The sequence below is a fragment of the Schistocerca cancellata genome, chromosome 9 (assembly GCF_023864275.1).
Source record: "Schistocerca cancellata isolate TAMUIC-IGC-003103 chromosome 9, iqSchCanc2.1, whole genome shotgun sequence".
NCBI classification, from domain to species: Eukaryota; Metazoa; Arthropoda; class Insecta; order Orthoptera; family Acrididae; genus Schistocerca; species Schistocerca cancellata.
The window spans coordinates 144,159,517-144,447,874 of record NC_064634.1 but is presented as its reverse complement, the minus strand read 5'-3'; the positions used below and the strand labels follow the sequence as shown (position 1 = coordinate 144,447,874).

At 43.2% G+C, this 288,358-nt stretch overlaps 1 protein-coding gene and 1 pseudogene across 1 annotated transcript; both read right to left on the bottom strand.

The window, feature by feature from the left end:
* Positions 1-80,604: 80,604 nt before the first annotated feature.
* On the bottom strand, positions 80,605-183,746 carry LOC126100867 (protein yellow-like). The gene is made up of 6 exons (XM_049911534.1): positions 183,622-183,746; positions 145,294-145,500; positions 128,006-128,277; positions 112,843-113,045; positions 92,514-92,775; positions 80,605-81,548 (listed from the first exon to the last, which is right to left on the bottom strand). The coding sequence occupies exons 1-6, from the start codon at positions 183,689-183,691 to the stop codon at positions 81,180-81,182; spliced, it is 1,383 nt and encodes a 460-aa protein (XP_049767491.1). The 5' UTR covers positions 183,692-183,746; the 3' UTR covers positions 80,605-81,179.
* Positions 183,747-205,340: 21,594 nt separating this feature from the next.
* LOC126102365 (5S ribosomal RNA) lies at positions 205,341-205,458 on the bottom strand (annotated as a pseudogene).
* Positions 205,459-288,358: the final 82,900 nt, after the last annotated feature.

Genomic DNA, 288,358 nt, shown 5'->3' with positions numbered 1-288,358 from the left:
GACAAGCATTGACACAAATGAGACAATATCTTCTGCACCAAAGAAAGATTCTTTATCCGTTGCTGAGAACTGCACTATCTGAGGAGTTCTCTTGTAAAATATAACCGCTTAGCCGTCATCCAAATGATATGTCACCATAGTGATGTAGAGACAGAATGTGGATTTAGTCTTCCCATAGACTTTAACCACAGCAAAGTCCATTGATAATCTCAGCACTTAGCACCCATAAGCTCCACGCACAGGGAAGTCACCACCCTGGAGATCTGTATGTATTTGGTGTCACTTCCTATATCATACTTGAATAGGTTTTCTGGATAGTCAATACTTTTACCAAGTGACAATCTGAAATCTGATTTGCTAGGGGACTCTCCTCTCTTTATTTGGTGTGGATGTGAGGAGAGTAGATTTAAGACTCCTGCCAGTATGTTTACTTTTATCATATGCTGAAAATGCAGCTGTAGATTGTTGAATATCATTTGAAGGCCAAGATGGAGAATGTTCAAACTTATGATTGGAGGGCAAAGAGGCAGGTTCAGAGATTTCTGCAGTTACTCATCCATATTACTTTCTAGATCAGAAGCTCTGGCTGTTTCTTTAAGGAGAGCAACGTTACCATTCATGCTCAGCCTGTCTTAAAACACAATGACTTGTTGTACATCAGGATCATTCATGTCAGCTGCATCTATGTCCTCTTGGTCTGTCACTACAGCTGGCAAGAATTCTTCTTTGATGAAAATACTGGCACCAACAGGGAAAATTTCTGTCACTCTGAACCCTTCAGTGGCCTTTTCCACAGTCACAGACTTCTGAAAAGCTTGATTTACCGTGTTAGCAATATGATACCCATTAAATGCCTGACCAGAGTGTGATACTATCCATTGATCACACAAGGCATCACAATAACTCTTAAAAGATGTGAAGAAGTTCTGGTCAACAGGCTACAGTTTGTGACTTCCATGTGGTGGCAGAATGAGCATTTGAAGTTTGTTGCATTTTTCTCAGGTGTTTGCTTCTAGGGAAATGAGTGAGATATGGTTATCTAATATCAGCAAGACTGGGTTGTCTTGGTGTGCTTCCTGAAGCACTTCACATATGCAAGAAATATGTCTTTGTTCATGTAACCTTAATCAGTTACAGACATCCTAGATCCAATTGGGGCATCTTTAATCAGAATTGGATTCTGTCTTTTCAGAGGAAATATGAAAAATGGTGGAAGATGATTTCCTGTGGCACTCATACTGCATGTAACAGTCACTGTTTTGCCTTGCTCATCTGAAACCTTTTTTGACAACTTTCTTTTGTCTACAGAAGCAATATGTTTACCATATTCTTTGGGATTATCTGAATACCTGTTTAATCCATATTATATATCCAGTTTGGTAGAAAATCATACTTTAAAATGGTTTATATCGAAGTGTGGAAATACGGAGGTATCTGTTATTTACTGAAGGCATTGTCTGAGTGATACAGGTAGACATTTGACTGAATGAATCTCAGTATTCTCCTATATAAATTGAAATTTTATGGTGTTTATGGTATAGCCAACCAGTGAATAATGTTATATGTACAAAAGATTGCATAAGGTTATACTTAGTAAATGAACCACTGCAGTCTGGGGACGTATTATGACTGGGGGGGAAATCACATACAGGGTTCCCCAAGGCTCAATCTTATGTCCACTTAACCAAGCAGTCTAAGGCCCTGCAGTCACGGACTGTGCGGCTGGTTCCGGCGGAGGTTCGAGTCCTCCCTCGGGCATGGGTGTGTGTGTTTGGCCTTAGGATACTTTAGATTAAGTAGTGTGTAAGCTTAGGGACTGATGACCTTAGCAGTTAAGTCCCAAAAGATTTCACACACATTTGAACATTTTATGTCCACTATTCTTCCTCATATATGTAAACAATCTTCCACCTGATATACAACAAGCAGAATTAGTTCTTTTTGCAGATGACACTAATATTGTAATTAATCCAAGCACACATTCGGAACACAAGAAATGGTAAACAATGTTCTTAAATGTATCATTGACTGGTTTTCTGTGAATGGTTTCACCCTCAATTTTAGAAAGACACTACATATTCAGTTTTGCACATCTATGGGTACTACACCAATTATAAGTGTAACACATGCTGAAGAAATCATAAATAGGGCAAGGAAGTTTAGAGACTTTAAAGTCAGGCCATAAAACCTCCAATCTAGGTCTTTGTAGTGTTTGACCATTTCACCTAGGTTTGAAGCGACCTAGAGATTCAACACCTCTTCCACTTTCAATCACTTCTGAATTTTGTATTCATCATAACCAAGTGTGCAGCCAATTTTCCTGAAATACATGCCATTTTCCTTCATCAGTTACTCCTTGATGCCCCTATCAGTAGCTTCAGCCTCAGGTTCTATTGTTTGTAGTTCCTAAAATGGACAGAAAAAAGTGTTAGAGTCATGTCCACAAAGACCTTTGCCCCATTAACTCTGAGGGCTTTTGCCCCAAATGCAACAGTTAATTTTCATTACACATTCCCACAAAACACCAATAGAAATTGACCTAGTGTCATGCCACAACTTTACCTCATAGTCCTACATTTTCCATGAAGTTCTGGGATTATAGACAGATTTCATAGACTTCTTGACATAATATTTCAACTGACAACCATTCAACCATCTTCAGGCGAGTGTTTGGTAATGAAGACTGGTAGTTCAGATCACTAACAGAGACACATGTGCAAAGACAACCACTACATGAGCAACCTCTGTCAAGTTTTGTGCTCTCTTTGACTATTGCTCCATCTATGGTGTGAAAACAAATGTGTAATCGTGATCCCATATGAACACTCTTGTCAGAATGCACAATCACAGAGATGAAATTAATAAAATTGACTGTTGCAAGACATGCCATTATTCATAACATTTTTCCTTTCTGATGACATTAAAGACTTCAGCAGTTCCTATATTTTATCCAGTTGAAAGCCACCATCATGATTAATGTGATCTTCTACCAAATTTATTTCCACTGATTCTTTAATAATTGAGTCCCAGAAGGATCTCAATGAGGCCAAGATTTCTGTGGTAGAATAATCCTTGGAATATGGAATGTTCTGTTGAGCAAGAACAAAGCCAGGATTGTATTAAAGTAATGGGAGGGGGGTGTTGGGTCCAATTTGTGAAAGAGGATCTTAAAAAGACTCACGTTTTTCATTTATTCTGAAAATTTCCAGAAAGATTATATACCATTTTATTTGACAATGAACTTGGAGTTTTCAATAAGTAGTGATATAATCTCATTACTGGGTAGTGCTGTAGTTTGATAAACTGAGAAAAGTCATTTTCCAATCTGCTTTCACCCGCACGAGTAATTTAATGCTTGTCTTCTTTCAATCTGGAATTAAGGTGAGGAACTGATCAGGAGTGGATGAGTGCTAATTTTTTGGGACATTGGGATTATTAACGTTAGGGCTTTAGAGTAAAGAGATCTCTGTTCAACAGAAAAGCTAGAACAATTTCTGGTGGTGAAAATGCAAAGGATCTGCAATTATCCAAGCGTGCACTTTCCCAAATTTCCTCATTTAAATATGCATCTATCACTTTTTGCAATGTAAGAAAGATCATTTTCTGCATTAAATAATGTTTCAACAGACAATAGCATGAGCCTAAAGGAGGAGAATTTGGATTATTATTTATTTATCACATGGCTTTTGTGTTGGCAGTCTCCAAATAGATGCTCAGCTTACCTTTGATGCAGCTCTTTCCAGTTACGCAGAGGGACTGCATCTTTAAAGGAATTGGAATATGCCATGAAAGAAAGGCATTTGGAAGGAATTGGCTGTGGCCTGTAGTAAGAGACCAAGTCTGGCATTTTCCTGAATTGAAAATGAGAAATCGCAGAAAACAATTTTCAAGGTTGCCGACTGATGGATCCAATCCACCTCATCTCCTGAACCCACGTATTGTTAGCTCAGCAATTCAACATTCAGAGCTACCACAAACTGATTGGTTGTTGTACATTGTTTTAAAATAAAATAAGTAGCAACAAAAGACAGAATTTTGACACTGCGTGTTTTTCCTTTACTTGTGCATGTTTAGTCATTTATTTTATGATTTAATTGTGCAGGGAGTTGCTGGCTTCAGTTATTATAGTATTACAAGAGTGTAAACAGATTTTGGACGAAAGGCAGAGGGATGAGCATATAGTTCGCTCTGCCGAATTCAAGCAATCTGCTGAAAAAAATCTTTTAGTAACAAACAAACTATAGAACATGCTGTCCTCACATACTGCTTCCACACTCTACAAACCCCTCCCCATTGTTCCATATCACAGCTGGTTTTCATACCTGAGTACCATCCTGGCGACCAGATTGGTCAATATTTTGCCATTTGGGCTTCTAATAATAGGATATTGAACAAATTTTTAAAGGAAATGCAACCATCACCATTTGGGTGATATTTCTGTTGATTGACACAATTTTTTGGTCACACACACAAATTCACTGATTTTTATTTAATCCTTTTTGTGATGAAATTTACCACTCCACTGCCATGTGAAAAACTGAAATATTCCAACACCAAAGTTCTACCAACCCCCAAATAATGATTCCTGTGCGAACATTGAACTGCTGTAGATAGGCAAATAGGCTATTACAGTAGGGTGAACATATTTTTAACTTGCCATAATACCTGCTGTTGAATAAATATTGGTTTTCCTCTTCTTTCTTGTTACAGACTTATCCATAATTAGAAACTATCCCAACAGCACAAAGCAATAAACTTTAGCATTTACATTAAAGTCAACTACAAGTAAAAACTGAACTGATTAACAAACCAACAACTGAGCTCAAGCAAGGCCAACAACTGGTCTTGGCTAAAAGAAGGATGGGCAATAGCTAATAGTGGTGTGGATGTATAGATAGTTTAAATATATCACTGGCCTTGTTGACTATTGATAGTGTGTATTTCTTTTCCATTGTATGATTGAAAGTCATAATCTCTTTAAATAAAAAAAAAAATGGTTCAAATGGCTCTGAGCACTATGGGACTTAACTGCTGAGGATATCAGTCCCGTAGAACTTAGAACTACTTAAACCTAACTAACCTAAGGACACCACACACTTCCATGCCTGAGGCAGGATTCGAACCTGTGACCGTAGCAGTCGCCGCGACTCCAGACTGTAGCGCCTAGAACCTCTCGGCCCCTCTGGCCGGCCTTTAAATTCACTACATAGCAACTAGGTCATATGTAATTTCATTTATGTGATTTGGGACAGATTGGGGGGGGGGGGGGTTGGAGAGGAGGTATTGAATAGGTATTGTAGGCAGGTGGAAAATGTAAATAATAATAATTGCTTGAATAATTCAAAAAATTGATTTAAAAGAGTAGTTGAAAGAAATTTATAAGTAATTTATGTATCAGTACACAATCCTGGGTAAACTTTAACTGATACTAATGTCGGCAGACCTTCAAAATTAGCAAATTCAAGGTCAATATTCATAATTTGCATTACATGCTAATTCACATTACTTCCATTGTGTTTAGTCTTGATTATGACAATGTCAATGCAGAATCGCTCATCCAGGATATCGCGTAAAATTCTTATTGTCTGCTCTGAAACTCTTGATGCAGGATCTCAGCAGTGAGTGAAATGATGAACAGATAGGAGTGGAAGTCTTAAATGTGCGAATCAATTTTGCTTTTCTAATAAGTTTATATAGCACTTTTAATGTATGGTTAAAATACACATTTTTTAATGATGCTGGTATGACGAATCCAAGCATACCACTTATTGAAAGAAAAGGGTGAAGATACAGGAACTAATGAACTGAAGAGTGTATTTCTTATTCTGTTTCATACAGATCAAATCACTATACTTGTCAGAAAACAACTAGTTAATTTATATTTGGTGGGGTCTATAACCCATTCTGTTTACATGTAGCTCATATATATAAGAAAAGAAAAAAAAACAAAAAAAATAATTTAATTCAATAGACATTTTCAATTTTTCACAGCCTAATGAAGAGTCCATTAAATTTTGGGCATGCAGCTACATAAATAAAATTTCTACCACTGATGTTTCGATCATGTATTGTCTGACAGTCCTTAGTCACAAAAGTGACAAGAAGTTGCCAAGCACAAATTTTATGCTGCAACATGGCAGTATGTGCCTGCGAGTTACAGATGCTGGTAAACAGCAAAGAGATGCACTTACACATATGCTGCATGTGGCGAAGGTGTACATATGTTCGATTTGCTTATCAATGTATATTCAGTGGTGATAACACTATGACAACTTCTCTACAGTTTAATTATCTCAAGAACTGGATTTCATGCTTTGTCCAAATTAAAACCATTATCTACATTTATTAAATTGTTAGTTAATCTAATCTCTTGAAGACAGAATCCCAAAACAAAGAGGTGGATGTTAGAAACTTCACATCACTGAAGTTCATGGAATGCCCTGTATCAGTACTATGTTCGACCATGGCTGACTTGTCTGGCTGTGATAACTGTGTGTATCTTTGATGTTCCACACATCTCTCATGAATGGTGCATGTTGTTTGGCCAATGTATGACTTCTCACAATTTTCACAAGGAATCTGATACACACACACCTTACATAGCAGTAAATCATCCTTTACAGAACCAACCAAAGCTGCAATCTTTGTGAGATGCCAGAAGATCACCTTAACACGGTGTTTCTCGAGAGTAAAGCCTGCCTTTGAGGAAAGAGCACCCACATACGACAAAAATGCACTTGATCTATAGGAAATGCTATTTTCTTCCCCATCACATACCTGCACTCTAGGTTTTACATTGAATGCTCAATGAATTTGTTGTGGAGAAAATCCATTCACTTTAAAAATGCGCTTGAGGTATCTGAGCTCTTCTTGCAAACTATCTCTTTATTGGATAGACAATAGACAGTGTGCCCAAAGCAGTAAGGTCTTAAGGAAGCCTATGGTCTGCGAAGGGTGATGGCCACCACTGGCAAGTAGATAAGGATTTGCATGTATAGGTGTACAATATACGGCATGTCCAAATGTACTGTCAACTTTACAGGGAACTACAACATCCAAAAAGGGGAGGCAGACATCTTTTTCTGTTTCCATAGTAAATTTGATACTAGCATGGATACAATTTATATTCTCAAGAAATTGATGTAATTCATCCATCCCGTGCAGCCATATTACAAATGTGTCATCCGAGTACCTCCAAAAGACCACTGGTTTAAAACCTGCTGAGTCCAATACCTGGTCCTCAAAGTCTTCCATCAATAAATTAGCCAACAGATTGGAGAGTAGGCTTCCCATAGCAGCTCCATCAATCTGCTTGTAAAATTCACCATTACACTGAAAATAAGATGACAAAAACGGATGTTCAAATAAGGCAGTGATGTTCTTATCAAAATGTTGGCCAATAAGTGTTAAAAGAGTCGTTTAAAAGTACCTTGGTATATGATGATATGGGTACATCCGTACTATTTAGCCTGACATTGCTGTCTCTGATTAGAATCCCTAGAATTATGAATGTGGTGACTACATTTTCCTACCAAAGGTTTTAATAAGGAAGCTAAATATTTGGCATAAAAATACATTGGTGAACCAATGGTGCTCATTATAGGCCTCATAGACAGATCCTCTAGACACTCATCCTTACCCATCTTGTGTACTTTAGGAAGACCGTAAAATGTCGGTGGTAACTGCACCTCAGGCTTTTAAACTTATGACTTCCTTTGGTAGTGATGAATCATTCAGGAAGGCAGCATTCCTTATTGACACCTTGTTGGTAGCATCTTTGTTAGTCTTCTGGTATGCACCAGAACTAAGTAAACCACATATCTTTTCCTTAAAGACTTCCTCAGGCAAAAGGATGGTACCATTACCTTCATCAACATGCAGGATGACTGTGTCAGTACCCTCACACAACTTGTGTATCACAAATCTCTCTTCCTTGGAAACATTACTCCTTTGTGGATGATATTTCATAATTGCTTGGTGGCTTTCATGTCTGATTTCTTTAGCTGGATCCTCTAATAGCTATCGGATAGCTTCTTCAATGGCACTGATGAAAGGCAATATCAGCCAAATCTGTGGAGTAGGGGCAAAAGTTAGCCCTTTACTTAAGAAAGATAATGTAGCTTAATCCAGATCCTTACCTGTGAAATTTATGACAGGACGCTGAATAACAGAGACCATGTGAGAAGGCTGGTCTAATCAGCTGTACTTGGCAGTCTGTCATTTTGTAGCCACTTCATGAGCCCAGTCAGCTTAGCTCATGTCGTGCCATCAATCCAGTCCCATGAGTCAGGAGGTAAAGCAGCTGCTATCTTCAAATTAAGATGATACAGGTGTTCAGAAACAATGTCCAACTTCCGATGAGTAAAATGGACTCTTTCTCCGACAATAGCAGAACCAGCCCTATGTAAAGTTCTATTTACTGCAGCGTTCTTGACAAAATGAACCAACCTTGCAAATTTTGGAATAATTCCATGGTCCCGGCACTTCAGCAAGAAACTCAAGGACCGCAATAATATTACTCTCTGGTGTCGTAATTTGTCCAAACTATGGACCCATGAAACCATTTCATCCCTGTAGAGGTACTTGATATGCATTTCCAACTTTTCGCTATGTAATGAAAATGAGATCGACAGGAAATGCAAAATGGCTAAGCAGGGGTGACTAGAGGATAAATGGAAGGACGTAGAGGCACATACCACTAGGGATACGATGATACCACCTACAGGAAAATTAAAGAGATCTTTGGAGGAAGGAGAACCACCTGTGTGAATATCAAGAGCTCAGATGGGAAACCACTACTAAGCAAAGAAGGAGAAGCAGAAAGGTGGAAGGAGTATATGGGAGATCTATTCGAGGGCAGTGTCCTGGAGGGCATTATTATGGAAATGGAAAAAGGCATTGACGAAGATGAAATGGGCAATATTGTACTTCATGAAGAATTTGACAGAGCAGTGAAAGACCTAAGTAGAAACAAAGGCCCAGTAGTAGACAACATTCCATTAGAACTACTGATAGCCTTGGACAAGCCACTCATGACAAAACTCTTCCATCTGGCGAGCAAGATGTATGACACAGGCAAAATACCTTTAGACTTCAAGAACAATATAATAATTCCAATCCAAAAGAATGCAGGTGTTGACAGGTGTAAAAATTACCGAACTATCAGTTTAATAAATCATGGTTGCAAAATACTGACATTAATTCTTCATAAACGAATTGACAAACTGGTAGAAGCTGACATCAGGAAGGATCAGTTTAGATTTCATAGAAATGTCGGAACATGTGAGGCAATACTGACCTTACGACTTAACTTAGTAAGGCAAACCTACATTTCATACATTTGTAGACTTAGAAAAAGCTTTTGGCAATGTTGACTGGAATATTCTCTTTCAAATTCTGAATGTGATGTGTGTAAAATACAGGGGGCAAGAGGCTATTTACAATTTTTACAAAAATCAGACGGCAGTTATAGGAGTTGAGGGGCACTAGAGGCAACCAGTGGTTGAGAAGAGAGTGAGACAAGGTTGTAGCCTGTCCTCAGTGTTATTCAATCAGCGATGTTCAATCTGTACATTGAGCAAGCACTAAAGGAAATGAAAGAAAAATTTGGAGCTGGAATTAAAATCCATGCAGAAGAAATAAAAACTTTGGGGGTTGCCAATGATATTGTAATTCTGTCATGGATAGCAAAGGACCTGGAAGAGCAGCTGAATGGAATGGACAGTGTCCTGAAAGGAGGATATAAGATGAACATCAGCAAAAGCAAAACAAGGGTAATGGAGTATAGTCAAATTAAATCAGGTGACACTGAGGGCATTAGATTAGGAAATGAGACATTTAAAGTAGTAAATGAGTTTTGCTATTTGGGGAGCAAAATATCTGATGATGTTCAAAGTAGAGAGGATATAAAATGTTGACTGGCTATGGCAAGGAAAGTGTTTTAAAAGAAGATAGATTTGTTAACATTGAGTATAGATTTAAGTGTCAGGAAGTCTTTTCTGGAAGTATTTGTACCGAGTGTAGCCATGTTTGGCAGTATAACATGGATGATAACTATGAATCCCTGAACCATTACACCAACAACCTGAAAACAGCTTTCGCATCCCGCAACTACCCTCCCAACCTGGTACAGAAGCAAATAACCAGAGCCACTTCCTCATCCCTTCAAACCCAGAACCTCCCACAGAAGAACCCCAAAAGTGCCCCACTTGTGACAGGATACTTTCCGGGACTGGATCAGACTCTGAATGTGGCTCTCCAGCAGGGATACGACTTCCTCAAATCCTGCTCTGAAATGAGATCCATCCTTCATGAAATCCCCCCTACTCCACCAAGAGTGTCTTTCCGCCATCCACCTAACCTTCGTAACCTCTTAGTTCATCCCTATGAAATCCCCAAACCACCTTCCCTACCCTCTGGCTCCTACCCTTGTAACTGCCCCCGATGTAAAACCTGTCCCATGCACCCTCCCACCACCACCTACTCCAGTCCTGTAACCCAGAAGGTGTACACGATCAAAGGCAGAGCCACGTGTGAAAGCACCCACGTGATTTACCAACTGACCTGCCTACACTGTGAAGCTTTCTATGTGGGAATGACCAGCAACAAACTGTCCATTCACATGAATGGACACAGGCAGACAGTGTTTGTTGGTAATGAGGATCACCCTGTGGCTAAACATGCCTTGGTGCACGGCCAGCACATCTTGGCACAGTGTTACACCGTCCGGGTTATCTGGATACTTCCCACTAACACCAACCTGTCAGAACTCCGGAGATGGGAACTTGCCCTTCAGTATATCCTCTCTTCTCGTTATCCACCAGGCCTCAACCTCCGCTAATTTCAAGTTGCTGCCACTCATACCTCACCTGTCTTTCAACAACATCTTTGCCTCTTTACTTCCGCCTCGACTGACATCTCTGCCCAAGCTCTTTGCCTTTACAAATGTCTGCTTGTGTCTGTGTATGTGTGGTTGGATATGTGTGTGTGCGAGTGTATACCTGTCCTTTTTTCCCCCTAAGGTAAGTCTTTCCGCTCCCGGGATTGGAATGACTCCTTACCCTCTCCCTTAAAACCCACATCCTTTCATCTTTCCCTTTCCTTCACTCTTTCCTGATGAAGCAACCATTTGTTGCGAAAGCTTGAATTTTGTGTGTATGTTTGTGTTTGTTTGTGTGTCTATCGACCTGCCAGCGCTTTTGTTTGGTAAGTCTCATCATCTTTGTTTTTAGATATGTGGATGATAACTAGTTAGACAAGAAGAGAATAGATGCTTTCGAAATATGGTGCTACAAAAGAATGCCGAAGATTGGATGAGTAGATCATGGAAATAATGAAAAGGTACTTAACAGAATTGGGGAAAAGAGGAATTTGTGGCACAACTTGACTAGAAGGAGTGATCGCTTGGTAGGACACATTCTGAGGCATGAAGGGATCACTACTTCAGTACTGGAGGGAAGTGTGGAGGGTAAATCTTGTAGAGGGAGACCAAGAAATGAATACACTAAGCAGATTCAGAAGGATGTAGGTTGCGGTAGTTATTTGGAGATGAAGAGGCTTGCACAGGATAAAGTAGCATGGTGGGCTGCATGAAACCAGTCCCTGGACCAAAGACAACAACAACAGCAACAATGAATAGTCCATTAAATTTCGGGCATGCAACCATGCAAATAAAATATATTCCACTGACATTTTGTCTGAGTACTGCCCAGCCATCCTCATAGTTAGCATAGTTAGCATAGTTAGCAAAGCAGAAAGGTGGAAGGAGTATATAGAGGGTCTATACAAGGACGATGTACTTGAGGACAATATTATGGAAACGGAAAAGGATGTAGATGTAGATGAAATGGGAGATATGATACTGCGAGAAGAGATTGACAGAGCACTGAAGACCTGAGTCGTAACAAGGCCCCGGGAGGAGATAACATTCCATTAGAACTACTAACAGCCTTGGGAGAGCCAGCCCTGACAAAACTCTACCATATGGTGAGCAAGATGTATGAGACAGGTGAAATATCGTCATACTTCAAGAAGAATATAATAATTCCAAGCCCAAAGAAGGCAGGTTTCGGCAGATGTGAAAATTACCAAACTATCAGTTTAATGTCACGGCTGCAAAATACTAACACGAATTCTTTACAGACAAATGGAAAAACTAGTAGAAGCCAACCTCAGGGAAGATCAGTTTGGATTCTGTAGAAATGTTGGAACACGTGAGGCATCACTGACCCTACGACTTATCTTAGAAGCTAGAATAAGGAAAGGCAAACCTACATTTCTAGCATTTGTAGACTTAGAGAAAGCTTTTGACAATGTTGACTGGAATACTCTCTTTCAAATTCTGAAGGTGGCAGGAGTAAAAAACAGGGAGTGAAAGGCTATTTACAATTTTTATAGAAACCAAATGGCATTTATAAGACTTGAGGGGCATGAAAGAAAAGCAGTGGTTGGGAGGGGAGTGAGACAGGGTTGTAGCCTCTCCCCAATGTTATTCAATCTGTACATTGAGCAAGCAGAGAAGGAAACAAAAGAAAAATTCAGAGTAGGTGTTAAAATCCATGGAGATGAAATAAAAACTTTGAGGTTCACCGATGACATTGTAATTCTGTCAGAGACAGCAAAGGACTTGGAAGAGCAGTTGAACGGAATGGATATTGTCTTGAAAGGATGATATAAGATGAACATCAACAAAAACAAAACGAGGATAATGGAATGTAGTCATATTAAGTTGGATGATGCTGAGGGTATTAGATTAGGAAATGAGACACTTAAAGTAGTAAAGGAGTTTTGCTATTTGGGGAGCAAAATAACTGATGATGGTCGAAGTAAAGAGGATATCAAATCTAAACTGGCAATGGCAGGGAAAGCGTTTCTGAAGAAGAGAAATTTGTTAACGTTGAGTATAGGTTTAAGTGTCAGGAAGTCGTTTCTGCAAGTATTTGTATGGAGTGTAGCTACTTATGGAAGTGAAACTTGGACGATAAATAGTTTGGACAAGAAGAGACTAGAGGCTTTCGATATGTGGTCCTACAGAAGAATGCTGAAGATTAGATGGGTAGATCACATAACTAATGAGGAGGTATTGAATAGGATTGGGGAGAAGAGAAGTTTGTGGCACAACTTGACTAGAAGAAGGGATCGATTGGTAGGACATGTTCTGAGGCATCAAGGGATCACCAATTTAGCATTGGAGGGCAACGTGGAGGGTAAAAATCATAGAGGGAGGCCAAGAGATGAATACACCAAGCACATTCAGAAGGATGTAGGTTGCAGTAGGTACTGGGACATGAAGAATCTTGCACAGGATAGAGTAGTATGGAGAGCTGCATCAAACCAGTCTCACGACTGAAGACCACAACAACAACGACAACAGGACTACTTTTCGATCTCATGCTTGAGAAACTGATGCATATGAATGAAATGTGAAACTATTACCTAACATAAAGTTTTTTGCTGTTAGTAGGCCTAATAGGCATTTGATATTGGTACTTCGTGAATTATATTCTGTCTTGTTATAAAAATGGCCATTTGTGCCAAAACAGTCTTGTTTATTTGGTGCATGTTACAAAATGGCTGCAATATCAGAAAGGCCTATTTTGTTTTATCTAGCTGTCAGTGGAAAATAGGCATAATCAGATTGAGAAACCATACCGGTCTTGGGTATTATTTGTGTTAACAGCTTTTACAGTATTACATAACGACATTTCGATTTTTCATGTAGCAAAACGTTTGACGAACTTTGATGAGGTAATAGATTCTTTTGCAGAAAGGAAAGTATGCCATGTAAAGCTGTAGCAAGATTAGAGAGAGAAAAAATGCTAGGAGCTAAGAATTGAAGAAATGTGTAATTTCTTGCTTATCTCTTGTATTTATTGGTTTTATGTACCCTATATTTAATTTTATATCACACAAAACAGCAAGTTATTAGTTAATAGGCAATAAAGAGTGCAAATATTTTGAAGAGTTCTTGTTCTGCCGATTACAAATAATCCTGTTGCTGTTGTTGTGGTCTTCGGTCCTGAGACTGGTTTGATGCTGCTCTCCATGCTACTCTATCCTGTGCACGCTTCTTCATCTTCCAGTACCTACTGCAACCTACATCCTTCTGAATCTGTTTAGTGTATTCATCTCTTGGTCTCCCTCTTCTATTTTTACCCTCCACACTGCCCTCCAATACTAAATTGGTGATCCCTTGATGCCTCAAAACATGTCCTACCAATCGATCCCTTCTTCTAGTCAAGTTGTGCCACAAACTCCTCTTCTCCCCAATCCTGTTCAGTACCTCCTCATTAGTTATATGATCTACCCATCTAATCTTCAGCATTCTTCTGTAGCACCACATTTCGAAAGCTTCTATTCTCTTCTTGTCCAAACTGTTAATCGACCATGTTTCACTTCCATACATGGCTATGCTTCATACAAATACTTTCAGAAACGACTTCCTGACACTTAAATCTATACTCAATGTTAACAAATTTCTCTTCTTCAGAAACGCTTTCCTTGCTATTGCCAGTCTAGATTTGATATCCTCTCTACTTTGACCGTCATCAGTTATTTTGCTCCCCAAATAGCAAAACTCCTTTACTACTTTAAGTGTCTCATTTCCTAATCTAATTCCCTCAGCATCACCTGACTTAATTCAACTACATTCCATTATCCTCGTTTTGCTTTTGTTGATGTTCATATTATATCCTCCTTTCAAGACACTATCCATTCCCTTCAACTGCTCTTCTAAGTCCTTTGCTGTCTCTGACAGAATTGCAATGTCCTCAAGTACATCACCCTTGTATAGACCCTCTATATATTCCTTCCACCCTTCTGCATTCCCTTCTTTGCTTAGAACTGGGTTTCCATCTGAGCTATTGATATTCATACAAGTGGTTCTCTTTTCTCCAAAGGTCCCTTTAATTTTCCTGTAGGCAGTATCTATCTTACCCCTAGTGAGATAAGCCTCTACATCCTTACATTTGTCCTCTAGCCATCCCTGCTTAGCCATTTTGCACTTCTTGTCGATCTCATTTTTGAGACTTTTGTAATCCTGTTTGCCTGCTTCATTTATATTTTCTCCTTTCAAATAATCCCATCCACTATTAATTGTGAGATTTTTTATAAAGAGGGGCAGGCTGTCAAACCGTGTGACTGGGAGCAGGAAAGACACCACAGTACATTTCAATTTCCACTGTCCTGAATATAGTTTAATGGCATCCATTACAAAATATACACGTTTCAATTCCACAGAGCGAAATACAGTGACGTGCGGTACAAGAATGCTTTACAAAGAGGTGTGGCATTGCACTTTGCCACACTTAGGACCAAATAATATGCCTTCATTTCCTCGAACACATGTGTTTTATGTTCCAGACTTTTCAGAAAGATATGCACTACAAGATGAACATATTTTTGAAAATTCGATTTTTTTTTAGTATTGACCTGGTACGCAATTACTGTAGATCAGGGGCTGATGCACAGAGCAGTCTGAGTTATAGTGGGTAGTCTCCACGTTACCCGTGTTTACATTTAGTGGTTTTGCTTTTTCCCCCTCGTTTACTCTCACGTCAAATGAAAACAAAACGGATATCTGTGGCTGGGAGCTATCAAGTGAATTAAAATGCACTCACATAATTATGCAAGGCTAAAATATGTCATTAGTTTCAGATGTTATTTTATTTCCACTTTTCTGACAGTCAAGCATTAATCTCGTTGCGGAACAATGAAGTTATTTTTGTCTGTTTGCCAAAGAAATTTGACTTTTATAAACTTTTTCTGCAGAGGCAGTCAATGTATTTTAAATGAGATGGTTAATTCCACAGTACAGGTTAGTTTCAACTGGTCGCTGCATTTCAAGTGCATGTTTTTATCTTCTAGCACATGTGGCATTTTGCCATAATAAAGAACCAAACATGATATAATACAGTACTGGTGCCCCCAAGAAAATTTACATCCCGAAAACCATACTGAAAAGCTTAATATCAGGTCAAGGTCTACTTCATTGGGAATCTGGACATACGAATGTGCACTTTAAGTATGCACTTTAAATGTGCACATTTTAGTATGGTTCACGAAGTTCTGATGCTCTTGGAGTATCCTCTGATGTCTTGTTTCTTTTGTGACATAATGTATGATCTTTTAATATTTTACACGTACGTACATACAGGCTTTTGACATCATGATAGCTGCGCAAGCACGGTGTCACCTGTTATCTGTGCTCTCTGGCAACTGCTGAAATGAATCCATTTCTAACAGGTCGCAGGAAAATATTGTGAATGGTAGTTTGAAAAGCGTTACTTTCAAAGTAAATATCCTTTCACGTAAGTTGAAGTATGTGCGAGAATGTACCATGAATTTATTAAATCGCAGAGCGTTTGACTCTCATTTAAAAATCAACTCTTTTATGACAAGCCATTTAGAAGAATTTCGAACCCTGAAGATCAGACATTTATGTCATCATTAAAAATTTTACTGGCACATTTGTATGATATATCTTAAGTGTAACATGCACAAAAAAGATCAACATTATATGCAAAAGCTTAGCTACACTTGCAGCTTATTAACCTTAGAGACCAATATTATATGTGAAAGCTTTGCTTTTATTGTAGCAACACTATGTATATTAATTCAAACTATTAAGTTTCCCTGTTTGTGTGTTCATGCTACTTAACAGTGATGTTGCTGTTGGCTTACTAAATCATGAGTCCTATGCTCTGAATATCTGCTGCCATTGGCTGACGAGATCACGTGACATGAGCTATGACTGACTTACAAACGTGCATCACTATCTCGATTTCAATGATTCGGAAAGTAACATGTGGTTTTTGGTGGAATTCCAATGTATACGTTTGTAATACAAAAATACGCAGTGTACATGTTGCTGTACATCAAAGATATTTTCAAAATGTGTCTTTTTTTCCTGAGTTTCGTCCTCTAAAGTGCAGGGAAATTCTACCCGTGTATAAAACCATAACCATTCAAAGGATTGATAAGGGAAAATATACTGTCACTTAAAATGGAAAACGTATGTTTTTACCTAGGAGAAAGTGTATTTTTAATCGGGAAATCCAGAAATTTTTTTTCCTTGTCCACGTGTACACCCTGAACCTACATCCTTCTGAATCTGCTTACTGTATTCATCTCGTGGTCTCACTCTATGACTTTTACCCCTCATGCTTCTGTCCACTAGTAAATTGGCGATCCCTTAATGTTTCAGAATGTGTTCTATGAACTGACCCTTCTTCTAGTCAGGTTGTGCCACAAATTCCTTTTCTTCCCAGTTCTATGTAGTACCTCCTCATTAGTTGTGTGATCTGTCCCTCTAATCTTCAGCATTCTTCCGTAGCACCACATTTCAAAAGCTTCCATTCTTGTCCAAACTGTTTACTGTCCATTTTTCACTTCCATACATGGCTACACTCATTACAAATAGTTTCATAAAAGACTTACTGACACATAAATATATACTCAATGTTAACAAATGTCTCTTCTTCAGAAATACTTGTCTTGCCTTTGCTGCTCCACATTTTATATCCTCTCTACTTCAGCATCATCCATTGTTTTCCTGTCCAAATAGCAAAAATCATCCACTACTTTAGATGTCTCATTTCTTAATGTAATTCCCTCAGAATCACCTGATTTAATTTGACTACATTCCATTATCTTTGTTTTGCTTTTGTTGATGTTCATCGTATATCCTCCTTTCTAACCACTGTCCATTTCATTCAGTTGGTCTTCCAAGTCTTTTGCTGTCACTCACAGAATTAGAATGCCATTAGCAAACCTCAAAGTTTGTATTTCTTTTCTCTGAACATTAATTCGTACTCCAAAATTTTCTCTTGTTTCCTTTACTGTTTGCTCAATACACAGATTGAATAACATCAGGTTGGGCTACAACCCCGTCTCACTCCCTTCTCAACCGTTGCTTCCCTTTCACGCCCCTTGATTTTTATGGCTGCTGTGTGGTTTATATACAAACCATAAATAGCCTTTTGCTCCCTGTATTTTACTCCTGCCACCTTTGGAATTTGAAAGAGAATGACCCAGTTAACACTGTGAAAAGCTTTCTCTAAGCCTACAAATGCTATAAATGTAGGTTTGCCTGTCCTTAACCTGTCTTCTATGAGAAGTTGTAGTGTTTGTATTGCCTTGCACGTACCTACATTTCTCCAGCATCCAAACTGATTTTCCCTGAGGTTGGTTTCTACCAATTTTTCCGTTCTTCTGTGAAGAATTCATGTAGGTATTTTGCAACCCTGACTTATTACACTGATAATTCAGTAATATTCACAACTGTCAGTGCCTGCTTGCTTTGGAATTATTCTTCTTGGAGTTAGTACCTGTCAAATACATCTTGCTCAACAGATTTAAGAGTTTTGTCATGGATGGCTCTCCCAAGGTTATCAGTAGTTCTAATAGAATGTTGCCTACTCCCAGGACTTTGTTTCAACTTAGGGCATTGAGTACTCTGTCAAGTTCTTCATGTAGTATAATATCTCACATCTCCTCTTCAGCTTTTTTTTAAAAAAAAAAAAAAAAAAAAAAAAAAAAAAAAAAAAAAAAAAAAAGGACACTCCATCCGAACATGCCTTGGAAGGCACAATGATATCGACTGGCCGCCGTGTCATCCTCAGCCCACAGGCATCACTGGATGCCAATATGGAGGTCCATGTGGTCAGCAGACCTCTCTCCTGTCCGTATGTCAGTTTACAAGACTGGAGCAACTACTTATCAGTCAAGTAGCTCCCTAGTTTGCATCACAAGGGCTGAGTGCACCCCGCTTGCCAACAGTGCTCAGCAGACCAGATAGTCTCTCATCCAAGTGCTAGCCCAGCCCAACAGCGCGTAACTTTGGTGATCTGACGGGAATCGGTGTTACCACTGCGGCAAGGCCGCTGGTGTATTTTCTCCAAAGGTTTCTTCAATTTTCATGTGGCCAGCATCTATTATTCCCTTTCAACTGTTTCATTTACTGAATTTGTATATTTTCTCCTTTCATCAATTAAATTCAACATCTCTTGTCTTGCCCAAGGATATCTACTAGCCCTCGTCTTTTCACGTACTTGATCCTCTGCTATCCTCACTATTTCATCTCTTAGAGCTACGTATTCTTCTTCTACTGTATTACTTTCCCTTATTCTTGTCAACCATTCCCTAGTGCTCCCTCTGAAACTTTATACAAACACTGGTTCTTTCAGTTTATTTAGCTCCCATCTCCTTAAATTTCTACCTTTTTGCTGTTTCTTCAGATCTAATCTACAGTCCATAACCAGTAAATAGTGGAAAGAATCCATATCTGCCACTAGAAATGTCTTACAATTTGAAATCTGGTTCTGAAATCTCTGTCTTAGGGATCTCCTGGTGTCTCTAGGTCTCTTCCACTTACACAGCCATCTTTTGCAATTCTTAAACCAAGTGTTAGCTATGATGAAATTATGCTTTGTGCAACACTCTATGGTTTATGGTAGAAGGTTCATAAGAGTCAAGAAATGTTGTATTTATACATTTAATGAACACTCAAAACATGGTATATGTAACAAGATCAGAGGTGATAACAGTTTCTAAGTAATGAGAATATAAACAAAGTCAGAGATATAATTTACAAATATTAACAGTTGAGTCCACCACACACTCCCTCTGCAGTGACAGCATCCACGTATTTTCGAGGGCAGGTGACCTGTCAACCTAATCTTGTGATCTATGTTGAAGGCCCTCTGGCTTGATTGCTGTCTGTTGTCTTCTGAAGGCTGACCGTCTTTGGAATGGAATGTGATGGAATATCCAAAGTGCTGTCTTCTGCCATGTCTTTCATGTTGTCCATTGAATAGTCTGTCAGAAGGAATGCCAGTTTCAATTGGACAATGCTAATAGTTTGTTTTCCTGCTGGCATCTCCTCCTGGAAGTGCTTGTCATCACGAGACAGAACTAGATACGGCCCATCATATGTTGGCTGAAGTGCTGTTCTGACAGAATCATGTCAAATGGAAGATGAACTTGCTAGTCATCAGTTGTGGGTGAATAAAGATCTTCTTGGGGTAATGATGTTTTGTTGGAACTGATCTTAGGCTCCTCATTTGTTCCTACAATTTGAAGATGAAGGTTGGGATGTCAGTTACTAATTTCTCTTCATTGAGAAATATTCCTGGTAAGCTAATTGCTGAACCATAAGTCATATCCACTGGTGAGGTATTGACTCTCAGGGTTATGTAGGAGTTAAGCCCTAACATGACCAGAGGAAGCTTTGAAACCCAATCATCAGGCATCTGTGATTTTAAAGCAGATTTTAACTGATGATGCCACTATTCAATTTTTCCATTTGCAGCAGGATGATATGCTGTAGTTTTTACATGGACAATGCCAAGTGTGCTTGAAACATGGGGCTTGGGGAAAGCATGAAAAAGTGTGGATGGGGCCTAATCAGTTACTGTTGGTTGCACAATAAACACATACACTTTATTTAAGGAAATAATTTTGTTGTTGTTGTTGGGGTCTTCAGTGTGAAGACTTGTTTGATGCAGCTCTCCATGCTACTCTATCCTGTGCAAGCTTCTTCATCTCCCAATACCTACTACAACCTACATCCTTCTGAATCTGTTTAGTGTATTCATCTTTGGTCTCCCTCTACAATTTTTACCCTCCACGCTGCCCTTCAATACTAAATTGGTGATCCCTTCATGCCTCAAAATATGTCCTACCAACCAGTCCCTTCTTCTAGTCAAGTTGTGCCACAAATTTCTCTTCTCCCCAATTCTGTTCAATACCTCCTCATTAGTTATGTGATCTACCCATCTAATCTTCAGCATTCTTCTGCAACACCACATTTTGAAAGCTTCTATTCTCTTCTTGTCTAAACTGTGGTGTCAGTCCATGGATCGATAGGCCAGAACATCATATGTGTATTATGTCTTCGAGTGGATCTCTGTTTTGTATACTTCCGCGACACCAGTTCCCGCCTGGTCTTCGACCTGTACGTTTGTCGTGTAATAAAAGTATTGATGATTAGAAGAGAGAACTGTGCTCATTACCTTGCCACCGTGATATCTCCTTCAGTGGTGACCCCGAAGTTCGAATAATCCGTCGAACCGAGTACAAAGTGACCACCGCGCCAGCTTCCGTGTTCCGCGTGGACCTTTGTCCGCTACACAATGGCCTTCTACAACATGCTGCCGCTGCCCGGTTTTCACTAGCAACAGCAACTAAATTCAAGCACACCAGCTGTAGTCAGTGCCCGACATGAATTTCCGCAGTTCTATAGCCCTGAGAACCCAGGGACCTCGTCAGGTGCAGTGGTTTTGAACTCCAGCTTTGTAAGCCCCCAAGTGCTTCAGTTTTCGCCGCACAGCAGTACAAGAAACCACGACACACTGATACCTAACTTTAATTCAAATACTGTAAATAGTGGGGAGCATAGTTTTCATAATGTGTCACAACAGGACGCCTTTTTTGAATGTGCAAGCTCCACGTGTGTATCACTCCATACCGGTTGCACACTACGTGAATGACATTCACCAGGCTGTTACTCCGAGTGTTCAACAGTGCAGTAATTTGAGTGCATCAGGTTCCATCAAGCTCATCAGTAACTCCGTGATGGACAATTTTGCGACAGATGTGGAGGACCAATTGCATAATAGCCTGTCGAGCAACTGCAGTGACCACTTTGACCTTCCGTTGCAACAACCGGTCCTGCTTCGCTCCATGTCGGGCTTCCTGCTAACGGATTTCACTTCCCCTTCAGCTACTATGAACACAGCTGGCACGTCTGCTTCCTCTCTACCGTCCTCACGATGCAGGGTTAGCTTTGACTCACCTACTGCTGTGTCCGCGAGCGGCTGCCCACATTCTTCGACCGCCAGTTCGTCAAACCTACCGAAGCTTCCGGCATTCAAACCTGCTCACCCGGAATTCTGGTTCAACCTGGTTGAGCAAACTTTCAGTGTCTGTGCACTTGATGACAATGCCCGTTTCACATGCCTCATGAACCACCTCCACGACAGTGTCGTCTTAATTTATGACCTGGTTAAGTCACCTCCTCCGAACGAGAAGTACGCTACAGCTAAACAAGCAATACTGGAACGTGTCTCCAAGACAAGAAGAGAAAACGTTTGACAGCTCGTCTATGAAGAATGCCTCGATGACAGATCTCCGTCCCAGCTGTGGCAATGCCTTTGATTTCTCGTTGGTGAATGCGACATGCCAGACACCACGCTCACCGAGATTTGGACGGAAAAGCTGCCTCTGTCAGTCCAAACGGCCATCTCCGCCTATGAAGATAGACCAAATAGCAAATGCTTGCACGCCGCCGACTGAGCTTACTCTGCTCTACTATGTGAACGCCGTGCCCAGCAGTCTGGCAGCTACACCAGTTTCCAACTGCAACCAGGGCCCCAACGTGGACGCCCCACTAAACCTAAGTCTGTCAAGCTCGCCGCACTACTGGCACCTTCACGTCCGCACAACAACAGCACATCTGACTCTGCAGAAGATTCTGGGCCGCCACCACCTGGCCATTCGCAGGAGCAGACGTCCACCCATAAATACTGTTTCTTCCATGCAAAATTCGGAGAACAAGCACGCAATTGTAAACCTTCGTGCTCCTACCCAAACTTCAACTGCAGTTAGACAGTGGCGCCGCCTCCTGCGACGTAAACAACAGGTGCCATCTCACACTCCATTCTGTGTCCGACACTAATGCTTCAAATGGATGAGTCTACGTCCGCGACTTGAACTCTGGCACAAACTTTCTCATTGACATGGGCGCAGATGTTTCCCTACTGCCATCTCGTCTTGCTACCGAAAAAAATCCGACTACACAAAACTGTCCTACGTGCTATAAACTCATCTAGTTTGTCGTGCTTAGGTTCTACTACATATGCAGTGACCCTCTCACCTGAATGCAGCCTGAAGTGGTCCTTCCTGGTGGCTGATATCGACGATCCCATTTTGGGCACCGACTTTCTACAACACCACAAACTGTGGCCAGACCTTGTCAAGAATACAGTGTTCTACCACCCTACGCAGGAACACATCCCATGTGCTTCATCGAGTGTCAATATTACTGCTAAACAAGTCCACCTGTCTGGGAAGTGTAATAACCCCTCCTCCGAGCTCTTGTCATGGACCAATAAGTGGCTCACGGAGCGTGTCGAGTCTAAACGCCTGCGCTTGGAACAACTTGAGCTATGCCGTCACCTCAATGAGTTAAGTAATGAGTTATCTTCAGCACGGCAGCAGCTTGCAGCAGACGACACCTCGGCAACACACAAGGTTAGTCAGTGCCACTACAGTATTCTCACGCCCGAGTGCATTTGTGACCATGTGCCACATAAACTGTATAGTGTCTGCGCTCCCGCCAGCTCTAACTGTGTTAATTCGAATGCACATTCATCCCCCTCCTCGCTTGGGCAGCTAACTTCCCAGGTGCAGTTTAATGTTTTTTGATTTACTGCCATCAGCTGTTCATTTATTGCGCCTGCTACCGCCACCAAACTCGACAGCGGTGCCTTCGGTTACTAATAAACAGTGTACCAATCTTGTTTCATGTAGCTCACTTGTTTGTCACTCCCAGCCACCCAACAGTTGGCACTTATGCAAACTTTTGCCATCCGCGCCACAGCCCAGCCTAGCGGCCGCCGCACACACTATACCACTATAACAAGCTTCATCCTCTGCCCCTTCCAGTCGCACTCTGCCACACACATATGTTCCCAAGGCACTCAACACTTGCGAATTTGTGTTCCTTCATGATGACACTGTAAAAGCCCCGTTACAGCCCCCTTACACAGGCCCGTACAGAGTTTCCAAATGAACCAGTAACACAATTCACATCATAATTAAGGGCTCAGTAACTACTGTCTCCCTCAACAGGGCTAAACCTGCTTGCATCAAGTTTCCCCCTACCTCACCCACCGTTGAAGATACCATGCTCTCTGACCACCCTCGGCCTTCTTCCTCTGCTCATGATTCGAGTAAACTCACACCTACAACGGCCCCATCAACGAGCCCACAATCATTCTGGGGTTTTCCGCCTCCCGGCTCCCATAGCTGAGGCCCCAGCTCCCAGGACTCTAATATAACAGTTCCATCTTCGTGCGACAGCACACCACACCACTCTTCTACCCGGTGCAGCCTGCAGGTTCCTGCCATGCCCACTCAGACACTCACCCCTCTACTCGCAGCACACCGGCCTGACCGTGCTACGGTTTCCCCACCCCACCAGCTCAAAATACCTCTCCATTAGCAGGCGCCACTTATGAGCTCTCTACCGACATTCATCCTAGTGACATTTGTGATTTATCTGTCGTCCTTAGTGGTGATACGGCATTAGTGCTACTTGTTTGTGACGATTCGTGTGACTCGTTAGGTGGTGTGTCACAATGTGTAGTGAAACGTTTCAAAATCTCTTGAAGTGCTATGTGTGGCAACCTACGTGCTTACGTTAGGCCAAGTGGAAAGGTGATCATTAGGTTCACTGTCAACGACACCCTTCCACACCAGCACTCCCACACCGGCCGATGACTACGACCGCCGACGTCGCTTCATGACTCCATACTGCACGGGGAGCTATGTGGTGTCGATCCACAGATCGATAGGCCAGATCATCATATGTGTATTATGTCTTCGAGTTGATCTTTGTTTTGTATACTTCCGTGACACCAGTTCCCGTCTGGTCTTCGACCTGTACATTTGACGTGTAATAAAAGTACTGATGATTAGAAGAGAAAACCGTGGTCATTACCTTACCACCTTGATATCTCCTTAAAAACTATTTATCATCCATGTTTCACTTCCATACATGGCTACACTCCATACAAATACTTTCAGAAACGACTTCCTGACACTTAAATCTATACTCAATATTAACAAATTTCTCTTCTTCAGAAAAGCTTTCCTTGCCATTGCCAGTCTACGTTTTATATCCTCTCTACTTTGACCATCATCAGTTATTTTGCTCCCCAAATAGCAAAACTCCTTTACTACTTAAAGTGTCTCATTTCCTAATCTAATTCCCTCAGCATCACCCGACTTAATGTGACTACGTTCCATTATCGTCGTTTTGCTTTTGTTGATGTTCATCATATATCCTCCTTTCAAGACACTGTCCATTCCGTTCAATTGCTCTTCCAGTTCCTTTGCTGTCTCTGACTGAATTACAATGTCATAGGTGAACCTCAAAGTTTTTATTTCTTCTCCATGGATTTTAATTCCTACTCTGAATTTTTCTTTTGTTTCCTTTACTGCTTGCTCAATATACAGATTGAATAACATCGGGGAGAGGCTACAACCCTGTCTTACTCCCTTCTGAACCACTGCTTCCCTTTCATGTCCCTCGACTCTTATAACTGCCATCTGGTTTCTGTACAAATTGTAAATAGCCTTTTGCAGCCTGTATTTTACCCCTGCCACCTTTAGAATTTGGAAGAGACTATTCCAGTCAACATTGTCAAAAGCTTTCTCTAAGTCTACAAATGCTAGAAATATAGGTTTACCTTTCCTTAATCTTTCTTCTAAGATAAGTCGTAAGGTCAGTATTGTCTCATGTGTTCCAATATTTCTACGGAATCCAAACTGATCTTCCCCGATGTCGGCTTCTACCAGTTTTTCCATTCATCTGTAAAGAATTCGCATTAGTATTTTGCAGCCATGACTTATTAAACTGATAGTTCGGTAATTTTCACATCTATCAACGCCTGCTTTCTTTGGAATAGGAATTATTATCTTCTTCTTGAAGTCTGAGGGTATTTCACCTGTCTCATACATTTTGCTCACCAGATGGTAGAGTTTTGTCAGGACTGGCTCTCCCAAGGCCGTCAGTAGTTCTAATGGAATTTTGTCTACTCCCGGGGCCTTGTCTCGGCTCAGGTCTTTCAGTGCTCTGTCAAACTCTTCACGCAGTATCGTATCTCCCATTTCATCTTCATCTACATTCTCTTCCATTTCTATAATATTGTCCTCAAGTACATCGTCCTTGTATAGACCCTCTATATACTCCTTCCATCTTTCTGCTTTGCCTTCTTTGGTTAGAAATGGGTTTCCATCTAAGCTCTTAATATTCATACAAGTGGTTCTCTTTTCTCCAAAGGTCTCTTTAATTTTCCTGTAGGCAGTATCTATCTTACCCCTAGTGAGATAAGCCTCTACGTCCTTACATTTGTCCTCTAGCCACCCCTGCTTAGCCATTTTGCACTTCCTGTCGATCTCATTTTTGAGATGTTTGTATTCCTTTTTGCCTGCTTCATTTACTGCATTTTTATATTTTCTCCTTTCATCAGTTAAATTCAATATTTCTTCTGTTACCCAAGGATTTCTAGTAGCCCTCGCCTTTTTACCTACTTGATCCTCTGCTGCCTTCACTACTTCATTTCTCAGAGCTACCCATTCTTCTTCTACTGTACTTCTTTCCCCCACTGCTGCTAATTGTTCCCTTATGCTCTCACTGAAACTCTGTACAACCTCTGGTTTAGTCATTTTATCCAGGTCCCATCTCCTTAAATTCCCATCTTTTTGCAGTTTCTTCAATTTTAATCTACAGTTCATAACCAATAGATTGTGGTCAGAGTCCACATCTGCCCCTGAAATGTATTACAATTCAAAACCTGGTTCCTAAATCTCTGTCTTACCATTATATAATTTATCTGATACCTTTTAGTATCTCCGGGATTCTTCTTTGTATACAACCTTCTTTTATGATTCTTAAACCAAGTGTTAGCTATGATTAAGTTATGCTCTGTGCAAAATTATACCAGACGGCTTCCTCTTTTATTTCTTAGCCCCAATCCATATTCACCTACTATGTTTCCTTCTCTCCCTTTTCCTACTGATGAATTCCGGTCACCCGTGACTATTAAATTTTCATCTCCCTTCACTATCTGAATAATTTATTTTATCTTGTCATACATTTCATCAATTTCTTCATCATCAGCAGAGCTAGTTGGCATATAAACTTGTACTACTGTAGTAGGCGTGGGCTGCGTGTCTATCTTGGCCACAATAATGAGTTCACTATGCTGTCTGTAGTAGCTTACCTGCATGCCTATTTTTTTATTCATTATTAAACCTACTCCTGCATTACCCCTATTTGATTTTGTATTTATAACCCCCCATGAACCATAGACCTTGCCGTTGGTGGGGAGGCTTGCGTGCCTCAGCGATCCTTTGCTGCCTTCACTACTTCATCTCAAAGATACCCACTGTTCTTCTACTGTATTTCTTTCCTCCATTCTTGTCAATCACTCCCTAATGCTCTCCCTGAAACTCTCTACAACCTCTGGTTCTTTCAATTTATTCAGGTCCCATCTCCTTAAATTCCCACCTTTTTGTAGTTTCTTCAGTTTTAAAAATGAAGAAGACAATTACACATTAAAAAACCCTAAATAATTTTTAAAACAATCATTAAAAATATTAACTGTAACACAAGCTACACTGATGGCTGAAGGCCTTATTAAGAAAGAATTCAAATTATTTGTTGGCTGATGGCCACAGGCAATAGAAATAATTTGAACAAAATATTATTTTTAAACAATTGACACAATCAGACCAAATTAAAAAAAAGGGAGTAATCCACAGACAGTGCTCCAAGGATCAACCTGAGAAAAGTCCCTACAGCTGTGTAAGTGGTGAGACAGAGTTATGCTCACCTAACAGGATGGCTACTCAAACTAGGGACAGTTTAAACACTGATCAATCCTCTTACGAAATCCACCTAACATGCAATAACCAGTACAACGATGGAATAATTCAAGCGAGGGCGAAGTGACAGACATCCAATGTTTAAAGCATCAAAAGGCAGAAGGAACCACTACAACCAAGGTAGACAAAAGAAACCACAATCCACACCGTAATCGAGGAGGCTGTCAAACTACACCTCATGCTGGACAGCTCGGCAAGACGAGGAAAAGTACACTGCTGCCAAAAATACGCTAACCCCAAGGGCAGATAAATGGGGCGTTAGCGGCCACTAGGCAGTAAAATACCATTGGCTGCACTTCACCAAATAATAACACAAAATTCAAATACTAATAGCAGGCAGTAGAAGTTGGCTAATAGATTCCGCCAACTCGACACTCTCCACTTGCTGCTGTTCGTCTCACAGCGACCCTTGAGCAGCAACACACGAACAAATGGTGTGATCACAAAATAGTAGAGGTTTCATTAATGGATTAATGTTCACCCAACTCAACATGCTGGGTCCAGTGGACAATGAGGTTGTGGCCCTCACAACTACAGCCCCTAGATCCGGCAATGCCTGCGTGCCACCAGCGGCCCCGGCATGTCCTCGCTCTGATGGACCTCTCTGCTGCTCCGTCCCTACCAAACTCCCAACACACCCGACCTGGAAAACACTTCACATCCTTCCAAAGATAGTAAGGGTACTAGATATCGATAAATGCTGCTGCTGCCACTTGTGGACAGACAACACTAGTAAATGTATTGGCACCAGTAAACAGAAGAAGAAAATGAGACACCACTATCCCTATTACACAATGCCAATATACCAACAGCACCAATGCGAGCTGAACATGGCTCAGTGCTTGTGAGACATTTTGAAAAGTTGACATTCAGACTACCTTCTGCGATGAGTAGTTATGATATGAGGCACACCAAAATGAGATATCCATGTTGAGACTATGGAAATGAAACTGCTTCTGCTTTGATGTCAGCTAATGGAACTGCTTCTAGCCATTGGGAAAAATGATAAATAATTGTTAGTAAATAGTGATATCCTTATGTTGGAGATAGGGGCCCAACTAAGTCCACATAAATGTGACTGAATCTTGTTGTCGTTTGAGGATAGAGTACCACTGCGCTGTTGGTGTGTCTCCAGACTTTACTTCGTTGGCAAGGAATACATGCTGTACTCCAGGCCTTCACGTCTTTTTTTAGCGATGGCCAAATGTAGTGCTTTCTCACCAAATTAATGGTTGCTTGAACACCAGGATGAGCTAGATTGTGTAGCAAGTTGAAAATCACTTGTTATAGTTGTTGAGGTACATATGGGTGAATTATATCTCCAGCTATGTCACAAACAAGTTCCTTACAATTTGGCAACATTATTATTTGAAGTGCAAGGGACGTCATGTTCTTGATGTGTGGAAGCTGCATGTCACATCGTTGGCTTTCCACAATTTGTTCCATGGTAACAGTTGGAGGTATAGTGATTGAAGCAATTCGTGAACAAGCATCAGCTGTGAGGTTCTCCTTCCGTATAGCCTAACGTATGTCTGTGATGAACTGTCTGATGAAACTAATATGTCGGATCCGATGTGGAGAAGCTTTGAAAGTTGCTTGAACATGAAGGTGAGTGTCTTGTGGTCGATGTAGATTGGAAAATCGTGTACTTCAAGCATGTACTGAAAGTGCTTCACTGCTGAGTATGCAGCGAGGAGTTCTCTGTCATAGGTTGAGTAATTCCTCTCTGCATTTGTCAGTTCTTGGAGAAGATTGCTAATGGTAGCAGATTATTGTCTTTGATTTGTTGTAAAGATGCACAAATAGCATAATCTGAGGTGTCAACCATTAAAATTAGAGGTAAATTTGGATGAGGCAGAAGTGCTGAATTGGCCAATCTGTTTTTTAGGTCATTAAAGGCTTGTCAAAGATTTTATGTTGAATTAATTTTCCTGTTATCATTTTTCCTAGTCCCATGGAGTAGGTTCAGAAACTCTGCTTGTTTACTAGCTGAATTTGGTAGTGCTCTTCAGCAAAAATTAATGAGGCCAGGAAATCGGCACAGTTCTGTTATTGTTATAGGGAACAGATAGTCAACAATGGTTTGTACTCAACCTGGTAATGGTCTGATTCCCTCTACAGCTACCACATATCCCAGGAAAGGTACTTCTATTGAACCGAAAATGCATTTGTTCAGATTGATTCTGATTTGAATTGAAGATGCTTCTTGTGCTCTACTTCATCTTGTAATGCCACTAGAATGTCATCTATATAACAGTACATGAAATCCAGGTGTCTCAGTATATTGTTGATATACCTTTGAAAAGTTTGTGCTGTGTTTCGAGGTCCAAACAGAAGTTGCAAAAACTCAAACAAACCAAATGGACTTACCACTATGGTCATAGGTCCTCCATCTGGATGTACAGGGATGTGATGATAAGCTATGGCCAGATCTATCTTCGAAAATATTTGTTTTCCATGTAGTTATCTGCTAAAATCTTGAAGGTTAGGCATAGGATACCTGTCAGGCTTGGTGATTTTGTTGAGAGCACGGTAGTCTCCGCAAGGCCTCCAGGATCTGTCTTTCTTGGGAACTAAGTGGAGGGGACTTGCTCACGTGCTCTTTGATGGCTGGCAGATTTTCATATTAATCATCTGTTGAAACTCTGCTTTAAGTTTATCTGGTGGCAGTCGTTGTGCCTTTGCTGCTACAGGATGTCCTTCTGTGACAATTGTATTATAAACAGTTGTATCTGGGATGTCAAAATGGATGTTTTCTTGGAAAATTTCTTGGGAAATTTCTTTAGAATGGCAGCATATTTTTGATCTGGTGGCATTACTTGAACTGTTCCTATGCCTGAGACGTTAATCAATGTGCCAGATGTTGCTGCTGACATTACTGGGTCAATGAGTTGTCTGTTCTTGAAGTCTACTAAAAGATTATAATGGTGAATGAAGTCAGCTTTGATAATTGGTGATTGCTCATCTGCAATTACAAAATTCTATGTGAAGTTGTGCTGTAAACCCAAACTGAGTAATAATAGATGCTCTCTGTAAATATTAATACCAGTGCCATTTGCAGCATAAATTCTATGATCTGTTTTCTTTCAGCAATCACTATTTGAAGGTGGAATTACTGAAATATCAGTTCTGGTGTCAATTAAGAAATGACTTCTGCTATTTCTGTCTGTGAGAAATAGACGGCATGAAAGATGGCTCTGATCACATGCCACTGTTAGTGTGGAGCATTTGAGTTTGACTGTTTGTTAGAATTTTCGGTTGGAGATGGTCAAACAAGCATAGCCTCTGATGTTTCTTTGCCCTGTGGCGATATTTAAAGTCATACCAACACAGTGCTCCATAAGGATTAAAATGCTTGGCTGACTGTGACCTGTCCCGTCATCTACTTGGTGAGGAGCTAGATGAACATGAGATGTCTCTTGAATATGACAATGTTTTCAATTCATTGATTGTCAGCGTTAGTTCAGCAATCTACATTTCTAGTTTTGAGATTCTATCATTACTGGTATCATTTACTTTACTGACTGCAATAGTGGATGATGCCTGCAAGGTTTGAGCACATATATTCAATCCTGTTTGTGAAAATTAGACAATTTTGTCAGCCACAGTGACTAGGGTGTCAAGATTGTCTTTACTTGTAGCTAGTATAGAACATCCAGTGACAAGAAGCCGCTGCATAAATATGGCTTTCAAAAAATCGTCCTTGACTTGTTTACCAGCTAAAGTTCACATCTCACATAAGACCTGAGTTGGCTTCTTATCATCTAATTCCACTTGTGTTAATAATTTTGTTACTTTTCTATTTTATGATTCTTCAAATTCCTGAATTAGTCTTGTTGTAAGCTCTGTGAGCAGAGAGGTAGATAATAGTAGAGTCAAAAAGTCTGAAATTAATTCTACAACATCCACTCCAGTGACGCAACAACATGATTGAATTTTGTGCTTTCTTTAGTGATACCCAATGTGGTAAACCATGCTTGATCTTTAAGGAACCATACCTATATATTTTTCTTCCAGATGGGTGGAATCTTAACTGGAATACGAGCAATATCTGCTTTGTTCCATACTGATGCAGGCCTTGGATTTGTGTCCTTGCTGTCGCCGATCATTTTTACATTTCACTAACCACAAATGTGTTCCGCTTCTTATTAATCATGTTGGGCTCACCAATATGGTTTATGGTTTATGGTAGAAGGTCCATAAAAACAAGAAATGATGTATTTATACGTTTAATGAACACTCAAAACATTATAGATGTGAACGAGATCAGTGATGATAACAGTTTCTTAGTAATAAGAATGTAAACAAAGTTCAGAGATATAATTTGCAAATATTAATACTTGAGTCTGCCACAATTCTACCAGGTAGCTTCCTCTCTCATTCCTTTCCTCCAGTCCATATTCACCTACTATTCTTCATTCTCTATTGAATTCCAGTACTCCTTGACTATTAAATTTTCATGCCCCTTAACTATCTGAATACTTTCTTTGGTCTCATCATGCATTTTTTCAATCTCTTCATCTTCTGTGGAGCTTGTTGGCATATGAACTTGTACTACTGTGCTGGGTGTGGGCTTCATTTTTATCTTGGCTACACTAGTGCATTCACTATGCTGTTCATAGTAACTTATCTGCATTCCTATTTTTTTTATTCATCATTAAACCTACTCCTGCATTACCTCTATTTGATTTTGTCTTTATTGTACTGTGTTCACCTAACAAAAAAAGTCCTGTTCTCCCTGCCACTGAACTTCACTAACTCCCAATATATCTAATTTTAACCTATCCATTTCCTTTTTCAAATTTTCTAATCTACCTTCCTGTCTAAGGGGTCAGACATTCCATGCTTCAATCTGTAGAACACCATTTTTGTTTCACCTGATAATGACATCCTCCTGAGTAGTCCCTACCTGGAGATCTGAATGAGGGCTATTTTATCCGAGAGGATGCCATCATTATTTAATCATGCATTAGAGCTGCACGCCCTCAGGAAAAATTATGGCTATAGTTTCCCGTTGCTTTCAGCCATTCACAGTACCAACACAACAAGGCCCTTGTCATTGATGTTACAGTGCCCCTGCAGCTACTTAAATGACTGCTGCCCCTCTGCAGGAGCGACACATTTGTCTGGCCTCTCAACAGGAAGCCCTCCATTGTGGCTGCACCCGCAGTACGGCTATCTGTATCCCTGAGACATGCAAACTTCCCCATCAATGGCAGGTGCCACGGTTCATGGAGGAGTGGGTGTATTCCCGAGGTTATGTCCAAGTACTTGCGACTCAGAGACAGTTCCATCAATATGTTCCAGTATATTTTATAAATGATCCTCCACAGTGTTCATACTAACTCTCAACTATTTTACTTGACTGAAACCATTTTCCATTGGCCCATTTTCTTATTTGATATTGTCATCCATATAGAATTTCATCCCAGTTATTTTCTTTGTCTCATTTGAGCCATCTGTCCTTGCATCTACTCCAGTGTGGAAAATGATAGCCAGAATTTCATTACCTATTGCAGAGACATATTCAATAAAAAATGTAGTAATTAGCTTTTGCAGACTTCAATATGAATTAGTACCACTTCCAGGGGCTAGTGTAAGGCAAAATCAAATCAGATCCACTATACTAACTACTTCAACAAATACTGATAGCTGCTTGTGTCTGGCTCAGTGACCTCATCATGAAAGAGGGCATTCATGGATGTGAAACAAGCTTATGCATCTATATGATCTCAGAAGAAGAGATACAACACCTGTGTAAAATTCACATGCTACTCACAACTGTTGTGATCACAACTGAGCATCTGTGGGCTCTCTTACAAATTCAAGTACCTAGCAATCTTATCAATGAAGCCAAGGCATTGAAGAATGTGCAAAACATCAATAGTCATTTTTATCTGCGTAAGTTGCATGCCCAAAGTTGATTTCTTATTCTTCTAATTTGTGTGACTTCCAGGTGTTCTGCCTGCTAAAAGGAAAGCTTACTCAGCAGCGGAGTGTGCACTGATTTGATCTACCAGGAAGTTTGAAATCAGTACAAACTCCATTGCAGAGTGAAAATTCATTCCAGAAACTATGCCCTAGCCTATGGTGAAGCCATTTCTCTGCAGTATGATTTTTTCCAGGAGTGGTAGTCCTCTTAGGTATGCAGGAGAACTTTCATGAAGTGTGAAAGTTAGGAGAAGACGTACTGGTGGAAGTAGAGCTGTAAGGGATGACTGTGAGCCGTGCTTGGATAGCTCTGTTGATGGAGCTTCATCTGTCATAAAGCTTCATTGTTCTGGCTGTCTTCACTCATTTTACATTAGACTAATCAAACAATGGAAAATCCAGGATGGAATATAACAATACCAGAGAAGGAAAGTTGCTACTCACCATATAGCAGAGATGCTGAATTGAGATAGGCACAACAAAAAGATTCACACAATTATAGCTTTCAGCCATTAAGGCCTCTGTCAGCAGTACACAGACACAGGCACACACACTCACACACACACACACACACACACACACACACACACACACACACACACACACACACACAGACATACATGCACATGCACACACTCACACAAACGCAACTTGCACACACGTCTACAGTCTCAAAGTGCTGAAACTACACTGCGAGCAGCAGCACCAGTGCATGATGGAAGTGGTGACTGGGTGGGGGTAAGGAGGAGGCTGGGGTGGGGAGGGGAAGGGAGAACATGGTGGGAGTGGCAGACAGTGAAGTGTTGCAGTTTAGACAGAGGGCAGGAGAAAAGGTGCGGAAGGGGGAGGGGGAAAGTAGCAGAAAGGAGAGAAATAAAAAGAAATTAAAAGACTGGGTGTGGCGGTGAAATGACAGCTGTGTAGTACTGGAATGGGAACAGGGAGGGGGCTGGATGGGTGAGGGCAGTGACTAACAAAGGTTGAGACCAGGAGGGTTATGGGAAAGTAGGATGTATTGCAGGGAAAGTTCCTACCTACACAATTCAGAAAAGCTGGTGCTGGTGGGAAGGATCCATATGGCACAGGCTGTGAAGCAGTCATTGAGATGAGGGATATTATGTTTGGCAGCGTGTTCAGCAACAGGGTGGTCCACTTGTTTTTTGGCCAGACAGCTTGTTGGTTGTCATGCCTACATAGAATGGTGCACAATGGTCATAGGAGGATGTATGGGACAGGTCTTTCATCTAGGTCTATTACAGGGATATGAGCTATGAGGTAAGGGAGTGGGAGCAGGGGTTGTGTAAGGACGGACGGGTATATTGTGTAGGTTTGGCGGTTGGCAGAATACCACAGTAGGAGGGGTGGGAATGATAGTGGGCAGGACATTTCTCATTTCAGGGCACGATGAGAGGTAATCAAAACCCTGGCAGAGAATGTAATTCAGTTGCTCCAGTCCCGGACGGTACTGAGTTATGAGGGGAATGCTCCTCTGTGGCCAGACTGTGGAAATTTGGGAGGTGGTGGGAGACTGGATAGGATGGGACTGGATAGGATGGGAGGATAATAACGGTCAGTGAAGGCTTCAGTGAGACCCTCAGTATATTTTGAGAGGGACTGCTCATCACTGCAAATACGACAACCACGGGTGGCTAGGCTGTACGGAAGGGACTTCTTGGTATGGAATGGATGGCAGCTGTCAAAGCGGAGGTATTGCTGGTGGTTAGTAGGTTTGATATGGACAGAGGTACTGATGTAGCCATCTTGGAGGTGAAGGTCAACATCTAGGAAGGTGGCTTGTTGGATTGAGTAGGACCAGGTGAAGCAAATGGGGGAAAAGTTGTTGAGGTTCTGGAGGAACGTGAATAAGGTGTTCTCACCTTCAATCCAGATAGCAAAGATGTCATCAATGAATCTGAACCAGGTGAGGGGTTTAAGATTCTGGGTTTTTAGGAAGGATGCCTCTAGATGGCCCATGAATAGGTTAGTATAGGATGGTTCCATGCGGGTGCCCATAGCCATACCATGGATTTGTTTGTAGGAAATGCCTTCAAAGGAGAAGTAATCATGGGTGAGGATGTAGTTGGTCATGGAGACTAGGAAGGAGGTTGTTGGTTTGGAATCCATGGGGCGTCTGGAAAGGTATTGTTCGATAGCAGTAAGGCCATGGGCGTTAGGAATGTTAGTGTACAAGGAGGTGGCATCAGTAGTGATGAGCAGGGCACCATGTGGTAAAGGGACAGGAATTGTGGAGAGTCGGTCGAGAAAATGGTTGGTATCTTTTATATAGGAGTCTAGGTTCCCGGTAATAGGTCGAAGGTGTTGGTCTACGAGAGCAGAGATTCTCTCAGTGGGGGCACAGTAACCGGCCACAATGGGGCATCCTGGGCGCTTGGGCTTATGGACTTTAGGAAACGTGTAGAAGGTGGGAATGTGGGGAGTGGTAGGGGTAAGTAGAGAGATTGTGACATTATTGTTCTTTTTTTTTTTTTTTAGATTTGTAAATATTTTATTGAAATTGTTAAAGCAGAAGTAGAGACATCTTGTTTGAAGTGAAATTGATAAGATTTAAATGAATGTACATATTAAGAAAAAGGGTGTAATATTTACTTTTAAATATTGTAAAGATATCTATTTCTTATAATTATTAAATGTAAAAGGGTGCTATAATGTAATTATGCATGTAATAGTTACTGGCACTCTCTTAGGGCTGTATGAGCTATGTGTAGTATAAAAGATGGAGTAGTTCCATCAGGAACAGAAAGCTGTGTAAGCCTAGCAAAAGGTGGGAGCAGAAACCTTTGACACACTTTGGCGGGCGTGAACAGTCAGTCAGTGGCCAGTGATCTTAGAGGCAGCATGCACAGCACCAGCAAAGTGTGGAGTGCGCCATATTGTTGCATCTTGCCTTGGTTGGAAACTGCAGTTTATCACGGCCTGGTATGGGGAGAAAAAATGGGTTATTGATCATAAGATGGATCATCGCTATGAAGAGGAAATAAGTCCAACATGGATAACTGCTCTTGGCTGTTCTGATATTAATGCAGTTGTTGCCATCAACGCCACCATCGCTGATCGCAGCTTACAGGGTACAACATTTTAGCTATGTATTATAGTGTGTGCCAGGAAGTTGAAATGTGCTTTAAGAATAATAACCATCATCCAAATTAACAATTGTGTCCACCTGGTAATTTATCCCACTCATGAACCAAGCAGGATCCTAACCTGCTAAATGAAAATTCCGAGTGACCTGTATTCAGCCAAGACTGTGAAATCTTTAATATATTGATGGCAAATCAGTGATCAATCAGTGAAATAAATCGATGGAAAGAATAACTGAGAATTTCATAATTAACATTGCTATTATTTTCTGTGTTAAAATAATTATGTAAGGTTATGCCAGATTCAGAGACCACAGTAGATAAATTGTTTGCTGCTTTCACATTGCGTATTAATGTTATGAAATACTAAGTTGATGATTAATGGTGATAAATAGTAATGTTAAACAGTTTATAGTGAATCAATGAAATGTTGAGTACCAAATATGTTAATGTAGAACCCCCCACCCCCATCCAAATTTACTTTTGTTTTCATGAAATCAGTCTGTTTGATTAAGCAATTGGGTGCTGTAGTTTTGTTTCAAGCAGCTAAACTTTTCTTGTATTGCTGAACTGTCTTTCATCTAAATCTAAAGTGAAGTCTGTTAGGTAAGAAGGGAGTTGCAATCTCTTCTGCTGTCCTACTCCGCTTCATTAAGTGTGCCTAATTAAACTGGCAAATAATAATGTACCACCAACCACTAATATAGTTATCAATGCAGAATAGTAGTCTAACTACTGTTATTTGCCATACCTCTGAACTAATGACTTATTTGAAGAAACGAGTTAAAGTCATCGCTTATTCCTTAGGTTAACACACATGGTTATTACACTTGTTTTTGTGGTTTTGCTGTCCGGATAGCTAACTGTATTTCTGTTTGTTACATTGCTTATTATTAACAGTATAGTATAAGAATATTACAGTTGTCTTTGCATGGCAGTATGTTTTGTAAACCAATTCAGAGTATACAAAATACACGCAAGTATTACATCTGGTTTCACATATCAGGATAGTAAATAACACACACAAGTCACATAAGGAGGAATATTACAAGATGGACTCTGGGAAGAGGTTCTGGGATGGGCCTAAGGATTTGAGTAATGACTGGAGCTCCTGCTGGATTACTGGAATGGGATCACTGTGGCATGGTTTGTAGGTGGAAGTATCTGACAGCTGATGGAGTCCTTCTGCCACATAATCCTTGCGGTTCTAAACAATGGTGGTGGGGCCTTTATCAGCAGGTAGAATTATAAAGTCAGGATCAGTTTTTAGATGGTGGACTGCAGTTCTTTCTGTGGATGTAAGGTTAGTTTGTATGTTGAGGGATTTGGGGAATGATGTTGAAGCAAGGTTCAAGGTTAAGAAATTCTGGAAAGTTAACAGTGGGTGGTTTGGAGGCAGTGGGGCTGGATCACGGTTGGATGGAGGAGTGAACTGATTTAGGCAAGGTTAAATAATGGTCTGAGTTTGAGTCTGATTGGTTGGGTTGGTGGCAAAGAAGTGTTTTCACTGTAGGGACTGGGAGGAGGAGAGAAAGTCTTTAACTAGTCCTGCAAGGTTGAATTTAGGAGTGGGGCAAAAGGTGAGGCCTTTGGAAAGGACTGATATTTCTGTGGAACTAAGGCTTCTGGAGGAAAGGTTCATAACTGTGTTGTGGTTCTGTTTAGGTTCTGGGTGTGTGGTGGTGGGGGGGAGTTTTGGAGGATGGGGTAAGTGTAATAGGTCTGTGAGACAGGGTTTGTAAGCTAAGAGGGGGCATGGGGGAGGTTTGGAGGTTGTTGTAGAAGTGGTGGACAGTGGTACTCCGAGGAGGGAGTAGGAAGTGAGTTGGATGGAGAGCTTTTTGAGGTGGTGTTGTGCATGTTGCTCAAGTTCCTGCAGGGCAAGAGTTTCAATTTGTGTTATGGGTTCCATTAATTTGGGATTACATAGCAGGAGAATTTTGTGGATGGAGAGAATCTACTGTAAGGAGGATTGGGCTTGGTTGATATGGTTTTGCAGGAATATGTTGGTGAGGGCTAAGGATTGACAGAATCTGAACAGGTGGAGGTCATTGTGGAAGGAGGGGTGGCAGCCAGAGATGGATAATTTGATGGAAAGGCCATTAGGGGGGATTTCATGAGCCAAGTAACAATGCAGGAACAGTATGTGGGACTGTGATCTGGCTAGGGATAAAGAAACTTTTCTGTATTGACACAGATGGAAGGAGCAAGCATCCATGATGGTGCAGAAAATGCGAAAAATGGCGTAAGAAAGTAGAATTACGTCCAAAAATTATGCAAAAATACACCCAAATACGTGTGGAAAGGACGAAATGGATGAACATTGGGGGGGGGGGGGGGGGGGGGGGGGGGGGGGGGGCGAGATGAAATCTGAGGAAGACGATGATAGTGGAAGGCGAAAACTCACTAAAATTGGCGAGAAGTCAGAAAGTCAGAAGGGTCGTCAAAGTAGGGAGAGCAGTGACGAGCAATCCCTCTCAAAATATACCGAGGGTCTCACTGAAGCCTTCACTGACCATTATTATCCTCCCATTCTTATACAAAAAACAAATCTCCCATCCCTTATCTTTCCAGTCTCCCACCACCTCCCAGTGTCCCATAGTTTGGCCACAGAGGAGCATTCCCCTCGTAACTCAGTACCATCTGGGACTGGAGCAACTGAATTACATTCTCTGCCAGGGTTTCAATTACCTCTCGTCATGCCCTGAAATGAGAAATGTCCTGCCCACTATCCTTCCCACCCCTCCTACCGTGGTATTCTGCCGTCCACCAATCCTACACAATATACTGTACTCGTCTATCCTTACACAACCCCTGCTCCCAATCGCTTACCTCATGGCTCATACCCCTGTAATAGACCTAGATGCAAGACCTGCCCCATACATCCTCCTATGACCACCTACTCCAGTCTGACACTAACATCACCTATCCCATCAAAGGCAGGGCGATTTGTGAAACCAGTCATGTGATTTACAAGCTAAGCTGCAGCCATTGTGTGCCATTCTATGTAGGCATGACAACCAATAAGCTGTCTGGCCAAAAAACAAGTGGACCACCCTGTTGCTGAACATGCTGCCAAACATAATATCCCTCATCTCAATGACTGCTTCACAGCCTGTGCCATATGGATCCTTCCCACCAGCACCAGCTTTTCTGAATTGTGCAGGTGGGAACTTTCCCTGCAATAAATCCTACTTTCCCATAACCCTCCTGGCCTCAAACTTTGTTAGTCACTGCCCTCACCCATCCAGCCCCCTCCCTGTTCCCATTCCAGCACTACACAGCAGTCATTTCACCGTCACACCCAGTCTTTTAATTTCTGTTTATTTCTCTCCTTTCCACTACTTCCCCCCCCCCCCCCCCCTTCGACACCTTCTCTCCTGCCCTCTGTCTAAACTGCAACACTTCATTGTTCCCCACTCCCACCATACTATCCCTCCCCCTCCCCATCCCAGCCTCCTCCTCATCCCCACCCAGTCACCACTTCCATCATGCACTGGTGCTGCTGCTCGCAGAGTAGTTTCAGCTCTCTGAGACTGCAGGCATGTGTACAAGTTGCGCGCACACTGCAACACTTCATTGTCCACCATTCCCACCATACTATCCCTCCCCCTCCCCATCCCAGCCTCCTCCTCATCCCCACCCAGTCACCACTTCCATCATGCACTGGTGCTGCTGCTCGCAGAGTAGTTTCAGCTCTCTGAGACTGCAGGCATGTGTACAAGTTGCGCGCACACTGCAACACTTCATTGTCCACCATTCCCACCATACTATCCCTCCCCCTCCCCATCCCAGCCTCCTCCTCATCCCCACCCAGTCACCACTTCCATCATGCACTGGTGCTGCTGCTCGCAGAGTAGTTTCAGCTCTCTGAGACTGCAGGCATGTGTACAAGTTGCGCGCACACGCAACTTGTGTGTGTGTGTGTGTGTGTGTGTGTGTGTGTGTGTGTGTGTGTGTGTGTGTATGTCTACTGCTGACAAAGGCCTTAACGGCGAAAGCTATAATTATGTGAATCTTTTTGTTGTGCCTATCGTGACTCAGCATCTCCGCTATATGGTGATTTACGTTAGATTAGGTAGACTATTTACATCATAGAACCATGGATGGATATCTAAGAGGATGAACGTATGTTAAAAAAGTAAAAATCGATAATACATATTTATAAATGAACTTTGCTGATGTTTCTTCCGCAGATTCTAAGTGAAACAATCCTGAAGGATGTGGAACAAGACAAAAATATTTAACACATTTCCATTTCCAAGTTAAAGCTAACCTTATCACTAACCTTAAACCTGTAGATAGGTACTAAAGTTTATATTTCATAGGAGAAAAAAATTACACATTTGCCATGTTTGATCAGCTGATACATTATTATGAAAAGGGAAGCTGCTACTCACCTTATAGTGGAGATAATGGGTTGTCACAATTAGAGCTTTCGGCCATTAAGGCCTCCATCAACAATAGATGAAAGACAACAGACACTCACTGAAACAAATGCAACTCACACAGGAGTGCCGACTTATAAAAAGTATTGGGAGGGGGGGCCATACTGAGGGTCTTGCCACAGAAATTTTCTAAATTATCAATGAAAAATAGTTAGCTTTAAAGTCTGTTAAGTGTATTCTTGTCATCTGATCAACATTACAACCCCAAGAACTGGACTCTTGATAATTCAACACTCCAGGAAATTCAACAAGCCTGACACATTTTTTGGCTTTGAGGAAAGAAATAAAACATAAACATGCACAATATTTTCGTGAAAAGCTAATTTAATTTACAGTAATAATCATGCTTATAGTCTATTAAAGAGCAGTGAATACATAGCTCTGAAAAGACTGAAATTATATTTAAATAAATCCTAAAGTATCATTAAAATAATAAAACATAAAATACTTCTGTCGCACAGTAATAGCACTTCGATTAATAAGTGAAACAACTAAATTAAGTTTACTTTGAATAAGGCTCAGGGTTCATTAAATAAAAAGAACATCTCAAAGTTAATGCTTTAATACAGTTAATAAAGTTAGTACAATATGCCTAATACTTTCAGTCAAAAGGTATGTAAATCGTGGATTTTAATTGGGACTTACACTCTAAAAATATTTAAGTATTTGAAAATAACTAATACAATAATATAGTAATACAATACTAAACTAGTACTAATATTTCAAAACTGAAAATTTAACATTATGTATGTATTTAATTCTCTATTTTATAAAGATTTTTAATATTGCTCTAAATGCCATTATTAGGGATATGTGTTTTTAGAAAGGTGCAAATGTTGACCATCTGACTGGATTACTGAATATGAAGTCTTTGATGACTGGTGGGATATCCAATTCATCTAAAACATCTCAGTGGGCATGAAGAACAGCCAAGTTGTTCATTCGCTTGTGTCACATTTTTGGTTGGAGGTATGACTTCAGACATCAAATGGTGCTAAATGAGCATTCTGCTGTTGCTGTCATGATTGGAACTACTTGTAGAAGCTTAATGCACTTCACTACTTCACATAACATTTCTTCAACTGCAGGCTCTTGTGTAATGTACTTTCTTACATCACGCATGTTTTTTAAGACCAGTTCTTTTTTTATTAGTGATATTGGCTAACACACTCAAGTGTATGTGCAGTCTCTCAATGTCTAGGTCATTTTTGATTTTTCCAAATGTGTTTCACCTCTTTTCACCAAAAGCAAGCACTCCTGTTCAACTGCAATGACCTGTATGAGTCCAATTGAAGCAAACTGCTCAGTAATGAAAGATTACACAATTTCACTACTCAAGAGGACATCGTTATCAGGAGAAAGAAAACTGGCATTCTACGGATCGGAGCGTGGAATGTCAGATCCCTTAATCGGGCAGGTAGATTAGAAATTTTAAAAAGGGAAGTGGATAGGTTAAAGTTAGATATAGTGGGAATTAGCGAAGTTCGGTGGCAGGAGGAACAAGACTTTTGGTCAGGTGAATACAGGGTTATAAATACAAAATCAAATAGGGGTAATGCAGGAGTAGGTTTAATAATGAATAAAAAAAATAGGAGTGCGGGTAAGCTACTACAAACAACATAGTGAACGCATTATTGTGGCCAAGATAGACACAAAGCCCACATCTACGACAGTAGTACAAGTCTATATGCCAACTAGCTCTGCAGATGATGAAGAAATTGAAGAAATGTATAATGAGATAAAAGAAATTATTCAGATAGTGAAGGGAGACGAAAATTTAATAGTCATGGGTGACTGGAATTCGATAGTAGGCAAAGGAAGAGAAGGAAAAGTAGTAGGTGAATATGGATTGGGGGTAAGAAATGAAAGAGGAAGCCACCTGGTAGAATTTTGCGCAGAGCATAACTTAATCATAGCTAACACTTGGTTCAAGAATCATAAAAGAAGGTTGTATACATGGAAGAATCCCGGAGATACTAAAAGGTATCAGATAGATTATATAATGGTAAGACAGAGATTTAGGAACCAGGTTTTAAATTGTAAGACATTTCCAGGGGCAGATGTGGACTCTGATAACAATCTATTGGTTATGAACTGAAGAAACTGCAAAAAGGTGTGAATTTTATGAGATGGGACCTGGATAAACTAAAAGAACCACATGCTGTACAGGGTTTCAGGGACAGCATAAGGGAACAATTGACAGGAATGGGGGAAGGAAATACTGGGTAGTTTTGAGGGATGAAATAGTAAAGGCAGCAGAAGATCAAATAGGTAAAAAGACGAGGGCTAGTAGAAATCCTTGGGTGACAGAAGATTTACTGAATTTAATTGAGGAAAGGAGAAAATATAAAAATGCAGTAAATGAAGCAGGCAAAAAGGAATACAAACGTCTCAAAAATGAGATCAACAGGAAGTGCAAAATGGCTAAGAAGGGATGGCTAGAGGACAAATGTAAGGATGTAGAGGCTTATCTCACTAGGGGTAAGATAGATACTGCCTACAGGAAAATTAAAGAGACCTTTGGAGAAAAGAGAACCACTTGTATGCATATCAAGAGCTCAGATGGAAACCCAGTTCTAAGCAAAGAAGGGAAAGCAGAAAGGTGGAAGGAGTATATAGATGGTCTATACAAGGGCAATGTACTTGAGGACAATATTATGGAAATGGAAGAGGATGTAGATGAAGATGAAATGGGAGATACGATACTGCGTGAAGAGTTTGACAGAGCACTGAAAGACCTCAGCCAAAACAAGGCCCCGGGAGTAGACAACATTCCATTAGAACTACTGACAGCCTTGGGAGGGCCAGTCCTGACAAAACTCTACCATCTGGTGAGCAAAATGTATGAGGCAGGGGAAATACCCTCAGACTTCAAGAAGAATATAGTAATTCCAATTCCAAAGAAAGCAGGCCTTGACAGATGTGAAAATTACCGAACTATCGGTTTAATAAGTCACGGCTGCAAAATACTAATGCGAATTCTTTACAGACGAATGGAAAAACTGATAGAAGCTGACCTCAGGGAAGATCAGTTTGGATTCAGTAGAAATGTTGGAACACGTGATGCAATACTGACCCTATGACTTATCTTAGAAGCTAGATTAAGGAAGGGCAAACCTACATTTTTAGCATTTGTAGACTTAGAGAAAGCTTTTGACAATGTTGACTGGAATACACTCTTTCAAATTCTGAAGGTGGCAGGGGTAAAATACAGGGAGCGAAAGGCCATTTACAATTTGTACAGAAACCAGATGACAGTTATAAGAGTCGAGGGGTACAAAAGGGAAGCAGTGGTTGGGAAGGGAGTGAGACAGGGTTGTAGCCTCTCCCCGATGTTATTCAATCTGTATATTGAGCAAGCAGTGAAGGAAACAAAAGAAAAATTCGGAGTAGGTATTAAAATCCATGGAGAAGAAATAAAAACTTTGAGGTTCACCTATGACATTGTAATTCTGTCAGAGACAGCAAAGGACCTGGAAGAGCAGTTGAACAGAATGGACAGTGTCTTGAAAGGAGGGTATAAGATGAACATCAACAAAAGCAAAACGAGGATAATGGATTTTAGTCAAATAAAGTTGGGTGATGCTGAGGGAATTAGATTAGGAATTGAGACACTTAAAGTAGTAAAGAAGTTTTGCTATTTGGGGAGCAAAATAACTGATGATGGTCGAAGTAGAGAGGATACAAAATGTAGACTGGCAATGGCAAGGAAAGCGTATCTGAAGAAGAGAAATTTGTTAACCTCGAGTATAGACTTAAGTGTCAGGAAGTGGTTTCTGAAAGTATTCGTATGGAGTGTAGCCATGTATGGAAGTGAAACATGGTCGATTAACAGTTTGGACAAGAAGAGAATAGAAGCTTTTGAAATGTGGTGCTACAGAAGAATGCTGAAGAGTAGATGGGTAGATCACATAAATAATGAGAAGGTATTGAATAATATTGGGGAGAAGAGGAGTTCGTGGCACAACTTGACTAGAAGAAGGGATTGGTTGGTAGACACGTTCTGAGGCATCAATGGATCATCAATTTAGTATTGGAGGGCAGCGTGGAGTGTAAAATTGTAGAGGGAGACCAAGAGATGAATACACTAAACATATTCAGAACGATGTAGGCTGCAGTACGTACTGGGAGATGAAGGAGCTTGCACAGGATAGAGTAGCATGGAGAGCTGCATCAAACCAGTCTCAGGACTGAAGACCACAACAACAACTACTCTTGTTGTGTCTGCTCCCTGAATCAGATGCCCCAACAAAGTGATTAAATGGATATGCCCAGGCCACCCACAGGAGAGATCGCATGTTGATTTTGTCAGGTCGTTTCATCTACATCTACATTTATACTCCGCAAGTCACCCAACGGTGTGTGGTGGATGGTACTTTACGTGCCACTGTCATTACCTCCCTTTCCTGTTCCAGTTGTGTATGGTTCGCGGGAAGAACGACTGCCGGACAGCCTCCGTGCACGCTCAAATCTCTCTAATTTTACAATCGTGATCTCCTCGGGAGGTACAAGTAGGGGGAAGCAATACATTCGATACCTCATCCAGAATCACACCCTCTCGAAACCTGGACAGCAAGCTACACTGCTATGCAGAGCGCCTCTCTTGCAGAGTCTGCCACTTGAGTTTGCTAAACATCTCTGTAACGCTATCACGCTTACCAAATAACCCTGTGACGAAACGCGCCACTCTTCTTTGGATCTTCTCTATCTCCTCTGTCAACCCGGCCTGGTATGGATCCCGCACTGATGAGCAATACTCAAGTATAGGTCGAACAAGTGTTTTGTAAGCCACCTCCTTTGTTGATGGACTACATTTTCTAAGGACTCTCCCAATGAGTCTCAACCTGGCACCTGCCTTACCAACAATGAATTTTATATGATCATTCCACTTCAAATCGTTCCGCACGCATACTCCCAGATATTTTACAGAAGTAACTGCTACCAGTGTTTGTTCCGCTATCATATAATCATACAATAAAGGGTCGTTTCTATGTATTCGCAATACATTACATTTGTCTGTATGAAGGGTCAGTTGCCACACCCTGCACCAAGTGTCCATCCGCTGCAGATCTTCCTGCATTTCGCCGCAATTTTCTAATGCTGCAACGTTCTGTATACTACAGCATCATCCGCGAAAAGCCGCATGGAACTTCCGACACTATCAACTAGGTCATTTATATCTATTGTGAAAAGCAGTGGTCCTATAACACTCCCCTGTGGCACGCCAGAGGTTACTTTAACGTCTGTAGACGTCTTTCCTTTGAGAACAACATGCTGTGTTCTCTTTGCTAAAAATTCTTCAATCCAGCCACACAGCTGATCTGATATTGCATAGGCTCTTACTTTGTTTATCAGGCGACAGTGCGAAACTGTATCGAACGCCTTCCGTAAGTCAAGGAAAATGGCATCTACCTGGGAGCCTGTATCTAATATTTTCTGGGTCTCATGAACAAATAAAGCGAGTTGGGTCTCACACGATCGCTGTTTCCGGAATCCATGTTGATTCCTACAGAGTAGATTCTGGGTTTCCAGAAATGACATGATACGCGAGCAAAAAACATGTTCTAAAATTCTACAACAGATCGACGCCAGAGATATAGGTCTATAGTTTTGCGCATCTGCTCGACGACCCTTCTTGAAGACTCGGACTACCTGTGGTCTTTTCCAATCATTTGGAACCTTCCGTTCTTCTAGAGACTTGCGGTACACGGCTGTTAGAAGGGGGGCAAGTTCTTTCGCCGTACTCTGTGTAGAATCGAATTGGTATCCCGTCAGGTCCAGTGGACTTTCCTCTGTTGTGTGATTTCAGTTGTTTTTCTATTCCTTGGACACTTATTTTCGATGTCAGCCAATTTTTTCATTTGTGCGAGGATTTAGAGAAGGAACTGCAGTGCGGTCTTCCTCTGTGAAACAGCTTTGGGAAAAGGTGTTTAGTATTTCAGCTTTACGCGTGTCATCCTCTGTTTCATTGCCATCATCGTCCCAGAGTGTCTGGATATGCTGTTTCGAGCCACTTATTGATTTAACGTAAGACCAGAACTTTCTAGGATTTTCTATCAAGTCGGTACATAGAATTTTACTTTCGAATTCACTGAACGCTTCACGCATAGCCCTCCTTACGCTAACTTTGACATCATTTAGCTTCTGTTTGAGTGGTTTTGGCTGCGTTTAAACTCGCAGTGAAGCTCTCTTTGCTTTCGCAGTAGTTTCCTAACTTTGTTGTTGAACCACGGTGGGTTTTTCCCGTCCCTCACAATTTTACTCGGCACGTATCTGTCTAAAATGCATTTACGATTGCCTTGAACTTTTTCCATGAACACTCAACATTGTCAGTGTCGGAACAGAAATTTTCGTTTTGATCTGTTAGGTACTCTGAAATCTGCCTTCTATTAATCCTGCTAAACACATAAACCTTCCTCCCTTTTTTATATTCATATTAACTTCTATATTCAGGGATGCTGCAACGGCCTTATGATCACTGATTCCCTGTTCTGCGCTTACAGAGTCTAAAAGTTAGGGTCTGTTTGTTGTCAGTAGGTCCAAGATGTTATCTCCACGAGTCGGTTCTCTGTTTAATTGCACGAGGCAATTTTCGGATAGTGCACTCAGTATAATGTCACTCGATGCTCTGTCCCTACCACCCGTCCTAAACATCTGAGTGTCCCAGTCTATATCTGGTAAATTGAAATCTCCACCTAAGACTATAACATGCTAAGAAAATTTATGTGAAATGTATTCCAGATTTTCTCTCAGTTGTTCTGCCACTAATGCTGCTGAGTCGGGAGGTCGGTAAAAGGAGCCAATTATTAACCTACCTCGGTTGTTGAGTAGAACCTCCACCCATAATAGTTCACAAGAACTATCCACTTCTACTTCACTACAGGATAAACTACTACTAACAGCGACAAACACGCCACCACCGGTTGCATGCAATCTATCCTTTCAAAACACCGTCTGTGCCTTTGTAAAAATTTCAGCAAAATTTATCTCTGGCTTCAGCCAGCTATCCATACCTATAATGATTTCAGTTTCGGTGCTTTCTATCAGCGCTTGAAGTTCCGGTACCTTACCAACGCAGCTTCTACAGTTTACATTTACAATACCGATTGCTGTTTCGTCCCTGCATGTCCTGACTTTGCCCCACACCCTTTAAGGCTGTTGCCCTTTCTGTACTTGCCCGAGGCCATCTAACCTAAAAAACCGCCCAGTCCACGCCACACAACCCCTGCTGCCCATGCAGCCGCCTGCTGCGTGTAGTGGACTCCTGACCTCTCCAGCAGAACCTGAAACCCCACCACCCTATGGCGCAAGTCGAGGAATCTGCAGCCCACACGGTCGCAGAACCGTCTCAGCCTCTGATTCAGACCCTACACTCGGCTCTGTACCAAAGGTTCGCAGTCAGTCCTGTCAACGATGCTGCAGATGGTGAGCTGTGCTTTCATCCCACTAGCGAGACTGGCAGTCTTCACCAAATCAGATAGCCGATGGATTTCATAGAGACATGGAGCTATGTGGCTGCTTGTGGCGTGAATCCTGTCAATAACCACCCTCTCTACCTTCTGTGTGCCATCTACAATTTTTAAAATCAGTTGAGTGCCACACACACTGATGTCTGATGATGGTCCGCAGTTTATGCCATTACAGTTCAAGACTGTCTGTTGCCGTAATGGCATCGAATACTTGACCAGCATTCCCTCCCATTTGACCTTCAGCCAAAGGCAAACTTGGTGGTCAGGAAGCTCAAAACACAATGTGTAAGGACTTGCTAATGATGCTGACTTAGGATGGAATACACAGTTTCCTTGCAACACACAAGTTCACCTCCATTTATGGGACCAGTCTGGCTGAAATATTGCACATGCATATGTATGGAACCTTGCTAACTTGGACACAAGTCTGACTGGTGGAGAGTTTTGGGTCTTTTCCGTGATACATGAAGTGTACAGTCAATCATCTTATTGCTACACCAGCAATTACTCTGCTTTGTATTTAGATTGTCTGGTTTTCGCTATCAGTATACGTTTAGTGTGAGGCTGACAACAACTCTTGCTCTGTTTACAGGTTATGTTCTTTGTACTTGGAATAAATAAAAGAGACATCAGTAACTACTACAGTATGATAAAATTATTTAATATGTGGTATTGACTCCCTAGTGAATTCTAAAATTCCTCTCTCATGACTACTCTATTGCAATAGGACCTCACTGGCTTTCAAAGCCTCTGACTACCACCTTTAGCTTACAATGTCTTATGTGTACTGCCTGACTGGTCTTAAACTGACTTTTGTCCATGTCTAAGCTGATGGTAATACATAGGGACAAAATTGAAAGTATTATAAGTATGTGAAGCATCCTAAGTATTTTATAGCAATGAAAACAATCCATTTCTGACAAAATAAATTAATTGTATCTACAAACAAAGTTGATTTAACTTACCAAACGAAAGCGTTGGTATGTTGATAGAGACACTAACAAACACAAACACACACACACAAAATTCAAGCTTTCACAACCCACGGTTGCTTCATCAGGAAAGAGGGAAGGAGAGGGAAAGACGAAAGGATGTGGGTTTTAAGGGAGAGGGTAAGGAGTCATTCCAATCCCGGGAGTGGAAAGACTTACCTTAGGGGGAAAAAGGGACAGGTATACACTCGCACACACACACACACATATCCATCTGCATATATACAGACACAAGCAGATATGTCTTCATCTTCACTGAACCTTTCCTCTAACCTTGTCACATCATCCAAATCTCCCTATAAATCCAATATTGTACACATAATTTACTCTCCATGGCCTCAGGCAGAGTTTCTGTTGGCCACTGGAAGAACATCCCTGTTTGACCACAACCCTATAAAATAGCTCTACTGAACATCTTACTCTCACTCTCTTTTATAAAATCTCAATCATAAACCTGTTCCATGATATATATTCTAATGTAACCATCCTATTCGTCATGACTTCTCATCCATATCTACAGTACCTTCTCTAACTGACCTCAACATCCAAAGCTGTTTCCAAGCTGAACTTCAGCTGCGGCGTTGATTTGCTTATATCCTCCAAGGTGAAACAGTCCTCAATCCCCATCATACTTGTCCCGAAAAGAATTCCACACATGATGTCATCCTAGCATAAGCTAATCACCTTGGGCATATTCCTGCTGAAGTTCTTGATACTACTGGAAATGACCACTTTCTTATCCTTCTCACAACCCCCTGCACACTACCCCAACCCTGCATGCCCAGTCACCGCCTCCATCCTACAGTTACTCTGAACTACTCCCACACCAACTAACATGCACTAGCCTGCTACTCAAGCCAAAAAGGTGTGTGTGGGGGAAGGAGGGTCGGTGGGAATTCATCAATACCCATATTGAAATCTTCACAATAATCTTCCAGCTCCCTGATAATGTCTCCCTTTATGTTTTCTTTCTATAGCAGACTATGTTAGGTTCTACATCCTCCAATATTCTAATCAAGTGTTTGTATCTCATTCGCCATATTTCAGCTACTCGCTATTTCTCCCTACAGTCCACAAAAATAAAGATTCCGCTGTTCCATATCTTATTTCCAGTTTCGAATACTTGGACAACAGAACACAGAACACACCAATCACAATACATGACATAAACATTTTCACCCAAAAAATACACCCTGCTCCCAGTCATGGCATCACTACTTAAAAGAATAACTTCTTTCTGTACTAGCAACTCTTATGTGCACCTTATTCCACACTTCTTATGCAGTCGCCCATCCTTTGTCACTATTAACAATATCGATTACCATATTGTCTATAGTGCTGTAGGTGTGCCCCAAGGCTCTGTTCTCTCTCGATTCCTATATACACTTTATTCTGCTGCCATGCCTAGATCACTTCCTCTTGTCCATCATTTTCGCTGTTTTGATGACACCACCTCCTTTGCTCTCTATCCTCATAGGTACCTTCCACAAATTCTAACATTCCCTGCATATCTGTCTCACCCAGTCGCATCTTGATCCATCTAGTGTCCCCTCAAGATCAATACCTCAAAATCCAGGCAATATTTATAGGGAAAACTACCTGCAGTTTACACTTATGTGAGTGTTACCTTACCATGTATGACCACCCTATGCAATTAACCAACACATTAAAATATTTTGGATTAACCCTTTGCCATAAACTAGCATGGAAACCTTATCTATTAACCATCCAACAGATAGCCCACAATTGACTATAACTACTAAAGCTATGGACTAACTGAACATGGGGATTGTATCTCCACACCTTCCCCTCCACTTACACAGCCTTGGTCCAACCTATCCCCTCCTAAGCAAATGTTGCTTGGATATCTGCCCCACCAACATTCTATCCTTTCCTCCAGTTTCTTGAACGTCATATACTATGCTTGCTTTCTGAATCTGCTTACCTTCTCCTACAAGAATACTTTACCTGCCCATCACTTTTCCCTATCATCTCACCCACAGCGAACATCTCAGCATATCCCATACTTCTTGTGAAATCGATTACAACAACCTCATTGTCTGCCCCCCCCCTCCCCTCAATTGCCAATTGTGGCATCTAGCCGCACATAAATCAACACATCCCACCCATGCTGGACTTACACACTCCATACTCTCTCGCAGCGCAATTTTAGCTGACTCCCACTCCCTGACAACGAAACCTACTCTGACATCTATTCCTCATGTCAGGTTTAACTGCTCCTACCTGCCCTTTCCGATTTCAGGGCTATCCTCCCTTCCCATTCTATCTTTCTTTCCCACCTCTTGACCTTGGCTTGGCCTCAGTCCTAGCTATTCAAACGCCGGATACCATGTTTTCTTACCAACTATATTCATCCCTACATCCCAACCCACCTGAACCACATATCTCCATAAAACTTAAACTACCACAATGGACCAATCCACCTTCCTTCTCCTCATTACTCCTCCTAAATTCATGTCCCTCCCATCAGCTGGTGTTGAAGTGATGTGTGATGCACTGTAGTGTTAGTTTTCCTCCAACTTTCTCATTATCACTATTTTGAATGTCCAATATCGTTTTCCTGTATGTTATTTAAAATATAATCTATGAAAAAGTCTTTTAAAATACTTTAAAAACATTTGTGCGGATGGCTATGAAGTTTTTTGCGATGGAGCCCTTGGATAAAAAGTTCTCAGTTTACTTGTCTCATCAAATCCGAATCACATTTCAAGTTTTCGATGAAGGCTTCCATCAGCATTCTCTGTGGCTAAAAATGGCCGTCGTGCAACTGACGTAGCTTGTACTTTTGTGGTCAGATAATAGCATCTGATTGGCTAGATTATATCATGGAGGTGGAGTGTGGTGAAGTGACACACTCAGTGTCCACTGTCCCTTGCAGCACACCACTTACATCAGGTGGTAAATTATGAGAAATATTTCTTTGTGCTCGCTAAATGCTTTGCCAGTCTCTCAATTGAAGGGGTTTTCACATACTCTAATGCAGGGTGTAATGGTCGCCTAGTCGTAGATATTGCTAATTGCTATAATCGCTCTATTTCACTCCCATTTACGGAGCTTGTTAGCACTTGATGTTAGGTTGGCACCATTAAAATGCATTGTGGTAATCGCTGCTGCTTGCTGGATCGCTGCTGTGTCTCGATGCTGATGCTGGCTCTAAATCTGGTTGTCTAGGGTTAAAAATATGAGGTCCCGTGTTTTTTATGTGCTTTAAATGATAAAGAACGAGCGAAACCAACAAATATGTAAACTTCAAATATTTATTACTTTGGTGGCCATCTTAATTCCACTGTCCACCAAAGACCATGACACAACACAAAGTAGTACTTCCTTTACATGTTCTTTGCATTGTTTATCCACCTCAAACAATAACACACAAACACACTTTACCAAAGTGACATTCCGACTGCGCCCCCGCCCCTTCTTGCTGCTGGTATTTATAACATTGTCAAAGAACTATTAAAAAGAGATATAGTTTATAAGTCACATGTACATCTGTTATCATAATTGGTGCAGAAAAGTTATTAATTTGCATCGAGTGACATAATTTAACATGTTATTAAAATGACAGACTGATTTGTTGACTTGACAGAATAATTCTTTGTTACAAAAAGGCCGTTTTTTAGAAGTTTGTCAATTGACTTCTCTAATTTGCATAAATAAGTAAATAACATGAATTATTAAGAATTACATTGGTTTTCGTCTAAAATAGGATTGATTACATGAATACTGAGTGAAAACGCTCCTTGTGAACAAATAGGTTTCACTGGGTGATTTTTATTTAAGGAGATCCAAAATACCTAAGTTGGCCACTATTTTTCGTACTTCATATTAATTATTTAAGATGAACTTAGTGTTTTTACATGATGACATTTGCTGTATCAGTGATCAAGTGATATTAACTTTTGTGTGGGTCAGTTATTCAGTATAATTTAATGGGTTGACAGTTTATGAAGACATGTTATGCAATCATTGTTAACATATACACTAACTTTTCTATAATCATAAATACTCGTTAAACTGGTTGAATTTGGAGCGTATCGCATACTTCGGTAAAGTAAAGCCTTTAATATGTTCCGTTACAAGGGCTTCCCAACCTGTGGTCCGCGGACCCCTTAGGGGTCCGCCGGCTCTTTCTAGGGGGTCCACGGCCACCTTACACCAAATCGTGAAAGTAATGAGTAAAATTATTGAATAAAAATGTGAAAATCAAATTCATCACTATTGTTTTTTTCGTGTGAAAAACGTGTACTTTTACTTCAGGTCGTATCCCCAAGCAGCCTTTGAGGTTCCTAAGTGAGAATGTATACACAGTTTAGTGCTGGAGAATGTGGCTTCTCTGACCAACTGTTTAGCAACAATACGGGGGTCGTTTGTGCGCTGGTTCACGGCGCTAGACGCCCTGAAACCTTTTACGCATGCGCGGAGCGAGCTTTGTCGAGCAATCACAGCGCTCGCTGGCACGTATGCGGCCCCAGGCATCATTAAATGTTAAACTTGCCTTGTCAGTGCACTACCTGTTTCATAAGTCGATTTTATCACTTCTAACATGGATCGGTGGCTGAAGTCAGGATCATTGAAGAAGGCTGCAGTTTCTCCATCGCCTTCACAACAAGGGAAGTTTCCAGTTGAAATGAATGAGGAGGGAGGACGACCAAAGGAAGACTTTACATACATTTGAACATTTTTCTTCGGATTTCACGAAAAACCACACACACACACACACAGGCACACACACACACACACACACACACACACACACCCGCGCGTGACTGTTACGAAATATGTATGCTCCTTACACAACAGTAGCCAAATAGTGGAAGTGAACAGACCATAAGCGACAGCTTGTCAACAGCGAACAGTTTGGACGTGACGTTGATTGCTCTTGGAGGAAGAAAGCTCCATTGTGTGAAATTTCAATTACCAAGTAATTTTAATCAGGCTATAGTGTGTTGAAAATAGGGAGGAAGTGTCTGGATACAGTGGGAATTCAAATTGGATCGTTAATTTCAAGTTGTTTTCATTCATCTCTAAACCAAAAACTATTGATACTTCGTGGGGGGGGGGGGGGGGTGTCATTGGGAACATGGCACCTGCATTAAGAAGCTTTCAGTTCCTATGGGTTTCGCTCTGAAATTTGAAGTTACTGTGCTCTTGACTGACTAGGGGTCCGCCATGGATTTTAACAAAGACGGCTGCCTAAACACCACTCCTGATTGGCTACTTTCATGTGAATTGTCCAAAACTGACGGGTGGTATCATCATCTGCAGGATTCCCCATCAAACATACGTTCAATTTTAATAAATGAGTTTATTATTTATAGACATAACATACATACATTCCTTAACAATTATTGATACTTTAAGAAAAGAGCAATAGAACGGGACGAATTGTAAATTTAACTGTATTACGCTCAAATTTGCGAAAAAGCCGGACACTGTAAAAATCCGCCCGGACCCCGGACAAAGAGCTAAAAAGGAGGACATGTCCGGATTTATCCGGACGTCTGGTCACCCTATGTATTATCAATTATTTTTCAAACAAGAAAGCAACTATCAAGCTATTGAGACCACAGATGTTTTGTTTGTTTTGACATGGCCCGTTTTTCGTTAAGATGCACTGGTTTTTTTTGGCTAAGTAGTCGGATTTAGTACTCCGCACGTTGAGGTTGCTATTCATATTCAGCGTTTAATGGTGCTAAATTTTTATTCATAAAATGAATACCTATTGATGTAGTTAAATTTTGTCCTTTTTTCTGATTACCGATTAAATGTCTTTCAATGATTTCTCACGCGTGTTTGACTCTGCCTGCTCACGTGCTCATCGGATAAAAATGGAGTGTGCTACAACTTTCTGTTCGGTAATCGAATTCTCTCCTTCTTTGATGCAGAACGAGTACCTGTATATATAGCGGGATTTTACGAATTATTATTTCTCTCGTTTTAAGGAATTTTCGTGGTTTTTGTAGAGGAAAGTGGCCGAAAGCGGACCCCTCTCCTAAAGTGGACCCCCTAGTCTCCTGGCTCTGCAGTCTCCTTAACTCTAGCGGCACCAAGTGTAAACACTAGCTTACGCTTCTACCTGTCTGTAGTGGAGCGCACCAGTCGCCCACTTCACTCATGGTTCATCTGTCCGCCATTACGTATTCTGACAGTGGCCGAAGTTTTCGCATCGGCTACATTTTTCGTTATTTCTCCAAGATATAGGAAGGTAAGCGTTTCGACCTGTATATATTCTTAAATGGTAAGGTTCAAGGTCTTTGTTTATCACTAAACCTGTTCGTTTAGATGTTTGGTTAAAAATTGGTACCGTTAACAAAATGTAGGCTATAGTTGCCAAAACTGTACCCCACGTGGTTGCCTAAACAGGATCCCTTATACTTTCATGTTTGAAGTCAACCTGTATTTGTGCACACTCTTATTCTCTTGGAATTGTGTTTCAGATTCCAAGAGAATAATGGGGAAAGTTGACCAAAGAAAGTGGAGTCCCTCTAAACTGACTAAAGCTATTGACGCAGTTCGGAAAAAGAGGATGGGTTGGAAGAAGGCCAGTAAAGTGTTTAATGTTCTGAAAACAACACTCATGAGGTTGTCCAACAGAAGGTACGGCACATCTGAGGAAGCGGCAAAAGCCACAAGAGGTAGACCTACAGTTTTGGGTTAAAAACTTGAGGATAAACTTTTTCACTATTGTCTTGCTACTAAGCATCTCTCTTCGGGCTTACTCGTAACGATTTATGAAGAATGGCCGTGCAATTGGCAGAGCGAAATGACATTGAACATCCTTTCAAAGTTGAAATTGCTAGGAAAAAGTGGGTTAAGCTATTTCTTAAGCGTCACAAAGATAAACGGTGATAGAGGAAGCCTACTGGAACATCCTATGCTAGCGCTTGTGGATTTAGCAAGGAAAACACAGAGAAATTCCTAAATCTTTATGACAGGTTTAAATGAACTCCTGACAGAATTTACGACGTTGATGAGTGCGGCATTACTGTGGTTCAGTCAAAAGTAGCAAAAGTAATTGGCCTTAAAGGTAAAAAGCAGATAGCCTCCTTAACATCTGGAGAACGTGGAGCTCTTATAACAATCGTCGCTTGCATGAGTGCTAGTGTATCATTCGTGCCTCCTTTAGTGATTTTTCCGAGGAAAAATATGAGTGAACAGTTGAAAAAAGGTGCTCCATCAGGAACAATCTTTGCCGGGCACCCTTCAGGTTGGATTCAAATCAACGTAATTACTCAGTGGTTTTGACACTTCATCGAATTCGCCAAACCGACAGAGGAAAAACCTGTGCTGTTGCTCTTGGATGGCCATTTTAGCCACACGCAGAATATCGACTTGGCAAAATCAAATCACGTCACCATTGTCTCATTGCCACCTCACTGCTCACACAAAATGCAACCTTTGGACAAAACTTTCATGGGTTGTCTCAAAGTTTACTGCAGCGAGGAAATTAGGCAGTGGTTAAGGCGCGATGAACGTGCTGTCAGTGATTATGATGTAACGGAAATCTTTGGGAAAGCCTATAGTAGATGCCAAACAGCCCAAATAGCAATTAATGGATTTAAAGCAACAGGAATGTACCAGTTGTACAAAGATCTGTTCTCAGTTGCTGAATACATTGAAGAAGCCAATAAAAAACGAGATTCATCTTCCTACGAAGCTGCGTCAACCAAACAATTAGCAGGAAATCAGGGGTTTTCAGAGGACAGAGAAGAATGTGATGACATAAATCAACCACCAACTTGGAAAAGCCTGGCTGTTCCTCTATCATCAGTTACACTTGAAGATCCTCAGGGCACCACATCTTCTGAGACCAGTCCATTCGACATCACTCCCATTCCAAAAATTAAAAAGAGCGCCTTGAATAGGGGACAATAGGCCTGCAGTTCTGCAGTCATAACATCTGAACCTTATAAAGCGCAGTTGGTGGAAGCTCAAATAGCTACAGAGGCCAAGGAAGCTGAACACAAGCACGGAGTCATGCTCAAGGACTGAAAAAAAAAATCCAGTTGGGGGCGTCGTTCAGCAGCAAAGCCCTTGCGTAAAGGGAAGAAACTCGTGAAGAAACGTTTAAACTTCGAGAAAAATGAGAAGGAATCTAGCACTGAAGATGAAAACAGCATGTCCCTTGGAACATCTGAATCGGAGTTTCTCCCAGGAGTTACCCCATCAAATAATGATGATGCATGGTGTACGTTCTGTGACAGGAAATTTTCTCAAGACTCTAAAGGGGAACTTTGGGTTATGTGCGTTATGTGCTCGTGTTGGGCACATGTAGGTCGTTCTGGGGCTGAAGAGGACGTGTACATTTACGACTTTAGTCGCTGAACTATCTCATTTTGTCATCTACATTTTATGGTTTAATTGTTGAATATATTTTGTAAATTTTAAAATTAAATACTGACATTGGTATGTAAAACTTATGCTTTGAATCTAGTTTATGTTCTTATTGATATAAAGCGCTTTTCTAATTTTGTTTACGGTTTTTCCTTTTTTTTTACACGGGGTCCACTTTTGGCAACTAGTTTTCCAATTCGCAAAGTGCAATGATCTTAATTCTATTTTTTAAAATACTAATTTTTCATTATATCTTCTGAAAGTAAATTGTAAATGGTACACAACATTACAAAGTATATAATAAATGCTTTTGAAAGATAATTTTCTACAGTTTTCTATCATTTCAAAGTTTAGAACAAAATGGGGGTTCGCTTTTGGGCACTTTCCTCTACCTGTTCATTGTGATGGCTTGCTCCTCTGCCCTGTCTGCAGCAGTTTCGGTAGATACAGTGGTATGGAGGCTTCTGTTTTGCTAAATCTATTGTTGTATTAGCGATCAAGTGTTTTATTCCGTATTTTATCATTTTTCGTATGAAGCCACGTCTTTCCTTCCTTGAACTCACATTACGTTGCAATGATCCCAGTTTCTGTTTAAAATAAATGGGAGTACAAACATTTCCCATAATTGTATATTTATGGTTACTCTATAGTTAGCCCAGTTTATTGTCTTTTGTGAGTACTGATTGCCTCAGGACGATTTTGGTTTCTGTAGAAATTGGAAATAAATTTGGTTTAGGAAGTTTCGAACAAACCCTATGTTATAGCGACACCTTATTGTTAGAGGACCGGCAGAACCGACATGCAAGATGGGTTGCTAACCCCTTTCCAGCAGCATGGAGAGAAACATCGCCAGCGGATAGAATCAGTAACAGACTTTCCAAATAAACATGGAACTACTTCGCCATACAACATGTGACAGTGTTCCACCAAACAGAACTCATATGACTGCTGTAGCACTCCGGCGACCTGGCCTTATAAGCACGCCTAAACCGTCAGACCGTAGTGTTTACCAACCGCTAGGAACAGCTCCGGTCCTAGCCTTGTATTCACTCGCTGTGGTCTTGTAGTAGCACGTTGTATTTTGTAGTTTTGGGCAGTATTTTCTTCCATTGTCTTGTTTTCTTATCTGTTTTGCTACCACAGAGTTGTGGTTTTCTTTGTTTGTTCTGCGTTTAAAAACTTAGTTGAGCTGTGCACTGCTCGTGTTTGTGCCGTTATTGCTTGTTTTGGCAGCACTCCTGTCTCGTTTCTTATTCGATTTACTGGCGTCACTAAGTTGCTGGCTTACCTGCCCGTGAGTGGCAGCAGCAGAGCTTATCGATAAGAGTACTGTCGTACTATCTTTGGACCGATCACTAGTATTTCCAGGTTGTCATGTGTCGGGAGTTCGGTGGGGACGGAGCAGCAGTGAGGTCTGGACAGATATGAATCACCCGACCGTTGCCGGCACACATGACTTCAGTGGGGATGACCTTGGTTGGTCGTTTGGTCGGTCGTCTCATTGGACGACGCGTATTTGGTCGCTGACCACTTCCAGGGTGTCTGTGTGTGTCAACTTGTGATTCCTCCTAGTTGTTCCACAGCGAATGGTTTTAGTATTTTTCGAGTTGTTTGTGGAAGTGTTTCACGGAACCGTGTGTAGATTCTGTGGTTTCGACTGATCAGTTATTTTAATGCTGTCTGCATGCTGGATTGAGTCGTTCAGTTGGGACAGAGCAGCGAAGAAGGCTCTGCGGCGCGAGGTCAGCCCGCGACCGCAGGCGGCGCGCACGCGCGGTCGGATTGTGAGGTGCTAGCTGCGGGAGCTACAAAGTTAGTTGCCCACCCAACCTGATCACTGAAGTTGAGTGATCAGTTAACCTATTATGAAACCTCAACTGCTGTGACATCTCTTCATTCATTGCCAGTTGTTGCTTACTGGGCCATTCCGGCTAGCAGCAACATATGGTGCATTGGAGTCGGTGAAATTTTGCAGCCGTCTTCCTCGACAGCCCTTTAGTTGTTTGTTCATATTTTTTTCTTAAGAGTGGTTATTGTGCCTTGGCTGTTTTCAGACGCTAATTTTGAAGACCTGGTGCGGCTGTTATCGTCGTCCTTGGCTGATATTTTCCATTGTCGTACCGTTGGTCTAGGGTAAAGGAACTGATTATGTTGTTGGTTGGTCCGTCAGCCGTCCCTGGGTCGGGTTGCCATCTGATAATTTAACCTTACTCTTGTCTGGATGTCTCACCTGACCTCACGTTAGAGCTACCTCTTCAGGCCGACCCTTAGAACACTTCTGAGCAGCCCTGTTCTGTTGATCGTGATTTTCATTTTAGTCTGATGTATTGTGAGAGACCTTCAGCTGTCTATTAATTTAGTTTGTTTTAATTTTAAAATAAGGCCTCAGCTCAGTTAAATTAAAATTTGAAGATTGATTTCTTTAAAAACTAAATTTTTTTAAGTTTGTTCTATCTGAAATTCTTGTTATCCAGGCCCTAACACCAGAGTTGTTCAATGTCTAGTGTGTGGCCTTCAGCCGAGCTTTTAGGTGAAATATTTTTAAGATAAGGCCTTCAGTCATCTTAAATTAAAATTTTGGAAACTGATTTGTTTAAAACTATTTTTTTTAAAATTTGCTCTACCTGAAATTCTCATTGTCCAGCCCCTAAGCTGTTGTTCAATGTCTTGCGCGTGGCCTTCAGTGGAGTATTTACGTGAAATATTTTTTTGAAGTAAGGCCTTCGACTGCGTGTATTCTTTAAAGCAATTTTTATAGCTTGTGTTCAGGCCTTCAGCCATTCTTGTTTTTGGTGTGGTTTTGGGCCTTCAGCCCTGGAGCTATCGCAAGTTTTCTTAACTTTGCCTTCAGCCGTATTGTTTTAATGTGATCCTTTTAAGGCAATGTGTAATTAAGTGGTACTTAGGAAAATAAAAGTTTGTGTGTTTTGTGCAACTAACAGTAACTGATTACGGCCCCCTCCACAACCATAACCTGATCCGCTCTGTCCTGCAAAACCAGATTTCATTAGTGTATGCCAAGAAAGTGTTTTTATTCAGTTGCAATAAAGTGTGTTGGAATTGACTGTTAGTTCTTTCCTGCTGACCGCAGGACACTACAGTTATTGGCGACATGGATAAAACTTTCATTTTCGAACGGAATGACTTCCCCTGAAGAGCATCTTCAGTTCTTGGTGGAAACACTATTGCAGATTCAGGCAACGCTCAAGCGTTCAGAAATTCGCTCTCACTCGCCAGCGTTGCAACAAGTAGCCCATAGAGTCGATTCCATCGCAGGTAAATTGAACACGTTGCACGTGTCTCCACCGACGTTTCTGGCTTTCGATAGCTCTGTCTAACCACGGACAAATTATGTCAAACCATTGGAATAACATTTACTGGCACATGGGATCCATGACGAAAATCGAAGTTGGGATTTTTGTTTGCGCCAGACGGTCCACAGGTGTATCGTTTAATTCAACAACTGAACGCTGAGCAGACCCCTCGTGACCTCTCATTTACTCAAATTAAGGGCTGCCTTTTTGTGTACTTTGATGCACAAATATACGTCACCTCCGCCCGTCAGACATTCTTTTCTTGTCGAAAGTCTCCAGGTCACACTTATGGGAAATGGATTATGACACTTCAGGGTCTCTTCCCCTATTGTAAATTCCAGTGCGTTAATGGTCTTATGCCTCTTCATTGATTGGTGATATGATGGTGTTTTATGCACCAGACGAGGGTCTTTGGGCTGATATTTAGAAGTTACAGGGCGCGTCCCTCGACACCTGTCTGCTCATCATTCGTGCGTTTGAACAGTCTCACAGCTTAAACCACCACGTCTTGATCCAGCTGTTTTCGTGGCTCGCCAGTTGCCTAGCGCCTCGTCAATCCGTTGGCCCACTCTGTGACAGGAAGTCTTTCACCACGCTTCCATCCTGTCCAGACTGTTTCCAGGCTCGTCAATGGTTGGATTTCTCCCAGTGTCGAGCAAGATGCACGGCTTGCAGCCGTGCGCGCCATTTCAAGGTGATGTGTCAGACTTCGCAGAAACATCGTGTCGATGCCACGCTTCCTGCAGATGCACAAGCTCATCACAAATCGTCACCTCAGGACCTGAAAGCCTCGCACTCCATTGGCAGCCAAGTATTCTCCAACATTCCCCAGTCAACTGCCTATTTTCGTATTACCTTGGAGGTCACACATATTCCAGTGGTCGTTCAAATTGACACGGCATCATCCATCTCTATTGTGTATGGTGCCACATACCAACATTTGGGCTCACTGGCTTTATCCCTGTACACTCACACCTTGCACAGTTTCAGTAATCACTCTATATCCATCGACGGCGTTTTTTCCACACAAGACTCTTACAGCAGTATTTCCTTCACTGTTCAGTTTTTGGTGGTTGGATCCCATGGACCTACTAATCTTCTGGGTGTGGACATCTTTGGTCGTCTGGGTTTATCAGTGCAGGAGGCGGTACAAGCAGTGTGGATTCCCTCATCGGATACCGTCCTCATCCCGTCGCTCAGAAAATACGACACGTTGTTCTCGTCCTCCACACCAGGGGTGAAGGGTTTCACCATGCATGTTCAGCTTCTTCCCTCTGCTGTTCCTCGTTTTTTTAAGGCCCGCTCGGTCCCCTTTGCTCTCCGAGACAGACTCCAGGTGGAATTTGGCCGCTTACAGGATGAAGGCATTCTTTCTCCTGTGTCGCATAGTCGCTGGGCGATGCCTGTCGTGATAGTCGAGAATCCAAGAGGTGCTTTACGCATCTGTGGCGATTTTAAGGTCAGAGTCAATTCTCAGTCCGTTATCGATGCCTATCCTGTCCCATTGGTGGATGACATACTCACCTGTTTGCGGGCTCGGCCATTTTCACCAAATTGATTTGCTTGATGCTTATTTGCAGCTGCTGTTGGACGAAGAATCGCAGCAGATCCTAGTCATCAATACCCCTTGTGGCCTTTTCCAGTACAACTGCCTCCCGTTTGACATTGTTAGTGCCCTCGCCATTTTCCAACGTTATTTGCAATGCCTCAAAAGCCGGGTGCCCAGGGCGGCCAATTATCTGGACGATGTCATCGTCAGTGGCTCATCCGTGGTGGATCTCGCAGACAAGCTGGACAGGCTGTTTCAGGTTTTTTTTTGAAGCTAACCTGTGTTGCCAGAAAGAAAAGTGTGCCTTTTTTGCAGGAGGGGTCAGCTATCTCGGGTTCACGATTAATACCCATGGCCTACTCGCCTCTAACAAGGGAACCTCCCCATCGCACCCCTCTCAGATTTAGTTATAAGTTGGCACAGTGGATAGACCTTGAGAAACTGAACACAGATCAATCGAGAAAACAGGAAGAAGTTGTGTGGGACTATGAAAAAAATAAGCAAAATATACAAACTGAGTAGTCCTTGCACAACATAGGCAACATCAAGGAGAGTGTGAGCTCAGAAGCGCCGTGGTCCTGTGGTTAGCGTGAGCAGCTGCGGAACGATAGGTACTTAATTCAAGTCTTCCCTCGAGTGAAAAGTTTACTTTCTTTATTTTCGCATAGTTATGATCTGTCCGTTCGTTCATTGACGTCACTGTTCACTGTAATAAGTTTAGTGTCAGTCTTTTGCGACCGCACCGCAAAACCGTGCGATTAGTAGGCACCGCAAAACCGTGCGATTAGTAGACGAAAGGACGTGCCTCTCCAATGGGAACAGAAAACATTTGATCGCAAGGTCATAGGTCAACCGATTCCTCCACAGGAAAACACGTCTGACATATTCTATACGAATCTGGTGACGGCATGTGCGTCACATGACAGGAATAAGTTGTCGACCCACCTAACTTGTACACTTGGCGAATGGGTAAAAAGATTCTTCTACCTTGTCCGATTTAGGTTTTCTTGTGGGTGTGATAATCACTCCCAAAAAAGTGATGAAAACATAAGAGTTTGTCACATAAACTGCAACAAATGAATGCAACAGTTTCACAGTCGCACAGTTTTCCCTGTGCTCTGTCAAAACATAATATGTTTTTAACGTTTTCAATTTTCCCGTGTGTAGACCGTCAAATCCTGCATATGTCCAAGCAAATCTGAATATGTCCTGGAATTTTGGAGAGCGAAGTTGATTATGTGTGAGTGCCTGTACTTTGACAATTGTCTGAAAATAAAAAATTAAAACATTCACTCGAGTGAAGACTTGAATCAAGGATCTCTCGTTCCGCAGCTGCTCACGCTAACCACGGGACCACGGCGCTCCTGAGCTCACATTGTCCTTGATATTACCTATCTTACTCATGGACTACTCAGTTTGTATATTTTGCTTATTTTTTTCATAGTTCCACACAACTTCTTCCTGTTTTCTCGATTGATCTGTGTTCAGTTTTTCAAGGCCTATCCACTGTGCCAACTTATAACTAAATCTGAGGGGGCTGCGATGGGGAGGTTCCCTTGTAAGGAATATGTTGAGGTGATTCAAAACCTGCCTCCTCCCACCAATGTGAAGCAACTACAGTCTGTCCTTGCCCAAATAAACTATTATGGGTGTTTTATACCCCATGCCACCGAGATTTCGGCGCCCCTGACCGTGTTATTGCGCAAGGGCGCGGGTTGGGTTTGGGACACGGCATGTGAGCACGCTTTCACATGCCTCAAGTCAGCTCTCTCCTGCCCTCCTTGCTGCCCACTTACGATCCTTCCCTGCCCCTCATTGTCACCGCCGATGCTTCAGACTATGGCCTGGGTGCAGTCCTCTCACAAGTGGTCGATGGCATTGAAAGGCCGGTGCTTTTCACATCCAAAAAATTGACCAACGCTCAAACCAAATATAGTCGAATTGAAAAGGAAGCTTTGGTGCTGGTTTTTGCGCTGAGAAAGTTCTACAATTTCGTGTATGATCGTCATTTCAAGCTGCAGACCGATCACAAACCTTTGGTTTCTTTGTTTCACCCAGGTGTTGCAGTGCCCATCTGCACAGCGCGCTGCCTCCAATATTGGGAGTCTTCCTGGTGATTTTCGACTTTGATATTGCCTACTGCACCTCTGAACTGCAAGAAAACGCCGATTTTCTGTCCCAGCTTCCTGCCGGGGCGGACTGTGGTTTATTTCCATGTGGTCCTGGATGTGGACGCAGCTCTGTACACGCTTTGGCTGGAAGCTAATGCGGTCTGGCTGGCCACCACTCAGGATCAGATACTGCAAGCTCTCTGCCGCCAAACCTGCTGGTTGGTCGACCACCCATCATAGCACCTTAATGCAGAGGTGCAGCACGTTTGGGATCATCGGTTCAGTCCCTTTTTTCCACAGTGGCATTATCCTTTTGCGTAGTGATTGTGGACGTTCCCCGGGTGGTCATAGCGCATGCGTTGCGCCGCCATGTCCTCGACTCTCCATGCTGGCCATTGGGGCATCATCCTCACCAAACAGGTGACCTGCCAACACCTTTATTGGAGCAGTATGGATAAAGACATTGCCTCCCTCGTGTCAGCCTGCACCACGTGCCAAAAACGTCAGGCAGCAGCCCCACACCAGTATTTTTCGTGGCCGGATGCTACTGCTCCGTGGGAACATCTCCATTTTGGATTTTGCAGGGCTGTTACCCAGTAGCACATACTGATCGACTCCAGGTTGGTATACCCTCACGTCTCCCACATGATGAACACCACTTCTGCTGAGACTATCAAAATTCTCTGGCCCCTCTTTGCTGTCGAGGGACTCCTCAAAACGATTGTTCTGGATAATGGTCCAAGTTTACTTCGACCAACTTTAAGCAATTCTGTACTGCCAATGGAATTTCCCTTGTCCACACTGCACCATTTCACCCTGCAGCCAACGGCCGGGCAGAACATATTGTGCAGACATTCAAGACCCAGCTCAATAAGTTGCTGAGCCATCACCCACTGGAGGAGGTCATTCTTCTTTTCTTGGCTATGTAGCATACTGCCCCCTATGCCAGTAAAAGTCCAGCGGAGATACTTTATGGTCGAGCATTCCACTCCCCCTTATCTGTCCTGGTTCCTGAGGTTTCTCACCCTCCCGCACACATGCCAATGCACTCCTTTCACGTCAGTCAGGAGGTCTGGGTGCGGACCTTCTCTCATCCATAGGTGCGCTGGGTGTCTGCAGTCTTCACTGAGCTCCACAGCTGGATGATGGCATCCCTGGTGGGCCGATGGTTCCGCCGCCCGCCAGCACCTCAACCAGCTCTGCCCCCGTCTGATGGGCCACGATTCCCCAGGGGAGCTGCCAGTGCCTATCGCCAACTGCCCTGTGGTGGAACCTCCGCTTCTGCTTAAACCTCCACCTCATCCGCTGTCTCCGCCACCAGCCGCCCGTGCTGTATCGCCGTCTCCCACCCCTGCTGGCTACGAACCCATGGACGTCGACCAGGACGCCCCTACTCCTATGGTCGTCTGTGGTGCTGTGCATATTTTTTAGCAGGGGGAGAAATGTTGTAGCGGCTCCTTATTGTTAGAGGGCCCACAGAATCGACATGGAAGATGGGTTGCTAACCCCCTTTCATCAGTGTGGAGAGAAATATCGCCAGCGGCCAGAAACAGTAACAGACTTTCCAAATAAACACGGAACTACTTCGCCAGACAACATGTGACAGTGTTCCACTAATCGGAACTCATATAACTGCTGTAGCACTCCGGCGATCTGACCTTATAAGTATACCTAGAGCGTTGTGGTAGCATGTTGTATTTTGTAGAGTAGCTTTGGCAAGTATTTTCTTCCATTGTCTTGTTTCCTTATCTGTTTTTCTACCACAGAGCTGTGGTTTCTTGTTTGTTCTCCATTTAAAAACTTTGTGTATGGCAAGAAGGCGTTTTATTATTATTTTTTTAAATTGTAATAAAGTGTGTTCAAATTGACTGTTACTTGTTTCCTCCCGAGCGCATGACACTACACCCTAGGTCTTCTACATTGCAAGCCATGTCCCAAACTAGATTTGAATTTTGACAAAGACTGATGTATGGTATTTCCAAAGATATTGAATTTGTTCTCTAATAGTCGTATGATATTTTACAAAGTTCAGAAATAAAGGTGAATTAAATCAGAATAAGCAAATGCCATGTTTAAGTAAGCTACAGTTTTGACATTGTGACTCTCCACATTTCGGAAGAAATTTGGGGTTTGATGAAGATAATTTAAACTCACTAATCCACAATGATCTACTCCAGAGTACTTCAGAACTGGCAAATGGTGATAAACTGTGACCATTCCACCATCGTGCGACATTTGCATGCAATGGGGAAGGCTCAAAAATCAAGTTTATGGGTATCGTATGATTTAAGCCAAAATCACAAAAATCAGCGGGTGGCTATGTGCATCTCTGCTTGCTCATCATCAACTGGCTAGTGAACAACGCCGACCATTCCCGTCTTGTGTCGTTACCGATGACGAGAAATGTTGTCTTTAGGTTAACATAAAGCAAAAGAGAGAAATGGTCGAGCATAAAAAAGTGCCCGCTCTCTATACAAAGACCTGTGCGCATCCACAAAAGATAATTTTATGCATCTAGTGCAACATCGACAGTGTGGTGTACGACCAATTACTTCCCGTAGGTTAACCATCACTGCTGACATTGATTGTCAACAACTAAGACCTCTTGCAGACGCAGTCCAAGAACAACGACCAGGAAGACTACGTTAAGTGATGCTACCCCACGTTAACTCCTGCCCGCATTCTGCTAGGCTGACAAAAAACGCTCTACAGGAGGTGGGCTGGAAAGTCATTCCTCACCTACATCTATATCTACATCTACATTTATACTCCGCAAGCCACCCAACGGTGTGTGGCGGAGGGCACTTTACGTGCCACTGTCATTACCTCCCTTTCCTGTTCCAGTCGCGTATGGTTCGCGGGAAGAACGACTGTCTGAAAGCCTCTGTGCGCGCTCTAATCTCTCTAATTTTACATTCGTGATCTCCTCGGGAGGTATAAGTAGGGGGAAGCAATATATTCGATACCTTATTCGCCTCACCTTGCACCCTCAAATTTTCAACTTTTCCCGCTCTCTATCGAACAACTTTCAAGGACCTTCCTTTTCAATTGAAAATGCGCTCCAAACGTGGCTCGACGAGTTCTTTGCCTCAAAACCACGCAATTGCTACGGTCACGGGATCGACAAGCTATCCCAGCGTTGGTAGACCGCTGTAAATAGTGCAGGAGAATATATTATTGATGGCTGAAATCTCTGTTATCTGTATTTTTTGTGTTTATTAAACTTATAGAAAACGCTATGAAGTTACGAACCCAGTAAATTCTAGAACAAGTACCGAGCAGCTATCTTTCACATAAATCAGCGGTAGGCGAGCACTGACTGTCAAATAAACACAATATTTCGTTTGAACAAATGAGAATTCTACCTCACGCATCGAACTATTGGGCCTGTGGACGGAGTATGTGAAAACCGGCAATGCGTGGGAGCGTGCATTGGAAAAAGGAGAACAGAGGAAGTTTTTTCGTAGTTTACGGTGTGATATAAGTTGTGGCATTGCAAGAGACTCTGAACAACAAACACTAACGTAATCTATGGACACCTCACCATGTACCATCTACATGACGTAATCCAACCAAACAGATGACGTCGTCTGGACATAAAAGTGGCACCCTCGTCAATTTCACAGTTCAGTCACGTTGGAGACCTGACAGTGTTTATTTGCGAGTATGTGCCCATCTTTCATTACAGTGACAGAGTTCCGCTCTGCATCGCTACTCGTAGTGCCTGAGTCGACATTGATTTGTCACTTGCCTTCTATGCTGCTATCGTTATTTGTACATGTTCCGGTCTCCTGGGGATTTATAGGCGACAGAAGTTAAGAATTTTTGTCAGCTGGGGATCAGGCTATGTCAGTCGGACCAAGGCAAAACACGAATAGGGCCAAGATCAGGAATCCAGGGCTAGGCTAATCTTCCGCTGTCAAAAAGGGTTCAAATGGCTCTGAGCACTATGTTTCTGAGGTCATCAGTCGCATTGAACTTAGAACTAATTAAACCTAACTAACCTAAGGACATCACACACATCCATGCCCGAGGCAGGATTCGAACCTGCGACCACAGCGGTCGCTCGGTTCCAGACTGTAGCACCTAGAACCTCACGGCCACTCCGGCCGGCTTCTTCCGCTGTCCCTTCATGCAGCAATGTGACTTCTGCCGATTGACGTCCATCCTGGCATGCTGCCAGAGGCGCTGATACTGGCATCACCCAATGGGCTAAAGACCAAACACATTTTACCTGTCAGCACAAGCCACCGGTAATCACTGACAGTGATACCGATTTACAAGAACCTTGTCCAAAGCCTTATGTGTGGGATCAATCTTCTCCCTCATCATCTGACGACTCCTACGGCCACATGGTGATAAACCTCTCACCCAGTGAAGATCACATCACGCCTGCATCAGACGCTGATACAGCTAACCACCATGTGGACGCCCCATCAGGTGCTGTTCCATCTATGCCTGCTTGTCCACTCATCAGGCCTTCTGGTGACTCTGCCCCTGTGGGTCCCCCTGTAGCTGAAAACGGAAATGGTCATTCACTCATGACCTTCACAGTGGCTGTGATTCTGATGCCTCCCTACCAGGGGAAACTCCACCTGTTGATGCCATGGACCAGGAAATGGTCCCCCTCCCCCCAACCCTACTTCTGAGACACTACCACCATCACCACAACAACCATCACCACCACCAAAGATCCCTTCTATCATGGTTTACAATCCCAGGAATTACATTAACTGAACACTGAACTGCAGTGCCCTATTACAGGCCATCTGAGAGCAGTTTACCAGAAAGGCCAAGTTTGGTACATGCTTGACACAAGGGATGACTACCTCGTAGTCCTTAACTTTGTGAAGTCGAGGGTTATGAATTACTACACTCATCATGTTTCTGGTGACAGAAGAACAAAAATCGCATCAAAGTTCATCCCTTTGAAGTAATAGAAACAAATGTCAAGGATGAATTACTCTGTCTCAAGTTCTTGACCCTTTGATCCACCAATACAACAAGAGGGACCCTGAGACTCAGAAGTTAATCCGTATGCCAACCCATGTTGTCTCCCTTTTTAAGAGCGAGGACATCGAAAGTTTGCAAAAACAGACATAATGCCTTATGGGACAACAGCAATCAGTGATTTTATAATGTTACTTAAAATCCGTCTTGATTGCAAAAAAATTTTTTTTATTATTCATATGACCGGTTTCGGTTCATTCAGAACCATCTTCAGATCTGTAAAAATAATTATACTAATTTACTATTTCACGGAAACAAATTTTTTCATCCTATCTAATGAACATCAAATGTACCAGAACGTACCTGATATTTCAGTTACAGGAGTAACCCGTCCAAATCCAGCACCTTTCACATGCTACGTCACATAAGATTGGTTGGCAGAGTGCACGTCATTTATATTAATTATAACACTATAACCGACAGGTGGCGTCTGGTACATTTGTTACATTCCATTTGTACATACTGTATTCAGTAGATCTTTTTATATTAAAAATATTTGGTTAAAATATGTAGATGTCAAAGTTAAAATCTGTACTTGTCAGGATTAAAAAGCAGTAAAATTATAATTTTTATACGATCTAAAAGCATAGGGCGATTTATATATCTATGGTGCTGGTGTGAACTTGTTTTCCTCTACGGTCTGCTTCCGTGGTTCCCGCCATTTTGGTGTTGTGCCGCGGTGCGCTCAGTCGTCTGATGTCCATCGCCGCGGGCAAGAGGGCCGCACAGGAGGGCCCCGTCAACGACGCCAGGCGCTGCACGCGTCTTCCGGCTTCTCCACCGCGCACCATCTCTCATCTCTCGGGCTGGATCTCCACACGCAACATTAGCATTTATGACGACCTACTAAGATGACAACTGTTGCGTGTGGAGATCCAGCCCGAGAGATGAGAGATGGTGCGCGGTGGAGAAGCCGGAAGACGCGTGCAGCGCCTGGCGTCGTTGACGGGGCCCTCCTGTGCGGCCCTCTTGCCCGCGGCGATGGACATCAGACGACTGAGCGCACCGCGGCACAACACCAAAATGGCGGGAACCACGGAAGCAGACCGTAGAGGAAAACAAGTTCACACCAGCACCATAGATATATAAATCGCCCTATGCTTTTAGATCGTATAAAAATTATAATTTTACTGCTTTTTAATCCTGACAAGTACAGATTTTAACTTTGACATCTACATATTTTAACCAAATATTTTTAATATAAAAAGATCTACTGAATATAGTATGTACAAATGGAATGTAACAAATGTACCAGACGCCACCTGTCGGTTATAGTGTTATAATTAATATAAATGACGTGCACTCTGCCAACCAATCTTATGTGACGTAGCATGTGAAAGGTGCTGGATTTGGACGGGTTACTCCTGTAACTGAAATATCAGGTACGTTCTGGTACATTTGATGTTCATTAGATAGGATGAAAAAATTTGTTTCCGTGAAATAGTAAATTAGTATAATTATTTTTACAGATCTGAAGATGGTTCTGAATGAACCGAAACCGGTCATATGAATAATAAAAAAAATTTTTTTTTGCAATCAAGACGGATTTTAAGTAACATTATGACATCGAAAGTATTCACCAAATCAGATGTCTCCTGTATGCCAAGGTGCATATTGAATCATATGAAGGCCACAACATGCTATCCACCTGCCATGGGTGTCAACGCTCGCGACACGCCAGTAATTACTGCTCACTACCTTTTCTGTGTGTCAAATGTGCTGGATCACATGCGACAGAGGGTTGCAAACTCACAGCCTCAGAAAGACCCACCTGCACACGCTGTTTGGACACCTCTCATTACCCCCACCATCTGGCCTCCTAGAACAGTTGTCCTGTGTACCAGAAGGCAATGAAGTCTCCCTGCCCTCCACGAAGAAAACCAAGGACAAATTGGCCACCACCACAGGACTGCATCAATTTTTCCATCTTAAGAGGTAAACCCAATGACCATAAAGTCACAGATGCTTAGGCATCTGACACATATACAATACAGGGGCTCCTATGGCTCTGTCCCCTATGTCTACTTTTGCCACTGCAGCTCAGTCTTCCTCTGCTCATTTGTCTCCTGTGATGAATACCAACACCCACCAAATGGAAATTCCATCTGCAGCCTCCCCACTTGTTGATGTGTGTTGTTCCTTAATTGCAGTACCTTCTCAACCAGTCAGAAAACCGACCCCTGCCTACCACAGGGTCAAGCAGCCCCCAGGATATACCCCCAGTGGTGGACACAGATAATTCATTTCAGGATGACATGCAAGAGATCCTGAGGGTCATCTCTCTGTTCACACAGCCCCACTCGAGGGCTGTCATTCGTGAAACATCTCAGTGGATCCGTCAGTTGGAGGATGGGCTCACTAAGATCATTGTCCTGGTTGTTCCTTAATTGCAGTACCTTCTCAACCAGTCAGAAAACCGACCCCTGCCTACCACAGGGTCAAGCAGCCCCCAGGATATACCCCCAGTGGTGGACACAGATAATTCATTTCAGGATGACATGCAAGAGATCCTGAGGGTCATCTCTCTGTTCACACAGCCCCACACGAGGGCTGTCATTCGTGAAACATCTCAGTGGATCCATCAGTTGGAGGATGGGCTCACTAAGATCATTGTCCTGGTTGTTCCTTAATTGCAGTACCTTCTCAACCAGTCAGAAAACCGACCCCTGCCTACAACAGGGTCAAGCAGCCCCCAGGATATACCCCCAGTGGTGGACACAGATAATTCATTTCAGGATGACATGCAAGAGATCCTGAGGGTCATCTCTCTGTTCACACAGCCCCACACGAGGGCTGTCATTCGTGAAACATCTCAGTGGATCCGTCAGTTGGAGGATGGGCTCACTAAGATCATTGTCCTGGTTGAAGGGCTCACTCAGATTTTGTTATAATGGAAAATCGCCCACCACATGATCACCAGCTCACTCAGTATTTAGTTGTCTGTATTTTTAATGCTAATGCTATTAAACAGATGAAAACTGAACTGAACACCTTCCTCTACGGCCACCATGAGGACATTTTACTTGTCTCATAAACCCATCTCAAACTAGCGGTCAGTTTTCGTCTGCGCAACTTGTTTTGTTCTCACAAAGACTGGCTCCATTGCCGAGGTGGGGGCATGGCAGTGTTCACTCACAAGACACTTATCCACAATCATGAGACTCTCCAATCAGTGGAACATGTAGAGGCCATGGCAGGAGCTGTCTCTAATCTCCTTAGAGCTATCGCATTTGCTGTAGTGCAGTTGAGCCCTAACCTGCCGTTTCTTGTAGCAGACCTCTGCAAGTTGACTTTATTTGGCAGCCTCATGATTGGGGCCGAACTTGATACCAAGCAACCAGCTTGAATTGCTAATCTGAAGTGCAGACTGCTCCTCAAACTGGAAGATACTCTGGCACTGTTGGTTTATGGCTCCCACACTCCAACATTTCCAAGGATGTTGCAGTCCAGTTTTCGTTGGAAACACTCCATGAACTGTCATCTGACCATGATCCAGTGCTCCTGATCCATACTGGTGTAGCTCTGTGTTCACACATCCATTCTGCCCTGACCATCAAGGATTGGGACAAATTTGCCACGTTCCTCAACAACACAACTCAGCAAAACCGCGTCCTGACAATACCTGTCAATCTGGTTAGTGCTATTGATTATCTAACCATGAAAATCCAGAAGGCAATGAAGGTTTCTACTTTCATTGTACCTAGGGCTTTAACCCCACTGGATGACTTGCCCCCCCCCCCCTCCCATACTACACAAACTGAAAACTCAGAAGATCTATTACTGCAGGTGATGGAATCAGTTTTGTTTGTGATATTCAGGATAAGCATTGCATGAGGCATCTCCAAAGTTAATTCCGCCATCACCTCGCTGAGGGAAAACGGGACATGCGGGGTGGACAAGATGTCTGCCTTTCTCCTCCAACGTAAGTCAGATTGGGCTGTTGATTGAGCCCTGAGGTGCTGCACAGTAAGGCCCAACAACCCCCTCTGCATGTTGTATGGCTTAACTTATGATGTCCTCTATGTAATGGAAACTCTGGGCGATGCATTTGAGACCCAGAATCAACTGATTGTTCAGGATCTTATGGCTGATGAACTCCAGGATGGACACGATATTCTGGCGGCTGTTACTGCTTTGAGGCAATAACCACCTCTTACTGCCCCTCACATTATGTCCCCAGCAGAAGTTCAAAGGATCCTCTGGCAGAAGCATGGGCAGCTAGCTCCTGGTTTGGATAGCATGTTAAAGTACCACCTCCATCAGCTCCCACGCAAGCCACTGGTCTTATTCACCAGCTTCGGTAGCTCAGATGGTAGAGCACTTGCCCGCAAAAGGCAAAGGCCCCGAGTTCGAGTCTCGGTTGGGCACACAGTTTTAATCTGCCAGGAAGTTGTAAGGTTCGCAGAAGAGCTTCTGTAAAGTTTGGAAGGTAGGAGACGAGATACTGGCAGAAGTAAAGCTGTGAGTACTGGGCGTGAGTCGTGCTTCGGTAGCTCAGATGGTAGAGCACTTGCCCGTGAAAGGCAAAGGTCCTGGGTTCGAGTCTCGGTCGTGCACACAGTTTTAATCTGCCAGGAAGTTTCATATCAGCGCACACTCCGCTGCAGAGTGAAAATCTCATTCTGGATTCTGACTGCTGTCTCACAACTGGCCTCCCCACATAGTGGAAGGAGACAAAACTGATGGCCATCCTAAAGCCCTCAAGGATCCTAAGGTCCTTACCAATAAGGGCCCATTATCTCTATGAATACTATGGTGAAGGTCCTAGACTCTTTGATCCTGAGCCATCTTTTCCAGCCTCTGGTGGCAGCTGGGATGATCCATCCAAAACAGCTCAGCTTCACTTCCCACCTGTTGGACAAACTAAAAGTTCTTAGGATCACAGAACACGTCAGCAAGAGCCTTAACTCCACCATGTAGACGCCAGTGGTTTCGCCGGGTCTGCAAAATGCTTATAACAGAATTTGGTGGGACAATCTCATGTACAAAATTCTGACACAGACGACCATCCCAGACATCTATATGAAGATTATAGATGAATTCCTCCACGATAGAACCTTCTTGGTCTGTCAGGAAGGAAAATGCTCGAGTATATATCACATTTTGATGGGTACCCGTCAAGGCTCTGGTTTGTCTCTCTTCCTCCTTAACATTTATGTTAATGATTCGCCAGTCTTCTTTCACTGCTAAATGATGCAATACACCTACAATATGATGCTCTATATGACCAGCCCCAACACCGACCAGCTCATTGCTCGTCGCCAGAGAGAGGTGGGTGCAGCAGTCACATGGTATCGTTCAAACAAGATCGCTCTCAATGCCACCAAAACTATGGTGGTCTACTTCACCAGATGGTTCCCTATCCTCAATCACAACATCACTATTGCAGGTGTCTGGGTCCCATGGTCCCCAGATACCAAATATCTAGATGTCCAGATGGACAACAAACTGCTCTTCCATCGGTATGCACAATACGTCACTCAAAAGCTGATAAAAGCATTTCACCCACTCTTCAACAGCAGGAAAATGACATTAAACACCAAGTTCTGACTGTACCGGGTGATTGCCCACCCTCCCCTCACCTATGTTTCTTCTGTGTGGGCCACGATTAGTGCCTCCTGGGTGAAGAGCCTCCAGCGCCTACAGAACAAGGTGCTTTGGTGGCACATGCACGCTCCTCGACCCATGAGTGTTGTTACTCTACACGGGGAGACCAACATAGTCATTCTAAAGACGTCCATCGAGAGAATGGATACCCTGTACAACATCGTCAGTGGATTGGAACATATTATCGTCATGACTCCGTGGCACTGGCCCCACCATTCTGTTCCTTGTACCATAATCGAGGACTCAGATTCAGGCCACGGCTAATGATAAACCAATGGGGCCACTAATACTGTGTGTTTTAGTGTGGCCACTCATTGTGTGCAATCCTTGGTGCGACCACCACTCTAACTGTCTCTATAGTTGTGTCAGCCTGAGTTTACACCATTGGAGGGCGACACAGGATGTAAGGTCCCACCGCCACGATTTCAACGTGCAGTAACATTATGTCATCGTGATGCTGTCGTTGTAAGATACAAAAACATTACTCTGCCACCAAGACAGTTAGATCACTCTACTCTTCGGACGCTGTACCACAACCTACTACAAAAAAATTTTCACGACAGTCACACTTAGCCTCTGACAACTTGAGATTTTATCTGAATTTGACATGGTAAGTAAACCGAGAACTTTTTATCCATTTGTATGTAGTTTATCCTTTAAAAATTTGTAAATTCAATCTTTGAACTGTTTAACCTCTTTCAGCCGAAGGAGGGAGTACTGTTCTACTGCCAGTCCACCCCCATCCGTATGGGACACAGACTGAAATAACAGTAAAAAAAGAGACTAGCATGCTACCTACCTTACACACACATACTCTCCACATGCTATCGCTCCTCCTACAAGAGCATGAAAACCTCCCCCCTCCATGTCAGAGCACTACTTTATCCCATCCTCCCCTTGCAAATTTCCTCCCTTTCCAAACGCTTGGTTCATGGTCCTTCTCTCCAGCCCTCCCACTTCATATCTTTTACAAAATACTCTTCTTCCAACAATTCTCTTCACCTGTTTCCCTGTACCTCCTGTTACGTGAAATACTTAATTTTTATAAAGATTGTTGTCTAGTAAAACTATCTTTAACCCTTTGAGTACCTGTGGATTCTTCTTGAATCCACCGTTTTATTAATTTTTTGAAGTATGCATGCTTTAAACATGAATTCAATGATGCTGCGCCAAGACAGCGACAGCCAGTGGTTTGCTGACGTATACTTCTATGAATGTTGTGCACTGTAGTAGTCACCTACAGCACTCAAAGAAAAAGTTGAAAAAGTTGACACGGAGATAGTGACCTTATCATGATGCTGTAAACAGAACCTGGATTCATCCGAAAAAATGACGTTTTGCCATTCGTGCACCCAGGTTCGTTGTTGAGTACACCATCGCAAGCGCTCCTGTCTGTGATGCTGCGTCAAGGAAAACCGCAGCCATGGTCGCCGAGCTGATAGTCCATGCTGCTGCAAACGTCGTCGAACTGTTCGTGCAGTAGGTTGTTGTCTTGCAAACGTCCCCTTCTGTTGACACTGGGATCGAGACGTGACTGCACGATCCGTTAGAGCCATGGGGATAAGATGCCTGTCATCTCGACTGCTAGTGATATTACGCCATTGCGATCCAGCACGGCGTTCCGTATTACCCTCCTGAATCCACCGATTCCATATTCTGCTAACAGTTATTCGATCTCGACCAACGCGAGCAGCAATGTCGCGATACGATAAACGGCAATCGCGATAGGCTATAATCCGACCTTTATCAAAGTCGGAAACGTGATGGTACGCGTTTCTCCTCCTTACACGAGGCATCACAACAACGTTTCACCAGGCAACGCCGGTCAACTGCTATTTATGTATGAGAAATCGGTTGGAAACTTTCCTCATGTCAGCATGTTGTAGCTGTCGCCACCGGCACCAACCGTGTGTGAATGCTCTGAAAGGCTAATCATTTGCACATCACAGCAGCTTCCTGTCGATTAAATTTCGCGTCTGTAGCACGTCATCTTCGTCGTGTAGCAATTTTAATGGCCAGTAGAGTATTTTATTGTATATTTGCTTCTGTAATATAGCTTTTATATGTGGTTTCCAAATGGAGCCACTGTGGCAGTATGTAGTTTTGGTACAATATTTATTAAATTTAGTCCCATTTTTACACGTTATTTAGAACTATAATTTGTTTTAGGCATTATAGATTCATGGACGCTTCGAGATATAGGATTGTGTCTAGGAAAACTGGAAATTTGCTTTCAGATTTACTGCATGAAATTATGGATTGTTTGAAACTGTATGTTCTAGTGGCGCCAAAGCGAAACCATGTGTTTAAAACAGTTCTTCAGTTTCTTCTTGTATTCGTTGCTTACTATGCCAATAAAGATCAATTTTGTAAAAAAATTTAAATTTGCAATTGTTTTCAAATTATTTGGACTCAAAAGGTTAAAAGAGGCATTTTACTTGAAGTCTTGAACGTACAAAGGTCTTTTTTTAATAATTCTAAAATATGTACGTAATAATTCTAAAACATGTGCGTATTTCATTGTTTTTCGTCTTTTTAGAAACAGTTTGTATATTTTATTTACTGCTGTCATGGAGAGCGGTAATGTACCCCTACCAGCCCACACTCACATCGACTGGCGGAGGAGTGATAAAAGAGAACCTAGTATGGCACGATGTGCCGTCGCTGATTTTTGACAAATGTATTGTCTACAAATGAAGAGTGGCAATGGAAAGCGTTAAAATAGTCAGTTTTTTCAAAAACGTGTTTTCAGTTATGTTGAGTTCTCGGTACTCTGTTACATTTTCCTAGACTTGATACCCATGCTGAAGCATCGAGAAAGTCTCTCAGACATGCGTCAGTAGAAAGTACACGGTCTTTATGCCAATATGTCCTTCCCTCTGGAGTTCCAAACTTGAAAAGATATGAGAAGTGGTTTTTGTTGACTAAAGCTTGATTTGTTACAAACTTAATGTTGTATTTCTGCATTTGTATTATCACTAATGAAATGTAGCGCCTCAGTATTAATAATACTTTGGAAAAAAACTTTTTTACTGCTGCTTTGTCGAATACCGACATGTTTTAGACGGTAGCTACGTAGAAAATACAAGTTGATTTTTGCAAAGAAGAAAACAAAAATAAGCTGCCTTTAATGGTACTATTTATTTACACAAATAGCACCGCTATTGGTTTCGAACCGACGGGTTCATTTACAAACGGATCTTCACGTTTATATTATATTGATTGTGGTTTACATTAGTTCTTGACCCGTTTTTCCTAACGACTAGTAAGTAATTTCCTTAGCGATATACGTAATGTATCACCGGTACAAGGAATTTTTCCAGACAGGTTAAAATATGCAATTGTTAAAACACTCCATAAGAAAAATGACAAGACAGACTTAAACAATTACCTCCCAGCTTTTTTACTGGTGTGGAAACAATGTACTTAGTGTGTCACAGTTTGGGTACCAAAAGGGTTACTTGATTAAGAATGCTGTTTATGCATTCACTTATCAAACAGTACAACTCTTAAATAAAATACATCATCAGTTGGTAATTTTTGTAATCTTTCCAAGGCGTTTGATGATGTAAATCATGTTGCTCTTAGAAAAACTCAAGTTTTATGGAACTGGTGGTCATACGCACAGCTCCTTTGAATAATATTTGAAAAGAATGCAAAAGCTCATGCTGAATAACTCAGACAATGTCGCAAAGGTAGAAAATTTTAGTGACTGGGAAAAATCGCAAAGGGAGTCCCACAGGATTCACTTTTGGGGCCACTCCTATTCGTTAAATATGTGAATGACCTTCGACTTAACATTCAACAAGTAAAATTACTACTTTTTGAGATGATACTAATGTTATAATAAATCCCATCAGAGCGAAAGCAACAGAAGAGTTGGTAAATGATATTTTCCAAAGAATTATTAAACGGTTCTTTGAAAAGAGACCCTCCCTAAATTTTGAAAAAAAAAAAACGCGCGCGCGCACACGCACACACACACACACACACACACACACACACACACACACACACACACACACTACATTCAATTCTGTACAACAAATAGAGTCATGCCAATAATTGATGTAGCACATGAGCAGGAGTCAGTAAGTAGGGTAGAATGCTCCAAATCTTTCGATGTACATAGTGCTGGAAACTTAAAATGGAAGAACCATATTACTGAGTATATCAAGCAACTAAGTTTAGCTACCTTTGTTCTTTGTGTAACTGCTAGTCTTGGAAACAAGCTTACGAAGCTTCTGACATATTTTGCATATTTCCACTCAATAATGTCTTACAGAATAATTTTCTGGGGTAACGCATCACTAAGAAAGAAAGTATGAATTGCACAAAAGCGAGCGGCGTTCCCCCACAGACGTCATGTAGGTACCTCTTCAAGGTGCTGGGCATTTTAAATGCGCAGCCACAATACATATATTCGCTAATGAAAGTCGTCGTAAATAATCTATCACAATTTGAGAAGAACAGTGACGTCCATACTTACACCACTAGAAGAAAAACTAACCTTTGTTACCCATTATTAAAGCTTTCAGATCTCAGCCAGGAGTTGAGGAAAAACGTAAACTGTCTGACAGGTAGCGAAGCAAATTTTAAAACTAATTTAAAATCATTTCTTCTGGAACTCCTGCCATTCTACTGACGAATTTCTACTTAAAAACTCGTAGCCAGTGAAAAAGAAGTTAAGTGTATTTCCGTAAGTGGGACTAAAAATAATAATGTGTTTCATTAAAGGTAACACTAATGATGTTTACTTGAATACATATCTTGTAAACTGACTCGTTCCACATCATTTCGATACAAGAATAGCTCAAATGATCTGTGGGAACATGTAACTAACTAATCAACAACAAATCTAATGTAAATACGAACTGCTGTCTCAAATGAACGTGTCAGTTAGAAACCTGTTACGGCGCCATTTGTGTAAAGAAATGCCATTATTAACATTGGTTGGTGATTATTTCCTTCTTTGTGAGAATCAATATGTAAAGACATTCTTATTAGCCCAGAGAACCAGTCAGTTCCCTGGTATGAAACATAGATCGTTGTTAATAAAGTATTTATTTTATAATTTGTCTCTTTTTTGCGGTGATACGGCGAGCAGCATAATTCTGCGCTATCAGAATACCTTCTCAATTTTTGGATACAAACCTGTTATGTACAAACAGAGACACATTGACTTAGACACATGGACTTTTCGTTCTGACAAATGTCAGGTTTGACACATGGAAAGTTATCCGATTCCATTCTTCAAATGTCCAGTATGTTTTTATTAATCGTGGCATATTTTATGATCTTGTTTGTCACTGTGTTTCAATTTTAAATAATTTTTGAGACACTACATTCTTATCGGTTCTTTTTATCAGGATACTTAAAAATGCTCCAAAGCCGAAACTGTACAATAGCAGAAGTAAAATAAAACTGACAGTTTCAGGCGGGATGCAATCACTTAAAACACTGGGGAAGAGTTTCCGTGCTGAAATATGATTCGGGTTTTGGAAAGACAGTCTTTGCTTCGCGATTAGGAAATTGTTTTTTTTTTTAGCTGACGGCGGAAGCTTCCACTGCGGATTCGACCTCAGCGGCTGCCGGGGCACCGCGACGCCGGCGCCGGCGCTCACGCGGCAGCGGCGGCCGAGGTCGCGAGCAGCGTCGCGACGGCCACCAGCGGCGCCCAGAGTGCGCTGGCGGGCGCGGGGGCGGCGGACGGCGGGGGCGGCGCGGCGGCGGAGCAGGCGGTGCCCGCCACGGCCGTCTCCACCGGCGCCGACAGCACGCGGAAGTTCACCTCGACTGGGTCCAGCTCCGAGTACAGGAAGAGCGGCATACGGTCGGTCAGCACCCACAGCGTGCCGTTCGCGTCCACCTTCATGTCGTTGGGGAACACCATGGTCACGTTGTCCTGGCCCACCATGCCCTGCGTCTCCGGCGTGTAGGTCTTCGGATGCAGCTTCGAGTTCCAACAGCCCACTGCGTTCTTATTCACCTGCGTCACAAGGTTGGCACGTCAATCTTACTGACCCTTGAAGAAGTGTGTCATTTTGTTTCCTACCCTGTACGGCGAACAACTCAAACTCGTACATCAACTGGGGATAAATAAACAAGGTGGAAGTTTATGAGCTGTGTGTCGTGGCCGTCTGCAGAAACTTTCCCAGATGGGGGCAAGACCCAAACTGTCAAGTGAAACTATAGTATTCTAGAGACCTTTCCAAAAGTGAAACATATATGACGCCTGTATGCAGCCTGAAGCGACGAAAGAAAGTTTGTGCTATGGCTGGGTTTCGAACACACTGGCACAGTGGCTTTGCACAATTGCATGGACTACCCTAGTCCTCCTTCCTCAACCCTAATTCCCATTAACACCTCAGCCCACTTGGTATTCCCCCTAAACTTGTACAGCACTGCAAAGGCCCTCCAAATTAACTGAACTAGCACCTCAGCATCTAACGAAACTGGAGATCCTTCCTGAAACCCATGCATAGGCGTTTTGATCAAATGAAACTCCGAGGGTCATTCGGAATGTCTAGTGGATAGCGTTGCTGCCTCTGGATTACGGAGTCCTGAGTTCGATTCCCAGCCGGGTCGGGGATTTTCTCTGCCCGGGGACTGGGTGTTTGTGCTGTCCTCATCAATTCATCATCACCATTCGTGACAGTGGTTAGACTGGACTGTGTACAAAAATTGGACCGAGTAAAAATTGGGACTTGTACAGGTGCTGATGACCACGCTGTTGAGTGCCCCACAAACCAAACATCATCATCGTCATTCGGAAAATAAAGAACGTTTTTTTCCCAGAGATTTTTTTATTTGATATAATTAAACAAACTATATAAAAATGTCGTGTGACTAGGGCCTCCGTCTTTTTTTTTTTTTTTTTAAAATCTCATTTTGTTCGTTATAGTTCGTTGCTGACGTCCCCTGACGCCCGTTGAAGTTCATTATTGAGCCATTCACTCAGTTTTTTTTTTAATACAGAGGGGTGCTAAGCCTCTGACCGAACACGCTGAGCTACCGTGCCGGCTGTCCCGTTGGGCAGACCGTTCGCCGAGTGCAAGTCTTTCGATTTGATGCCACTTCGGCGTCTTGCGCGTCGATGGGGATGAAATGATGATGATTAGGACAACACAACACCCAGTTCCTGAGCGGAGAAAAATCTCCGACCCAGCCGGGAATCGAAGCCGGGCCCTTGACATCCTGTCGCGCTGACCACGCAGCTACCTGGGGCGGAAAACAAATCATATTATACATATAGTATGATTCCCAAACCACTTTTCTACAGTCATCATTCAAATTTAGGCACTTGTCGTGCTTGTTTTACTAGCTTCGCTATGCCTTCTGCATACTCGGTTCTCGCCAAGTTGTTGACCCACTGATTAACGCCTTCTTTAAGTTTATCATCACTTCCGTAGCGTTGTCCACTTAAAAAAATCTTTCAGTTTGGAGAATAAGTGGTAAACTCTTGGGGCTATGTCTGGACTGAATGGTGGATGTTGAAACATTTTCCACTGAAACCGCTAAAGCAAGTCTCGTGTCACTCCCGCTGCATGAGGACGTGCATTATCGTTAACGAAGATGACTCCAGTGAATACCATTCAGTATCGCTTGTTCTAATGGCGTTGAAGAATCTGGCATTAGACGTCAGGAGTGCACGCCTATGTTCTTGGATTTTGGTTTCAGTCCTTGCACTGTGTCTGTCATCACTGAGGGCTGGCTCGAGCGATCTTCGTCCACTATTAAACTTCCGAAATATACATTGCGAAGGGTCGAAATATCTGCGCTTTTAAAAAGCAACTAACACTTCGCACCTTACACTTGACGGGATCGTCAGTTTAGTCACACATTTTCAAGTCACACAGTTGAATCGTACCTACCGCCAAACTGAAGCAGGTGAGTACCAAGGCCAGTGGTCGACCGGCGGTGATTTCCTTTCAGAATAACCCTTTTGTATTGTTGCAGAGACCTTTTTAAGTCTCAAACATTCGCAGCTTCACTCTGCATTTATAGATTACAAATGTTTTAGACTTGAAAAGTTCTCTTAAGCCAAGTAGTTTCATTTGATTAAAGCACGTGTTCTGGGTTTCTGGCAGGATTCCTCGTTGTGTTCGATGCCGAGATGCTGTTCCAATGCAGTTCGAGAGCCTCCGCATTGCTGTTAGCTTCTGGGAGGATTACCAAGTGGTCCGAGGCGTGAACGGGAATTTGGGTTGAAGAGGGAGGCTTGATAGGGTAGAACGTGCAGTTGTGCAAAGCTGTAGTGGTTAGCTCATTCGCCTCGTCAGCAACAGTTCTGGGTTCGAATCCCGAACTTGATACAAATTTTCATTTATCGCTTCAATCTGGGCGTATACAGTGTGTTTGAAAAAGAACTCCCTAATTTTGATTGTCCTAGAATCTGTACAAAGTGACATACACTATTCTAGTATTCTCTCCAAGTTTGGCTCCCCTACAGTTGGCAGGCCTGCTTGACCTTGAGACGTCACCAGTGCTGTTTTTTTTTTCTCTGTTCCCTCAGTTCAGCCCAGACGTGCATGCAGTGCAGTGCAGAGCAACTCAGCAACAATGTGTAAAAAATGTTCAAATGTGTGTGAAATCTTATGGGACTTAACTGCTAAGGTCATCAGTCCCTAAGCTTACACACTACTTAACCTAAATTATCCTAAGGACAAACACACACATCCTTGCCCGAGGGAGGACTCGAACCTCCGCCGGGATCAGCCGCACAGTCCATGACTGCAGCGCCCAGACCGCTCGGCTAATCCCGTGCGGCAACAATGTGTAATGCGTAACAGAAAGTGCAGTGTGTTATTCGGCTTGTGAAAACTGAGTCAGTAATAACAGTGCAACGTAATTTTAGACGTCAGTACGGTGGTGAAACACCTACAGTAATAACTATCCGTTATTGCCTAAAACCGGTAGTGTTTTAAATCAAAATCACCAGGTAGACATAGACCTCCTGAAGATGTTGCTGAACAGATCCGTGTTTCGTGTGTTCGGAGCCCAGAGAAGTCATTGGCCAGACGTAGTCTACAATTAGGAGTGCCTAAAGGTAGTGTGTATGATGCTGTGCGTAAAAGACTTAAAGTTGCGCGTCTACAAATTGCAACTTGGTTCAAATGGCTCTGAGCACTATGGGACTGAACATCTGAGGTCATCAGTCCATTAGAACTTAGAACTACTTAAACCTAACTAACCTGAGGACATCACACACATCCATGAGCGAGGCAGGATTCTAACCTGCGACCGTAGCGGTCGCGCGGTTCCAGACTGAAGCGCCTAGAACCGCTCGGCCACACCGGCCGGCCAAATTGCAGCTGTTACATGAAATAAAACCTACTGTAATTGAAAGGTATGAGTTTGCTGCTGACTTTCTAAACAGAAGTGATGATGATAACATTTTTTTAAAAAAAGATTAAAAAAGAATCGTCGCGACAGTTGGGACAGTTACACCTGAAATGTTGGTGAATACGTGGCGAGAAGTGGAATATTGTCTCAATGTGTGTAGGGGAACAAATGGATTCCACGTTGACGTCTACTAACATTAAACAAAACTTGAAGGAAATCTGTTTCATAATATGTACTCTTTGATGTAATTTTTCATTAATTTCCCCATTAAATTTACACTTAAAACTAAGGAGTCTTTAAAATTGTGATTTTTCTACAAATGATTTGGCCAGTTTAGAGACATATCAAGGCATAAGAACTAATTATATAGGTACCGGTATAGAACTTATTATATAGTAGAGAATTGATAGTTATCCACTTAATATACAAGTAAACCCAGGAGCAATGGACAATATTCACAGATATGACACGGACGATCATTCGAAGGAAAAAAAAACTAGTAAACATGGGCTCTAAATGCAGACCTTAAGAGCTGTGAGCACTTGCTCAATACAGGAGATGTGTTTCACAGTAGCGAAAATGAACAAGTAGTCGTAGCTCTTAAGGTATGCATTTCAGAGCCCAGGTTTGAAAGACCTTTTTGCTTTGAATAATCGCTTCTGTCAGATCTCTGAATACAAACCAATCTTCCTTGGACACCCTGTGTGAATGAAATCTCTGTACTATATATTCGCCGTAGGGGGAGGGAGTGGGGGGGAGAGGCGGCAGGTGGACAAATGACAAATGCTCTTCCTTTCCTGACCCATATGGGTCTATAGGTGTCTTCTGTATGCCGTTCCACTGTCCTGTTCTGGTGATATTCGACCGTCACACTTTGCATCGTAAAATATACTTTAACTAATATTCAAGATGATAATAATAATACTGAATACACATTCCATTTTGTACTGTTGATTGTTGCTTACAAGTTATAGGTACCAATAATTTTTGTCTTCTCATCTCTGAGGTTTCTTTTTTTCTTGCGGACGGCTTAACAGGAACGTGGTTCATACAAAAATCTCTTTGATAATGTTGAAATGCAATTGAATGGTTCAAATGGCTCTGAGCACTATGGGACATAACTTCTGAGGTCATCAGTCCCCTAGAACTTAGAACTGCTTAAACCTAACTAACCTAAGGATATCACACACATCCATGCCCAAGGCAGGATTCGAACCTGCGACCGTAGCGGTCGCGCGGTTCCAGGCCGTAGCGCCTAGAACCGCTCGGCCACTCCGGCTGGCACTGCAATTGACATAAATAAAGTGGTTAGTAGATTTCGCTAGATCCCATCACACTATAAGCCATGGTGTACAAATGACCTCCCTTGTATTCTGCCAGCATCGTTAAGCTTTTACACATTTCTGTCTGCAACATTGGCCGCAGAAAACGTCAGCCATTACTATCCACGAGCACTACACATAATACTGTCCATACTGAGCGAATTGGCGCTGTGGTTGGCATAGTGGACTCGCATTCTGGAGTAAGACGGGTCAAACCCGAGTCCAACCATCCTGATTTAGATGTTCCGTGATTTCTCTTAATCACTTCAGGTAAATGCCAGGAAGGTTCTTGTGACAGGGCACCGCCGAGTTCCTTCCCCACAGTTCCCTAATCCGATGGGACCGATGACCTCGTTGTTTCGTCCCCTCCCCCGAATCAACAAACCAAACAATACTGTTCATTCACGGCTAATGCCAGTCGAGGACCGTTTTCGATACAGACAGCTCGAAGCTCAAACACTGCAACAATGTACCTCTTCTCCCACTTCATATACAGGGTGTTACAAAAAGGTACGACCAAACTTTCAGGAAACATTCCTTTCACACAAATAAAGAAAAGATGTTAAGTGGGCATGTGTCCGGAAACGCTTAATTTCCATGTTAGAGCTCATTTTAGTTTCATCAGTATGTACTGTACTTCCTCGATTCACCGCCAGGTGGCCCAATTGAAGGAAGGTAATGTTGACTTCGGTGCTTGTGTTGACATGCGACTCATTGCTCTACAGTTCTAGCATCAAGCACATCAGTACGTAGCATCAACAGGTTAGTGTTAATCACGAACGTGGTTTTGCAGACAGTGCAATGTTTACAAACGCGGAGTTGGCAGATGCCCATTTGATGTATGTATTAGCACGGGGCAATAGCCGTGGCGCGGTTACGTTTGTATCGAGACAGATTTCCAATACGAAGGTGTCGCGACAGGAAGACGTCAGCGTCAGAGAAGTTGCTGCTGTACAAGGTAACGTTGACCACGTCACTGTATGGAGAGTGCTACAGGAGAACCATTTGTTTCCGTACCATGTACAGCGTGTGCAGGCACTATCAGCGGCTAATTGGCCTCCACGGGTACACTTCCGCGAATGGTTCATCCAACAATGTGTCAATCCTCATTTCAGTGCAAATTTTCTCTTTACGGATGAGGCTTCATTCCAACGTGATCAAATTGTAAATGTTCACAATCAACATATGTGGGCTGACGAGAATCCGCACGCAATTGTGCAATCACGTCATCAACACAGATTTTCTGTGAACGTTTGGGAAGGCATTGTTGGTGATGTCTTGTTTGGGCCCCATGTTCTTCCACCTACGCTCAATGGAGCACGTAATCATGATTTCATACGGGATACTCTACCTGTGCTGCTAGAACATGTGCCTTTACAAGTACGACACAACATGTGGTTCATGCACGATGGAGCTCCTGCACAATTCAGTCGAAGTGTTCGTACGCTTCTCAACAACAGATTCGGTGACCGATGGAGGAGGACCAATTCCATGGCCTCCACGCTCTCCTGACCTCAACCCTCTTGACTTTCATTTATGGGGGCATTTGAAAGCTCTTGTCTACGCAACCCCGGTACCAAATGTAGAGACTCTTCGTGCTCGTAATGTGGACGGCTGTGATACAATACGCCATTCTCCAGGGCTGCATCAGCGCATCAGGGATTCCATGCCACGGAGGGTGGATGCATGTATCCTCGCTAACGGAGGACATTTTGAACATTCCCTGTAACAAAGTGTTTGAAGGCACGCTGGTACGTTCCATGATTAATGTGATTTGAAGAGAAGTAATAAAATGAGCTCTAACATGGAAAGTAAGCGTTTCCGGACACATGTCCACATAACATGTTTTCTTTCTTTGTGTGAGAGGAATGTTTCCTGAAAGTTTGGCCGTACCTTTTTGTAACACCCTGTATATGAGCGTGTATACGCCCCGGGACCATCCGACCGCCGTATCATCCTCAGCTGAGGATGCGGTTAGGAGGAGGGTATGGTCAGTACACCTCTCTCCAAATTCGGGAAAATGGGAATTTTTTTAGAATTCCGTGAATTTTTCATTGTTTTATTTTCCAGTTGCATTTTTGTTATCTTTACTGATAAGAACTGATACTCTGCTTAGAAAAATACTGAAGCTTTAAACATAAACAAGAGAATAACACCAAAATAAAACTTTAGTTGCAAAGAAAATGCACCATTTCCAACAATAAAACGTAGTGCACACGCAAGCATCCGGCGACAACAAAATGTGTCAAACACGTCGTAACATCAAAAAACTTGGGATGCGTCTTTTCTCTTGGGCTTCATTTCGATGAGCGTAACGTTACAACTTTTTACGTTTCTAATAGGTCGCGGGAAAATATTGCGAATGGTGCTTTGAGAAGCGTTGCTTTCAAAGTAAATTTCATTTTATGTGAGATGAATTACACTACAGGCCATTAAAATTGCTACACCACGAAGATGACGTGCTACAGACGCGAAATTTAACCGACAGGAAGAAGATTCTGTGATATGCAAATGATTATCTTTTCAGAGCATTCACACAAGGTTAGCGCCGCTGGTGACACCTACAACATGCTGACATGAGGAAAGTTTCCACCGATTTCTCATACACAAACAGCAGTTGACCGGCGTTGCCTATTGAAACGTTGTTGTGATGCCTCGTGTAAGGAGGACTTTGATAAAAGTCGGATTGTAGCCTATCGCGATTGCGGTTTATCGTATCGCGACATTGCTGCTCGCGTTTGTCGAGATCCAATGACTGTTAGCAGAATATGGAATCGGTGGGTTCAGGAGGGTAATACGGATCGCTGTGCTGGATCCCAACGGCCTCGTATCACTAGCAGTCGACAGGCATCTTATCCGCGTGGCTGTAACGGATCGTGCAGCCACGTCTCGATCTCTGAGTCAACAGATGGGGACGTTTGCAAGACAACAACCATCTGCACGAACAGTTCGACGACGTTTGCAGCAGCATGGACTATCAGCTCTGAGACCATGGCTGCGGTTACCTTTGACGCTGCATCAACGACAGGAGCGCCTGCGATGGTGTACTCAACGACGAACCTGTGTGCACGAATAGCATAACGTCATTTTTTCGGATGACTCCAGGTTCTGTTTACAGCATCATGATGATCGCATCCGTGTTTGGCGACATCGCGGTGAACGCACATTAGAAGCGTGTATTCGTCATCGCCATACTGGCTTATCACCCGGCGTGATGGTATGGGGTGCCATTGGTTACACGTCTCGATCACCTCTTGTTCGCATTGACGGCACTTTGAACAGTGGACGTTACATTTCAGGTGTGTTACGACCAGTGGCTATACCCTTTATTCGATCTCTGCGAAACCCTACATTTCAGCAGGATATTGCACGACCGCATGTTGCAGGTTGCGACCGAACCGCTGAATCTTTCCATCAGTAAATGGGGTATGTTCTCCACTGACTCGGTTGTTTTAACCCCCTCCACTGACGGAATGACCCACTTCCCAATTCTGTATGTATAAAACCAATACGGACTTGTAGCTGTCACGCCTTTGCGCTTACTGCTATGTATTTTAACTGTAAATAGCTCAGTCCCAATGGTAAGAGGCAGTAGTGAATTCACGTAGTTAATATTTGAATCCAGCACAGCTGCCACAAGCTCAGCTCACTTTTACTCCACTCCTACCCTCGCCATTGCACCACATTAACTAGGTGCTACGTGGACCTTGCTAAATTCACTTGCGTATACATTTTTGACCGTTACTCGCCAGTATTTACCTAATGATTAGTACAGTCCTAACCGGACTATTTCCCTAAGAGCTGTGATGATTGAACGGGTTCGATCCACGGCCTACAGTGCCCTACAGTTCACACGGTAACACTGCCTACCTGACCCACTTAACTTGGTAGTGAGCTTATGTATCCAATCACCACTGCTAGCAGCAGTGGATAATCCTATCAGCACGACGAGAGCAGCAGACTTACCGTCGAATCCTCCTGAAAATACTTATAACTACGGTCGCCAGCTCTGAAGGAGCAAAAGAATAAATCAATTTTTTGGGCTCGTTTCAAAGTGAAATGGCTTGAGTTGAATTTAAACTTAATTCTGAATATAACTATTTCTGATCATTCTAGATGATTCTACAAAGCAAATACTCTCTCAATTTCTGTGAGTTGGCTTGGTAATTACTACCAAGACAGTTTATGCAACTTCGGTTAACAAAATTCTATCCTTCAACTTATTTAATGATTTTGGATATTACTCTTTGGACCATTGATACAGAATTAGTTAAGTGACTTTACTTGAAAGGTTGCTCAGAAAAATTTAAGTAACTGTAAATAGGCGACTCATTCTGGTGTGACCATTGCTCTTTTCAACATTCTTATACGCTAAAGTATTCTACAACCAAAAGAATTGTAAATGAAAGAGGCGATGGTGGCCTCAGTCTGATTTCACTATACTATGTTTGAGGTTACTACACTTTACAATGAACAACATGCGTCGTAATTTTACTCATTACTATATTCTGTCCTCTGCACTTGCATAAAAGAAAACTGGTATTCTCCTTTTACATGTATACAAAGTTCGACTTAACAATTGCAAGCAGTCTTGCCTTGGGTAGACGTGTCGGTGCTGGTGGTGAGATGCATGTGGCTAACGCAGCTCTTCACGCGTCATGCCCTTAATGGCGGCTGGAACTATGAGCTGTAGCACTCGTATAAGCTACTGCACGTCCGCCATAAAACCTGGGCACAGGAACTCTTACAATCAGCCCCAGTGGCATAGAGGCGGCTTCAACAACCATTCGTCGTGTTTTACTCCAAAAACGGCGACGATATTCGCCTCTTCGCTGTTGCACAATCACTTTTGCGTGAGCACAGTTACGCACGTCCGATCACGTCAACACTCCCCAGGCCATTCCATTGTTCAGTCCCTGTGTCTCCAGCAACCCCTTCACCAAGAGTGGGGGCGTTCCCCTACCACCTTTTTACCGAAATCATTTAGTATTTAAGAATATTTATATTTACTACCCTGGAGTCCATACCAGTCATAATAATTTACTACTAGCGTTTTACAACATTAAATTATACAGTAATAACTTATAATTACCAAGAAAAAGAATACATTTGACTCTGAGAGCTTAGTGCATTGTCTGACAGGCAGCGCTAATTTCCAGTTTCGCCAATAGATGGCATCAGGGTGCACTCCCTGGCAGTCTCACACAAGCGCGCCCGTTTCCGACGCGCGGGCTCCAAATTACTGTCAGCCCACCATCATTTCAGTTCCGTTACAAGGTCATGTACGGGCCTTTCTGGATACGGAAAATGTTCGACTGCTGCCGTGGCCAGCACATTCTCCACATCTCTCACCAACTGAAAACGTCTGGTCAATGGTGGCCGAGCAATTGGCTTGTCACAATACGCCAGTCACTACTCTTGATGAACTGTGGTATAGTGTTGAAGCTGCATGGGCAGCTGTACCTGTACACGCCATCCAAGCTCTGTTTGACTCAATGCCCAGGCGTATCAAGGCCGTTATTACGGCCAGAGGTAGTTGTTCTGGGTACTGATTTCTCAGGATCTATGCACCCAAATTGCGTGAAAATGTAATCACATGTCACTTCTAGTATAATATATTTGTCCAATGAATACCCGTTTATCATCTGCATTTCTTCTTGATGTAGCAGTTTTAATGGCCAGTAGTGTGTAAATTTCGACACGGAAGTAACGTGAATTGGTTCAAAATGGCTCTGAGCAGTATGGAACTTAACATCTGACGTCATCAGTCTCCTAGAACTTTGAACTACTTAAACCTAACTAACTTAAGAACATCACACACTGCCATGCCCGAGGCAGGTTTCGAAGCTCTCTTAACACAGCGCAAAGACAAGAAGAAAAATGACATTCAAAGTATTTAGTAGGCATTGACGATCGTAACTCGTATTCCATGTTGCAGTTACTGATATTAATCAATTACTACCCCCGTCACATACACAACACGTCGCTTCGTCAGGCAATTACGGTATTACATCTTTGGGGTAGCTGAACGTGGCAGCAATGTGAAAAACCGAGGACAGTCGACACGACATGTCTGAAATGGTGCCGACTTTTAACGATCAAATGTTAAGGGGCTGCGGCCAACTTACCGCGCCCTCGCTACATCCACTCTGTTGGGGGCTCATAAGAGATTAATCTGCGAAAGTTACCAATTAATAAGAAGTCGACACTGGTTCTTGGACGATAAAAAAACAACGAACTCTGACGACCATTTATGTAGAATGTGGAGTGAAGGTGGCAGGGCTCACCAGAGAGTAGAAGAGCACGCCGGATTCCTCGTCCATGAAGGAGGCGCAGGACTGGGTGCTCGGCCCGCGGGAGCCCAGCAGCTTGAAGTCGTGGAAGTGCAGGTGGGCCGCGCCCGGCTCGTGCAGCACGCGCGTCGGCACGCTGAACTCGTTGGTGCTGGAGAAGGGGTGGAAGTAGAGCGTGCGGTGGCCGCGCAGGTCCGGCGCCGACAGCGCCAGCCCGAACAGCCCGTCCGTCCACTGGAACTCCGTGCCCAGCACGCTGCAACCGTGCGGGTAAAAGTAAGAGGAGTTGTCGTGACGTCACAAGCTTGAAGCCGACTCAAGTGAAGATCCGCCATGTTAGCTACCCCAAAACATTCGCTTCTGGTGGTTTGATTCCGTGTAGTTGTCAAGTGTTTTGATAAAAAAATGCCAGCTTGCATCGCTTACGGGTGTACTAATCGTTCTGATTGTAGTCTAAAGTTTAAACAAGTAACATTTCATTCCTAAGTGGACTTAAGAGGTTTGTCCGAAAAATACGTACAAAAGGTGAATAATAATTTTATTTTACAATTATTCAGGTATTACAATATGGTCTCCTTCAAAGTACTCGCCCTGAGACGCGATACACTTCTGCCAACGCCTTTTCCACTGTTGATAACATTGCTGAAAGTATTCAGTTGTGATGTTGTTCAGTTGCCGTGTCGTTTCCACCTTGATGGTTTCTACATCTCCCAGGCGCCGCCCCCGAATCACCATTTTGCATTTCGGGAACATGAAGAAGTCACACGGGGCTAAATCGGGTGAATAAGGCGGGTGGTCTGTCACGGTGATTGAGCTTCGGGCCAAAAACTCGCGCACAACGAGCGACGTGTGAGCGGGCGCATTGTCGTGATGAAGGATCCACCTGCCCCCATTTGCCGACTCCGGTCGAACTCGGGCCACACGAGCTCTGAGACGTGTCAGAATTTCAACGTAAACATTTCCGTTCACTCTCTGGCCGGGAGGGAAAAATTCCTTGTGAACAATGCCCCTAGAATCAAAGAAAAGAATCAACATTCTCTTCACATTAGACCTTGATTTTCGCGACTTTTTTGTTCTCGATTCTCCTGCTAATTTCCATTCCTTGCTTTGAGATTTAATCTCCACATCGAATTCGTAAAACCAGGACTCGTCTCCAGTGATGGCTCGGTTGAGAAAGTCCCCTCGTTCCTCTGCTTCCAACCCGTCCTCACAGCACTCAACCCTCTTTGCTTTATGTTCTGGCGTCAAGAGCTTCGGTACGATTTTCGCACACAATTTCTTCATTTCAAGTTTTTGTGTCAGGATTTTGTGAACGATTTTTTGGGGATTGACAGCTCGCCAGCAATCATTCTGACTGTCAATCTACGGTCTTTAAGAACACAAGCCCGAATTAGTTCAACATTTGAATCGGAACTCGATGTCGACGGGCGTCCTGGGCGAGGGTCATCGTTCACTTCTTCTCGGCCATCCCGGAACCCTTTTAACCACTTGTTCACGGTTGGTTCCTTTCTCAGAATTGTCTCCGTAAACCTGTTTCAAACACCCAAAAATCTCACGGCCATTCTTGTCTAGCTTTGCAAGAAACTTGATGTTGACGCGCTGTTCCTCAATCAGAGAGAGCTCCATGCCGACAGCAGGTGAAAAAGGTAACTGTCAACAAGCTGCCGCACACTCCCACCTTCACGCAGAGTGCTCTGGCTCGAACTGAGCGTTGATGGGATTGATTACAGCAGTAGTCCCACCTGGCGGTGACTGCAACTTGTAACATAAAGACATTATTCAACTTTTATACGTATTTTCCGGACAAAACTCGTATTTAAGCGCTATTTTCTTATATATACTTGAAATTCTGATGCACTGTAAAGTATTACAGTATGGTTTTATTTCTGTGAGTTGACTTTAGATTTCCTATCAATCCAACGCGAAGAGCTCTCTGGAAGAGAGCAATAGACTTGGTTTTCATTGTTTGGTTATTGCCAAGTAAATGAGAAGTCCTGGCAAGAAATATCCTGGAAATGGGGACTAATGTTTTAAAATGCGATAATTTAATATAAAAGTAATGTGATTACATGTAGTTAATTAAATCTTCAGTAAAATGTGTGGAACACCTGTTACAGTGGTTAAATTATAAGTACTCAAGGGTTTGCATATTTGTTAAAGCAAAGTTCTCTATCTAAGTCCAGGCTGTTTAGACCATCACTGTGTTGTCGTGTTACCCTGTAAATTGCTGTTATTTGCCACACTGTATGTCACTTGGTAGGTTCAATTTAAAAACAAAGCAAATGTGTAAACTACAATGGGCCTGACAACCTTAAATTCTGTTCCTTTCCTTCGTATATTTAACGAATCTTTCACTTTGCTGACATGACAGCTGGCTTGTTTATATCATCCCTGCATACATCTGTGGGGCACCAAAGGAAATAAGGCAAGTTTCCTTCAAACTTCAACATTTAAAATTTGCATTTGACTTGAAAATGAAACGAATACAAATCGGTGCCTCTAAACCATCAATCATTGCTTTTGGAGTTCTGGCTTTATCAATTACCGATACAAACACAATGAAAGTGAATAGAAATGGATTACGAATGCACGCTTTTCATACCACATACTTGTCTTCTTGGTTATTCGAAGTGTATAAACAAAAAGGAATTACAGTACTGAGGCCAGAAGCGTCATATTTTCGTGTCGTATTACTGTATCGAATACGCATTTAACATCAGGAAAAACGTTTGAAGTTGCGTTCCTTACGCTGTGTTGTTCACTAAAACAGTGTAACATTTACTATATAAAACGAATATCGCGTGCACACGACAGAAATAACGAACAAGAAGCAATTGTAAACACTCGTCTGCTAATGTTTTGGGGGATGCAAGATGGCGGCAGGCCCCGCCCACTGGCTTCAAAACAACGTACAGCGTAAGTCTGTAGCGCCATCTCCGCTTATTCTACCTCCATGGGTGCAACAACACCGCCACCTTCAGCTCGCCTCTCCACTCGCGCTTCAGCGTCACACAGCAGCAATATCGCAAACTCTTTTCGGCTCGTACATCAATGATATCCCGCTACTCATTACTAAATATCATTTATGTTGTATCCAAGGTTCTCGGGTGTCCAGCCGGATCCGATCGTCGAAGTTCCACGATATTTCGGCTAATAACCGTTCCGCCATCATCAAGTGGTCCTGATGGAATGATCTGTCTGCGCTGTGACCATGGTATTTATGTCCGCGGGGTCCCGAGTCGTACCCCGGCGCGGACGGCCGGCGGGACGCCGCGTGGTGGGAGGGGTGGGGGTAGCTGCAGCCACGCCCGGTGGTAGGCGCAGTTCATCTCCGTCCGCCGTGGCGGAAGGATCTCGCGTCCTCTCACGCCGTAGCTCCTTGATGGTGTTTAATAATGGTTTCCAGACCTTGCTAACTTGAAACCCGGTGTCCCTGTTGATGAGGTTATCTGTTACCCGAATTTCTATGGCCTCCTTGTAGATACTGTCCCAGTGGGCACTTGTGGCCGTCAGGATTTTTGTCTTTTCGAAATTCGCTGTGTGTCCAGTTTCAATGCACTGTTCTGCTAGGGCCCAATGGCTGGGTTGGCGTAGGAGGGATGTGACGTTCGTGTTCCTTGAATCGGTCCTCGACCGTGCGAACTGTTTGGCCGATGTAGGATTTGCCACAGCCGCTCGGGATTTTGTATACGCCCGCTTTCTTAAGGCCTACGGCATCTTTTGCCGTTCTTAATAGGTCACGAATATTTGCTGGTGGTCGGAAGACTGCGTCAATCTTGTGTCGCCTTAACAGTCTACCGGTTTTTGATGACACGTTGCCAGCAAACGGCAGAAAGGCCGGAGCTTGCTTCTCTTCTTCGGGTTGTTCTTCATCTCGGTTCTCGCTGCACTTCTGTTGTCGGAAGGCCCTTTGGATTTGGTGGTTGCCATACCCATTCTTGCGGAACACGGTCTCCAGGTGTTTGAGTTCGGTTGGCAAGTCCTGTTCATCAGAGATCGAGTGTGCTCTATGTACCAAGGTGTTGAGCATTCCACTAAGCTGCGCCGGACCGATTCAAGGAACACGAACGTCACTCCCGCTCACGCCAACCCAGCCATTCGGCCATAGCAGAACACTGCATTGAAACCGGACACACAGCGAATTTCGAAAAGACAAAAATCGCACTGGGACAGTATCTACGAGGTGCATTCAAGTTCTGAGGCCTCCGATTTTTTTTCTAATTAACTACTCACCCGAAATGGATGAAACTGGCGTTACTTCTCGACGTAATCGTCCTGCAGACGTACACATTTTTCACAACGCTGACGCCATGATTCCATGGCAGCGGCGAAGGCTTCTTTGGGAGTTTGTTTTGACCACTGGAAAATCGCTGAGGCAATAGCAGCACGGCTGGTGAATGTGCGGCCACGGAGAGTGTCTTTCATTGTTGGAAAAAGCCAAAAGTCACTAGGAGCCAGGTCAGGTGAGTAGGGAGCATGAGGAATCACTTCAAAGTTGTTATCACGAAGAAACTGTTGCGTAACGTTAGCTCGATGTGCGGGTGCGTTGTCTTGGTGAAACAGCACACGCACAGCCCTTCCCGGACGTTTTTGTTGCAGTGCAGGAAGGAATTTGTTCTTCAAAACATTTTCGTAGGATGCACCTGTTACCGTAGTGCCCTTTGGAAAGCAATGGGTAAGGATTACGCCCTCGCTGTCCCAGAACATGGACACCATTATTTTTTCAGCACTGGCAGTTACCCGAAATTTTTTTGGTGGCGGTGAATCTGTGTGCTTCCATTGAGCTGACTGGCGCTTTGTTTCTGGATTGAAAAATGGCATCCACGTCTCATCCATTGTCACAACCGACTAAAAGAAAGTCCAATTCATGCTGTCGTTGCGCGTCAACATTGCTTGGCAACATGCCACACGGGCACCCATGTGGTCGTCCGTCAGCATTCGTGGCACCCACCTGGATGACACTTTTCGCATTTTCAGGTCGTCATGCAGGATTGTGTGCACAGAACCCACAGAAATGCCAACTCTGGAGGCGATCAGTTCAACAGTCATTCGGCGATCCCCGAAAACAATTCTCTCCACTTTCTCGATCATGTCGTCAGACCGGCTTGTGCGAGCCCAAGGTTGTTTCGGTTTGTTGTCACACGATGTTCTGCCTTCATTAAACTGTCGCAACCATGAACGCACTTTCGACACATCCATAACTCCATCACCACATATCTCCTTCAACTGTCGATGAATTTCAATTGGTTTCATACCACGCAAATTCAGAAAACGAATGATTGCACGCTGTTCAAGTAAGGAAAACGTCGCCATTTTAAGTATTTAAAACAGTTCTCATTCTCGCCGCAGGCGGTAAAATTCCATCTGCCGTATGGTGCTGCCATCTCTGGGACGTATTGACAATGAATGCGGCCTCATTTTAAAACAATGCGCATGTTTCTAATCTCCTTCCAGTCCAGAGAAAAAAAAATTGGAGGCCTTAGTACTTGAATGCACCTCGTACAAGGAAGCCATAGAAATTCGAGTAACAGATAACCTCATCAACAGGGATACCGGGTTTCAAGTTAGCAAGGCCTGGAAACCATTATTACACACCATCAAGGAGCTACGGCGCGAGCGGACGCGAGATCCTTCCGCCACGGCGGACGGAGATGAACTGCGCCTACCACTGGGCGTGGCTGCAGCTACCCCGGCCGTCCGCGCCGGGGTACGACTCGGGACCCCGCGGACATAAATACCACGGACACAGCGCAGACAGATCATTCAATCAGCACCACCAGATGATGGCGGAACGGTTATTCGCCGAAATATCGTGGAATTTCGACGATATGAGCCGGCTGGACACCCGAGAACCTTGGATACAGTACATTCGCAGGGAAAGCCTCAGATCACATATCATTTATCTTGTATCATTTCAAAAATAAAAATGTTCAAAGAAAATTCTTTTTCAATCTGAAATTCAGTTAGGCACTGATTTTGTTATTCGGGGTGGAAGGTTAGAGAGGAGGTGTACTAACTAATATCTGACTGCAGTCAAGGGGAATGGTCTCATTGTTCTAGCGGCTGTAGAGGGCATTCAGTTAAGTTCTGATGAGAAACCCGTGTCAGGAGAAGTACTGTTCGGATGTAAAATAAGTTTGAAGATCTATTACTATCAAATCTCCTAGTGTATGGTACGCACGCAAATGGAGAGGAGAGCATTGTCGTCACTCCCCGCTGAAATTGTGACATCACATACCACTTTTGTCTCACTACAACAACAGCTGCGAGAAACTGTCACGTTCACAACTGGGAGGTTTGACGGTGGCGCTCCGTGGAACCGCCGTATTCTCGACTGTGAAGAGAACCCGAGAGAGGAGGTGTTGTTGTTGTTGTTGTAGTGGTCTTCAGTCCTCACACTGGTTTGATGCAGCTTTCCATGCTACTCTATCCTGTGCAAGCTTCTTCATCTCCCAGTACCTATTGCAACCGACATCCTTCTGAATGTGCTTTGTGTATTCATCTCTTGGTCTCCCTCTACGATTTTTACTCTCCACGCTGTCCTCCAATACTAAATTGGTGGTCCCTTGATGCCTCAGAACATGTCCTACCAACCGATCCCTACTTCTAGTCAAGTTGTGCCACAAACTCCTCTTATCCCCAATTCTATTCAGTACCTCCTCATTAGTTATGTGATCCACCCATCTAATTTTCAGCATTTTTCTGTAGCACCACATTTCGAAAGCTTCTATTCTCTTCTTGTCCAAACTATTTATCGTCCATTTTTCACTTCTATTCATGGCTACACCCCATACAAATATTTTCAGAAACGACTTCCTGACGCTTAAATCTACACTCGATGTTAACAAATTTATGTTCTTCAGAAACACTTTCCTTGCCATTGCCAGTCTACATTTTATATCCTCTCTACTTCGACCATCATCAGTTATTTTGCTTCCCAAATAGCAAAACTCCTTTACTGCTTTAAGTCTCTCATTACCTAATCTAATTCCCTCAGCATCACTCGATTTAATTCGACTATATTCCATTACCCTTGTTTTGCTTTTGTTGATGTTCGTCTTATATCCTCCTTTCAAGACACTGTCCATTCCGTTCAACTGCTCTTCCAAGTCCTTTGCTGTCTCTGACAGAATTACAATGTCATCGGCGAACCTCAAAGTTTTTATTTCTTCTCCATGGATTTTAATACCTACTCCGAATTTTTCTTTTGTTTCCTTTACTGCTTGCTCAATATACAGATTGAATAACGTCGGGGAGAGGCTACAACCCTGTATCGCTCCCTTCCCAACCACTGCTTCCCTTTCATGTCCCTCGACTCTTATAACTGCCATCTTGTTTCTGTACAAATTGTAAATAGCCTTTCGCTCCCTGTATTTTATCCCTGCCACCTTTACAGTTTGAAAGAGAGTATTCCAGTCAACATTGTCAAAAGCTTTCTAATATCTGACTGCACTCAGGGGGAGTGGTCTCATTGTTCTAGCGGTTGTAGAGGGCATTTAGTAAAGTTGTGATGAGAATACCATGCCGTGGGTTCCTGTAGAGCACACAGGTCGGGGCTTGTTGCCTCGCTGTGTGCATACTGTGAAGCGGGAGATTTGAAACTTGACCTGTCTTCAAACTTACTTTACACCCAAACTGTTTATTTCTGGACAATGGTTCCTTATCAAAACTTCATGTGCTAAGGTCCCTCTACAGCATCTACAAGCCTATAAGAGGAATTGCGAAACACCCTGCGTTATCAAGTAGATACAAGATTAATTCCTCTCATACACTCCATGTTTTTCGACAACTTCGCTAATTATAAAGAGACTGCTAGGCGAAAAAAAATCGCCGAACAGTTTAAAGGCAATTAGTAATATGTACTGACAAGGGAAAGTTCCCATCGCATCCCTCTGATTTGTTGGTAAGATGGCCTAGTGGATAGCCCGCCAGAAACTGAACACAAGTCAAGCCTGAAAACAGGAAGAAGATGTACTGAATTGTGAAAAGAAAGCAAAATAGAAACAGTGAACGGTCCAACCTTCACAAGTGGAATGTAGAGGGAAGGAAATGGCCACGGCGACATGGTTATGTGGTCTCGGTGTAAGACAGCAAAGCTAGAGCTAGAGCTGGGTTCAAAACTTGTTTGTGCTATTTATTTTTATTTTTTTCCCCAACATTATGAACTTCCGTCCGGTCATTGGAATGTTTGTTCTCTTTCTGTAGTCTTGGCAGTTGTCATACTACACATTGGTTATAGAATATGGGTCATGTGGTGAGAATACATTACCGTCGCAAGTAGATGAGATGAATAGTGTGCACAGACAAGATACCACATAGATGTCTCACGGAAATGAAAACAACAAATAGACGTGCTATTGAAATATGTTACAACAAAGAAATTCAAGAACCACCTTCAAATACGTTAAAAACATATGTTTTGACAGAACACGGAGAAACTACGTGATCGTGAAACTGTTGTGTTCATTTGTTGCAGCTCTTGTGACAAACTACACTCCTGGAAATGGAAAAAAGAACACATTGACACCGGTGTGTCAGACCCACCATACTTGCTCCGGACACTGCGAGAGGGCTGTACAAGCAATGATCACACGCACGGCACAGCGGACACACCAGGAACCGCGGTGTTGGCCGTCGAATGGCGCTAGCTGCGCAGCATTTGTGCACCGCCGGCATACGGAGCTCCATCGCAGTCTTTAACACTGGTAGCATGCCGCGACAGCGTGGACGTGAACCGTATGTGCAGTTGACGGACTTCGAGCGAGGGCGTATAGTGGGCATGCGGGAGGCCGGGTGGACGTACCGCCGAATTGCTCAACACGTGGGGCGTGAGGTCTCCACAGTACATCGATGTTGTCGCCAGTGGTCGGCGGAAGGTGCACGTGCCCGTCGACCTGGGACCGGACCGCAGCGACGCACGGATGCACGCCAAGACCGTAGGATCCTACGCAGTGCCGTAGGGGACCGCACCGCCACTTCCCAGCAAATTAGGGACACTGTTGCTCCTGGGGTATCGGCGAGGACCATTCGCAACCGTCTCCATGAAGCTGGGCTACGGTCCCGCACACCGTTAGGCCGTCTTCCGCTCACGCCCCAACATCGTGCAGCCCGCCTCCAGTGGTGTCGCGACAGGCGTGAATGGAGGGACGAATGGAGACGTGTCGTCTTCAGCGATGAGAGTCGCTTCTGCCTTGGTGCCAATGATGGTCGTATGCGTGTTTGGCGCCGTGCAGGTGAGCGCCACAATCAGGACTGCATACGACCGAGGCACACAGGGCCAACACCCGGCATCATGGTGTGGGGAGCGATCTCCACTGGTGACTGGCCGTACACCACTGGTGATCGTCGAGGGGACACTGAATAGTGCACGGTACATCCAAACCGTCATCGAACCCATCGTTCTACCATTCCTAGACCGGCAAGGAAACTTGCTGTTCCAACAGGACAATGCACGTCCGCATGTATCCCGTGCCACCAACGTGCTCTAGAAGGTGTAAGTCAACTACCCTGGCCAGCAAGATCTCCGGATCTGTCCCCCATTGAGCATATTTGGGACTGGATGAAGCGTCGTCTCACGCGGTCTGCACGTCCAGCACGAACGCTGGTCCAACTGAGGCGCCAGGTGGAAATGGCATGGCAAGCCGTTCCACAGGACTACATCCAGCATCTCTACGATCGTCTCCATGGGAGAATAGCAGCCTGCATTGCTGCGAAAGGTGGATATACACTGTACTAGTGCCGACATTGTGCATGCTCTGTTGCCTGTGTCTATGTGCCTGTGGTTCTGTCAGTGTGATCATGTGATGTATCTGACCCCAGGAATGTGTCAATAAAGTTTCCCCTTCCTGGGACAATGAATTCACGGTATTCTTATTTCAATTTCCAGGAGTGTATTATGTTCTCATCATTTCCTTGAGAGTGATCACATTCACATTCGTACGAACATGTAAATCGGGCAAGAACGCATATCTCACTCACTCACCAGGCGTATAACTGAGGAGCGTAGATAAGAGATTCCTATCATATGAGGCACGTACTGTCACTAGTGCCGCGTCGGCCCCCGGTAGCTGAGTGGTCGCACGGTAACTCAGCGTGTTAGGTCAGAGGGTTAACTGCTCTCTGTAATACAAAAAAACTGAGTTCATGGATCAACGACGAACTGAAACGGGTGTATTGCGACGTCCGCCCCGAGCAGATACAACGAACGAAAACGAACAAAATGAGATTTCAAAAAAAGTGGTCAGCGCGACTGACTGTCAATCCTACGGGCCCGTGTTCGATTCCCGGCTGGGTCGGAGATTTTCTCCGCTCAGGGACTGGGTATTGTGTTGTCCTAATCATCATCATTTCAACCCCATCGACGCGCAAGTCGCCGAAGTGGCGTCAAATCGAAATACTTGCACCAGGCGAGCGGTCCACCCGACGGGAGGCCCTCGTCACACGCCATTATTATTATATTAATGCCGAGTATGACACACCAGACGTGTTTTCCGGTGGATGGTTCAGTTGATATGTCGCCTTGTCATCGAACGTTTGCGGTTCCCATTCGAAAGCCACTTCCTATCGGCTGCTAACAGAGTAGTTGTGCAGAATCAACTTTCATTTTAAGTTTATTCCTTACACCTCGCTATTACGGACGGAATTTACAGCACAACACAGACACAAATTTGAATACAGAGAACAGCGGGGGTGGGGAATAAAGCCATGGCTCGCCCCCGCTTTGCAGTCCAATACCGTGACCGCTTCACCGCGACGCCTTGGCTGTTCCAGACTGTTCTGTATTGCAAAAAAATGGTTAAAATGGCTCTGAGCACTATGGGACTCAACTGCTGAGGTCATTAGTCCCCTAGAACTTAGAACTAGTTAAACCTAACTAATCTAAGGACATCACAAACATCCATGCCCGAGGCAGGATTCGAACCTGCGACCGTAGCGGTCTTGCGGTTCCAGACTGCAGCGCCTTTAACCGCACGGCCACTTCGGCCGGCCTCTGTATTGCACTTCTTGTGCTTGGACCGTTCACTGTTTCTACTCATATTTTGCTTTTTTTTTCACAGTTCCTGACTGGGCCACCTTACCACTAGATCTGTGGAGGGAGCGTGGGAAGTGTTCCAGTGTAAAATCAAACGCCGGCACGTTGGCCTGAATGTAACAGCAAAGAAGGCTGTGAAACTATGTCAGCCAATAGTACGCTGACTAGAGCGACACCACGACAGGAGCAGCACGAAAAAAGTGCCGTTCCAGCTAGCTTCGGCCGCACTCGAAGAGCCGCACTAAATGACGAGCTGTGTCTTGTGATCTATATTAATTGTTTGCATGGAAATTGTATACAGGGCGGAGAGAAATTGTGACACGAAATTTTAACCCTGGATGGCTGATGCCAGTAAGAACCAAAATTACCAAGTTGTGTAGGTCGACAACGCACAATTTTGAAACTACAGAAACTTGGCGCCACGCGCATCGATTGGCCGCGGGTTCGCCCTGTTCCCGGATGCTCTGGATAGCGCATGACCGCGAATGCTTTGCCTGCCGGAGATCGCGATGTATCCAAGGCGGCCCGCACGATCGGTGGTAGCGCGCCACCCTCCCATTCTGGCAGCCTGGTGGCGAATCCGTCGGGGTCCCGACACATCCATTTAAGTTTCATGATAAGACGTACCGGGAACAAACCCGTCAACAGCTGTTAGTTCGCGTACAAAAAGTCTTTTACATTTTGTGTCGGCCCTGAAAAGGGCCTTTTTTGTAGCTAGGACACTATTTACTTAAAGCAGGTGCTCGAACTGGCGACCCTCTGACGCGACACAAGCTTGGTAACATAGAACGGTATTTTGCCAAACTCTTTCAAAGATCCCTGGCATTTCCATGACGTCATTGGCGTCATGTTGAATGCGATCCATTAATTCCTCTTCTTTTCTAGGTGGTTCGCGTCCGGGTGGGTGACCTAGAACCTTGAAGAATCCCCGCAGGAAAAAGTCCGGTGGCGTGAGGTCTGGAGATCGCGGAGGCCATGTCCTACGAGCGCCTCTACCAATTACCTGGCCGTCGAAGAGTTCATTTAAACATCCGCCCACAGCACGACTGTTATGTGCGGGCGTCCCATCACGCTGCAACCACATGCATTGTCGTATTTCCAAGGGAACATCTTCCTACAGGCCGGGTAGAGTTTCTTGCAAAAAGTGAAGGTAATTTGCCCCGGTAAGGCGAGGAGGTAGACGGATCGGCCCAATCAGAGGGTCACCCACAATGCCTGCCCAAATGTTGAGCGAAAATCGTTCGTGGTGTCCGTGGACGTACGTGACTTTAAGATTTCCCCTTGCCCAGTAATGGACATTTCGAGGCTTGTAAAAGCCATCCGGATGGAAGATGCACTCGTCGATAAACAATACAATGGAAGGGAAGTCGAGATCTCGTGCAACACGTCGCAGAAACCACCGGCAAAACCCTAGCCTGTGTTCATAGTCCGCTACAGGATTTAGGTCTTGAACAGGGTGGAAACTAAATTGATGCTGGCCATCATCCCTCATTTTTTTTATTTATTCATTCGGCATATACAAGGCAAATATTACAGTGTCATTACAATCCACCAGGAAATTACAACACTACACAATACTACTTATAGTTTTGACCCAATCTATGGCTAGGTCAGGCAGGTAATGTATGTCCTTCAGTTCACCACTATATCCTACCACTTCACACACCAATAGATGGTCCATTGTCTGGATTTCACATTCACACACGGGACTCTCCGCAAGTCCCCACTTATTCATTAGATGTTTGCATCTTCCCACGCTTGTTCTAAGGCGATTTAAGGCAACCCAGAGCTTCCGAGGGAGATCAAAACCATTTATCTTCTTGCTGGGGTCATCGATAAGCTTTTGGTTCTTGTGTGTCCCTTTGCGCCATGATTCCCCCCAAGCTGTAATTCCCTGCCAATCTTCCAAAAGGGGGACCTAGATTTTAGCCTGTTGATGGGTGATAAGTCTTGGTGTATAAGGAGTTCTGGACTGTGTACGATCTTCCTATATATTCTTGAGGTCGCCATGGAGCGCCTTATATCAGGGGGTTCTATGTTGGCAAGGACTGGGAGCCAGTCACATGGGGTAGCCCTAAGTGTGCCTGAGATAATTCTCATTGTCTCTTTCAATTGGGTGTCTACTTTATTTACATGCGCACTTTTCGCCCAGACTGGTGAACAATATTCAGCCACGCTGTACACGAGGGCTAATGCTGACGTCCTTAGTGTATTAGCTCCGCACCCCCATGATGTTCCGGTCAGTTTAGACATAATGGCATTTCGAGATTTTAATTTCTGTTTGGTGTCTTCCAGATGGGAGCTAAACGTTAGTGTGCGGTCTAATTTTACTCCCCGATATTTGGGCTTATCTTCATGTCTGATATGCCGGTCATTCAGGGAAAGCTGTAGTTTCCTGCTTGAAGCTCTATTTTTAAGGTGCATTATGGTACTGGTCGTTTTATTGGGGTTGGGATGCAAATGCCACTTAAGGTAGTAGGTGTTCAGCGCTTCAAGGTCCGCATTCAATGTTTTTTCAAGATCTTCGAAATTTTTGCTTTGGTATGCGATGGCCAGATCATCCGCATACGCAAATTTACGCGACCTAGTGCTCGGAATATCAGGTATGTATAAATTAAAAAGGGTCGGCGCCAGGGCTGACCCCTGCGGCAGGCGATTGTTTATGACCGTGCTTTTGCTGCTCTTTCCATGGAGGTAGACCTTGATCTTCCTGCCTGTCAGCAAATTTTTTTAGTAATGTCTACGTCTGATTGCATTTGATAATTCGAGTAAGCTTGAGCAGTAGTCCTTCGGTCCAGACAGCGTCATAGGCTGATGTAAGATCTATTAATACCAGGCCCGTTTTCAGCTTGTTCAGATAGCCTTTCTCTGTATATGTTGTAAGGGACAAAACTTGTTCACAGCATTTCCTTCTCACACGGAAACCTGCTTGATCGCCCGGGAGGTTCGCCTCAATGTATGGTGCTAGTCTGGCCAGTAATATTCTCTCAAATAGTTTGTAAGAGGTACAAAGCAGTGAGATCGGTGGGGAGCGACGTGTAGACAACCTCCAAGATGGTGCTCCCCGGGCAACGCTGCAGTAAAATGCAACGGCAAAAAGTCTACACAATTCCGGTGACCGGACGCTCAAATGCCTCCCGGTCCACAAGAAGGCAAACGATCACCCCTCAAAACCTCCCAGACTAAACGATGGATGACCCCCATGTCGTGTCCAACCGTTCGAGTACCTGTCATAGGTGCTTCCTCGAAGCGCTCGAGAACAGTCTCTTTAAATGCAGCATCCGTCGTGTTCGAGGTCTTCCAGCATCACCACGATATCCTGCTAACGAGCCTGTTTCGCCAAGTCGCCAGTGATATGCTGTAAGCGTTTGCGGGTGTGGGTGGCGTCTTGCTGGGTACCGTTCCTCATACAACCGTCGAGCTTCATGCGCATTACCGTCGGGTAGTCCATAAACAAAAACCACATCTCATTGTTCTTCAAACGAATACTGTGCCGACATGCTCACTGTATGACTAAAATCGCAGGGGACGTGCGTGTGCTCCGAAGCAAAGATTACGCGTGAACTCCTCTGACGTGAGGTGGAGACAAACAGCAAGACCTATTCGACATGTGTACACATCGCGTTGGGCCAGTGACGGGGCGAAGGACGTTCGTATGTGTGTGAAGCGACAAACGTAGGGCTGCCCGTCGACCAACGAACGGCAACACGGCAATCCCATGTCCAGTCGGAGCGCGTGGGGATAAGTTTCTGTAGTTTACAAATGGTGCGTTGTTGACCTACACAACATTAGTAATTTTCGTTCCTAGTACTATCAGCTATCCAGAGTTATTATTTATTTATTTAGCGTATAGCTCAAAAAATGGCTCTGAGCACTATGGGACTTAACATCTATGGTCATCAGTCCCCTAGAACTTAGAACTACTTAAACCTAACTAACCTAAGGACAGCACACAACACCCAGCCATCACGAGGCAGAGAAAATCCCTGACCCCGCCGGGAATCGAACCCGGGAACCCGGGCTTTAGCGTATAGCAGTGCTCATCATTTTACGCTTCTTACAAATGTTCAAACAAAGATATACCAAAAAAATACAATAAAACATACAGATAATGGGCAATATAATTAAATAGAGACATCAAGATTATATATGGTCAATACAATTAAATACAAACATCAGGATTATATATAAAATCTTTTGCGGCGTCTGTTGCCATCAGAAAATCACTGAACTCGCCACTGTATGCTCTTCTGTCGCACTCTTGGACGATGTGGCAGATGGTCGGTCTGTTGGCCCCGCAGTCACAGTTGGTGTTTTTCCCCATTGTAAAGAGTGTCTGCACATCTTCCGTGATTTGTCCGTATTCTGTTAAGGGATGACCATATTTTACATGGTAGTTCATATCCGAGTGGTCTCTAAGTGACGCGCAGGGAGGGGGGGGGGGGGGGCGCTTGACATTGCTCAGGGCACACCTTTCGCCGTTGTTACCTCAAGCTCTTTATTGCATCAAAGTTCATACTTTGCAATTCCTTGGCTGTTATCATTGTTGGATGTCTAGACGGAAGTCTGTTTCTATCCGGGCCAGTCATGTCGAAGTATGTAGGGAGCTGCGCGTATTCGAGTATCTTCCTATATTCCCAGAGAAGAGCATTCTTCCGACGTAGGTTCTCAGGTGGTATGTGTGTTAGAATTGACAGCCAATGTGTTGGGGTTGATCTCATGGTTCCACTCACAATTCGCACAGTGTTATTCAGCTGCACGTAGAGCTGTTCATCCAGACCGGAGCGCAGTACTCCGCGGCCGAGTAGACCAGTCCGAGTGCCGACGTGTGTAGCGAGCCAGCTGGAGGAGCCCCAAGTAGTGCCACACAGCTTCTGGAGAATATTATTCCTCGTGTTTAGTTTGGCTGCAGTATTTTCCAGATGTCGTTTATAAGTGAGCGCTCTGTCCAAAGTGACTCCAAGGTACTTTGGATGCTCATTACATCGGAGCCGATTTCCCTCGAGACAAACGTCAAGTTGTTTGCTTGCTAATTCATTATTGAGATGGAAACATGTAGTTTCGGTTTTTGTACGATTTGGCTGTAATCTCCATTTACGAAAGTGTGTACACTACTGGCCGTTAAAATTGCTACATCAAGAAGAAATGCAGATGATAAACAGGTATTCATTGGACAAATATATTATTACTAGAACTGACATGTGATTACATTTTCACGCAATTTGGGTGCATAGATCCTGAGAAATCAGTACACAGAACAACCACCTCTGACCGTAATAACGGCCTTCATACGCCTGGGCATTGAGTCAAACAGAGCTTGGATGGCGTGTGCAGGTACAACTGCCCATGCAGCTTCAACACGATACCACAGTTCATCAAGAGTAGTGACTGGCGTATTGTGACGAGCTAGCTGCTCGGCCACCATTGACAAGACGTTTTCAGTTGGTGAGAGATGTGGAGAATGTGCTGGCCACGGCAGCAGTCGAACATTTTCTCTATCCAGAAAGGCCCGTACAGGACCTGCAGGTCGTGCATTATCCTGCTGAAATGTAGGGTTTCGCAGGGATCGAATGAAGGGTAGAGCCACGGGTCGTAACACATCTGAAATGTAACGTCCACTGTTCAAAGTGCCGTCAATGCGAACAAGAGGTGACCGAGACGTGTAACCAATGGCACCCCATACCATCACGCCAGATGATACGCCAACATGGCGATGACGAATATACGCTTGCAATGTGCATTCACCACGATGTCGCCAAGCACGGATGCGACCATCATGATGCTGTAAACAGAACCTGGATTCATCCGAAAAAATGACGTTTTGCCATTCGTGCACCCAGGTTCGTCGTTGAGTACACCATCGCAGGCGCTCCTGTTTGTGAAGCAGCGTCAAGGATAACCGCAGTCATGGTCTCCGAGCTGATAGTCCATGCTGCTGCAAACGTCGTCGAACTGCTCATGCAGATGGCTGTTATCGTGCAAACGTCCCCATCTGTTGACTCAGGGATCGAGACGTGGCTGCACGATCCGTTACAGCCATGCGGATAAGCTGCCTGACATCTCGACTGCTAGTGATACGAGGCCGTTGGGGTCCAGCACGGCGTCCCGCATTACCCTCCTGAACCCACCGATTCCATATTCTGCTAACAGTCATTGGATCTCGACCAACGCGAGCAGCAATGTCGCCATACGATAAACCGCAATCGCGATAGGCTACAATCCGACCTCTATCAAAGTCGGAAACGTGATGGTACGCATTTCTTCTCCTTACACGAGGCATCACAACAACGTTTCACCAGGCAATGCCGATCAACTGCTGTTTGTGTATGAGAAATCGGTTGGAAACGTTCCTCATGTGAGCACGTTGTAGGTGTCGCCACCGGCGCCAACCTTGGGTGAATGCTTTGAAAAGCTAATCATTAGCATATCACAGCATCGTCTTCCCGTCGGTTAAATTTTGCGTCTGTAGCACGTCATCTACGTGGTGTAGCAATTTTAATGGCCAGTAGTGTACTTAATGTCTCCAAGTCACATGTCAAGGTTGTTTCCAGAACTAAAATTTCGTGACACAATTTTTCTCCACCCTGTATATTGAAAGACAGGATTATTTGCATGGCGCCATTTTCTTGCGGCCCATCTTTGTAGAAACGTAAGTTAAGCATTGCCAATTTAACATATTGTAATAAACTCCATTTATAAGATTTGCTTGAATTGTTGTTTGTTTTATCAATAATTCAAAAACAGTCTAATCGCATTTATTATTATTATTGTTATACCGCCAACCGGCTTCAACCCGGCGTAGGGGTCATCTTCTGGTCGACTGCCCGTGGTGTCATTCCTGTCTACATAGTTTCCTGCCGTTAAGTAGATAGGAGTGACATCACCAGCAGTCGACCAATGGTGTAAACGTCCAGAAGATGACCCCTACGTCGGGATGAAACCGGTTGGAAGTATAATAATAATAATAATAAATGCGATTAAGACTGTTTTTGAATTATTGATTAATCATTTTAATCGCTGCTTCTCTCCACAACCACGTTGTCCAAAAATAGGGTGACCAGATGCAATTGTTTATAAAGGAGGACATAAAGCTTCAAAAAGGAGGACAAAGGAAGAAAAAAGAGAACGCATCAAACGGGTCAACTGCAGATGAGGACACCACCCGTCAGATTTGGACAAGTCATGTGACTGCCGGGAATTACAGGTAAAACTAGTAGTTAATTGTTGCTGATGGTCAGGTGGTGGTTAACTGAGCAAAATTAAAAAATTAAAAAACATTGATTGTGCTGACAGTGTGTTTTGCTTTGTCAACAACACGGAATTGTTTACAAAGCGAAATACGTAAGATCATTCACCTCCCTTCATTCGACTGACCGCTACCAACCTCTACAATTCAAGCAGCAGCTGACGACATTTAAACTGCTCTTTAACCTTCCAAATACAAATAAACTGAATGACTATGAAACAATGAAATAAAACGATGACAGTTAATCTGTCGAGTTATTTCTTAGCTTTACTGGCCACTGAAACGTACGTTCCAGATCCACATATCTTACATTCCGATTCAAATTCATTTCTCCCTTTCTTAAAGCCGGATGTTTGCAGGAAAGGACATCAGAAAATGTACAGTTTCGTTTAGGTATAGCCAAATATTTTACGTAACTCACTTGGTTAAAAATTACACTCACAAATCACACGTGCACCACAGGAAGCCAAGCCAATATAAAGCGAAGATACGAAACGAAAATTTTAAATAATCGATATTTTCATTTGCTTATAGGTAGATAGGAAAGGCAAAGCTACGTTTTTAGCATTTGTAGACTTAGAGAAAGCTTTTGACAATGTTGATTGGAATACTCTCTTTCAAATTCTGAAGGTGGCAGGGCTAAAATACAGAGAGCGATAGTCTATTTACAATTTGTACAGAAAGCAGATGGCAGTTATAAGAGTCGAGGGGTATGAAAGGGAAGCAGTGGTTGAGAAGGGAGTGAGACAGGGTTGTAACCTCTCCCCGATGTTATTCAATCTGTATATTGAGCAAGCAGTAAAGGAAACAAAAGAAAAGTTCGGAGTAGGTATTAAAATCCATGGAGAAGAAATAAAAACTTTGAGGTTCGCCGATGATATTGTAATTGTGTCAGTGACAGCAAAGGACTTGGAAGAGCAGTTGAACGGAATGGACCGTGTCTTGAAAGGAGGATATAAGATGAACATCAACAAAAGAAAAACGAGGATAATGGAATGTAGTCGAATTAAGTCGGGTGATCCTGAGGGAATTAGATTAGGAAATGAGACACTTAAAGTACTAAAGGAGTTTTGCTATTTGGGGAGCAAAATAACTGATGATGGTGGAAGTAGAGAGGATATAAAATGTACACTGGCAATGACAAGGAAAGCATTTCTGAAGAAGAGAAATTTGTTAACATCGAGTATAGATTTAAATGTCAGGAAGTCGTTTCTGAAAGTATTTGTATGGAGTGTGGCCATGTATGGAAGTGAAACGTGGACGATAAATAGCTTAGATAAGAAGAGAATAGAAGCTTTCGAAATGTGGTGCTACAGAAGAATGCTGAAGATTAGATGGGTATATCACATAGCTAATGAGGTGGTATTTAATATAATTGGGGAGAAGAGGAGCTTGTGGCACAACTTGACTAGAAGACTGGATCGGTTGGTAGGACATGTTCTGAGACATCGAGGGATCACCAATTTAGTATTGGAAGGCAGCGTGGAGGGTAAAAATCGAAGAGGGAGACCAATAGATTGATACACTAAGCATATTCAGAAGGATGTAGGCTGCAGTAGGTACTGGGAGATGAGGAAACTTGCACAGGATAGAGTAGCATGTAGAACAGCATCAAACCAGTCTCAGGACTGAAGACCACAACAACAACAACAACAACAACAACAACATAGGTAGATCAACGATAGCATCGACGAGCCTGGTGCCATCTACTAACACCGCCTTTGTGCGTGTTTATCACGAAGGCTGTGCCAATAGTTAAAGTATTTAAGAAAAGAGCAATAGAACGGGAAGAATTGTAAATTTAACTGTATTAAGCTCAACTTTGCGAAAAAGCCGGACACTGTAAAAATCCGCCCGGACCCGGACAAAGGGCTAAAAAGGAGGACATGTCCGTATTAATCCGGACGCCTGGTCACCGTATCCAAAAATTAATGTTGTCTGGCTATCCGAGAAAACAGCTTCCTAGGAATCCTAACTGGACGAGTGGGACAGGGAGTAGTAAGAAGGTGAAGTGGTCGGTAAGCGGTAAGAGCCGCGATGCGCACCTGTACTCTCCGGCCAGCGGGTCGGAGTGGAAGTAGTTGTGGGAGACGCGCCAGGTGGTCTGACGCGCCCAGTCGTGCACGACGAGTCCGTAGGCTCCCAGGTCGGCCGCGTAGGCGAAGGTCGCCTCGCAGTCGTAGCCGCCGGAGAGTGCGGGCGCCACCTCCACGGCCACGTTCGCGAACAGCGAGTCCTCCTTCACCACCTGCCGGGGCACACAAAAAAGCCGTCACTCGCGCCGTACCGAAGCCTTCTAATTACAAGGCCTACTCACAGCGGCCATATTGGCACGTGACGTCACAAACTGTTGGCCATCTTATCTTCAGTCGGCAGTCATGTTGGCATATATATGTTGTGTTGAAAGTGTGTGACACGTGAAAGTGACAATATATTTCATACAGTATTCGCCTATAGTTCTTCGAGGTATGGGAAACAAGTGCTGCGTTCCCTTTTGCCAGGGAAATTATAAATCCCAAAAAGGCATGAAAGTGCACATGTTTCGATTTCCCAAATGTGTGAAGTTGAGAAATCGCTGGATTGCAGCTATTCCCAGACAGGAATTTGAGTTGTAAGTAGGCTGTTTAGGATTTCTTATTGGTAACGCCACGTAGCGCTCTGTATGAAAAATCACTGGCTGTGCTGTGTGCAGTCTGTGGCTAGTTTGCATTCTTGTCTGCCATTGTAGTGTTGGGCAGATGGATGTGAACAGCGCGTAGCATTGCGCAGTTGGAGGTGAGCCGCCAGCAGTGGTGGATGTGGGGAGAGAGATGGCGGAGTTTTGAAATTTGTAAGACTGGATGTCATGAACTGCTATATATATTATGAGTTTTGATGATTATTAAGGTAAATACATTGTTTGTCCTCTATTAAAATCTTTCATTTGCTAACTATGCCTATTAGTAGTTAGTGCCTTCAGTAGTTTGAATCTTTTATTTAGCTGGCAGTAGTGGCGCTCACTGTATTGCAGTAGTTCGAGCAACCAAGATATTTGTGAGGTAAGTGAGTTGTGAAATGTATAGGTTACTGTTAGTCAGGGCCATTCTTTTGTAGGGATATTTGAAAGTCAGATTGCGTTGCGCTAAAAATATTGTGTGTCAGTTTAAGCACAGTCATGTATAATTGTTCAAAGGGGACGTTTCATATGGCGACCCTGTCAGGATTCGAACTTGGAATCTTCGCGTCAGTTTAAGCACAGTTATGTATAATTGTTCAAAGGGGACGTTTCAGAGTCCACTTATCATTCAAGGGTAAGTAAATGACAAAAAATTTGTAGCGTGTTATTTGTTTCCATTGCACCACATTTGCCAGTTGTTTTTAAAAGCAGTTGTTCAAATGGCTCTGAGCACTATGGGACTTAACATCTGAGGTCATCAGTCCCCTAGAACGTAGAACTACTTAAACCTAACAAACCTAAGGACACCACACACTATCATGCCCGAGGCAGGATTCGAACCTGCGACCGTAGCGGTCGCGCGGTTCTGGACTGAAGCGCCTAGAACCGCTTGGCCACAAAAGCAGTTATGTATCATGTACCAGTATCATTTGTTTCTTAATTCTGGACCATTGCTGCGCGGTTAATAAGAAACTGGCTGTGAAATGTCTCTCATATTTGCAACTGTTGTTACACAGAATATTTATATTAATTAGTGTGACTCGAAATTGTTTAGTATTCCTTATCATTCCTACCAGATTATTGAGTTTCCAGTACTTTTATTTGGAAGAGCTACAGAATGATTTTGTTCAGTGTTACGTATACAGCTATTCGGAAATAACTTCAATTTGAGTAAAGTACTAGAAAATTGCTTTAATGAATTCAGTGTTCGACAGATTAAACAGTATAGAAAGCAGAATTTCGAGGTAAATGCATTATGATTAAATTAACAGCACTCTGTGACACGAATTTCAATCAAGGATATAGGAGAAACAATCTTTTCATGTTTAAGGTTCTAAAGTTCTGGAGAAACAGGGAAATAAAATATTTTTCGGGATTTTTGATTTATTAAACATTATGTCAAGAGGTGCTCCATTTCGTCGAATGATTTGAGTTTCGTGTGAGATCAGCAAATTTTGAAGTGGAGAGGAAAATTTACGAAAATAACCAGGGAAACAAATTCTTAAATTCTGTAGGAGCTCCAGCTGCCTTATTTAAAACCGAAAACGTCTGCTTGTTCTTGCATATTGCCGATTTTTTACTTCAAGAAAGCGTAGCTCCTCAGATAACAGGCAGGATTTAAAATTACAGTTTGTATTCAAGCCTAGAAACGCGTATTTAAGGCAAATCTTCGAAATAATTTTACGTTTTGAAGTAACATAGGGCAGTTTTGTTCAGTTACTTTACGCAATGATATAAATTTACATAATTTCAGTACAAAGCCATCTAGAAGAGGAAAGCACGAGAATCCCTATGCGGTCCCAGCTCTAAAACTCGCAAAGTTCGTATAGCTGCATAATGCTTAACAGCAGCTTTCCGATACAGACCCGGCCATCAGTATGTGACGTCACAAGTGTGCGCGCAGACCTGTAGTCTAGGTGGTGTTGGCCGTAGCCACTGCCACCAGACAGACTACCGCGTACCGAAGAAAGGCAGAAACGTGATTCAAAATGGTTCAGATGGCTCTGAGCACTATGGGACTTAACATCTGAGCTCATCAGTCCCCTAGAACTTAGAACTACTTAAACCTAACTAACCTAAGGACACCACACACTATCATGCCCGAGGCAGGATTCGAACCTGCGACCGTAGCAGCAGCGCGGTTCCGGACTGAAGCGCCTAGAACCGATCGGCCACAGCGGCCGGCAGAAATGTGATGCTGGAGAGTATCGATGCCCATCCAACATCAGTTACTCTGAACATTGTTTTAAAAATTAATTGTTGGTAAGGCGAGTGCCAGGTTGAGATTCATTGGGAGACTCCTTAGAAAATGTAGTCTATCAACAAAGGAGGTGGCTTACAAAACACTCCTTCGACCTATACTTGAGTATTGCTCATCAGTGTGGGACCCGTGCCAGGTCGGGTTGACAGAGGAGGTAGAGAAGATCCAAAGAAGAGCGGCGCGTTTCGTCACAGGGTTATTTGGTAAGCGTGATAGCGTTACGGAGATGTTTAGCAAACTCAAGTGGCAGACTCTGCGAGAGAGGCGCTCTGAATCGCGGTGTAGCTTACTGTCCAGGTTTCGAGAGGGTGCGTTTCTGGATGAGGTATCGGATATATTTCTTCCCCCTACTTACACCTCCCGAGGAGATCACGAATGTAAAATTAGAGAGATTCGAGCGCGCAAAGAGGCTTTCCGGCAATCGTTCTTCCCACGAACCATATGCTATTCGAACAGGAAAGGGAGGTAATGACAGTGGCACGTAAAGTGCCCTCCGCCATACACCATTGGGTGGCTTGCGCAGTATAAATGTAGATGTAGCTGTAGCTCTAGCTCCATGGGTAGTTCCATTTTTTTTAAATAATTTTGAAAGTGGCGGTCTTCCGAATGCTGCCGTGCAGGCTGTATACATCTAAGATCGCTGTCACATCGCAGGCATATTCGTCAATCGGTGTTCTAGCGGAGTATGCTGAAAAAAATAATATTTCCCCTTTCTTCCACCAGGTGAAAATGTGGCGATGCAGGCCGTCAGAATGTGGTGTTGGTGCAGGTAAAGGGGAGGAACGGTAGGACACATGATAACGGTGGTCCTGCCACGTTTGTTAGGATATAGTCACAATTTACAACATCTTTTCGGTATGGTAACGTGCTGCATTCGTAACATGGCATGGTCGGCAGTTGCTCGCAGAGCATACAGTATAATAAGAAAGATATTTCGGCGTATGCCATCCTTCAGATCAGAAAGATTCTTTGACGAAATAAATCTCGGGTGAACAGCCTGATATGAGTGTGCATAGGACACAATATTTCGGCAATCGACCACGTTGCCATCATCAGGTGGCAACGGGGTCGATTGCCGTAATATTGTGTCCTATGCACACTCATACCAGGCTGTTCACCCGAGATTTATTTCGTCATAAAATAAACCTGGAGAAATTGAAGAATTACAGAAAGAGTCTCTTCCCGACAACTAGAAGTCACGTGGTTTAAATCGGGAGATCTGGATGCCTTCACATCTCGAAATTGTCTAGGATGATGTGGTCGTTACCGAAGCAAATCATTCACCTGGCAAGTAAAATGTGGTGTAGCCCCATCCGACATGAAAATAGTGGTGTGGACACAGTTGAGTTCCAGCAAAGCTGGAATCACATCTAGCTCAAGGAGTTTCTCATAACGTGCAGGTGTAGCTGCACACCTAAGAGGCTCTCTCGAAGAAAAACGAACAGAGAATGAAGGTAATTGTGAAACCACACCACCAGAGGATGTTCCTGCACAACATGTGGCGGAGTTCAACCCAATATGTGACAGTTCTGTGCATTCAGGGCACCGTGCAGAGTAAATTCTGCCTCGTCTGTTTAACGAATATTCCTGGGTCACATGTCATCCATTTCCACGCGTGCCAAAAACCGATGGGCACAGTCACGACGTTGTACCATATTTTGGGGCTTCGTTTGGTGCACAGTCTGAATCTTGTATGGATACCAGTATAAAATGCTCCGCATAATGTTTTGAACTGTTGATCAGGATAAAGACACTTCCCGCGACAGGGCTCCAGCACCGGCTGTAGAATTTGAAGCGTGTGCTACACTATCGGCTACAGCTATTAGCAACGTCATCAAATGGCTCTGAGCACTATGGGACTTAACTGCTGAGGTCATCAGTCCCCTCAACGTCATCAACAACCGCCATGCCTCTGTTGAACCACCAGCGTAACTGTTTCTTCAAATTTCTTGGTCATATTCTTTAGCCCATGTATTAACTTGATGCCCCTTCGCAACTGTTTCTGTCGGCAATATTGCCGCAATGCAGCGCTGCCATTGGTACCTTTCTGATAGAACGACTTCAGCTGCAGTGCACGGTCTTTCTTCTCAACAGCCACTGCGTTTCGTACGGAAAACATCAACCTTCTTAACCTTTTACACCAACAATCACTTCACAAAAGAAATCAACACGCGTCGTCAAGCGACAGACAGCGTACTGACGTCAAAACAGGAAAACGTTTCACGTTTTCCCTACTTACAGCGTCAATTTTCACCTGGTGGCAGAAAGTGGAACGATTTTTTTTCAGCATACTCTGCGAGCGCACCGCTTAGTGAACATACCTACGATGTTTCAGTGTCCTGCGATGTATATAGCCTCTACTGCAGCACTCGGAACACTGTCAGTTTAATAATAACTACCCGGTATTGCTACTTCATTCGTCTCTCTAAAGGAACCTTTATAGTTAGATGCACTTTTCTTATGAATCATTAAATGACAAAAATACTCTTATTTGCGTTCTGTTTCACTTATTATTTTTGCGACCTATGTTTCGAGTCATTAGTCCATTGTCTAGCACTGCTGACAAACATATTGTTCTGCATAATCGTGCAAACGTACAGAGGAAATAATTTACAATCAAAGAAATTATTTGTTAATACTAAATATACAAAAATACTTTCGTAATCATAGAACACAAAAATAAGTAAATAACTGACACATCGACATATAGTGGGGCAAAATTCAACAAAACTAGAATTTGTAATCAGTCATGTGTAACAGTATCAAGAAATGGAGGATGCTTGAAGACAGTTTGCCCATTCAGTAGCTGTTCATACTTGACACTCCTAAAGTAGACTGATCGATCACCAGTACAAATTCTATTACACTGTGCCCAATTATAAATCAACGTGCCACTTATTTAATCATTTCAGTGTTCTATGATTATGAATGTATTATTTTATATATTTGGTTTTAGGATATAATTTCTTTTAGTATTGTAAATTATTTATTGTTTACATTTGTACCCTTACGCACAAGAATATCTGTCATTAATGCTAGGCAGCAGAAACAAATAATTACTGAAAGAAATGCTAAATTAGTATTTTTCTCGACATACTAATGTTTCACCACATATCTACAGTAAAATTAACAGAAATTGTAGTGGAGGATGTTATATCTAGAAGGTTGTGCCTATGAACACATGATGTTTTTAGGTCCGTTAGTAACTGATTTTTAGAATCACATGAATAAATGCGCACTAAGGACCGATGCAAGCAGTTTCTGCTATTTTCTACAGTTTCTGTTATTGTTAGACATGAGATTGTTTTGTACAGCATTCATAAATATTTCGCGTCCTACACATTTATCTGCTGTATAATACATTAAAGCTACGTATTTGAAACACATTGTTAATTCTTCAGGTGCAGAATTTTAGAATTTTATGGTAACTAAAATGCTATATGTCTTTAGAACTACATATACAACATGTCAATAATTAAGACATACTTCGTCGACCGTGCAGCATATTGTACCCTGAAATAGAAAAAGTTCTTTTATCATGGAACATGTGATACTTGCAAACGAACTGAGTTTCTTTAATGTCTTAATAATCGTACACATACAATTGTGTCCCAGTATACTCCTTTCACTAGGAACACTTCCCAGACTTTCGTCTCTAGGCATTCGTATTTAAAGTTTAATATATTTTCTTATTTCATTTTAAAATGGAGGCGTTCACTTTTTATGTGCTGCAGTCTTTTTCAGAAATTACAAAAATTATTACGAAATATTAAGGTTTTCCCAAATGTGAAAACATGCTCCAAGGTACAAAATGATAGTTTATACAGGAACAAATATGCTATTGAAATTTAAAAGCGTTGCAGTCGAGAAAATCTTCTCAATACTGCATTTAATCATTACATTTATTCTACTGCACACCTATACTCAGTAAGTGAAATCAAATTAAGCTGAAGTATTACGAAAAACCAGTTAGAAGTTAAATACATTTCGAAATAGAAGCTATTGGAAACTAAAACTAATTTCCTGTCTTGGAACAGGAAATTAGTTTTAGTTTCCAATTGCTTCTATTTCGAAAATGCGCACTCAATGGAAATGTTACCTACTGAAATTAGTTCACTCCTGTTACCATAGACAGGTTGGTCTTCCCACAGAAATAAAACCAAGGGTGAGGGGAACTATTACCTTTATGGAGATGATTGACTGAAATCATCTTGTTTCTGTGGCTAGCCTTCCCGCTCGGGAAGCAGTGCGTTAGACCGCACGGCTATCCGGGTGGCTAAAATCTGTGTACTCAAAGTTATTTAACGCTGTGCTGTGACAATTAGGCTAACCTTAAAAAAAAGTATAATACAGGTTGTATAAAAAAGAATCATCTGATTGGGCACGCCTACATTTTTCTGAAACTAATAAACATATACTATGAATTTTGTTTTTTGATGAACAGGAAACTAAAAAGTTTCTTGTCATACCTTTTGGAAAATTTGGGAAATTTGTGGTAAGGGTTATGGGACCAAACAGCTGAGGTCATCGGCCCCTAGGCTTACGCACTATTTAATCTACACTACTGGTCATTAAAATTGCTACACCACGAAGACGACGTGGTACAGACGCGGAATTTAACCGACAGGAAGAAGATGCTGTGATATGCAAATGATTAGCTTTTCAGAGCATTCACACAAGGTTGGCGCTGGTGGCGACACCTACAACGTACTGACATGAGGAAAGCTTCCAACCTATTTCTCATACAAAAAATGGTTCAAATGGCTTTGAGCACTATGGGACTTAACTTCTGAGGTCATCAGTCCCCTAGAACTTAGAACTACTTAAGCCTAACTAACCTAAGAACATCACACACGCCCATGCCCGAGGCAGGATTCGAACCTGCGACTGTAGCGGTTGCGCGGTTCCAGACAGTAGCGCCTAGAACCACTCGGCCACCGCGGCCGGATTTCTCATACACAAACAGCAGTTGACCGGCGTTGCCTGGTGAAACATTGTGATGCCTCGTGCAAGAAGGAGAAATGCGTACCATCACGTTTTCAACATTGATAAATGTCGGTTTGTAGCCTATCGCGAATGCGGTTTATCGAATTGCGACATTGCTGCTCGCGTTGGTCGAGATCCAATGACTGTTTGTAAAATATGGAATCGGTGGGTTCAGGAGGGTAATACGGAACGCCGTGCTGGATCCCAACGGCCTCGTATCACTAGCAGTCGAGATGACAGGTATCTTATCCGCATGGCTGTAGCGGATCGTGCAGCCACATCTCGATCCCTGAGTCAAACAGATGGGGACGTTTGCAAGACAGCAACCATCTGCACGAACAGTTCGACGACGTTTGCAGCAACATGGACTATCAGCTCGGAGACCATGGCTGCGGTTACCCTTGACGCTACATCACAGACAGGAGCGCCTATGATGGTGTACTCAGTGACGAACCTAGATGCACAAATGGCAAAATATCATCTTTTCGGATGAATCCAGGTCCTGTTTACAGCATCATGATGTTCGCATCTGTGTTTGGCGACATCGCGGTGAACGCACATTGGAATACAATTGGTCATCGCCATACTGGCATATCACCCGGCGTGATGGTATGCCATTGGTTACACGTCTCAGTCACCTCTTGTTCGCATTGACGGCACTTTGAACAGTGGACGTTACATTTCAGATGTGTTACGTACCCGTGGCTCTACCCTTCATTCCAGCCCTGCGAAACCCTACATTTCAGCAGGATAATGCACGACCCCTTGTGGCAGGTCCTGTACGGGCCTTTCTGGATACAGAAGATGTTCGACTGCTGCCCTGGCCAGCACATTCTTCAGATCTCTCGCCAATTGAAAATGTCTGGTCAATGCTCGTTACAATACGCCAGTCACTTCTCTTGATGAACTGTGGTATCGTGTTGAAGCTGCGTGGGCAGCTGTACCTCTATTCGCCATCCATGCTCTGTTTGACTCAATGCTCTTCCCGGCCTGTGTGACCGTGCGGTTATAGGTGCTTCAGTCTGGAACCGCGTGACCGCTACGGTCGCAGGTTCGAATCCTGCCTCGGGCATGGATGTGTGTGATGTCCTTAGGTTAGTTAGGTTTAAGTAGTTCTAAGTTCTAGGGGACTGATGACCTCAGCAGTTAAGTCCCATAGTGCTCAGAGGTGGTAGTTCTGGGTACCGATTTCTCAGGATCTATGCACCCAAATTGCGTGAAAATGTAATCACATGTCAGTTCTAGTACAATATATTTGTCCAATGAATACCCGTTTATCATCTGCATTTCTTCTTGGTGTAGCAATTTTAATGGCCAGTAGTGTAAATTAAACTGACTTACACGAAGGGCAACACACACACACACACACCCATGCCCGAGGGAGGACTCGACCTCCGACGGGGCGAGCCGCGCGAACCGTGACGAGACGCCCCAAACCGCACGGCTACCCCATGCGGCTTCATATCTTTTCATAGGTATTCAATATGCCCTCTTTGAGATGCATGACATATGGAAACGTGATTTTCAAATTGTTCCCACACTCAGCCGTACACCTTAACTCAAGCAACATAATAGTTATGATTTTTTAAATCGGGTGATTCGTTTTGATACACCCTATACAGGGTGAGTCACCTAACTTTACCGCTGGATATATTTCGTAAACCACATCAAATACTGACGAATCGATTCCACAGACCCAACGTGATGAGAGGGGCTAGTGTAATTGGTTAATACAAACCATAAAAAAATGCACGGAAGTATGTTTTTTAACACAAACCTACGTTTTTTTAAATGGAACCCCGTTAGTTTTGTTAGCATATGTGAACGTATAAACAAATACGTAATCAGCGCCGTTTGTTGAATTGTAAAATGTTAATTACATCCGGAGATATTGTAACCTAAAGTTGACACTTAAGTACCACTCCTCCGCTGTTCGATCGTGTGTATCGGAGAGCACCGAATTACGTAGGGGTCCAAAGGGAACGGTGATGGACCTTAGGTACAGAAGAGACTGGAACAGCACATTACGTTCACATGCTAACACCTTTTTATTGGTCTTTTTCACTGACGCACATGTACTTTACCATGAGGGGTGAGGTACACGTACACACGTGGTTTCGTTTTCTATTACGGAGTGGAATAGAGTGTGTCCCGACATGTCAGGCTAATAGATGTTCAATGTGGTGGCCATCATTTGCTGCACACAATTGCAATCTCTGGCGTAATGAATGTCGTACACGCCGCAGTACATCTGGTGTAATGTCGCCGCAGGCTGCCACAGTACATGGTTTCATATCCTCTGGGGTTGTAGGAACATCACGGTACACATTCTCCTTTAACGTACCCCACAGAAAGAAGTCCAGAGGTGTAAGATCAGGAGAACGGGCTGGCCATATTTATGCGTCCTCCACGTCCTATGAAACGCCCGTCGAACATCCTGTCAAGGGTCAGCCTAGTGTTAATTGCGGAATGTGCAGGTGCACCATCATGCTGACACCACATACGTCGACGCGTTTCCAGTGGGACATTTTCGAGCAACGTTGGCAGATCATTCTGTAGAAACGCGATGTATGTTGCAGCTGTTTGGGCCCCTGCAATGAAGTGAGGACCAATGAGGTGATCGCCAATGATTCCGCACCACACATTTACAGTCCACGGTCGCTGTCGCTCTACCTGTCTGAGCCAGCGAGGATTGTCCACGGACCAGTAATGCATGTTCCGTAGATTCACTGCCCCGTGGTTTGTGAAACCCGCTTCATCGGTAAACAGGTAGAACTGCAACGCATTCTCTGTTAATGCCCATTAACAGAATTGCACTCGATGAGTAAAGTCATCACCATGTAATTGCTGATGTAGCGACACATGAAACGGGTGAAAGCGGTGACGATGCAGTATGCGGATGACACTACTTTGACTCAGTCCACCGACTCCCGCAGTGTCCCGTGTACTCATGTGTGGGTACATGGCAACAGCAGCTACCATACCAACTGCATCCGCTTCTCCTGTGACGGGCCTGTTACGGACCCGTTTGCGTGCTACGACCATACCTGTTGCATACAGTTGGCGGTAGATGTTTTGCAATGTGCGGCACGTTGGATGCTCTCTGTCCGGGTACCGTTCTGCATACACCCTGCAGGCTTCAGCTGCATTTCGTCGACACTCGCCATAGATGAGTATCATCTCCGCTTTTTCAGAGTTCGAATACACCATGGTCACAGTTCCTACAACACTACACATCACAGACGTCTGGTAACACGGTGTACTACAGTTGGTCTGCGTGCGAAGACGAATGCAGAATAACAATAGCAGCAAGCGCTACATGCGGACACTGCGACAGCTAGACCAAACCACAACAGTACACTACAGCCACACTCGTAAACACGGTCGTCATCGTAAATATGTCCCTGCAGATGTTGCTCGCCGACCGTGGCCCGTGTTTGTTACAACACGCAACTGAAAGTCGGAGGTCTCAAGCGTCAACTTTAGGTTACAATATCTCCGGATGTAATTAACATTTTACAATGCAACAAACGGCAATGATTACATATTTGTTTACATGTTCATATGTGCTAACAAAACTAACGTGGTTCCATTTAAAAAAACGTAGGTTTGTGTTAAAAAACATACTTCCGTGCATTTTTGTATGGTTTGCATTAAACAATTACACGAGCCCCTCTCCTCACGTTCGGTCTGTGGAATCGGTTCGTCAGTATTTGATGTGGTTTACGAAATATATCCAGCGGTAACGTTAGGTGACTCACCCTGTATATGCTACCCACGTATTGGTCTCGATTTACTCGGCGTCTCGTTTGAAAACTTAATTTTTATATGTTAAAATGTAGATATGCAACCCTTCGTATTTTTATAACATCTTAAATGCCAGGTGATCATCTACTTTCGAATTATACTAATTTTTAATGCTTGGGTGATGCTACACGTGTAAAGTTGGGATAAAACGTACTATGTGTGCTGGTTGACCTCCTTGTCCTGCGATTGTCACTGACTGTCAGTGTTTCACCGTCCAAAACGTGACTGTTAACAAAACAGTGATAGTGACTTTCACAAAGAGGTCGACCTGCAAAGATGAGCACACCAAACAAATAGCTTCTAACCCTGTTTTACACGTTTCACTCTCGACTAATGTGGCTGTCTGTGAAACGGCGATAGTGACACCCACAGGAGCAGAAGGCCGCTAGCACGCACCAAGCACATACATTCTAACCATGCCCTACCCGAGTTGCGTCATCCGAACATTAGAAACTGCCATTACTTCCAAGAGTGAACTTGGACTGTGGAAAAAGCAGAAAAGAGAAAACTGCATTTGAGCTGTGGTGTTAGACAAGGATACTGAAAATTAAGTGGACTGATAAGGCAAAAATTAGGGGGTTTCCGCATAGTCGACGAGGAAAGAAATATGTGGAAAACACTGACCAGAAGAAGGTACTGGGTGATAGAAAATGTGTTAAAACATGACCGCCGTGGTGCGTCAGAGAGCTATAGAGGGCAAAAACTTTCAGATTAGACAGAGTCAGGAATATGTACGATACTGTAAAAGTAAAGTGATTGGTAAATCCTATAATTAAGTGGTGAAACCTAAGACTTGCCATCACTGTGTGGTAAAAGTCCGAAATTTCTTATTATATGCATAGATTTAGAACTTTTACCATGAGACGTTGGTAAATCTTAGGATGTACCCATACCAACTGTTAAAACCGTATTCATTAAAAAAAAGTCAGCTTAGAAATTTATTGAAATAGTTTGTATTTGTTGTAAATTTATGTATTTTAAACATTTTTGCATTCCAATGTGATTGTAATGAGCAATATTCCATATTAGTGAAAAACGTGAAAATGGTTACCTTGTGAATGTTAATTTTTGTTACAACAAGGCTGACTATTGTGGCATTTCGAATTACAAAATATGGAAGACGATTTACACAAGCATTTTTAGTTGAACACTTTTTTAAGCAATTGAACTTTCTGAACCCTTGTCCTCCAACAAAAAATTATTTGGCAACCACTTCCCGTAGACTAATTTCTTCTCTTGCTACTTCTTCGACGCTGATATATTTTTCCTTGCCCAATGTAAATTGGTTCCTAGTGTACAATGACTTCAGTTTATCAGCTTTGGTACCAAGTTGTTAAAATTAGTCAACCTGAATATTTATCACTACTGCTATTATAAATTCTGCATCAATTTTTGCTCTTTCTACGTCTGGTACATCAATTCTCTCATTCTGTCCAACTGAAAGTTTTGGAATTTTGTTAAATGAGGCTGCTTTCATTTTCTTTGCCTGCAGTTGAAGACCTTCTTTGGCAGCTTCTCGGATCCGCACTTTCTACCTCCATTCCTTCTGTTCCAGTACTTGATTCGCTGGCATAATTCCTTGGCGGTCATTTTCAATTTTCTGTGAGTCAGTGGAAGTGGTGTTTAACATTGTTTCCAAGTCTTATTCAGGATTTACTAACGTCTCATGGTAAAAATTCGAAAACTATGCATTTAATGAGAAATTTCGGACTTTTACCACACCGCGATGGTATATCTTCGGTTTCGCCGGTTAATTCTAGGATTTACCAATTATCTTACTTTTGCAGTAACATATACAAAAAATAAATCAGAAATATTCGGAAAAGTACACTCCGATACAATACAGAAGAGGAAGTCGTAGCGGGCTACATCAAAGCTATTGGAAGACCAATGATTTTTCCCCCTCCCCCAAAAAAAACTGTACAAATATGCATTATGCCACAAAACGAGTAGCTATTCAAGATACAATGGACAGGATACGTATAGGACCTGTAAACTCGATTAAAGCAAAAGTGGTGTGACGGATATAACATCTACACTACTGCCCATTAAAATTGTTGCACCAAGAAGAAATGCAGGTGATAAACGTGTATTGATTGGACAAATGTATTACACTATAACTGACATTACACTTTCACGCAATTTGGGTGCATAGATCCTGAGAAATCAGTACCCAGAACAATCACCTCTGGCAGTAATAAAGACCTTGATACGCCTCGGCATTGAGTCAGAGCATGGATGGCGAGTAGAGGTACAGCTGCCCATGCAGCTTCAACACGATACCACAGTTCATCAAGAATAGTGACTGGCGTATTGTTACGAGCCTGTTGCTCGGCCGCCATTGACCAGACGTTTTCAATTGGTGAGAGATCTAGAGAATGTGCTGGCCAGGGCAGCAGTCGAACATTTTCTGTATCCAGAAAGGCCCGTACAGGACCTGCAACATGCGGTCGTGCATTATCCTGCTGAAATGTACGGTTTCGCAGGGATGGAATGAAGGGTAGAGCCACGGGTCGTAACACATCTGAAATGTAACGTCCACTGTTCAAAGTTCCGTCAATGCGAACAAGAGGTGACCGAGACGTGTAACCAAAGTCACCCCATACCATCACGCCAGGTGACACGCCAGTATGGCGATGACGAATACACGCTTCCAATGTGCGTTCACCGCGATGTCGCCAAACACGGATGCGACCATCATGATGCTGTAAACCTGGAGTCATCCGAAAAAATGATGTTTTGCCATTCATGCACCCTGGTTCGTCTTTGAGTACACCATAGCAGGCGCTCCTGTTTGTGATCAAGGGTAACCGCAGCCATGATCTCCGAGCTGACAGTCCATGCTGCTGCAAACGTCGTCGAACTGTTCGTGCAGATGGTTGCTGTCTTGCAAACGTCCCTATCTGTTGACTCAGGGATCGAGACGTGGCTGCACGATCCGTTACAGCCATGCGGATATAATGCCTGTCATCTCGACTGCTAGTGATACGAGGCCGTTGGGATCCAGCACGGCGTTCCCTATTACCCTCTTGAACCCACAGATTCCATATTCTGCTAAGAGTCATTGGACCTCGACCAATGCGAGCAACAATGTCGCGATACGATAAACCGCAATCGCGATAGGCTACAATCCAAAGTCGGAAACGTGATGGTACGTATTTCTCCTCCTTCACGAGGCATCACAACAATGTTTCAGCAGGCAACGCCGGTCAACTGCTGTTTGAGAAATCGGTTGGAAACCTTCCTCATGTGAGCACGTTGTCGGTGTCGCCACCGGCGCCAACCTTGTGTGAATGCTTTGAAAAGCTAATCATTTGCATATCACAGCATCTTCTTCCTGTCGGTTAAATTTCGCGACTGTAGCACGTCATATTCGTGGTGTTGGAATTTTAATGGCCAGTAGTGTATTTGGTATCAAGGTTCGAACCACCTCCCCGCGAATCTAACGCAACACCAGTTGCAGGTTTCAGCGAGTAGCTGTTTGGAATGGAGTGCTCACCTCTTTTGGGAAGGTGATCTGCCGGATGAAGGTGTCGGTGTTGAGGTCGAAGACGAGCAGCGCGGGCGGCCGCAGCACCCTGGTGGCGGCGCCGCCCAGGATGTCTGCGATGCCGGTGTCCAGCACCCACAGCCGGCCGCACTCGTCGGCGCGCACGCGGAACGGCGACACGATGACCGGCGCCTCGACGGACGCGTTGGCGCCCTCCAGCAGCGACAGGTCGTGCCACGACCAGTCAGGGTACGGCCGCAGCTTCGGGTTGTCCGTCGGGTCTGCAACACCACAGTCGGCGTCACCTGCTAGCTCTTCGGGCCTCGCGGGAAATACGCTATCCACTCCCTCCCCACCCTTTCCACACAACGAACTTGTGACGTCACACTAGTTGCCTTGCCCGATATACATCGCTTGGCTATGTTAAAAGGTAAGTGGGGAATCACTACGTCAGTGAAAAGATAACTACTAAAGCTCTTAACTTTGACATACACTATGTGATCAAATGTACCCAGACACCTGGCTGAAAATGACTTACAAGTTCGTGGCGCCTCCCGTAGGTAACACTGGAATTCAGTGTGGTGTTGGCCCACTCTTAACGTTTTGATTGCTTCCACTCTCGCAGCCATACGTTCAATCAGGTGCTGCAAGGTTTTTTGGAGATTTTCTTTGCGGAGTGCTGTACTGAGCACACGCCCGGGTTCCCGGGTTCGATTCCCGGCGGCGTCAGGGATTTTCTCTGCCTCGTGATGACTGGGTGTTGTGTGATGTCCTTAGGTTAGTTAGGTTTAAGTAGTTCTAAGTTCTAGGGGACTGATGACCATAGATGTTAAGTCCCATAGTGCTCAGAGCCATTTGAACCATTTTGTACTGAGCAGAGGTATCAATGTCGGTCGGTGAGGTCTGGCACGAAGTCGGCGTTCCAAAACATCCCAAAGTTGTTCTACAGGATTCAGGTCAGGACTCTGTGCAGGCCAGTCCATTACAGGGATGCTATTGTCGAGTAACCACTCCGCCACAGGCAGTGCACAATGAACAGGTGCTCGATCGTGTTGAAAGATACAATCGTAATCCTCGAATTGATCTTCAACAGTGGGAAGCAAGCAAGTGTTTAAAACATCAATGTAGGCCTGTGCTGTGATAGTGCCACACAAAACAACAAGGGGTGCAAGACCCCTCCATGAAAAACACGACCACACCTTAACATCACCGCCTCCGAATTTTACTGTTGGCACTACAAACTCTGGCAGATGACGTTTCACCGGGAATGCGCTATACCCAAACCCTGCCATCGGATCGCCACATTGTGTACCGTGATTGGTCACTCCACACAACGTTTTTGGTCTGTTCAATCGTCCAATGTTTACGTTCCTTACACCAAGCAAGGCGTCGTTTGGCATTTACCGGCGGGATGTGTGGCTTATGAGCAGTCACTCGACCATGAACTCCAAGTTTTCTCACCTCACGACTAACTGTCATAGTACGTGCAATGGATGCTGATGCAGTTTGGAATTCCTGTGTGATGGTCTGGATAGATGTCTGCCTAGTACACATTACGACCCTCTTCAACAGTCGGTGGTATCTCTCAGTCAACGGACGAGGTCGGCCTGTACGCTTTTGTCCTGTATGTGTCCCTTCACGTTTTCACTTCACTGTCACATCGGACCTAGGGATGTTTAGGAGTTTGGAAACTCGCATACAGACGTATAACACAAGTGACACAAAAATCACCTGATCATGTTTGAAGTCCGTGAGTTCCGCGAAGCGCCCCATTCTGCTTTCTCGCGATGTCTAATGACTACTGAGGTCGTTGATAGGAGTACCTGGCAGTAGGTGGCAGCAAAATGCACCTAATATGAAAAACGTTTGTTTTGTGGGGTGTCCGGATACTTTTGATCACATAGTGTATGTTATCGAGAACGTGAGCATATTTGAACACGCAGTTATGAAGTATTAAACTGGCCTGAAATATTAGGTTAATTCATACGTTCATAGTATTTCTGTTTTGCATGTTGGTATTCTGGTTGCTACTGGTTTATTTACCAATTGTCATATTTTATTTGTAGTTCACCGTTGAACTTTGAGCTTACATATCGGCGTTTGTCGTTTGGAGATAGTGAGTGGAGCTATAGACGCTATAAAGTGAAGTGCCAATTGGAGAAATCGGAACATTTCCGACTTATCCTTCTGTTTGAATTCAGTAGAGTGATAACAGCAGTGGAGGCTGCCACAGTTATTTTCTCCGTGTATGGGAATAGTGCCATTGGACAGAGCACGGCAATAAAATGGTTTTCTCGTTAAAAGGAGGATCGTTTTAATCTGACTCTCCACTCTGAGGGGTTTGTTGATGATAGTTTAAACGCATTAGCCCACAATGATCCACGTCATTGTACTCGAGAACTAGCAGGTGTGATAAACTGTGATCATTCCACCATCGTGTGACATTTACATGCAATGGAGAAGGTTCAAAAATCATGTTTATGGGTACCGCATGCTCTAAGCCAAAATAATAAAAAACCAGCAGGTGGCTATATGAGCGTCTCTGCGTGGTTGTCATCAACCGGCTAGTGAACAACACCGAACATTCCTGTCTTGTCTCGTTACTGGTGAGGAGAAATGTTGACTTTACGTCAACATAAAGAAAAGAAAGGAATGGCAGAGCACAAACAAAGCAGCAACTCCATATACCTGCTTGCATCCACAAAAGATAGTGTTATGCATCTGGTGGAAGAGCGATGATGTGTTTTACTACGAGCTGCTTCCCTGAGATGTAACCATCACTGCTGACATTTATTGCCAACAAGTGAGACGTCTTGAGGAGAGGAGGAGATTTAGTGTTTAACGTCCCGTCGACAACGAGGTCATTACAGACGAAGCGCAAGCTCGGGTTAGGGAAGTATGGGGAAGGAAATCGGCCGTGCCCTTTCAAAGGATCCATCCCGGCATTTGCCTGAAGCGATTTAGGGAAATCACGGAAAACCTAAATCAGGATGGCCGGAGACGTGATTGAACCGTCGTCCTCCCGAATGCGAGTCCAGTGTGCTAACCACTGCGCCACCTCGCTCGGTGAGACGTCTTGCAGACGCAATCCAAGAACAGTTACCACGATGGCTCCGTGAAGTGAGGCTACGCCACGATGAAGGCCGCCCACATTCTGATAAACTGACAACGAATACCATACAGGAGTTGGGTTGGGAAGTCATTCCGCATCCACGTTATTCGCCAGATCTTGTGCCCTCATATTTTCACCGTTACCGTTCTCTGTCGAAGGCTCTTCAATGAACTTTTTCCCGGGTGAAAATGTGCTCCGAACACGGCTCTACAAGTTCTTCGTCTCAAAACCACATGATTACTACAGTCGCGAAATCGAAAAGTTATCACATCATTGGCAGATCGTTTAAGTATTAGAGGAGAATTTATTATGGGGTGGGAGATTGTCTCCCCTCAGGGATTGGGTGTTGTGCTGTCCTCATCATCGTTTCATCTCCATAGTCGTCGCGCAAGTCGCCCAATGTGGCGCCGCACTCAATAACACTTGCACTTGACGGCTGAGCCGGCCTTGGTGGCCATGCGGTTCTAGGCGCTGTAGTCCTGAACCGCACGACTGCTACGGTCGCAGGTTCGAATCCTACCTCGGGCATGGATGTGTGTGATGTCCTTAGGTTAGTTAGGTTTAAGTAGTTCTAAGTTCTAGGGGACTGATGACCTCACATGTTAAGTCCCATAGTGCTCAGAGCCATTTGAACCATTTTGAACTTGGCGGCTTAACTTCCCGCCTGGGAACCCCCTGCCACTGACGCCATACGCTCATTTCCATTGCCATTACTAAAGTTATGGAAAAATGTTACGAACCCATGCACCATCCCACTAGTAACTAGCTCCCCACAGGAGACGATCGCTGAAACTGTAAGACCTGTAATATCACGTGCTGTTACGCACGCCACAGGGCACCGTAAAGCTTGTTGGTCCCGCTCTCTCTACAAAAACTGGCAGCAACTGTTGCACTCACTCTGACGGTTTATAACCCGTTCCGCTCTGAACTATCTGCTGGATAGGAGTTCTCACATTCGCGCAGTGATGGAGGCGTTGACATAGGGTGTGCGAAAGAAAACTGGCCTAGAACTGTTTGTATGACCGACGCGGAATTGACACTTGTTAATCAATGTGTGTCATCTCCTTAGGTTAGTTAGGTTTAAGTAGTTCTAAGTCTAGGGGCTGATAACCTCAGATGTTAAGTCCCATAGAGTCCCCTTAGAGCCATTTGAACCATTTTTTGAGTAGTTCTTTTAAAAAGTACGAGTATATAGTGAATTGTGACAGATATTATGCTTAAGTGGTATTGTATTTCTTGTCGGCGCAGGTTTCTGGTGAAATTTGAACCCAATTCTACCGGAACTTAATTGAAAAGTTTAAATTTCAAACATTTGTACTAGCCAGGATAATAAGTCATACCTAATTCAGTGGTGGCCAGTAACCTCACATTCGAAGTTGTCTCACAAACGGCTCGTTTGCGGACCCATGTTTGCTTGAGAACTTTAGCTTCTACCATCGTATACTTTCAGCCGTGTCGGTTTTCGCTAGTAATTATGATACAACCTGTACAGGGTTATTACAAATGATTGAAGCGATTTCACAGCTCTACAATAACTTTATTATTTGAGATATTTTCACAATGCTTTGCACACACATACAAAAACTCAAAAAGTTTTTTTAGGCATTCACAAATGTTCGATATGTGCCCCTTTAGTGATTCGGCAGACATCAAGCCGATAATCAAGTTCCTCCCACACTCGGCGCAGCATGTCCCCATCAATGAATTCGTTGATGCGAGCTCGCAGTTCTGGCACGTTTCTTGGTAGAGGAGGTTTATACACTGAATCTTTCACATAACCCCACAGAAAGAAATAGCATGGGGTTAAGTCGGGAGAGCGTGGAGGCCATGACATGAATTGCTGATCATGATCTCCGCCACGACCGATCCATCGGTTTTCCAATCTCCTGTTTAAGAAATGCCGAACATCATGATGCAAGTGCGGTGGAGCACCATCCTGTTGAAAGATGAAGTCGGCGCTGTCGGTCTCCAGTTGTGGCATGAGACAATTTACCAGCATGTCCAGATACACGTGTCCTGTAACGTTTTTTCGCAAAAGAAAAAGGGGCCGTAAACTTTAAACCGTGAGATTGCACAAAACACGTTAACTTTTGGTGAATTGCGAATTTGCTACACGAATGCGTGAGGATTCTCTACCGCCCAGTTTCGCACATTGTGTCTGTTCACTTCACCATTAAGAAAAAAATGTTGCTTCATCACTGAAAACAAGTTTCGCACTGAATGCATCCTCTTCCATGAGCTGTTGCAACCCCGCCGAAAATTCAAAGCATTTGACTTTGTCATCGGGTGTCAGGGCTTGTAGCAATTGTAAGCAATTTCCGTAAGATTTTCCAAACCGTCGGCTGTGGTACGTTTAGCTCCCTGCTTGCTTTATTCGTCGACTTCCGCGGGCTACGCGTGAAACTTGCCCGCACGCGTTCAACCGTTTCTTCGCTCACTACAGGCCGACCCGTTGATACCAGAAGCTTTAAACTGCGCATACCATCGCCGAATGGAGTTAGCAGTTGGTGGATCTTTGTTGAACTTCGTCCTGAAGTGTCGTTGCACTGTTATGACTGACTGATGTGAGTGCATTTCAAGAACGACATACGCTTTCTCGGCTCCTGTCGCCATTTTGTCCACTGCGCTCTCGAGCGCTCTGGCGGCAGAAACCTGAAGTGCGGCTTCAGCGGAACAAAACTTTATGAGTTTTTCTACGTATCTGTAGTGTGTCGTGACCATATGTCAATGAATGGAGCTACAGTGAATTTATGAAATCGCTTCAATCATTTGTAATAGCCCTGTATTTAAATTTTACGCCTGAGTGTCCCTGGCATCCCTCCCAGCTAGGGCCCTAAGCGACGTCTAATGCCGTTTGCGCCTTAATCCAGCTTTGGATGTTTATACAGTGAGGTAACAAAACTCGTGAGATAGCGATATGCACATGTACAGATGGCGGTCGTATAGCGTACACAAGATATGAAAGGGCAGTGCATTGGCGGATCTGTCACTTTTACTCAGGAGGTTTGTGTGAAAAGGTTTACAACGTGATTATGGCCGCACGACAGGAATTAACAGACTATGAACGCGGAATGGTAGCTGGGGCTAGAAGCGTGGGACATACTATTTCCGAAATCGTTAGGGAATTCAGTATTCTGCGATCCACAAAGAGTGTGCCGAAAATATCAGATTTCAAACACTACCTCTCACCAAGGTCAACGCAGTGACCGACGGCCTTCATTTAACGACGGAGAGCAGTAGGCGCATCTATGGTGTGCCAGTCAACTCGTCTGGTTCCCAATGTACCAGTTTCTCGCAGCCGTTATTGCAGTTCTACGAAAATGGTGTGTGATGCCATGAGTACAAGACGGACTGGTAACGGTGCCCTCTTCTTTGTCTGTATGCTTACCGTGAAGCGGGAGATTTGAAAGTGATCCGATTTTAGAAATTGTTTTGCATCTCAACAGTACATTTCCGGCCGTGGGTTCCTTGTCGTCATATTCACTTGTAGGAACGCCTCTTGAAATTAAATTTGTGTGCTTGAAAATGGAAAACAAAGTAGTAAAAATATAGGAAAGACACACACCAATCACTAATCCAGATCAGCAGCATAGTTGTTCCCCTTCTCTGACACTAATTAAAATTTCGGTAGATGATATTATTACCAGAAGGTAAAATACTCGCACAGGACAGGCCATTCAGTCATAAATACGTCAATAATAATCAAATATCAATAATAATGATCAAATTAATATTGTTTGTTCAATATTTTTCTGTAGTGGAACATGAACATGAACAGTGTGCGAAACGTTGCGCAACTTTATCGTAAGAGGGACATTCAATAAGTTATCCTATAAAATTTTTTTCTGAAAGCTTGTTGGTTTTATTCAGCTTTCCAATACACCATTTTACACAGAGTACGCGAAGGAACATGCCCCCATTCTTGCAGCGGTGTACCGTAGGTCTCTAGAAGAGAGTATCGTTCCAAAAGATTGGAAAAAGACACTGGTCATCCCCGTTTTCAAGAAGGGACGTCGAACAGATGTGCAGAACTATAGACCTACATCACTAACATCGATCAGTGGTAGAATTTTGGAACACGTATTATGTTCGAGTATAATGATTTTTCTGGAGACTAGAAATCTACTCTGTAGGAATCAGCATGGGTTTGGAAAAAGACGATCGTGTGAAACCCAGAAGGCGCTATTCGTCCACGAGACTCAGAGGGCCATAGACACGGGTTCCCAGGTAGATGCCGTGTTTCTTGACTCCCACAAGGCGTTAGATACAGTTCTCCACAGACGTTTAATGGACAAAGTAAGAGAATATGGACTATCAGACCAATTGTTTGATTGGATTGAAGAGTTCCTAGATAGCAGAAAGCAGCATGTCATTCTCAATGCAGAGAAGTCTTCCGAAGTAAGAGTGATTTCAGGTGTGCCGCAGGGGAGTGTCGTAGGACCGTTTCTGTTCACAATATCTATAAATGACCTTGTGGATAACATCGGAAGTTCACTGAGGCTTTTTGCGTATGATGCTGTAGTATATCGAGAGGTTGTAACAATGGAAAATTGTACTGAAATGCAGGAGTATCTGCAACGAATTGACGCATGGTGCAGGGAATGGCAATTGAATCTCAATGTAGACAAGTGTAATGTGCTGCGAATACATAGAAAGAAAGATCCTTTATCATTTAGCTACAATATAGCAGGTCAGCAACTGGAAGCAGTTAATTCCATAAACTATCTGGGAGTAGGCATTAGGAGTTATTTAAAATGGAATTACCTTTAAATTAATCGTCGGTAATGCAGATGCCAAACTGAGATTCATTGGAAGAATCCTAAGAAAATGCAGTCCGAAAACAAAGGAAGTAGGTTACAGTACACTTGTTCGCCCACTGCTTGAATACTGCTCACCGGTGTGGGATCCGTACCAGATAGGGTTAATAGAAGAGAGAGAGAAGATCTAACGGAGAGCAGCGCGCTTCGTTACAGGATTATTTAGTAATCGAGAAAGCGTTACCGAGATGATAGATAAACTCCAGTGGAAGACTCCGCAGGAGGGACGCTCAGTAGCTCGGTACGGGCTTTTGTTGAAATTTCGAGAACATACCTTCACCGAGAAGTCAAGCAGTATATTACTCCCTCCTACGTATATCCCGCGAAGAGACCATGAGGATAAAATCAGAGAGATTAGAGCCCACACAGAGGCATATCGACAATCCTTCTTTCCGCGAACATTACGAGACTGGAATAGAAGGGAGAACCGATAGAGGTACTCAAGATACCCTCCGCCACACAGCAGTCAGGTGGCTTGCGGAGTATGGATGTAGATGTAGATAATTCCCCCTCTTTCGGCTTCAAAACATTATCTCCGTTCAACGCGACGACCTTGCTCTACCTTACTGGTAGGGCCTGTACTTCCGCATGGTACCACACTACCGGTCGACATCGGAGCCAACGTTAGGCTGCATCAATAACCTCCGCATCATCCACGTACTGCATCCCGCGGAATACATCCTTCATTCGGTCAAACAGATGGACGTCGGAAGTTGAGAGTTCCGGGTTGTAGCGTGGATGGGAAGAACAGTCCACTGAAGTTTTCTGAGTTCCTCTTCGGTGCGCAGAGTTGCGCGAGATCTTTCACCTTTACGGGAAAGAGAAGTTGGTTTGCATTTTTGTGGCGACGAACACGCTGAAGTCGTTTCTTCAGTATCGTGATGTAAGCACAATACACTTCAGAACTGATCGTTGCACTTTGAGAAAGGACTTCAAACAGAGTAACACCTTCAGAGTTCCAGAAGACCAGAAGATCGTCGCTACGACTTTAATGGGTGAGGGTAAACTTTCTTTTATGGGGGAAAGGTGTGGCGCCATTGCACGGACTGCCGTTTTGTTTCCGGTTCGAAGTGATGAACCTATATTTTATCGCTTGTGACGATGTTCCGCAAAAACATCGGCCTCGTAACGCGCAAGTAATTCCTCACAGATGATCCTCCGTTGCCCTTTATGGTCTTCTGTTAATCGGGGAGGAACCCAAAGTTCTCACACATTTGAGTACCCCAACTGGTCGACGAGTATGTCAGCGCTACCAACAGAGACCTCTAGCTGTGCAACGAGCTGTTTGTTTGTGATCCATCAATCACCTCAAATGAGAGAGTGCCCGCACTTTTCAGCATTGCACCAGTCACAGCTGTGTACTGTCAGCCGGCACGTGGTAGATCGGAGAGGTTTGCAGTATCTTTTTGATACGTCTCGCCCAACAGCTCACCGTGCTTTTGTTCACTGCCAGACCTCCGTAGACGTTCTGCAAGCGCCTATGAGTGTCTACGATGCTGTGGTTTCCCACTAAAGAAACTCAGTGACAGCTCTCTGCCTGGAACGCAACTCCTACACAGAGGCCATTTTAAAGGCTTCGTGTAGCACCGCCACCTGTGGGAACTACACGAAATTGTAAGGGCTATATAGGGTATCTTTCACGATGTCCCACAACAAATGCCGCATTTTTTGAACAGAAACTGTCAGAGAAAAAAACGTGTTGAATTACTTACTGAGCGTCCCTCCTATTTTAACAGATACATTGTTCGACAAGAAGCTCTATTTGCGGTTTGTCGTTTGGTAGTGAAATTTCAAATAACTTTTCTACAAACGGAGACGTTAAAAAATCAAAATAGACAGAGTTTGGTGTGCTAATGTCTGCAGGAGATACTTCTACATTAATCGTACTCTTGTATCTAGAGCAGAGAAATTCCTTTCAGGTTCTTTTCATGTTTACTTTTTTGTTTGACGACAGATTTAGTAAAATCAGTTTTGGAGAGACTCACAAAACATGTTCTGCAGGTTTTGCGTAGACTTTAGAGTCCTCGAATGGAGCTTTGTGAGAATGGTTATATTGTTGCGGGAGCGTGACAGGTAGCACTTTCTGTTGTACTGATGCAGAGAAAAGTTATTTCTATTGATCATATTGGAATGTTTAATTTTTTTAGTTAGACAATACCAAACCCCGCTGTCATGAAGGTTAGACAGAGCCGTTCCCGATGGCTGCACTCATATTATTTAAGCCCTGCAATCAGACGCTCTTCTTCACAACATCATAGCAGCCATTTCAGCTGTCTACAGTCCTTGAGCCCATTCGCACAAACATCTCAGTTAGTACGGTCACACGCGGCGCAAAATCGCACACTTGTGCTAACATCACTGAAGCGAGCTCGTTAGGGAGGCCTGCTTGTGTCGTGTGTAGGACTCCTAAGCGACGTTTCCCAGATGTTGCGCCATTTGTACACGTGCGTCTATAGCCGCCAAGCAATCGTGAAGTGCATAGCGCCACTGGTGTTTCTGCGTTGAATACATCGGTTCTCGTCAGATCACCGAAGTTAAGCAATATGAGGCGTGATCAGTACTTGGATGGATAACTTCTAGTTGCGCCACGTGCCATGGCACCTTTCCATTTGCCTTGACCGCAAACGGGAGAGAGGTGATGGCATATAGTTCCTCACCACTGGACTTTGAGCCAGTGTCTTCTGCTTTTCCTTGTGCCTTTATCTTGCATTATTTCGCAGAGTCGGCATGGTTAAGGTCGGATTTGGCATGGTTAATTTTAAGGGGTGGCCAGATGCCCTTCCTGTCGCCACCTCAACCCACCAGGACGGAATTAGTATACCCCATCTGTCTGCGTCTCGTGTAAACCATGAAATGGTACGAACGTTTTCAAATGCCTGCGAGTCGTGTAACTAAGGCGGAATGTGAGGACCAGCCCAGTATTCAACTAGTGGGATGTGGTAAACCGCCTAAAAACCACATCCAGGCTGGCCAGCACACCGGCCCTCGTCGTTAATCCGCCAGGCGGATTCGATCCGGGGCCGGCGCGTCTACCCGACTCCAGGAAGCAGCGCATTAGCGCCCTCAGGTCTTTGAGCCAGGTCTTTGAGCCAGTGTATTGGATTAAATCCCGAAACTCTCTGATGTGCCTGATGAAGCGATGGTACGTGATGCAGATGATGGTGCTCCGAACGCTAGATGCTAGATGGGAAGTTAAACTCGGCGACCCCTTGATGCTCATCAGGGGGAGGAGCAGACTACGTGCCGGCACCGGGTTTCACCCTCTCCCTTCTCTCATCACTATCATCCAACACAAACACAACAAGACACTACACACAACTATTAAAATTGCCACCACTCATTAGACACACTTAAACCCATAACTCTGAAGTAAAGGTGCCATTGTGTGCGAAGGTCAGGAAAACCTTTCCAATCAGGTGACTGATCTTGCCCTTCCGTGTCTCCCAGCCAACAATGCAACAAGGCTTTACTTTTTTTTTAGTGTATTACCCAAATGCGACTTTCTGCTCTTTTCCACATGCTCCCTAATATGTCTCACCTTATTTTGTCGCTCTTATTTTCAATATTGTGTCGGACATCCTTTTTCCCGGCTTAGCGCAGCGTCTCAACGTGGCATGCTCTCAAGGTGAAATGGTTCAAATGGCTCTGAGCGCTATGGGACTTAACATCTGAGGTCATCAGTCCCCTAGAACTTAGAACTACTTAAACTAACCTAAGGACATCACACACATCCATGCCCAAGGCAGGATTGGAACCTGCGACTGTAGCAGTTGCGTGGTTCCATGCTCTCAACAAGTGGTTGGAAGCCTCCTGCTGAAGTATTAAACCATGCTGCCTCTACAGCCGTCCACGAATGCGAAAGTGTTTCCGAAGCAGGATTTTGTGCACGAACGGACCTCTCGATCATGTCTCACAAATGATCGATGGGATTCACATCGCACGATCTGGGTGGCCAAATCATTCGACCGAATTGTCCAGAAAATTCTTCAAACCGATGACAATGCACTTTGTCATTCATAAAAATTCCTTCATTTTTTGCGAACACGAAGTAGAAAGAATGGATGAAAATGGTCTCCAAGAAGTCGAACGTAACCATTTCCAGTCAATGATCAGTTCAGTTTGAGCAGAGGACCCATTCGATTCCATGTAAACACAGCCCACACCGTTATGGAGCCACCAAGAGCTTGCACACTGGCTTGTTGGCAACTTGGGTCCATGACTTCTTTGGGACTACGCCACAATCGAACCCTACCATCAGCTCTTACCAACCGAAATCGGAACTCATCTGACCAGGCCACGGACTTACAGTCGTTTAGGGTCCAACCGACCTGATCACGAGCCAAGAAGAGGCGCTGCAGGCGATGTCGTGATGGTAACAAAGGCAATCACGCCGGTCGTCTGCTGCCATAGCCCATCGAAGACAAATTTGGCCTAATTGTCCTAATGGATACGTTCGCCGTACATTCCACTTTGATTTCTGCGGTTATTTCGGTTAGTGTGGCTTGTCTGTTAGCACTGACAACTATACGCAAACTCCGCTGCTCTCCGTGGTCAAGTGAGAACCGTCGGCCACTGCGTTGTCCCTGGTGAGAAGTAATACCTTAAATTTGGTATTCTCGGCACATACTTCACACTATGGATCACGAAATATTGAATTCTCTAACGATTTCCGAAATGGTATGCGTCTTGCTCCAACTACCATTCCGCGTTCTAAGTCTGTTAGTTCCTGTCGTGCGGCCACAATCACATCACACGAATCACCTGAGTACGAATGACATCTCCGTCAATGCATTCCCGTTTTATACATTGTGTACACGATACTACCGCCATCTGTACATGTACATACATGCGTTCATACCGCCATCCCACGACTTTTGTCACTTCAGTGTATTACGATTCTTGCCCCCAATCAGGTCATTCGATATCTGCTGTCAGACTTAACTTCATAACGCTTGGCCAGTCTTGTAGAATTGGATGTACTGTTTTTACATTGAAACCTACGTGTTTCTTGTACCCATGGCTATGTGTATAAATAACAATACAATGGAATCAAATAAATATATTACAGCTTGTTACGGATTTTAGATAATACCTACACACTAGTGAAGGCAAATTTTCATATTCACTAAAACATGTGTAGAGTCCGTATACATTGCAGTTCTTCTTGGATAATAACGAGTGTACTGATGTTGACAGCGCACAGTTGAATTTTAGATCTTCTCACGCAATATTTGGATCTCAAAAAGATATGTTTTCTTTTTACCACATGTTTACATCGGTGTGAGGAAACCGATGCAGATGTTCTTGAAGCAGCTGAGACCTAACGTCAGGTGCTTCTTCAGCGCTTTGAACATCTGTATGTACTTTAGCAATGACGCACTGTTAGTGAAGGACATCGGACTTTCGGAAGAGTATCATCCGTACTATTGTAGTATTTCGAAGACAGCAAGAGCTGATAAGTGCGATAAATATCCCACAATGAGCTTAACAGATGATACATTTAAGTCGGTGACCAGAATACAAGGCACAAGAGTCCGCCTGCTTAGCTAGATGGTAACGTGGTCGCCTCCCATGCAAGTGAGCCCGGGTTCGATTCCCGGGCGGGTCGGAGATTTTCTTCGCTCGGGGACTGGGTCTTGTGTTGTCCTCATCAACATCTCATCCTCGTCGCCTGCGTGCAAGTCGTTCAATGTGGTGTCGAGTGAAATAAGACTGGCACTAAGCGGCCGAACTTCCCCGGTTGGCGACTCCCGACCAACGATCTCATACGCTCATTTCCATTTTTCTTATGCAGAAGAATGGTAGAGGCTCTGTTGATGATGAGTCTGGCTTTTGCAAACGAAAAGCCACCAGAGGGGCTGTTCCGATGTTACAATTGGTAATAAAAGGAGCACTTCAGCTCCAATCAAAACTTTCCGAGGGATTTGTCGACCTAGTACAAACGTTCGGCAATTTAAAGTGGCGAAACATGTTTGAAATACTCAGAAAAATAGATACACGCTACAGGGGAAGACGGTTAATATTCATTATGTGCAAGAACCAAGAGGGAGCAATGAGAATGGAAGACCAAAAGCTAAATACTCAGATTAGAAAAAAATGTCTAAGGCAGCAATTCAGTCTTTATAGTCTACTGTACAATGTGAACTTGGAAGAAGCAAAGACGAAAATAAACGAGAGGTTCAGAAGAGAGTTTAAAACTCAAGATTCACTGATGGAATTTCTGTCATCGATGAAACTGTAGTAGAAATACTGTACTATTAAACGAAACCTTAGGTGTGAAACCATTGCTGCACGATGTTTATAGTGCATTCACCACTAGGGTGTAATGAAATGGACAGTATTGAGCAGTAGACGATCAGGTGATCACTATATGTGGATTGTTTGAGTTCTATGTGAATTAGAAAAAAAACTTGCAGAACTGGATGCTATCATTCATGGGTGTTCTTCTTCTCTTCCCCGAGAGTTCACAGGGAGTCCACCATTCCTGTAGAAACTGTCCTCGATATTCACAATTTAAACTGTAAATTTGTATTTCTTAGCGCAGTTTGCAGTGATGTTAAATCGCACTCTTTCCAGGTGAATGGTCTTTCAGAAATGAAAGAGAATATTGTTGATTTGCTGTGTTAACAGGAACTGACAGAGATGGGTCCCTTAATGTAGTATTATAACCCTGGAGAAACAGAAAGTACAATGAAGAACTTTTATCAAAATGTGGAAATCGAGCTTTTAGAAATAACTGATACAACAAATTGGTTATCTGTATTCGAGTCCCGTCCTCCTCTACAATTTTTTACCCTCTACAGTCCCCGCTAGTACCATGGATATCATTACCTCATGTCTTAACTCATTTATTATCATCCAGTTCCCACTTCAAGTTAATTTTGATCAAATTTTTCTGCCCTCACCGGTTCTCTAGATAATTGTCTCATTTCTTACGAGTCCACTTAATTGTCCGCGCGTTTCTGTAAGATCACATCTTACCGATGATGTTACCTACTTTCTCAGACATTTTTTTCTCAACTTAAGATCTATGTAGGATACTAGTAAACTTATTTTATCTATGAATAAGCTCTTTGCCTACGATAGTCTGTTTTTACATCCTCCTTGCTTCCAGAGCAGCAGAATTCTACAATTGCGGCTACTGAGCGGTCCCCAACTTCGATTTTAAGTTAGTAGCCACTCTCATTTCTGCTACTGCCCGTTAGATCCATATTTCTTTGATCTGTTCTGAATCTCCATCGTACGTTGATATGTTTACCATCTATACACCTCTAGTGTCTTACGAAGTAGGGATTTTCCGATACAAGTAAGTATTCGATACTTTTATTTCGATTCGAATAAATCCTTTCGATACTTATTTACTATCGAAAGAAAAGTACTTTCATCAAATTGATTTTACGCACTTATCCCAGTAGTGAGAGAGTGATTGGGTGAATGAGTGAGTGTTTGCTTGGCCTTCGTCACCAGGCCTATTCATCGGCCATATTGTTTGTTGTGTTTTGGAAGTGCATGCTTCTTGTCAAAAGTTTATTAACTTTTATTGTGTCAAGACGCTGCCGACGTCTGAAGTATGGACATATTTTATTACAATGAATGGCAGCATGGCAAAGTGCAAGGAATGTTATAAAACTGAAGTTTTTGTGGCAGTATCCACAAATTTATTTAAACAAACCAGTACCCACGGAACTGCTGTAGACAGAAATTAAACTCAGGTGTGCCTCTGAGACTGATAAAGCGAGTGAAAGGCGTCTGTGAACCTAATAATAATTCTCTTTTGATATCTTCTGATACAGATTTGTTATATCTGCGCAGACTTATTTTTTAGATTATGGGTTGTTATTTGAAAGTTTGTCAGTAATTCATTTTCATTCCCAATGTAGCTATGAGCAACTATCATTTCGAATTTTGAAGTTACGAGAGAAAAACGCTGAGACAGTAACATCGCGAAAATACAATTAAAACATGCAGTGCTGGGAAGTGTCGTCTTTCAACAAATATGTATAGCTTTAATTTTATTGTCTTTAATTATTCTAATTGGTAGTTTTAATATGTTTGATTTTATAAACTAGTGACACTTCAACAATGTCTTGTCGTCACTGCAACTTCTACATCTACATCTCTGCAAACCACCGTGATGTGCACGACAGAGGACACTTCCCATCGTTCTAGGTATCAGGGTGCCTTCCCTTACGAGGAATGAAGAATGATTGGTTAGATGACTCTGTGCTTTCTGCAGTTAATGTAATCTTATCCTCACGATCTCTATGTGAGTGATGTGTAGGGGGTTGAGTTTATTCCTGGAGTCATAAATTAAAGTCTGTTTTCGAAACTTTGTAGGTAGGCTTTCTCAGAGTAGTTTACGTATATCTTCAACAGTCTGCCAGTTCAGTTTCTTCAGCATCTGTGTGACACTCTGCCACAAATCAAACAAACCTGTGACAGTTCATTCCGCTGTTCTCTGTATACGCTCAGGATCCCTGTTAGTTAGTCACCACAGCGTAACTATAATAATGATGCTTCATCTTTATGTAAGTACAGATATATTTTCGACAAATGCTGCCTTGCCACTTACAATTGTCCCACTTGTATCTGTTCAGTCACGAGCGATCTCTAGCAATATAAACATGTACATGAATATATAAACACCTGAGGATGGACGCAAGCCCGAAACCGGTCGTGTGACAAATAAATAACCTTTCATTGTGACTGGTAGCGGAAATTTTTCTACACCGTATAAAGGGACAGTCACGGAGTTCAACAGCATCCACTATGGATAAAATTCAAACTGAAGTGTACTACCTGCTTTATCTACTCTGAGCCTGTGTGATCATTCCGTATTGACTGAACATTTATGCAGACTCTTAAGACAGCACTTCTTTATAGACAACTACATCATCTTCAAAAAGTCTGAGGTTACTATTAATATTGTCCGCATGGGTCACTGTTGTACAACATATGTTCCGAGTGAAAGTTTATTTTTTAAACCAGTGCAGATACGATTCAGAATAGAAATAGACTGATTCCTAAATATTTACAGCAATTGTTCTTTTTGGGAAACATTCCAAAACCTTAGTTTTCTATTTAAGGTCTACTGTTAATAAAAATGAAAGTAATGTGTTTCATTGGACTACATAATATAAACACTCCGATAAAATATCGTATACTCAGCATTACTTCATTTGCATAAAAAATTAAAAAGAGTATCGATATGTGTAGGTATCGATACTTTTGTAGCACACATACGAGGAGTATCGCATGACGAATTGAGAACTTCTTTTCAGTAGGTATCGATACTTTGAAGGTATCGAAGAACCCTAGTTATGAAAGGGCCGGTAGTACGTAGTGAGCGCCCAGGTGGACACACTGACCGTCTCGGCGGACGTAGGCGAGCGAGGCGGGTACGCCGGCCTTCCAGCGCGGCACCGTGACGAAGACGCGCTCTCCCCACACCTCGACGCCCACCGGTACGTTGTCGGACGGCCGGAAGCGCTTGGTCGCCATGGCCGCAGAGCGCTCTGCGTCCGACGGGAAGTCGAAGTCCAGCTGCCGCCATCGGAACGTCTCGTTCAGCTTGCCTGCAACACATCACAGGGACAACAATCACTGGAAGACTCTGATACAGAACAAAACACGGATATTATCGGAGATTATGTTGTGGCGTATCAAGACAGCCACGCCACTCGGAAGTAGCCGAAATGCACGCGTTACACACGCCGGCTAGCGTGAGGTCTGAAACAGGATACGTAATGAATGCTATAAAGAAAAGTACGTAGCTGCTGTAATACTTAACTTTAATCCATCATTTGTATACAGCGTTCTTGATGATACAAGTGAGACTCTCTCTAGAAATGGTTAATGGCGCCTTGCTAGGTCGTAGCCATGGACTTAGCTGAAGGCTATTCTAACTGTCTCTCGGCAAATGAGAGAAAGGCTTCGTCAGTGTAGTCGCTAGCAAAGTCGTCCGTACAACTGGGGCGAGTCCTAGTACGTCTCTCTAGACCTGCCGTGTGGTGGCGCTCGGTCTGCAATTACTGACAGTGGCGACACGCGGGTCCGACATGTACTAACGGACCGCGGCCGATTTAAAGCTACCACCTAGCAAGTGTGATGTCTGGCGGTGACACCACAGATTACAATCGAAGTGATGGACGCTAAATGCGAACGACAGAATGTGTAACTAAACGCACTCAAAGCAGTCCGTCGTCAGGCCACGAGTGCCTACCGGGACCATCCGACCGCCGTGTCATCCTCGGTGGAGGATGCGCCGGCCGCGGTGGTCTAGCGGTTCTAGTCGCGCAGTCCGGAACCGCGCGACTGCTACGGTCGCAGGTTCGAATCCTGCCTCGGGTATGGATGTGTGTGATGTCCTTAGGTTAGTTAGGTTTAAGTAGTTCTAAGTTCTAGGGGACCGATGACCTCAGAAGTTAAGTCCCATAGTGCTCAGAGCCATTTGAACCATTTTTGTGGAGGATGCGGATAGGAGGGGCGTGGGGTCAGCACACCGTTCTCCCGGTCGTAAGATGGCATTCTTGACCGAAGCCGCTACTATTCGGTCGACTAGCTCCTCAATTGGCATCAGGAGGCTGAATGCACCCCGAAAAATGGTAACAGCGCATGGCGGCCTGGATCGTCGCCCATCCAAGCGCCGACCACGTCCGATAGCGCTTAACTTCGGTGATCTCACGGGAACCGGTGTATCCACTGCGGCAAGGCCGTTGCCTAACTAAACGCAAGACACAAAATTATTCACCTCGAAGAGACGTTACGCTACGAACTGCATCACAGTCTCTACCCTGGATAATGAACGGCTGGAGTGGCCGTGCGGTTCTAGGAGCTACAGTCTGGAACCGAGCGACCGCTACGGTTGCAGGTTCGAATCCTGCCTCGGGCATGGATGTGTGTGATGTCCTTAGGTTAGTTAGGTTTAATTAGTTCTAAGTTATAGGCGACTGATGACCTCAGAAGTTAAGTCGCATAGTGCTCAGAGCCATTTGAACCATTTGAACCTGGATAATGGGCTCAAACCACCGAGGAAGAGAGTACACAAGTTTCTCCTGTTATGCCATAGTCACCTGAAGACACTCATTAATGATTAGAATCTATATTCAACAATACAAAATTCCAATTCCAAGGAAAGCAGTTGCTGACAGGTGTGAAAGTTGCCGAACTGTCATTTTAATAAGTCTTGGTTGTAAAATACTGAAACGAATTACTTACAGAAGACTAGAAAAAGTGGTAGACGATCTCGGGGAAGACCATTTTGGATTTCGGAGAAATGTAGGAACACGCGAGGCAATGCTGTCCCTACGAATTCTCATACAAGATAGGTTAAGGAAACGCAAACTAACTTTATAGCATTTGTAGACTTAAAAAAACAATTTGACAATGTTGATTGAAGTACTCTCTTTGACATTCTGAGGATAGCATGGGTAAAATACAGGGAGCAAAAGGCTGTTTGTAACTTGTACAGAAACCAGATGGCAGTTGTAAGAGCCGAGGGGGCATGAAAGGGAAGGAATGGTTGAGAAGGGAGTGAAATACGGTTGTAGCCTATCCCCAATGGTATTCAATCTGTATACTGAGCAAGCAGTAAAGGAAACGAAAGAAAAATTTGGAATGGGAATTAAAGTCCACGGAGAAGAAATAAAAACATTGAGGTTTGCCGATGACCTTGTAATTCTGCCAGAGACAGCAAAGAACTTGGAAGATCAGTTGAACGGGAATGGGCAGCGTGTTTGAAAGGAGAATAGAAGATGAACATTAACAAAAGCAAAACGAGGATAGTGGATTGTAGTCGAGTGAAATCAGGTGATGCTGAGGGAATTAGAAATCAGGTGACGCTGAGGGAATTAGATTAGAAAATGAGACGCTTAAAGTAGCAGATGACTTTGTAAAGACATTGCTTTCCCCTAAATTCGATAGTATTTTTTTTCTTTTGTGCATTACCTTGTCATAGTACGTATGTATCATTTATTTCAACTATTCTTTATTTGTTAATACGCCACACTGTTTCTTCATTCATTTTGCTACTGTTTTATATTGTACGAATATGAATCTTCTGGTTTTATATGCTTTGTAAGTCTTTGGTTAGGAGAAGTACTGCGTCAGAGAGAGAGCGAACGACTATCGACAGAGAGCGTGCGAGTTGTTGTGGTATCGTGGCCGGTTCACGGGTGGAGAAACGTTGAAAAGTTCGGCGAGAAAGACGGTGATACGCAGAGGAACAATTAATTACAGTGCGTCCGCTGTATTAATAGGAGATCGTGCATTATTAAATGAACAGTAAAACCTGAAAAGTATATCGAGTGTTTGCGGTGACGATTTCACATACTGTGTGAACTTGGGACAATTAGCCGTTAACCAGACACCATTGTCGCGTGGAGACACTAACTGTTAGAATTGCGTGAAAGTGGAACAAACCAAAATGTTAAGTAAAAGAACAATGCTGTGATTTGGTCAAGAAACGTTTATTATATCATCCAAACTGTCTTAATGACGACGACGTAAATTGAACTGATGTTTAACGGACTGTTATAGTGATAAAACTCATGTGACTTTTCCTATGGCAACACGGTGAAAGAACTGTGCGCAGTATTGGCACTACCCGGCTATATATCGCAAATTCTAAAGACATTGCATAATTCCGACCTACCCGCACCGCGTGATTAATAAACTTTTAATAATAAAACATCGCGCGCGTAACGACAACGCACACACTGGAACTATTATTACCGCGCCAGTGCTGACAGCTGATTCGACTACAACGAAGACGTGGACCACCGCCGTAACTGGAATATTAATGAAACAGGAAGATCTATCATTATCTTCACGCCACGAACCAGGATTAACTTCACACATCGTCCACGCGGACCACCGCTGACGTCATCGCACTGCCTGCAGCGACAGTTAAAACATTAAAATAAAATTATTACGCTCTCTCTCATTCCAAAATTAAAAACGATTGCAGTTAAATTATCTAATTTAAAAATGCTGTCACAATATCAAGTTTCAATTTTGTTTAGTTCCAATAAATATTCTTTCCATTATTTCGTCTTGTTGACAGTGTTGAAAACCCACCAAATTAAAGTTCAATTAATAATTTTCTTTCAAAATTCTTCTCAGACATTTTACTGCTCATCATAATTTTATTTTAATGTTTATGTGTAACTTCTTTTGGAAGGAGAACATTTTATTTTTTGTGCAGTAAAATTAGCTACCATAAAATTACGTATATTACCAGCTGATGCTGTCCGCCATTACTGCTTGAAAACTGACCAATAGTATTTTTGCACCTATTTTCTCATTGGCTGTCAACTCAAAACAAAATTGCGTATTTCGTGGGCATCTAGCAGATGAGCGACGTCTATGTAGGCCCCTAAAATAATTTTTTTTTTTTTACCTTTGCAGGTTTACTGGAATTATATTGACTTTAATTGTTTACATGGCCCCCATTAAAGTGATTTATCGCATCTATATAATAATTGTACTGAATTACCTAATTAATTTTTTTATTACATAAACATTGGCATACCATATTTAGATTAAAATTGAAGTCATATTGACACCACATAAGATTCTGCACGTTATGACAAAGACTAAGCCACATTTTTTTTTCTTCGTCCATGACTAACAGTGGTAGTCAGATTCCTTGTATAGGTCATGTTTTATTATTTAAAAGGTTTTTTTTTTCAGAATTAGAGAACCAGTTTCTTTACAACATTTGCTATGTCGGCAGCAAAACAGCTGATGATGGTCGAGGTAGAGAAGATATCAAATGTAGACGGGCAATAGCAAGGAAAGCGTTTCTGAAGAACAAAAATTTGTTAACATCTAGTACCTGTGGGACCATCTCGATCGGACTGTTCGCACCACGGATCATCAATCGAGAAACCTAGGCACTGGAGTCGGTACCTTGCAGAACCTTACCGACTCTCTTCCTGCACCTCTGCGCGGCACAAGGTGGCTACTCAGCTTTCCTACAGGTGCTCACATTTATGTGACTGGACCGTACAATCATGCCGCTTGTTTGGTCCTATTCATATTTGTTACTTAAGAGATCGCACATTTTCCTGCAACGGGTGGCTCTCCGAAAATGAACCAACTTAAACCGTATCCGTTATAATTTAGAGATGATCTGCACCTGTTATCATCGCTTTGGTACCCTGTAGTTTAGTGTGGTAATAACCATTACATCACGCGTAAAGGATCACTGTGGCTATTATTGCTGAACGTTTATGTTGAGCATAATATGTGAAGTGCATTTATTTCCTCAAGGAAAGGACAGGTAATTTATTCCAGTTTCTATAGTAATGTGTCATATTATCAACAACTTTAATCTTGGCACAATTCAGTGCACCTTTAACCTATACGGACACAGACTCTGATTCATTTACTTTACGACGATTCCTTGTCCTAAGAACCAACGGTATTGTAGACATATAGTAAGATGAACCATGATCTCTGTTATACACTTCACGTATCTGTAATGTACGATAAGCAATAACTTTTCGGCTGTTAAAAGTCTCCAGCCCTGATACAGTCTCCACTTTACCACCACCAACTAGAGCCACAGTAACCCAACCATTACCATGCGCACTAGGATCAGCATTAGTAAATGTAAAACTCAGTACGCATCCACAAAACACTGAAGGACCATTCAGAATAACTTGCGCACCTACTCCGCTCTTCGTAGTAATAGATATATTATCAATAGCTTTATACACTGTATGGCGCGAACGCCTTCTCCTCCTAAAATAACGCGGCATAACTAGTCTGTGTCGATGCTGGAGCACGTGCGGCTGCTCGACGACTGCTAGATGTCTATAAGTTATTGCTCATCGTACATTTCAGATACCGAGCGAGGTGGCGCAGTGGTTATACACTGGACTCGCATTCGGGAGGACGACGGTTCAATCCCGCGTCCCGCCATCCTGATTTAGGTTTTCCATGATTTCCCTAAATCGCTCCAGGCAAATGCCGGGATGGTCCCTTTCAAAGGGCACGGCCGACTTCCTTCCCGAGACCGATGACCTCGCTGTCTGGTCTCCCTCCCCAAACCAACCAACCAACATTTCAGATATGTGAAGTGTATAACAGAGATCGTGGTTCATCTTACTATATGTCTACAATGCCGTTGGTTCTTAGGACGAGGAATCGTCGTAAAGTAAATGAACTAGAGTCTGTGTTGTAATGCCACTTCCTCGGACGAGAAATGAAAATAAAAAATTAGCTCCAAATTCCCAAAAATTTCCCCAAAACAAGTTCCAAATTCCATGAAAAATGAACAAGCAAACAAATTTCCAATTAACACTATTATTTGGATATTAACCAGTAATTGAATCAGGAATCTAATACTTAGTAATTTATTAACATACGAAAGAAAGATAGGATTCCAGTAAAATCAAACTCAAAATTCATTCTCATAGAAAATCGCAAAATCATTATAATTAAAATTCGCGAAGTAGAACCAACGTTCCCAAAGCATACTGCGTGTGAGTACTCTTTGAGATTCGTGAGTAATGGCTAAGGATAATTCAATCCATTGTCAATACGTTACGAGAGTTAGCCGAAGCAGGTCATACTTTTGAATGCTCGTATATGTAGGCGCAATTAGATTGTTTTTTTTTTCAGAATTGATTATTGCGATCTACTATGACGCAGTGAAACGATACTTTGACTTCAAATATTACGTTATTTAGAATTCAGATAGAGGACTTGCATATATTAGACAGAAGTGACTTTTAATTAGATAACCTGAAGTTAACACTATCAAGGAAGTGAACACAGATAGACAGTTTCATTCGTAATAACTAATGGACCACGAAACTTGACGATAGTTACCAAGCATATAATTTATAATTCCCCCCAACACCTGGGAAAGCTTCTTCCTCACGGCTCTGTTAGGAAGTGACTAATATTGTATAATAAACCAGCATATCGTGTCAATTCACGCATTTATCATTCAAGTTTTACAATATTATTTACAGAGATAACGTGCTGCGATATTATTTGACTGAAGCGCTCGGCGCTTGTATAGAAACTCTTAGACGTTAGGAATTAATAACACTGTTACGACTGATTATAGATTTGAGATTATAACCAGTCTATAGGGAATTTGGTGTCGCTGGAACTAATTTGAACTTATCATTAATATTTAAATAGCAACTGATAAACCATCGATTATAAACGATTTAATTACGACATTTGGTGAAGTAAATATCTCGCACCAATCGCGAGTTCAGTTCATCAATGTTTTGTTTGTAACGTCGATACCGATACATAAAAATAACAATCTCATTGCTCTACTGCTGAGTGTTAGCCGAGACCGAAGATCTTAAAGGACGTTACAGTGTTCCTATGGGTTAAAGGTGCACTGAATTGTGGCAAGATTAAAGTTGGTGATGATGTGACACATTACTATAGAAACTGAAATAAAGTACCTGTCCTTTCCTCGAGAAAATAAAAAAATAAGAAACATTACACGACAGCAAATAGGAAACCTATTGGGTCATGGTAAATAACCCATCCCAAGACATCCAGACACTGATTCACCAACAGAGACTGACATCTCAGAGGGGGGAACCATGGCAGTGGGGGGTGGGGGGTGGGGGGAGCTGTGCTGCCATCTTTGATTTATATACAGGGCGTTTCAAAAAGAAAGAGCAGATTTCAAACATTTATTTCTCAAAAACTACAAATGATAGAAACACAATTCCAACGGTCCTTCACTCAATATGAGTACCAAATGTTACACAACAAATATCAAAACTGTACCTCAATATGAGCACCATTTGTTACACGACAAATATCAAACCGGTATCTCATTTCTTGCCACACACGACGCAACTGGTCTTTAGTTACCGAATTCACGGCCGCAACAATTCGATGTCGTACCTCTTGAAGAGTAGCGGGCATAGGTGGGACATAAACACAGTCCTTTATGTACCCCCACAAATAAAAATCGCAGGGAGTAAGGTCTGGTGACCTGGGAGGCCACAGACGATGACATTGATCTTGTGCTCCTGCTCTTCCAATCCACCGTCCTGGAATGGTGTTATTTAGGTACCGTCGTACAGGTTCAGAGAAGTGTGGTGGGGCGCCATCTTGCATGAAGATGAAGTGATTTGAATCTTCCTGAAGTTGAGGAAATAGCCAGTTTTCTAACATGTCCAGGTAAATGGTTCCTGTGATAGTTTTCTCCATGAAAAAGAAAGGTCCATAAACTTTGTTTACCGAAATTGCACAAAAGACGTTAACCTTTGGTGAGTCTCTTTCATGTTGAATAACGTCCCTCGGAGTTTCACTCGCCCAAATTCGTACGTTATGCCGATTAACTTTACCAGAAATGTGAAACGTTGATTCATCTGAAAAAATTAATCGTTCGGCAAAATTGTCCTCTTCCATGTCCTGTAGAATTGCAGTTGAAAATTCGAACCTTTTGTTGTGGTCGTCAGGACGCAATGCTTGCAATAACTGCAGTTTGTACGGCTTCATGTGCAGACGGTTACTCAGAACGCGCCATACCGTTGTTTTAGACATGTTTAGTTCGTGACTTGCCCGTGTCGTGGATTTTCTAGGGCTCCTTTCGTAAGCTGCACGGACACGCTCGACATTTTCATCCGATGTGCGTGGACGACCCGTGCTTTTTCGCTTGCAGATGCAACCATCTTCTACGAATCTGTGATGCCACTCATAAATTTGCTTATGACGAGGCGGCTGTTTGTTGAATTGACGGCGGAATGCACGTTGCACACCAACAATGGACTCTAACTTTGCAAATTGCAGCACACAAAATGATCGTTCCTGTGGTGTCGTCGCCATTTTCCTACAAACAAACGCCAGCGCCACTGCGGATTTGCATGGAACTTCTGCGCGGACCATTGAAAAACTTTGAACCTTTCTCTGACAAGAAACGTTTGAATTGTGTTTCTATCATTTGTAGTTTTTGAGAAATAAATGTTTGAAATCTGCTCTTTCTTTTTGAAACGCCCTGTATATAAACATTCATTTGCTGCCAGTAGCTATATGTTAGTGCACTATGTGCGGCGTTCTAAGTACTTTGCAATGCCCACCAGGCGTTCTAGCGTGACGCTACTAGTTTTACTTAGCGTCGCGCGCGCTATTGCTCCCCGACCGGAAGCTGCTCTGATAACTGGCAGCTATATAAGTGACGTTTCTGGTAAGACGGCGTCAGTCGTCGAGCAGCCGCAAGTGCAGCAGCATCGACACAGACTAGTTATCGCGCGTTATTTTAGGAACCAACGGCATTGTAGCAGCTGCAGAGACACGACACGTATCCGCATGCCTACTTGTTTGTTTGTTTCCACTGAGCGCCTCAAGAGGCGTCAGCAACAGTTTGAACACGAGTTCGCCACTTTCTTTTTCGTTGCAGCAACCGAGTGTGTGCAACTGTGGCACTGCATAAGCTTTTGGGCGATATCGACCAGAATACATCCGAGGCGTTCAGCATGGTTTCGACAACGGATTCTGAAGCTTGACGGTTGCCCCTATTTTGTTGCGAATGATCAGTGTTCTGGAGGATCTTATGCGAGCCGCATTTGAGAATGTGCGGACACTGATCACTAAACAGGCATTGGCCAGTAATGCTGAGAGTAGTGATAGGCCCGTGGATCATGATTTGGGCGTCTGATAACTGGCAGGCGACCTGCTTTTGTTGGAGCTAACTCGATGTTTAGGACACAGGGTACGTTCTGGTGTGCATCCACAGTGTTACCGAGTATCGGAAGACTGTGTTTGCCGTTGACGGACTAGAAAAATTAACTAAGTGCCACTACTAGGACTCACCCTTTTTCTTTTCACTCTTATAGTTAGCAACGACGCAAGCACGACACTACACCTTCTCTGCCCTCATCACCAACATTTGCAAGGCCGTACAGTAATGTCTAAAACAGAATACTCTTCTGTCGTAACGGAAATATCTTCCCAGTTTAGACGGCTGAACCGCTAGGCCGCTTTTTTTCTCGAATCATCAGCTTCTGACTAGTTTGGTGCGGGCCGCCACGAAATCCTGTCTAGCGCTAGCCTTACATTTCAGAGTGCCTTATGCACTCTACGTCCTCAATTACTTGTTAGACTTATTCCAATTGTTATCTTCCTCTACAGCTTTTACCACCTACAGCTTCCTCTCTTTATATGGAAATTATTCCCTGGTGTCTTAACACACGTGCTATCATACTGTCCCTTCTTGTCAGAGTTTTCCACGTATTCAAAAAATGGTTCAAATGGCTCTGAGCACTATGGGACTTAACATCTATGGTCATCAGTCCCCTAGAACTTAGAACTACTGAAACCTAACTAACCTAAGGACATCACACAACACCCAGTCATCACGAGGCAGAGAAAATCCCTGACCCCGCCGGGAATCGAACACGGGAACCCGGGCGTGGGAAGCGAGAACGCTACCGCACGACCACGAGCTGCGTATTTCACGTATTCCTTTCCTCCCCCGTTCTGAGAAGAACTTCCTTATTCTTTAGCTTACCATACCTCCTAATATTCAACATTCTTCTGTAGCACCACATCTCAAACACTTATATTCTGTACCAGTTGTCCTGCAGTCCACGATCCATTACCGTACAATGCCCATACCCTAAACGTACATTCTGTAAGTAGGCTGTTTATATTTTCTTATTAGCAACGTTACGTAGCGCTCTGTATGAAAATAACTGGCTGTGCTGTGTACAGTCTGTGGCTAGTTTGCATTGTTGTCTGCCATTGTCGTGTTGAGCAGCGGCAGCTGGATGTGAACAGCGCGTAGCGTTGCGCAGTTGGAGGTGAGCCGCCAGCAGTGGTGGATGTGGGAAATGAGATGGCGGATTTTTGAATACAGAATGGATGTCATGAACTGCTATATATATTATGACTATTAAGGTAAATACATTGTTTGTTCTCTATCAAAATCTTTCATTTGCTAATTATGCCTATCAGTAGTTAGTGCCTTCAGTAGTTTGAATCTTTTATTTAGCCGGCAGTAGTGGCGCTCGCTGTATTGCAATAGTTCGAGTAACCAAGATTTTTGTGAGGTAAGTGATGTGTGAAACGTATAGGTCAATGTTAGTCAGGGCCATTCTTTTGTAGGGATTTTTGAAAGTCAGATTGCGTTGCGCTAAAAATATTGTGTGTCAGTTTAAGCACAGTCACGTATAAATTTTTCTAAGGGGACGTTACATATGGCGGTCCCGCCAGGATTCGAACCTGGAATCTTCGTGTCAGTTTAAGCACAGTCATGTATAATTGTTCAAAGGGGACGTTTCAGAGTCTACTTATCATTCAAGGGTAAGTAAATGACAAAAAATTTGTAGTGTGTTATTTGTTTCCATTGCACCACATTTGCCAGTTGTTTTTAAAAGCAGTTGTTCAAATGGTTCAAATGGCTCTGAGCACTATGTGACTTAACATCTGAGGTTATCAGTCCCCTAGAATTTAGAACTACTTAAACATAACTAACCTAAGGACATCACACACATCCATGCCCGAGGCAGGATTCGAACCTGCGAAAGTAGCGGTCGCGCTGTTCCGGACTGAAGCGCCTAGAACCGCTCGGCCACACCGGCCGGGAAGAGCATTTCGTTGCAGGTTCGTTTAGTAAGCGCGAAAGCATCACGGAGACGAGCAGTGAAGTCCAGTCGTAGACACTACAAGATCGGCATTCTTCATCATGGCGCGGTTTGCCGTTAAAATACTGAGTGCGTATTTTTGTGGAAGAGTCAACTAATATATCTTCTTCCTACCATGAAGGTAAAATTGGAGAAATTCGAGATCACAGGGAGGCTTACCGACAACTTTCTTCCCGCGGACCACTTGTGACAGGAGCAGGGAAGTGATAGTGCCCCACACTATAAGGTGTGCAGAGTATGGGTGTCGATGTAAACCACCCGCGATATGAAAGAAAAAAGCGGTTTCTTTTCCCGGTCTGATACGAATTGTTATTTGTCAGGGCTCCCCTCCCCTCCCCCCTCCTCCTACAAGTGAAACCGATTTAATCCGCGAGTTCGAATCCAGAACCGTGTGATTGTGGTAGTGACGGAAGGTTAGAAGGGCGACCACGTGCCAAGGTCACTCTGGGTGAGAGCAGCTTCGAGGCAGCGGGCAACGCGGTCAGGGACCTCTCCACACAGCCACAGAGTTGCAAAACCGGTGCTGCGCCACATCCCAGTCCAGCTCTGCTTCCTGTCCACCTCACGACCCGCGACCGCTTCCCTGTTATCTGAGACAGCTGGTAGGCATCTGGATGCTCTGTGCCGCACGCAGTATAACACAAGAGCCGGCCGGTGTGGCCGTGCGGTTCTAGGCGCTTCAGTCTGGAACCGCGTGACCACTACGGTCGCAGGTTCGAATCCTGCCTCGGGCATGGATGTGTGTGATGTCCTTAGGTTAGTTAGGTGTAAGTAGTTCTAAGTTCTAGGGGACTGATGACCACAGATGTTAAGTCCCATTGTGCTCAGAGCCACTTGAACCATAAGACAAGACTTGGACTGATACGCTTTCTCAGTCCAGTCGTAGCAAAGATGTACCCTTTTACTGTGGTGACTGATTGTTTTTCTAAATCAGCACGCCACAAGACTTGCGTGCCTCAGCGATACAGATAGCCGTACCGTAGGTGCAACCACAACGGAGGAGTATCTGTTGAGAAAGGCCAACCTACGTTTCTAGCATTTGTAGACTTAGAGAAAGCTTTTGACAATGTTGACTGGAATACTCTCTTTCAAATTCTGAAGGTGGCAGGGGTAAAACACAGGGGGCGAAAGGCTATATATAATTTATACAGAAACCAGATGGCAGTTATAAGAGTCGATTGACATGAAAGGGAAGCAGTGGTTGGGAAGGGAGTGGGACAGGGTTGTAGCCTCTACCCGATGCTATTCAATCTGTATATTGAGGAAGCAGTAAAGGAAACAAAAGAAAAATTCGGAGTAGGTATTAAAATCCATGGAGAAGAAATAAAAACTTTGAGGTTCGCCGATGACATTGTAATTCAGAGACAGCAAAGGACTTAGAAGAGCGGCTGAACGGAATGGATAGTGTCTTGAAAGCAGGATATAAGATGAACATCAACAAAAGCAAAACGAGAATAATGGAATATAGTCGAATTAAGTCGGGTGATGTTGAGGGAATTAGATTAGGAAATGAGACACTTAAAGTAGTAAAGGAGTTTTGCTATTTGGGGAGAAAAATAACCGATGATGGTCGAAGTAGAGAGGATATAAAATGTAGACTGGCAATGGCAAGGAAAGCGTTTCTGAAGAAGAGAAATTTGTTAACATCGAGTATAGATTTAAGTGTCAGGAAATCATTTCTGAAAGTATTTGTATGGAGTGTAGCCATGTATGGAAGTGAAACATGGACGATAACTAGTTTGGACAAGAAGAGAATAGAACCTTTCGAAATGTGGTGCTACAGAAGAATGCTGAAGATTAGGTGGGTAGATCATATAACTAATGAGGAGGTACTGAATAGGATTGGGGAGAAGAGAAGTTTGTGGCGCAACTTGACTAGAAGATTGGATCGGTTGGTAGGACATGTTCTGAGGCATGAAGGGATCATCAATTTACTGTTGGAGGGAAGCGTAGAGGGTCAAAATCGTAGAGGGAGACCAAGAGATGAATACACTAAACAGATTCAGAAGGATGTAGGTTGCACAGGATAGAGTAACGTGGAGAGCTGCATCAAACCAGTCTGAGGACTGAAGACCACAACAACAACAAAAACAAGACACCTTGCGATATTTGGCAGAGGGCCCCTTCTGGTACGTCTGTATTTCCCTCATGTACTGTCCAGTGGTGCGGTAGCACCTACTTTTTTGTTGTATCGAAGAGTGCGTAGCAGATGTAATACAGCGTATCATTCTTGACGGAGATAAATCTTCAAACGTCAATGTCAGTTCGGGCGTACAACAAAGGATTGTTATAGGACTATTATTGTTCACAACGCATACAAATTACTTATTGGATAATGTTGGAAACTGCGTAAGGCTGCTTGTGGATCACATTGTGTACAAATACAAAGAAGTAAAAATGCTAGAAGTTTGTACCGAAATGCTTAGTGCAGGAGTTGGTGGTAGTTATACGGAAAGACACTTAATTGTACCGAATGGTTAAAATAAATGTGCAGATACTCACAGACGTCCGCTGTTGCCTATAATTATCGTTTTGCAGCGTAACATGGTAGATGTTCTAATCCGTTGACGCGGAACTGAATTACGCTGAAATAAAATTAGTTCCAATTTTGACCAACAGGTGCAGCTATGGCGCTGTGAATGCGTTCCACAGGTAATGGATTAGGAACGGTATGGGAGCAGATATTGTCCAATAAGTGACAAAGCATAATGTTGACTTTATTATTAGACGCCAAAGTCCCTAATCCGATGGGACCGATGACCCCGCTGATTGAATCGTGTGGCAGCGACGGGAACAGGAAAGTGAAGGAGCGATAGTGGTACAGAAAGTACCCTTTACCACACACCATAACGTGGGTTACGGAGTATCGATGCAGATATAGAATGGACGACTGTCGGCAAGCGAGATCTGTGTGGGAGGAAGTAACATGCATTTTGCCTAATTTCTTTTGGAACGTGCGTGCTCTGAATTTTACACTACTGGCCATTAAAATTGCTACACCATGAAGATGACGTGCTACAGACGCGAAATTTAACCGACAGGAAGAAGATGCTGTGATATGCAAATGATTAGCTTTTCACAGCATTCACACAAGGTTGGCGCCGGTGGCGACACCTACAACGTGCCGACATGAGGAAAGTTTCCAACCGATTTCTCATACACAAATAGCAGTTGACTGGCGTTGCCCGGTGAAACGTTGTTGTGATGCCTCGTGTAAGGAAGAGAAATGCGTACCATCACGTTTCCCACTTTGATAAAGGTCGGATTGTAGCCTATCGCGATTGCGGTTTATGGTATCGCGACATTGCTGCTCGCGTTGGTCGAGATCCAATGACTGTTAGCAGGATATGGAATCGGTGGGTTCAGTAGGGTAATACGGAATTCCTTGCTGGATCCCAACGGCCTCGCATCACTAGCAGTCGAGATGACAGGCATCTTATTCACATGGCTGTAACGGATCGTGCAGCCACGTCTCGATCCCTGAGTCAACAGATGGGGACGTTTACAAGACAACAAACATCTGCACGAACATTTCGACGACGTTTGCAGCAGCATGGACTATCAGCTCGGAGACCATGACTGCGGTTACCCTTGACGCTGCGTCACAGACAGGTGCACCTGCGATGGTGTACTCAACGACGAACCTGGGTGCACGAATGGCAAAACGTCATTTTTTCGGAATAATCCAGGTTCTGTTTACAGTATCATGGTGGTTGCATCAGTGTTTGCCGACATCGCGGTGAACGCACATTGGAAGCATGTATTCGACATTGCCATACTGGCGTATCACCCGGCGTAATGGTATGGGGTGCTATTGGTTACACATCTCTGTCACCTCTTGTTCGCATTGACGGCACTTTGAACAGTGGACGCACATTTCAGGTGTGTTACGACCCGACAGGTACAGCTGCATAGGCAGCTGTACCTGTACACGCCATCCAAGCTCTGTTTGACTCAATGCTCAGGCGTATCAAGGTCGTTATTACGGCCAGAGGTGGTAGTTCTGGGTATTGATTTCTCAGGATCTATGCATCCAAATTGCGTGAAAATGTAATCACAAGTCAGTTCTAGTACAATAGGACTGAAGACCACAACAACAACAACATATGTGTCCAATGAATACCCATTTATCATCTGCATTTCTTCTTGGTGCAGCAATTTTAATGGCCAGTAGTGTAACAGTAAACTTCTCCGTGATGCATAAAGCCTCTGCGTCTGCCGCTGAAGATTTATGAACATCTCCGTAACGCTCTTGTGATTACTAACGAATCTGCGACGAAACGCTCCCCTCTGCTAAGGATTGCAGATTAATAACCACTACTCAAGAACCAACTGCACAAGTGTTTTGTAAGCCACCTCTATTCGTGGATATGTAACATTTGTTTACAATTAGTTCATAGAACTCCAGCCTAGCATCTGCTCGTCCCACGACTGGCTTTATATTGTTATTTCATTCTGTCCGCAGTATGCGCAGTTCGTTTCTTGGTAAACATTTTTTCCAAGAACAGTGTGGTTTCACCAGTTAACAGATTTTGTCGCTAGTGGTGTTGCACTTACTGGGAAATATCCAGATGCCACAGTGCCGAACAATTTAAAAATACCGAGATTAGTCGTCTGTTTCCGCGAATGCGGAGCAGTTGCAGACAAGAAGAGAACCTGGAGGCCGGCCGTTTTGACGGACGCTGTACTGCCTCATGTGATACATCGCTCGCCTTCAAAAAGTTTGGGAGGAGTATCTGCCCAATCCAATCTCAGATTTCGCATGGCAGTGCTGAAAAGCGATGTACAAATTAAAATGTCGCACATATAATGTTCGTAGTGCGCAGGAATTGAAGGCGTCGGATAAATATGGGCGTCTAGCGTACTGTACATCATTTGGTCAATTGCTGATATCCAAGGAATGGCAGAATTTGACCGTGTTTGTTTCATTGATAAGGCGTGGTTTCACCTTAATCGATATATGAATAGTGAATGCGCAAGGATTTGGTCAAATGAAAATGCAATTTTTTTTTCAATGGAAACCCTGCCAGGAAACAGGAGTGTGATGTGCCGTATCATGTCGTCGAATAGTGTGCTCTATGTTCTCTGGCTACAGTGAACAGTGTTGTGTACCAAAACATCATTACACAGTTCGTTCCTTGAGGCAGATAAAAGTTATTTTTGGTTGCAGCAGGGCGATGCTACTTGTCGCCCACCTAACGGAACACTTCATTTCTTAAGCCAATTTTTTGGGTGGTCGAGTCATCTCTTAAGGACTATGGTCCTCACGTTATACCGATTTAATGTCTCCCGTGGTGCTATCTTAATGCAAAGGTATATTAAGAAAGGCTGCACAAACTGGAGGAACGAAAGATCAACGTAAAGCGCACATTAACACAGTGTCAACGTCCTCCGCAAAGTGGCCTTCAATATAGTAAACGAGTTTGTGCATGTATTACAGAACCATTTTGAGCATCTCTTATAAACAATGTGAGATTATCAAATTAAAAGAAAAACATATATATATGGCTAGTTTTTGATGTGCGCGACTTTTCGATCACACTATATATCGTGAACAGTAATGGGTCTATAACATTCCATTGGGGAGCTTCCGTATTGCTTTAGCGTTTGTCAGTAACAATAGACAGCGACTCAGTGACCTACATCGTTCCCCTCAAAGTCGACATCATCCGAGTCATAGTAGGAGCTTTTCCAAGAAACCGTACTGTTATTCAACAGAAATTATTTGGTTTACAACACGGTAAAGATATTTGCTTGTGCGGATGACGATTCAGAACCCACTCCATGCCAATGCAAATCCAATGTCTTGTCCCTGCTCTATCTCGCTTGCTCCTAACAAGGAACCCTTTGAATGTGATGTGTGTTTAGTAATGCTCATTTGAAAGTGTTGTGTTAACAGTCATGACAAGAAAAATATTAACTGCTAATAACCCACAATGTGGATCAGGAAGGCGACAGAAAATGAGTGTTCTGGAGGTGCAGAGATCAACTTTTTATGGGATGTAAGTCATACACGCCATAAAATGGACATCGTAGACGTTCAAGAAATGTTCAAACAGACTATTAACTTGCACCATGGCCACCTAATGAAAAATGGCGCGGTATAATGATCACAAACGTTCGCACCTTCAAGATCGAAGGCGAACTTGCTGCGAGTTACAAACCGTCCAGAACGTTCACCTATGTATCCACTCTTAAAGAATGTATACAGGGTGTTATAAAAAGGTACGGCCAAACTTTCAGGAAACATTCCTCACACACAAATAAAGAAAAGATGTTATGTGGACATGTGTCCGGAAACGCTTAATTTCCATGTTAGAGCTCATTTTAGTTTTGTCAGTATGATCTCCCACCTACGCTCAATGGAGCACGTTATCATGATTACATACGGGATACTCTACCTGTGCTGCTAGAACATGTGCCTTTGCAAGTACGACACAACATGTGGTTCATGCACGATGGAGCTCCTGCACATTTCAGTCGAAGTATTCGTACGCTTCTCAACAACAGATTCGGTGACCGACTGTGATACAATACGCCATTCTCCAGGGCTGCATCAGCGCATCAGGGATTCCATGCGACGGAGGGTGGATGCATGTATCCTCGCTAACGGAGGACATTTTGAACATTTCCTGTAAGAAAGTGTTTGAAGTCACGCTGGTACGTTCTGTTGCTGTGTGTTTCCATTCCATTATTAATGTGATTTGAAGACAAGTAATAAAATGAGCTCTAACATGGAAATTAAGCGTTTCCGGACACATGTCCACATAACATCTTTTCTTTCTTTGTGTGTGAGGAATGTTTCCTGAAAGTTTGGCCGTACCTTTTTGTAACACCCTGTATAGAATCATACTGGTGTTACGGGGCGATGAGAACTAATGGAATGTGACGCCATCCAACCGAATGCGAAACAGCCTGTAGTGGAGCTTATCGTGAAACTGGGTGTCTTTTAAGGCGTAAATGCAGATAGTGCGATAATATGTTTTATAGTCACCGAAGAAACAAAGATGTAGAGGCTGAATTTGTCTGGTGGTTCCAGGTGGTATGAAATGCAATGTCGTACACTTTTCAGGAGTATGATTTTTATATGTATACCAGGAATCAAGTAAAGGCAAGTTATTTTGGCCAGCTATTGGCCAAAAGCAGTGCTCATACCACAGTAGTTGTTCTGTTACGCCCATTTTCCGCATCTTCTTTGCTGTGTCGCAGATATTCCCTACTGCCATTGCAAGATTACACCCACGAGAAAAATTCATAGGAGCAGAGCATTTCCAACTACTCGTAGCACAATAAATAATGTTCCAGCCAATTTATGAGGCAGAATAACAGTCGGAATAATTGAAAGCGGATGTGTTTAAAGGCATTGATGTTAGTTGATCTTGATTCAGCTCTCTTCGTACCTCTAATTTCCAGGGTTTCTTTCGTTCTCATTTCCTCTTCAAATACCGATTTGTCAGAGTTGTAAACAAATTCCTTACTAGACGAAGTGATAACTTTCTTTATCTAATCCACAAATTTTCGGGCTGATTCCGTAGTTTGCTGTGTGTTGACGCTTTGTCTGAAATTTCATAATCTTACATTTTCCAATTCTGCAGCACCGTTTAAAGTTGTGCAACCATCAACTGTTTCCCTTCAAGCCACTGTAATATTTACCGTGTACAATTCGATGTGCGTAACGTAGTAGGTCACTATTATGCGCATGCTTTAAATTATATCGAACATCCCTGAAAGTTGCGCCTTGTCCTCCCTTGAATATCCATAGTTTTTGTTGTGCATTACACGGTCATACTGCTGCGGACTTTTTCGAAATCTATTCATAATTGTTCCTTTATGGTGCTGCGTAATTATATTTAGTACTCGCTACTTGGACAACGACTGTCCTTCACTGCGTTTCACTAGAGACGATATCTGTTATTCCTTATCCGACAAGGATGATGAAGTGCATCGATCGACATCTGTTTTAGTTTTATTTATACTTGCTAAACACGTATTCTCAACATGGCGCTCCTCATGTAGATTGCCCAGACAGTCTACATCTAGATGTAGAATATATGACAGCACATATTCCACTGACTCAACTTGCAGAAAGGCTAATATATCACCTGGCACGTCTTTCTCACTCTGCGAAATTCCTTTGTTCCCTTTCTGACGAAATGTCAACGTCGGCAACTGTTGTAGATACAATGTAATGCTCGCTTTGTTTATCGTTGCATTGCGCTGTTTTGTAGCAATACCACTAGCACCGTAGTACTGTTGTTACTCGTCGACTAGGCTGTTCAACTACGCTCCGTAACCTCATACTGTACCCATCATTGGATACCTGCAATCCTGCCCCCTGTTGCCGCCAGCAGCTAACCTTCTGGCTGTCTCGCTCCTGTTCTAGTCTCTCGTGAAAGTACGGAAGTGCATGTTCCAGAAATCAGTTGCGCGTCGTTGGTGAAACCTTTTGTGCTGTATCACAGTGGTAACAACAGACTCCGCTTTGGTGTCAATTGCTTAACGGTTGGCGGTTCTCCCCTGTTTACGGAATCTAGTTGTTTGTGAAGGAGCACCCCAGTTTACGGAAACTAGTTTGTGAGCGCGCGTGCTCTCTCTCTCTCTAAAAAATGGTTCAAATGGTTCTGAGCACTATGGGACTTAACATCAGTCCCCTAGAACTTAGAACTACTTAAACCTAGCTAACCTAAGGACATCACACACATCCATGCCCGAGGCAGGATTCGAACCTGCGACCGTAGCGGTCGCGCGGTTCCAGACAGAAGCGCCTAGAACCGCTCGGTCACACCGGTCGGCTCTCTCTCTGGCACGCGCGCGCGAGCGTGTGTGTGTGTGTGTGTGTGTGTGTGTGTGTGTGTGTGTGTGTGTGTGTGTGTGGGCGCGCGCGCGTGTGTGATGACGTTGCTGGCCTCTGTAGCGTCACCATGCAGGCGGTGACCCTCGGAAATTCCCCGCCCACACGTCCGAGGTGATGAGTTCCCTCGAGCAGCAAAAGAGTATACGCTATGAGGTGAGATGACGGAGTAAGCGTTGTGTACCGCGAGACCCACCGCTTGCTTCTCTTAGAGCCGCCAAGGTCAACAGGTTTGTCCAGCAATCGCGCCGATAAACAAGCGCGAACGTGCTACACCGCCGTTTCAAGTATCTCTCAAGTTAAGTGCACCGCGTGTGTCCTACTCTGACAGCAGTGGAAGCGCACCGCATAGCGACTTGCACATCAACATTTTTAACCCGTAAAATCAGAGTCGTTTTCAGCGTATTCGGGCATATGTCAGTCTGATGAGACAGACAGTTTGGAGTAGTGCAAGACACACAGATTTACTCACGAGGAAACATCACCAACTTGTCCTGAAATTTTAAGGAGGAAAAAAGCACGCTTGCACGTTATCAGCCCCAGAAAACGACCCTGCTCGAAAATTCGGGTCGTGATCCTGACAGTGCAGAGCTATCGACGATCTAGAAGCACACCTTTTGATATTCCGCGCGCTGGATGTTTGTCAATAGCTCGGCCCTCCTGCAGCAGCCTAATGGTCGAGCGTGCAGTACTGTACCAGGTGTAGAAGTATGAAACCGTAATTTGGTTACAATAATTACACGTCTGTTGTTTGAAACTGAAAAACAGTATTTTATTCAAAATAATCTCCATTGCTATTTATAAATTTCTCTCACCTCTCTGGGAGGCTATGAATGTCACGCCAAAAAAACGGTACTTCTTTTGAAGTGAACCAGTCAGCTTGCCATTTTCGTATATTTTCATACAAGTTGAAGCGTTGTTCAGCGAGAGCGTGTCCTAGTGGTGCAAACAGACGATAATCGGAGAAGTCAAGTCTGGAGAATAAGCCGTTTGCCCTAGTACAGGGTGGCGTACGAAATGTGTTACCATTTTGTTTTTGAATATAAACTTTATTGTCAATACAATCTGAAAGGAACATATACTACAATGAAGAGCCGTCCTTGGGGATTTGTTCTAACTCAGCATATGCTCAGTATGTCCACCATTTCGTTTCCTAACTTCCTTCAAACGAACACTGAAGTTAGTGATTACCCTACGGCACATGTCTTCCGTAATTTCACTGGAAGCTTGAAGAATAAGTCTTCTGAGCTCCATTAAATCACGTGGACGTTTCGGGAAAATTTTTTCCTTTAGGTACCCCCAAAGAAAAAAGTCACGTGTATTGAGGTGTGGACTATTGGGGGGCCAATTTTGTCCGTCATTGAAGCGACTTGGAAACCTAAGTGAAATGATCCGCATGTCGAAATGCTCGTGTAAAAACTTCGTTTGCAGTATGTGGCCTTGCTCCATCTTGCATGAACCACTGGGTGTTGAAGGGCAAGGCAGTAGTAAGAAGCTGTGGAATGAAGCTATTGCGAAGCATGGTCAAATAACGCTCGCTGTTCACAGTTTCTTCAAAGAAAAAGGGTCCAGTAAGTCCGTGACTGGAAATTGCTGCTCACGCTGTAATCCTCAGGGCTTAATGTTGTCGTTCATGAAGCACTTGTGGGTTTTCAGTGGCCCAAAAGCGTACATTTTGTTTGTTAACCACACCGTCTAAATGAAAATGCGCCTCGTCTGAAAACCAAACGTTGTTGAGAGTTTCTTCCTATCCTTCGCCCACTGAGCAAACAGTAGTCTCTGCTGCTTGTGTTCTTCAGTGACCTGTGCACAGGTCATCTTGTATGGGTACATATGGAGGTCACTTTTAAGAATGCGTTGAACGGAGCGTCTGGATATTCCCAGTTGCACTGCTGCCTTTCTACACGATTTCCCGGGACTTCTCTGTACAGCAACTCGTACGGCTTCAGTATTCTCCGGCGAACAAACAGGCTTAGGCCGAGGTCGCTTCGCTTCCAATACTGTTCCTTCCTGTACAAATTTATTGTACAACATGTGGATGGTCTTCTTGGAAGGGACCCATCGTGTGTTAAACTGTTGTCTAAAACGCCTCTGAGTCACAAATGGTTCAAATGGCTCTGAGCACTATGGGACTCAACTGCTGTGGTCATAAGTCCCCTAGAACTTAGAACTACTTAAACCTAACTAACCTAATGACATCACACACATCCATGCCCGAGGCAGGATTCGAACCTGCGACCGTAGCGGTCGTGCGGTTCCAGACTGTAGCGCCTTTAACCGCTCGGCCACTTCGGCCGGCCTCTCTGAGACACAACAAGGATTTTCGTTTCATGAAAAAGTAACACAATTGCCGATCGTTGCTGTGTCGTCAGTCCTCCATTGTCAGTCATTGCTGCTTACTAGTCTCCTAGCGGCGGTATCGTGAATTACACGTCATTTCGTAACTCATTTGTTTTTCCAAGCTCTGCGGGTAGTGCTGTGCAGATACCAGCAGGATATCTAACGTGCGTCGTAAACTGTGAAAGAAACAATTGGTAACACATTTCGTGCGCCACCCTGTATTTCCCAAGTGGACGCCTTTATCGTTTCCCTGATCCGTTTTGCTTTGTGTGATGGGGCGTTATCATGGGGCATTATGATTTTGTCTTGCCTTTTTCCATATTCCGGTCATTTTTCACGTAATGATTTAAATCGATCATTTGCTGTGGGTAATGATCACTGATAACGGTTTCATCAGGTATCAGCAGCTCATAATAAATGACACCCTGCTGATCCCACCAAACAGAGCATTGTCTTCTTTCCAAAATGATGCAGTGGATGTCGATGGTTTGCTTGGATTCACTCATGATTAACGACGCTTCGGATTCTCAAAATATATCCATTTTTCATCACCTGTCACTATTCGGTGGAGAAACGACTTTCTTTTGTATCTAGCAAGCAGCATTTCAAAAGAGGTCTTTCGATTTATTTGCTATCGTTCATTCAGTTCACGCGGAACCCATTTTCCCACTGTCTGCACCTCTTCCATAGCTTTCAACCGAAAACAAACGGCTTTCTGGGTCACATTCAATTGTTCCGCGAGTTCCTGTTGAGTTTGAGTATCCTCTTCATCCAATAACGCCTGCAATTCGTTGTCTTGGAACTTTTTCGGTAGTTTCCCACGCTCGGCGTTTCTCACGTCAAAACCACCACTTTTGCATTTTTTTAACCACGCGGAACACTATGTTTTCCCAAGAGCATGTTTGCCGAAAGCTCCGACAAGCATTCGATGCGATTCTGCAGCAATTTTCTTCAAATGATAACAGAAAATCAATTCTGTCCGCAAATCGTATTTCGTAGGCACAAAACTCAACGTGTTTATGCGTTTGAAACAGATACCGATGTGTGGAACATGGGTTACTGGTTGTTGACATTAGTCGACAGCCGTTACAGGAAGCAGATGGCGCTGCAGACGCGGTCTCACTGCCCTTACACTGACAGCTAGCACCATCTATAGGGAAATTCCGATTTCATACTTCTACATCTGGTACACTAGAGTGACTAGGAGGTTTGTGAAATAATGCTTTGACATTGGTAACATGGACTGTGGGAAACCCGGAGAGACTCTAAGCACTTGAGATACGGTACTACAGAATAATGTTGAAAATTAGGTGGACTGATAAGGAAAGGAATGAGGAGGCTCATGGAAAACATTGACAAGAAGAAGGGGGAGGATGGTAAGACATCAGTTAAGACATCAGGGATGCGGTGTTCTTCATCGTGACTGGCCTGTTTAAATTGTAAAAGGAAAATCATTAACTTCATTACTTAATAATCCTTCAGTTGCTTACGTTTACTCATTTTGACTTTGAAGCGCATACAAAGTGATTCAGTTGCACCTACCTGTGGCTTTTATGCAGCCCCCAACGACTTCAAAACCACCTGACGTGCTTAGTCCTACAGAGAAAAATGAACAGGACCGTCGCGTAGGAAATTTACTGTGGTTAAATTTTGCACTGGGATACGTTTTCGTTAGAAGCCGTAGTTATCGAATTATTCAAGAAAAACGTATAAGAGTCCAGACGCGTTTGTCTTGAATAACTCGTAAACCGTGGCCTCCAGCGAAAACATATCCCAGTACAAAATTTAACAACATTAAATTTCCTTCAAAAAGTTCCTGTTCATTTTTTCTGTAGGGTTAATAGTGTGCGCGTAGTGAGCGAAAGAATATGAAAAACTCGCGCAAGGTTTTGAAGACGTTGCGGGTTGCTCAAAACCCCTAAGTAGGGGCAGCTCTATCATACTGTACATAGCTGGAGTATATCCTGTGAGAATACTACTAAAATAATATTGAACGTACATGTGAAGTCGAACATCTCACATACTCATATTACTTCCTGCTTTTCGGGAAGAACAATATTTCTCGAACAAGATTTCAAAACGCGTTTGGTGGATGTCTCCACTTCCCTCTGCTCTTCTTTCACCTTCAACATCCCGCGAATAGGATAGCTCTGTGCGTCGCTCCCTCTTACCGTCCTTCGGGCTCGACCATTAGGCGGCTGCAGTGCGGCGAAGCGAACGACAATCTATGCGCGCGGAAGTTTAAAACCTGTACTTTAAGAAGTACTGCTTAGTATAAGACTTATGGCCCAAATTTTCGCGCAAGATCGATTGCTTAGACCGATGTCCTGCAAGTGTGCTTCTTTTTCTCCTTAAAATATGAGGTCAAGTTGGTGATTTTTCCTTGTCATTATGTCGATAATCGTACACCCCGATAGCTGAGTGGTCAGCGCGAAGGAATGCCGCGCAAAGGGGCCCGGGCTCGATTGCCGGCTGGGTCGGGGAGTTTTCTCCGCTCAGGAACTGGGTGCTGTGTTGTTCTCATCCTCGTCATCGTATTGTGTTGTCTTCATCATCATCTCATCCACCGGGGTGGCGACAGGAAGGACATCCGGCCACCCCTTAAATTAGCCTCGCCAAATCAAACGATAACCATGCCGACCCTACGAAAGTGCGGGACAGCGGCACAAGGAAAGAGAGTATGTCGATAATCGTAAAGAAGAACCAAAATTGCTGGTTCCCCCCCCCCCCCCCCCACTTGATTAACTTAGTGGAATGTGAGTCATCAACAAATCGTTGATTAAACTAGAAATAAGTAGGCTATTAGAAAATTGTAAATGGCTAACACGCAGTCTCACAAATTTATTGTTTTGAAGAAATGATTTTTACAGTTAACACTTTGCGAACATTAACTGACTTCGTGAATATTATCTATGGAACAAGTAAGTAACTAATTCCTCTTTCGTGTTAATATTTTATTCCCGCATCTCTGTTCGCTCCAGTGTCTTCAATAAGCCAATTCGTATACTACTCGACTATTGAGCGCGGTAAGAACTACTCCTTAAATCCTTTTGTATGCACTGTAATTAGCCTTATATTATCTCCGTGGCATCTACGGGAGGAATGCGCAGGGAGTTTTAGTATATTCCTCGGTTTCTCACATCGTATTGATTCTTGAAACTTTGTAAGAGGTTTTTGTGCGATAGGTTTCGTCTGTATTCAAGGGTGTGCCAGTTCGCGTATTTCGACATTTCCGTGACATTATCCCGCAGGTCAAACAAACCTGCGACCATTCTTGCTGCTCCTCTTTGCATGCATTCAATATCTCTTTATAAGCAACCTTCGAACTGACTCCACTTTCCTACAGTCCTGCCAATGAATCGACGTCTGTAACGTGATTTACCAATGACTGAGCCTATGGGACATTTCATTTCTTTTCATATGCCCACAAAATTGTTTCGCCCATGTAATTTTGTGAGATGACTGAATCCAGATGTGACCTACTCTTGGACATAATGATTTGCATTATGTGAAGTACGCATTTTTAAATTTCTGAATATTTAACCCTTTCAGACGATGTGGTTCCGTTTGAGCCACCTAGATTTTTTTTTCATTTCGCGATATATTCCGAGTAGCCACACCTGTAGCCACTCTCCACGTCTCCAGGAGGTACTACCCTCTAGCAGCTGCAGCTTGAACTTCTTCTTACGTTTCAAGTCTTAGAAGTTAGACGAGCAAACGTAGAAGACATTTTTGTATGCTGTGCACGACTGTCTTTATTTTCAAATTGTGATTGAATTTGTCTCTATATGGCATGTTTTGCCCATGGATAAGGTACATATATACATAATTTTTTTATTTTTGTAATTAATGTGGTGGTTCCTTCTGACATCACTGAGGCTCAAAGGGCAATACGAATAATTGTAACAGGTTGCTGTATTTCCAGTTTCACACGATGTACTCTTGCATAACAGAGGAAGAGAAAATTTTGACGTGCCTTTTTGGAAGGGATTTCTTGTGATACCGACTCAAAGACTGAAAGTAGCAGTGAAAGTGGAGATGATGCGTTAGCTGAAAACAGTGATCTCGGTGCTATAACAAATAGTCTTCTAGACTAACCAGAGAGTCCACGACGTCCAAGTACATCATCAGAACCATTATAAAAAAAAGACGTAAAACTGTTGTTAACGTTGAAAAACAAACTACAGGAGTAAAGTATCTACCAATACATGGGATCTCAAGGCACTTTGTGCACCGTAGGACAAAGAAGGAACCTCCCAGAAGCAGATGAAAGTGTGCTCTCTGTCAAGCAGCCCTGTGCCTATCTGCAGAAAGTAACTGCACTTTACCTGACCACCAAAAGCAACGATATTCCACGCTCAGTGGCTCAATTTGAAACCACCCCATATGTGTTGAGTTAATGTATGTAACACACTGCTCTGTCTCAATTTATGTCTAATAATTTAATTAAAAGAAAAGAAAATTCAAAAATCTGATTTTTAATATTTCGAGTTAAATTAAGTTCCAAAGATCCCAGTTCCCAAGCTCTCCATGGCTTTCAAACCTTATCAAGATCTGACTTTATGCGACGTAGCTTTTTTTTCCCGGTAGAATATCACTACAGATAACTGCGTCATCTGCAAAAAAGTCTGGCGTTTCTGTTGATAGCTTCTACCAGGCCATTAATATATAGCATGGACAGCAATGTTCGCAACACCTTTCCCTGCGGCACAGCTGCAGTTACTTCTACATCGGTTGATGAGTCTTCGTCCAAAACAATTTGTATCCTTCCTACAAAAATCCTCGCTCCAGTTACAAATTTCATTTGATATCCAGTATGACTACACTTTCATTAACAAGCTTTGGTGAGGTTCTGAGTCAAATCCTTTTCGGATTTTATTTTTTTATTCATTAAAGTCCGCCTGCTTGATCACTAAAATGAACCATTATACAGGGTTATTCGTAAAGATATGCAAATATTTTGTTATGTTATTCTACAAGTGAAACTAAAGAAAAAAGCTGTTGTAAACATAGGTCCGCAAATGTTAACTTTCGGAGTTACAGCTAATAAAAGATTTTGCCTGAAATTTAGCAACTTCGCTTATATGAAGCCATCGCAAAACTGTTTGAGGTTAAAGTATAGCACGACTTCCATTTATTCTGTTGTTATTGATCTGGTGAATCCAATAAAATATGTCCCAGACGTGTACCCGCAGTAGTTTTCCAGAACATCCAGAGGAGCAAAGATTGTTACACAAGTAAATTCGTTTACTTTTTCATTAAGAATGTAGAAACGTTTATGTCATTTTTGTCAACCGTTAGTGAGTTGTTTCAGTCGTTTCCTGACCTTGGAACGAATTAGTTTTCTCTATTATTCAGTTTATGAGGACAAAGTCAATACAAGTGAGGCATTATAGCCGGCCGCGGTGGTCTAGCGGTTCTGGCGCTGCAGTCCGGACCCGCGGGTCTGCTACGGTCGCAGGTTCGAATCCTGCCTCGGGCATGGGTGTGTGTGATGTCCTTAGGTTAGTTAGGTTTAAGTAGTTCTAAGTTCTAGGGCACTTATGACCTAAGATGTTGAGTCCCTGCCCGCATCTCGTGGTCGTGCGGTAGCGTTCTCGCTTCCCACGCCCGGGTTCCCGGGTTCGATTCCCGGCGGGGTCAGGGATTTTCTCTGCCTCGTGATGGCTGGGTGTTGTGTGCTGTCCTTAGGTTAGTTAGGTTTAAGTAGTTCTAAGTTCTAGGGGACTTATGACCACAGTAGTTGAGTCCCATAGTGCTCAGAGCCATTTGAACCATTTTTGTTGAGTCCCATAGTGCTCAGAGCCATTTGAACCATTTGATTTGAGGCACTATATGCTCGCATTCTGAATGCAATAGACGAAATCAATAACATCTCTGTGAAACTGAAACGAGTAACAAAATCTGTTCATACGCGTGCAGCTAAATGCATTGAACTCGGTGTAGACATTTTTGAACATTTATTGTGAATATATTTTGAAATTGTATGTGCACTGTGCAATTTCCTTAACACTGAGCTATGTTTTTTCCGGTTTAACATGAATTCACATGTGCTATGGTATTAATAAAAGTAGATTATCTGACACAATGATACAGTTTCAGTTAACGTTATTACTATCATTTTTCCAAAATTAAATTCTCTACAACTTCTGTTGAAAACTTTCTGCAATTGTCTGGAATTTAAAAAATTAAATTGGGCCAAGTAGTTAAATTAATTTTACGAAATTACGTCTTTGCTTCTTTGGATGTTCTGGAAAAAAACTGCAGATGTTTTATTAGATTCACCAGAATAATAACAATAAAATAAATAGAAATCGCGTTTTACTTCAACCTCATACAGTTTTGCGGTGGCTTCATGTTAGTGAAGTTGCTAAATTTCAGCAAAATCTTTTACTAGCCGTAACCCCGTAACTGAAAATTTGCAGACCTATGTTTGTATGAACTTTTTTGTTTAGCTTTACTTGTAGAATAACATATTAAAATATGAGCACATCTTCGTGAATCACTCCGATATTAAATTGTATTTACGTGAATCTTTGTGATAATATATTTTCTTTTACCTTTTTTCTAATCTGAATATCAAGCTAACTTTACAGTGTCCATCATACTACTTTCTCCTTCTCTCTGTTTATTCAGCTATTGATCGAACATTTAGATGGCTACCTGTAAGCTCTACATGTAGTTATCCTATGGCATCTTTTTCCACTCTCAGTCGGAAGTTTCTTCACTGTGACGGAAAAAGAACCATATCTTTCCGTTATTTCTATATTTTTTACTAATTTTACAGTTGTCTGTACCACCTACCGCTATTAGTGTTATTGGAACTGCATGAACTAATTCTACAGTAACAAACGAACGCAGAAGCAAACCTGTGTAACATGTGATTTTCGGTAGACAGGAAATACTGCACCGATCTGATTGCCTTGATCCATTGCTTTCTGGACGTCATGTGAGAAAAGCACGAGTTAGATTTTACATAACGCCGGCCGGAGTGGCCAAGCGGTTCTAGGCGCTACAGTCTGGTACCGCGAGACCGCTACGCTCGCAGGTTCGAATCCTTCCTCGGGATTGATGTGTGTGCTGTCCTTAGGTTAGTTGGGTTTAAGTAGTTGTAAGTTCTAGGGGACTGATGACCTCAGCAGTTAAGTCCCATAGTGCTCAGAGCCATTTGAACCATTTTTTACATGACCGATGGTTTGGGAACTTAGCGTGAAGAGGTCATTCTGTTCAAGATACCTCATTTCACTTGACTACCCAGAATGTAAATTATACGTAATACAACTCGCGTCACGAATAAATTGGTGTGTGTGTGTGTGTGTATGATAAGAGTATGTTCGAGGATTCTAAACAGATGCACGTGAGGAAGACTGAACGGTAGATTTTCGGATCACTTTTGCTCTGAATAACAAGCTAACTTTACAGGGTCCATCATACTCTCTGTTTATTCAGCTATCGATCGAACTTTTAGATGGCTACTTATAAGTTTTGCTATTTGGGGAGCAAAATAACTGATGATGGTCGAAGTAGAGAGGATATAAAATGTAGACTGGCAATGGCAAGGAAAGCGTTTCTGAAGAAGAGAAATTTGTTAACATCGAGTATAGATTTAAGTGTCAGGAAGTCATTTCTGAAAGTATTTGTATGGAGTGTAGCCATGTATGGAAGTGAAACATGGACGGTAAATAGTTTGGACAAGAAGAGAATAGAAGCTTTCGAAATGTGGTGCTACAGAAGAATGCTGAAGATTAGATGGGTAGACCACATAACTAATGAGGAAGTATTGAATAGGATTGGGGAGAAGAGAAGTTTGTGGCACAACTTGACCAGAAGAAGGGATCGGTTGGTAGGACATGTTCTGAGGCATCAAGGGATCACCAATTTAGTATTGGAGGGCAGCGTGGAGGGTAAAAATCGTAGGGGGAGACCAAGAGATGAATACACTAAGCAGATTCAGAAGGATGTAGGTTGCAGTAGGTACTGGGAGATGAAGAAGCTTGCACAGGATATAATAGCATGGAGAGCTGCATCAAACCAGTCTCAGGACTGAAGACCACAACAACAACTTATAAGCTCTACATGTAGTTCTCCTATGGCATCTTTTTCCACTCTCAGTCGGATGTTTCTTCTCTGTGACAGAAAAAGAGCCATAGCTTTTCGTTATTTCTATCTTTTTTACTAATTTTACAGTTGTCTGCACCACCTTCCGCTATTAGTGTTATTGCAACTGTCTGCACTAATTCTACAGTAACGAACACAGAAACAAACATGTGTAAGATGTGATTTTCGGTAGACAGGAAATACTGCACCTGTCTGATTGCCTTGATCTATTGCTTTCTGGACGTCATGTGAGAAAAGCACGAGTTGGGTTTTACATGACCGATGTTTTGGGAACCTAGCTTGAAGAGGTCATTCTGTTCAAGATACTTCATTACACTTGACGATCCAGAATGTAAATCTTACGTAACACAACTCGTGTCGCGAATAAACTGGTGTGTGTGAGTATGAGAAGATGTTCGAGGATTCTACAACAGATACACGTGAGGAAGACTGAACGGCAGATTTTCGGATCACTTTTACTACCCTGTAGACTGGTATGAACTGTTCTTTTTTCCAGCTATTAGACAGTTTTTTGTTCGAGGGCTCTGTGTTATATCGCCGTCATACAGGGTTATTCCGTGACGTTGCGAACTTTCAGGGATGATGGAGAAGAGTAAACATATCAATTTTAGTAAGGGACCCTGCTCCCGAAATGACCGTGTCGAAAGTTATAAGCAAAAATCGTTCTGATGCCTATGATAGTGAATATATGTACTGATACTGCTGTTGCTTGGACTGTAGAGTAGGATTTTCCAGCTGGTAGTAAGGACCAAAACAAGAATTAGTAGTAAACATCGACTCTAAAATGCTTACCTTAAGAGCTATGATCAGTTGTTCATGTAGCTGCTTAGAGATGAGTATGAAATGGCACGTATGGATACGGTGAAACCCGTTGCTGGCACATAATCCAACAACTTAAAATCAGCACCCTAAAAACCAAGTGGCACTTGTTCAACATTTGTAGTCCTGTCGGCCTCAGTTGCGTGTAGTATTACGATATGTTGATATTCCAGGCCACTGAAGATGCCTTGAAAAGACTAAAGGTGGATCGCGTATGGCATGAAAATTGTATTTCATTCAGTTGTACACTCCTGGAAATGGAAAAAAGAACACATTGACACCGGTGTGTCAGACCCACCATACTTGCTCCGGACACTGCGAGAGGGCTGTACAAGCAATGATCACACGCACGGCACAGCGGACACACCAGGAACCGCGGTGTTGGCCGTCGAATGGCGCTAGCTGCGCAGCATTTGTGCACCGCCGCCGTCAGTGTCAGCCAGTTTGCCGTGGCATACGGAGCTCCATCGCAGTCTTTAACACTGGTAGCATGCCGCGACAGCGTGGATGTGAACCGTATGTGCAGTTGACGGACTTTGAGCGAGGGCGTATAGTGGGCATGCGGGAGGCCGGGTGGACGTACCGCCGAATTGCTCAACACGTGGGGCGTGAGGTCTCCACAGTACATCGATGTTGTCGCCAGTGGTCGGCGGAAGGTGCACGTGCCCGTCGACCTGGGACCGGACCGCAGCGACGCACGGATGCACGCCAAGACCGTAGGATCCTACGCAGTGCCGTAGGGGACCGCACCGCCACCTCCCAGCAAATTAGGGACACTGTTGCTCCTGGGGTATCGGCGAGGACCATTCGCAACCGTCTCCATGAAGCTGGGATACGGTCCCGCACACCGTTAGGCCGTCTTCCGCTCACGCCCCAACATCGTGCAGCCCGCCTCCAGTGGTGTCGCGACAGGCGTGAATGGAGACGTGTCGTCTTCAGCGATGAGAGTCGCTTCTGCCTTGGTGCCAATGATGGTCGTATGCGTGTTTGGCGCCGTGCAGGTGAGCGCCACAATCAGGACTGCATACGACCGAGGCACACAGGGCCAACACCCGGCATCATGGTGTGGGGAGCGATCTCCTACACTGGCCGTACACCACTGGTGATCGTCGAGGGGACACTGAATAGTGCACGGTACATCCAAACCGTCATCGAACCCATCGTTCTACCATTCCTAGACCGGCAAGGGAACTTGCTGTTCCAACAGGACAATGCACGTCCGCATGTATCCCGTGCCACCCAACGTGCTCTAGAAGGTGTAAGTCAACTACCCTGGCCAGCAAGATCTCCGGATCTGTCCCCAATTGAGCATGTTTGGGACTGGATGAAGCGTCGTCTCACGCGGTCTGCACGTCCAGCACGAACTCTGGTCCAACTGAGGCGCCAGGTGGAAATGGCATGGCAAGCCGTTCCACAGGACTACATCCAGCATCTCTACGATCGTCTCCATGGGAGAATAGCAGCCTGCATTGCTGCGAAAGGTGGATATACACTGTACTAGTGCCGACATTGTGCATGCTCTGTTGCCTGTGTCTATGTGCCTGTGGTTCTGTCATGTGATCATGTGATGTATCTGACCCCAGGAATGTGTCAATAAAGTTTCTCCTTCCTGGGACAATGCATTCACGGTGTTCTTATTTCAATTTCCAGGAGTGTAGTTAGACGATCCAATAGTGAAAATTATCAACATACCTTAACTAGTGCCACATGCTCTGTCTCCTTGAGATACTTGGTAAATGTTAGGGGTTTAAAGGCGGACGTTTGCGTGCATTCTGGTGCTCTAGAATTTCGCTCCTCCACTTTCCCCTTCTGTCGGCAGCTAAATACTAACGATGAAATTATCTTTCAGTACCAATATCTCAGTCGGATACCTCAGTGTCGAATTCCATCACATAAGTGTGCGTTAGCGCACTTCGTAACGTAGACAGGCAGAGACGATAATTATTAAAATATGTACTTATTTTTTTATAGGTATTTCATAAGGCTTCAGCTACTTTCCAGACGTAAAAAGCAGTTTTCACGCCGTAGTGATGTCGCAGACAGTGTTTAATGCTCTAGATTTACGTCCAGTCTATGTCTGAAAGCGACTTGATACCCCTTAATGTATCACGGAGAAACGAAGTCAATGAAAATCAAATAACGTTTATCTAAAATTGTCTTTCCGTTCCATCATAATAACTTACCATAAAGTGTAATCAGTTTTACTATGTGAAAGATTACAGATTTCTCGGGCACCACTTAATTAATGTTACGTATTGATACAACACACATTCGTGATTTCAGAGTCCACATTCTAGAATTTTTGGTTTGTGTGCTCCACGGACAATTTATGTTCCTTCTGAGTTTCAAAATAAAACAAAAGTTTTTGAAGTGTTTTAAATGGTTTTACCTGCGTGGTAAAATGATATGGTAGGACACCAGTGGATATCGGCTGTCCATTCATGGACATATTTTATTGAATCGTCATATAGGTGTAATTGGTTTCTCAGATATAGCTGATGATGGACGATGAATTCCGAAATTAGTAATGTATCAACATGAATGAACTGTAGCCTGAGCAAGCCTGTCATATTTCGCATAATAAAAGGAATTGCGGCAGCATAGCTCCGAGATGCCATCGTCAACACCAGTGGAGGAGATGGAAATCAAAGTATCTTTTTCACCTCTGTTTACACACTGGTTGGTTCCCATTCTACGGTATTTATTTTACTGTGTGACAGAATGAGCTCTTAGCGACATAATTTTTTTTTTTTTTTGTACGAAGTTCATTATGAGATTTGTAATAAACTTTACAAATATTTCTTCTGAAACTGTCTTGCTTTTAAACTAACAATATACGTAGCAAGCAGCACATTTCGAAACAGAGCTAATTATTTCCATAGGGTAGCTGCCGTACACTACATCACCAGTCAACAAGCAGAGAAACAATCAGTATTTCGATTAGCCTCCAGTAGCTGTCCAGCAAGCTCTGCATTGTACAGCAAACAGAATGTTCATTAAATGGACGACAGGGTTGATAGACTATACTACCGTTGTTTAAAGAAAATGAGAAAACTTCTCTGGAGCAAGCTTGTTCTAGTCATTACAAGAATTCATCGCAGTTTCTTTCGTGATAAGGTATTTAGTAATTGTGTAGTCATCTTCTGTAATATCACATCGCAGTTTGTTCTTTCAAGCGGCGAGGTGTTCGTTAGTCTCAATTTTTATCAAACATGAAATTTTCATAATGTACAAGCAGGACACAAAACCAAGAAGGGACTTCATGGCATTATGAATTCAAGAACACCTGCATCATCAAGCATTTAAAGCTGTTTCATGGAAGACTCATAAACATAAAGCCATTTGTAGCGTAGTTAAACCGTTGGCATAAAGGTAATTGTAATCTGAATAATGTTTCTGTTTCCTCGATTTTATCACGCTTTAACTATGCCGATCAGCTACGTTTCTTGTGAATCATGCAACAGCGCTGCAGCTGTGTGCTCTGTGGCCTTCGCAGACCGCGCTCGGTGAAAGCGAACACAATCCTGTCTGCAGTGGATACCTGCATTGTAGTCTCAGAGTAGCTCTTGAGTGACTTTGAAGCTCTCAAGCTGCAGTGCGAAGGTCTGAGAACGCCTACGTTGTTTTGTGGAGATCGCTGTGACGTACGTGTCATAATGTACACTTACTGCGATCATCATCCCGCGATCGTTCTACCGTTATCATCGGTTTTTACTACGCAGCTTCCAGCTCCTATCTTGCCAATCTCATTCTTGTAATCTCATACCTCCTCTTCAGTACCTGATTCTCTCATCCGTAGTAGCTAATACTCTCAAATATCTTTTTGTATAGAAAAGAATCAATACCGCATCAACGCTTGTAACGAAAATACGATCGTATAGAATATCAAACAAAATTTGTGACCGGACTGAGACTTTCTTGATAGGTAGGCCTAACACAATCCGTAGCAGAACCCACACAGAATTTGCGACTGAGCCCCTTATACAGCGCGATTCCGTGAAGATGATACAGGCTTAAGGGTATGAAGGGGAATGGTAAATGTATCAATCTAAGACAAGGGACCGTGATCGCGAAACTACCGAGTCGAAAGTTATAACCGAAAATCGTTCTATCTGACAGTGGAATACATGTACCTGCATTGTCGTTGCTAAGATTGTAGATTATGCAACTTTCGGAGGTGGTAGGGTGGTCCAAAACAAGATAGAAATTGGAAGAAGCGATCTATTTTACTTTGTAAAGTTTTTCTATAGTCAGATTACATACATTCTTCTTTATTTGTGACAACTTGTTTCGACAGATATAAATGTCATCGTCTGGTCTACAAAAACTATTTATTTAGAAACGTGTTCTAATTCACAATGAACACGTTTTGTAACAAATAATTTTTGAAGACTAGAAGACGACAGTTGTACCTGTCGAAACCGGTTGTCAAAACTAAAGAAGAATTTATGCGATTTCGGCTATGCAAAGTTTTTTATCAAGAGAAAATCGTCTAGTAAACATGGGCACTAAAACGCATACCTCAAGGGCAAGGAGCACTTGCTCAGTTTAACAGATGCGTTTTACAGCAACGGGTTTCACAGTGTCCCTACGTGCCATTCCATACTCTCCTCTTAGCAGCACAAATACTACTCTATACATCACAGCCATCCATATAGCACAGAAACATAAGCAACGTCACAACAGGTTGGAGGAAGGTAGTGGAAAGACAGCTACACTAGTATCTTCCACAGCACAGAGTTAAGCAGTTCTCGTATTGAAACTTCCTGGCAGATTAAAACTGTGTGCCCGACCGAGACTCGAACTCGGGACCTTTGCCTTTCGCGGGCAAGTGCTCTACCAACTGAGCTACCGAAGCACGACTCACGCCCGGTACTCACAGCTTTACTTCTGCCAGTATCTCGTCTCCTACCTTCCAAACTTTACAGAAGCTCTCCTGCGAACCTTGCAGAACTAGCACTCCTGAAAGAAAGGATATAGCGGAGACATGGCTTAGCCACAGCCTGGGGGATGTTTCCAGAGCACTTGCCCGCGAAAGGCAAAGGTCCCGAGTTCGAGTCTCGGTCGGGCACACAGTTTTAATCTGCCAGGAAGTTTCATATCAGCGCACACTCCGCTGCAGAGTGAAAATCTCATTCCAGTTCTCGTATTGTTTCCAAAGCTCACCGACTGAAAATGCTACTAACACCATTGCGAAACGTTTGTACACAGCATCTCACACTGATTGAAGTATGTGGTTGGCAGGGCTGTTACTACTTCTCTTACAAAAGACAAGCACGGAAACATAAGGGAGTATACAAATATATAAATAAATCAAATGTCTCCTGCAATGTACTAAGCGACTATAAAATTACGGTTAAGATGACAGTGTCGTATCGTAGGAAGGTGACTGGTATTTTGTAACTAAACGACGTGTTGGGGCAGCGTGGCTGGATGAGGAGCATCGTGTAAAACAAATTACGGGCCCATCAAAAACAAATCAGACGGCAATTTCGACTTCAGTATACATATACAATTTTTAGTTTTGAACGCGCAGTTCAAGTGCGGAACAGTGTTAGTCAGTACTTCATGTCATAAAAAGGTACACCGTGTATCACTGAATAATTTGGTGTATGTTGGTTTTGGTATCTCAGTAAGTACTAGGCCTAATTCATCATCGCAAAAGTTTGAACCTTTGGAGTCGAAGCGTAAAATAAACTTGAATACAATGATTTGATGAAATAAGAGTCCACGGGCGTTATAAGGTTTTTTGAAACATAATAAGTACCGCTTTTTGCGGGAAATATGACATATGTATTGGAAGATATTGCGAAACCAAATGAATCCCATTTCATGGCAGCATAACTATTACCGATTAAAGAAAAAAAATGTGGAACGTCTGAAATCTGTTACTTGTATTGCTTCAATCATTTTCTAAGTCTCAATAAATTTGAAGAAGGAAATTTTTCCACCTGACTGAGTGTGGAACATTTTACTTTTTCGCGCTACCAGTTTCGGGCATTGTCCATTTACAGGTGTGTTCAAAAATGGTTCAAATGGCTCTGAGCACTATGGGACTCACATTCTGAGGTCATTAGTCCCCTAGAACTTGGAACTAGTTAAACCTAACTAACCTAAGGACATCACACACATCCATGCCCGAGGCAGGTTTCGAACCTGCGACCGTAGCGGTCTCGCGATTCCAGACTGCAGCGCCTAGAACCGCACTTAAAAACCGCGTGCACAATTATGCATGGCACGCAATTTTTATATCAGTGACAATGATGTAGCCACGTGTGTTACATTTGAGAATGGGCAATGCCCGAAACTGGAGATGCGAAAAATAACAAAAATGAAAATTGTACACAGTCTGATGGAGAAATGTCGTTCTTCCAACTACACTGCTTCATTTGGCTGCTGGATTATAAATTTAGAAATGTAGCCGTTCGAATATCCGTAAACGTAGATCTAACCGAAGTAATATTATTTTCTTTCGTCGGTAGTAGTTGTTTCTGCCCCGACGAAAAGAGACACGGTAAAATTGTTCGCTTGTAGTATCGCTAATGTGTGCCACAGAATTTGAAATGTGTGCTTGCAAATGAGACACCTCTATCGCAAATCGTACTGCAATCGATACTATTAAGTATATTGACAGCTGTGTTTATCATATTGAAAAATAAATACAAAATGATGAAAGGTGTTCTGTGATGCAGAAAATGCCGTATTCTTCACAGGACAATCACACAAAGCTCGACACTTGATAGTGCGTAAAAATTCTCGGGCAGCATTTGGCAAAGGAAGGCTGTTGATAACAAATGCCAACTCTACTAATGCTACCGTGTATTTAGTGTAAACTGAACATGAAAGAAATAAGTCGCATTGTCGGTTTCGGTTACTGGTACATATCGTGGTAACACCGTGTGAAGAGTGGTCGCTGGAGAAGTGACGCTTACCGGCAGAAGAGAGACCGAACATCACGGCTGCGAGGCACAGCAGCCACAGGTGAAGCGCGTGGCGGGCCATAGCGCAGACTGGAGAACAGAACGCGGACGGGAGAGGAGAAAGGTGACTCGGACGCCAACTCACGCTCACATTGTACTGCGCATGCGCGTCACGGACGAACGCGCCGGGAAATTCGATGACAACAATCGGTGCGTCAGCTGGCGCTCGGAACCAGTCCGGGAGACAGAAATTCCTGCGGCGTGACACTCGAAAATGATTAGGAAGGCAAGATGCCCTTCCCGGAAGGCGTTCCATTCGTGAGCGGCAAAGAGGGCCGTCATTTGAAAGCTTCGTTCACGCCGAAGCAAATGGGAGTAGACACGAGCGAGCACGCATTCGCAGACAACTAGCCAGTACTCATTAGCACGTGCTTGCACCTAGGGTGACCAGATGCAATTGTTTAAAAAGGAGGACAAACGGCTTCAAAAAGGAGGACAAAGGAAGAAAAAAAGAGGACTCATCAAATGGGTCAACTGCAGATGAGGATACCACCCGTCAGCTTTGGACAAGTCACGTGACTGCTGGGAATTACCGGTAAAACTAGTAGTTAATTGTTACTGATGGTCAGGTGGTGGTTAACTGAGCAATATAAAAAGAAATTAAAAACATTGATCGTGGTGACAGTGTGGCCTCAATTTTTTTCTTATGTCAACAACACGGAATTGTTTACAAAGCGAAAAACGTAAAACCATTCACCTCCCTTCATTCGACGCACCGCTACCAACCTCTACAATTGAAGCAGCAGCTGACGACATGTAAACTGCACTTTAACCTTCCGAATACAAATAAATTGAATGACTAGAAACAATGAAATAAAACCATGACAGTTAATCTGTCGAGGTATTTCTCACCTTTATTGACCACTGAGACGTACGTTCCAGCTCCACATATCTTACATTCCGCTTCAAATTCATTTCTCCCTTTCTTAAAGCAGGATATTTGCAGGAAAGGACATCAGAAAATGTACACTTTCGTTTAGGCACAGCCAAATATTTTACGTAACTCACTTGGTTAAAAATTGCACTCACAAATCACACGAGAACTACAGGAACCCAAGCCAACGCAAAGCGAAGATACGAAACTAAAATTTTAAATAATCGATATTTGCATTCGCTTATAGGTAGATCAACGATAACATCGACAACCCTGGTGCCACGTACTAACACCGCCTTCGTGCGTGTTTATCACGAAGGCTGTGCCAATAGTTAAAGTATTTAAGAAAAGAGCAATAGAACGGGACGAATTCTAAATTTAACTGTATTACGCTCAACTTCGCGAAAAAGCCGCACACTGTAAAAATCCGCTCGGACCCCGGACAAAGAGCTAAAAAGGAGGACATGTCCGGATTAATCCGGACGTCTGGTCACCCTTCTTGTACCAGGGAACAAGCGTTAGCACGGGAGGGAACGGAATACGACACGAGAGCACAACTCTACAAACGCTGCGTTAGAGTTCCTCTGGCTCAAGTGTCGTTACGAGGGATGGGGAAAACCGACCGGTAAAAACCGATACCGGAATTTTAGTTCTGAATAACCGGTACTTTTCGGTACATGTTTGGTCTCCGTTATAATAGGTGGTTTTCACTTTTTACGAACAACTAAGTAAAAACTAAACTAAAATATCAATTAGCCATAGCAGCATTGCTAATTTTTTTGGTTTTAAGTAAACTTCTTTAAGAAAAGGATTAGTATTTATTTTTTTAAATTGGCATTGGTTTGAAATGTAGCGTTGTTGTAGAAATTGAAAAGTGATCAGTGCTATTTTAGTAACAATATCAACAGAAACGAGTGCGAGCTAACATCCCAAAGATGTTCGGGCTCACATGCGGTTCCCTTTCGTCGAAATGTCTTGGCTCAAACTCGTCTAGGGGTTGAACTGCACGTGTCGCATTACACGCCCTTTGGTTAAATTGTCTGGCTGATGGCAAGTTTACTAAATACAAAGTTAATATAACATATAATAACGGTAATAATAATATCGGGAAGTAAATTAACGACCCATAAATGATGTAGGCCACTCAGTTGCGATTTGGTTGGCATAATGTTTATTCAGAAAGCAAACTATTAGCGAAAGTGGTCGTATTTAGAGTTACTGTTAAACTCGAGCGAATATCCATTTCACATAGTTCGATCATTCTCAATCTCATCGCGAAATGCAAGTCCGATACCAGACCTCGTCATTTACACCAAAATTTGGAGTTCACACCAGGCGCGCAGCTGCTCACAGCTCAGAGACCAAGTCCCCCGACACCACACCACGCCAAATTTTCGAAGTCGTTTCACTTCCTAGCTGCCTAAAGACCGACTGTCCGCTTTTTCGTCTCAATCCGATCTGTCCCCTTAGGTGTCTCCAGCCGAACTGTCCCTTTGCCCGTCCCCGGCCGCGCTTCCCGCGCGCCGAACATACTCGCTCAAGTGACTAGTGCAGTTCCCTTTCCTGAAGCCGTGCATCTGATTGGCTACAGCTTATTCTACAGTATTTTACATTTTAACATATTTAAATAATCGAAGCTTGACCACTTTCACGTTTTAAATAAAGTAACAATGATATCCATTGTTAAATTCTTTTACATAAAACCAATACAATTTCTTTCGTAACTTTGAATGTCACGGTCAGTAGTCTTGCACCAATGTGCTTTCTGATAAATAAATAAAGAATAAAAGTAACTAATACGCACTAAACTTTACAACAAATATTCTATTACCTAATGATTCAATAAGGTGTCATGCTGTCATAGTTCAATGTGTTTAGTGTGGAGGAAATGGTGGTCTGATGCTTAACTGAAAACACAGATAATTTAAATTTTCTATATCTTTTAAACAAATAAAGTTACTGAGTTGATATTTACAACATTTGTCATTTTAGTGATGCGCTTCTATATGAAATGTCGATCGTTAAGATCGACCAAAGCGTTCAGATTTTAGCATTCAGGTCTTTGTTACAAAACTTGTTAATTTCGCTTTAACAGTATATCTTAAACTATTACAGATACGATCAATATTCAAGTCTTATTGGGATCACCATGAATATTTATGGAGGATGGCAGTATAAAATTACTGTGGCTTCATTCCATCAATTACTACAGAATTAAATAGTTTTCATAAATGTTCCCGTTTATGGCCGATCTTAGGACCTCCATATTTAACACTACTACGTCTCCCTGGCCACAAACGCCTTCTACTGGGTTTCTCTATGACATAGGTTCTCATCTGCCTCACTCGCACACTATAGCGCTTAGGCCTTAATAGACAATAGACGCCTGTGAGTTTCCCCATCTCGTGGTGAATCTGCGCCCTTTGTGGCACGCAGTCCTGGACGACAGGGTTCGTTTCACAATTCCTGTAGGCTGACTCTTCCGGCCATATATTTAAATGAGAGCGCAGTGCTCATTAACTCACACGAGCAATAAACACATGGCACACGAATTAGTACAGCGTTGCTGACACAATGTCCCTCTTGTGAGTTTCGTGGCTTAAGGTGCACGTGTTCGTGCAGCGTGCTTGTCTTGCCCCCATCTGGTCTGTACAGCAGTTTGTCAAAAAAAAAAAAATGGTTCAAATGGCTCTGAGCACTATGGGACTCAACATGTTAGGTCATAATTCCCCTAGAACTTAGAACTACTTAAACCTAACTAACCTAAAGACATCACACACACCCATGCCCGAGGCAGGATTCGAACCTGCGACCGTAGCAGTCCCGCGGTTCCGGACTGCAGCGCCAGAACTACTTAAACCTAACTAACCTAAAGACATCACACACCCCCATGCCCGAGGCAGGATTCGAACCTGCGACCGTAGCAGTCCCGCAGTTCCGGACTGCAGCGCCAGAACTACTTAAACCTAACTAACCTGAAGACGTCACACACATCCATGCCCGAGGCAGGATTCGAACCTGCGGCCGTAGCAGTCCCGCGGTTCCGGACTGCAGCGCCAGAACCGCACGGCCACCGCGGCCGGCGAGCAGTTTGTCCTTGTAGTCGCCAGATCTCCGTTGTATTGCAGAACGGCAGCAGCCTTGTCCGGAAATACAGGGTGCATCACAGAGAATCATCCTATTTTAAAAACAATCATAACTATTATGTTATTTGAGATACGTGCGTGAACAATATACTGTTGGAAAGAGCAAACTTTCGAGTTTCACATGGGTCCCGCCAGGTAGCATCAGTGCGTGCCCACTTCAGTTCTGGTAAAAATCGTGGCGGGACAACAGAAAGCGTTTTGCGTTCTACATTTTGCGCAGTGCGGGTCAGTAATAACTGTTCAGCGTGACTTTCGTACTAGGTAGGTGTGGATCCTCCTACAGAACAGAGCATTAGACGATGGCATGAACAATTCCGAGAAACAGGTTGTTTGTGTAAAGGCAAATCGCCGGGCCTTTTCCGAGTGTCTGACACAGACGTTGAACACATCCACCATAGTTTCACAACCGGTCCACAGAAATCAGTTCGCAGTGCAGCTCGACATCTCAACATGCCCCTGATGTCCGTCTGGCGTGTGTTGCGGTGACGTTTACACATCAAACCATACAAAATTCAGCTACTGCAAGCTCTTCGTGAAGGTGACAAACAACAACGTGTGGAGTTCTGTAATTTCGTTCCTGTTAAGATAAGAGAATGACAGTTTTTCTCCAGTTAGTTGGTTACGAGGCAACATCCGATTTAAATGGAAAGGTGAACCGTCATAACGTGAGAATATGGGGTACGGAACAACCACATGAAGTTGTACAACATGAGAGGGACTCTCCATAATTAAATGTACTTTGTGCAGTTTCACGGGAAAATGTGTATGGAGAGAACACTGTTACAGGAAGCAAATATCTCGATATGCTTGAGAACTTTCTTTTCTCACAATTGGAGACTGGTTCGAACGACTTCATTTACAAACAGGATGGACACCGCCACACTGGCATCTGGAAGTGCGGTAATTTTTAAATTAAAGAATTACTGGACGATCGGTCGTTCGCACTGGATCAAATGATTCAGCCTTCAGTACTGGCCTCCAAGGTCACCGGACCCGACTGTAAATCTTGTGGGGGTTTATGAAAGACACTGTTAATGTGCCTCCGTTACCAACAACAATGAATGAACTGAGACATCGCATAACAGCAGCTGTGGAACCTGTTACTGAAGACATGCGCGCTGCAGTGTGGGAACAGACTAAATACCGCATTAACATAAGCCGTGCATCTGAAGGGGGTCATAATGAACATCTATGAAAAAGTACGAAAAAAATTTGAGTTTCCCGCTGATCAAAAAACAAAATTCATTGTATATGTTCATTAGTTTCAGAAATATAGACGTGCCATATCGGATGGGTCTTTTTGACACTCCTGCATTTTTGCGAACTGATGCGCTCCATTTACTTTAAAAGGTAGAAGATTAAGACTGCCATTTCTAAGAAATGATAAAAGTGGAAGGAAATTGTGACAACACTAATAAATTAAAACTAAACAATTCATTCATAATATGCAATAAAAATAGAAAGTAGATGATCTGTTACAACAGGAACAAAAAACCGAAAATCGGCTATTTCAGAAACCAATTATTTTGAGAGATTTTAACAGTAATGTTAAACTGCTGTGGATAAAACCCGATGTAACCGAAAACTGATTGTTTCAGCGATAACCGCCATCCCTTCTCCCCACACAGATTTCAGTCAATAGCGACGCCTACATCTACATCTACATTCTACAGACCACTATGATATGCTTGGCAAACAGCACTCTCCATTATTATCAGGGTTTCTTTCCATTCCACTCATGTATGGAGAGGTGGAAGAATGTTTAAATGTATCTGTGGGTGCTGTATCTAATCAAATGTTGTCGTCACGACCCCTACGGAACCGATATAAAGGGGGTTCTAGTAAACTCCTACAGACATAATTTACCTCTCGCCCTTGAAACTTTGTAAGTAGGCGGAAACGTACAGGAAATTTACTCGCAGCTACACAATGTACTGATGACAGTGAAAATTTGTGCCTGGCCGGGACTCGACCCTGAATTTCCCGCTTTACTCGAGCAGTTGCCTTAACCGCCTCGGCCATCCGTACACGCCTCCAGGGTCGACCCAAACTTCCATACGTCACTGTGTGTCTACGTCCTGCTCTCCCACAGTAGCTGTGTTTACCGCACAGGGAGAGACTTATGATTATTGTCGGGACCTTGTCTTAATATAAATACTTGAAGTTGTATCTGTGTTTTTACGATGTATTCTGCAATGTCCTTCAGGTCATCGTAAAAACACAGGCACAGCACTACAGGGCTATTACAAATGATTGAAGCGAGTTCATAAATTCACTGTAGCTCCATTCATTGACATGTGGTCACGACACACTACAGATACGTAGAAAAACTCATAAAGTTTTGTTCGGCTGAAGCCGCACTTCAGGTTTCTGCCGCCAGAGCGCTCGAGAGCGCAGTGAGACAAAATGGCGACAGGAGCCGAGAAAGCGTATGTCGTGCTTGAAATGCACTCACATCAGTCAGTCATAACAGTGCAACGACACTTCAGGACGAAGTTCAACAAAGATCCACCAACTGCCAACTCCATTCCGCGATGGTATGCGCAGTTTAAAGTTTCTAGATGCCTCTGTAAGGGGAAATTAACGGGTCGGCCTGCAGTGAGCGAAGAAACGGTTGAACGCGTGCGGGCAAGTTTCACGCGTAGCCCGCGGAAGTCGACGAATAAAGCAAGCAGGGAGCTAAACGTACCATAGCCGACGGTTTGGAAAATCTTACGGAAAAGGCTAAAGCAGAAGCCTTACCGTTTACAGTTGCTACAAGCCCTGACACCCGATGACAAAGTCAAACGCTTTGAATTTTCGGCGGGGTTGCAACAGCTCATGGAAGAGGATGCGTTCAGTGCGAAACTTGTTTTCAGTGATGAAGCAACATTTTTTCTTAATGGTGAAGTGGACAGACACAACGTGCGAATCTGGGCAGTAGAGAATCCTCACGCATTCGTGCAGCAAATTCGCAATTCACAAAGAGTTACTGTGTTTTGTGCAATCTCACGGTTTAAAGTTTACGGCCCCTTTTTCTTCTGCGAAAAGAACGTTACAGGACACGTGTATCTGGACATGCTGGAAAATTGGCTCATGCCACAATTGGAGACCGACAGCGCCGACTTCATCTTTCAACAGGATGGTGCTCCACCGCACTTCCATCATGATGTTCGGCATTTCTTAAACCGGAGATTGGAAAACCGATGGATCGGTCGTGGTGGAGATCATGATCAGCAATTCATGTCATGGCCTCCACGCTCTCCCGACTTAACCCCGTGAAAGAGTCAGTGTTTAAACCTCCTCTACCAAGAAACGTGCCAGAACTGCGAGCTCGCATCAACGATGCTTTCGAACTCATTGATGGGGACATGCTGCGCCGAGTGTGGGAGGAACTTGATTATCGGCTTGATGTCTGCCGAATCACTAAAGGGGCACATATCGAACATTTGTGAATGCATAAAAAAACTTCTTTAGTTTTTGTATGTGTGTGCAAAGCATTGTGAAAATATCTCAAATAATAAAGTTATTGTAGAGCTGTGAAATCGCTTCAATCATTTGTAATAACCCTGTATAATAATTTCCTGGGATATCTTGCGCCTGTCTTCAACAGTCTGCCAGCTCAGTTGTTTCACCATTTGTGACACTCTCCCACGGCTCAAACAAACGTGTGAACATCCGTGCTAGCCTTTTCTGTATACGTTCAGTATCCCCGTGTTAGTCCTATTTGATACCGATCCCACACACTTGAGCAGTATTCTATAATGGGTCGCAGGAGTGACTCGTAAGTAACCTCCTTCGTACACTGACTACATGTACCTAGTGTTCTACCAATAAACCTAAATCTGCTTTACCTACGACTGAACTTTTGTGATCGTTTCATTTCATAGCCCTACAAAATAATACACCCAGCTATTTCCATGAGCTGGACGTTTCCAATTATGACTTGTTGATACGATAGTCATAGGATAATATGTTTAGTTTTTGTTTTTTACATGCTTTAACGTTTTAAGAAAGTTACCAATATTTGCACCAATTTGAAATGTCAAGATATGACCTGATGATTTGTGCACCTTCTTTCAGACTGTGCTGCATCATGTGCGAAAAGTCTGAGGTTACTATCAATACTGTATGCAAGGTGATTAGTATACAATATGAACGGAAAGGGTCCCAACGTACTTCCATGAGGGACATCCGGAGTTACTTCTACGTCTGTCGATGTTTCATCATCCAAGGTGATATGCCACGTTCTTCCTACCAAGAAATTCCCAATTCAGTCACAAATATCGCTTGCTACCCCCTAAGGATCGTCCTTTTGATAGTAATCGTAGATGTGGTACCGAGTCAAATCCTTTCCAGAAATCGAGAATTACAGCATGTTACTGACTGCTTTGAGCCATGGCTTTCAGGAACTCATGTGAGAAAAGTATGCGATGTGTTTCACATGATCGATGTTTTCGGAATCAGTATTGGTTGGCCGGGACGAGGATATTCCGTACGAGATACTTCATTATGTTTGGCCTCATAATAGGTGCTAAGAGTCTAGAGCAAACGTATATGAAAGATACCAGGCGGTAGACAGGTATTACTCGTGCTTTCTCCCAACCACCGGGCATAGATTTTCGTTCGACGGATATACATTAGGTTATTGTTAAAAGAAGGGCTAACTCAGCCTCAGATTCGGTATAGAATGTGATAGCTGTTCCATGGAACCTATGAGCTTTGTCAAATTTTAGCGATTTTAGCCGTTTCTCAATACCATTGATACTAATATATGATTTCACATGTTCCTGTTATAATATTGGATTTTTTATGGTGGTTTATGTTGTGTTGGAATATTATTTGGACGAGAGTTTGGTTTGTACTGTTGGATTTCAAGTGATGTACTGTTAACTAAACACGTTTTTGCGTAATATGTTGAGTGACGAAATCTTAGTAAAGCGCCGTTAACGCTATTTCATAGCGAGTTCTTGAGTCTGTAAAGAATCGCCGTGTGATTGCAGGCTCGTTCGCCACGTCTCCAGCGTCTCTCCAGACGCACGTCAACGTAGATGTCTGGAATTCTCCAGGCATTTATGAGAATGTAATTTTAGAAGAATAATTAATTTAGAATGTCACCTTTTAATCAGGTGAGATGAGCTCTTTCTTCTGATACTATACAATGCATTTATAGAGCTGTAGTAGTTTCAGGAGAATCTTAACAATAGTCAGAAGAAGAATAATCAAAACAATTAACGTTCCAGATAACCACAAAAATTATACATAAATCAGAGATAATAATATTGTTCACCTCTCTCCGCAAGATTATACCGTTCTTCATTCCTACATACATCGCACAGTGTCAAACAGTCACTTCACTAATAAAATTGTTCATATTAAATTGTGACATCACTTTGCCACTGCTTTTTTGCTTCTTTGGTTCGATATCATCCAGCACTTGTTCATTGTTATCAGGCGGCTACAGAAGTCATCTGACTTGGTCTGACACAGCTGCAACATGTCCACATCGGCTCAACGGGCTTTTCCATGTGGTCTAAGCAGTCACCGAACACAGCGGGCGACGTATTGCGTCATGTTCGTTGTCCAATGTTTTGGAACGGATCCATGAGGGTTTTCACTTTTTCTACTATGATCTCAATTGTGATACGCCGGTGTTCGGGCCACAGGGATTTCATTCTCTGGCGATTCTCAGATGGTCGTTGTTCGCCATTGAGACTTGTCTGATCACCCCGGATGCGTCTACATCACATAGGGTAGGCGGGGGCAAAGTTGCGCACGGGGCAGAGATGCGAGTCTAGAGCTTTTCATGCTTCTGAGTGTAATGTGGCAGCCTTGAATCTTCAGTTGAGAGCTTTTATGACGGAAGAGTCTCGTGTGTTGTGATAGTACATGGTGTTTCAAAAAGAATATATGTATTTCTAATGCATTTATTTATTAAAGTTTAAGACATACGAATATGAAACTTTACACACATATTTACGAACCTCTCAAGTTCAGACTACAGATATTCAATATGTCTTCCATCAGCGACACGAACAATATCACATAGACACTCAAATTCCTCCAATACTCGGGCAAGCGTGTCCTTCGTCACTAATGTTACGGCAGTACGGATCCGGTTCCTCAACTCTTCCAGGTTCTGTGGAAGTGAGGGTACAAAACGTTGTCTTTAACGAAACGCCACTGCAAGAAGTCAGAGGTGTCAAATCCGGTGACCGTGCAGCCCAGCTGAGACATGCTAAGTCTCCAGCTCCTTGACGACCGCCGGCCGGGGTGGCCGAGCGGTTCTAGGCGCTACAGTCTGGAACCGCGCGACCGCAACGGTCACAGGCTCGAATCCTGCCTCGGGCATGGATGTGTGTGATGTCCTTAGGTTAGTTAGGTTCAAGTAGTTCTAACTTCTAGGGGACTGATGACCTCCGTAGTTAAGTCCCATAGTGCTCAGAGCCATTTGAACCATTTTTGAACCTTGACGACCAATCCAACGGTTCGGTAGTGTTTCATTCAGATATTCGGGCACTTGGCGACTCCATTGAGGGGGTGCCTCGTCTTGTTGAAAAATGAAGTTGTCTTCGTGCAGCCTCGGAAACAACCAGTTTTGTAACATAGGGAGGTACTGCTGACCGCTAACCGTGTTTCCATCACAGAAGAATGGGGCGTAAACAGATGATCGGAATATCGCACAAAACACAGTGACTTAGGGCGATTATCGTACATGTTAAATCGCTGCATGTGAGTTCGGTATGCCCCAAATTCGAACATTTTGTTTGTTTACCTGACCACTGACTTGGAAAGTTGCTTCATCACTGAACACGATGCGTTGTGCGAAAGAATTATCGTTGTCGATAGCAACAAGAATCTCGTTACAAAATGCCATACGGTTGCGTTTGTCATCAGGACGCAGAGCTTGTAACAGCTACAACTTGTACGGCTTCATAATCAACCGACGTCTCAAAACACGCCAAATTGTTGTTGTAGGCAGTTGATTTTGAAGGACTACGTTGGAAAGCAGTTTGAATTAGTGCAGCATTTTCTTCAGGAACACGAGCGTGGCCAGGACTCTTTCCTTTACATATACATCCTGTATCTAGAAACTGTCGATACCATCTGCGAATGTTCCACCCATTCGGAGGATCAATTTGGTACCTCAATCTGAAACGTCTTTGCACTGTAATCACGGAATTGCACTTCGCAAACTTGACAACACAAATGATTTCTGCTGCGGAGTAGCCATTTTAAACATATGACGGTTACCAAGCAAAACAGAAGACAACTGACATCTATCAGCTGTTAATATAAACTAGACTGTGTATTTGTTTCTCCAATAGCCGAGCCGAGGTGCAGCGATCGATAGTTTGGACAAAATAATACTTTGTAATACTATATTCTTTTTGAAACACTCTGTAGTTCGCACTTTGAAGCTATCGTGATATGAGGTGAGTTAGTTTTTTTGGAAGTTTCCATGTAAGTATTTACCACGTAATTGATGACTGTCTGTCTGCTATAATACGAAAGAACTATCAATACCTCGTATGTAAATACAAAACTAAACTCACGCTTTAAGCTTAGTTGTTAATTTAACAACTTGCCGTGTATGGTAGCTGACATCAGAAGTTTCAGAAATCAATGCCACGGGGCAAAGATCCTACGAATTATGTCTGCATGCATACCTTTGCCCAAAACGTTTGTCCTTTTCTTTCTTCAATTCTAATACTGAAAGCCTAGCTTTATTAAAAATATTTGATGGATCTTAACTTATAGTTCACTGTTTCACATCAACTGATTTACTATTAATGAGATTAGTTCGACTTCATCTTACAGGAACTATGAGAGAAAAACGTCCTCCACGCAGAGGTCTTCAAAAACGTTAGAGGAGGCTAAAAAGCTAATAGAAAACGGACCTTCCATTAGAAATGCAGCTAAATGGCGTGGGTGTGGATGTAATGAATGCACATTACGTAAAGGACTTAAAGCAAGGTACGGAGTGGCAACATTCGGATGTGTCAAGAGAGTATTTTCCGAGACAGAGGAAACTGAACTGGCGCAGCACTGTATCAGTCTGGATTCTATGTTCAACGGCCTTATGTTTAAAAACTTCCGACGTTTAGCATATCACTTCATGCGTTTGCCGAAAGTAACTGCGCAAACCATATGTTAAATAAAGAAACTCAAGTGGCAAGGGAAGACTGGGCTCGCTCATTAATCGCTCGTCATAAGTTAATTTTGAGGCAACCGGAAAAAAATTAGTACCGGGAGGATAATGGAACTTTTCTCAGCCGTTTGGAAACTTTGCAATCTAAACGTAATTTTCCACCCCATCCAGTCTGTAATGAACACGGAACAGGAATACAGACCGTACCGGGAAAACTGCAGAAAGAAAGTCCAAATAATAATAATACAATGCGTTTGCTCGTGTTGAATGTCTTGTATTTAAATTAGTAATATGTTAGTGTCATGTTTTGATTCAAAATTATTGCTGACACTTTTTGAGAACAGTGATCTTGTGAGCGATACAATTAGTGAAAAACAGTCTATATCGCACTGGTTATTTTATTGAAAATGGCCGATTTCAGCCTAGTCTTAGGCCATCTTCAGCTGAAGTTGCGATGTCTAGAAGAATCAGTCGCTGAAACTGCTGAATACTGTTTCAGTGACGTCTGCTAGCAGTCTGCCTTGTTACTAGTTTAGCTTAATCATAAATAACTGGTGGATAATCTGGTTCGATGAATCGATATTCTTAGTGAAAACATTTTGTTAATAATCATTTCAACGGTGTAGCACACACAATTTTAACAGTTTAGCATTTTTGTGGGTAGTTAAGATTCCACTACTTTTAGTTTCAAGATAGCTCTTTCTTATAATGCTTTTCTTACAACAAATTTATTTTTTATGACTAGTCAATGAAATAAACTAGATCAATTAAAAGGCAACCCTTCATTGCTGAAAATCTTATAAATATGTTTTAATCTGTGTTTTCTTGTGTGGGTGGTCGTTTGCAATACATATTTGAGAACTTTTCAGTGGAAAGATTTGATTGTTGTATCCTGTATGAATGATTAATTTTTTTAAGGCGTGAAATCGCAGGTTTTCCTTTTTTTGCTGAGTACATGAGTGTGGCATTGCACGACCGCTGCCGAACCCTAGACGTGTCATAGCAAAACAAAGCCGATGTGAAAAGAGAGAAACCTAGAAGGAGGTAACATTTCAAAAGAAAACGAAATATTGTTAATATTTATCCACTGATAATGTCAATCTTAGGCCTCTCAATGAGGCTCAGATGTCATAAAGAAAAGTATTATTAAAAATGTGTCGGATACAGAGCAGCATTAACATGTGAACTGTGGTAATTCAAAACCATTAATTCATGAGCTATATCTTTCAAAAGAAAAGTGCCAAAGCCTCCCTACTGACTAATAAAAATTACACTTATTATTTTTGATGAGAAGAATGTAACGTCACAAACAGATATGAGACCAATAGTTTCCTAACTCCTGTATAATTGATGTCAGTGTACAACAGTCACTTACTTCTATACGAAGTTTCTGTGTTATGTCACGAAAACCTCCCTGCGCTGTTACATTAATGAAAAACATTTTTGATAAGAGCCACTGGCTCCAACTTACCAAGCAAGAGAAGGTCAAAATGGTAAAACTAGAACACATCTGATCACTTGTCTTGTAGCCAGTCGATTACACGCAGATGAATTTTAAGACCCAACGACTGCACTGGAAAAGTACCATTTTTATAGCTTCCATGTAAACTCCAACGGAATGTTCCCAAAGTCCTAGAGAATCTCTGCAAAGAGAACGGTCCTTGTTACTGTAGTGGAATCACGATTTTTTGGGCGTTACTGTGGACAATAGAAGCTCAGCCACAGCCACTGAAAAAGACGGTGGGCACCAAGGCTTCAGGATGCCTGTTGCAGGAACAGGGCTGTTTACGCATTCAAGGCGAGCCAGACCGAGCAGCTCAATCCTGACGATGCAGTGAAAAGACGGGGCTTTTGTAAGGCTGGTCGCGCGTAACCAGTGTAAATACTCGTCAACTCCAGGCTCTCTAATCAGCCGCAGTAGAAACCTTACCACAAATTACTGCAGTAGCCACTGTCAACCTTGTTCCACTGGGAGGGAACGGACCAAAACAATGGCGTCTTGAGCTCACAATGGACAACATTACTTTGCAGTCGAGTTGAGTCTGTTAGCCAATGATCTCCACTTTACTACAAACAGTGCACAATTTTCTGTTTGACGCTGATCTACTGCAATACTATCAAGAGCCATGGCAAATGCCTTGTACACTCGACTATGGCGCAAAAGCCTAAAAAGATTTATAGCACAGAACAAAATAAAAATATTTATTCGGACGGAACAGTGTTTGCTTAAATGGCTTACCAGTGCATGGAACTTTTCATGAGATCATTGGACTTCAGTCAGTATACTGCGAGGGTAAGTCAATTATTATCCACAATTTAGTTATATTTCTGTTTATTTTGGTAGTACTGTCGTTCTTCGCTAATGATGGATGCTTTGTTTATTTGTTGTTATATCTTTGCAATTTTCAAGCTGCTAGGCTAGTTTCGTTATCGCTGCCTTGCTGTTAATCATGGCTGCTCCGCTGTCTATTTGCACCAAAGAAGAGCAACGTTCAGTGATCCGTTTTTTGTAGTCGGAAGGCGTATCAGGGGCCGAAATCCATCGAAGACTTTCGGTACAGTACGGGAACAGTGTTTTGCCACAACGGAGTGTCTACGAATGGATTGAAAAATGCCGAAATTGTCGCACAAGTGTTACGCACGATGAAGGAGCCGGATGACCGCTTACCGCCACAAATGAAGAAACCATTGAGCATCCACGTGAAATGATTCTCTTACACAGACAATTAACTGTTTACGAGGTGGCACATCGTCTGCAAATTAGTCATGATTCTACCTACGAAATCATCCACAACTGACTTGGGTTTCATAAAGTTTGTGCAAGATGGGTCTTCAAACAACTCACCCAGTTGCGTAAACAAACGCGCTTGGACATCTGCAAAAGCATTTGGATCGCCGTGGTAATGAAGGGGACAACTTCTTAGGCAGAATCATTACTGCTGAAAAAATGGCTCTGAGCACTATGGGACTTAACATCTGAGGTCATCAGTCCGCTAGAACTTAGAACTACTTAAACCTAACTAACCTAAGGACATCACACAAATCCATGCCTGAGGCAGGATTCGAACCTGCGACCGTAGCAGTCGCGCAGTTCCAGACTGAAGCGCCTAGAACCGCTCGGCCACTCCGGCCGGCGACTGGTGAAGAAACATGGATCCATCATTACGAGCCGGAGAGTAAACGGCAGAGTATGGAATGAAAACATCCGAATTCGCCGTGCAAGAAAACGTTCAAGACCCAACCGTCCGAAGGAAAACTGATGCTTACGGTTTTTTGGAACGCAGGAGGTCCAATACTGGAACATTATGGGGAAAGGGGCACAACAATAAACAGTGAACGTTACAGTGAGGTGCTTACTGCCAGGCTAAAGCCTGCAGTTCGAAGCAAGCGCCGAGGATTGCTGTCAAAATGTGTTGTGTTGTTGCACGACAATGCCTGTCCGCATACTGCTGCCCACATTGCTGAAACGCTCCAGAAACTCAAATTTGAAGTACTGGATTATCTTCCATATTGTCGCGATCTTGCTCCTTCTATCACTTGTTTGGTCCATTCAAACACACATTAAGGGGCCGTCGATTGGCCTCGGACGCAGCAGTGAAAGAAGCGGGGCATTCCTGGCTCGTAGCTCAACCGAGAACCTTCTTTTATGAAGGCATCAAGAAGCTTGTACAACGATGGACCAAGTGCGTTGAAACGCAAGGAGACTATGTCAAAAAAAGATGTTCTTGCAAGTTTCCTATTTAATTACAATAAAACATTATAACTACTTTGCGGATAATAATTGACTTACCCTCCTAGTTGCAGTTTGAACGGGACCCACTGAATTAATTCGCTACCAACACAATCTCCAGTAGTGTCGATGACATATGCAACTGCTGCCCTCCTCTCTGCGATGGCTTCTGTGGACCAGGGCTGAACGGTTGTTACTGTCGCGGCATCTACAGAGAGAGGCTGAAGGATGGTGGAACCACGAGCAGTTGACAAGTGTTGGACGTACACGCCTCATCACCGAATGTGGAGGCCGGACGATTGCCCGCTCTGTAAATGAGATTAGAAGGTGATCTGTGGCGGATTTAGAGACAGAGTTCAGTGCTGATGCAGGTACAAGTGTTTCGGAAAACACCGTTCAACACACATTGTTGAATGTAGGGTCCGCAGCAAACGATACAAAATGATTCAAATGGCTCTGAGCACTATGAGACTTAACATCTGAGGTCATCAGTCCCCTAGAATTACTTAAACCTAACTAACCTAAGGACATCACACACATCCATGCCCGAGGCAGGATTCGAACCTGCGACCGTAGCGGTCGCGCGGTTCCAGACTGAAGCGCCTAGAACCGCTCGGTCACACCGGCCGGCGCAAACGATACTTATGTGTTTCCATGTTGACTCAAACCCAAAGCCATCGTCAATTACCATTGCTGTGGGCACAGTAATATCGAGACTGTGCCGTGGATCAATGCAAATGTGTCACCTCGTCTGAAGAACGTCTTATTTCACTGGGACGATGATCGTGTCCGAACACGTCGTCAGTATTACTACTAATACTAAAATACATATACCTATAAAAAACAGAAAGACTGTCAAGGACTGAGGTAGAGGCAACTCCTTTTTATTTATTTTTCGCTACACCGACTCCAGTGCCACTCTTAACTTCAATGTTTTCAACAGTTCAATAATCTTGAACACCGACAATGCCCCTCGACGTCTGTAATGTTTTGTACCGTAGCGTGGCCTCTGAGATGCTGGTGCTAGTGTTTCTACTGCTGCTGTTTTGGAAACTTTTGATTCTCGTGATGTGATTGATTATCGCACTTATCGTGATGGTGAGGTGGAGAATAAAGACTTTGGTAGGTCCTACTATGTTTCTGATATGGCCTTGACTGTCTGTACTCAGTACGAAAGATAGAGGGTAGGTAAGTTGTAAATATTTGCTTTAAAGAACACGGTGTTTGTGAAAAGTTTTCTCTAACTGGTGATTGTACTGCTTATTATCATCATTAAAGCTGACCTTGAACTATTCACTGCCTGCTAGCACCTGTTACGATGAGACGACTATGCCAGTCATTGAAGTGGCAAGGATCTGCACAACGGCCACGAGTTCAGGCCGCCGCCGCTGCCGGATCGTCTTCGGGCACCAAGTTTTTCTCCATGGGTTTGACATTTTTCTATATGTGAGCCTCCAGTCTCACTCCAGTAGCAGCAGGGGGCTGCAAATCGAGACTGGGGCTGTACAGACGCTAGCCCTCCTACGATTGTGTAGGTGTCCTAGCGCCAAGCGCCTCCCATTGCAGGGGCGAGTTCCATGACTGGAAAATGCCATCCCCTGCAAGACCTGTGGGGGACTTTAATGCCATTGGCATCTATCGCAAGCAACCATGCCGCACCTAACTGGGGCACACATCACTGACAAGGAGACGGCACGACCGTGGGGTCGAGGATTTGTCCGCAATTTTGTGTGGTGAAAGAGGACCCCTAACACCTCACGTGGTTAAAATATTAGGACGCACTACCCAGAAAATCCCGGGAAAAATCGATCCAAAGTTTCTTAGGTGCCTTATGAGTATAAAATGTTAGTATCGTGCTGAGCCGCCGTCTGACCTCGGTGTTTAGGGCTCGGATTCTTACGCCAGAGGTCTCTGTGTTCGATTCCTCCTCTGGCACTTTTCTTTTTCTTCTGTTTCATTTTCTTTGGTTATTCCACCAATTATTCAGAAAGTTTCCCAAACCTACATTATCTTTAACAAGTTAGTTACATTATTGAATAAAAATTATTTTCTTTTTGTTCAACAACACAATTCATGGCGGTGGGCTTTCCATTTTTCATTGTAAAGTATATGAGGAGAAACATTGCCTTTTTAATCAGAATAACAAAGTCGATTGGGAAACATTCAATTTTTATACATATAATAATTATAAACAAGAACCGCAGTGGTAATTATCGTAAAAACAAACAAAGCAATAATTTTTGCGACATCTTGCGCAATATATAAAAGCGGATTTTTTACAATCACAGGGCGTTTGCAATAAATCTGTACAAAAACATGCCCCATTAACATTTACGAAAATGTTTCGAGTTTCTGACAATTTTGAGGCAAACCAGGCGTATTAAATCATGTCTCGGAATATTGGTGACGATAATTGATGGTGAATTATAGAATGAATTTTTATACAATCTTCCTGGGAATTAATTTCACGATTCTCCTGTAACAATGCGCTGCAATTTTGCGAGCAACAGAAGGAAAAAAAAGTGCTGGAGGAGGAATCGAACCTGAGACCTCTGGCGTAAGGGCCCGATCGCTAACCACTTTTTTTTTTTTTTTTTTTAATTTTGTTCGTTCTTCTTACGTTTGTTTTTGGTCTGGGCGGACATCACATGACATCCGTCAAAGTTGATCGTTTATTCTTTAACTCAGTTGTTTTTGTTACAGAGGACAATCTGCCCTCTGACCGAACACGCTGAGCTACCGCGCCGGCAGCAATGTAGGCCAGATGGCGGCACGACAATGGACTAACATTTTATGCTCATAAGGCAACTAAGAAACTTTGGATCGATTTTTCTCGGGATTTTCCGAGTAGTGCCTCCTAATATTTTAACCACGTGAGGTGTTAGGGGTCCTCTTTCACCACACAAAATTGCGGACAAATCCCCGACCCCACAGTCGTGCCGTCTCCTGAGTGGGCGCCGACGTTACGGGCTGTCTCATGGCACAGCAGCGCACCGGGATCATCCGTGCCACACGCTAAAGGGGGAGTGGATGCAGCATTGCAGCGCTGTGAGTGTAACAGCTCAGTAAACTGTTTGACTTTCTGATATTGTTTTCTTGAACGACCAACGGTCAGCACCCGTCTCACAAACCACCGCCGCAAGCCAGACCTGCGCAGTAGTGGCTCCTCAACCTGGGCTCCTACAGAATAACACATTCTAAGAAATACCACAAATGAGTTTTCCGAAAGGGATGGGAAACGGTAAACGTGATGTTCATTTGCAGACAAACAAATGCTTACAATTTCTGAAAAACTAATTTTAATTCAAGAGAAAGAGAATCACAATTTGAGCAATTCAGTAACGCGTTGATCCAGCTCTCGCCCTTATGAAAGCAGTTATTTGGCTTGGCATTAATCGATAGAGTTGCTGGATATCCTATTGAGGGATATCACTCCGAATTTTGTCCAGCTGGAGCGATAGATCGTCAAGATCACGGGATGATTGAAGGGCCCTGCTCATAATGCTCTCAGCGGGGAGAATACGGTGACCTTGCTGGCCAACGTATGGTTTGACAAGCACCAAGACAAACAGTAGAAACTATCCCCATATGAAGGCCAAAGCTCCTATGCAGTTCAGAAGTCCTACTGAAAATACCGCTAACGGTCACGCCCTTCACAGCGACTACAGTAAAGCACGTGAAATACTTTGCATATTAACACAACTCTCGGGATTGTCATCCGGTTCGAATAATAATTACTCCTGCGAGAACTTATCCCTATTGGCATGGAAAAGATATTATACAGCTGTACATTGCATGTGACCAGAGTTACAGATTAACAGACTGTCTTGCATAGACAAACGTATCAATACGGCATCATTCGAAGAAAACTGGAATATATAAAGGATATTGACTACCGAAAAGTGTACCCAGAGCCATTTGTCAACTATTTTGACATACATCGAGAGATTAATACCAGTTGCCCTTCCCTACTTTCCTATCTCAGACCCTGGGTACGCTCTTGATCCTGTATGACCATCCATTTACAATTCAGTTCGACGATAGGTAAAATGGACGATTGTCGACGTTTGAACAGGACTCTGTAAGTTAGAAATGAGAGCGTTTGCCCTCCTCTTGGTACAGTTGTTGTGTTCACAAGTGTGGAGATATACTACTCAGGAAGAGATTTGAAAATACCAGCAGCAGTCAGTTTCCTAATAGGATATACACCCGCTCCTCTCTGGCTCAGAAACAACTAATTAACAGGAATTAATTTTTTTAAATACTTACTTCTTTACACAAGCAAAAATAAAAATTATTAAACTTCCTGGAAGATTAAAACTGTGTGCCGGACCGAGACTCGAACTCGGGACCTTTGCCTTTCGCGGGCAAGTGCTCCTCCAACTGAGCTACCCCAGCACGACTCAGGCCCCGTCATCACAGGTTTACTTCCGCCAGTACCTCGTCTCCTACCTTCCAAACTTCACAAAAGCTCTCCTGCGAACCTTACAGAATTAGCACTCCTGGAAGAAAGGATATTGCGGAGACATGGCTTAGCCACAGCCTGGGGGTTGTTTCTAGAATGAAATTTTCACTCTACAGCGGAGTGTGCGCTGATATGAAACTTCCTGGCAGATTAAAACTGTGTGTCGGGCCGAGACTCGAACTCGGGACCTTTGCCTTTTGCGGGCAAGTGCTCTACCAACTGAGCTACCCTGCAATATCGTGTTCACCGTACACTTCATCCCTGCAGTGACGTTGAAAATTCAGAAAAACAGGTGACGGAGGGCTCTTGTAAGTGAGACAGACAGTGGAAGAAAAGAAGGTGCACTGGCACACTGTGTGGAAGCCAAGAATGAGTTCTGGTGGAAGTGCACAACAGAAAGCTTCCCAAGGTACAGCAAACCAAAAATCGATACAGGAAAGTTACACCCAATACCAGGCTGAGAGCCTACGCAGTGGATCATTGTATGGGCAGATTTAGGAGAAGATCGAAGGCAAAATAAATAAAACGACCTGACCCACTAAATCACAAAGAAGGAAACTGGAGGACTGATTTCTGCTGCACAGTAATAGGCCATGAAAACTAACATTACGAAAGCTACATTCTGGAAATCACTAGAAGACTCAAAGTGCAGACTCTGCAAAGAAGCTGAGGAAACTGCAACACCTTCACCTCGTTTGAGTGACGTGCTCCAGTATCTGGTTGTAACAGATTCGCGTCCCCGCGAGGGTTATTGTTCGAGATATACATCAGGTACATCACGCAGCTTTTCTATAGTTATTCTAAAAAATGTGTCCCCCTCACTGCAAAAGGTGACGATCGGTCGTGTCTTTGTTCACCTGATGCTGTAATTGTGAGAATCTTAGGAAAACCTGGCACTACCTTTGTGTAAAGAGTATCTAAACATTGTTCGAAAAGGAGTACCACTTCTTTCGTCCTGTACTCCGTAATACTGCACTGCCGACTTTACACATCAGTTATCACACAAAATGCAATACGTGACACTCGAGAATAATAACAATAATTAACATTATTTCGGACACTTGCTAATCATTCGCGACTACACTCAGCTGCCGCCCGCACCTGATCCTCTTCCTGATGAAAAAGCACTCCGTCTTCAGGCCACGAGTGGCCTACCGGGACCATCCGACCGCCGTCTCATCCTTAGAGGAGGATGAGGATAGGAGGGGCGTGGGGTCAGCACACCGTTCTCCCGGTCGTTATGATGGTATTCTTGACCGAAGCCGCTACTATTCGGTCGAGTAGCTCCTCAGTTGGCATCACGAGGCTGAGTGCACCCCGAAAAATGGCAACAGCGCATGGCGGCCTGGATGGTCACCCATCCAAGTGCCGGCCACGCCCAACAGCACTTAACTTCGGTGATCTCACGGGAACCGGTGTATCCACTGCGGCAAGGCCGTAGCCCTCTTCCTGATGAAAAATTAAATAATTAACGGATTTAGTAGACATATTTACAGTTACATGCCATGTGCTTCCGTTCACTTTGGCCTCCGCTACTCGACTCCTATAATGCAACGAAATGCCATTAATACTTACAGTAAATACGATGGGGGTTCAATAAGTAATGCAACGCTTTTTTTTGTGACATCAGGTTGGTTTCATCCAGAATTTCAAAACACCATATTACTCCGCTCCTTTTTGACAACAAAACTCTATTTTTCAATATAATCTCCTTTCATTCCTTAGCCTTACACCAACGTACTGAGAGGGCCTCTACGCTCGCATGACACCACTGTAGTGGTTAACGTCGCAGCCAAAGTCTTGCTGAATCAACAAACTTCCCGTTATCCGCATACTACTTCCTCTGGAGTGCGTCCTCCAATGGGCCAAACATATGGAAGTCGGGAGGTGCGAGATACGGGCTGTAGGGTGGATGAGGAGGAACGGTCCAGTCAAGTTTCATGAGCTCTTCTTGGGTGTGTAGACTTGTGTGAGCCTTGCGGTGTCGTGGAGAAGGAGAAGTTCGTTTGCATTTTTATGGCGACGAACATGTTGAAGGCGTTTGTTCAATTTCCTTAGGGTAGCACTATACGCTTCAGAGCTGATCGTTACACTGTGAGAGAGGACATGACATAGAATGTCCACTTAATAAGAGTCCCAGGAAACCTACGCCATGACTAGAGCGACTGAGCTTTGAACTTTTTCTTTGGAGGAAATGTGGTGTGGCGCCATTCCATGGATTTCCGTTTTTTTCTGTTCAAAGTGATTGACGTATGTTTCATCGCCCGTTCGACGAAAGATGCTGTGACAATCAGTCTCGTATCGCGCAAGCAATTCCGCGCTCTTTAGGTGGCGAGGAATCCAGCGAGCACAAATCTTTGAGTATCGCAACTGATGCACGAGTGTGACAACACCGCTGAGATTCCATTTGTGCAGCGAGATGTTCGATTCTGATGCGTCGATCAACTGGAAAGAGAGTGTCGGCACGCTCCAACATTGCAGGAATCACAGCTGTGTGCGATCGGCCGGCCGGCACGCTGCGACCTTGTTGCAATGATGACACACGCTTCGCCCAACGACTCATCGTGCTCTTGTTCACTGCCAGATCTCCGGAATTATTCCGCAAGCACCTACGAATAACTGCGATGCTCTGATTTTTGGCCAAAGAAACTCTGTGACATCTCTCTGCTTGGAACGCAACTTCGTTACGGGCGGCCTTTTGAAAGCTACATATAGCGCCGCCACCTATAGGAACTTCATGAAACTATAGGGGCTGAAGTGCGAGTATCCCATAATGTCCCACAACAAATTCTGAGTTTTTTCAACCGAAACTGTCCGAGAAAAAAATGTGTTGCATTACTTATTGAACGTCGCTCGTAATTAAAGCATTCAGCGAGCTTCTTTTAATGGCTTATGTGCACGACAGGTCACTGTGGCCGCCATCAATCGACCTTTCCAGCAATGACAGCAGTTCCCGCCTCAAATCAGAGGCAAGGAGATTCCTTGTTATCAATAACGGTCTGCTTCTCTCAGACAGTAGACTGTCTTCAGGCGCATGGTGAAGCCGTGCCTCGATCCGACAATGCCTCCATTTCGTAAAAGATTTCCCGAAGAGTAGGCCTTGCTACATATTGCACCGTTTTACGATTGGATTGACTCTAATTTGCCGTAAATTTTATAAGACTGTATCGTGAAATTTCGCAAAAAGATCTCTCAGACATGATTACAAGCATAAGCACAATGCTATGGCGCGCATAGCCCCTTGGAACGTATGACAAAATTATCATGACTCGGTGTCAAGGAGCTGGTACGATTACAGGCCAGAAAAAAGTTGTCGATAACAGACATTCCAAAGTACTGTGGGACTTCTGAGTTTGCCGGCCGGAGTGACCGAGCGGTTCCAGGCGCTTCAGTCTGGAACCGCGCGACCGCTACGGTCGCAGGTTCGAATCCTGCCTCGGGCATGGAAGTGTGTGCTGTCCTTAGGTTAGTTAGTTCTAAGTTCTAGAGGACTGATGACCTTAGAAGTTAAGTCCCATAGTGCTCAGAGCCATTTTTGAACTTCTGAGTTTTACAGATCGAATGCTGAAACACAATACTCCAGATGTCACAAATATGAGGAAAAGAAAACTGTGGAGCTTTGACATTGCCGCCGGCTGTGGTGGCCGATCGGTTCTAGGCGCTTCAGTCTGGAACCGCACGACTGCTACGGTCGCAGGTTGGAATCCTGCCTCGGGCATGAATGTGTGTGACGTTCCTTAGGTAATTTAGGTTTAAGTAGTTCTAAGTCTAGGGGACTGATGACCTCAGATGTTAAGTCCCATAGTGCTTAGAGCCATTTGAATAATAATAATTATTATTATAAACAATAAATCTTACTAGTGAGAAGGAGAGAAGGGAAATGCTTAAAATGCCTTTTTGTATCAACCTTCCTGACAGTCGGGTGGCTTTTGAAAACCGTGGAATAACCAATGTTCAACAGCATCCAGTGTCCTGAAGTAATAAAAGCTCAGGAAGGATGTTCCATGGCATAGTACTCGCATGAAGTCCTCTATGCCACAAGCAATACCACACCCGTAAACCATGACCCAAGATTGTGTCAGCGCTGGAAAACGGATGGGAGATTTGCCATAGCTGTGCAGATAACACGTCAGTGATATACTCATGTTTCGTGAGCCACTGCAGAAATTTTGGCTCTTCCGGTTGTCTTCGGTCCTCTACTTCCTCTAGAACGTCACAATCGTTGCTTATACCAGCTGCAAGAATCTCTCTGTCGCGCTGCGGAAATCCCGTTTCCTGAACAAACGTCGTTTTTCCCCGTAAGGTTTCTGCAAATTGAGTCACAGAGATAATTAACCTCTTACAGGTGGAAGTCAACCTGCTGCACGATCCAGATGTTCAAATGTTTTTCTTTTTAATTTTGCATTATATGACTGTCGTACATCGTGCAAATACTGTATAACACACCGTTGTTTAGGTCTAGCGCCTTTAATTGTTGATCAAAACATCCTGCGTCTCTGGTTCGACATTAGCCAGTGTATAATTTAGAATGCAAATCATCAACAATGGCAGCCGAAGACTTGCAAAATAAGTAGTGAACCTCGCTCTGCCAATGGTATTGTTGAGGAGGACGGAGGAGCGGATAGAGGTTCAAGACAGCCTCTTGCATTTGGATTGGAAAACTGTCTCTAAAATGTCAGAAGAATGAACAATGATCAACGGTACAAGGATACAGAAGGCAATGAAAACCAATAAATTGAAGACACAAAGTGAGTATTCACAGGATATGAAGCCTGTTATTTAAAAAAATAGTGGAATGATAAGACAAGGAATGAGAAGGTTCTCCGCGGAATCAGCGATAAAAAATATTTGGAAAACACTGACTAGAAGAAGGACCTTAATGATAGAACATGTGCTAAGATGACAGGCAATAGCTTCCATGGTACTAGAGGGAGCTATAGAGAGCAAGAACTGCAGGAGGAGACAGAGAGTGAAGTACATACTATAACAAGCAAATGAGAACGATGGGTGTACGTGCCACACTAAGATGAAGCGGCTGTTGGCACGGCAGGGAAAGTCTACACCCGTATGTATACACCCTACGATTTGTAGCCGATAGTAATTTGTGTACCGCTATCACTCCTCCCTTCCACCTCTTTCCTGATCCAGACGCGAACTGCGCGCGGGAAAAACGATTATCGATAAGCCTCTATGTGGGCTCGAATATCTGTTTGTTCATGTTCATGGTCTGTTCTCGGAGATATGCGGATGAGGAAGCAGTATATTTGTTGACAGTTGTAAGAACGCACCTCTTGGAACGTTAACAGCAAACGACACGGTTATGCAGTTCGCCTCTGTTACAGCATCTGCCACTGGAGTTGGTTAATCATCTCCATGACGCATTCGTACTTTCTAAATTAGCCTGTAACGAAACCGCAGCGGGCCACATCAAACCAATTAGAGGACTAATAAAAAATGACTATTACGAGAATGTTACAAAGTAGAGAGGTGTCAGCGAGCACGTTTACATTCACTTTAGCTTCACATCCAGCGTAAATTTCTAACATTCTGCATGGTGTCTGTTTGTTCTAAGTCGTGTCTCCCTAACAATTTCGCGCAACGACGCTCTGAGCGTGTTTTTTAGGAAATTGACTAGTTTGAACCTGAGACCTGTTGCTGGTAAGGAGACGCCAGACAACACATGTCATGTAGAGTTCAGAAGAGTTCAGTGAGACTAGCGATGATATAATCAAATACTTCATGATTTCAGCGTCAGCTACACTGCACTCCCTGTAAAAGAATCTTAATATTAACTAAATTTAGTGGAAGGGGTTCAAGGCTTTCCTATTTTTAGTTAGCTGGTAAAATAACGTAGAAAAAGCAGTTAAGTTTACCATTGGAATTTTTATTCTACTCACAAAACATTGTTTATAAATTGTACTATTGATAAAAGGAAATATTTTAATACAGGATGATAAAAACCAACTGCGTTCAACAAAAATGTGAACGAATATTCCCTGAATGGGTTTCCAAGTTCTATAATGGATCGAAGGATGACCTATGCCATATCACATCTATAATATAGGTTTAAATTAAGTTTCATACAAGAGAAAACTATCAAATGGTTCAAATGGCTCTGAGCACTATGCGACTTAACTTCTGAGATCATCAGTCGCCTAGAACTTAGAACTAATTAAATCTAACTAACCTAAGGACATCACACACATCCATGCCCGAGGCAGGATTCGAACCTGTGACCGTAGCGGTCGCTCGGCTCCAGACTGTAGCGCCCAGAACCGCATGGCCACTCCGGCCGGCAGAAAACTATGAAAAATGGTCTACAATGACCCTCAATTATCTTTAATTCCTTATTTAACTTGTCGTAAATTACAGTGGCTGATGTGGCTTCTCAGTAATTATATAACAGAAAAATCATCGCGTTTCAGATTTTAACTTCAAGTAGCAAATGTGAATACCACGAAGTTTAATTGACGATCGACATTAGTACTACGTAAAAAGGGGATGTAACAGATGAGACTTCTGCAGTTCTGAGTGAAGCATCCCGTGCGTTCATTACCTTGTCGGTGGTTAGTCAGTGTCAGGGGGCGGCGGGCGGCGCAGCTCCACACACCTAGCGGTCTTGGTAGCAACTCTCTCGAACTTACCCTTACTACTGTTTACCGAAGTTGGTTTAAGAAAAGGTATCTGGCTGTGTTTTCAACTGACCTATCAGCTTCTCAATGTTAACCTTAAGCTCTGCCTACAAAAATTCTGTCTATCCAATGAGAAACGTTATACTTTTCGTGGTGGGGCAATGTTTTCAATGTTTGCTACGTGACAGAGATGCGTATAGTCTCACGCTAAAACTTGCAGCTGGTGTGGCCCTTTTAGTGTTATCGTAAGATCTATACTGTTCTTCTGGAGGGCTCTGTCTTTTAACATGGGCTCTATCTTTTAACATGGGCTCTATCTTTTAACATGGGCTCTATCTTTTAACATGGGCCGGCGATGTGGGTGTCCCATTGTCCCGCTCTTATCGTAGAGCCTTCTAGCCTACACGGCTCTGCTCTCGGCTTCTATTCTCGTTTATCCCCTCGGAACTGCGTCTGTTTCACGGTGGGAAGGTATGACATACATTTAGACGTTCTTTTGTTAGTCTGTGGTATTCCATTTGCTCACTCGTTGATGGTTTTACTTTGGTTAATTTAATGACACGATTTATTCGGAGCTACGTGACATATTGCCAGATTTGCTATGATGTCAGGGTTTTTATGGAAGGTGTTGGATTTCCCTGACACCTTACACATTGGTTCCACGGCATAGGAGTTCATATTCTTTCAAAATACATATGAGGGGCGTTCAGTAAGTAATGCAACGCATTTTTTTCTGAAATCAGGTTGTTTCATCCATAATTCCAATACACCATATTATTCCCCTTCGTTTTGGCTACAAAACCTTATTATTATTCAATATAATTTCCTTTCAATGCTACAGCCTTACGACACCGTGCTGGGAGGGCCTGTATGTCCGCATGATACTACTCTACTGGTCGATGTCGAAGCCAGTCTTGCTGCATCAGTAAACTCCCCATCATGCACGTACTGCTTCCTGCGAAGGGCATCTTTCATTGGCCCAAAAATATGGTAGTCGGAAGGTGCGAGATCAGGGCGGTAGGGTGGATGAGCAAGAACAGTCCAATCGAATTTTGTGAGCTCCTGTCGGGTACACACACTTTTGTGAGGCTTTGCACTGTCATGGGGAAGGAGAAGTTCATCTGCATTTTTGTGGCCATGAACGCGCTGATATCTTTCCTCCAATTCCCCCGAGGGTAACACAATGAACGTCAGAGTTGATCATTGCACAGTGAAGCAGGGCTTCAAGCAGAATTACCCGTTGAGAGGCCAAGAAGACCGTCACCATGACTTCACCGGCTGAGGGCGCACCTTTGGACTTTTTCGTTGTAGGAGAGGGTGTATGGCACCACGCCATGGATTGCCGCTTTATGTCTGTTTCGAAGTTACTAACCCATGTTTCATCGCCTGTGACGATTTTCGACCGAATAATTGTCACAATCAGCCTCGTAATATGCAAGAAATTCCGCACAGATAGTCCTTCGTAGTTCTCTTTATGGTCTTCTGCTTGACGGCGAGGGCCGGCCGGTGTGGCCGAGCGGTTCTAGGCGCTTCAGTCTGGAACCGCGTGACCGCTACGGTCGCAGGTTCGAATCCTGCCTCGGGCATGGATGTGTGTGATGTCCTTAGGTTGGTTAGGTTTAAGTAGTTCTAAGTTCTAGGCGACTGGTGACCTCAGAAGTTAAGTCGCATAGTGCTCAGAGCCATTTGAACCATTTTTTTTTTTTTTTTTTTTGACGGCGAGGAATCCAGATGGCACACATCTTTGAGTACCCCAGCTGGTGGACGAGTGTGTCAGCGCCACCAACAGAGACGCCCGGTTGTGCAGCGAGTTGTTTGATTGTGATCCATCGATTACTTCGAAAGAGACTGTCCGTATGTTCCAACAGTGCAGGAGCTACAGCTGTGTGCGGCCGGCTGGTAAGCGGCAGCAGGAAGGACCACAATGTTTTGATCGTGTTGACAAGGGGAATGCAGCTATAATTATGGAACACACGGGCTATGATACGAAGATCTGCGTGGTATTGGACGAAGATACTTATTGGGAACTCCCACGCGAGCCAACATCGGGAGTAATAAGAAAGGGAACTTCCCACGCGCTCTTCGGTGGAAGACAATGTGGTCAAGAATCTTCTCCCACAGGCACCTAGACCACCTGCTGTTTATGTTTTGCCGAATTTCCGCAATGATGAGACGCCATTCCGTCTCATCGTGTCCACCACTGGCCCACCGACATGTCAGCTGTTGAAGCACTTGGCCAATCTCCTCGGTCCACTTGTGGGATTCTGTGAACACCATATTAAAAAGTCAGTGGATTTTGTCACCCTGATTAACCGTCTTCGATTTAGTGAAGCTGATATTATCGGTGGTGCTTTTTACGAATGTGCTCGTCAAAGACTGTTTGGGCCTAGTCATTTAGGCACACTCTTACGCCTTATTATTTTGTGTACAACGGCCAGTATTATGATCAGACGGACGGTGTTGCAATGGGTCGCCCTTTATCTCCAGCCGTTGAATGCCTCTTTATGGAAAATTTTGAATATACACGGCGGTATTATAGCCCAGTTGTTTCTTTCGAAGGCGCTGCAGTCTGGAACCGCAAAACCGCTCCGGTCGCAGGTTCGAATCCTGCCTCGGGCATGGATGTTTGTGATGTCCTTAGGTTAGTTAGGTTTAACTAGTTCTAAGTTCTAGGGGACTAATGACCTCAGCAGTTGAGTCCCATAGTGCTCAGAGCCATTTTGTTTCTTTCGATTCGTGGACGACACCTTCATCATGTGGCCCTACGGACGTGAGAAAACTTGAGTTCTTGGAACACCTTAACGGAATTAACAGTAATGTACTGGAGGTAGAGAAAGACGATGCATTGCTCTTCCTCGACGTCCTCGTCCGCCGCAAACAGAATGGATGCATTTGCCACAGCGTCTATAGAAAAACCACGCATAATGATCTCTAATTGCGTACCATCAGCCACTATCACCCAGCAAAGAAGCGCACTGTTTTACAAACATTGGAGCATCGTGCAAGAATGATATCAGACGCTGATTACCTGCCCCATGAGCTGAGCCACCTATGCAAGGTCTTCAGGAATAATGGACAAAACGTCCATCTAATAAATGAAGTGATTTCAAACAAGACTCACAATAGGACCACCGCCGAGGAGCAGGAAAGGAAACTTCCTTTTTTGCTTTTCTGTGGCTCCGTGTCGGACAAGATAAGCCGCCTGCTGAAGCGACACAAGATCAAATCATCCTCAAGCCTCCGACATAAATCCACCAGTTACTGAGACCAGTTAAAAACGCAACAGATCTCACGACACCTGGGGTCTAAAAATATTCAAATGTGTGTGAAATCTTATGGGACTTAACTGCTAAGGTCATTAGTCCGTAAGCTTACACACTACTTAACCTAAATTATCCTAAGGACAAACACACCCACCCATGCCCGAGGGAGGACTCGTACCTCCGCCGGGACCAGCCGCACAGTCCCTGACTGCAGCACCTTAGACCGCTTGGCTAATCTCGTGCACCTGGGGTCTACAAGAAACCTTGCGAGTATGGACAGTCTTAGGTCGGACAAACAATACGGACTGTGGAACAAACTAGGAAGGAGCGTGAGAGGTTTTATTATCGACGCTACCCGAGAAATCTGCTGGACATGTTTTAGAAAACGGACACCGGATAAAATTTGGCAAAACATCCGTCGTGGCTCGCACTAACGACTTCTGGGGTTGCGTAATTAAAAAAGCCATTGAAATAAAAATCACCGATAACACCCTAAATAGAGACAGTAGCCTGGCGTGAGATCCAGCGATCGCGCGGCTGAAGCGGGCGCACCTACCCCCGAGTCAACGTATGCCTATGCATGGCGATGCCGTGGGAAGCAGCGACGTCACAGCCGACAGCTAGTGTATGTAATGGGAGTTCCAACAGTTCACCGGGAGTCATACCACTTGGCAATGGCCAAAGAGTACTTTGCCGAAAGCTCGTCTAATGTTAACCACTTGACGCGGCTGGAAACCCGAGAACATTTTATTCAATGTTATCGCCGCGAGACTCATCGAGAGATACCCTACAGCTTCACTGTTTTCCAAAGACCCTACTGCTTCTCCTCGACAGTGGCATGAAATGAACCCCGCGAAGACATGAACAGGTCTGATGTTAACACGGCTTCAGTCCACAAACGCACGACTGCTACGGTCGCAGGTTCGAATCCTGCCTTGGGCATGGATGTGTGTGATCTCCTTAAGTTTGTTAGGTCTAAGTAGTTCTAAGTTCTAGGGAACTGATGACCTTAGATGTTAAGTCCTATAGTGCTCAGAGCCATTTGAACCATTTGTTAACCCAGCTGGATAGCTGCGAGCATTAGCATACTGCTTCCATGTTTTGGGGAGGCGCAGCAGTCCCACCTCGAATCTGATGGGGTACGCAAATTCCGCCCAAGGGAGTAGGGTGGAAGGGGGTTGGGGAGGTGGTTGGGTAAGAGGAGGCGACAGGAAGAGCATCCGTCCATCCTCTACTACTAACACAGCCAAATCGAGATTAACAGATCGACCCCGTGAAGATACGGAATAAACAACAGGAAACAGGAGAAAGAAGATCAAGTCCGACATGGGCAGGTTGGGAGGGGAGGGGATTTACCAGGGAGGGAGATGTTAATTAATTGATCAATTTAATTGTGTAGTCAATCAAATTGATAAGAGTGAGAGGGGCTATTGCAATAAGTCAAACCTGAAAGTGTACCTGTAGCAGCGTGGGTGTTCCTGAGGGGCGAGGGGAGTGGAAAGTGGTGGAGGAACAATAGGTTACGTGCCTGTCAATCAAAAGGAAGGATCCTTTTAGCAGAACAATAGGTTAAGGAACTGTCAATCAGAGGAGAACAATAGGTTAAGTACCTGTGAATCAGTGGAGAACAATAGGTTTGCTGTGAGTCCATACCAGCCCCTGATGTAGGCAACACACGCTGACAAAATGAGCTCATGCCAGCTTTGTACCCCTACTATTATTATGTATTGAATAGAATGTTTTTCATCACGATCAGGGGTAAACGCTTCCTGTTATTACTGATAAACACGAAAGTTTCCAACAGAAACAGTTTTATACAATTTCGACAAAGTATTGAAGTGATGTCTGATATACCTTTACGAACTTCCAGCCTGCTGGAGTAGCTGTGGGCCAGCAACATCTGTTAATCAGTAGATCGAAAGACCAGACAAAGTTGCAAATTTTATTTTTTTTATTCACTCTATGACTAGTTTCGGACTGAGACCCATTTTCAAATCATCCTACAGGGCAGAAGACCAAATTTACACTCATTTATAATACAGATATTACCACGTTTTTAAGCATATGCCAAAAATACAGAACATATCGTTTCAATACTTATGTGCCATAGTCAGAAATGGCATGTCCAAATATGTGATGACCATGTCAAAAATGTGCAACGAACAGTTACAGCACATACACGTAACTGGCAGTCTACTGCTTCTGCTACCGTAAGGAAATCTTGGGAAGGGGGCGCCCTATGTGTATATAGGAATTTTTTTATTTACTAAAATGTTCTCCAACCTTCAAGAATACAACAGTTAATACAATAACCGTACAAGTCAATAATAAAATAAATACATTTTAAATTCATTACCAAACACAGTCAAATACTTAAAAAAATCACTGAACAGTAACACACAGCAGCGCCACATATGGCGTGTATTACAAAGTTGTATGTCATACTGGCACGTAAAAATCATTAAATATGAAACCGTGCAAGCCAACAACAAATTAATACTTTTTTAAATCTTTATCAAAAGCAGTCAACTATTTAAAACCAGTGAACAGTAAAACACAGTAGCGCCATCTATGTCAAGTACATTTTTGGTACTTTGTGAAAGGCTACTTTGTGGTTTAATGTCTGTTTACGTGGGACGTAATTTGTACAATTTGTTGTGATAAAGTGTTTATGCTTGTAAATGTTCGGAAATGATGAAGATTTTTAATCTCCCATTGTTTTGGTTTCTTTTAATGTTAATGTTGTTGTTCACATTTAATGATTTTTACGTGCCAACAAGACATACAACTTTGATATACACGCCGTATGTGTATTGCTATTCAGTGATTTCAAGTATTTGACTGTTTTTGGTAAATAATTTAAAAAGTATTTTATTGTTGACTGGTACAGTTATTGTATTAACTGTTGTATTTTTGATGGTTGGAGAACATTTTAATAAATAAAAAAGGTTTCATATATCCTGACAGGGTGCCACTTTACCGAGATTTCCTTACGGCAACAGAAGGGGTAAACTGTCAGTTATCTGTACGCGCTGTAACTGCTCGTTGCACAGTTCTGACATGGTTCTCACATCCTCGGAAATGCCATTTCCGAGTATGTTACGTAAGTCATGAAATGATGTGTTCTGAATATTTGGCATATGCTTAAAAATTTGGTAATATCTTTTTTACACACGAGTGTAAATTTGGTATTCTCCCCTATAGGATGATTTGAAATTGGGTCTCAGCCCAGAACCAGTCATCGATTGAACAAAAAAGTAAAATTTGCAACTTTTTCATTCTACTGATATAGTTTTGTTGTTTTTTTTATGCTTAAAAATTTGGTAATATCTTTTTTACACAGGAGTGTAAATTTGGTATTCTCCCCCATAGGATAATTTGAAATTGGGTCTCAGCCCAGAACTAGTCATCGATTGAACAAAAAAGTAAAATTTGCAACTTTTTCATTCTACTGATATCGTTTTGTTGTTTTTTATTTTACTTCTTTGTTGAGGAAATTGCTTTTTCTGGCACTGTTTAATAAATCTGTATTATTTTCATTATTCCTCTGTTTCACGTTACAAATCAAGAATTTTCGAATAACATTTTAATTAATCATTGACAATTTCAGTTTTGCTATAAACACTGTTTATTCTTAAGTAATAGACAGGAGGATAACTAGGCCCATGTAGAATAAAAATGTTCCAGTTTTTTACATATACTCACTCACTTTCTAGACAGTTCACTGCTTTCAAGTTTTAGGTCCTCCACTAACCTGACGCTCTGACGAATGTGTGGCATGGCACAATTACAAGGAATACGATAGGAACCTGCCTTACGCAAACCAATATCATCCTTTTTTTTTTTTTTGGTCTTCTGACTGGTTTGATGCGGCCTGCGCCACGAATTCCTCTTCTGTGCTAACCTCTTCATCTCAGAGTAGCCCTTGCAACCTACGTCCTCAATCATCTGCTACACGCATTCTAATCTCCGTCTTCCTCTACCTCTACAGCTCCCTCTAGTACCATGCAAGTCATTCCCTCATGCCTTAACACATGTCCTATCATCCCGTTCCTTCTCCTTATCAGTGTTTTCCACATGTTCCTTTCTTCTCCGATTCTGTGCAGAACCTACTCATTCCTTACCCTATCAGCCCATCTAATTTTCAACATTCGAGCACTCCAGACGTACATTCTCAGAAATTTCTTCCTCAAATTAAGGCCGATATTTGATATTAGTAGAGTTCTCTTCCCCAGCAATGCCCTTTTCACCATTGCTAGTCTGCTTTTGATGTCCTTTTTTCTCCGTCCTCATTAGTTATTTTACTACTTAGGTAGCAGAATACCTTAACTTCATCTACTTCTAGACATTCAATCCTGATGTTAAATTTCTCGCTGTTCTCATTTCTACTAGTTCTCATTACCTTCGACTTTCTTCGATTTACTCTTAATTCATACTCTGTACTCATTAGACTGTTCATTCCGTACAGCAGATCATGTAATTCTTCTTTACTTTCACTCAAGATAGCAATGCCATCACCGAATCGTCTCACTGATGTCCTCTCACCTTTAATTTTAATTCCACTCCTGAACCTTTCTTTTATTTCTATCATTGCTTCCTCGATGTACAGATTGAGCAGTAGGGGCGAAAGGCTACATCCTTGTCTTACACCCGTCCTTAACGGAACCTAAAACGACCCAAATCTTAGACTGAGGTCGGAAAGTGGTGTAATGAACTACTTAAGTCAGCGGGCTTTCGTGGCTGTTGTCATTGACAGTAATATTTTGTAGGTTTGTAGATCGCATCGTATTTCTTCTACACGATCGCCGTTTCGGCCCTCTGCTGCGATCTTCTTCAGGCTGTTGTTGAGTTCATGGTTTGCTGATCATGTGGTTCTCAGCTAACGGTGAGCACCACAAAATCCTCAAGACAATACCACCCAAGTGATCGAAATGCCGATCGTCTAGAAGAAGTATGATGCTGTCTCTCAACTTATATCTTAGCCTCAATTAATGAATTACAGGGGTGAGGGAGAAATCACAACTGCACTGCTTCTCAGAAGTGATGTATTTTCCGACATCGCACGCGACAGATTTTTCAATACACGCCTCTGCATGTGTGGCGAAGTAAGTTTTAATCCAAGATTAAATAGAGAATCTTTACTTTTGTTGCTGTGATGTTACTAAAAAAAAATAAAGGATGGGAAGTAGCCAGCGTTGCGTACCACTGAAACAAAATATGTATCTACCATTTTGTCAAATGCATCCTTTCCTTCTTTGATGCTATTATAAAACATTATGATCTCTGGTTAGTTTGTTGTCTGATAAACATCAGGAGCACTATGCATAGTAGACAAAAGTACTACAGATTTTCCCATTTTACTCCCTTTAGCATCTGAGTTACGTTCGGATTATATTTCAAAATTATCTTCCTCACTTGGAAATAAGTCATATTCTGTTCACTGCTACCGTAGTTGTCTTCCTCCAGAATGGTTTGAGGAAACCTTGAATCATTCACATTTACAGATTACATAGTTGAAAAGCCTATGAAAGCTATTAAAAAAAGTTTCAATCCTGTGAACAGTAACAGAATCTAGTCTCAAGCAGATAATTAAAAACATGACTGACCAGTCAACAATGACAAAGGAATAGATAGCTTTGTCAAAATAGTAAAAGCATTGTAGCTAACGTTACAAAAAGAAACAAAACTATCGCTTGGGTGACGTATCATCTCTGTTACCGTCGGAGGGTCAAAGGTTACTGAAAAATGACAGCAAACAACCAAAACGTGTTGCGCTGAAACGAAGAACATTATTTTATACACTGAGACAGCAATTTATTTACGACTAGCTCACAAACCTTGGGTTGTCCAGGTATTTATTTACAGCAATGCATACGCACCCGTACCACACAGTGCCTGGCCTCGTGCTTAATGTTTATGAAGTTGTACACCCTGAAGTATGTGTCTTACAGTGATACAATTTTTTAGGTATTTTAAGCGACATACTGCCTGCAAAATGTGTTGCGAATGCAGTACCAACGAAGTAACAAATTTAAACGTGATGCACGATGTGGAATTTTTCCACGCATCTCACTATTTATGACGTCATATCCCCTGAAATATATGTCGTTCAAAGATATGATATTGTAAGTACATTCAGTGACATATGTAGGCACTGTCTGCGAAATTTATTGCGAATAGACATAGTAGCAAAGAAGTAATAAATTTAAACGTCATGCATGACGCGCCAGGTTTACACGCGACTCTTCCTTTATTAGGTCATACCTCCTATCAGTATGTCGTATAATGATACAATTTCGCACTTAGTCAGTGGCATATGTGCATACTGCCTGTCAAATGTGTCTCGAATACAATTGGTAGTAAAGAAGTGATAAATTATAACGTCATGCCTCGTATGGTACCTTTACTGCATGAACAGCGGAAAAGTAATAAGCTATAAACATTTTTTCTTTCGTCGTTTTGTTGCAGTTGTCAATGAGAAAAAAATTCTCAAAGGCTTGAAATTATGTGTAAAGTTCGTTGCAAGTCGCCAAGTGTTCTCATTCTCAAATACTGGATCAATGAGATCTGGGAATTCACGAGTCGCTGGGTACGCCCCTTTCCCGCCCCCACCTTTGATACGGAGGTGGCTCTTACCCCCCAAAGCGATTTTCGCCTGACAGTAAGGTAGATGTATGCCAAGTTTGGTTGAAATCGGTCCAGTGGTTTAGGAGCAGATGTGAAAACCACACACAAACACACACACACACACACACACACACAAGCCACACATACACACACAAGCCACACATACACACTCACACACACACACACACACACACTATCTTTATTCACCTCCGTAAGAAAGGCGAACATCCAATCAACATCGGGCTGACTGCTTTTGGGACTGCATCGGAGTGGTGGTAATGGATTATTCTCGCAAGGGGCAAATCGCCACAGAAGAATACTACCGAAATCCGAGATCTCATGATATGCTTATGAGAGCTTTTCAAGGCAAGGCCTCATAGTAAGCTGCCCAGTGCGTTGTTTGTGCCTCAAGCAGTCGTTTGAGCTCATTCCGCACAGTGGATAGTGACGCATAATGCTTTTTTTGGACCATCAAATTTTCCCTCACCGGCCATATTCTCCTGATATTGGCACGCAGTGACTGGTTCTTCTTCATCTGGATGGAGAAACAATTGTGCGACGGACATTCACAAGTGACAATGAGGTGATCTTTGAAGTGGATTTTTTTCTGAACAGCCAAAATAATTTGTCGCACTGAAGATTGAGGACTGACATCACATCACCATAAATCTTTATTTTCTCATCTTCATTTTTTTATTCTTTTATTTGTTAACTGTAACTTTAGCCCTCGTAGACCTAGCTTGAAAATGAGTAACTGTTCCAAACTTTACGCTTACCTAAATAGCTCCGTAAACTTAATAATTGTTGAGTCTTGTCATAATCGTACTCATTAGTTTTATTGTATCATGGTAATGGCAGCCTTATGTTTATTTTTTAATTGCATAATCCGTAAGATGTATTAAGAAATTTTAGGCTCAGGGAATTATTAGGATGCACGTGTTGTTCACATAAAATGGGTGCCGGAGGATGTACTAGTACGAAAAAAGAAGTGGCAGGGAGTTGGCAGCCAACCAATGAAAGACCCAGATACGCCTATTGTTGTTTGAACGATGCGTTTATCCACACAGTGGTGCGTTGTATGCCTGCAACCATCCGTCAACTAAGAGATGTGGTAAAAAGAAGAGAGAACAAGAGAGAAGTGGTTTCGGTCTTAACGGATTACAGACGTAGCTGCCGCAGATTAAGTTGGTTCAAATGGTTCAAATGGCTCTGAGCACTATGGGACTTAACATCTGCGGTCATCAGTCCCCTAGAACTTAGAACTAATTAATCCTAACTAACCTAAGGACATCACACACATCCATGCCTGAGGCAGGATTCGAACCTGCGACCGTAGCAGTCGCGCGGTTCCGGACTGAGCGCCTAGAACCGCTAGACCACCGCGGCCGGCAGATTAAGTTGAAAAGTAACAATCGAATCGTCAGCGGTTATCTTTTAAAGGTTTGCAAGCTTGTATTCCTTTACTTAATATGATTTTGCAGCGATCTAAACGGTTTTGCAAAATGTAATTCACCGTATTGTGTATTTTCTGTGTTATAGCTGAGATTGTAGACTTCATTGTCATATGAAATTGCAACACTAAGCGTTATAGAACTTGCGTATTATGATTTGATATCACTGTTGGAAATAAGTTTGGGACTCTTAACACACTATCAGATAGTTCCAATCACTGAGTATATTTGAGGTGATCTGCTATCAAAATTTTTAGTATCCTTGACCTACAAGAAATAGCATTTTCGGCTGAGATAGGATTACTGGTGGTACTGCCGTCTGGTGAATAAAAGTTTGAAGGCTTAAAAAAAGTTTAAACATCGTGGTGACCAATATACTGTAGGGATCATAAATTTACATAGTTTACATCCTTTTATCCCGTAAATAATGTAGATCTTGCATGAACGATCCTAATGATTAACTTTATTCAGCTTTCTAGAAGTGATTTGAGACTAGTTGATGTACAGGGTGAATATAATTAAACTGTCAAAACGCTGTATAAATAACACCACTGGTCAGAATGACGTCAAATGTCTACTGAATACTATCGGAGAAGGGAGAAAACGTATGGCAGATGAAAAAAAGATAGTGTGAAAATTGATCAATAGATGACGTTGTATGTGTTAGAATACGAAAATGAGCCGGCCGCGGTGGTCGAGCGGTTCTAAGCACTTCAGTTCGGAACCGCACGACTGCTACGGTCGCAGGTTCGAATCCTGCCTCGGGCATGGATGTGTGTGATGTCTTTAGGTTTAAGTAGTTCTAAGTCTAGGGGACTGATGACCTCAGATGTTAAGTCCCATAGTGCTCAGAACCAATACGACAATGAAAACACCTGGCCGGCCGCGGTGGCCGAGCGGTTCTAGGCGCTTCAGTCCGGAACCACGCGAGCACTGCGGTCGCAGGTTCGAATCGTGCCTCGGGCATGGATGTGTGTGATGTCCTTAGGTTAGTTAGGTTTAAGTAGTTCTAAGTCTAGGGGACTGATGACTTCGGATGTTAAGTCCCATAGTGCTTAGAGCCATTTGAATTTGAAAACGCCTGTCATGCGCATGACCGATTGAAGTTGGTATAAACACGCCGGGTACACGCCTCCTTTCACGTCAGCGACGTTCGCCATGACTGTCTCAATGCAGGATCGCGCTCTGATTGTAAAGTTGTATTACAAGAATGATGACTGTGCACACGTCGCTCTGCAGAAATTCCGAACACTGATGGGTTTGAAAAAAGGCGTTGGTCCGATGACTGCCGTGGATCTGGAGAAAATTATTCGGAATTCCGAAAAGATGGGTTCTTTCGGTGTGCAACCTGGTAGAGGGAGGAAACGAACTGATTCGACCTCAGTGGAAGCAGTGGCCACAGCAGTGCAGGAGGAGACGAGTGGTGGTGTGCAAACGTGTAGTGCACGGAGAATTGCCCGAACACTGGATGTACCCGTGAGCACGGTGCGTAAAATCCTACGAAACTTCCTTCTTTGTATCCATTCAAAATCACCCATGTGCACCAGTTGCTTCGTCTTGACCTGCCAGCAAGAGACATCTTTGCTTTAGAGTTTCTTGCTCGCATGGAAGAAGACAATGATTGGCAGTGGGAGATTTTGTGGACAGACGAAGCCCACATACACCTGACAGGATATGTCAATACACAGTATTGTCGAATACGGCAACGGAAAATCCACACGCAAATCAACAGGTACCTCTTCATCCTGAAAAGGACACCGTGTGGTGCGGGTTTACGGCATCATTTATCATAGGGCCATGGACGGGATCATTTTATGCAAGATGGCGCACCTCCTCCCTTTACAGATCCAGTAAGGCAGCGGCTGAAGCGCCATTTCGGAGATGCTAGAATTAGCAGCCATTTCTCTACAGCAGGGGCGGGCAAACGTTGCACGCGGCTCGTGAGCGCACAGCGCTGCACGTGTGCTGCTCGCGTGCAATCGTCGACTGGGGCAGTGGCGACAGCCGGCAGGTTGCGGCAGTGTAGTACAAGGCTATGCCGCGGACGTTGATGTGAAGCGACCACTACGTAGTGAACGTTGTATTTCAAGAACCGGAAAATGCAGAGTGAATCAAGGAAACGGAGATGTGGAGATTTGCTATCTTTTAAAAAGTAATGGGAGAATCATTTTTTCTTTGTGCAAAAACGTGAAAATTCGAAATGTTTAATACGTGGCAGTATTCTCGCTGGTCAGCGGAAGTTTAGTACTGAAGGCCATTATAATAAATTTCACAAGGACGAGTACAATTTATTGTCGGATTCTGAGCGGATGGGGAAATTGACTAAGCTTAAGAAGAGCGACCTGACGATATTATATGCATCTGTCCTAGTTGCCGTTGTCACGAGAGATCTGCGACTTTCTTTCGTCATGTCTCTCATCTAACTGATTTAACATTTTATGGAGCACTGTTTTCAAGTTTTCAGGACGACAACAATAATAGCCCAGCGGTACGTACAAGCTATAAAATTGCGCTTAATATAGTGAGAGCTGGAAAACCATTTGCTGAATTAATAAGCCTCGGTTAAGAGCAAACATAAGTGATGAAAATTTACGTAACTGTTTGCGTTTGTCTGTATGTAGAAATTTTGTTCCAGATATTAAACGTATTGTAAACTCCACCTGTGATAATTAAATAAATGGTATGGTAGTTAATAAGTACTCTTTCAAACCATGATTTATTTCAAGCACTCCTGCTAACCTTACTCCATCATTCAATAACGCAAGCTAGAAAAACAAAACGCATTACAGAGGAAGGAGTGGACAGAAGGTATGGTTGGGAGGGGAGGTAAGCAGGTGGCCAGCTTGCCCCTGTGTGCACGCAGAACACCTGTTAACTGCACGCGTGCAAGTGCACCGCACACGTGCAGGATTCCTGCCCGCCCCTGCTCTACAGCCTGGCAGTCCCGACCACCTGATCTTAATCCGTGTGACTTCTCGGTGTGGGGCTGCCTGAAAGACGCTGTGTCCATTGTTCCGACTGCAAACTTAGCTGCGTCGAAGGCACGCACTGCACAACTCATTCTGAACGTGATCCTCGAAACATTTCGATCAGTTGTGAAACATGCTGTTTCTCGAATTCAACTTGTTGCAGAAAACGGTTGACAGCATAATGAACATGTTTCGCGCCAGTTACACGGAAATTAATAATGCGATTGGATTTTGATTGCTGCTTTTTATGCGGATTTTGGCCTAAGGACAATTAAAAATCAATGTGATTGATGCTTTTTGTGCGGTTTTTGGCCTCAGGACAATGAAATACCGATTTTTCCTATCCGATGTGGTATGACCTTCCTGTTTAAATGGCTCTGAGCACTATGGGACTTAACAGCTGAGGTCATCAGTCTGACCTTCCCGTGGTGGATGGGCTTACGTATCTAACAGTGTCACACCTGTACACCTATGCACACTGAGCAGTACAGTTTGTTTAACGTCAAACGTACACCTTAGGAATTCTTGTATGATTCATTTGTCATTTGTAGTCGACCACTATTAAATTATGATACTTACAGCGCCATCTATTGCTACGTTTTGTCACTATTTATTTTTCTTCTGCTACACGTTTTCTCCCTTCTCCGACAATATTCCGTTGCAATTTGACGTCATGCTGACCAGTGGTGTTATTTCTACAGTGGTTTGAGAATTTAACTTCAATTATAATCACGCTGTATATAGAGAGAAGTGATGTACTGAAATAAGGAATGTTATTTCATGGGTGTTTCGTGTCAACTTAATTGGTTGTGCTTTCTAGTAATACAATTTGCATCTAATTCTTTTATACTTCTCTAAAGCTGATCTTTCATGTTCGTGGCCACTAAATAGTGTAAAGAGTTAGGTACAAAAGTAATTATGTTATGTTTGTAAAGTAATTAGGATTCATATTTGTTTCACCGTTTAGCTGTGACATAAAATTCGCAAAATAAACAGTTTCCTTCTATCTCCTGGCCTTTTTGCCGTATGTTCACGGCGTCGGCATGTTTATCTGAATATGGCAGTCTCAGTGATGGATGGCTGCCGGAATGCCTCTCTTGTTGCTACCACCTTACACCCCTCCCCCCTCCATCTCAACCTCCATCAGCCCAAGAGATGGAATTTATGTCACACGTATTTCTGCTTCTACTGTTAACCCATTTGAAAGTGTGAGAACGTTTTCAAAATGTTTGCGAACCGTGTAACTGAGACGGGACGTGGGTCGCAGCTTGATATTCATCTAGTGCTAGTCGGATGTGGGAACGACCTAAAACCAGATTCAGACGAATCCGGTCTGGGGCCGGCGCAAATCCCAGAACCACGCAAGCGTTGTGGAAACGCGTGCGGCTATCCGGCCGAATCTCGTAAAATAAAGAGTAAAATCTACTATTTTCAAAACAGTTGCAGCCCAGCATCACCCAGAATTAAACTAATGAGCATCAGAATTATTGTACGAATAATACATCGTTTCTGTTGAATCTATTACTGGTAAAATTGGCTCTCTGGAAGTTCCATGTTGCCTAATTTCGGTCATTTTGCAAATTTCTGCATAAATCAAGATTGTAGTAATCGGATGCTCAACCAAGCCAACGCAGTGGTAAGGCACTGGACACGGTCGGGAGAATGATGTTTCTAATCCTCTTCCTGTATTCCAGGTGTAGACTTCTTACGGTTTCCTAATATGTCTGATGTGAATTTTTTCCTTTTATATGTGGCATCTATGTATACCACCCCTATACCGCAATACACGTGTTCTTTGTCCGTCACTTAAGGCTAAGTAAATCTTAATGTCATTTACATACCTGTGCAAGCACTATTGATTCACTACGTCAGAAAAATTGTTAGCAGACGTACGCGAAGAATCGTGTGTTTGCATATCATGAGATCCGCGCTTGGGTATTTCCATTTCCTTTCCAGAAGATAGTGACTGTGTTCGTGGGCTTGGGTCGAAGCTTTCGAGACCAATAAGAAGCAAGTGACATGTAATAGCAAATTAAATCAAGACCAAATGGGATCGGACTGTTTGCTGCACCTTCTCACTGGTTTTTAAGCTTCATAACAGGAACTGCTCTGACAGCAATTATCAGAGAGTATATAGCGGCAGCGACTATGCTCTCCAAATGTACCGGAGGAGGTCAGTGGGCGTGGCTGGTGTGGGAAGTCCACACGTGACGTCACGCTCTGGCAGTCACAGCCCTGAATCAAGGAGGTGACTCAGCGACTGCGAGATGAATTCCGCCAATTTCGTGCGGAGATCGCTGTGGCAAGCAACGATGTGAGAGACTATAGTGAATTACAAAGCTAACATGTTCAAAACTAAATCGTTATTCATTCTTTGGGTTTATAAACTTTACAAAGTACATTTTTTTTTTAATATTCCTTACACAAACATGTTTCGACGTGTATCTGTCATCTTCAGTGGGTCTCGATTTATGTTTGTAACAATATTATAAAACGTTCGTGGGTGCTTTCCCTTTTTAAACCCGTGTTGAAGTTGGAAGTGCAATTCTGCCTATTAAGAATGCCACTTCGGGAGATTGCGACTCACTTCACAAGTTTGATTTATGTATCATTTGTTCGAGGTCGGATCCATAAGTGGTCGATATTGCAGTTGTCAAAAAGTCGAGTCACTCAGCCTACCTATTAACTACGTGAAGATAATATGTGTGTGTGTTTGGATTTTATGTATGCCCAACGGCTAGGTTATCAGCGCCGTTGTACTTGTCAAAAGAACGTGGAGATAAACTAAAATTGTTCTACACTCATGCACTCGAAACGACCATACAGTCACTCTAACATGCAGTAAAACCATTTAGGAGAGAAAGTAGCTGTACATGAAGGAAATATAGCTCATCTGAAAACGTATTATGGCCGTAGGAAGCTGAATGGCATCCATCCCAGCCAGTTAGGATTTTGTGGAGATAAATCTATCTGTGAATCAACGAACTACATGTAAGATATTATAGAACAGAGGACAGAGGAATACACTGTCGAGACTGTTTTTTTCTTCTTTAGTTTCATCCGTCTTCTGACTAGTGTGATGAGGCCCGCTACGAATCCCTCTCCTGTGCCAAGCGCTTCATCTCAGAGTAGCACTTGCTACTTACGTCCTCAATTATTATCTGAGTGTTTATTCCAATCTCTGTTCTCTTTTGCAGTTTTTACCCTCTACCACGAAAGTTATTCCCTGATGTCTTTAATACCAGTCCTACCATCCTGTCCCTTCTTTTTGTGTTTCCCATGCGTTAATGCTTCCCCCTTTTCGCCCATTAACTGGAGAACCTCCTCATTCGTTACATTTTCATTCCACCTAATTTTCAACGTTCTCCAGTTGCAAATCTCGAATGCCTGTTCTCTTCTGTTCCGGTTTTCCCACAGTCCACGATTCACCACCATACAATGCCGTTCTTTGTACTATAATAGTTTTTAAATGATGTATTCCACATTAGGTGTAACCTACAACGTATTTACCACAGCATATGCACTGTAAAATATGTAAAACACTTGATTAGATGCAAGAGGGCGTCTGAAGACAGTGATCTCGTCAGCTTACATAGAGCAATAAAAAAATTGCTCGTATAGATCAGTACTACCATGTTAGGATAGCGAGGTATGGTTCAAATGGCTCTGAGCACTATGGGACCGAACTTCTAAGGTCATCAGTCCCCTAGAACTTAGAACTACTTAAACCTAACTAACCTAAGAACATCACACACATCCATGCCCGAGGCAGGATTCGAACCTGCGACCATAGCGGTCGCGCGGTTCCAGACTGTAGCGCCTAGAACCGCTCGGCCACTCTGGCCGGCATAACGAGGTATGTAGTGGGTGCTTTCGATGTTTTCTCCGAAACTCAACAGCAGATAAGTGCAGTGCACTGAAAATGGAGAACTCTCGTACGAACAATTACAGATTAATTCAAGTCATGGCTATGGTGGTATAATGTGCGAAGCACATCAAATACTCTAGAAACCATCCTTGGTAGCAAGGAGATCACATCACTAATGAGCCAAATATTCTGCGTGTACTTTGGCGATGTAATGTGTCTGATAATGACGATCCAATGGCGGTCAGTGAGTCACTGTTACCACATTGAGATATAAAACACTGCGAAGTATTACTTCTGACGTCATTTGTATTGGGCAACCGGGAGAGATTTCCAGATGTGGCGGCGGGCCACCTTCCTTTTGCGTAGAAATCGATGACGGCAGTCCGGGAAATACTTCGACACCACAACCACGCCGTTACGGCCTTGCTACGTCACGCTGCGGTAACGGTACGAGTGTGGCAAGAAAGCGGAAGCAGAGCTGTGCCCAGACCTATACGCTCCTTCCACCTAACCGCAAGTCTTCGCAGGTTCTCGTTTTCGCCTCTGTTGCTATAAAAGCGAAGTGGACGAGTAAGGCAAAGAAGATGAAAAAGTAGAGGAGCACAAACAGACGATGGATAAGATACAGGACAAACAAGAAAATAATCGTAAGCCGGAACAAATAAATTACAGTAGTACTGAACTGAAAATTAAACTAAGTAGGCTCGAGCAAAGATATATCCTGTAAACAGGACAAAGATTATTTATACCTTTATCACATGAGAAGCGTGATTCTGTTTCCCTATAACATAGCAGACTTAGGATCATCCTTCGGACGGAAAACTTGCCCACCAATGAAAAGGAGCTTGCTGATCTCTTCAGACATGTCTGCAAGTGATGTTCAGAAGCTCTGAATATTGAGCAAATGTATAAAGATCTTCTTAGGGTTCAAGGGAGAGTGTATTTCGACCCTCAGCAGATTGGCATGAAGTGTGATGTATATACTATGCACCGGTGAGGATCCTGCAACTCAATGCTATGAGGAGTAGTGCTATGAGTGTGGAACTTCCGAAGCTAGCCCAAGAGCATAAAGTGGACTTTTATGTGCCTTCAAGAACTGTACAGCAGAAATGGGAAACCGATATTCTTGCTAACAAGGACAACGGAAATACCAGGTGCAAGAGTGGATATGGCCGCAATGGCGGTAATGGATTACAATTGGCGAGACACAGTGATTACGCAGGTGTGCAACAGACGCACTGTAAAACATAGAAGTAACAAAGAGTAGTGACACACGGGTGCTTGCTTCTTTGTATGCCCAGTACTCTCATAGAATTCAACTATAGGCAGAATTGATACGTGAACTAGCACAACATTCAAGAATTACGAAGTTAATAACTGCGGGCGACATCAATACCAATTCCACCTTGTTGTACTGTGGTGGAAATGATGGTCGAGGTCAGATTGTTACCGACGCCCTAAGTATGAACAACTTGTGTATCGTCAGTAAAGAAGGACAGCTTCCTATATGTATAGCAATGACAGGATGTAGCCGGCCGGAGTGGCCGTGCGGTTCTAGGCGCTACAGTCTGGAACCGCGTGACCGCTACGGTCGCAGGTTCGAATCCTGCCTCGGGCATGGATGTGTGTGATGTCCTTAGGTTAGTTAGGTTTAAGTAGTTCTAAGTTCTAGGGGGCTGATGACCACAGCAGTTAAGTCCCATAGTGCTCAGAGCCATTTGAACCATTTGACAGGATGTAGCAGCAAAATAGATGTAACCGTAGTCAGCACGTAGTTGTAAACATACAAGTAGACTGGAATGTACAACTTAATCAACTACAATTTGTTACGGCGTAAAGTTAAGCGCCGGCACGCCAGTCGGGAACGAGAGAGCAGAGAGGCTGTGAAGAAGGCGTCAGCCAATAGCACGCTGACCGACCACTCTCCAGGACAACAACGCGACAGCAGCGGCCTCTATGCGAAGAGGACATAAGCGCCGCACCCGACTGGCTGCGGCCCAGTTCTACAGCAGCTTGAAGACTAGCAACTAGGTAGAAGCGTCAAAGCTCATTACTTGCACATTTTATGTAGCTTAATCTGGGACTTGTTACACTGAAATGATTTCTTATTTTGCCTGTCGCCCTTTGCTTGCGACACATATGTTTAACAAAAAGTTAAGTATTGTCAAATTTCTTTTCGTAATAAAACTCATTGAAAAAAAATTAAATTTGTGGTAAGGTCTTATGGGACCAAAGTGCTGAGGTCATCGGTCCCTAAGCTTCTACACTACTTAATCTAATTTAAATTAACTTGTGCTAAGGACGACACACACACCCATGCCCCCGAGGGAGGACTCGAACCTCCGACGGGGGGGGGGGGGGGGCGGGGGGGAGCCGCGCGGACCGTGACAAGACGCCCAACACTACGCGGCTACCCCGCGCGGCTAAAACTCATTAATACGATTTGTTTTAATTGTTGTCTAGCGATTCGAGAAAGCAGGTTTCCTAGACACCCCACAGTTGACGACTAGGCAGGATTCAACACAAGTGACCATAACGCATATAGCGTCCCCAGTGAAATAATAATAATAAAAGACTTAAAAGACAGTAGTTATAAAGAAGAGACATTTAAAAATTGGGTAATATACATTTTCTCATTTATCCGTATTATAATAATTTCTCTGTGTAAGTTTCGAGGGCAAAGAAATATAACAAAATGATCTAAAGAGACAAGATACGCTCTTTTGTTAATTTTTTAGTCGTCTTCACTTCTTCTCTTGTCTTGGTTGCGTGTAGACGGACGTCTTGCGAGTGCTGGCAAATGTAAGCATTTTTGTACTAATTAAGCAGATAATATATTGATTTAATATCATTGTTCACTTTTAATTTGTAAGAGGTGATCCCGATTTCATGTCCGCCTTCCTTTTCTAACCTGCATTCGAGTAATTTACAGTTCAACAATCGCAGCAGCCGATGCAGCCCACGACGCCATTACGTGGCGATATTAACTAATAAAATTTAGCGGAAGTGAAAAACTCGCCCGCTATTAACATAATATACATTTTTCTCCACAGCCACCCGACGCTGCAGAAAATAGGTAGCTCTAAGATTCTTATTTTCAGTACCATAGCCGAGAGCCAGAGCCAGGACTTTTGACTACAATGCAATGGTTAACGGAGGTAAGAAAAAATACTATCGCGCGTGTGTGGGCCGCAATTGTAATTAATAACTAAAGATTTTTTGCTTTAAAGTGAACTGCCTAGCCGAGGAAATTAATATGAGAAGTTTATTCCATTGTTCAACTTATATGCTCATCTCTTAAGATTCAGCGAGTCTAACATTCATTAACGTAACAAATAATTTAAGATTAATTTTGTTAAAAGGGAGAACTTCACAATAGCATTTAATCGTAAATCAAAATTGAATGAAATATCATTTTTATAAAGGCCCACCACGTAAGTCGGCAACAATCAAAATAATATATTAAATTACGACGGCCGACGGACTCGAGATGCAATCGTTATTGACACTAAAACGAATACTGTCTAATGACAATCATCAAATAAATATATGCTAAGCAGGGAAAACTAGGAGAATAATTCAAAATTATGTTACGGAGAAACATGAGGAAAGTATAAATGTGTAGGCTTCAGGCCGCATAGACTTCGACACTTTTATAAGCCATACAACGCAAACAAATACCGACTTTTACTGACCAAAGCAAGGTAGTTGACTCTTGGAGCCCCGAACTATATGAGATACAAGAGCGAGAGCGGTCACCACCGGTCGTGACAGACGGATTCACCTACAAGAATGCAGATGCAAGAACTACTTTTAAAGACGTACTAATGACGACAAAGCAAGAACAGTGGAATGACTATGTCACAACACATCTACAACAGAATACATGGCGAATATCAAGTAAATTATGACAGAAAAATATAAAGTCCCCTCTTGTCCTGGGAGCGCCGAGGCAGGACAAACTCCTCCAACATGTCGATTCACCAACAGATACACAGGCGCATGTACAACTCAAGGATACGATGAACGTGGAGTACACCACAGAAACCATCAGGTGCCCAGTTTCGCGAGAGGAAGTCGCGCTAGCGATAGCTGTCTAACGGTTCTCTTTTACCATTCTATATTGGTTTTATACTTTTTAATACTACGTTAGATAAGAGGTTAGCATTAATTATTTTCTGTACGTAGGTGAGACCGTTAGAAGCAGAGCATCTTATAGGAGCCCAAAATAAGTGTTTGCTTTCAATTTAAATTAGCGCCAGACCCCCTATAAGATTATCATAACTGTTTTTTCATCTAATTACAGTCAAGGCCAAAGTTCACAGATCTACGACAAATGCTATCTCTGAAAGTATTTGACTCTCGCAAAATTAACTCATGGAACTATTCAGATTTAAATTACGTAAATAATGTTTTGAAATGATTTTATCAATCCTGCTCTTTTGTAAATCTGGAAAAAAAGTTAATATTAAGCCGCCACGTAATGGCGGCCAATTGTTCCCAGTCAGCGATCACTGCTTTCGTCTTCTTGATAGCTGTAAAATACTAATTATTCTCTCTTTTCAACTAAAACATTGCGATTAGTGGCTGGCATGTTCTTGAAATAATAATACAATGGACTCACTTTTACACATATATTTCCATCAATAACCTGATACACACTGTTTTCATCGTCTAGTTGAAAGAACAAAAAGAACATCTGCAAGCGTTCAACGCTACACACAGTATCAAACAATAGTAATATGAGAATCAGAAACAGCAGAAGAGCGAGTAATAACTTACCTTTTCCATCTTCTATAATTATACAAAGATATAAATGTTTTATTTCATCCTATTATTTACTGAGATATTGTCTATCATCGTTATTGTCTTTCTCTACCGTAGTATCGACGTTATATTTTTGTAAATATTTTTTTTTCACAATTGACTCTGTCTGGTCTGTTTGGTATTATTCAATATTTTCATACACACTTCACACGCATTATTCTTAAACATCGCAAAAGGGACACTACAGCTGGATTAAAAAAAAGAAGGCACCAGGATCAGACTATATCCAGTCAGAAAAATTGTACCAGGACCCACCGCAGATAACCACATATTCAGCGAACTTAATAAACGATGCTCTGCGATTGGGTCAGGCACCTGCGGATTGGAATACAGCTAATACGGTAATAAAATAGCAGCGAATAGGGATCCATCAGAACCAAAACCATACCGACCAGTTCTCTTTTTCAACGCATTGGTTAAGGGCCACGATAGGCTGCTGTGTAACTGTCTTCAGGCTCACAGAGAGCTCCATGGTCTTAGTCAACACTTGTTTGGCTTTAGACCGGGAAAAATCTAACGATGATGCGAATTAATGAAGCTTTCCGAATTGTAGGACAATCAACACAAAAGTACGCAGTGGCAATTCTTATAGACTTTGGTGGCCGCTTTAACAATCTTTAGAGGCCAGAAATGTTCGCACGATTTCGAGAACTACAGGTAAGTGAATCAGTATACAATGGTGTCCGAGTAACAGAGTGGCAAAATGGCAAGAGGGCAATCGCAACGTTGTGTAAAGGATTACCAAGGTATTGGGAAGGCTCTATATGCGGCCATCACAATTGAATCTCTCCTGAATTTAAGTGATGGGCGTTCTGACGGGTTTGTTGTGTATGGTGACGACCAGTTAGTGGAGATATCTGGCAACACAAGAACAATGTTGGAGAACAGTGCCAGTGATATGCTACACACAATACAACAATGGTGCAACCGAAACAAATTATTCACGGCAGAACAAGAAGCGGCATACTTAGTGCTAAAAAAGCCATTTCAAAACCATCCAGAAATTCACATCAACATTACAAATATAAAACGCGAAGTAGTGACATGATACCTAGGGGACACACGTTGACAAACCACATGGGTTCAACGAACATGTACGACTGATCACGAACAAAGCAGAAAGTATAATTCACAAACTTAGAAGATTAAACAAATGGTTCAAATGGCTCTAAGCACATCTGAGGTCATCAGTCCCCTACACTTAGAACTACTTAAACCTAACTAACCAAAGGACATCACACACATCCATGCCCGAGGCAAGATTCGAACCTGCGACCGTAGCAGCAGAGCGGTTCCGGACTGAAGCGCCTAGAACCGCTCGGTCACAGCGGCCGGCTAGAAGATTAAATCCTAGACGATATAGATTATTGCTTGCAAACATAAGAATGTACCACTGCGCACTTTTTGAGTCATTGAGGTTTGATGCTAGTACTTAGGTGCTGAGACTCGCTCTTCTCAAGTACAGGACCACTGCCAGGTGGAGGGTAGAGGAGTGTGCCACGAAGACTGTCAACGGCGTTCGACACTATATCAATTAGTTCGCTGTGTGTGGTACTTGGAATATATCCGATCGATATAACCCTCTGATAGGACTGCAACATACTGGCCGAAGATGGGTAGACCTGAGAGCGTATTTTAGATCACTGGACCACACGTAGAAGATAGATGCCAACTAAAGATTGGCGAGTGGATTCTTGGTAAAAAAGAAGAAGAAGAGAGAGAGAAGCGACGATGCATCACAACGGAATTATCCGAATGGGACGGAAATCGGTAGATATGACGTACATTGCATTTTCCAAAAAAAAAAAATGGATTATTTATTGAAGAGAAAAAGCTTAGCAAACTGAGCAAGTTAATAACGCGTTGGTCCACCTCTGCCTCTTATGCAAGCAATTATTCGGTTTGGCATGGACTGACAGAGTTGTTCGATGCCCTCGTGAGAGATTTCGTGCCAAAATCTGTCCAATTGGCTCGTTAGGTCGTCAAAATACCGATCTGGTTGGGTGGTAGTGCTGATAATGCTCCAAACATTCTCTATTGGGGAGAGATCCGCCGGCCTTGCTGGCTAAGGTAGTGTTTGGCAAGAGCGATGCCAAGCAGTGGAAACTCTCGCCGTGTGCGGAACGTCATTGCTGAAATGAAAGCTCAGGATGGCATGCCATAAAGGGCAACAAAACGGGGGTAGAACAGCATCGATCTACCGCGGCGCTGTAAGGTTGTCGGCGATGACAACCAAAGGGATTTTGCTATGAAATGGAAAGGCATCACAGACCATGACTGCCGGCCGGTGTGGCCGTGCGGTTCTAGGCGCTTCAGTCTGGAACCGCGTGTCCGCTACAGTCTCAGGTTCGAATCCTGCCTCGGGCATGGATGTGTGTGATGTCCTTGGGTTAGTTAGGTTTAAGTACTTCTAAGTTCTAGGGGACTGATGACCACAGATGTTAAGTCCCATAGTGCTCAGAGCCATTTGAACCATTTTTGAACAGACCATGACTCCAGGTTGTCGGGCCGTATGACGACTGATAGTGTCGTTGGTAACGCACCGCTGCCCGAGGCGTCTCCAGTAACATGAACGAGATTCCCCTGACAGTCAACTCCTTAAGGTGTGTTGGTCTGGGATGCCATTTCTTTTCATAGCAGGACCCCTTTGGTTGTCATCCGTGGCGGCCTTACAGCACAGCGGTACTTCGGAGATATTTTACGCCCCCTTTTGTTACCTTTCATGGCAAGCCAACCTGGGCTTACATTTCAGCAAGATAATGCCCGCCCACACGTGGCGAGAGTTTCTACTGCTTCTCTTCATGCTTCCCAAACCCTACCTTGGCCAGCAAAGTCGCTGGATCTCTCTCCAACTGAGAACGTTTGGATCATTATGGGCAGGGCTGTCCAACCATCTCGAGATTCTGACGATGTAACGCGCCAGCTGGACAGAATTTGGCACGACATCACTCAGAAGGACATCCAATAACTCTGTCTATCATTTTCAAGCTGAATAACTGCTTGAATAAGGATCAGAGGTGGATCAACGCGTTATTGACTTGTTAAGTTTGTGAAACTCTTTATCTTGAATAAATCATTCAATTTTTCCGAAATTTTAGTCATCTGTTTGTATATGGATGTCACATCTACCAATTTCCGTTCAATTTGGATGATTCCTTTGTTGTGAGACGTTTAGTTTTTTTGGTATTGATGTGTATAAACAGACTTGCCAGTACAGAAGACGGAGAAGACAACGACAAGACAATATAGGCAGTCCGAGCGGCTCCATCACAGCGGACAATGGTCATGAAAAGAGTGACAAGGGGCAACTACTAACACAATATAAGCACACAAGTCAGGTAAAGGATTTAATGTGTGCATTAGTTAAAGTTTAAAACTCATACATCATCACACATTTATATAATTAAAAGCAGAAGTAATTTGGACAGTCCGTGCATAGGTGTTGTTTTAGAATCCACGCAAAACCTGTACACAATACTATAAACCTTAATAGTAGTAGTTTTTTAATTGATATTCTCATATGCGTAACACACAATAAAAAAGCGTAAACATACAACATCGACACAACATACATACGAACGAACTTATACGAAAACTAACATGTACATTACTCGCAAAAGCCGTTTTCGTTAAACGTATGTGTATTTACGAGAGTAATAACTAGGTTAGTCCGTGGCTAGACATTTTTCTTAGCCACGTAAAGTCTGTCAGTTAGTTAGATTAGATCGTGGCCGGATACTATACCAAATCCACGTAAAATCTGTTTACACACGAACATAGAATCCTTTACAAGTTGTTTTGTAAACTCATATGTACGAACATACACAACGCTGTGACAAACAGTAGCAATACGGAATAGAATAGACCCGCACAGGCAGAACGACTTGAGTGTAGCCAAGGCGTTACGTTCGTGTAGGTAATACCAACAAGGGCCGGGGGGGGGGGGGGGGGGGAGAGGGGGGTTACCACTCACGATCTCCTGACTTGTGCAATATCAATTCCTGTTCCCCGAATTGTGTAGATGTAGGGACAACTGCTTCTATCCTCTTTCCTATCTTCCTTTATCTCTCTTCTGGAACTCCATTTATAATTTCGTACTTCCACTGTCATATGTTTTTCAAAAAAAAGAGTATTATGCAGTAGGTAAAAAAAAAAAAAAATGATAGAGGACACAAGAGAAACCCACGCAGCCCCACGTCCACGAGTTGCTGCATGGACCGCTGTGTCCGCGGCTTCAAACGCGTTACGCAATCTTGCAGCCCGATGGGGACCGTGAGTATTGGTTCAGAGGACTGTGTGGAGCACTGCATCCCGCATAAACTTTATCGTGTGGCAGGCCCCAGTTGTCAAGATGCAGCTTCGAAAAATAAATCCATCTTTGTTGCTGGGTTTGAGGCAAAGGTCGACTTACATTCGGGGCCTACAGCTTCTAGAAATATTCTGTTATCATGTTTGTCAGTCTCAAGTGAAACAAGAATACTATGATTGTGAGTAATGCAACAAAAAAAAATTCGTTACAGGATGGTCACTGTGTTTCCTTTAGGCAGCATGCCTACTCTGCACTTTTAGACAGCTTCGGAAGAATGCATTGACAAATACCACTGACAAAAGTGACAAGGAACACACAATAATCACGCAATTTCAGTTTGTATTTCCATCACACTTCGAAATATGGTAACTTGAACACTCGAACGAAGGCAGACGAGTCCTTTGATGAAATATATAGTGTGACCACTAACAAAAAGAAGACATTTATCATCGAAATAAAAGTGCACTTTGTTTGCTCTTTTTCTGTTAACAACATGCAGGATGCTAAAATATTTAGGGTCAAAATTACACACGTGATTCAGGATCCTAAATGAGTTTTTTGAGATCTGAATCACGTGGTCAGAGTGGGAGTTTAGTTTTTTCGTGTTCATAAAGAACTTACAGCTTGTAGCGACAGCTTACTCTCATAGCAATTCTTCAGAGTGACCGTCAACCTTAATGCAAGCATTAAGGTGGTATATAACATTTTGCCTCACTTCTGAAATGTCACTATTGTTTGCTGTAAAAGGAAACAATCAGCTGGGATCTTACCAATGTCCATATGCGACAACCAGCCATGTACTGTAAACAGTAGCAAACATCAAAGACGAGTGTGTATTGTTTTCCAAGTCAACGCCACCAACATCATTTCTGCAGGCAGTTTTCGTATTTGAACATAAACAGTTAACAAACACGTGCCTCATACATTGCTCCTTCAAAGCCCCGTATCGCCTAAAATATAAGGAGATTTCTAATTTCCCATTACGCACTTTGAAAATTTGTTGATGGGACCGAGCTAATATTAAACCCAATAGGGACTCAGCCCATGAAAACAATCTTGCGTATAACTCGATGATTTAAAAAAAATCTTTTACACTCATCCACGTTCGCTGGGTAAAAGAGGGATTCGCGCCTAAATTCTGGTTATATTTAGCCTTCACATAACACGACAGATTATGAGAATTGCGAAAGATTCGACTACACTCTTCAAAATGCGAAACGTAGTAGCTATTAAATGCAGGGAGTGAAAGGTTATCTACAATTTGTATAGAAACCTGACAGCACTTATAAACGCCAAAGGACATGAAAGGAAAGCAGTTGTTGAGAAGGGAGTGAGACAGGGCTGTAACCGGTCACCAATGTTACAAAATGTGTACATTGATCAGGCAGTAAAGCAAATCGAGAAGAAATTTGGAAGGCGAATTAAACGTCAGGAAGAAGAAATAACGTTGAGGTTTGCAGTTAATGCTGTATTTCTGTCAGATACGGCAAGAACCTGTCAGATCAATACTGAAAGGAGCTGATACTGTCTTGAAAAGAGATTATAAGACGAATATCAACAAAAGTAAAGCAAGGGTTATGGAACGTAGCAGCATCAGGCGATGCAGAGGTAATTATATTAGAAAATGAGACACTAGAAGTAGCAGATACGTTTTGCAATTCGGGCAGAACAGATGATGGCCGAAATAGAGAGGATATAAAATGTGGACTAGAAATAGCAATAAAATTATTTATGAAAGAAAGCAGTTGATTAACCTAGAAAATAAATGCGATAAGAAGTCTTTTTCTGAATTTTTGTCTGGAGTATAGTCTTGGTCGAAAGCAGTTCAGACAGGATGGGAACTGAAGGTTTTGAAACGTAATGCTGCAGAAGAACGCTAAAGATTAAATGGGTAGATGTAATAACTGATGAGCAGATACTGAATTGAGTTGGGGAAAAAAGAAATTTGTGTTAGCTCTTGACTAAAAGAAGGGATAGGTTGGTAGAACATGCCATGATTAATCAAGGCATCGACAATTTAGTGATGGAGGGAAGAGTGGGAGATAGAAAGTGCAGAGAGAGAGCATACCTTGAATACAGTAAGCAGGTTCAAATGGATGTAGACTGCAACAGTTATTCAGAGATGAAGAGGTTTGCTCAGGATGGACTGGCGTGGACAGTTGCATCAAACCAGCCTTCACACTGAAGACCACAATAACTCCTCGGAGCTGTTGCTGATTGCATTCGCGCCTAAATCCTGGTTGTATGAAGCCTTCACATAATACAATACTGTACTACATATTAATTAAGTTCGTAATACTACAAACTCACCTAAATACACATTCTCTTATCTTCTGAGTTTTTGAGACACATAACCGGAGCCTAAAACGAATTGTAATACACTACTGGCCATTAAAATTGCTACACCAAGAAGAAGAGCAGATGATAAACGGGTATTCTTTGGACAAATATATTATACTAGAACTGACATGTAATTACATTTTCACACAATTTCGGTGCATAGATCCTGAGAAATCAGTACCCAGAACAACCACCTCTGGCCGTAATAACGGCCTTGATACGCCTGGGCATTGAGTCAAACAGAGCTTGGATGGCGTGTACAGGTACAGCTGCCTATGCAGCTTCAACACGATAGCACAGTTCATCAAGAGTAATGACTGGCGTATTGTGATGAGCCAGTTGCTTGGCCGCCCTTGACCAGACGTCTTCAATTGGTGAGAGATCTGGAGAATGTGCTGGCCAGGACAGCAGTCGAACATTTTCTGTATCCAGAAAGGCCCTCACAGGACCTGCAATGTGCGGTCGCGCATTAGCCTGCTGAAATGTGGGGTTTCGCAGGGAACGAATGAAAGGTAGGCCACGGGTCGTAACACATCTGAAATGTAACGTCCACTGTTCTAAGTGCCGTCAATGCGAACAAGAGGTGAGCGAGACGTGTAATCAATAGCACCCCATACCATCACACCGGTGATACGCCAGTATGGCGATGACGAATACACGCTTCCAATGTGCGTTCACCGCGATGTCGCCAAACACGGATGCGACCATCATGGCGCTGTAAACAGAACCTGGATTCATCCGAAAAGATGACGTTTTGCCACTCGTGCATCCAGCTTCGTCGTTGAGTACACCATCGCAGGTACTCCTGTCTGTGATGCAGCGTCCAGGGTAACTGCAGCCATGGTCTCCGAGCTGATAGTCCATGCTGCTGCAAACGTCGTCGAACTGTTCGTGCAGATGGTTGTTGTCTTGCAAACGTCCCCATCTGTTGACTCAGGGATCGAGACGTAGCTGCACGATCCGTTACAGTCATGCGGATAAAATGCCTGTCATCTCGACTGCTAGTGATACGAGACCGTTGGGATCCAGCACGGCGTTCCGTATTACCCTCCTGAACCCACCGATTCCATATTCAGCTAACAGTCATTGGATCTGGACCAACGCGAGCAGCAATGTCGCGATACGATAAACCGCAATCGCGATAGGCTACAATCCGACCTTTATCAAAGTCGGAAACGTGATGGTACGCATTTCTCCTCATTACACGAAGCATCACAACAGCGTTTCAGCAGGCAACGCCAGTCAACTGCTGTTTGTGTATGAGAAACTTTCCTCATGTTGGCATGTTGTAGGTGTCGCCACCGGCGCCAACCTTGTGTGAATGCTGGGAAAAGCTAATCATTTGCATATCACAGCATCTTCTTCCTGTCGGTTAAATTTCGCGTCTCTAGCACGTCATCTTCGTGGTGTAGCAATTTTAATGGCCAGTAGTGTACATACACTTCCCTTTAAAACGACACTTGGTTCACTTAAGCCAGAAACCGCATTTGTGGGACGTGATCCCATTTACGGGCAGGAACACATAAAGTCGAAAATAGTGGCTGGCACGTGCTCTTTAGTGTATACCACAGGACTGATAGCGCCCTGTAAGGCGATCTGGTGGTTGCTCACTGGCGCACCGGTTGGGTAGCTGGCGTAACCAAGTGTACGTCGCTCGGCCCCGGATATTACGGCGCACTCCCCCCGTGCGTGACCTGCCGCCAACAACCAACCGCTGCTTAATGCCTGTGCTGAAACCGCCCACAGAATTCAGCGGTCGACACCCAACGTACTAATGAATACTCATTAGGGAAGCAGCCACTTTCGTTGTCGGATGTAGGTGCTGTTTCACACGGCATGTGCACCTGTTGCAAATTGCTGCTATTATGTACCATCTCACACCCCGGCAAGAACAATAACACAACTCAAAAATGCAATAATTGCGAAAAATCGACTAAAAGAATTCTACAAAACTTGTAATAAAGAGAAATATGCATCCTTCAAATCTCAAGTCAGTCGTTTAGGCAGTAAAGTCCATTACAGTCTATACACAGTAATATGGACATGTCGAATGTGAGGTGTTATCAGGTAATCCTTAATCAGTTACTTAAGTTAGGTCGCTTTTCTTGATTTTCTAAGAACTTTTTTGTCTTTATTATGACACATCATGTAATATTTTTGCCACTTTTCCACTCCCAATAATAGATTCTGTAATACACTCCTGGAAATTGAATTTCCCAGGAAGGGGAAACTTTATTGACACATTCCTGGGGTCAGATACATCACATGATCACACTGACAGAACCACAGGCACATAGACACAGGCAACAGAGCATGCACAATGTCGGCACTAGTACAGTGTATATCCACCTTTCGCAGCAATGCAGGCTGCTATTCTCCCATGGAGACGATCGTAGAGATGCTGGATGTAGTCCTGTGGAACGGCTTGCCATGCCATTTCCACCTGGCGCCTCAGTTGGACCAGCGTTCGTGCTGGACGTGCAGACCGCGTGAGACGACGCTTCATCCAGTCCCAAACATGCTCAATGGGGGACAGATCCGGAGATCTTGCTGGCCAGGGTAGTTGACTTACACCTTCTAGAGCACGTTGGGTGGCACGGGATACATGCGGACGTGCATTGTCCTGTTGGAACAGCAAGTTCCCTTGCCGGTCTAGGAATGGTAGAACGATGGGTTCGATGACGGTTTGGATGTACCGTGCACTATTCAGTGTCCCCTCGACGATCACCAGTGGTGTACGGCCAGTGTAGGAGATCGCTCCCCACACCATGATGCCGGCTGTTGGCCCTGTGTGCCTCGGTCGTATGCAGTCCTGATTGTGGCGCTCACCTGCACGGCGCCAAACACGCATACGACCATCATTGGCACCAAGGCAGAAGCGACTCTCATCGCTGAAGACGACACGTCTCCATTCGTCCCTCCATTCACGCCTGTCGCGACACCACTGGAGGCGGGCTGCACGATGTTGGGGCGTGAGCGGAAGACGGCCTAACGGTGTGCGGGACCGTAGCCCAGCTTCATGGAGACGGTTGCGAATGGTCCTCGCCGATACCCCAGGAGCAACAGTGTCCCTAATTTGCTGGGAAGTGGCGGTGCGGTCCCCTACGGCACTGCGTAGGATCCTACGGTCTTGGCGTGCATCCGTGCGTCGCTGCGGTCCGGTCCCAGGTCGACGGGTACGTACACCTTCCGCCGACCACTGGCGACAACATCGATGTACTGTGGAGACCTCACGCCCCACGTGTTGAGCAATTCGGCGCTACGTCCACCCGGCCTCCCGCATGCCCACTATACGCCCTCGCTCAAAGTCCGTCAACTGCACATACGGTTCACGTCCACGCTGTCGCGGCATGCTACCAGTGTTAAAGACTGCGATGGAGCTCCGTATGCCACGGCAAACTGGCTGACACTGACGGCGGCGGTGCACAAATGCTGCGCAGCTAGCGCCATTCGACGGCCAACACCGCGGTTCCTGGTGTGTCCGCTGTGCCGTGCGTGTGATCATTGCTTGTACAGCCCTCTCGCAGTGTCCGGAGCAAGTATGGTGGGTCTGACACACCGGAATGTGTCAATAAAGTTTCCCCTTCCTGGGACAATGAATTCACGGTGTTCTTATTTCAATTTCCAGGAGTGTATATCAGTTCATGACATGCGGTCTTACAAATTTCATTTTTCTATCGGACACACGTCCAGATCGTCCGCTCTCAAACCTCTGCCATCTCTCTTCCCACATCCACCAATGCTGGCGGCTCAGCTACAATTGCACAACGCTACGCGGTGTTCACATCCAACTGCCCAACACTACAAAAGCAAATATTCCAACAATGCAAACCAGCCGCAGGCTGCACACAGCATAGTTGGCGATTTTCATACAGAGCGCTACGAGGCGTTACCAACATAAAAACCTAAACAGCCTACTTACATTTTCACCGAGAAATGGAGGTCAATATGAACCTTCTTTGTAGCAGAAATTTCCATTTTTTTCTTCTTCTACGCCCCAGTACACCAAATTTTGTAATATTTACGACAGCTGTAATCGCCAAAACAGTGTCTGTCCTCTCTGCTTGCATTTCTGGTCACTGTAATGTAAGATACAGACACTGTATAAATACAGGCATTGTAATAATCAGTGCTGTCAAAAATTATATTTAACTTACCTTACACCTGAAAAGTTTCATAACTCATATTGTACCGCTCTTCTTGAACGACTCATGCGCATCTGCTACCAGCAACGCTGAAGTGACACTTTTCTTGACGTGGCGGGTCATGAAGCAGCTTTCAACTGTTCTTAAGTGGAGAAACTGCGAGGTAGAGGCGTGACGTTTTTAGTGCACATTTGGGCAGTGTCAAAAACACAAAATTACCTTTTTTTATTGTGTCTCTTTTCTAGCCGGGATGCGACTTGTTCGGAACGATTTAGCAACCTTTAGAGTGTTACAGTTTATTTGCAGGCACGGTTGAGCTCCTCTGAATGCCAAAATATTTTGTTGATGTCAAATTGCATAGTGATAAACGATCTATCTAATAAAATAAGATAAACTAGAACAAGCACGGAAAGATTTGAGTATTCGTTCTTCCCCTCGCATTTTTCCCGCTGGAATGGAACGGTAAGAGGTAGTCTGAACGTGGCTAGATGAATTCTCTGTCAGAGAATTGCAGAGTAGTCATGTAGAGGCAGAACTAGTGAAAGCTTATAGAGTGAGGGTTAGCTTCGTGATGACTCGAAATCAGAAGATCGTTGCCATAAACTGAAAATGTTCATCTTGCAAATAACATCTGCAACCTTGTTTGCAAACAAACTGTCATAATTTCCAACTGGATTGCTACTCATGAGTCATAAACGTGTTGTATTTATCCCAGCAACAAGGCATTAGATAAAAGGAATATGTAGTAATTCTGACTGAATTAATGCAGCTCGCAAGAATTTCTCTCTTGTGCCAACCTCTTCATATCGGAGTAGCATTTACAGCCAGCTTCCTGAATAATTCGTCGTATTCATCGTAATACCCGTATTTGTCTTCCATTACAGTTTTTGCCCTCTGCAGCTCAATCAGGTACCACACGTGTTATTCTTTGGTATCTTAACAGATGTCTTGTCATCCTGTCTCTTCTTCTTGTCCGTGTTTTCCGTATGTTCCTTTCCTCGCCGGTTCTGCAGAGAACTTTCTCATTCCTTACCTTACCCGCCTACCTAATTTTCAACATACTCCTGTAGCACCATATCTTTGACAACTATACAATGCTGTGCTCCAAACGTACATTCTCAGGAATTTCTTCCTCAGGTTAAGGACTACTTTTGATACCAATAGACTTCTTTTCGCCAGAAATGCCGTTTTTGCTAGTGCTAGTCTGCTTTTTATGTCCTCCTTGCTCCGTCCATCATGGGTTATTTTGCTTCCAAGGTAGCAGAATTCCTCAACTTCGTCTACTACGTGATCACCAATTCAGGTGTTAAGTTTATCGCTGTTCTCATTTCTGCTACGCCTCATTACTTCCGTATTTCTTCTGATTGTTCACAGTAAGTATAAAAGGTACACTCATCTGACTGTTCATTCCACTCAACAAACCCCGCAGTTCTTCTCCACTTTCGCCGAAAATAGTAATGTCATCAGCTAATCCTGTCACCGATATCTTTTCACCCTGAATTTTAATCTCATTCCTGAAATTTCCTTTTATTTCCGTCGTTGTTTCTTCGATGTATAGATTGAACGATGGGAGCGAAAGACTGCATTCGTGTCCTACAGCCTTTACAGTCTAAGCCCTTCGTTCTTGATCTATTTTCATCGTTCCCTCTTGGTTCTTGTGCATATGTTGTATCGCCTGTCTTTGTCATGTAGCTTACACCTATTTCCTTGAGAATTTCTAACATCTTGGATAATTTTACATTTTTCTAGATCGAAACATCCTACAAAAGTGTCTTGATTTTTCTTAAGTCTTACTTCCATTGTCAAGCAAGCGGTGTTTTTAGCTAAAAGCAAACTTATCCTTAGTTTTCTTTTCCATTCTTGTACATATTATTACAGATCATTAAACATGCTGAGAGCGAATAATTGGAAAGAGAATACCAACTACTGTGTACATATAGTCACCAAGCACTTGAAACACGGTAGGTCATCTGTAACCTGTCGTACAACTGCAGTCCAAAGAGCTTTCAGAGGAATTATGTGCCACTTATCACTCAACTATGCTGGAGATAAATACATTAAAGAGTCAGAGAAACTGCTACACGTGTACGAGTACGGGCCACGCGAACATGCAGAAGTGCCACAACATGACGTGGCATGGACTCGACTAATGTCTGAAGTAGTGCTGAAGGGAACTGACACCACGAATCCTACAGGGCTGTCCATAAATCCGTAAGAGTACGAAGGGCTGGAGATCTCTTCTCAATAGCACGTTGCAAGGCATTCCAGATATGCTCAGGCGTGTTCATATCTGGGGAGTCTGGTGGCCAGAGGAAGTGTTTAAACTGAGAAGAGTGTTCCTGGAGCCACTATGTAGCAATTATGGACGTTTGGGATGTCGCATTGTTCTGCTAGAATTACCCAAGTCCGTCGGAATGCACAATGGACATGAATGGATGCAGGTGGTCAGACAGGATGGTTACGTATGTGACACCCGTCAGAGTCGTATCTAGACGTATCAGGGGTCCCATATCACTCCATCTGCACACGCTTCACACCATTACAGAGCCTCCACCAGCTTGAACAGTCCTCTGCCGAAATGCAGGGTCCATGGATTCATGAGGCTGTCTCCATACCCGTACATGTCCATCCGCTCGAAAAAATTTGAAACGACACTCGTCCGACCAGGCAACACGTTTCCAGTCATCAACAGTCCATTGTCGGTGTTGACGGGCCCAGGCGAGGCGTCAAGCTTTGTGTCGTGCAGTCATTAAAGTACACGAGCGGTCCTTTGGCTCCGAAAGCCCATATCGATGATGTTTCGTTGAATGGTTCGCACGCTGACACTTGTTGATGACCGAGCATTGATATTTGCACCAAGTTGCGGAAGGACTGCACTTCTGTCAGCTTGAACGATTATCTTTAGTCGTCGTTGGTCCCGTTCTTGCAGGATCTTTTTCCGGCCACAGCGATGTCGGAGATTTGATGTTTTACCGGATTCCTGATATTTACGGTACACTCGTGAAAAGGTCTACGGGAAAGTCCTCACTTCATCGCTACCTAGGAGGTGCTGTGTCCCATCGCTCGTGCGGCGACTATAACACCGCGTTCAGACTCACTTAAATCTTGATAACTTGACATGTAGCAGCAGTAACCGATCTAAAAACTACGCCAGACTTATATAGACGTTGCCGACAGCAGCGCCGTATTCTACCTGTTTACATATCTGTGTTCGTACACGCGTGCCTGTACTAGTTTCTTCGGCGCTTCAGTGTACCTTGAGCCGCAAGACTGCCGCTCCAGTGCTTGCTTCGTCCCTTTATACTGTTGTACGGCGGTACAACAGTATAAAGGGACGAAGCAAGCACTGGAGCGGCAGTCTTGCGGCTCACTCTGAAGACGGCTGAACGTTTTACAGCCGAAATATTAAAAGAAGAAGGAGATTTCTTGCGGCTGCACACCCGAAACTTAATGGAACAGTCTTTGCGCCGCCAAAACCTGAAGATTCACATCAGGTCAGCTACTGTTTCTTCAGTCTGCGTGCAATTGGCCCGACCTGACTAGGCTGAACTCACCGATGGCATGGTATCACTGGCCGGCATTTGCCATTCGTCGCTGGCGTTACCTTGTGTGAAGCTGCTCTGCGGCACGGTGACCACTACTTAAGTCTTTTCTTCACTGGTTTGCATGGACCCTTTGGTTGGATATTTTTTGGTGGCGTGCCCTTTGTGTACCAAGATTTTCCTAGGCAGCCGGACCATTTGCTGGCCCTTGTATTTGCATGAATTTGTGAGCTCTCTAAAGAAACCGTTTTAAGTATTAGTCTGTAATTTAAAGCCATTCTGTTAGGTCGGGACATTTAAATTTGTTTAAATATTTTTGCTAAGTGTGTGCTAGTCGTTGTTAAATTTGATTTTTACAACTCTCAGGTCTCTCAAAGGACTGCGTTAAATTTTGGTTTGTAATTCAAAACTATTGTATTAGCTCGGATATTTAAATTTGTTTAAACGTTATACCTGTTAACATGTGGAATAATCGGGTCTACTGCCGGATGTTTGTGTCGCTCTGGCAGAATATTTCGGCCACGCAACTCGTTGCCTTCATCAGGTGCTACATGATTGGAGGATCTTGTCCAATATTTATGCCCAGAGGGCGCTGGGCGCTCTGTTTGCCGTCCGCGCCCGCCTGGCACTGCTTGTAAGGTGTTGTCTCTTTCCCAGTGCTCCCTCGGACGTCCGCGCCCGACTTGGTCGCCATCTGTGGCAGCTCTCTGAGACCTGTCCTGTGTCGGGCGTTCCGTTCGCGGTCCGCGCCCGCCTGGTGCTGCTCCTGAGGTTTTGGCCCTTCCCTGGTGCTACCACGGACGTCCGCGCCCGGCTCGTCCACCATCTGTGGTCGTGGCAGCTGCCTGGGACCGGACCCGCGTTTGGCGTTCCATCAGTGGTCCGCGCCCGCTTGGCGCTGCTCCTGAGGTGTTGGCACTTCCATGGTGCTCCGACGGACGTCCGCGCCCGCCTCGTCCACCATCTGCAGTTGTGGCAGCTGTCTGAGGCCCGGCTCGCGTCGGGCGCTCCGTTCGTGGTCAGCACCTGCCTGGTGCTGCCTGTAAGGTCTCTCTTCTCTGGTGCTCCGTCGGACGTCCGCGCCCGATTCGGTCGTCATCTGTGGTCGTGGCAGCTCTCTGAGGGCCCGTCCCGCGTTGGGCACTCCGTCCGTGGTCCGCACCCGCCTGGCGCTGCTCCTGCGGTGTTACTACTTCTTGAGGAGTTTCTTGGTTCCTTTCTTTGGGCCCTGATAAGCTCCAGACCCGGACTCCACGCCGAGCTGAGCCGGTAACTGCTGTCTCGGTTTATTAGGTTGTCTGTGACCTTGATCTCGATGGCCTCCTTTATGACACTGTCCCAAAATCTTGGCGTCTGTGTCACAATTTTGGTGTTGTTGTAGTCCATTGAGTGACCGAGCTCCAGACAGTGCTCCGCTATGGCAGATTTAGTTTCCTGTCCGAGTCTGGTGTGCCTCTGGTGTTCTTTGCACCTGACGACCACTGTCCTGGTTGTCTGGCCAATGTATGACTTTCCACACTGGCACGGGATGTTGTAAATGCTTGGTTTACGTAGCCCCAGGTCGTCCTTCACACTCCCTAGCATAGTCCCAATTGTGGAGGATGGACAGAAGGTACTATTTATATCATATTTTGAAAGAATTCTGCTGATCTTTGCAGAAATAGGTCCAGCATATGGCAGGTATGCCACCTTCTTTGCTTCCTCTGGCTCCTCTTCCGTACCCTGTGGTTGGCTGGTTGCACAAAGTGCCCTTTGGATGTCTGTGGAGGAGTATCGATTTCTGCTGAACACCAGCTCTAGATGTTCTATCTCTGTGACCAGACTTTCCGTATCTGACAGAGCCCGAGCCCTGTGCACTAATGTTTTCAAGACTCCATTCTTCTGTGCCGGGTGATGGCAGCTACTGGCTTGAAGGTATAAGTCAGTGGGGTGGGCTTACGATACAACTGTGCCCCAGAGTGACTCTGCCTTCCTCTTGACCAGGACATCTAAGAATGGGAGCTGTCCATCCTTCTCTAGCTCCATAGTAAATTTTATACTTGGGTGGCGTGAACTTAGATGTTCCAAAAAGTCATCTAGCTTCTCCCTGCCATGGGGCCAAATGACAAATGTGTGATCGACATACCTAAGAAAGCACTTGGGTTGGTAAGTGACTGAAAAAGTGCCTCCTCTTCGTACCTTTCCATGAAAAGGTTGGCTACCACTGGTGATAAAGGGCTGCCCATTGACACTCCTTCCGTTTGCTCATAAAATTGACCCCCATAAAGAAAATATGTTGAGGTCAGTACATGATTGAACAGGTCGAGGAGGGCACCATCAAACTTCTCTCCAATGATATTGAGTGAATCGGTGAGTGTCAATTGTGTGAAGAGCGACAACACATCGAAACTGACCATGATGTCAGAGTCCACAGTGTGTAGCTGCCTTCGCCGTTGTAGGAAGTCCTCCGAGTTCTGAATGTGGTGCGCACGTTTGCCCATATATGGTGCCAAATTCTTCAGGTATTGTGAAGTGAGGTAAGTCGCTGCGCCGATGTTACTGAGAATAGGTCGAAGAGGGACCCCCTCCTTGTGGACTTTGGGGAGTCCATAGAATCTGGGTGGTACAGGTGCTTTGGGATGAAGCTTCTTGATGACCTGTTCAGGTAGACCTGTCTCCTTCAGCAACTTTCGGGTCTTCTTGTCCATCTTGTCAGTGGGGTCGCCATCTAGTGGTTTGTAAGCAGTGTCTGCCAGAAGTTGTTGCACTGTCCTATCATACTCCAACAACTTAAACAAGATGACCGTGGAGTTACCCTCATCAGCTGGCAGAACTACAAAGCTGTCATTCTCCTGTAGCTGCCTCAGTGTCACCCTCTCCATGCTCGAGATGTTGGATTTGGGGGGGCTTCGTCCTGGTGAGTGCCCTGCAGGCCTCCCTGCGGACCTCTTCAGACATGCTGGAAGGTAGCGTGTTGACGACTTGCTCAACCAAACTGATGAAGGCTGTAACAGGTACGCTTCTGGGAGTCACTGCAAAATTGAGGCCCTTGCTGAGTGCTTTTGAGGTGGCCTCATCGAGCTGCTTGTCGCTCAGGTTAACCACTGTCCGAGAAGACTAGGACCAGGTTGATGGTGACTCCTGGTCCTTGGCTGAATGCACCATGAGGAAATCAACAGCATGTCAACAGGCCAAGTTTGAGCGCCTTAACAAGAAGGTACAACAGGATGCGGACACACGGACATATGACTGTAACTGCGACACAAGCAGTCTTGAGGTAGAGCGTATACAGACGCTAAACAAGTCAACTAGCAGTGAAGCCCCTCGGTAGGGTCGCTGCATGGTCCACCCTTTGGTCCTTGCTGGCACAATGGTTTATTTTATTGATTTTAGACTTTAAAGTTTTAACATTTTTGAGGTTTTGTTTTTTGTTTTTTAAAAATGTAGAACTCTCCGGTATCTGGATAGCATAGGTAAGAGTCAGGCAATTGTCGTGGCATTAGTTTATGTAAGGAATGTATGAGGTATAACCCACGTGTGTGTGTTTCGGGATTCTATGAAAATGTTCTTCGTCTCACCATTAAACTTTTTTCCATTTGGTAGAGGGGTGTAAGTTGTTGTTTGAAGGCTTCCATTTGAGCAATCATGGCCCATGAATATCACTTGGCTGTAATTCGATAGGCGGATGGCTGCCGCTTTATGGTTGTCGTTGGCTTTAACAGATGGCGCCTAAGACGTTTGCGTACGCGAGCTGATCACAGGGTTTTAGTTTATGACAGATAATGTTGGTTATATTTTATTTGGTGGTATTCTTTTAGAGATATGAGAGGTTGAAAGGTTTATTCAAGAAGGAACTCCCCCCGCCCCCTCCCGATTATTTATTTTATATTGACATATGGTTTGAATTGTGCTTAGCGCCACTACCGGCTATAGGTACAGTACCGCAATGTAAAAAATTTTGGAGTTCTTTAAAAAAATTAAAAAAAAATACTTTAGTGTTAACGGTCACGGAAGTACTATTCCGGTTGCTAGTCGTAATTACACCCTGTTAGATGTTATACGCTGAGTGTATTATTATTAAATTACATGTGAACGCATGGAGCACATGACAATGCAGCGGCCCCTACTGAGGGCGCTTCTCTGCTAGTTGACTTGTTTAGCGTCAGTATACGCTCTACTTCAAGACTGCTTGTGTCACAGTTACAGTCATATGTTATTCGACACTTTCTTTGAGTTGTCAAGGCTGTACGCCTGGTTGGTTAGGAAGGAGGTGAAGATTGTGGTATGTAACTCATACGACCAGATCTCATTTTCTGTAACAAAATGGCTCTGAGCACTATGGGACTTAACTGCTGTGGTCATCAGTCCCCTAGAACTTAGAACTACTTAAACTTAACTAACCTAAGGACATCACACACATCCATGCCCGAGGCAGGATTCGAACCTGCGACCGTAGCGGTCACGCGGCTCCAGACTGTAGCGCTCAGAACCGCACGGCCACTCCGGCCGGCATTTTCTGTAACGTTGAGACGTGTTGAGTCTGCTGTTCACTTATGTTTTGTACTTTTTTGTAACAGATGTCTGAAGATGGGTGTAATCCCGAAACGCGTAACATGTTCTGATAAAAGAGTCAATTGAACATCTCATGACTTGATTGCGATTGTACAGCATTGGTTGCCAATTGTGGGCATGATTTAGACGAAAATCAAGCAGCAGCCACAGCTTTTTAAACGGTTGAAGAAGTAAACTCAAACTCCATACCGACGGGCCTCAGAAGGCCTAACAGTACCAAAAGACTACCGTGTCATCTTCAGCGGATAAGCGTCACGAGATTCGGGTATGGAGTGGCACGTGATGAGCACACCACCCTCGCAGCCGTTGTCAGCTTTCGTGACTGGAGTCGCTACTTTTCAGCGTCACAAGCCAACAGCGCTCGCCAGACCCGGACGGTCACCCATCTAAATCTAGCCGAATCCGACACAACTTCGGTGATCTGATGGTAACTGGTGTAAACATTAGAGCAAGGCTGTTGGCCTAAGAAATTCCTAAAGGAGCGTTGAAGAAAGGAAATCGTAGAGCAAGCATTGAATCCTAACAAAGTGTTGGGGACAGTTTCTCGTTGCCACTTTCGGAAATGGGACGAAGTAATCTATTCAGAGGTTTGATGAGTTTCTAAAGAGGAACACCATGTTCCGTATTGACTGGTAGAATGCTCCAAGTGGGCGTAATAACTTGAGGGCTAAGTTAACCGTGTTAAGTCTGCTTCCATATCTGCGCAGCCAGCGTGTCTAACTGGCATGCGAAGGACTCTGCCTAAATTCCCCCCTGCTCCAAGAGATTCTCCTTGGTGGGCAGACTGGAACGGGCTGCACTCAGCCTCGTGAAGGCAGTTGAGGTGTTACTTAAATGTCCGCAAAGTTGGCTGTGGTTGGGAGGGCGGTGTTCTGACCGCATGCCCCTCCATACTACATCCAGAGGACTCCGTAAAAGGCAGAGTATGACACGTCGGCTGGTCGCAATAACGTGATCGTAATCCTCTGAACTATTTTTTATATTTCTGTACTGCTGAGAGCCATCTGGATGACGGATACGTCAGACGAAGGAATGTGATAAGGTTGCTAATACGGGGTGTTCAAAAAGTCTCTCCGCAGTGCCGTATGATTGTTAGCCGCGCGTGCCGTATGGCGAAGTGAATATACCGAAATGAAACTCAGTGAAATATAAGTTATTAATTTACTTAATATTCATTTTTAGCCAGCCGCGGTGGTCATGCGGTTCTAGGCGCTGCAGTCCGGAACCGCGGGACTGCTACGGTCGCAGGTTCGAATCCTGCCTCGGGCATGGATGTGTGTGATGTCCTTAGGTTAGTTAGGTTTAAGTAGTTATAAGTTCTATGGGACTGATGACCTAAGATGTTAAGTCCCATAGTGCTCAGCCATTTGAACCATTTGAATTCATTTTTACTTACAAATTTTCACATTAAATGTTGAAAGTGTCCCCCCTGTTGTTGAATACACAATTCAATTCGTCTAATCGTGTTTCCAAACACAAGCTGTCACATTTCTTCTGTAACAGAAGCAGTGAAAGGTGAATATTGCAGTTTTCAATTCATCGATGGATTTTGGACGGTTTTTATAGACAGTTGCTTTCGCTGTACCCCAGAAGAAAAAGTCAGGTGGTATTAGGTCAGGCGATCGTGGAGGCGAAAGTCCCTGTAAAATTATGCGATCACCAAAACCATCAGCAAGCAGTGACATTGATACGCGGGCTGTATACGCGGTTACACCATCTTGTTGAAAATAACCGTTAAGTATTTCACTTAACGTAAGTACTGCTATGAATTGGTACAGAATATCACTACAGTATCGTTGTGCGTTTATTGTTTCGTTGAAAAAGCCAAGCAGGCGAGCAATCATACGGCACGCGGGGCTAACAATTATACGGCACTGCGGAGAGACTTTATGAACACCCCGTATAAAGAATTACTGCTTTTGTAAGTATAATTTCGTCTCTGTCCATGAGAGTCTGTGTACAGTATGGTCGTAAAATATTTTCCTCTGACACAGATAACCCAAAGATGGTCCGAATATGCATCGAAATCGATTGTTACAATAAAGAAACAGTACAGCTTTGTATTACATGACTAAGTTCCAAAAATAAGTGAAATCAGTCCAACACCGCCTACATAAAACATTGCTTGTTCCACTGTTCTGACTGTTGTTCTTTTAAATTATTACTCGTGATTTTGATCTTCTGAGATTCTGCGACTGTTGAAAAGGCGTAAGGTGGAAATTGCTTGGGAAAATGGGTGGAGTTAATTTCGTGTATAAATACACCTAGCCCTGCATATTCTTTTTTCTGCTGCGATTTATTAACTTCTGCTAACACGACAATCAGTCCCCAGTGAAAATGGTAAAAGGATATCACTTTACTCCATACAAAACACTGAATGTATTGTTCCATAGCTTTACCCTTCTAAAAGTACACATTAAATTTACTTTGCAGCGTTGCGAGTACATAACAAAAATAGGTGCTAAAAGATACCTACTGCACACTGAATTTAATGTACAATCATTACATCACTTTCTACTTTTTTGCTGTAATGAAACAAAAATTTTGAATAACATTTAAATTACAGGAAATATGGAATCACCAAAAACGCAACACTTTAGAATGCTTAATAAAGTGTAGAAAAATCGGTGGCACCCATTATAGCTTCCAGTCGTCTCGGAATGGATAAATACAGGTTTCAAGGGAGTGTTATACCATTCTTCTTCCAAACTAGTGGCAAGTTGAGGTAACGCTGATGGAAATGGGCAGCGATCACGCATCCTTCTCTCCGAAGTAGACCACAGTGGCTCAATAACAATGAGACCTGATGACTGCGGTGACCAGGGAATTTGCGATAATTTATCCTTGTTCTCGCAAAACCAGTTCTGGATGAGGCGAGCTGTGCGAACAGGGTCCTGTTGTCTTGGTGCAGAGCACCACAATTGGGGAACAAACGTTGTATCATGGGATTGGCCTGATCAGCCAGTGGTTATATAACACTTGGCTGTAGAAGGGCCTTACAGAGTAACCACAGGTACCCTGGAGCACCACGATATGTCTGTCCAAATAATTACCGAATTCCTACCATTCTTCACTCTTTGAACGTTAACTCGACCAAAAGCTGGAAACAGTGTGAAACAAAACTCTTCCGACCAGATTACTTTCTTCCATTGCCATAGTCCAGTTTTTACGGCCTCGACACCCTGCTTTTGTGTTGCTGGCATTTGCATCACTGATGAGTGCTTTTGGAATCCCATCTCGCCGGCCGGGGTAGCCGAGCGGTACTAGGCGCTTCAGTCCGGAACCGCGCCACCGCTACGGTCGCAGGTTCGAATCCTGCCTCGGCCATGGATGTGTGTGATGTCCTTATGTTAGTTAGGTTTAAGTAGTTCTAAGTTCTAGGGGACTGATGACCTCAGATGTTAAGTCCCATAGTGCTCAGAGCCATTTGAACCAATCCCATCTCGGCTTGCACTTCCCAGTTTATGGAGCTCTCTTCGTGTTGTTTACTTCTGACGGTGTTCGCGAGGGTGACATTCAGTTCTGCAGTGACAACGACCATTCGTCACGATGACTCAGTACACACTTTAGTTCGCGTTGTGACTTTGCGATGATGTTTCTCCGCTTTCCCTGTATGGGGCATCAATCTTCGCTATGGTGCCTGTTGAAACAGAATGGTCCAAATGGCTCTGTGCACTATGGGACTTAACTGCTGAGGTCATCAGTCCCCTAGAACTTAGAACTACTTAAACCTAAATAACCTAAGGACATCACACACATCCATCCCCGAGGCAGTATTCGAACCTGCGACCGTAGCGGTCACGCGGTTCCACACTGTAGCGCCTAGAACCGCTCGGCCACCCCGGCCGGCCCTGTTGAAACACCAAATACGGTTACCTTCGTTTACGGAAGCACGCACCATATGAGTATCAACAATTTTCCCACATTCTAACAAAAAACATTCTAACGTACTGAGGTCCGAGTTAACGCGCTCAAAACAAGGTAGACCACTGTTCTGACCACGGCACCTGCAAAGCGCTGATATGTTGCACAAGTTCGTGGTTAAATTGAATAGTGTAACCTGCAGGCTTGGCTAGCATCTCCATTTGTTTTCAGGCGTGCATTTCTCGCGATGTTTCCATGTTTTTGTCCACACCAAGACATCCAAAAATAGTTTTCAGATGATGCTTTTGACCTTAAACATATGTATACTGGGAAGAAGTTTCAACTGGGTAACCAACGTTTACAACGGCCTAAGAAGTTTCGAAACACAGGTCATATCAGCGAAACTCCCTGCTCCAAACTATGAAACTACAGAGAATCAACTATCAGAGTAACCTGTGTCAGCTGAAATTGAAAAATATATAAGTTACGCAAAAAAATAATTGATATGCAGTGATCACTCAACATTGCTCCGAATACGGGTGCGCCTCCAATCCTAGAACATTGTTTAAATACGTGGGACCATTACCAAATAGGTCTACCCAGGAATACTGATCGTATACAAAGAAGGCCATAGGAGTGCTCACAGGCTTTTTTGACACATGGGCGAATGTCGTAGTAATGCTGAAACAACTGAACTGCCAGAAGCTGGGATATAAACGTTAACTACTCCGTGAAAATCCACCTACATAGTTTCAAGAACCAGCATTAATTAAGTGCGGAATCGAGGATTACACTACAGCGTCCTATGTATCGTTCCAGTTCGGACAGCGGAGACGACATTAATCACAGCGCGTAAACGGATATTTAAGAAATCGATCTTCCCACGCGCCAAACGCGGATGGTGTGGGTGGAAACCCTAATACATGGTAGGTGGGATGTATCTTCCGCGATGCACTTTGCAGTAGTGATACGAGGTGTGATACAAAAGCCCGTGAATGAATTTTCTTTTAGCAGTAACTGCTAACTCTTCAACCATTTGATGTAACATTTGTCGATAGCCTGATCAAATTACACAGGCAGCGTCAAATTGGAACACGATACGACTTGTCAGTGTCTAGAGAAGCTAGAGTGAGGTTTGTTTGCCGTGTCTGTCACGCATTTCGAACAACACGCGAACATTACGTTTTGTTTCAAGTTGCAAAAAAGTGTCAAAGAAAAATGGCTCTGAGCACTACGGGACTTAACATCTATGGTCATCAGTCCCCTAGAACTTAGAACTACTTAAACCTAACTAACCTAAGGACATCACACAACACCCAGTCATCACGAGGCAGGGAAAATCCCTGACCCCGCCGGGAATCAAACCCGGGAACCCGGGCGTGGGAAGCGAGAACGATACCGCACGACCACGAGCTGCGGACAGTGTCAAAGAAGCTCAGGAAATTTGAAATTCGTGTATGGCGATAGTGCTGTAACTCTGAGGACTGTTTATAAGTGGTATTACCGATTTAGAAACGGAAATGAGTTGGTTGAAGACGAGCAACAGAATAAACCGTGCAAAAAGTGGCCAAAATTGTTCTTTCAAACGGTGACTTACTATTCGAGAGCTTACTGAAGAAGTTAGCATCCCGTACAGCTCCGCGCAAAGCATTTTAACCGGTAATTTGCAAATTAAACGAGTGAGTGCAAAATTTGTCACCAGGCTTTTGAGTGATGAACAGAAGGAAAATCGTGTGTCGGTTTGCATGTAGTTGAAGGCTCGTCTTCATTCATATCCGGACTTCATGTAACTGGAGATGAAACTTGTGTCTTTGAAAACGACTCCGAGGCCAATCTCCCCCGCCCTAAAAAGGCACGCCAGTCAGAATCGAATATCACAATGTTATTGATAAACGCCGAATTTTACAAGGACGTACTGCAACATTTGCGAGACGAAGTACGAAGAAAGAGACTACAACAATGGTCAATGGTAATTTTCTTCATCACGACATCGCACCATACCGCGCCTCGCACTTGATTCGCAAGTTTCTTGTCGGGAAATATGATCCTGCGTGTTCACACCACCTTACTCAGCAGGTTTGCCACCATGAAACTTCTGACTTTCTAAAAATGAGAAACGTCCTTAAAGGAAAACGTTTTGACACCATATTCACAATGAGAGGACCACGATAGAGGAGCTAAACGCTCTTGCAAAAGAAGCCTTTCATAAATGCTTCCAGTCATGGATTCAAAATTGTTAGCCAAAGACCGTACTTTGCAGGAGATTAAATTAGGTTCTATGTAAGCTTATTACTTTGTTTCTAATAAAATTGTTCATCATATTTTTTGATCACACCTCGTATATGTAGTTATACACATATTAAATTGGTTAGTTGACATGGAAGGAGCAGCTCCCCAGCTACAATCCAAACGAACGCTCGCACTTTCCGTTCGTGGCGTAAATGGGCCTCGTGGTTAGGTCACCGCTTGAAAAGCAAGTGAAAGAAGGACCAGGACTCCTGATACACGTGGCGTGATACCCAGTCAACAAACATCCAGACAATTTTGTGACCACCTGCTCATTTGCCAGATTACGGCTCACCTATATAGGACGCAACTACATGTTTCCTGCAGAATCGGCTTAATGTTCTTTTCTGCGCGAACATTAGTGATGTTTCACGATGACGGTTGTGTTTCCTTTGCGCGGCGCGTCAAGGACTCGCGACTTGTGGGCTCGACACACTTTAAGCGCAGTCACGACATTTAAGAAGAGGAAGTCGTTGATTGTGCGGGCGGTCGCGCGATAGCATCTGGCGGCCGTGGGTGTGCAGGGAGTGCGAGTATGCAAAACTGTGCCCAGACTGCGCCAATGCACAGCAGTGCGCCAAAACTACTTCACAGACGTCTTAAGGCAATTGTTTTTAATAATCCCTAGTGTGTAACGCTGTTCCCAGTGTGTTCACGCACGTAATCTAAAATGAAAACTATCCGCCTTATATGGGGTGATGCTTCGAATATAAGATTTCGTCTCTATGTAGTTTCTTAGTTATAATTCAGGACGATGATCAGAAAGCACTGCTTCACTATATTTTTAGTTTCAGTGTTTTATTACTGGAAGAGAGAACATACAATTTTGTGGTTGGATATCCAGCTGCGCAGCAAATTTTCGGCTGTGTTCTACAGGGTGGACAACGTGGAGCAGGATGAAACCATTGCGTATGCAGGGGCCCGTATTCTCCGCTTAGGTGGTATCATCGTATCATTTTTTAAAATGTCGACAGACATGTTTACTAATGGATTAGCTACTCTTCTCCAAAAGCCCTGAAGTCTGAGCGTCATCATCACAAAAAGTTCTATGGCGTCAAGATAGTTTCTGCACCAGTTCGTATTTGGTTGTTTCTCCTCCGGAGGAAATTATCTTATTGGAAAGGAAACTTTTTCGAATGGGAGACTGGACTGACAGGGGTCTTACATTCTCTTATGGAGGTGACGATGCAGGTTTTAAAAGTGGAGCGTTCGGTTCAGTACTGATTAGGGCTTCAAGTGTTGGTGATCCACTGAGAACAGACCCGTCTGTGAGAGGAACTGGCAGAAAATGTTTCATGGTTAACAAGCTTCTGGTTTAACAGCGATAAACTGGAGGTCAGTGCAACGTTTTAGCTTCCATTGCTGATAATTGAATGGATTGCCCATGCGGTGTATCAGTCCGTAATGGTCACGACTAGCAGGAAATGTTTTAATAGTTTAGTAGCAATATTAGAAGAGCGACAGATAGAGACAATTTGGAAAAATTTAATACCTTAAAGTGAAGATGCAGTAATGATATATCTACCTCTGATAATACGAGTACACCACTGGCCATTAAAATAAGATTAAACATTATAATTCAGTTATTAGGACGCAAGCAACGTATGGATGAGAGTGACTAACATTGAATAAGAAAGGTGAATTAAGAGAACTAGAAAAAAGAGAGAGAGAAATACTAAGACAAATTCTAGGTCCTGAGAAAAACAAAGAAAACAGGTGGATTAAAAGGAGAAATCAAGACCTATACAAAAATACAGAAAAGATCACAGTTGCAATGAGGAAGAGACGGCTAAAATTTTATGGACATTTAAAAGAATGGAAGAAACACGGATTACAAAGAAAATTTTTAATTACGTTAGTAAGCTGAAAAAAACTGTAGGATGGATAGAAGCAGTAAAGAAAGACGCTAACATAATAGGTGTTACAGAAGAAATAATACGTGACAGGAATCACTTTAGGTTACTTATAGAAAGCGCAAACTATGAAGAAGATGAGCCAAAACCTCGACCTAAGAGTAGAGACGAGCAGTTGGCGGGAAGAACAGGAAAAAAGAAACACCATAAGTCTTAAGTTGTATGCGGTCCATAGCTGGCCAAATTCATAAATAAAATTTAAAAAAATAATATTTTCAAGGAATATATAAAACATGATTTAATCAGACTACAGGCGCATTAAAGCTTGTAGTGTATGTACAGAGACCTGGCAGTGAACAAAAGCACGGCGTGTCATTGGTTCAGGCGTCTGTCATTATCGCAACCAGGGGTCACGCATACTCGTCCCATCTCCCGAGTGTTGGCCGGCCGCACGCAGCTGTGACTCTTGCACCGTTGGAACGTGGGGACACTCTCATTCGAGGTGATCGACGGATCACAATCAAATGCATCTCTGTCAATTGGACATACCTGCTGGTAGTGCCGGTACACTTGGCCACTGGTTGGGGTATTCAAAGGTGTGAGCCCACTGGGACCATAAAGAGCAACGAAGGACTATCTGTGCGAAAAGGCTTGCGCATTACTAGGCTGATCATGACATAATTTCGGCGAACATCGTTACAGGTGATGAAACGTGGGTTCATCACTTCGAATTGGCAACAAAACGGCAATCCATGGAGTGGTACCACACTACCTCTCCTCCGAAGAAGAACGCATCTTCAGCCAGCAAAGTCTTGGCGACCATCTTCTGGGACTCTGAAGAGAATATTCCGTTTGATGTCGCCCCTCGTGCTGCAAAGACTAGTTATCTGGAAATTTAAATTTTTTTATCACTGTATTTTCATCAAAATATGTTTCTTCGTGAACATTTTTATACTGATTATTGAAATATATGAAAGTTGGTCGAATTTTAATCCAAACTGCCGCCAGAATTCTCTATAAAAGGAAAAAAATTATTTTTTACATTTTATTGTACTGATGTAGTGTGAAAGGATAGCACTGTTAAACCAAATAAGGCTTTGAAAAATGTTCTGCATAAGAGGCAACTCATCTTTTCAAAATTATTTGCTACTTATAGTTAAGTTTCCTTTTTCACTAGTAAAACAATAATTAGAGTTCTATTTTCAAAAATTTTTGTACTATCAAACATTTGTTTTTGTGGCTGAATAATTTTTTAATGTATAAATGTATCTGTAATAGTTCCCACATCCAAACACATCATGCTCTGGAATTCCAACATAAATTTAACAAGCAGACATTAATTTACAATACATGGCTGTACTCCATATTGACAAAAATGTGGAATTTTTCATATATGTATCTCACAGGTTCAAGTAAAGGCTAACATAAAAGCCAAATGATGATGAATGGGGAAAGGACAACTCAAACTCAAAATATGACTCATAGATGTATAACGGACGCAGTCTTAAGACAAACAAGACTATGACTGCAATATAAACAGGACTTCGTGGAAGCGATGAGTGTATAATTTTTGTATTTGTTTTGTGATTATAGGGAATTTGAACTTACAAGTGAATTTGAGCTATATTATGAGAATATCATAAGTGAAAGAAGATGGATACGAATATTCATTTCAGTTTTATGAAATCTAAAAAAGTGTATCCAATTTTGTAATTTCACATTCTTTTTTTAAAATTAAATATCATGCCAGGTGTTCACTACTACACAAATGTGATTACGAGGACTGAATTGTATCATTAAAAATACTTAACAAATTTTCATACAATTGTAACAATTAAGGTCTAACAAAACTAGTGTGTAAGCTGTGGTTTGGGGTAGCATCTTTGATTAGTAATAAAAACATCCTCAGTCGCGGGTTCAAATCCCGACATTGCTTAAATTTTGATTAATAATCAGCATTGGTGGCTGAAGACTTCATACATAAAAAAGTCACCCTCGTTCTGCCAACGGTCTTGCCAAAAAGGGCGTAGGAGCAGACAGAGGTTCAGGGCACTCTCTTGTCATAGGGCTGGGAAACTGCCCGTAAAGGCGGAAGAATCGGCAGTGATCAGCGGCATGAGGATGCAGAAGGCAATGGAAACCACTGCATTAAAGACATGAAACGTGTTTCTACAGGACATGTGGCCTCTAATTGGAAAATGTCATGATGATCCCTCCATTAGCAAAAGATTCTGGAATAATACACCTTTCGGATCTCCGGGAGGGGACTGCCAAAGGCGAGAGGACCATGATTAAGAGAGTGAATAACCAACGAAACGAAAACGTTCTACGAGTCAGGGCGTGGAATATAAGAAGCTTGAAAGTGGTAGGGAACTAGAAAATGTGAAACTGGAAATGCAAAGGCTTAATGTAGATGTAGTAGGGGTCAGTAAATTGAAATGGAAAGAAGACAAGGATTCCTGGTCAGATGAGTATTGGATAATGTCAACAGCAGCAGAAAATGGTATAACAGGAGTAGGATTCGTTATGAATAGGAAGGTAGGGCAAAGGGTGTGTTACTGTGAACAGTTCAGTGATAGGGTTGTTCTTATCAGAATCGACAGCAAACCAACACCGACAACGATAGTTCAGCTGTATATGCCGACGTCGCAAGCTGCATATGAAGAGATAGTATATGAGGATATTGAGAGGGGAATACAGTACGTGAAGGGAGACGAAAATCTAATAGTCATGGTAGAATGGAATGCAGTTGTAGGGGAAGCAGTAGAAAAAAGATTACAGGAGAATATGGGCTTGGGACAAGGAATTAGAGAGGAGAAATACTAATGGAGTTCTGTAACACGTTTCAGCTAGTAATAGCGAATACTCTGTTCAAGAATCACAAGGGGAGGAGGTATACTTGGAAAAGGCCGGGTGATACGGGACGATTTCAATTAAATTACATCACGGTCAGACAGAGATTCCGAAATCAGATACTGGATTGTAAGCCTTCCCTAGAAGCAGATATAGACTCAGATCACAACACAGCAGTGATAAAGAGTAGGCTGAAGTTATAAGACATTAGTCAGGAAGAATCAATACGCAAAGAAGTAGGATATAGAAGTACTAAGGAATGACGAGACACGCTTGAAGTTCTCTAAGGCTATAGATTCAGCAATAAGGAATAGCTCAGTGGGCATTACAGTTGGAGAGGAATGGATATCTCTAAAATGGGCCCTTACAGAAACTGGAAAGAAAAGCATAGTTACAAAGAAAGGAACTGTGAAGAAACCATGGGTAACAGAAGAAATACTTCATATGATTGATGAAAGGAGGCACTACAAAAGTATTCTGGAAACTAAGGAATACTGAAATACAAGTCGCTCAGGAATGAAATAAATAAGAAGTTCAGGGAAGCTAAGACGAAATGGCTGCATAGACAATGTGAAGAAATCGAAAAAGAAATGATTGTCGGAAGGACACGCTCAGCATATCGCAAATTCAAAACAACCTTCCGTGACATTAAAAGCAATGGTGGTAACATTAAGAGTGCAACGGGAATTCCACTTCTAAATGCAGAGGAGAGAGTGGATAGGTGGAAAGAATACAGTGAAAGCCTCTATGAGGGGGAAGATTTGCACGGTCTGATAGAAGACGATACAGGAGTCGATTTAGAAGAGATGGGGATCCAGTTTTAGAATCAGAATTTAAAAGAGCTTTGGAGGACTTAAGATCAAATAAGACAAAAGGGATAGATAACATTCCATCAGAATTTCTAAAATCATTGGGGTAAGTGGTAACAAAACGACTATTCACGTTGGTGTGTATGATGTGTGAGTCTGGCGACATACCATCTGAGTTTTGGAAAATATCATCCACAAAATTCCGAAGACTAAAAGAGCTGACAAGTGTGAGAATTATGCATAATCAGCCTAACAGCTCTTGCATCCAAGTTGCTGAGAAGTATAATATACAGAAGAATGGAAAAGAAAATTGAGGATGTGCTAGGTGACGATCGGTTTGGCTTGAAAAAAGGGAATGGCACGAGACAGGCAATTCTGACGTTGCGGTTGATAATGGAAGCAGACTAAAGAAAAATCAAGACACGTTCATAGGATTTTTCGACCCGGAAAAAGCATTCGACAATGTAAAATGGTGCAACATGTTCGAAATTCTGAGAAAAATAGGGATCAGCTACAGGGAGGAACGGGTAACATCCAGTATGTACCAGAGCCAAGAGGGAATAATAAGAGTGGGAGACAAGGAACGAAGTGCTCGGATTAAAAAGGGAGTAAGAAAGGCCGTAGTCTTTCCCCCTACTGTTCAATCTGTACATCGAAGAAGCAAGGAAGGGAATAAAGAAAGTTTCAGTAGTGGAATTAAAATTCAAGGCGAAAGGATATCAATGATACGATTTGCTGATGACATTGCTATCCTGAGCGAAAGTGTAGAAGACTCACATGATCTTATCAATGGAATGGATACTCTAATGTATGCAGAATATGGATTTAAAGTAAATCGAAGAAAGACGAAAGTAATGAGAAGTAGCAGAAATGAGAACAGAGAGAAACTTAACACCAGGATTGATGGCCACGAAGTAGATGAAGTTAAAGAATTCATCTATCTAGGCAGTAATATAACCAATAACAGATGGACCAAGGACTTCATCAAAAGCAGACTAGCAATGGCAAAACGGGCATTCCTGGCCAAGAGAAGTCTACTGGTATCAAATACAGGCCTTAATTTGAGGAAGAATTTTTTGAGAACGTACATCTGGAGTACAGCATTGTGTGGTAGTGCAACATGGACTGTGGAAAACAGAACAGAAGAGAATCGAAACATTCGAGATGTGGTGCTTCAGACGAATTTTGAAAATTAGGTGAATAAGGTAAGGAATGAGAAGGTTCTGCACAGAATCAGATAGGAATATGTGGAAAACACTGATAAAGAAAAGGTAGAGGATGATAGGTCATCTGTTAAGGCATGATGGAATGACTTCCATGGTACTAGAGGGAACAGTAGAGCGCAAAAACTGTAGAGGAAGACAGATTAGAATATATTGAGAAAATAATTGAGGATGTAGGTTGCATATGCTACGATGAGATGAAGATGTTGACACAGGAGAGGAATTCGTGGTGAGCCACATCAAACCAGTCAGAAGACAGATGACCCCAAAAAAAAAAACATTGTTTCTAGAGATTATTGCACCAAAGAGAACTTTGTCAGAATTTGATATACTTTCCTAACTAAGTTTAACATTTATATACACCTAAATAAAACTTACCCACTTGTTAGTTAGTTAGTTAGTTAGTTAGTAATCATGTTCCATTGATCAATCGCACGTTACTGTAGCTGTTATGATGTGGAACGCATAAAGTGCACAAGAAATGCACATGCGAAACAAGTTTTTTTAATATATATTACAGTACAGTGTTAAGGAGTGATATTTCTGTTATTTAACCCATTCCCTTAAATGGCACAACATGCATATACTATATTTATAGATTTATTTATTCCTATTCAAGAATTCATCTATGGTATAGAAGGAGTTGTCAAAGAGATATGATTCCAATTTACTTTTGAAGCTATTATTGCTGTCTGTCAGACATATTATTTCATCTGGTAATTTGTCAAAAATTTTTATAGCAACATATTTTACCCTTTTTGTGCCAAAAATAGGTTGATTAGAGGATAGTGTAAGTATTTGTTTTTCCTTGTATTATAATCATGAATGGCACCATTGTTTTTAAACTGGTCCATGTTGTTGAGAACAAATTTCATTAGTGAGTAAATGTACTGTGAGGCTGTTGTAAAAATTCCCAATCTTTTAAAAAGATGCCTACAAGATGTGCGACTATTAACCCCATACATTATTCTAACCACTTTCTTTTGAGCAGTGAATACTTTTTGCCTAAGTGTTGTGTTACCACAAAATATTATTCCATATGATATCAGAGAGTGAAAGTATGCAAAGTATGTAAGCTTACTAATTTCAATATCATCAAAATTGGCAATTATTCTGATTGCAAAAGTTGCTGAACCTAGTCGCTTTAGAAGATTCAAAATATGAATTTTCCAATGAAGATTCTCATCTATATGTACACGCAAAAACTTAGTAGGCACTACCCCATCTTCTGGCTTCTGTTGATGTGTTAGATTTATTGAAGGAACTGTACTTTTTGCGGCAGAAAATTGGATGTACTGCGTTTTTTCAAAGTTTAGAGCAAGCCCGTTTGCAGAAAACCAATTAATGACTTTTCCAAAGACCTTATTTGTTTCATTCTCAATTGGAGTTTCCTTTGCTGGATTAATAATGATGCTTGTATCATCAGAAACAGTGTCATTTCACCTTCTTGTTTCAGATAAGAAGGGTGGTTTTTCATATATATCACGAACAGAAGGGGACCCATGATTGAACCCTGTGCAAGACCTAATGTAATTTCACCCCAAGACACAAGACACAAAACAGTTTTCTGTATTTTCTGACAGTATAATTTTTTGTCTTATATATTTGATGAAAAAATCTTTTTAATTTTGATTTATATATCTTGAGTATTAAAGCATAATAATTTTTTTCTATGCAGGACTTTCACAATTTGTGAAGCACAAAAATCCTGTAGATGTTAAATTTTTCACTTTAGAAATCGTTATAATGATCTTGAAAAACGATAATTTGTATGTTCTTTTCACATGTTTTGAGCATTCCAGGTTTTTACAGTCAAATAGTCATCTATAGTTCATATTTTTTTAATTATATTTGCTCCTATTGACACACTTGTTCGATGAAAACTTTATACAAATGTTTCTTTGTACCCACTGTAAGTAGGCTGTTATGTTTTCTTATTGGCAACGTTACGTAGCGCTCTGTATGAAAATCACTGGCTGTGCTGTGTGCAGTCTGTGGCTAGTTTGCGTTGTTGTCTGCCATTGTAGTGTTGGGCAGCAGGATGTGAACAGCGCGTAGCATTGCGCAGTTGGAGGTGAGCCGCCAGCAGTGGTGGATGTGGGGAGAGAGATGGCGGAATTTTGAAATTTGTAAGACTGGATGTCATGAACTGCTATATATATTATGACTTTTGATGACTATTGAGGTAAATACACTCCTGGAAATTGAAATAAGAACACCGTGAATTCATTGTCCCAGGAAGGGGAAACTTTATTGACACATTCCTGGGGTCAGATACATCACATGATCACACTGACAGAACCACAGGCACATAGACACAGGCAACAGAGCATGCACAATGTCGGCACTAGTACAGTGTATATCCACCTTTCGCAGCAATGCAGGCTGCTATTCTCCCATGGAGACGATCGTAGAGATGCTGGATGTAGAACTGTGGAACGGCTTGCCATGCCATTTCCACCTGGCGCCTCAGTTGGACCAGCGTTCGTGCTGGACGTGCAGACCGCGTGAGACGACGCTTCATCCAGTCCCAAACATGCTCAATGGGGGACAGATCCGGAGATCTTGCTGGCCAGGGTAGTTGACTTACACCTTCTAGAGCACGTTGGGTGGCACGGGATACATGCGGACGTGCATTGTCCTGTTGGAACAGCAAGTTCCCTTGCCGGTCTAGGAATGGTAGAACGATGGGTTCGATGACGGTTTGGATGTACCGTGCACTATTCAGTGTCCCCTCGACGATCACCAGTGGTGTACGGCCAGTGTAGGAGATCGCTCCCCACACCATGATGCCGGCTGTTGGCCCTGTGTGCCTCGGTCGTATGCAGTCCTGATTGTGGCGCTCACCTGCACGGCGCCAAACACGCATACGACCATCATTGGCACCAAGGCAGAAGCGACTCTCATCGCTGAAGACGACACGTCTCCATTCGTCCCTCCATTCACGCCTGTCGCGACACCACTGGAGGCGGGCTGCACGATGTTGGGGCGTGAGCGGAAGACGGCCTAACGGTGTGCGGGACCGTAGCCCAGCTTCATGGAGACGGTTGCGAATGGTCCTCGCCGATACCCCAGGAGCAACAGTGTCCCTAATTTGCTGGGAAGTGGCGGTGCGGTCCCCTACGGCACTGCGTAGGATCCTACGGTCTTGGCGTGCATCCGTGCGTCGCTGCGGTCCGGTCCCAGGTCGACGGGCACGTGCACCTTCCGCCGAGCACTGGCGACAACATCGATGTACTGTGGAGACCTCACGCCCCACGTGTTGAGCAATTCGGCGGTACGTCCACCCGGCCTCCCGCATGCCCACTATACGCCCTCGCTCAAAGTCCGTCAACTGCACATACGGTTCACGTCCACGCTGTCGCGGCATGCTACCATTGTTAAAGACTGCGATGGAGCTCCGTATGCCACGGCAAACTGGCTGACACTGACGGCGGCGGTGCACAAATGCTGCGCAGCTAGCGCCATTCGACGGCCAACACCGCGGTTCCTGGTGTGTCCGCTGTGCCGTGCGTGTGATCATTGCTTGTACAGCCCTCTCGCAGTGTCCGGAGCAAGTATGGTGGGTCTGACACACCGGTGTCAATGTGTTCTTTTTTCCATTTCCAGGAGTGTACATTGTTTGTTCTCTATCAAAATCTTTCATTTGCTAACTATGCCTATTAGTAGTTAGTGCCTTCAGTAGTTTGAATCTTTTATTTAGCTGGCAGTTATATTAGTTGTAATATTGCAATTGCTTTGCCAATTTGAATTTTTTGTCATTGCTGTTTGTGTTAATTGTTTTGTGCTGCTGCATTGCCTCGTCCCTTAGTTTATGCATCTGAGCTCAGTAGATTTAAGTTAGATTAAGAGGGGGTAGCCTATAAGAGAATGAGTTGCGATGAATTTGAAGAAATGCACTGAGAGGTTATACGAGAAAAGTACAGAAAGCAGGTATAGATAGGACTTTTTGGAAATAATGAAGAACGAAGGGAGATCTCCGAGAAGTAAAGAAAGTTTTGTTTGCAAAATACTGCAGTAAAACAAACCCTGTCCTTTCCTTGTGTTATCCCACTATGTGTTTGTGTACCCTTGTGTATTTACGTTCTTCCTGTCTTTATATGTTTATCTGATAAGACTTATGTTGTAGACTTTTTCTAATACTCAGCTACATGAACTATGATGAGGAGTACTGTTTTCTTAAAATTTAATTTGCATTAATAATATGTTATTTACTTTGTAAAGATGTTTAGACATAATTTATTCTGTTCTGTTTTAATGCTCATCTGTGAAGTTGATGTTTCGAAAGTTATTCTGATCTTTTATGTATGTATTCATGTCATAATTCCTGTAACACTGATGTATATGTTATTTCCATTCTTTTGTAAAGCCTGTACTACAAATGTTATCTGTATTATTATGTTCTTTAATTATGTATTTTGTACCTTTCTAATTGTATTCTTATGTTATAAAATTGTAATTGACACCAGCTCATCATATTATTAACTTGTAAGTTCCATTTCACTGCACACGTTTCTGTTGGTCATAGTATATGGACAATATGTGAGAAGTAGGGACTGTTAGTGTTTGCACGTGTGTTAATAATTCAGCAAGGGACTGGATAACAGCATTGCTGGTTCTAAGGACAATTCCAAAAACTTTGTGAGTGCACAAGTGGTGGTTATGGACTTGCTATATTATCCGCAAGACTCTTCAATGGTGATTGTGCACCTGCAAAGTCGCAACAGATGGCTGCTGGCCATCTCTACAAGGACTACAGTGGGTCTACACCTTTTCTGACTCACCAGTACCATTATTTCTATTAGGACTGCAGTGGGTCTGCACCTCTAGTGGCCCACCAATACCATACTCTCTACCAAGACTGTAGTGGGTCTACTCTGTGATGACCTACCTAAAAATATTCTTCAAAACTTCGAATGACTCTGCTGTGGGTTTGCTCTGTTGTGGCCCATTACCTGTCTGCATGTCAAGTGTCAGCACTGTCTTTCCGTTGGAAGGACAACACTACTTCTTCAAGACTGCATGGAAATCCACTACTTCCATGTGCATTTTCTTTTACTACTCAGGCTTTGAGAAAAACACTGCAATTTTACTGTGATGAATGATCAGGACTGTCTTTATGGACTGTGAGAAAATTTTAGCTTTTGACCAACATTGTATCAATAAGTGTGTGCATTTGATATCTTTGTTATTGTAATTATGAAAAATTTTATCAAATCATTATTGGCCACTGCCCAAAATAATTTATAAAATTTTTTGTGGAGAGCATGGGGGCTATGTAAGTAGGCTGTTTATGCTTTCTTATTGGCAACGTTACGTAGCGCTCTGTATGAAAATCACTGGCTGTGCTGTGTGCAGTCTGTGGCTAGTTTGAATTGTTGTCTGCCATTGTAGTGTTGGGCAGCTGGATGTGAACAGCGCGTAGCGTTGCGCAGTTGGAGGTGAGCCGCCAGCAGTGGTGGATGTGGGGAGAGAGATGGCGGAATTTTGAAATTTGTAAGACTGGATGTCATGAACTGCTATATATATTATGACTTTTGAACACTATTAAGGTAAATACATTGTTTGTTCTCTATCAAAATCTTTCATTTGCTAACTATGCCTATTAGTAGTTAGTGCCTTCAGTAGTTTGAATCTTTTATTTAGCTAGCAGTAGTGGCGCTCGCTGTATTGCAGTAGTTCGAGTAACGAAGATTTTTGGTGAGGTAAGTGATTTGTGAAAGGTATAGGTTAATGTTAGTCAGGGCCATTCTTTTGTAGGGATTTTTGAAAGTCAGATTGCGTTGCGCTAAAAATATTGTGTGTCAGTTTAAACACAGTCATGTATAATTTTTCTAAGGGGACGTTTCACCACAATTTTGTATTGCTTTATGCTGATACTGATACTTTTTTACATCTGTATATTAATGCTTGACTTCATCATCAGCACATATTCAAAACAACTTCTATTTGAAATAAAGGTCTGATTGTTTTGAGAGAATTTTATAAACAATAATTTTTTCCAAAATATGGAATGATCAGTTGGTTGCAGGGATTAAATGTTCCATACATTGCATGGTATTGTATTGAAGGTGTGTTATAACAAAGAAAGATTTACAGCTTCCTAGAATAATCAAACCTTATGGTATCACTCTGGGTGTACTGAAAGATGCGAGTCCACCTCCTTTACCGTAATGTTTATTTAGTTTTAGGTCTTAAATCACGTAATTCGAGACTTTTAAGTAAGCATGCCATATTCTGATGTATTTAAGAAATTACAGTCTTTAACTGAACAATCTTATAGATCACTTTTCACAAAAAGTTATAGTTGAAAGATTTTTGTATCCATTAGAAACATAATTTGACTCAGTCTTTCTTTATTCCATGTGGATCCTATTGTTTTCCAAATTTATTTTGCATAATGTCAAATGGCAGTTTATTGCTCTGTAGATAAAGAACCATCACCTCATTTTAAAACCACAGTTAACTTCTTCAAAAACAGTTTACCTTGCTGTAAAATTTTTATGTAACAGAATGTGAACAAATATTGTGATCAAGCCATATCTTGAAATTTTTAAACCATATTTTATAACTGTATGAAATGTCTTTCACTAACACTTTTTCTCTCACATTTCTGTATCTTAAAAATAAATATTTTTTATTGTTTTCTTATTGTTTGTGAAATCAGATGTTATTGTAAAACTTATTCTTTTGACAATACAACTCCAGAATGTGTTGGAAAGCAATGGAATGGTACACAGAACCGAAAACACGATAAATGAATTGGTTTTAGGCAGTCAGGAATTAGGAGATGGGCTGTATGCAATTCGTATTTGGCTCAGTTGTCTTTGAGAATTTATTGTATGTCTCTCGATCCAGAAAATTGAAAAGTTTTCTTTTGTGTAATAGTGCGAATAGCATGTTTTGCTTTTGTGGTCAGAGAAATATGCAATAACATGTGGAGAAATATTAAGGAATAGAGTTTTCGTGAAGACTAAACAATCTTGTAAGAAAATGACCACTGCAGACTCAATGAAGAAAAGGCAAGTTCTTATCTTATAATAATCATATTCATCGTATTTTCAATGGGCAGTCTTTCTGTAACTTCTAAATTTGCTATGTTAGCAAACTTAGAGGCTAAAAGAGTTCATAAATTTTCATAAAAACATATTTGGGAAAGAGGGTCACGTCCATGTATTAGATTATGGAAAATCTTTATTAATCCAGAGCCTGAATGTGATACACGTATTGGATCATGCGTAGATCGTAAGTTCAACTACGGTGTGGAGATTTCTTGAAGCATAGTGATATCCACAGCAGGATAAGGAAGCTTCGATTTCAGGAACTTTCTTGAAGAATTAGGACAAGAATTGTTCGGACATAAATCCTCAGACGATAGTCTCGGGGAACAAGTGAAGCATACACTTGTTATAGCTCGAAAAAGCGTATACATACATTAAAAATTTGTAATGGGTGCCGACCGTTGTGACCGAGTGCTGCTAGGCGCTTCAGTCCAGAACCGCGCTGCTGCTATGCTCGGAGGTTCGAATCCTGCCCCAGGCGTGGATGTGTATGCTGTACTTAGGTTAGTTAGGTTTAAGTAATTCTAAATCTAGGGGATTGATGACCCCAGGTGTGAGTTCCATAGTCCTCAGGGCCATTTGAACCATTTTTTGTAATGGCTATTGAAAAATATCAACTGGAATAGACTCTGAAATTCCGAAGGTAAGAGGGATAAAACACAGAGTGCAAAATGTTATCGGCAGTCGGTAAAATAAAGGGAATTCTGTTACAGGAGTCAAGGACATGATAGGGAAGCAGTAGTTGAGAAGGGAGTAAGATAGGAATGTAGCTTTTCTCTGGTGTTGTTTAATCTGTATATTGAGCTAACAGTCAAGGTAACTAAGACAAAATGTCGGAAAGGGACAGTGCTGACAGAAAAAATTAAAAATTTTCGGTTTGCCAATGGTATAACAATTCTTTCCGAGATATTACAGAATAGCAAGATCATTTGAACAGAATTTATAATTTCTTGAAAAGAAATTATGAGACGAGTATCAACAGAAGTAGAAAAAACCTAGTGGAATGAATTAAATGAGTAGACGCTTATAGAATTATGTTAGGATATGAGAGGCTTATGAGGTTTGCTGATGACATGGTCCTTCTATCAACAGGGGAAAAAGAAGTACAGGATTTGGTGAACACCATTGAATCTAACGAAAAAAATTATGGAATGAAAATTAACACAAAGAAAGAAAAGTATTGGCACTAGGAGGAAATAAAGAAATAAAAATTATACTGAATGGAGAAATATTAGAACAGGTGCAAAATTTTAAGTATCTTGGAAGCAGAATAGACACCGACTGGAAGTGCACCACAGAAATTAAAACAAGGATAGCAATGGCAAAAGAGGCATTTCATAAGAAAAGGAGAATGTTCTGCAGCGGTTTGGACAGAGAACTCAGGAAGAGACTCATAAAATGTCTTGTATGGAGTGTTATTCTGTAGGGTGCTGAGACATGGACTTTGAGGAAGAAAGAGAAAGACTGGCGGCGTTTGAGATGTGGACATGGCGGAGGATGGAAACAATAAGTTGGATGGACAGTAAAAAATGAAGATGTACTGAGAAGAGTGAGAGAGAAAAGATAGTTACTAGATGTAATAAAAGGAAGAAAAAGAAATTGGATTGGGCATATATTAAGAAAGAATGACAGACTGATAAAAACAGTTTTAGAAGGTTACGTAGAAGAGAAAAGGAAGCAAGAAAGGAAGAGATTTCAGATACTGGATGATGTGATGAACGGTACAACATACAGCAGACTTAAGAAGGAAGCAGTGGATCGCAGAAAATGGAGAGGCAAAGGACCTGCTAATATAGCAGAAAACTGATGATGATGATGATGAGACGCTCAAAGCAATAGACAAGTTTTCCTATTTGGGCAGCAAAATAACTGATGGTGGGCTGAGGAGAGATGTTATAAACTGCAAATAAGCAATAACACCAAAAAATTCTGAAAAAGAGAAATTTGTTAACATATAATGTAAATTTATGTTTTAGGAAGTGTTTTCTGAAGGTAATGTTATGGAGCGTAGCCTCGTTCAGATGTGAAATATGGACAATAAACAGCTGAGTCAAGAAAAGAATAGAAGATTTTGAAATATGGTGCTACAGAAATATGCGGAAGAGTAGATCGGATAACAGATGAAGAGGGACTGAACAGAACTGTAGAAAAAAAGTTTTTGCACAACGTGACTAAAAGAAGAGATCGCTTGAAAGTACACAGCCTGAAGCAAGAGAGAAACATTAATTTGGTAATGGAAGGCAGTATGGTACCGGTGGTAAAAATTCCAATGGAAGGCTGTGAGTTGACTGCCAACCCAGCCAACTAAAATATTTCAAAATTTTACCAGAATAAAGAATGTAAGTATCCCAGAATGGTTTTGGGAACGGCGCAACAGAGCATGTGGACCATTTCATTTTTAAATATGTAACTTGCATATCACGATTTGATAACTGCCCTGTGATGTATGAATGATTTGAAAACCTCGGGTTTCTTCTCTGAATGACCACAAACTCTGGTCATACAATAAATAAAAATGAAAAAAATGGTTCAAATGGCTGTGAGCACTATGGGACTTAACATCTGAGGTCATCAGTCCCCTAGAACTTAGAACTACTTAAACCTAACTAACCTAAGGGCATCAAACACATCCATGCCCGAGGCAGGATTCAATGTCAATGTTTGTTCTAAGTGCCGAAAATAGAAAACGTATTAAAAGACTCTTAATTTGTTTTTTTTCGGTACTTGATGCTGTGATATGACTGTAGCGCCTAGAACCTCTCGGCCACACCGACCGGCTAAATAAAAATGAACAATGCAAATTAGTAATGAAGTCACGCCAATAGCGGATCGGTGGCACATCGAAGTGTTACGTCTTCCTTGCAAGAAATACTGAAAAATGAAACTCGTAACACGGTAAATGTTGAGATAAACGTGGGATTTGGTGAACTAATAGAGAATCAACATGTTTGTAACTCAAAGTAAATATATATTACTAATCATTTATAGCTAAAGCCCACAATGCTTACATTAAGATATCTGGGAGCAGAAAAACAAATCAAAATGTTCAAATGTGTGTGAATTTCTAAGGGATCAAACTGCTTAGGTCATCGGTCCCTACTTAAACTAACGTATGCTAAGAACAACACACACACCCATGCCCGAGGGAGGACTCGAACCTCCGGCGGAAGGGGCCGCGCAGTCCGCGACATGACGCCTCAAACCGCTTAAATACTCGTAAATAACCACAGTTTTTATTGGTTGTAATACACCTTATATGTTTCGGGTTTGCGCCATTTTCAAAGGAGCTACAATAAAATGGGTATGTATGAGAAACACGTTATAACATCGAATAATAATAAATACACTATGAGAAACGAATGAAAATTAACACTTATTAAATATATGACAAACTGTATCCTATGGACCAACAAAGAACAAAAATTGTCTAACACAGTGGTTCCCAACATGGGGTCCGCGGACCCCAAGGGGCCCGCAAGCTATGCCAGAGGGGTCCGCAAGACGCTATTAGAATAAAAAATATATTAAATATATTTCGTATGATAACAGATTTTTTGTTTTGGCCGCTTCCTGCATGAGCAGTTTTAAGGTCAATATTTTTTCAATAATGAATATGTCAATGTTTGTTCTAAGTACCAAAAATAGAAAACGTATTAAAAGACTCTTAATTTGTTTTTTTTTTGGTACTTGATACTGTGATATGACAAGGTACCAATCATGCTTGATGAGAGGGTCCTCGTGAAAATTTTGTTAGGAGCCCCTAGTCTAACATATATAGATATAAAGTATCTCGTTGCTCTTAATATGTTGAGATGTAACTTCAAACTGACCAGAATTCCTCTCGAAAGCCTTAAGGAAGTAAGTCTGCCAGATGACAGAAGTCTGCATGCAGCCATGCAGAAGTCTGCATGGCGACTGTGATATGTGATATGTCGGTATTGCAAATATAATTTGCATGAAAATACAAAGCTATAATTCTGAAGTTGCATGCTAGTGTGTGAGAAATGAGCGTATTGTTTGTCAATCAGCTGCTAGTTAATAATAGTATCTATGCCAGACTAAAGGATGTGGGGAATCCTACAAGTGAATATTAGTGTTCAGGCTGCTACTTCCATATCATGGTGTCCCTGACGAATCATTGCTTGCAGTCTTCTGCCATCAGCATGCTGTGTATCTTCTTGATCGTCGTTGATCCACCTGTCTCCAGATCAATCTCACTTCTGACAGCAAAATGCAATGGGGTGGAAGTGGAATATGAATAGCTCTTGTTTGTCAGAATGTGCTTGAGTCTTCTATGGACATTGTAGGATTCATAGATGGTTTGAGAGACAGGTGTGATGTTTGAGGAAGTTTCAGATAAACCAGCGGTAATTATACAACAGTTCTTTATTGGTTTATTTAGTTTAGACGGTCTTCTGAGTGCACCCTACCCTCTGGCACGGTCCCATGTTCCCCTGTAATATTCCAGTATAGATGGTATACAGTGAGTGTTGTCCAAGTGCTGCTAGGGAGGCAGCGTTCTAAGTTGATGTGAGTATGCTGAGCTGAGATGGCAAGATGCTGCCACGCTGTGGACATAGTGTGGCCACCGACATACTCTCCACTGCAGAAGGTCTTGGTACTGCCCACTTGACAGAGGCCTTGCTTCGTTACCCAATCGATGGCGAGCATGGCTGGACCTTCACGTCATACTCACGGAATGGTGGCAAAGTGTTGGTCTAAAAAAAATGGCTCTGAGCACTATGGGACTTAACATCTATGGTCATCAGTCCCCTAGAACTTAGAACTACTTAAACCTAACTAACCTAAGGACATCACACAACACCCAGTCATCACGAGGCAGAGAAAATCCCCGACCCCGCCGGGAATCGAACCCGGGAACCCGGGCGCGGGAAGCGAGATCGCTACCGAAAGTGTTGGTCTGCCCTGGCGCTCGGATGCTAAGGTAGCAGGCAGTGTTCGTGTCCTGGCAATGGTAGATGCGTCTGAATCAGTGGTGCAGAGCTGAACACATAACTTCCCAGCTGTTCGACGGTTCAGTCGAATTTTAATACTGTTTCCCCCTGTTGACTTCACGGTAAAGACAGCGTTTGTTGGTCGCGCCTAATGTTCTGGGCTAGAGCGACGATCCAGTTGTCGTAATCGGCCTATAGTTTCTTCCTGAGGGCAGGCCCAGCATCAGCGCATGTGGTGTGTCGACATGGAGGAGGTTGCCAAGCTGCTGAGCTTGCAGTTCATTGGGGAGCAACAACTGACTTTGGCTGTGACCTGATTCTGTCCTGGCACTCCATCGCAGGCTCCAAGTCCCATTAAAACTTTACCCTTTAAATATGCAACCGTGGTGCAACCTCGAATCACCTAACTGGAATGTCAAGACTGCGCTTTTAAAACAGACTGCGAAGATTACCCAACACATTTGTGTATTCCTACAATCCAAGCTTGTGTTGTGTCTTCAGTAATCTAATCATCGATGTGTTATTAAATCTTCGTTCCTGCTTTTTTAGTGCAAGTAGCGACTTGCATTGTTAATTGGCATAGTGTTTAAATGTAATGATACAAAACTCCATTAGACAAAAAAAATGCTTTCTCATCTGCAGCGAGCTCTGGGAAGTTAAAACAGCAGCCACTATATCAGAGAGGGTTGATATCCAGTGCCACTGAGTCTCCTCCAGGAAACTCAACGTATCATGTTTCAGCAGAACAATGTTGAGCTGCATATGACGAGAAATGTGCCTACCACAGCGTCGATATTAATCTGATTGATTGATTAATTGTGGGGGGGGGGGGGGGGGTTATAGGACTAAACAGAGAGGTCATTAGACACGTTAGTCTGAAAGCACATCCACCAAACATACACTACTTTCTTCTGTATATTTCAAACGGTTTAATTATCTTTTGAATTATCCCATTCAGCCCTCCACAGATATAATCAACCTAAAGAAAATACATTAAGATAAAACATTTTACATAAATACATATGTTATCTGATCAAAAGTATCCAGAAACCTCTAAATGAGGTGGAAATAATCACTAGATGTCACTACAGGTGGACCCACCAGTATAAAAGAAGGTGGGGAGTATTGTGTTGCCAGAAGTGAAGAAGTAACAACAGAATGGGTAGGCCAGGAGAGCAGCGTACTGATCCCAGTTCGTGTCCATAGATTTGGGCAGTTGCATGTGGTCCGTAGCGTTCCTGATTGTACTGGTGAACCTATGGTGGTTCGGAGTGAGGTCCACTATGATGGTGAGTTGGAGGTCTAGGCAGAGGTTCCTTAGATTCGCCACATTGAGAGCATCAGTGCCGTGGGTTCTGTTGGGCAAAAAGTGTGTCAGATCATCACTGCCGCAGATAACTGCGCCCAGGCGTTCTTTAATGGTGTTCAGTTGTTCTCCCCTTGGGTTGTTGTGGCGAGAGTTCCACCTATAGTGCTTTGCAGTTAGATCTTCACATAGAAGGCACCGATATAAGTGGTCATAAGAGTCTTGCTCGTCGAATTGTCTCTGTGGATTCAAGCAGGTTCCTTTGACTGTGACAAGGCCGTCACTTCCTGAGCTTGCAGGACTGTGTGAGCCAGAGGTGGGTCTCTGTGAAAAATAGAAGTAGGTCTGAAGTTGCTGTCGCCAGAGGTTGTCGGGGTGGGGGGAGGGGACGTCCTACAGAAGTTGATGGGGACACCTTTGGTTGCAGTGATGAGAAATCCTTTTGTGTGTCCATCGGTTGTGCTGGTGGGAGTGAGGATTGTTACTACTGGCGGGGTAGCCCTGTTTGGCAACGTGCTGTGTATATTTTCAGTTGTTGTTATCCGTAGTTCTGCCAGAGTGTACCGTTTCCGAAGCCGAGGTCGCCATATCCCGTTTTCCATCTTTCGTAACCTGTGTCGTCATAAGTGGGGTGGTCGATGGGGCAGGCGGAGGCGCAAGTACCGCCGGACGGCGATCGGCCGGTCCCTGCGAGACCGAGGCGGCTGCATAGGCCGCGCGTTCACATCGATCCCCTCGCTTTTGCATCGCGTACTCGACTGACTACTATTTTAGCTGTGGCCATGATAGTTATGAAATTATCTGCAATGAAGCGATTTTGAAAGCGGTCAAATTGTGGCTTACCGACTGGCGGGATGCCCCTTTCGCAGAACTGCCACAGGTTGGACGTGCTGCGCCAGCTGTGCGACGATGCTGGTGTAAGTGGTCACGTGAACATTCTCACATCTGTAGACGAAGTTCTTGACATCCATACAGCTCAGATGCCCAGCAGGATCGTCGTATTGTAAGTAGTGCTGTTGATAAGATATCGATAAAGTTGTTCTTTTGAAATTGTGTGAAGAGTCTTGCTACTTTTTGAGCTTTCATCACTTCCGGTCTTTCTCTTTGATATTGTGAAGCAAGTACAGATGGCACAAAGAAGAAGTCCGCTTGCACTGGGGGTGGTGGTGTGAATGAAATAACAAGATGTCCGATGCGAAGAAATAGTACATCAGTTGGGTTAAAAAGCAATTTTTAACGCCAGTAGTGTGCTATTTCTTTACTGAAACTGATGAACAAAAATCTCAATGTAAAGATTGGTGTTTGCGAAAGAAACAGCAACGTTTAAATTCAAAACGCAATTTTGACACTACAGCTGCTAGGTCGCTGGCGTTTGCTAAATAGAAAAACAAAAGAAAAAAAAAACAGGGAAGTCGACATGAAGTGTTCCAGACAAATCCGATATGTGACAAAACCGAACGATGGACTCATGAGAAGACACCTCTTGTTGTGCCACTTACCAGCAGTCGCCATTGTTAGCAAAGTGATTATCACCAAGCGTGAACGTGCATCGTTTTTCTTTCAATTCTTGCTCTGAGGAAGATAGCAGGCTGCTATCTTGTTGATGCACAAAATATCTAATACTAAATCAGTATCTAAATCTTTCTTTCTTTCACTTACGCCATAGTCCCGCAGCGATCGCAGGGTCGGCGTGGTTACAACGGATTTGGCAAGGTTAGAGTTAGGGGTGGCCGGATGCCCTTCCTGCCGCCACCCTGTACCCTAAGGGATGGAATTAGTGTACCCCAGCTGTCTGGATCTAGTGTAAATCGTGAAATAGTGCGGACATATTTCAAATGTCTGCGACGCGTATAACTGAGGCGGAACGTGGGAACCAGCCCGGTATTCACCTAGCGGGATGTGGAAAACCGCCTAAAAACCACATCCAGGCTGGCTGGCACACCGGCCCTCGTCGTTAATCCGCTGGGCGGATTCGATCCGAGGCTGGCGCGCCTACCCGAGTCTACGAAGCAGCGCGTTAGTGCTCTCGGCTACCCTGGAGGGTAAATCAGTACTCAAATATACAGTTCTATTTACAATGTACAGCCGATACCTTTTCGTCCAAAATCGATATTCATCTATCGATATAGCGATTGCTTTCTCAACATGTCGAGCGTCGATAACAATACTTCTTTTGAAATATCGATATATCGGATCCCGATATTTTTAGAAATGTGAACAGTCCTAACTGTAAGGGTATCTGCAGCAGATCGTACAGCTATCGCAGCGAAGACGTGTCAACAGGAACTGTTGCAAAGCGGTTATTAGCAGTTGGGCTATGGGCACGCACACCTCTGACCCATCTTCCTTTCACGCCACAGCATCGATGTGCACGGCTTGACTAGTGCCGTCAGAAGATCACTCGGAAGATGAAATGGCGCACGGTTGTCTTCAGCGATGAAAGCAGCTTCTGCCTGCAGACTGGTAATGGTCATTTACGCGTATGACGTAAACCTGGTGAGCACTGTCTCGTTAGCGCATTCGTCCAAGACACACTGGCCGCGCCTCAGACCTTATACTTTGAGGGTGCGATAAGCTACAACTCTCGTTCATCTTTGGTGTTTCTAGAGGGGTAGCATTCATCTCACGCTAGGTGAGGAGAGCCCTACGTCATAGTGACGTAGCCACGCGTCATCATGAGTTTAACTTGTCCTATCGACCGTTGTGTGCATTCTGTATACATTGACTCTTGTGTGAGTCTTAGGTCTGCATTTTTATTTTTTTATGTGCTTTCGTTGTCCTATTGTCCGGTGTTGCTAACGTGTACGTCGTTCTGAACATGGGCTATAACGGAGATGTGAGAACTTTCGAGCAGATCCATGAAGATAGTCTGAAAGATTTCACTACCTTTCTTAGTTGATTTACAACACGAAGGCAAAATTAAATGGAACTACATGGTTTAATGTTTCTAGCAACATTCGGAATTATCTTCAGAACCACTTCAATTTCTCAGTTTAACATTTCTGCCCCCATGAATTATGTATAATTCATTGGATTTTATAAAAATACGAAACACTTTAATTTCTTCCTATTTCAAGTTTTTATCCACATGATTTATTCAATATTAATCGGATTGAAAACATGACTAGACACTTTTTTCACTTTCGTTATGGTTATGATTCCTTCATTCAGATATTCGTTACGTTCACGAAACACACAATAACATCCCACATTCTTTGGATTGCAGCTTAATAATTAATTACTTCACTTTTCTGTCCACACGATTTATAAAGAATGACAAGCTTTTCTTTGATTTCGTTATGGCTCCTTCGCTCAGACATTAATTATGTTCATGAAATACACAATAACATCGCAAATTGTTGGGATTACATTTAACAATTCATTCAGCTGGGATGAGCATATCACACAACTCCTGCCACTTCGTTTGTACACAAGTATTTACATTTAGCTATGATGTTATCGGTACAACTGAAAAGATCGATATACGTACTCATTTAGTCGATTTAGGTTATTTACCTCACGATGACGTAGCGTTACGTCATTATGACGTGGGGTTCTCCTCACCTAGCGTGAGATGAATGCTACCCTTTCTAGAGGAGACGCTAACCAGCGGCTGATACGTGCAGAATGTTATTAGACGCGGTCTTTTGCCGTTCTTGCAACAGGAAGTTGACGTGTCGTTGCAATGGGATAATGCTCGCCCACACACTGCGCGTGAAACTAAAAGTGCTCTGCAAGGCGTGCAGCAACTTCCCTGGCCAGCATGATTTCAGAACTTGTCTCCAATCGGGGCAAATGTGTGTGGTATGATGGAATCAAAAATAACTCACGCGACTCGTCAACCAACAACTTTTACAGAACTAGGTGAGCAGGTCGAGCAGGCATGGCATAATGTATCCCAAGACAGTATTTGTCATGTAGACGATCGACTCGATGCCAGAGTCAGCACCTGCATTACCGCTCACGGGGGCTACGCCACATAATAATATGTATGTGCTTGGCTTTCAAAAACTGGCTCTGAGCACTAAGGGACTCAACTGCTGTGGTCATAAGTCCCCTAGAACTTAGAACTACTTAAACCTAACTAACCCAAGGACAGCACACAACACCCAGTCATCACGAGGCAGAGAAAATCCCTGACCCCGCCGGGAATCGAACCCGGGAACCCGGGCGTGGGAAGCGAGAACGCTACCGCACGACCACGAGATGCGGGCATATGTATGTGCTATTGATCTGTAATGTAGTAATTTCAAGTAGTCCATACGCAGTTTTGCAACAATAAATGTTTATTGAACTGGAAACATCTAAAAAGGTGTACTACTTTTTTCTGGCAGTGTACATTCGCTGAATTGCGAATTCTATAGCACCAGCTGTATTGGGTGTAGCTGTAGTACTCATTAGCAACATACGAAAATTCCTGCGATGGGAATACAAGTAAAGCTAAGAGCACAAAATGCAAAATAAATTAGACTACCACATAAGGATTTAGTCAGGGTGGCATATGGAATTGTGTATTGGTTCGTAGGGCGTATTCGGATAGCCTAAATGACAAGGAACTTACTCGCGATAAGTGGAAAATCCGGGTTCGATGGTTGGAATAGCTATACCCAATTCAGATGATGCTAAAAGACTTCGCAGTTCAGCAAACATATTTCGAAAAATAAAGAGCTTTACTTTAAAACTGGGCCTTGAGAGTGTAGCGTGTCACACATGAGATGTTCTAGGAAGAGTTTGTTTGTCAACGCATGGTTGCTGCTGGATTTTTACTTTTCACGGTGCATAATGCAGAGAAGCCTTAAGCACTTGATAAGGGGTAACGTAATCTCGAAATATGTTGTGGTACAAAATCACACGTTTGACAGTTGGTATGTAGAATTCTCTGTGCCGATGCCTGTGTGTTCGTCAAACCAGGAAAGTAAGGGCGCAGTCTTGTGAACACTGCTGTTGTATCTTGGAAGACGGGAGGGCCTGATATCCCCATGTGAAGATACAGAAGAAAGGGCGGCACTTGTTCATCAAGAATGCTGAAATGAACCCTGCTTTGTATTTACGGTTGTTGTTGTTGTGGTCTTCAGTCCTGAGACTGGTTTGATGCAGCTCTCCATGCTACTCTATCCTGTGCAAGCTTCTTCATCTCCCAGTATCTACTGCAACCTACATCCTTCTGAATCTGCTTAGTGTATTCATCTCTTGGTCTCCCTCTACGATTTTTACCCTCCACACTGCCCTCCAATGCTAAATTTGTGATCCCTTGATGCCTCAAAACATGTCCTACCAACCGATCCCTTCTTCTAGTCAAGTTGTGCCACAAACTTCTCTTCTCCCCAATCCTATTCAATACCTCCTCATTAGTTACGTGATCTACCCACCTTATCTTCAGCATTCTTCTGTAGCACCACATTTCGAAAGCTTCTATTCTCTTCTTGTCCAAACTAGTTATCGTCCATGTTTCACTTCCATACATGGCTACACTCCATACAAATACTTTCAGAAACGACTTCCTGACACTTAAATCTATACTGGATGTTAACAAATTCCTCTTCTTGAGAAACGCTTTCCTTGCCATTGCCAGTCTACATTTTATATCCTCTCTACTTCGACCATCATCGGTTATTTTACTCCCTAAATAGCAAAACTCCTTTACTACTTTAAGTGTCTCATTTCCTAATCTAATTCCCTCAGCATCACCCGACTTAATTTGACTACATTCCATTATCCTCGTTTTGCTTTTGTTGATGTTCATCTTATATCCTCCTTTCAAGACACTGTCCATTCCGTTCAACTGCTCTTCCAAGTCCTTTGCTGTCTCTGACAGAATTACAATGTCATCGGCGAACCTCAAAGTTTTTACTTCTTCTCCATGAATTTTAATACCTACTCCGAATTTTTCTTTTGTTTCCTTTACTGCTTGCTCAATATACAGATTGAATAACATCGGGGAGAGGCTACAACCCTGTCTTACTCCTTTCCCAACCACTGCTTCCCTTTCATGCCCCTCGACTCTTATAACTGCCACCTGGTTTCTGTACAAACTGTAAATAGCCTTTCGCTCCCTGTATTTTACCCCTGCCACCTTCAGAATTTGAAAGAGAGTATTCCACTTAACATTGTCAAAAGCTTTCTCTAAGTCTACAAATGCTAGAAATGTAGGTTTGCCTTTTCTTAATCTTTCTTCTAAGATAAGTCGTAAGGTCAGTATTGCCTCACGTGTTCCAACATTTCTACGGAATCCAAACTGATCTTCCCCGAGGTCGACTTCTACCAGTTTTTCCATTCGTCTGTAAAGAATTCGCGTTAGTATTTTGCAGCTGTGACTTATTAAACTGATAGTTCGGTAATTTTCACATCTGTCAACACCTGCTTTCTTTGGGATTGGAATTATTATATTCTTCTTGAAGTCTGAGGGTATTTCGCCTGTCTCATACATCGTGCTCACTAGATGGTAGAGTTTTGTCATGACTGGCTCTCCCGAGGCCATCAGTAGTTCAAAAGGAATGTTGTCTACTCCCGGGGCCTTGTTTCGACTCAGGTCTTTCAGTGCTCTGTCAAACTCTTCACGCAGTATCTTATCTCCCATTTCGTCTTCATCTACATCCTCTTCCATTTCCATAATATTGTCCTCAAGTACATCGCCCTTGTATAAACCCTCTATATACTCCTTCCACCTTTCTGCCTTCCCTTCTTTGCTTAGAATTGGGTTGCCATCTGAGCTCTTGATATTCATACAAGTGGTTCTCTTCTCTCCAAAGGTCTCTTTAATTTTCCTGTAGGCAGTATCTATCTTACCCCTAGTGAGACAAGCCTCTACATCCTTACATTTGTCCTCTAGCCATCCCTGCTTAGCCATTTTGCACTTCCTGTCGATATCATTTTTGAGACGTCTGTATTCCTTTTTGCCTGCTTCATTTCCTGCATTTTTGTATTTTCTCCTTTCATCAATTAAATTCAATATTTCTTCTGTTACCCAAGGATTTCTATTAGCCCTCGTCTTTTTACCTACTTGATCCTCTGCTGCCTTCACTACTTCATCCCTCAGAGCTACCCATTCTTCTTCTACTGTATTTCTTTCCCCCATTCCTGTCAATTGTTCCCTTATGCTCTCCCTGAAACTCTCTACAACCTCTGGTTCTTTCAGTTTATCCAGGTCCCATCTCCTTAAGTTCCCACCTTTTTGCAGTTTCTTCAGTTTCAATCTGCAGTTCATAACCAATAGATTGTGGTCAGAATCCACATCTGCCCCAGGAAATGTCTTACAATTTAAAACCTGGTTCCTAAATCTCTGTCTTACCATTATATAATCTATCTGATACCTACTAGTATCTCCAGGATTCTTCCAGGTATACAACCTTCTTTTATGATTCTTGAACCAAGTGTTGGCTATGATTAAGTTTTGCTCTGTGCAAAATTCTACAAGGCGGCTTCCTCTTTCATTCCTTCCCCCCAATCCATATTCACCTACTATGTTTCCTTCTCTCCCTTTTCCTACTGACGAATTCCAGTCACCCATGACTATTAAATTTTCGTCTCCTTTCACTACCTGAATAATTTCTTTTATCTCGTCATACATTTCATCTATTTCTTCATCATCTGCAGAGGTAGTTGGCATATAAACTTGTACTACTGTAGTAGGCATGGGCTTTGTGTCTATCTTGGCCACAATAATGCGTTCACTATGCTGTTTGTAGTAGCTAACCCGCACTCCTATTTTTTTATTCATTATTAAACCTACTCCTGCATTACCCCTATTTGATTTTGTATTTATAACCCTGTAATCACCTGACCAAAAGTCTTGTTCCTCCTGCCACCGAACTTCACTAATTCCCACTATATCTAACTTTAACCTATCCATTTCCCTTTTTAAATTTTCTAACCTACCTGCCCGATTAAGGGATCTGACATTCCACGCTCCGATCCGTAGAACGCCAGTTTTCTTTCTCCTGATAACGACGTCCTCCTGAGTAGTCCCCGCCCGGAGATCCGAATGGGGGACTATTTTACCTCCGGAATATTTTACCCAAGAGGACGCCATCATCATTTAATCATACAGTAGAGCTGCATGTCCTCGGGAAAAATTACGGCTGTAGTTTCCCCTTGCTTTCAGCCGTTCGCAGTACCAGCACAGCAAGGCCGTTTTGGTTAATGTTACAAGGCCAGATCAGTCAATCATCCAGACTGTTGCCCCTGCAACTACTGAAAAGGCTGCTGCCCCTCTTCAGGAACCACATGTTTGTCTGGCCTCTCAACAGATACCCCTCCGTTGTGGTTGCACCTACGGTACGGCCATCTGTATCGCTGAGGCACGCAAGCCTCCCCACCAGCGGCAAGGTCCATGGTTCATGGGGGGGTATTTACGGTAATCTGAATAAATGGACCTAGTCACTTGTAAGCGTACTGTCATATCGCTGGCTTGGTTGCGGGGTATCTTTCCGGCAGCCGCGTCTGTTGAGTCAAATGGTTCAAATGGCTCTGAGCACTATGGGACTCAACTGCTGTGGTCGTAAGTCCCCTAGAACTTAGAACTACTTAAACCTAACTAACCTAAGGACATCACACACATCCATGCCCGAGGCAGGATTCGAACCTGCGACTGGAGCGGTCGTGCGGTTCCAGACTGTAGCGCCTTTAACCGCTCGGCCACTCCGGCGGGCGTCTGTTGAGTCGTGTTGTGGATAGCTCTGCATGTAAGAAGCATTGTTAGTATGGAAGTCGAAGTGTTGCTGTAAATGCTATTACAGTAAAGTGATGATATATGGAAATGGTTGAGAGGAAAGTGTGTCAAGAAGTAATTGAAAATGAGCAGTGGCGTCAATAACGTATTTATGTATCCTCTCGTTGCGTGTCCCACAGCATCGATCATCCGCACCGTGTTCGGTCTCCAGAAATGAACTAATGCGAATCAGTAAAAGTTAGTTACCATAAAAGAGTGCAGTCTAGTGTCTTTTACCGAGCGTGAGGACGTGCGTTTGGTCATCGCGTTCCGCATTAATCAACAATCAGCCGCGCCGCAACGGTTACGCGCACGTTCTTACAAGTGAGAACTAAGAAACTGAAAAAATTAACTTTACGAACAGTGTTATATCATTAATAGCTCAAATGGTTCAAATGGCTCTGAGCACTATGGGACTTAACATCTTAGGTCATCAGTCCCCTAGAACTTAGAACTACTTAAACCTAACTAACCTAAGGACATCACACACATCCATGCTCGAGGCAGGATTCGAACCTGCGACCGTAGCTGCCATCACGAGGCAGAGAAAATCCCTGACCCCGCCGGGAATCGAACCCGGGAACCCGGGCGTGGGAAGCGAGAACGCTACCGCACGACCACGAGATGCGGGCTCATTAATAGCGTCAAGGAGGACTATTACCAGATATCTGTATGTGTGACGAGCGTAAGAACTTTCGTTCGATCATTCGGCTTCCGCATCAGCAACAATCACCCGCGTCGTGTCGGTTACGCGTACGCTTGAGTGATATTGTGGACAGATAATCATCAAGATTGTTAATTGGGATAAACATTTACGACTTAGAATGTAAACAGTGCAACCTGTGATTTCCTTTAATCGTTTCAGAATATAGTTGTTCATACCAGACGTCGAACAGTGTTGT

What these genes read in the sequence shown, in the direction of transcription:
- LOC126100867 (XM_049911534.1), bottom strand. Translation starts at nt 183,691, where the DNA reads ATGGCCCGCCACGCGCTTCACCTGTGGCTGCTGTGCCTCGCAGCCGTG. An exon ending in CCGCTGGCCGGAGAGTACAG is followed by an intron (nt 92,776 to 112,842) that starts GTGCGCATCGCG and finishes GCACGGTTGCAG; the next exon opens with CGTGCTGGGCACGGAGTTCC. An exon ending in GCGTGCTCTTCTACTCTCTG is followed by an intron (nt 81,549 to 92,513) that starts GTGAGCCCTGCC and finishes CTTGTGACGCAG; the next exon opens with GTGAATAAGAACGCAGTGGG.